This window comes from Triturus cristatus, chromosome 5_2 (assembly GCF_964204655.1).
Source record: "Triturus cristatus chromosome 5_2, aTriCri1.1, whole genome shotgun sequence".
Classification (NCBI taxonomy): domain Eukaryota; kingdom Metazoa; phylum Chordata; class Amphibia; order Caudata; family Salamandridae; genus Triturus; species Triturus cristatus.
This window is the reverse complement of record NC_140588.1, coordinates 701251980-701540337: the sequence shown is the minus strand read 5'-3', so window position 1 is coordinate 701540337 and position 288358 is coordinate 701251980. Positions and strand designations below refer to the sequence as shown.

The window sequence follows — 288358 nt, the reverse complement described above, 5'->3', positions numbered from 1 at the left end:
GAAGGGCTGAGATGAAGCCAGATTTTTAAGAGTGAGTATTTCTATCTGATTGCTGTTTTCTTTACATGTTGCTGGGTGTTGAGTTATGTATTTTCACATGTTCCGTGTGAAGCGCCTTTCCACACGTACCACCCTAACTTCGGGTTTGGGTGAAGGGCTGTCTTGAAGCCAGATTTGCATAGTATGCGTTTTTGCTACTGTGTGCTGTTTTCTTTCACTACTTGTTTGGATGTAGCGTTGTGCTAGTGATTGGTGTTCTATTTTGGGTTTGTGTGGACTTGTATTCCACACTTCCCACCTATGCTTCGGGCTTGGGTGAAGCGCAGCTTTGATGTTGTTTGTTCCGTGTGGGGCGGCTTCCACACTTTCTTATTGTTTTCTTAGTTGTTGTTATTGGATGGTTTTCTTCTACACCTTGTGACTGGCACCCTATTTACTTTTCTCATGTTTGCCTGGCCAGCTGGCATGTTTTAGGTATTGGGGTTTGTTTGTAGTTCATTGTGTGGTAGTGCTTGGATTTTTCTCTGGTAGAAAGGGAGATGGTGCATGACTGTATTCTTATTTAATCTCTTGTGTTCCTTTTCCTCTCTCTCTTTTTCATTTCTTGTGCATCATATTTTCCACCTATTATCTTCATGCTGACGTTTCAGATCGTTGCTATGTTGCTTATGTGTGGCAATGGTTCTGGTATCATTCTGTTGCATGCTATTGTTCCTATGTCATCCTTTGCTTGCATCAGACTTCATTGTTCTTTCATTTAGAGTTCTTCTGTATTAAATATAAAGAAAGGAGATGTGTTGTACCTGATGCTCAGCCAGTGTGACTGTGGTGACAGAATGTTGATGAGTGGAATGTTGGTGAGTGTGTGAGTCAGTTGGTGGATGGGCTGAGCCGGAGGAAGGCTGCGCCTGGTGGGGCTCTACGCTGTAACATCTTACCCTGAATAAACTTACATGGAAACTACTTGGACCTGACCTGCTTTTATTCACTACAGAACGGGTTTCTATTACTACCTAGGTAATGGAACTAGTATTCCTGTGATTAGTGAGACTTTAAGGAGGGGGCTGGCTAAAGTACAATATCAGTTGAACACTGAGTAAAGCAAGATGTGAGGATATACAAAGGGCGCAAAGACTATTTTATCTGTGACTCGGAAAGGGAAACTGGTGTTTCTGCGCTTTGCGAGACTATCATGAGAGGCTTGCTGAAGTGTTCTAAAAGCAAGATGACAGCTGAACACCGAGTGCAGCAACATAAAAAGATGGTCAAAGAGCCTGAGAACAATTTAAGCTGTGACTGGGAAAGGGTTTCCCTGCGCTTTGTGGAGTTTACTTTTAGCTCAGTAAAATTTTAGATTAAATACAATGCGGGTTGTAAGTTAAGTGCGATATAATAAATAGAAATTACTGTGTTAAGCATGTTTTGAAATTAAACCTCACTGACTAACAGAGGCTGACATAATGGTAAACAAAAAGACTGAATAATATTTGCCATCAGTGCAACTTTGATTTAGATAATCTCTTGAAAAATGCAAACTGAACATCAATGAAGTGAAAAATCAGTCCTTGAAATAGCAAAAAGATAGCATGAAAATGACTTGCATGGCCAGGCTATGAATTGGAAAAATAATATGCTGACAAATACCTTTTGTAAAGCGTGCACTTCGTGAATGCTCTGCAGTTGTATCAGGGTCACGCATTGAGATATTACAAAACGCGGGTTGGCTTGCATGCTGTGGCGTTGTATCACTGTCACATTGAGATACTACAAACTGAGAATCAGTCTTCATACAGTTGAGTTGAATCAGTGTCATTGTGGGAGATATTGCAAACCGAGTACCAGCGTGCATTCTGTAAAATTGCATCAGTGTCACAAGTTGAGATAATATTGCAAATGGGACGTCAGTGTTTATGCTGTTGAGTGGCATGAGGTGAGATACTCAGGACCAGTGTGCATGGTGCTACCCTGGAAGTGTTTAATGAGGGACGTTCTACAATGAATTCCAGAATGATCACAAGTGTGCAAACTCTGGAGGCGTATAACGAGGTCTGATATCCTGGAAAATGTAGACTGCTGTGCATGATGTACAGCTGAATCACATGGTGAGATTTCTGGAAACTGAGGGCCAGTGTGCACAATGCTGCCCGGAAGCATATAATGAGGGAAGAAATTCTAGAATGAGTACAAGTGTGCATGCTCTGGATGTCTATATCCAGGTTAGAAATTCTGTGAAATGTACACTGGTGTGCATGATCTGGGGTGTGAATGAATTCATGTGAGGGCTGAGTGGTGTGAATGCACTGGATGAGTGGTGTGCCTTTGTGAGTGCAGGGTGAGCGGTATGCTTGTGTGAGTTTAGAGTGCTCGAAGCAGTGTGCAACTGTGAGTGCAGAGCGAACAGAGCGAAGGGAGAGTGATGTGTCTGTGCGAGTGCAGAGTGAGTGATGTTTCTGTGTGAGTACAGCTTGAATAGTGTGCCTGTGTGAGTGCAGATTGAGTGATGTGTGACTGAGTACTGAGTGACTGGTGTGGTTGTGTGAGTGCAGAGTGAGTGGTGTGTCTATGTGAGTGCAAGGAGAGGGGTGTTTTGTTTCAAGCTCGCTCACACTTTATATTCAGCTCAAAGCTTTCTGCCTCACCACTTTTAAAATGCACCAGCCGCAACTGAATATGGGATGTTGGGCCAGATGTACAACCATAGGATATTGGGACTCGCAATTTGCGCCAAATTACGAGTTGCAGTTTGCAAGTCGCAATTTCCTATGTACCACAGTGTGTTCAACACTGTTAGCGATTCCCAATGGGGTCGCAAATTGCATGCCTCATCAATATTCATGAGGCTGTCGCAATTTGTGATCCCATTGGGAATGGCTGGTCCTACTAGGGATGGTGGCCTGCTGGGCTCAGCAGACCTCCATGTCTGGGACTGCATCTAAATGAAACAGTTTTTTAAAAAAAATGTAGCCTGTTTTCCTTAAAGGAAAACGGGATGCATTTAATGAAAACCAATGTCAATTTTTTGGTCATTTTTAATGGCAGTTATTGGTCCCTGGGACCACTGCCTGCCCTTAAAATATTTTTGTGCATGCATTTCCAAAGGGCAAGGCGTCCCCCTTCCCATTTGCGAGTGGTTTACCACCCTTCTGAGAAGGGTGGGAAACTGCAAGTGTTTTGCAACCGCAAGTTCGATCGCAAACTATTCATACATAGGGTAAAGACTCGCTATTAGGAAGGGACACCCTTGGAATGCCCCTTCCTAATAGCGAGTCGCTAACCCTATTTTGCGAGTGACAATTTATTTACGACTTGGAAAATAGGGTTAGTACATGGGCCATAGGAATATTGCATGCGCAAACGGGACTAAAACCGATTTGCGCATGCAAATTTGTTCGTACATCTGGCCCGTACTCCATTACCAGCTGTAATGCTTTTTTTAACAAAAAGTTAAATTTAAGGTATTGCACAATCAGGTCAGTCTTGCCAGCTTACAAAGCTTTAGAGGAAAGGGTATTCAATGGCCATTTAGCATTGCATATAAGAACTTGTGAAAGTGCAAAAATTGTATTAAATATCAGTGAAGAAACTAAGGGGTATATCATGATGTAGGGCGGATTGCCACTGCCATGCGGGCGGTGGCGATCCGCCCTACATCATACTCCGCCTGCCACCCATTTCCCCCCCGCCATATTAGAATGGCGGGGGGACCCCGGCGGACGGAAAGACCGTCCGACGGTTTTCCACCAGTCACACAGGTGACCAGGCGGAAAAGGGGCCTGATATGGTGGCAGTGTCTGCTAGACACGGCCATACATTTTAGAATGGCAGCGGGAAGCAGCCTTTCCCGCCACAGAAAGGCATGCCGTTTCTATAGTTGGGGGCCCGTTGCAGGCCCCCAGGATGTTGGAAGGGTGGGGGAGCACATGGGGGGTATCTATGGTACCCCCCATCATTTGTATGGACGACGTGGCAGTCACCGCACGGTGCCTGCCACGTTGTGCATGCAAATGCACACATGTCCTTTTTGTGTTGCGGCGGGTGCTGCTGACAGCACCGCCCGCCGCAATACAAAAAATGCGGGATGCACCCGCCAGTGTGGCAGGCGCATCCTAATGCTCATGCGGGACCGCTGCATCCCTAGCGGGCGGTCCCATTTCCCCGGGCGATCCGCCTGCCATTATAATAGACCCCTAAGCATTGATACAGGTTGAGTAGCTTTTATGAATTTGAGACGCATCCCATACTGAACGGAGGCAAAAGAAGCACAAGCTTGGGGCTGCGCTTCTAAAGTTAGTACTGAGCAGAAGACATGAAGGTGCTTGGAAAGTGTGACATTCTGCAGAAGGCAGTGAAGGAAGTTGCAGTGGAGGCAACTATTTAAACAAAGAGAGCAATGTTGAAGGAAATGGCCTGTGTGGTGCCAGGAAGATACTCCTGTTCTTGAGAATCACCCCCTCTCCAGGGCCCATAGCCTCACATGTGTGGAAGCGGAACCCCAAACTCCAAAATTAAGATACGCCAAAATCTAGACCACCCAAAATGTACCTGTGGTGGTTCCGCTCCAAGGATGATCTTGCGCTAAAAGGCACCCTCCTCAACATTAGACCCAACATTAGTTTAGTAGAGTTGCAAGAAATGTATTTGGACCACTTAATAAATTAGTTCGAGATCAGGAAAAAGCTAAAGGGTTTTATGACAAAATCTCTCAATCAAGCGGTACAGAATAAAAGTTAGAAAGCCATTAAGCCTAAAATGCAGAATTCATAGTCGGAAATCAGAATTATTCTAAATCCTAAATGAACAGTAAAATCATAAAGAAATCAGACAGAATCTCTAGTGGAATGGAAAGTGATCTGGCTCATTCCCAAAATCAAGGGGTTCCCATGTATCATTTATTTTGAAAACTCATATAAATCTACGGCAATGACATTATATGTTAGCCCTATCCCATTTTATAAGAAAAAGTCAAAACATCTTCACCATCTCCTTATCATAGGAAGTTCAACTAATATGTAACATTTCTGAAAAATGCACTATACACCAACCGAAGAGTGCTAAGCCCAGCAACGAAACAGTGGAAGAACCTTGAACGGTTGCAACAGTTAGGAACACTAGAGACCGTTCAAAAAGTATGCACATTAGTAAAATTACTAGCACATCAGCTTGTTTTTGCTCTGCATAGACTATGGGGAGAGAAGAAATGCACACGCAGGGAAAGGGATGGGGGGGAGCAGGGGTGAAATAAGCAACATCAAAACAGCATCCATGTCAACCAATATGGTGATTTTACGAAAATGTGGCACAACTAAACTACATTAATAAACACACTTCTGCACAGCATATTAAACTTGTTTTAACTACAATCTTATTAAATTGACATTTACGCCTTGGATCTATCACACAAATCATTTGTTTTCAATATTAATTATCACCTAAAATTATGATTTTAAAAAAATCTTTCACTACAAGCTGTTTAGAAGCCTCACAGATCACAAATTAAAACATCCCAGCAAACCCATTAAAATAAAAAGATGGGGAACCATACAGAACGATGCACTTTACTGCAATCCTCCACCTCTTATATGGTGGGAATCATTTCTCTGCTGCAAGAGACCAGATCTCTGTCAGTGCACCTCCGCTACATGCCACTTGACAAAGAGTCACACGAATCTCCCACCTCCCTATCCAGCCCCATTTGTCTAAGAAGTCTCCAACATAATTTTCCACCTACCCAAGAACCCAACAGGTTCTACATATTGAACTCTCTGGCTAACTCACCTCAACATCACACTTGCTCTCCTATAGCAACTACAGGACTCAGGTGGTGAGAACGCAAAATGGAAAAAACAATACACTTACCTTGCTAAGGCTGGCTGGCCAGCAACTGCTTCCGCTCCATCCTCTTCTTCCTGTGTCCGGTCCCAGCAGCAGGAAGCACCTGGGTTCCCACGCTTCCCTGAGCCAATCACAATGCTGCAATTCAGCGTTGTGATTGGTCTGAGCGCCGTGGTAAAGTGCGCAGGACTGTTTGGCCGGGCCGAGAGGGCTAGCCAAGCAGTCTTGCGCACTTAGGGAGTGCAAACCACTCCTTCCCCTGCTCGGGCCAGCCCTGTCCCACCCCGAGAGCCACTGACTGCAGTAGGAAAACTAAAATGATAATAAAGATGCCTGATTATCATTTTATCTTTCCTCTTGAGCAGTGGGGCGACGCTGCTCTGCCTTAGCAGAGGAGCCGCCACTGTTGCTTTCAGTCTACTCTAACAGGCACTGTCCTCAACATAAAGTCTTCAGTCAATATGCAGCCAATATCCATGACTTACTCACTGACCTCTCTCTCCCCGTTAGATCCTCTCACTTAAACCTGGTTTGCAGAGCTGATGACAAACACCATTCTTGATATGCTTCATAAAGGATATTATATCATACTTAGGAACAGGCTGAAGGCATTGCATCGATGCACCAATCTACCATTAACTGCGACGAGCTGAAAGGCCCTAATTATGAATAATCAAAACTACTACTTGTAGACTGTGTTACCAGTCCAATCTCAACATTTATTTGTTTAATTATATACATCCTACAAAAGCGCGGATTCAGTCCTACCCTGGAGCCTCTTCAATCTGGTGCAAAACTTGAAGTCTGACTCAAAGTGCACTTTTTTCCTAAAAATCATGGATCACCTTTATTTGTCCAAATATGTAAAGAGGACGACACTGGCCACAATCTGAACATTGCATTCTCCCTAAATACTGAATTAACCACCATGAGTAGCTGCCATTGTGTTGGCATTAAGCTGTGCTTATCCACTTCGTGATACCAGATGACTTCAATGAACAAAGCAGCCCGCCAAATCTCTTATTCCTTCCACCTCTTGGATAGGGATCCATAACACATCCAGATGGAAAAAAGTATAGGTGCTTTCCCAGAAATAACTCCATGAATACCTGCCACCCCAGAAATCGTCCCAACCCGCCTTTCTTCACTTAATAATGTCATCCTTGATATAGTGACAACACTCATGGAAAGGAAAGTCAAATGATCCACATCTCAAATCACCAATTGTTTTTCTGATGAGGTATGACTGTTGACAAAAGAGTCAAGGCCCTGGAAAGAGTACTGTCTCCATGCAGGGAATACCTCATACTAAATTCGCAACCGAGGCTGGCTATCACCAAAGATATAGGGACTAACTATCAGTTATATGTCAGAAAAGCTGAGAATTCAACCACAGGACTATTCAGAGCATACCAGGAAATAATTGCATCTCTGCCACTGGTGCTTTTATTACAACACCTTCGTACTAACCTCATTTCATTCTTCAGCGTTAAAATAGCTCTGTTTTGTGCTAATCATCTTCAGGTTGATGCTCTTCCACACCTGTCCTGACAATCCAAGCACCTGTCTGCCACTCAATTCACATATTTTCACCCGTATCAGAATACATATCCCAAAAATAATCAATAAATAGTAAGTCCTCCTTTCCCTCAGGAGATACTCCCAATTTAAATAACATAAAAAATCTGCCATCCAGCCATCACGCTAACCATCACAAAATTTATCAGTGCTTACTTATGTTTCTGAAGGATTCCAGAAGCACAAGAGCACCCTATCATGGCCTGCTGCTAGAAAGTGGAGTACAGAATATCGAGAATGGAATATCTGCCACCCTAATATATGGAGGACCAAAATAACAACAGGTAAGCGAACAGAGGGAGATATTGATTTACTGTTATTAACTGCATATTTGTGTACCTTGAAGACACACACACACAGACACATATATACATATTTTCACTGGAAAAAACAAGGGTCAAAGGGACATTATAGTTAGGTGAAAATGTCACTTAAAACATACCATTTGAAACTAACACAACCACTAAAATTCGCCTGTTATAGTTATCAAAAGTAACTATAATTTTTTCCCCTGCCATGAACAGTATTGTCAACAATGATGGCATATCAGATGTGATTAGAGATGTTATAGATATGGTCAATGAATATGTCATGACTGATTTAATGTGCAAGAGTAAAAGCAGTGCATGGCGAGGGCACGATAAATATAGGTCGTGAATTTCAGTGGTATTGTTAGTTTCAAATGGTAGATTTTAAGTGCCATTTTCACCTAACTATAACATCCCTTTAACCTTTGCTGCGTTTGCAGTGAATTTCTAGGGATTTTTGTATGTAAAGTTAGATATTCTTACAATTCCCAACTATAACGTCACTTTAACCTTTCTTTTTTCAGTGAATTTCTGGGGTGTTTTTTAACAGAAGATGTTCATTGCTGTGCATGGTGGGGGGGGTTGGATGCAGGGCCTGGCTAAGCAGTGTCCATTGTGCTGCCCCACGCAAGCTTGCTGCCCCTGCTCACTTTTTCTTTTCCCCCCACTGTTCAAATTCATCCCCAACCCTCCTACTCCGGCCCTGAGTGGCAATTGTTCTGCCACGGCCCTTCCCGCCTGCCTTGCACTGTTAGCTTGCTGCCCCTACCCACCTTCTCCTGCCCTCTGTTGTCTGCGTCTATGCAGCTGCCCTCACCCTACTGATCTTCATGGCTCGATGATCTGCAAATGCCCTCCATGGTTATCATTTTTCCCATTGACTTTTATTGAAACAGGCAATTTCAGGAGGGAAGCAACCAAAAAAATGATTTTTTTCTCCCGCCTGAATCGGATCTGCTGGCATGTATTGGTGTTCCACACTTTTGTAATAAGTAAGTAATCATAGTTATAGATGTAGTTATTACTATGCCAGTTATAGGTTCACACAAGGCCGAAGTTAATAGAGTGGGAGTACATGGGACATCCACACCTAGCACTTCCAGCACAAAAGAGGGTACATTAGGAGCTGACAGTGATTTGATCGATCAGACTAGTCGCTTGCTACACGTAGATTTAGCTAAGGGTGATTAAACGTTGAACATGTATGCAAAGCTGCTACATTCGTACGTAAATACTATGGATGTGAGAGATTGTTATGTGTGCATGCAATTACCTGCGTCTGTTGAGGAGAGTATCAGGTACCATCAACTGCCCTTGACGTATGGTATCACTGGTAGTTTGTTCCTTAGCATGTTTTATGGTAAGGGTCATTGCACATACTATTTCTCGAATTATGATGTGGTGCTTTCAAAGGATCCAGCTTACAAGCATCTGAATAAGTATGATTATTACAAACAAGAAAAGAAAATGGGAAAGTATTTCATACCTACTGTTACATTAGACACAGCTTATGCACATAAACATAATTTGACATGCATGTTGACTGACATAGAGAAGAAGTTTGTAGATCAAGTAGAAGATAGACATAGATCACTAGTAGTTAAGGTCAACAATAGAAAAGGAAATTTTGAATGGACCAAGGAAGAGTTAGCTCAGAAGGCTAGGGGAAGTTATCGACCAATTGCTTTAGACTGGGAACAGCGAAGGAAGCATTACATCAGACAAGTACAGACATACTCTGATAAGATATTTGTAGGACAAAATGTGTGTGATCACATCTTCACAATTGAGGCCTCCGCCAGGAAGTTCTTACAAGAGACAGTACAAGTGGTGTCAAATGTGTATTTTGTGTGTGTGAGAAATGCGTATATCTGGTTGCCACTGAATTGGTGTGGCACATGTTATGTGGCTGTTGTGTTTCCTAAGATATGCCATGAGGAAGATTTGAAGAAATTGGAAGGGAAGTCACCACATAGAGAGAGACGTGGTACCAGTGCAGGAGAGATTGTAGGAGTTGTGTTTGGAGCGATGATACCAAGTTTGGGAACGGTTTTAAATTATATCAAGATCAGAAGGTTGTCAGCTATAGTGGATAAGTTGTCATTAAATACAGCTCACTCATTACTACTCCTGGATGGAGAGATGGTTTCGATAAGAGCTATGGTGATGCAAAACCGTCTGGCTTTAGATGTGTTATTAGTAAAGTGGGCGGAGTCTGTAAAATGCTGAGGGTTCAACAGTGCTATACTTCTATCCCAGACCATATTGAGGATCAGAGAAAGTATATAAGTAACATCACTGAGATACATGAGTTGGCAACTGCGGGAGTATGGAGCAAAGTTGGTAAAGGATGTGGAAATGTTGGAAGTTGGTTTGCGAACCTTGGAAAGGGAATTCTTGGTTATATCTTGAAACCAATAGTAATAGTTGTGGTTTGTATCATCTTGTTGATGGGAACAGTGAAAGTTCACAAGTGGCATCAGTCGAGACGATCTGAGAATTCTGGTAGACAGCGAGAGAGAAGACTGGAGAGACTGTAGGACAGTCACTATGAGAATCTCAAGAACTTAGATATGTTTCGACAAGGAAGCCTGCCTATAACTTCTGTTCAGGTCGTTGTTTTCTACAGGAAGTTGTAAAATGAGTGTGATGACACTAGTGTTCAGAGGGGGGACTGTTAGAGCACGATTTTGCTCTTTAATTTGCAGGGGTGCATTATAATCAGGGGTAGTTTGCGCCCGCGTATAATCCCTTATTGTGTTAACATTCAGTCATTAGAAAATGCACTGTAAGAACATGAAAAGTGAAGTGTTGGATATATTTCAATGTGAACGTGAAGAAATTAAGGTTGCAATTATATGTGGTTAGACGAAAACCTTAACGTGTAGAATTCGTACATGTAGCTAATGAGTATTCACACAATTGATGTGCTTATGTAACATGCTAACTTGAATGTACTCAGTAATATTGTTCACTTTATGAGTGTACTTCTATGAGGCTATGTGCTATCTCTTATGTTGACTGAATTCTGTAGGCCTAAACTGTATTTTTTCCCCGGAAGCTCTTGCATTAAACTTGTTAGTAAATTTCATGTGCATGTGAAATTTGTTCTTTCTCACGTTTCTGTTGCAGGTGGAGAAATTCATCCTTGTTAGGTAGAATAAGGTATTTTGTTTTAGGAGTTAGCCTAGGGAAGAGAAGATACATTGAACGGTAATGCTGATAATAGGGGATCGTTGTACTTTCCCACCGAAGACAGCCTGGGAATCAAGATCATCTAGCCAAGGCCTGGGAACATCGCTGCCCTGTGGAAACTTACCTACAAGGAGGTGGCTTGCTTGGATGGCGTGATGATTCAATTCATTTTGGGCTATTACTTGCAAGTTCATGTATTGAAGTAGGGACAGTGTCTGAGGGACTTCTGCATTGCCTTGAGAGAGAGAGAGCATCTTAGAACTAGCTCTGTAGCTGGTTTCATGTTTTCTGATTTTGAACTGAGTGTATTGAAAATTGCCTGGCTTTGCATTATATCTTTTGAATGGAGTGCACCCTGTGCCTTGTTTACTTCTGAGATAAGATAATCAAAACCTACTTTGTCATTCTTGTTCCAGAAAGAATCCCAGCGATATGTTTCTATAGCCTCAGATATGATGAGCATACCTTGTAACGAACGAACATAATGAGTTCTACTCAATAAAGACTGGGCCGTTTTGCTTCCAAAGATTTCAGCAACAATAATACATCGTCTATACCACATCCACTGAGATAACTTACTGCACACTGCAATGTAACTTTTGTCATGTGGATAATGCTCATAATTGGATAAAGATCATCAAATTCTACTGGATTGCTCAAAGAAATGTCAGCTACAATACAGTAAAACAACTTTATTCCAGAAAATTGGCAGGGTAGGCTGGTCTTCAAGCTGAGCATACACATTTTGGAGATGTTTTAAAGCTGTGTATACTGCTGCATAGTGTGTGACCGGAGATGGTATTACTGGTAAAAACCCAACCTGCTTCAGTGGGATGGTATTCTGGGAGATCAGAGCATGAATTCCTACTCACAGAGGAACTGGCTTTTCTTCATCCTTCAGTCCACACCGAATAAGCAATATGATAAACTCAGTTAAATCAGCTTTGGGGCTGCGGCATCAGGTAGAAGAAGATCCATGTCCTCAGCCACTTTGAAGCTTTCTGGTAGACGGGGACATGTTGATGGCTTGTAGTAATTTTGCACACATTGGCAAGGCAGTTGGGTTAGAAGCATGTTTTCCAGCAGCTACTTCATTGGTACATGCCATGGCAGTATCCTGTGTGCTGGATGATCCTGACAAAGAAGAGCTGTCTTCAAAATCAAAATTATTAAGAGCAGCAATTGTAAATCCTTCCCTTGTAAAGTGACTTGGAAGTGGCATGCTGTCGGTTTCACAAGACTTTACAGCATGAGATGCTAAGAAGTACTATGTCATTATAACTTGCTGATACACCAATCCTATTCATTGAAGTGATTAGCTGTCTACTTTTGCACTTGTCATAGATTGCATGGACAATCATCATGTGTAGCGGAGTTTTCTTTTAGCAGTGAATGTAATTTATAAAACGTTTTGGAAAAGACTGTACCTTTGCACAGCAGAAGCCTATTGGTTCATGGATTGTCTTCCGCTTCTTCGCTTATATCTTCAAAGCCATCATCAATGTTGTCGGCTTCTGTTCTGAACTCAAGAACTTTAGCTTGTAACAGTTTTGCTTTTCTGATATTAAACAATGATGTAAAAAATAATATTAAACAATGATGTAAAAAATGTTAAGACAACATCAGGCATTCTTGTTGACTCTCATGATTTGAGGCGCTCTGAGCATCACAAAATTTGTCATTAAGTCCAAAATCAAAATCTTTCAGGATGTTTCTTAAAATGGGTCCTGCTGATGTTACTGCATCCTGTGATTTTATTGTGGCAGCAAGAATTTCAGGAGTCAATCAGCTGAGAACACCACAAATGGCTCATTCTTTTTGTTATACTGACAAAAACGAATTCTGTCATTGTACATTCTCACCAGAAAAACCTTAATTTCATTAATATGGATCAACATAGATTCATCAATGTTGACTATTATGTCTCTGGTTGCACTGAGTGTGAACCCGTAGCCAGCACTCAAGAGTGGCTTTTAAACTTAATTTGCTTTTTCAAAGTGTGCAAACTTAACTGAAGGCAGGCAGTTACGTTGCTCCTAGGAGCTCATTGTACATTCATATTTTCGAATGTATGCGTATTGTTTCTAAATTTTCTTCGATAAGCAGAGCGTTCAAACGAATCATCAAACAACGCTGGTCCTTTTTAACTTTGGAGCCTGATTTTAACCAGCTGTTTACTGAAACCCCGATATTCACTTACAAAAGAGTCAAAAACCAAATGAACCATCAACATACAAAGGGACAATACCATGCCATAATTGTAACAACTGCAATAACATCATTCAGGGTTACACCATAACACATCCCCGTAAAGGTATAAAGATCAAGTTAAAAGTCACAGCCACCTGTGACACCATGAAGGTAATTTATCTACTGAAATGCCCGTGCGGCAAAATATAAGTGGGAAAAACAGAGCGAAAATTTAAAAAAGGATACATGAACATAAAAGCAATATTTGAACAAAGAACATGAAATCTGTTGTCACCTGCCACTTCATTGAACATCATCACAATATTAGCCAATTACAATTCTTGGTATTGGAAGTTATAACCAGGATGGCGGGAAGAGACAAGAATAACTATTTACTTCAAAGAGAGAACTTCTGGATCAAACATCTCGATGCTTTAAAACCCCACAGGATGAATGACTGAATGGAATTTCTATGCTATTTATAATCGTTGATTGATTGAACAGTTGAACCTTCTGATAATTTCACTTTTTGTTATACAGGATCTTCATCTACTTTCTCATAATATCTCACCTCATTGTGCAATTCCTACTTATTAACTTTCTATATATTTCTTCTTTTATTTTTACTTAATTTTTATTATTTTCAACTTGTATTGTCTTTCTACTTCTCCTGTTTATATTCAATCTTTTTACCTAATATTCGGTATGTTTATTTCCAATTAATACTGTTCCGGTTTACTCTCCTTTTTCCCTTCTATATATACTGAGCTATTCCACTATGGCCACCTTCATCATTTTTTCTATCTTCGTTTCTATCCCCCTAACCTCATACTGTTGTGCATCTAATCTTTATGCACAAACAATTCCAAGATGGCCGCCATTTCCATTGCTTGTAGGTGTACTTTCTTTACTATTATTACACCAGGAAGTATATTTCTTAAGCACATTGTTATGTTATGTTATTTTTAATTGTATAAGGCTGCACAGCTACCCAAGGGTTTTTCCGGCGCCACCTGACAGGAACAGAAGGAGAAAAGAAAATGCTTGACATATTAAACAACCAGGTTTGTAAACACTTACGGAAATTCTCGTATATAGTTTCAGTCCAAAGTGACATAGGGAGGGAGTTCCACAAAGAGGGACCTAGACAAGAGAAGGACCGACCGCCCATTCACGACTATCTGGTCCTAGGCACCATGAAGTTAGCCTGAGTGCGGTAACGTAAAGGACGTGAAGGGAGATAAGGATGAACTAAGGCGTTCAAATATTGGGGTGCCTTACCAAATTTGATTTTGAACATATAGCTCATGGCTTTGAATTTAATATGATTCTCAACCCTGAGCCAATGAAGATCCCGAAGAGAGCCTGAGATGGAAACTGTGTTAGGAACGTTACAAAGTAGCCTAGCCGCTGCATTCTGCACCATCTGCAGTTTGCGTAACACATCCTTATTGACTCCTAGATACAGAATGTTGCCGTAGTTCAGTCTAGAGGTGACAAGAGCCTGGACCACGGTTCGTTGCGTAGACAGAGGCAGCATCCAAAGGATTTTCCTGAGCCATTTGAGGATAGTGAAGCAGGTTGAAGACACTTTCATCGCTTATTGCTTCATTGATAGCTGGTCATCGATTATAACGCCTAAATTCCAGACCTGATTATTAGGCTGGGGCAGAGCGCCCATTCCAGGCAGCCAGTGTTGAGGTCCCCACAGGTCTTTGTTCTTACCCAGAATCAGCACATCTGTCCTTTTACCATTGAGTTTGAGCAGGTTGGCTTGCATCCAACCTGCTATGTTCCTCAGCCCAGACTGGAGGGATGATGATTTAGACGCCCTTTTTGCAGAAAGGGAGAAAATAATCTGGGTGTCATGGGCACAAGAGAAAAGAGACAGCCCAGCATCTTCACCAATCGTCGCCAGAGGCCTGACATAGATGTTAAACAAGAGAGGACTAAGGATAGAACCTTGAGGAACCCCATAAGGTGAAAAATTAGAATTTGAACTGGCCGTGGGAGAAAAGATCTGGAATGTGCGAACAGTCAGAAAATCAGCAAGCCAATTGAGTACAGAACCAGTTACTCCCAATGATTGCAGAGCATGCAGTAGCACGATATGAGAAACAGTGTCAAAAGTGGCACTTAAATCCAGGAGTATAAGTGCCACAGTGTCCCCCATGTCAACACGGTTACGTAACATTTCTGTGACTCCGAGCAGAGTAGTTTCAGTTGAGAACCCTGGTCTAAAACCAGACTGTGAGCCATGCAAAAAATGTTGGGATTCAACAAATGACGTCAATTGAAAATTTATATGCTTTTCCAAAATTTTGGAAAAGGCCGGAAGCATGGAAATGGGCCGGAAATTAGACAGTTGCGCAAGGTTAACTTTTTTTAGAAGTGGGAGAACCATTGCGTGCTTACATGCAGATGGAACCATTGCTTCCTTTAAGGAGGCATTGAGCAACTCCATAATTAACAACAGGGAGGACTGTTCAAGTTTCTGAAGCACAGTGATGGGGATACGGTCCCTGGGAGAAACAGATCTAAGGCTGTCCAGAACCCGCCTGAAAGAATTACTTTCCAGGGGCACCCAAGTTTCTAGATTGTTGATAGGTGCAGAGGGCACACAGACCGGCGGTTCCATACTTCTAATTGACTGAGAAGGATTCTTGGTTAGCTGAGTGACATTGATAGGCTTGGACTCATTGAGTGTAGAGTATATTTTTTCAACTTTACTGAGAAAGAGCATGGCAAGATCTTCACATTGCAATTCAGTAAGATCCGGGGTTTAGGGTTGGCATAACACGCCAGACAGTTCTTTAACAAGCTTAAACAATGTCTTGGAGTTATTCTGTGACTTGAAAATTGTAAAAGTCACATGCTCGTGTGAATGGTAATCTCTTTTTGCCTTTTTATACGCTAGTTTGGCGTCTGGAGTGTAGTTCTTTCTCTAGCGTCTCTCTGACGCTTTGCATTTGCTTTTTTCCACTTCTCTCGGAAAACCAAGAGGCAGGTGGCCGGTGATTATTCACCTTCTTGACAGACGACGGAAGACAAACATCAATGGAATTAAGGATCCAATTATGGATGGCATCCACGTCTGCTGTAGAAATTAGGCTAAATGTAGGGGCAGTCTTAGATGGGAGCTTATTAAAGGTTTCTATATCCAATGTTCCCCAATTTCTAGATTTGGACTTAAGGCCGGGAGCAGTCGAGGATAGGCTAGATAGATCTTTTTTAACCCAGAAGCCCACCAGGAAGTGATCCGACCAGAGTACTGGAAGAGCTGGGGGGCAACAAATGTTAGGTAGATTGGATAAAATAGGGTCTAATAAATCTCCAGCAGCGTGGGTGGAGCCCGAATTACAAAGCAGAATGTTCATAGCTGCTAGATCTAAAGTAAGTGCTGCGCTAATAGTACATGTCGGGTAATCAAAATGCAGGTTCAGGTCACCCAGAATAGTAAAATTAGCGGCGTCCAAGAGGTAGGGAGTGATAAGATCAGGAAGTGAAACAGCCCATGACCCAGCAGGCCCAGGAGGGCGATAGAGCAGAATGCCTGAAAGAGTGAACTGGGGGGTTGCGGCAAGTTTGAATAACGCAGCCTTACAGCCCACAAGCGGTAGATCTTCAAATTTGCATGTGTAGGAGTTGTTATAGATAATCGCAATGCCTCCCCCCATTTTGATTCCTCTGTCTCTTCTGACTATCGCGTAATTGGATGGTAGAGCGATTGCAATTTCAGGGCCAGAACACCCATGCAGACATGTTTCTGTGAGAAAAATAGCATCAGGCTGCTTATTTGTCAAACGGTCAAAAATATCTGACTTATGCTTAGGGAGTGAACGGCAATTTATATTGAAAAAAGTAAATTCTTCATCAGAAACATTGCTGGGTTTTAAAAAAGCATTACCCTGGGCATTCTTAATCCATGGGGAAGTAAGTAATGAACTACAAACTTTATATGACTGTGTGTCAAATGCAAAGCTACTACGGGGGCAGCTAGAATCCGTTATCTCAGGATTGAATGACACGCAGTCCGAATACGGCACACTATTGAGCTCCAGCAACTATTTGTGGGAGTAGCTTATGGTAATCCTTTTGGTCAGACCAGGGGTCATGGCCCCTGTCGGACGCGGACGGGCACAGACTGGCTTGCCTTAGGCGTGCCGTCGGTGCACCCGCTGCGCGTGTCTGCAGCGCATCCGATCCGTTTCCATTATATAGAGTAATGGCCGGATGGCGTGCATAAACTGGAGCGCTAACCAGCCAAAAACGTGTGGCAAAACAAGATGGCCGCCCGTGAACGAGCAGCTTCGAGTAATCAGATAAACTTGTCAAAAAGGAGTATAACACACTCCAGAAAGCAGCAATTCAATTATAAAAAAAACCCAATAGTGCAAATTGAATTCAGGACACAAGTAAAACAGAGTAATTAAAAATCGTAAAAATGAACCTCACAGGCGCTGCGCGTCCGATCCGTGTCCATTAAATAGAGTAATGGCCGGACGGCGTGCATAGACTGGAGCGCTAACCAGCCAAAAACACGTGGCAAAACAAGATGGCCGCCCGTGTACGAGCAGCTTCGAGTAATCAGGTAAACTTGTCAAAAGGAGTATAATACACTCCAGAAAGCAGCAATTCAATTATACAACCCCCAATAGTGCAAATTGAATTCAGGACACAAGTAAAACAGAGTAATTAAAAATCGTAAAAATGAACCACTCAGGCGCTGCGCATAAAATCTGTGTCCATTAAATAGAGTAATGGCTGGACGGCGTGCATAGACTGGAGTGCTAACCAGCCAAAAACGGGAGCAAAACAAGATGGCCGCCCCTGAACGAGCAGCTTTGAGTAATCAGGTAAACTTGTCAAAAAGGAGTATAACACACTCCAGAAAGCAGCAATTCAATTTTAAAAAACCCCAATAGTACCAATTCAGGACACAAGTAAAACAGAGCAATTAAAAAAACGTAAAAATTAACCCTACATTACTCGGGCTCGCCGCGTTCACTGAGGACACCCGATACCATTCGTTTAGCACAACTCTGCTGATCCACTAGTAAGTACTCGTAGGACATTAACCCACACGATTCGCTTTGCGATATTTTATTCATATTGCGTCACCACCTTTCCGATACTTTAACTCTTTAAGCACTTGTTGTTTAACTCGTACAGCACACTAAGCATGTGTATCCGTGCCTGGTCGCAAGGCATTAAACTCACTTATTCACCGAACGGAACCTTCTTGTCACCATTTTTGTAAGTTGTCGGTTCGCTACCCGTCTCCAGAGCACCGTTTGCACCTTTACTTAGCGTAGTTCACGCGACCCTCAACTGTTAAGCACGTGTAATCATGTATGTTTTCTTTTTTAAGGCATCACACTTATTTTGGGCATTCTAGACTTTTAAAGCCACGTTTACCTCTTCGTGCGGAACCATGGGCTTGGTAGCTTTAACATACTCTTGGGCATTCGTCTCTTTAACCATTCACCACTCTCATCTAAGAAGAATGTTGTGATCACTTCACTTTTTAGTTTTTTGCATTTTTAATTATTTCATGAGGACTACACAACCAGAGCCTTCAGTTCCTCAGGGATTGAACTTGATTGCGTTTTTTCACCCACGTACTTGACTATTCTCGTACGAAAAACCTATGTAGCTTGCCATAAGCTTATCAATATTATTCTCTTGACTATTATTCTCTGGAAGGTTTCCTCATTCTATTTTAAATTTCCTTCACATTATCGCGTTGTTCCCTGACGAAGGGCGATTCGCCCGAGATGCATTGGAACATTTAAATCAAGAAAGATTACTTGTCGTGTAATGAGCACAGACAACTTTTGTTAATAAATGTTTGCTTTGAATTACCATGGATTGAAAGTTTAAATTCATACATTATGGATTATACATCTGAATCATTTAATTGACTACGCAGTATTTCTTTTTTTGGGAATTTGAATTTGTTTTAACACAACAACCCTGTACAGGGCTTCGATTGTGCCTGGGGGACACACCCAATTTTTGGGTGCGCAACCATTTAACACCATAAGTGGCTCATTCTTTTTGTTATACTGACAAAAACAAATTCTGTCATTGTACATTCTCACCAGAAAAACCTTAATTTCATTAATATGGATCCACATAGTTTCATCAATGTTCACTATTATTTTTCTGATCACACTGACTATGACCCCGAAGCCAGCACTCAAGAGCGGCTTTTAAACTTAATTTGCTTTTTCAAAGTTTGCAAACTTAACTGAAGGCAGGCGGTTACGTTGCTCCTAGGAGCTCATTGTACATTCATATTTTCGAATGTATGCATGCTTGCAGTTCGGGAGGGCATACAGATCCACTGCAAATGCATTCATTCATCTCACTGTTTAGATCAGCTACTCGGCTGAAAACCTCAAATTGGAAAAAATAGCTGCAGCTAAAAACATGTTTGCCCTTTGAGACTCACATACTCTGTAATTCGTTCTTTCGTCAATACCGTTTGCCCTTGTTCTAGCTAAACCACAGATAACACAAGTGTGCAAACTTAACTGAAGGCAGGAGGTTACGTTGCTCCTAGGAGCATATTGTATCTGATTTTAGTGTAGAGAGTCTCATCTCAGTTTCATATCTAGATTCCAAAAGTGTGTTCAATATGTTTCCCCATTTTCTCGGCTGCAAAGTCTCAAAGTTGCCGAGTTTTCTCTCATGCTTCCCCCATTATAAATCCTGCTTAGACTGAGGGAATACTCAAGGCTATAACTAAAAACAGAAGGTTTAAAATGTAAATTGTGGCACGTTATTGTACAGTGGAGAGCAAGAAGTTACGCTTGTTATGTTTAATTCCAATGGCTTTGTTTTGTATCCCAAAGTAATCCTGTAGACAGTACTGTAAAATGGTGTTCGACCAATGTTCTTATAGCTTTAGGGCAGCAGGTAGTAGAAGCAGTCCACCACTTCAAAAGTCTGTAACACAGCCCTTTTGCCACCTGCCATCCCTCTCCACCAACCAGCTGTAGCATAGGCACTGCAAGTTGAAACCTCCAGTGATGGTAAAAGATATTGCATTGCTATCTCACTAGATTCTAGCATCAGAAGTACTGCTCAGATTGCTACATGAGCACCCAATCCCTTATTTCCTTTGGAACCAGCCATCCGGGGAAAACCACAGCCACAAAGCACACCTCTTACTGGATTTCTATGTGCATTGAGAATCAGGTGTATGTTGGACTTGACTGATTTAGGAACGGGATCAAGAATTCAGGTCTGCAGAGGAAACCATATAGTGCCTTATTTTATGGGCACATCTGATGCAGGGTGAACTTAGCACTATCCAGGATACATGCACCATTGACCAGGCTTATTGTTGGTGTATGTAGCCACCTGGCCTTCATGTAGTTGGTGCAATGGTAACGTGATCAGTGTAGCGAGCAACCAGTGGGGCCTCTTAAATTAATGCATGTCTTAAAGGCTGTAATGTACAAGCTTTTTAAAAAATGTATCTTGATGAGATTTTAAATACAGTGCTTAAAAATTGGGTGTCGCAAGAACACTTGTAATGTTTTCAACATCCCTCAGACAAAGAAATGAAAGGCTTTCCCCCATAGTGCCCACAATGTGTGTCGTGGGCATTCTGGCGTAAACTCCATTCAAACTTCCACAACAGCTGTCTCCAGTTCAGAGAACATCAACCTGCTGCTATAGCTACACCGTGACCATGACTCAGACATACAGTGAGTTGAAGACTTCATTTGAACAGATGTTTCAGACCATGTCTTATAGATCCATTTCTTCATTCACTCCTATAGAGCCATTTCTTCATTCACTCCCTTCCTACACTTTTTCACCATTAGCATCTACACCCTCTCTCTGACACTTTCTGTAGGGCTGTTTAGCCTGCTTCAGGTATCAAATTATATTGTTTATCATCATTGGACCGTCTGAATCTAGTAGGAAAAACTGTTTGTCATTGCTGCCAGGAGCTACTTTGCCTTCTTGACTGGTCCGGTTCACTCTTCTTTTTAATTGAGCTGCTCCTATCAGTTATTGGTTATCAGCCCACGTGCCCACACTCCCCCTCCAGTCTCACTATGAATCTCACCATCCCCACCTCCCTCTCCATCCCCAGCAACTCCATAACAAATTATGCTCCAATCGCCCCCTACACCCCTACATCTGGTCAGCCCGCGTTCACACCCTACACCTCCCCTCGAATCTCACCGCCCCTATTCCCCTATCCCTCTCCAGAAACGCCAATACAAATTCTGCTCCAATTGCCCCTACACCCTTTCATCTGATCAGACAGCGTTCCCACCCTCTCCCTCCCCCCTCACTACGAATCTCACCATCCCTCCTCCTATAGCACACATCATTACCCCCTCACGCCCCTTCGCTACTCCCCTCCTTGCAATGGATTACCACACTGAAAAACTACCATACAACGGACCAGATCAGCTTTCGCCCCAGGACCACACACAAGTAACAACCCTTCCTCACCTAACTACAGTCCAGGCTATTAATACGATAATTCCGACTCCTGACCTCAGACTCGATGAGATATTACTATCTCTACAACAAGTCAAAGAAGACATCCAAACTCTATATGACCTGATCCTGCAACAACCCAAGTCACACACAAAACTCTTTTATCAGCAACGTCCTAGCACCTCGATACAGAAGGTCCCTAGATGGAAAACAGTTCCTCACCCCAATGCCTCATCCCGTCCGGTCAGAAAAAAAAACTATCATTGAAAGATCTAACTTCCCTACTCCACTCTTACGAACTCCTGACTCCTCCCCCTAATCTTGCATACACGGACAACACACGGAAATTGTCCTTAATCCAATCCATCCCTTCCAATGCATCTAGAGCTACAAGACACATCCCCACAGGTATTATTTAAAACAACCTCAAGAGAGTACCCATCTCAATCCACCTCAACACTACTCCTACCTAGGCTTGGTTAAAATGTATCCTACTAAACTGTAGGTCAGCTGCACGGCATGCCGCCGATATAGCCGACCTCATTTTAGCTAATGAACCTGACCTCATAATATTAACTGAAACCTGGCTAAATTAATCATCCACACCCATCCTAGACATACTAGTTCCCCCAAACTATCACAAGACTAGATAGAATTGATAGGCCAGGTGGTGGTATTGCCTGCATACATCGGAACAACCTCTCTGTGAACCGCCCCAACTCCCCGGTTCTCTCTTCCTGTGAATACCTATGTCTAGACATCACTAACAATAACAAGCCAATATGCTCACTACATTAATTTTACCATCCACCAGGAAACAACCTTACCTTCATTGAACACGTAATGGATATCCTAGCCACAAATGTCAGAAAACAGAACATTCAGACTTTCCTGGGGGACTTCAACCTCCACTGGAATGACCCTGACGACCCAGAGGTCAATAGCTTCAAAGCTTTCCTATCCGACCTTAACCTGTCCCAAATTTGTGACAGCCCCACCCATGAAAAAGGCTCAACCCTTGATCTACTAAAGCGGATTCCACCCAGCCGGAATCGATCCTCCCCTGTGACTGGTCTGACCATCACATCATCACTTTCTATATCAATAAAGCAGTTAAACTACTCTCTGTCCAACCCACCAGAACAAAAATCTGGGAGAAGAACCTAAAAAACGTCAATCCTGTCTCACTCGCAACCGCGAGTCCTATCTTCATGCCCCCACCTGATGGTTTAAATGATGTACATGAACTGACTAATCATTATTTCGACTCTATGAACCTGGTATTAGACAATCTAGCTCCCCTACAATTGAAAAGAGTCACCATAAAAGACTCAAACCCCTGGTATGATGGTAGGCTAAACAAAGACAGAAGATCACTAAGAGCAATTAAACGACAATGGATAGCAGCACCATCCCCTAACCACTTCAAATTACTAAGAAGCACGAGAAACTCCTATTTCAGAAAAATTAGACGATCAAAAGCGGACTTCATCAGCAAACACTTAGACCAAGCCAAGAATCGGCCCAAAAGATTATTCTAAATAATCAAATCTCAATCTAAGGGTGTCTCCCACTCCCCCCAAATTAATCCAGACACACTCCCCAATTGCGAGGAATTGCTTCCTTTTTCACAACGAAGACAGAAAACATAAAGATAGACCTACTTAGGGATCTTTTATCCCATACCGACCCACACATGATCTCCTCACTGACCCTGATTTTGACCCCGCTTAATTGTTCCGCAAAGCCTGACCTCAAAAACCGCCTCCTGGGCCTCCTTCTACCTCTACAGTGAAGAAAATATCCTAAAAACGCTCACGGCCTTGAATCCCTCCAATCACTTCACAGACCCTCTCCCAGTAACCCACTTAAAGGACTTCATTCCATTATTAGCGCCCCTATGGACTAGGATTATAAACACCTCTCGTCTGCAAGGAACCATCCCAGACATCCTTAAAGCACGTCACGTCAGGTATCCCCCATCTTAAAGAAACCATTGGCGAACCGGTCAGACCTGAAAAACTATCGTCCAATATCCAACATCGCTACCCTGGCCAAACTGTTAGAAAAATGTGTTCACATGCAGCTTAGCAACCATATAGACTACTTCAACCTGCTCGATCAATTCCAATCAGGTTTTCGAACAGGACACAATACCGAATCAGCCATGACCCACATAATAGATGACGCATTAAAAATATTGGACCAAAACAAAGCCTGTTTACTAATCTTGCTTGACCTATCCTCAGCCTTTGACACCGTCAAACACGACAACTTACTAGACCTCTTGAAACATAGACTGGGACTATCTGGAAAGGTTCTAAACTGGTTCACTTCCTTCCTTCATAACAGAACACAAAGAGTCAAGATCAATCAATCTTTATGCAAGCCCACTCCAGTCACTTTAGGAGTACCCCAGCAATCCTCCCTCTCCCAGACACTCTTCAATTTGTTTATGGAACCACTCACCGAGCTTCTCAACTCCTCAAATGTCCACTACTACATGTACGCAGACGACACACAACTCTACATTAAGGTTCACTTAAGTCCCTCAACTCAACTGTAGGAGAGTAGGATCTGCACTTATATTGCCCCCACTTTTTTCTGATGTTAACACTGGTTTCTGGCTATAGTCTGGCTGGGTCCCTGCTAATCAGGGCCCCAGTCTCTCTGTTCTCTCTAAACAACTTGGAGTGCATATTAGATGCACTAGTGATTGGATACTGTGGTACCTTATGAGCCCCTAGTATATGGTACCTTAGGTAACAAGGGCATAGGTACTTCACAGGCCTACCAGGGGCTGAAGCATGTATTATGCCACCCCTGGGAAGCAGACCAAATCTGACACCACAGGCCTGCTACTGCAGCCTGGGTAAGGTAGTGTTAGCACTCCTCACAGAGGTATAGGTTCCTATTTCTCACCATACACACACATATGAACCTATCAGACACCCCTAAGGCAGGCCCTATCAATCTTGAGGGCAGGGTGCTTGGTTTACAATGTGAGGGGGTGCCTCTGCATGAGCAGGGCCCCTCTGCAGCTGGTAGAGTCTATTCTCTGTGGCTGTTTGTGGATGCGGTTAAACCATATACTCTTAAGTGCATTATAACCTACCGGTAAATGCTAACTTTGGAATGACTGCATCAAAACATGTTGTGTTTGGTGTCAAACAACTTGGGATCATACCCCCACACCAGTAACTGGTGTGGGAGTATGAGCCCACCCTTCTAGAGGGGACGACATGTAGAAATCTGAAAGAGCCCTGGCATCACAAAATGGATGCCACCAGCGCATACACTGGGCTGCCCTCCTGCTGCTGACTGAAACTCGCAGTGGAGGAGGCCCAACATTAGGCATCCTGTCACAGGGAGGTGTCACCTTGGGGCTGGGTGGGTGCACTCTTAGAGTGCTTTGAAGTCCTGCACTGGGGGAGCAGTAGGCTCCTCTGTGCATATGCCAGCTCAAACCGGTTCATTGGCTACCTGCCCCTGCTCTGGCGTGAAGCTGGAAAAAGGGAAGTGGGTGTAACCACCCACTCCCCTGACCCTCCCAGAGGAGTGGTCATAGAGCTAGTCCCTCCCTTCCTTTTAGTATAAGTTAGGGAACCCTTTCCATTGCAAGTTAGATATCCCTGGGCGACGCTTTACAAGAAGAATCCTGGCCCTTCGACGTTCCACTACCTTTGGAAGATTGAAGAATCTCCCTTGGAGTCAAGGAGTGACTCCCCTGCTTGGCAGGCACCAAAAACTTGAATCAACGGTCGCAAACTTTACCGCTCCCGCTGGAGTCCGAAGTCCCTGCAGCCCTGGAAGTGGATTTCCTGACTTCTCGATGGCCATTGTGAGTCCCCAGCAGAGCTGAGGCGAGTGGACCCCACGAGTGATGAGGAACCGCAATACCTGGGTACCGTGCACTATTGTCAAGTGCAACCCCTTCACGACGTTCGACGAACTTGTGCTTTGGACCACCTGAAATCACCCGACTTCCGTGGGCATCCATCTTCCTGGCCCCAGGTCACTGGCAAGTGACTGTGACCACTGTCCCTTCTGCTTTCAGGTCTTCTTCATCTTGACTCCAGCCTTGGATTCCAACGGACACTTCTCCAGTCTTCGCAAGCAGCAAAACTTCATCGGCTTCCATAGAAAACGACGACGTGACCCGACACCAAAAGACACCTATGCACCCGGCTTCCCTGGGTGAGGTAACTTGTGCACTCCGGTGCTCCTGTGGGTGTTGGCCCTCGAACTACTTACCTTGTAAGTGGCTTGCTTGTAGACTCTCTAGAAGTACCCTTAAACTTTAAAAATCCAACGCGACTTGCTCCATTGAAATCAATAGGGAACCCGCTGCTGTGTTCTCACACTGCACGCGTCTTCCGTGGGTCCTTTACTTACCTGCCTTGGGTGGATTAGTGAGGCCCCAGCGATTCTACAGGCCCTAGGCCTTGTCCCCTGGCAAGTCGACTTTCCTAAACCTCTTTTTTAGTATATGGTCTGGTACGCCCCTAGTGCACCAGCTATATTTGTGCTTAACTTATTGTGAAACGTTGATATTTGCATATGTTACTGACTTCTAATCTCATAAAGAGATTAGTAGAGTGTGTCTAGAAATAAATACATATATATTTGATATATATACCTGTGTGGTGTTCTTTCATTTGGTAATTCAAGAGATTATAAGGTAAAACAAGCTGCTTTACATTCCTCTGAGACTTAGCATGAAGGCTGCTCTCCACAGCTACCACTAGGATAGCTTTCTTTAAAAGGTTGTCTTAAACCTATCTACCATAAGAGTCGAATTGGACTTGTGCAAGGTGGCCACTATAACTAGTGACCAGCATATGCCAGGCCAACTTCTCACATTGGTGGGCAGCGTGTGGGATTCCAGCTGGCCATTGTTTTACCAGAAAATCTCTATTGGAATTACTAACTGAAAACCACTAAAGGTACTCAAGGTACATTTAAAAGTCAAGCTTAGTATCAATAAGTTCTACTGAAGTTAGAGCAGTTTGTGAAGGGATAGCACACCCTTGCTACAGCTCAAGTTAGGCTCAGTAGGCCACAAACTAGTGTAGGTAGTACAACACTGCACAACACTAGAATGTCCTCAAGGGATGGAGCCAGTGGGTCCACCCAGCCTCAGTATAAAGACATGACCTTCTTTGAATTGAAGGCCATGTGTGTCTCAAGACACCTGAAGCTAGGACAGAGTCCCTCCACACTAGGCCAGATAGATCTACTAATAGCAGATGATCTGAGGTTGGCTCTAGGAGCAAACAGATCTGAATCAGGGGGTGGGTCAATTACAGTGTCTGGGTCAGATGATGTAAATCAAGATTACCAGGACTCTGTGGTTGAAGGGCCAGACCCACATGGGTCTGAAAAGGACAGAGGAATTCTCCCTAAGAGAACTGACAGAGTGGAGGAGAGGCCTAGGTCCCTTTCTAGGGACTCTGACCACTCATATCACTCTGGCAGAGAATCTGTCCAGCAGAGGAGCTCATACTTTAATAAAAGAGAGACCTCCACTGAAAGAATATACAAACTGCTGCAGTATGAGGAAGCAATGTTTGCCCTTAAGGCCAAGCAGTTGGCATTAGATAAAGAAGCCTTTGAGCTCCAGAGAGCTTCTAAAAAAGAGGGGTTAGAACCCCCTGGTGGCAGCAACAGTGTCCCTAGAGGCAGAGATTATATTCCAGACCATAGGAACCTGTCCAAGGTTGTTCCTCCCATCCAGAGTGGGGATGATATCTACAAATGCATACCTGCTATGGAGAGGGCCTGCAGAGTACAACAGGTCCCCCAGAAACAGTGGGCAGCAATCTTGTGGCTCTCCTTTTCAGATAAAGGTAGAGACAAGCTCCTCACTGTTAGAGAAGAGGATGCTGATGACTATGAAGTCCTGAAAAGTGCATTAATAGATGGGTTTGGCTTAAACACTGAGCAGTACAGGTTGAAGTTCAGAGACACCCAGAAAGCACAGAATCAGGACTAGACAGACTTTGTAGATTGTGCAACCAAGGCTCTGGAGGGTTGGCTGGTTGGTAGTAGAGTTACTGATTTTAAGGGATTGTATAATCTTATGATGAGAGAACAGATCCTTAATAATTGCCAAAACCAGTTGTTGCATCAGTACCTGGTGGACTATGATTTGACCTCTCCCCAAGAATTGGGAAAGAAGGCAGACAAATGGGTCAGAACCAGGGTGAGGCAGAAAACCCAGAACCAAGGGGGTGACACTAAGAAGCAGGATCCTAAAGGCTCTTAGAAAGGTGGGGATAAGTCAAAAGGCCAGAAGTCTTCATAAGGGCCCCAAAAATCTGCATCTGGTGGGGATTCACAGTCTACAAAGGGAAAAGGCCAAAAGAAGCCCTGGTGCAAATTCTGTAAACAGGAAGGGCACTGGACTTCTGATTGTAAGTCCAAAGACCAAACCACCACCACTCCTGCTCCTAAGGCAACTGTTCCTCCTAGTGCAGCTACTGGTGGAGGTGGAAATCAGAATAAGGGTTTAGTAGGGTTGACCCTGGGTTCTGAAGTGGACTCTGGCCTAGTCAGAGTACCCACTCAGGGATTGCTGGTTTGTGATGGAGACATTGATATGTCATTCCTAGTGAGCCCCAGTAATCTGGGCAAATACAAACAGCAGCCTGTAATAAATGGCAAACAGGCTTTGGCATTCAGGGCCACAGGTGCTAGTGTCACCATGGTAGCAGAGGATCTTGTGGACCCTGGGCAGATCATCCTGTGTAAAATGTACCAGGTTACTAATGCAAGCAATGTCAGGACCAACCATAGTTTGGCAGTTGTGAATTTCTCCTGGGGAGGGGTAACTGGCCTCAAGAAGGTAGTAGTCAGTGCAGAACTCCCTGTCGAATGTCTATTGGGCAACGATCTAGAGGCTTCAGCCTGGTCTGAAGTAGAGTTATGGACTCATGCTCAGATGTTGGGCATACATGCAGAGGTATTTGCTGTGACCAGGTCACAAGCCAAAATGCATCAAACTGAACCAGCTCTGGATCCTGAAAGTATGGACCAGGTGCTACCCAAGAGTTGGAGCAGTAGGGTTAAGGCAGTGCCTTCCCCTCTGTCTCAGATCTCAGATTCCCCTCCTGAGGGAGGAGAAGCAGATCCTGAAGAAGGAACTGCCCCAGAGGGACTTGAGCCTGATCAGGTTGAGTTCTTGGTGGCAGGGGGACCTTCCAGGGAAGATCTGAGTAAGGAGCAACAGTGCTGCCCCTCTCTTGAACCCCTCAGACAGCAGGCTGCTGCTGAGGCTGCTGGGAGTGCTAGTGGGTCCCATAAAGTTTATTGGGATGAGGGACTCCTATATTCTGAGGCTAGAGATCCTACCCCTGGAGCCACCAGGAGGTTGGTAATACCTCAGAAGTGTTGGGGGTTCCTCTTGACCCAAGCACATGACATCCCATTGGCAGGACACTTGGGCCAAAACAAGACCTGGGACAGGCTTGTTCCACATTTCCATTGGCCACACATGTCAGGGGACACCAAGGAGTTTTGTCGCTCCTGTGTCACTTGCCAAGCCAGTGGCAAGTCAGGTGGCACAACAAAGGCCCCCCTGATACCACTACCTCTGGTGGGGGTACCCTTTGAAAGGGTAGGGATTGACATTGTTGGTCCCCTTGACCCTCCAACAGCATCTGGGCACAGATTTATCCTGGTGGTAGTGGATCATGCCACCAGGTACCCTGAAGCAATTATCCTCAGGACCACCACAGCCCCTGTGGTGGCAAGAGCCCTCATTGGAGTTTTCTCCAGAGTGGGTTTCCCTAAGGAGGTTGTATCTGACAGAGGTACAAACTTCATGTCAGGGTATCTAAAAGCAATGTGGAAGGAGTGTGGCGTAAACTACAAATTTGCTACCCCCTATCACCCACAATGCAATGGGTTAGTTGAAAGGTTCAACAAAACCCTAAAGGGAATGATTAAAGGCCTTCCAGAAAAGCTTAGGCGAAAATGGGACCGTTTACTTCCCTGCCTTCTGTTTGCATACAGAGGGGTCCCACAGAAGGGGGTTGGCTACAGCCCTTTTGAACTTCTGTTTGGGCATCCTGTAAGAGGTCCATTATGTTTGGTGAAGGAGGGCTGGGAGTTACCTCTCAAACCTCCCAATCAGGATGTGATGGACTATGTAGTTGGTCTCCGCTCCAGGATGGCCGAATACATGAAGAAGGCAACCAAAAACCTGGAGGCAAGCTAAGAACTACAAAAAACTTGGCATGACCAAAAGGCATGACCAGCCAGGACAGAAAGTGTGGGTGTTGGAGCCTGTGGCCCCATCAGCTCTCCAAGACAAGTGGAGTGGCCCCCATACAATTGTTGAGCAAAAGGGAGTAGTCACCTACTTGGTGAATCTTGGAACTCCCTGGAGCCCCCTTAGGGTGCTCCATGTCAACAGATTGAAACCATATGTTGACAGGGCTGACATGGGCTTGCTCATGGCAACTGATGAGGAACAGGAGGAGGAGAGTGACCCTCTCCCTGACCTGCTCTCACAGAACCCTGATGATGGGTCAGTAGATGGTGGTGCTTTGGCAAGCACCCTCACTGACCATCAGCAAACTGAATGCAGACACATTCTGCAGAAGTTCAGACATATGTTTAGCCTGACCCCTAGTCAGACTTCCTGGTGCACCCATGAGGTGGACACTGGAGACAGTCTGCCTGTCAAGAGTAAAATCTACAGGCAACCTGACCATGTCAGGGACTGTATCAGGACTGAAGACTAGAAAATGTTGGAACTAGGTGTAATTGAGCCTTCAGATAGCCCTTGGGCTAGTCCTGTAGTCCTTGTGCCTAAACCTCATACCCAGGGTGGTAAGAAAGACATGAGGTTTTGTGTAGACTACAGAGGCCTCAATGCAGTCACCAGGACTGATGCCTATCCAATTTCCAGGGCAGATGAACTGATAGATTCTCTGGCCTCAGCCAAGTATCTTAGTACATTTGACCTAACAGCTGGCTACTGGCAAATCAAGTTAGCTGATGATGCCAAGGCCAAAACAGCATTTTCAACCCCTGGTGGGCACTACCACTTTGTGGTGATGCCCTTTGGTTTGAAAAATGCACCTGCCACTTTTCAGAGGTTGTGAACAAAGATCTGACAGGTATGGAAACTTATTGCTCAGCTTATCTAGATGATATTGCTGTCTTTAGTTCCACCTGGCAGGATCACCTGGTCCACCTCAGAAATGTTTTGGAGGCCCTGCAAAAAGCAGGTCTCACTATCAAGGCCACTAAGTGCCAGATAGGGCAGAGTCAGGTGGTGTACCTGGGCCACCTTGTAGGTGGAGGCCATGTTCAACCATTGCAGACCAAAATCCAGACCATAATGGAATGGGTAGCTCCAACCACCCAGCCACAGGTGAGAGCCTTTTTAGGCCTGACTGGGTACTATAGGAGGTTTGTTAAGGGATATGGATCTATAGTGACCCCCTTAAATGATCTTGCCTCAAAGAAGGTTCAGTGGACAGCTAGCTGTCAAAAGGCATTGGATGACCTAAAGCAGGCCATGTGCACTGCCCCCATCTTACAGAGTCCAGACTACACAAAAAAGTTCATTGTCCAAACAGATGCTTCTGAGCTGGGTGTGGGAGCTGTACTGTCTCAACTGAAGGATGAAGGTCAAGACCAGCCAGTAGCTTTTATAAGCAGAAGGCTGACCCCTAGAGAGAAACGTTGGTCAGCTATAGAAAGGTAGGCCTTTGCTGTGGTGTGGGCCCTGAAGAAGCTGAGGCCATACTTGTTTGGCACTCACTTCATAGTTCAGACTGACCACAAGCCCCTCCCATGGCTCAAGCAGTAGACCTGGGACCCAACATGCCAATGCAGATGGACTCTCCAGGTATTTTCACTTAGAACACGAAGACTCAACTGGTCAAGGTTAGTTTAGTGTCCCTGCGTTTGGGGGGTGGGGGTTGTGTAGGAGAGTAGGATCTGCACTTATGTTGCCCCCACTTTTTTTCTGATGTTAACACTGGTTCCTGGCTATAGTCTGGCTGGGTCCCTGCTAATCAGGGCCCCAGTCTCTCTGTTCTCTCTAAACAACTTGGAGTGCATATTAGATGCACTAGTGATTGGATACTGTGGTACCTTATGAGCCCCTAGTATATGGTACCTTAGGTACCAAGGGCATAGGTACTTCACAGGCCTACCATGGGGCTGAAGCATGTATTATGCCACCCCTGGGAAGCAGACTAAATCTGACACCACAGGCCTGCTACTGCAGCCTGGGTGAGGTAGTGTTAGCACTCCTCACAGAGGTATAGGTTCCTATATCTCACCATACACACACATATGAACCTATCAGTCACCCCTAAGGCAAGCCCTATCAATCCTGAGGACAGGGTGCTTGGTTTACAATGTGAGGGGGTGCCTCTGCATGAGCAGGGCCCCTCTGCAGCTGGCAGAGTCTATTCTCTGTGGCTGTTTGTGGATGCGGTTAAACCATATACTCTTAAGTGCATTATGACCTACCGGTAAATGCTAACTTTGGAATTACTGCATCAAAACATGTTGTGTTTGGTGTCAAACAACTTGGAATCATACCCCCACACCAGTAACTGGTGTGGGAGTATGATCCCACCCTTCTAGAGGGGACGACATGTACCTACTGTGGAAACGCGGTAGAAATCTGAAAGAGCCCTGGCATCACAAAATGGATGCCACCAGCACAGACACTGGGCTGCCCTTCTGCTGCTGACTGAAACTCGCAGTGGAGGAGGCCCAACAATAGGCATCCTGTCACAGGGAGGTGTCCCCACCTTCCAGACAGGATTTAGTGTATTGGGGCAGGGTGGGTGCACTCTTAGAGTGCTTTGAAGTCCTGCACTGGGGGAGCAGTAGGCTCCTCTGTGCATATACCAGCTCAAACCGGTTCAGGGGCTACCTGCCCCTGCTCTGGCGCGAAACTGGACAAAGGGAAGTGGGTGTAACCACCCACTCCCTGACCCTCCCAGAGGAGTGGTCATAGAGCTAGTCCCTCCCTTTCTTTTAGTATAAGTTAGGGAACCCTTGCCATTGCAAGTTAGATATCCCTGGGCGACGCTTTACAAGAAGAATCCTGGCCCTTCGACGTTCCACTACCTTTGGAAGATTGAAGAATCTCCCTTGGAGTCAAGGAGTGACTCCCCTGCTTGGCAGGCACCAAAATCTGGAATCAACGGTGGCAAAATTTCCCGCTCCCTCCGGAGTCCAAGTCCCTGCAGCCCTGGAAGTGAATTTCCTGACTTCTCGACTGCCATTGTGAGTCCCCAGCAGAGCTGAGGCAAGTGGACCCCACGAGTGACGAGGAACCTCAATACCTGGGTGCCGTGCACTACTGTCAAGTGCAACCCCTTCACGACGTTCTACGAACTTGTGCTTTGGACCACGTGTGTTCCAAGCCTCCAGCAGCACTTCCATTGAATATCAGAGGCCTACCTCATCCCGAGTGACCGTGGGCCCTGTGAAGCGAATCCTCACGAGGCATCTTCGCGATCCCTTGCCAGCTGGCTTGTGGGTCCCCTGAAGACTTCTTCATCAAACCAAAGGGCTCCGCTGGTTGCTCCAGGCCTGCCCTGACTTACCTTCGCTTGCTTGTCTGCACCGCTGACTTTCTTCGATTTCCATGAGACTTGCTGTTGCCAAGGCTTGTTGGCTCCAATCCGGTTGCCGACACCTCAGTAAGCTGCAGACTTCATGGGACACTCCGAATCCAGCTCCTGGTTGTCGTCGACGCCTCCTGGACCTCGTGGTCGAAGAGTCAAAACACCTTTGATCACCCGAAATCACCCGACTTCCGTGGGCATCCATCTTCCTGGCCCCGGGTCACTGGCAAGTGACTGTGAACACTGTCCCTTCTGCTTTCAGGTCTTCTTCATCTTGAATCCAGCCTTGGATTCCACCGGACACTTCTCCAGTCTTCGCAAGCAGCAAAACATCTTCGGCTTCCATAGAAAACGACAACGCGACCCGACACCAAAAGACACCTATGCACCCGGCTTCCGTGGGTGAGGTAACTCGTGCACTTCGGTGCTCCTGTGGGTGTTGGCCCTCGAACTACTTACCTTGTAAGTGGCTTGCTTGTAGACTCTCTAGAAGTACCCGTAAACTTTCAAAATCCAACCGTGACTTTCTCCATTGAAATCAATAGGGAACCCGCGGCTGTGTTCTCACACTGCATGCGTCTTCCATGGGTCCTTTACTTACCTGCCTTGGGTGGATTAGTGAGGCCCCGGCGATTCTACAGGCCCTAGGCCTTGTCCCCTTGCAAGTTGACTTTCCTAAACCTCTTTTTTAGTATATGGTCTGGTACGCCCCTAGGGCCCCAGCCATATTTGTGCTTAACTTATTGTGAAACATTGATATTTGCATATGTTACTGACTTCTAATCTCATAAAGAGATTAGTAGAGTGTGTCTAGAAATAAATACATATATATTTGATATATATACCTGTGTGGTGTCCTTTCATTTGGTAATTCAAGAGATTATAAGGTAAAACAAGCTGCTTTACATTCCTCTGAGACTTAGCATGAAGGCTGCTCTCCACAGCTACCACTAGGATAGCTTTCTTTAAAAGGTTGTCTTAAACCTATCTACCATAAGAGTCGAATTGGACTGGTGCAAGGTGGCCACTATAACTAGTGACCAGCATATACCAGTCCAACTTCTCACATCAACGCTCCAAAAAACGCACTCCTGGCTAGCCAAAAACCACTTAAAACTAAACACCCTCAAAACAGAATTCCTCTTAATCGCCCCCCCAACCAAACAACCATCATCTATGAGCGGATGAAGCACCTAACAGCACTTGACGGTCAACCTCTCATTATCGACTCTGCTAAATCGCTAGGAATAACTCTAGATAATAAGCTAAATATGCAGAATCACATCAGCACTGCAACTAAAGGAGCAAATTTTCAGATGAACACCTTGAGAAGATTGAAACCCTTCATACCCGCAAATGACTTTAAACAGGCAGGTTGGACTCTAGTAATCTCCAAAGTGGAATATGGGAGTGTCGCTCGCTGCGGCCTTCCTAGATCAACAAAGGACCCTCTAAGAGCTTCCATCAATGCAGCCGTCGGACTCATCACAGGTTCCAAAAGAAACTATCATATCTCCCTGGGCCTTCGTGCCCTCAACTGACCACCTTTTGAGGCCAGAATCTATCTGAACATCGCCTGTATGGCACACAAGGAATTACATCACAACACCCCGAGATACCTAGCGGAGAAATTGGTACTATCGGGAGGCAACAGAACAACTAGGAGTTCCTATAATCTTCTACTGAAACCACAACGATTTACCAAGAAGAAAACATATAACCGTACCTTCTCACGAATGGCTCCCAGGATTTGGAATGCCTTGCCCCCAGAAATGAGACAGAACCCAGTTGCGGCATCTTTAAAAAACAGAAGTGAAATCGATTCTCTTGGCCAAATTCACTTGGACTATTTGATACATTCTTGTGGAAATCTGCTATTCTGTATTAGTTACCACTGCTGCATTAACATAACCTATCGTATTTTTGTTGTTGTACATGTCTATCACCTATATATACCGTGTAAAGCGCTCTGATATACGCAAGGGTCTTGTTCGCACTATACAAAACCTTTAAAATAAATAAAATAAATAATTTCATTAATATGGATCAACATAGTTTCATCAATGTTGACTATTATTTCTCTGATCGCACTGAGTGTGATCCTGTAGTCAGCACTCAAGAGTGGCTTTTAAACTTAATTTGCTTTTTCAAAGTGTGCAAACTTAACTGAAGGCAGACGGTTACGTTGCTCCTAGGAGCTCATTGTATATTCATATTTTTGAATGTATGCACGCATGCAGTTCGGGAGGGCATACAGATCCGCTGCAAATCCATTCATTCATCTCACTGTTTAGATCAGCTACTCGGCTGAAAACCTCGTCTTGGAAAAAACTAGCTACAGCTAAAAACATGTTTGCCCTTTGAGACTCACATACTCTGTACTTTGTTCTTTCATCAATCCCTTTGGCCCTTGTTCTAGTTAAACCACAGATAACACATTGAAGATCCTTCGCTTTTTAATCAGTTGTTGGAGATGAATGAGGTGATGCATCGATCTTCTAAGTGGATGAGCATTGGATTTGGTTGTTGTTGCCTCCTTAGAAGACTCGGATTCTTGTGATTCATTGGTTTCTGCTATTTTTTGACAAATATTTTCCAAGCTTTTTCTCATTGTATACAACTTGTTGTACGTGTTGTTACAATGATAAAATATGCGATCATCTTCACCGATCAGTTTCAATCTTTTGTGAACTTCGTCTAGCTGAATTTCTGCAGCATCTTGAACTCTCTTCTGTCCAGACACAGTTGATGTTAGCTTTTATTTTCGATTAGTTTGGCATATGACACATTTTTCTTTGTTGGAGGTGTCCTCAGATTTTATAGTTAGCAACACTCTGTCAGGAGGTAAAGATCCTCTGCTACCACCTAATTCGCTCATGTTTACGAATTTGAATTTTAACAAAAAACCTGAAACCAAAACAAAATTAAAATAAATGACCAATGTGATGGCTAAAACAAATCCTCATAGATCTGTCATTTTGGAAAATGGGGGAAGAGCTGCTCCGAAGAGTTATCTTCTGCCTCTATAAGACTACTTTACCACCAAAACCTATGTTCTTACACCAAAATGAAGTATATAGGTCTCATGCATACATGCCAACATTTCAACTTCAATAAGAGGGAGAAATATGCGTGGGTGTAAGACCTGAATAACGAGTAACACGAAATGGTCAGGAGTAACACGAAATGGATCGCAGGAGTAACTGGGAGAGATGTTTCTTCACCATCTTCAAGAAATAACTTCTGCTTTATAGAAATAGGTCATACATACACCTGTAAGTAGAATGTAGCATGATCACTTCCAGGAAAAGAGTCATATGTATTAATTTCATCAATGCATTACAAGTCAACATAATGGGAGAAACTGTATAAGGCAATACACCTGGAAGAAAAGACCGTGACAAATATAAGGGGGTAATAATTGGGACTTGCTAAATAGGCTATGTACATGGCCCATTATGTTTTTGGTTCGCAAACCCGTTTGCGCATACAAAAACGGGTTGTACATCAGGCCCTAAGCCTTGAGGCTGCTCTCCACCGCTACCACTTAGAGAGCTTTCTAAAGGTGTCTAAGACCTCTAAAACCACTGTATGGGGTTGTCTGGACTGGTGCAAGGTGCCCACTTACACAAGTGGACATCATATACCAGGCCAGCCTCTCACAAGAAGTTTGGGTGAAATAAAGTATTTGTCCAAGATCACAATTTAAGCGGACAAGCCATTTACATATCAGGCACTAAACAGTCTTTACTTATATTAATGCTTTGTTTTTACCTTGTTGTTCATTTAGCAGAACCGACCTAAAGGTACTGGAGTGCTTTACATGAGCACCAATTACATTACACAATGTCACCACTCATTGTTTATAGGGAGATTAAGTTATTTACCCAGAATCACAGGATGATGAGCCAACTCCAGGACTTGAAACTGGTTTCCCAGTTCTAAGTCTGCAACTCTGGCCCTAACACCACATCATCGGCATAGGGAAAATCAGTATGTCATTTTTGGCGCTAACAAAAACAGAGTTTTAGACTCTGTTTTTAGGTGCACTAATAATATGTATAACTGCCAAAAATGTCTATTCCTGTCACATACTCCGATCTCCCACTCCAAGAATAAAGGCCAAAGCATTAAGCGTTGGTTTCTGAGGTAATTCTTGGAGACGGAGATTAAAGCGTGTGTGAATGAAGACTGGCATCAACATTTTAATGTTGATGGCTTTACAAAGTGTTCAAGCAAAAACCGAGTTTAAAACACATTTTTCTCCTAGGGCTATTTCTCACTTTCACTAAATGTTTTTTTTCCTTACCTTTCTTCAACCTTTGTCAGGAGCAAGCCATAGCAGGCAGAGGGAACTTGACAATATTGTGCACTGGCCTGCAGAAACAGGTTACCAACAGTGCAGAACTTCGAGTCTCACTCTCAGGAGAAATGCCTGCAGTGCTGAAGCCCGCCCAGAAATACTATTACGCAGGGCGTAGGACTCGGAGGCAGGAAAATACATTTCTTTCCGGAGTCCTGAACCCTGGGCCCGCCCAAGCTTACTTCTAAACCAATAGCTTTTGGGCTGGCTCAGGCAATAATATATTCACAACGTCGACGAGAGCACTGTTGGGGTGGGGAGGGAGGGTAAGAGCGCTCAGGGTCAGGGTTAGGGGACGGGCTTTGTTGGGGTGAGGGGGGCAAGGGGGGGTGAAAAAACTTCAAAGCGGAAAGTAGACGTCCTATGAGGATACCAACGACACTAGCCGCTGAGGTCGATTGGGGACGCTGGCCCACCTGTTGTCGCTGCCCGGCCCCCGGGATGTGGGCTAATAAGCTGTGTATGAAGGCCTCCTGGCCTAACAAAGAACTGGCACAGGTGATTGAGGCGCAGGCCCGTAATGTATGTACAGTGATAATCCTGTGATTCTGCAATAAAAACGGTTTAAAAAAAAAAAAAATAATATATTCACAACTACGGGAGGTGGAGAGGAAAACAAAGGCTGGAGAGTCAACGTCAATTTGAGCTCTCAGTTTAGCTCAACTTTAAGTTATTCTAAGCACCCGAAGCAGGTGCACTACATAACTGGCTATCCTCGAAGTCACTGAAGAATGCAGTACTCATGCGGTCACAACTGTTCAGGGGCTTTTAACACCATTAAGTTTCACGAATGTCAACTTGACAATGTTAAACACAAACGAAATATTCTTCTAACTCGAGGAGAAGCGTTAACCAAAGATGTTACATCTACGAAAGCCAAAAGTTCAGAATTGTTACACAAGGAAAACTAAAAATAGTGCTGGTATACGTGCCCTCTCCTACTCTGACAGGCTTTAAATCGTGCAGTACTGAACATCGCCTGAAAGGTAAAACAAAACTAGAGAGTCAAGGCATTGGGGATCTTTCCACCTAGAATACTCGGAAGGAGGGGCGACGAGGGCTAAACAGAAGAATACGTACATGCAACGTATTAGCCGGGTGACTCTCCGCAGCAAAATGCGCCATAGAAGCTGTTATGCCCCTTGGTTCGGCCCCCCTCTCCATGGCTGGACCCGGGGCCTTAGTGAGTAATTCTGTAATTCCTGCTGCATCATGTGGAATCGGGTTTCTGGATGCTTGAATCGGGAGGCAGGATACTGGTCTTCAAATCTGTAGTCTCCCGCCTGAATTGGGAGGGTTGCATGTCTGGTCTCATGGTTCCTGAAAAATGTCCCCATAACTGCAACACATCCTCTATTATTAGGTTTTGCGCCTAGCGTTGCAGTGCAGAGCACTGCTCGCGCAGCGAGAGACCTCTAGTTGGATGTTTGAAAACGGACCTAGGAATCGCACACGCTCGTGCGTGTGCTTTTCCTTTTGGACCGCGATATTGGCTTTTGCGTATGTCTTTTTATCAAAGACAGCACGCAATAGGCCAAAGGCGGGTGCATTGCTCCGCCCATGGCCTATTGGTGTCTGTTACGCGCTCCGCCGGCCATGTGGTTTCAATTATCGTGCTCAGACACGGGCGCGAGAATTGAAACCACATGTCTCGCTGTGGCACCCGCGCGTGCCACTCACGGGCTTCTTTTATTTCTCGTTGATTACGTTTTCCTTCTTTATCTGTTCTTTTAAAGGGGAGGGGGTTTGGGCTATTTTTAGGTCTCGCGCCTGCTCCCATTACTGTTTGCCTGTGTTCAGCTTCACCATGTAGCTGTTTGCATTTTGAATGCAGCATTTGTCCCTCCCACCTCCTCCCAAGTCTGCATGCCCTCCCCCACCTACACTCGCGTATGCTGCTTGTTTTTACATTTTCTTCGCAATGCTGCTGAAAATACGATGTTAAAATTACAATAGCTGCTCTGGTATCTGTGGAGCGCATTGATCTGCGGCTATTTAAGACATCACATGGGCACGATTTTGTGGTCTGCAGCAGGTGGAGAGGAGCCCAGCAGCAGTTCCTCTTTGCCATGGCGGTCGCACACTGCCTCTGCAACTTCTTCCGCCAGAGGATCGTGGTGGCCATCCTGAGTGGAAAGCCTGTATCCGAGGTACAACAGCAGCGGTTGTAGTGCACAGGCACCCATTCAACGGGCGTTCTTGTGCACTGCCGAGGCCATGGAGCGAGATTCAAGTAAAAAAGGTCACACAAATAGCATTTTGCCACTGAAGTTGCAAAAACAGCAAAATCCAAAATCGTAAAACAATGTTTATCTTGAGGACGACAAAACACTCAGAAAAGAAGCTTGCCTCTTTAAGCCCCTATTCCACTCAAGGCTGCCCGCAGTGGCAATATCACTATCTGACTGGGAGAGGTATTTGTCTAAACACCTTTTCTTTTTATTTTCAAATATCATCCAGTTTAAAATCTAAAACATAGCCTAGAATGAAAACTATAAATTGACACCTGCTTGCAGGCACCTTTGTCTTTCCAGATAAACATATATTATTTGAGCCGGGCGTGCCTCGCTGGACAGCACGTGTCTCTGTAAGCCACTTTTTTGAATCTTTCACAGTTACAAAGGTGGTATATTAGATTCAGAGCAGCGCGCTGCCTCTTATTGTCCCCTTTACGGAAATACTAAACATCGCGTAAGTGGAAGAGCAGCTGGTAGGCTAGCGGGTATTCGCATCGTTAAGTGGTCACTAGAACATGTAAATTGAGAACTTCGAACCTTGTCAATGCTGCAACATGGTTACTGCACACTACAAGCTGCTGTGATAATGACTATGAGACAAAGGAGGGTGAGTTATGTAATATCTTGCACTGTTTCCACAAAGATGGCGGGCAGTTGCCAAGGTGAAGTGTATCCTGCAGAGTGTTTTTTTTTTTTTTTTAAAGAGGAGCCCGAAGCCCCGACACTGTGTGTATCACAACACTCCATATTGGCCTTTTTCCTGCACAAATGGATGATGTTTTTCCATTTGTGTGGGGAAAAACTCTCCTGCTGGTGAGCCAAATTTGGGATGTAATGAGCACTGTGTGCGTGAAAGTTTTGAAATTCAGCACCACCTGCATCCCACCTAGTCTTTTATTGCTCCTATTATTTCTCATCAATGGTTTAACCCCCCCACCGCCCATGGTGATGATTCCATCACACTGCGCCTATTTGTAGAGGTCGGGCTACGATGATTGGTGTGTTGCCACACAGCCTTACTCGCAGGCATGGAGGCGCTGGCTCTCCGACTCTTTGAGATCAAGGCTGTTACACTCAGCAGCTTCAAGCTTAAGAGTGGCCTCATCACCCTAGCCGACTTTAACCAGCGCGGTACCGTATATCATCCCGAACTCCCTCCCCACACCACAGTGGTCTCACATTTAGAAGAGGGCAGGGGAGAACGAGCCGCCGGAAGAGAGTGGAACCTAGAGTTGCTGCAGCATAGCAGTCTATCTGTGGCAACATCATCTTCAAGAGGAGCAGAGAGAGGAGATCACCAAGGACAGGTAAGCAACCACAATGCCTCACTAGACACATGCCTCACTTGCGGCACCGTGGCCACTGTGGGGGCGTAGGAGGCACAAAGCGCAGAGCAACTTACTATACCAGGAACAGTTTGTGACACATATATTGGATCTTTAGAATCAGACCCAGAGGGAGGTCAGAGATGCATGTAACACTTCAGTATCCTGTCTTGGGGCTAGTAGTTATTGTATTAGTCTTAGACAGCAGAGAATGTACATGCTAATACGTGGTGCTGGGGGAGGGTAGCTACAGTTGACATATCGCTTGGCTGTGCTACGGGCTTGTTGGGAAGTTAGGAGGAAGGAAATACCACGCCGACCAGCAGCATTCCAAAATTTCAGTAAAATGCAAATAACCGTTAATTTTGCCAGACGGCATATATTGATACGCTCCTTTGCATATCCTGCTATATACGTACAAGATCTCTCCATGCACTTTCTCGCAGAATGAAAACATTACATCAGCATAGCCAAATATATATAAACAAATTGCTGCGTCACAATAAGCTTCCATGTACCTGGCAAATTATATAAAGTTTGACTGGTTTCGACGGAAATGTGACCGCTGAATGGAAATGAGTCGTGGGTGAGCGTTTACTTTCTCGGCAATAGAAGCTCTGAAACTCGTTTGCTGCTTTCTCTGAGGCCCACTCTGCAATTTGTCAAGTCTCATCCGATCAAGGACTCCGTTTGGATCTTGAGACAGTTTATGATGACACTTTTCCTTTTTACTCCATAAAGCAGCTCACGTTTGCTTAATAGGCATATTAAGTCATACTGGGAGAAGGACGATGGATCGTTGGACTATTATATTCCCCCCCCTCTTCCCCACTTAGGTTGAATTGACCACGGTTCTTTCTGTCTGTTTTGGAAAAGAATGCAGTTTGTGCAATTTCCAAGTACTTAACCTAGCATTGTGTGCCCTGAAAGAAATCCACATTTTTACATAGGTTTATTAGGTCTCGCCTGGCGTAGGCTGCGCGCATGCGCAGTCTCGCTGGCGAGATTTAATGAGATGTGGTATTTTCTGTAAGGGGCGTTAAGCCCCACCCCTCTTTTCCATTGGCTGGCGTCACTGTTTATGCTAAACGATGGCCAGCCATTGGAAAAGAGGTGTCCGTGACGTATTTGCTTGGCTTTCCGAGCCGTCCCATTTGGACGGACTCGCTTGCTTTGCGTTGGTAGCAAAAGGTTTCTAATCTTTATGGGGCCAAACACATGGCCCCATAAAGACAAGAAACCTTTTGGCAGAAGCCAAGCAAATACGTCATGGCGAGCGCTTGTGCGATGTGAGCATGCGCAGAGCCTTTCGGTCCTAGCGTCGCCTCTTGTTATTCGAATGTACGTGCCGTAGCCCGAAGATACCAATGCTGAGCGGAGGGGGCAGGCTACTGTGCTGGGTATGCTCCGGGGACAGGCTGTAGTTTGGAGCAGACACTGGGTTTCCATTGGTAATTACACATCCTGTGCTTAATTAGACAGTAACGGGCTCCAAATATTATCCAGATTCCGGTCTGCGGAAGAAGAGTAAACTTTCAGTCAATGGCCTTTTCCTTACTGATGAAAGCACCCACTTTTCCACGTTGTTCCTACGTCATAAACAGGTCTCCCCAAGGGCTTAGATCATTCAGCACCACAACGAGAGGACAGGGGTTTCTGCTCCCCAGTGCCAAGTGCAGAGTGTCACACAGGCCCAGGGTGCCATCCACATGGACTGTGTAACCTGGGCGTGGGTCTCAGAAGAAACAACGACGGGCATCGAAAGAAAGTGTTGGCAGGGCAGACACTTGGGTACAAGGGCCCGCGAGACACAATGCTGAGAAGGGCACAACAGTTCCCTTTATAGGGGGTGCACTGGCTTTTAGATTCATTGTATCCGAAGCAGACTCGTACTGATATTGGAAAGCGGTGATGTTTCTGGTTTTAGTTCTTTGCAAACTTGAATGACTGACTGACTGTCCAGCCTCTTCCATCTTGACTGAAATGGTTAATGCTCGTTTCACTTCCTCTGATTGTTCCAAACTTGGAATTCTTTAAAAATATCAGCATCCCTCACAGCGTCCGGAGCCCAGAGCAGGGATTGCAGGGACAGGGGTGTGTGTTACAAGAACGTGTGCTGCAGGGGATATTGTGCCTGACAGGGAGTGCCAAGAGCAATCGCTGCAGGACGCATTGGAGACAGGAAGGATTAGGAAGTGGGCCGGGCGGAGCTACAAGTGAGCATTTGGCTGTTTTTTTTGTGTGGGGGGGTGCGCGAGGGATGTTTCTTGTGGCTCAAAGCATGCAGCAGGGGGGGGTCCACGGCCAGATTGTGGTGACCTGGCAGAGGCCCAGACGCGGCTCTAACTGCTGGAGTTGCAGCGTTGTGTTGGTGAGGAATGAGGTGCATTGGAAGAGCCCTGTTCGGACTCCAGTGCTGGAACAGCAGTGTGCGGCAGACCAGGACAGATGTGGTTTGGCAGAGCTGCGCGTGGGTCCCTGCGGAAGAACAGTAGATTTGCAGATGATTTTATTTTTTGAAAGTTTTATATAAAGGTGAACGAGGGTGTGCGGGAGATATTTTTCCTTGTAGTTGAGTCGCCTGCTCCTCTCTACACACTGCCAGCCCCTGATGTGATGGCGCTTCGGTGACCCCGACAACGTCACCCTGCATGCTTTCCATCTGGGCATATTGAGCCCATATGCCGTGCCAGGCTTATACTTGTGCCCAGTGTTGCACATAAATAATGTGCTACTTTCTGCTTACTGCCCTGCGTATACTGTGGGTTAGGTAACAATTTGGTGCAAACCCTGAACTCGGTGATGGGCAGGCGGCCTACACTAGGTCTCCACTTTGTGCCATGGATGCACATGGTTGCCCAGCTCTGTACTCGCCAAGGAGAAGATATATTCAGAGATGCACATGGACTCGGCGCCGCCCTACATTTAAGTGCTGCTTCCGTCCTAGTTTTCTTTTCAATCTTCTCTCATACTTCCCCCCACCTTCACAGTTTTGCTCTGACTTCTGCCACGCATTCTCTCACCCTCATCTCTCTGGTTCTCCACCTGCACCACTGATTCTTCCACCCACTCCAGCTTCACCAGTTCACTTTCTCACCAATAACTTTCCCCCTCTCTTCCTTACCACACTGCCCCGTATCGTTCCTTCTCATGCACATTCCTCAGTGACTTACTCCGCGCACAGACAACAGGGACAACAAATCGTTCATAAAAAAATATAAACAGTTAACCTCCACTGCTCGCTCTCACTTTCACTCTGGCCATTGCCCCTATTTCCCAGTTTCCCTCTGTTCCACTTTTATTCCTTGGTTCTCTCCCACCTCCACTCTTCTTCCGTCGCCTGCATATTTTCCACATTTCCTCATTCTCGCACCTGGGTCTCTGCCTTCTACTTCTACATATTTCTTAACTGTTTCTCTGTCTCCCAGTTCCATTGTCCTCTCTTCCTCCTCGTCCTTCTTCGGTCACCCTCCCATGTCCACGTCCTACAGGGTCTCCCTATCATCTCCCACCTTTCTCTTACCTTCGCCTCCCCCACTCCCTCCCCCTCTAGCTCCACCAGTCTCCTTACAGATTCCACCTTTCTTCTATTTTTTTGCCCCCACCTTCAGCAATCGGCATCATTTCTATTTCTCACCGCTCCACCATCACCCTTCCCTTTTCCCTCTCATCTCTAGCGCTTATTCCCAAACCGCTACGTGCTCCATCCCCCTTCTCTTCCCTATACAATCAGCATAATTTCACTCAAAGCTACACACTTCCACACCACACAATTCAACTCTTCACATTTCCATTCCACACCACATACAGCAAACCACATCATTCAACTCAACAACACAATTACACAACACACCACATACATTCAATCCATACCACAGAATTCCACATCATGCCACAAAAAACAACAGCACATAATTAAACTCCTCTACATACCACTCCCGAACACAAAATACCATTCCAAATAATTACACTCCATAATGCACAATGCTACTCCACATAATTCCAGTGCACTCATTACCACATCTTTATTAGCCACAAAAAAAACTGCACACCATACCACTTAATTCCACTACACTAATCCGCTCCACACCACACAATTCTACCTCATAGAATTCCACAACTAACAATACCAATTCAACCCACACAATTCCACTCCACACCACCTACATCCACTACAATCCAAACCAAAGCACATGGGTAAAAAATATTATCTTTTACAACGCAAATAGCTCTAACTCTCACAAATGCGAGACCTATTGCATTGCAAATGCTTGTTTAATAAGCAGCTGGCTTGAATTCTTCCATAAAGTTTTTATTGTAGCTTATTCTTAGAAGAATGTATGCAGTTTCGGGGAGGGGTGGGTTTGAACCAACAGCTTTATTGTGGTCTGTCAGAACAACTCCAAATATGAGCCTCGGTAACAGGTACCAAGAAATCCCATTTCTTCTATTTTGATTGTGAATTTCTAATGTAGTATTTTCAGAACTTGAGGTTGCAGAAGTAGAATTCTCCCTAAATAAAAAACTGTTTGCTTCTGTTGAAACCTTACTTAATTTTATTAATGATTTTGCCTCCTTAACACTTGAATAAGCATGTTATCTGAGATGCTTCGTAGGTGGGTGTTTGGACCTCAGCCTGTAGTACTTTGGGAGGTCTTGGTAATTGAGGTTGGTTGAGAAAAGGGGCATTAATGTTTCCCTTTGACCCATTGCTTTCCAGGTTAGTAGACAATAGTACTTGCTGAGATAATGAACGCCTGGGTTCGTATAAAACTGCAAGGTTAAGGTGCATGTGTGTACAGTCTTCAGTCAACAGATGCACTTAAAACACTGCTTTGGACCGGTGTTTTACTCAGAGGTACATACAATGATTCATTTTTCTGTACCAAAAAAAACTGGCTTCAATAACATAGCGTGACATCAGCTAACCTAACATGAGGCTATAGCATGAAATAAATAATACAACACCATACATACCACTACACTCAACATGATTCAACTCTGCATAATTATTCTCTACTCAATACCACATAAATACACTTCACATAAAACCAGTCACATAGCAACGATCCACACACATACTCCAAACTATGCCACATAATTCCGATCAGCATAATTCCACCCGCCACAGTTTCACACCACACAATTCAACTCCACACATTTCCATTCCACACCACATAATTCAACATCAAACCACACCATTCAACTCAACAGCACAATTACACAACACACCACATACATCCAATCCATACCCGAGTATTTCACATAATTACACTCCATTGCACACAGCCCTACTCCACATAATTTCGTTACACTCAATACCACATAATTCCACTGCACACCATGCCACATAATTCCACTACAAAAATCCACTCCACACAATTCCACAACTAACAATACCAATTCAACCCACATAATTCCACTCCACACCACATACATCCACTCAACTCCACTTGGGTAAAAAACATTGTCATTTACAACACCAATAGCTCTAACTCTCACAAATGCGAGATCTATTGCATTGTAAATGCTTGTTAAAAATGTCGTTCAGAATAATTCAGCCTTGGTTAGCAATGTCTAGCCAAGCTAAATTACTTCTCTAATGATACAAAAACACAAATCAAAAATGAAACGGAGGTGTTTCAAGCGGCCAGGACTAAATGGGGAAAAAATATTGACAAACCAATAACCCAATAAGGCAATACTTACAGGCAGGCGCATAACGGCCATTGGGCTCAAAGGGCTCTTATTCATTTTGTATTTATTTTATAACGGTTCTTGTATCACTTCTATGCTGGCATGAATATCAAAGGTGTGTATCAAATAAGCGAAATATTCACACTGCTACTAATTGCGAAAACGTTAAAGCTCAGTAAGACTGGTTGTGTTAAGTGAAATGCAATTAACTTGATCCCTTTTGCACTCTTACATTTCTCCGATACGGTCCAGACACTAGTTGCACAAAGGAGTTCGTTCGATTACCGTACATTGTAAATCTTTTGATGTTTTGTGGATACTACAGAGCTTATTTGCTACTGATTTTACGAAGATTTGCGAGTGTTTTGTGCTTCTTTTCACGCAGCATTGCCCTTGCTTTGTGGTTACATTTTGTCGATTCCGGAAACTACCGAGTTTTGCCGAGTCTGTCCGAGGCGAGCCTGCTGTGAGCAGTTCGTCGGTGACGGCGACAGTCCCGGGCAGAGGAGTGCAGGAGTTAGAGTTCTGTCTTTCAGCTGTAGACTAGGTCACGTCATGGCGTCACCTTCCAGTCGATTACAGACCAAGCCGGTCATCACCTGCCTGAAGAGCGTGCTGCTGATCTACACTTTCATTTTTTGGGTGAGAGCATTGGGGAACCGGGAGAGCCGTTCCCTATGGAGGAGGGGGCGTTGGGAGGAGGAACAAGGTCGGGAGCGCAGGGTAGTGGGAGATTTGAAAGAGGAGAATGTCAACTTGTATTTTTCTAGTCACGGGGCGGGGGTAACCATGTCCCAATGGAAGCCTGAATTTAAACTTAACAGATGGAATTGGCTTCCCTTCCCGTCCCCTATCCTCGGGCACCATTTTTTAGGGGCGGCATTGCATAGGCTGTGAGTGTCCACGACCCTCCTCCTCTGCACAATGCCCCGAAGGAGGGCTGCCCAGCCGCTGTTTATTATTCCTAACTCTGCCCCTACCGGTGTTCGTGGCAGTCTCCCAACCCCCACTTCTTTCCGTGTTTCACTTTCTTGGCACGTAAAAAAAACCTGATTTTTTTTTTTTTAATGCAGAACTTTCTCTCACCCCGCTTTTCCAGATCTCAACTTTGTTCTTAAACGTAATTCGGAGATCCCCTCGGATACTGAGCGCACCTGGTTTCTTTCTGTCTGCATGAGGGTCTTCGTGACTAAACTAGTCAGTGTGTGTGCGTGGGGAGGGGGGAGGGGGAAGGGGGGGTGGGATGGTGGTAGTGGTATCAACTGTTGAATACTTGATTTTGGGACCCCAGCATAGTTAAAACGAGAAGGGTAGTGCTAACGTTTGCAAGTCTAAACTGACGAGTGCTGCATGGAATTGTGATTTGAGATAAAGCTTAGGCAGCAGGTAGGAAGAAGACAAGAATATTCGCACCCGGCTATCTGGATCTTCGTTAAGTGAGAATAAGAAATGTTTGGTAAATAAAATGCTGCAGTGGCAATATTTTTTCAGCATTTTTTCATTTACACAAAGGATTAGACTTTTAAGAAGTTCATTTCGGTACACATTTGAACAAAGAAAAATGTCAGTCATACTAGAAAACATTAAGCCGTTATAATTGAAAATAATGAATAAGAAGGTGTCCGTAAGTGATATACTGGCTTTACCGAGTGAGATATTTGGTGATAACTTGTTCTTTATTGCGTACTGAATTGATTAGGGTATCTCAAGTTCCTGTCGTTCCTACTAATGGAGTTAATGTTATTTTCACTTACTGAATGACGAACAGAGAAAACTCTGCATTTTTCTTCTAAAGTATTACAAAGTCTGTCTTATACCCTATTCATCCAGTTTCAATTATGTTTATTTCATTATTCCAGTTCTCAAATCTAGAAAGTGTACACCTAAATATCCTTATTTTTTTGTATTGATATGTACGATGTTGACACGTTATTTCAGGCTTCACAACGAGTAGCTCGTGTGATACTACTTACTGGCAGCTCCCCTGCTACCTTCAAGTAGCACGCCTGCATGCTGCCGTCTACTAAATTAGAAGCTTTTGCTTGATTAAATTAATAGCTATATCCCAAAATTGAATAGTGTATATTTGAGAAACAAATGTGTGTATTTTCAGAACTCATAACCCGAAGTTAAGAGAATTGTTGAATTTCCCAAATATATATATATTTAAATATGTGATTTGAGTGATAACTCATGTAGCCTTGGTGAGACTTATTACTAATATTATCTTGGTACCAAGGGCATTGGAGCTATGGCTGTTATGTATTACTCATGTTGAGTCATTCCACAATAACAAAACTTTTTGTTTACATTACTAATGGCTACTGTGCCTGATGCACTGAGTTGATCACTGATGATGATCTTTCATGTAGTCGCTACTAATCTTGTCTAATATGGTCACTATTAAAGCTCTAATAATAATAGAAGCTCTGGATGATTTTAATTAAACAGACATAGCTCTTGTTACAGAAAATGTTGTTGACTCCTGCAATAGATGTTGTTCTTTCTAATGCACCTTTTTTGTGTGTACAATATCAAAAAGCAATATTGTGTCAGTCGTAAAACTTTGTGATCCAGAAAGTACTTTTGTTCCCATTTCATTGCTTTCCAAGAAGGCAGTACATCGTTTTGGTAAGTATATGGAGTTTGCATTCTGGTGCTTTTTGGCTTTGGTGTGTGTTCTGTGCATTTTTTGTTTGATACTTGAAGTCAATGAATTTTCTTTGAGATAGTGTGGTGCTTGTATCCTTGTAGCCTGTGATTTTTTTTTGTGGCATATTCCATGGAATATAGTTAAGAGCATAGGGCTCTACTGATAGTTATCAAGCAGTCCATCCAAGTACACGATTTGGGGGACAATGCTGATTTGTAGATCGGTTGATAGCAACCTAGAAGTATTGGAGTTAAAGAGCAGTACGTTGTTTAGTTCAAGCAAGTAAAGCATTTAATTCAGACAGTTACATTTTCTCACATTTTATTGTACTCTGAGATTATATTCTGTAAATAGGAATCTGGTTCTAAATGTTTTCTACATAGAATATTAATAGTCCAAGCTGTATCCTGGATGATTCAATAGGGCTTCAAGTTGAACGTTAATCATCCCTACATATTGATTGTCTGTGTAAATGACTCTAGCTATTAGGTGGGCCTGTGCTTTTCTGGGAAACCAAACGCTATCACTAGTGGAGAGCTTGCTTGGTCAATATGTTTCCATCCCAGGCTCCTCTAAAACCCCGTGGTTCAGTGTCTGGATCTGGAATAGTAATCCAATTAAAGCCCTGGCAATGTGCTGCCTGGGAAGAAGTTAAACTTTTCTTGGGGCGCTGAAATCGAGTCCATAAGCACCTGGTCACATTTGCATGTAGCCATCAGGAAGTGCTTTTTATTTAAAAAAGATGTGCATTGTTTTACGAAACCCCTTGAAGTATGGTGTGTTTTTAAAATGTAGTGTCATAGTAATTAGAGGCCAGCTCTAGGCAGAGAATTGTTGTGAAAACATTTCTTAATGTATATAAATGTTCTTAATTTGTAATGAAAATATTTTTTGGGTGAAACTTTGTTCTCTCAAATTTCCAATATAGAATTTATTTGCTGTCACTCCATACCACAAAGCCACCAGTTTTACTAACGACCCAAACCACCTCAGATTAGATTGTGAAAGGTGTATACTTGTGTTCTTTTTTTTTTTTTTTTTAAAAACCTTTATTACAATTTCAGAGACATACAAATATGGGCCTACAACCATCAGGCCGGCCGCTAATGCACAACATAAGCATAGATACATCTTAATAGCCACCTCGGTGAAGCAATAGGAGAGCTACTGGAGTGCTAATCATCTCAGCCAGCCGCAGTCCATAGACAAAGAAAGGTTTCATATTTTTAAAGAAAACGAAAAACATCACACACACAAGGCAGAGGAGGTCAATAGTAGTAGCATGTGCTCCCCGTATCGGAGGGGTCAACAAACCCAAGAAGAAAGAGGGGGGGGGGGGGCAGGCAGAAGAAACCAAATGCACCTGTCGCAGGAGCGTAGGGGAATGCGCGGGCTAGGGAGATAGAGCAACATCCGTCTCTCGCGTTTGGGGCGGGGCGCAAATACCTCCACGATAGGAGTTCCAGGGACCCCACACCTTAATCCACTTCCCGGGCCTGCCTCTCGCCACATACACCGTTTTCTCTCTGAACATACACCAGTCCATGTGTTTCTTCCACGCTGAGACCGTTGGCGGCCCTTGGGAGCCCCACAATTGTGCAATGTCACGCTTCGCTACCATATAGCCCAGAGTCACCCACTGCGTCTGCATCACGTTGTAATCAGTCGGCTCCCAGACATTCAGCAAACATCTCCGTGCCTCCGGCAACAAGGCAACATGCGTGACTTCTTCTAACACTGCATGCACTCTACACCAAAACCGAGTCACTTCCGGACATTCCCACAGTATATGGAGGAAAGTCCCCAGTAGTCCACAGCCTCGCTTACACAAACCATCTACCGAATACCCCATACGCATCAAACCAGGCCCCGTAACGTACACTCTATGAAGTATCTTTAGCTGGACGAAACGCAATATACTTGTTTTGTTAATAAATAAATCATATGGCATATAGAATAAAAATACAGAAGTGGAAGGATAACATCGCATTTATTTAAATACCTTTTGTCACTGTCTTTCTTTGTTTATTCTAATCACAGGGGACTCCACTTTATATGTGGAGAAGGGAACAAGAGGCATGGGGTTCTAGGAGCTAGCAGCCTCCACTACTGAATATACACCACAAAGAGCTGCTCCTAGTGTGATGACCCAAATGCGGTTACAAGAACATCGTGAGTGTGAGCATCTCACAAAAAGTGACGGACTGGTCTCACACACCACCTGGTGTCATGCTTCATCATCGGCCAGTCCTCGCCCTCTAGAACCTTCGTTTGATAGAGGGCGGGCATACACCTGACGACAGGGATGCACTTCTAAATAACTAAGTGGGGGCCCGTGATATTGTGAGTGAAATTAAAAATCATTATGGTTATCAGAAGTGCTATTTTAATGTGACTGATAACTGTATGATATTAAAAGCGTTGGACGGTGAATGGGGTGGTTAGTGTCCCCTAACCGTCTCATGGGTGGTCAACATGTTTCTGCCGTGTCAGCCCAATTGGGTCCAAGGCATTCATCACGACCTAAGTATACAGGGGGCTCCGTTCTTACCAACTGATGGCAAGAAACTACCACTGCGCGGGTTTGGCGAAGGCCACTCTCCACTTCCTAAATGGCTTCCAAAGGTAAGGCCCTAATTGCAAGGATTACTTGCCCCATGGGGGGAGGGGAGGGGAAATATCCTGTTTGTCGCTTATAACAGGAAAAGTTTCCCTCCTGAGTCCTAGGCGGGAGGACCGGGAGCAGCCGCCTAGGACTCAGGAGGGAGAGTGGCCTTCGCCAAACCCGCGCAGTGGTAGTTTCTTGCCACCAGTTGGTAAGAACGGAGCCCCCTGTATACTTAGGTCCTGATGAATGCCTTGGACCCAATTGGGCCGACACGGCAGAGACATGTTGACCACCCACGAGACGGTTAGGGGACACTAACCACCCCATTCACCGACCAACTCTTTTAATATCATATGGTTATCAGTCACATTAAAATAGCACTTCTGATAACCATAATGATTTTTAATTTCACTCACAATATCACGGGCCCCCACTTAGTTATTTAGAAGTGCATCCCTGTCGTCAGGTGTATGCCCGCCCTCTATCAAACAAAGGTTTTAGAGGGCGAGGACTGGCCGATGATGAAGCATGACACCAGGTGGTGTGTGAGACCAGTCCGTCACTTTTTGTGAGATGCCAACACTCGCGATGTTCTTGTATCCGCTTTTGGGTCATCACACTAGGAGCAGCTCTTTGTGGTATATTTTCTTCATTTATTACCTGTTTAAGGGGTAAGCTTAAACTTTTCATTTTTCCACATAGACCCTTTTGAAAACTATAGGCACGGATACTGTCAGATTAGCTCAGTTATTGGTATTCATGATCTGTTTTTTTTATATATATATATATATATACATATTCACTTAAAAAAACATAGGTTTCACACATGTTATAGTGAGCTGGACATTTCACTCGTAAAAAAACAATGAAATTCCCCCGTTATAGTTAGTGCAGGCAACTATAACTCACGCGACCGCAATCCTCTGCTGATGACGTCAGATATTACATCACTGTATTTAGACACTTATTTACCCATGTCTTCTTCCATTAATCTTTAGCTATACATATATTACAAATATTTATTTTTCAGAAAGACACATATGTCATCAGTGATGTAATATCTGACGTCATCAGCAGAGGATTGCGGTCGCGTGAGTTATAGTTGCCTGCACTAACTATAACGGGGGAATTTCATTGGTTTTTTACGAGTGAAATGTCCAGCTACCTATAACATGTGTGAAACCTATGGTTTTTTAAGTGAATTTGCAAGGTTTTTTAAATGCTAATTCGTAACTATAACGTGTGTGAAACCTATGGTTTTTTCAGTGAATTTGTACGTTTTTTAAAATGCTAAGTTATGGATTTTGTTTTTTTTTCTTCAGATTTTTCACCGTGTGCGCGCGGTGCGCTTTGCGCACCGTGCGCGCTCTGTGGAAGCGCACCGAAAACCCACGCTTCGCAGGGTGCGCGCACCTCGCGATTTAAAAAAAAAAAAAATGTTTTTTTTCTCCCTTGGGGGTCCTTCTGTGACCCCCTGACCAAGGCTAGGGGGTCAGGAACTGTCCACTCTGCCCCCTTTTCACGTTCTCCACCTTTGTTTTTCACCCCCTTAGACTGCGAGAGACAATGGCGGCCGACACTTCCTGGTTTCGACCGATCCGAATGTTTACCGACATCTAACAACCAATCAGAATTACGCTCGCGCTTGGCAGGGTGCGCGCACGGTGCACGCGTATAGATATTGATATGCTTTTAAATGCTATTTTCTCAGGAAATACTGAACAGATATACACCAGACCTGCAAAAGGCACTTCCTTGACCTTATGGCTACCTCTCTGCCAAATTTCAAGTAATTCTGTTCAGCCGTTCGGGCTGTAGCTGTGTCTAAAGGTCCTATGGAAAAATGCATGGGGAAAACGCGTTTTGGGACCCCCCTTTTTTCTCGGCCCCCACTTGACGAATCACCCCGAGACTTTCAGGGTAGGAGCGGAGCGCCCCATTAGTTATGAAAATTTTGCGAGGATTCGTCAACCGGCGCCAAAGTTATTCAAAATAGAATTTTGAGATTTCCTATGGAAACTAGGTTGTAACTAGAACTATCTACTGGCGACCGCCAGTAGATAATATATATATATATTATCTACTGGCGGTCGCCAGTAGATAGTTATAGTTAGGACCATGTTTCCATAGGAAATCCGCAACATTCTATTTGGAATAACTTTGGCGCCGGTTGACGAATCCTCACGAAATTTTCCAAATAAGTGGGGCGCTCAGCTCCTACCCTGAAAGTCTCGGGGTGATTCGTCAAGCGGGGGCTGAGAAAAAAGGGGGGTCCCAAAACGCTTTTTTCCCATGCAATTTTCCATCGGGACCTTTAGTCCAAGGTACAGCCCGAACGGCTGAACAGAATTACTTGAAGTTTGGCAGAGAGGTAGTCCTCCGCTCAGGGATGTGCCTTTTGCATATATGGTGTCAATCTCTTCAGTAGTTCCTGAGAAAATCAAAAGTAAAATCATATATATATGTGGGCGGAGCTTAACAACACATCTCATCCTGAGATCTGATTGGCTGTCAGCACTTCATCCAAGAAGTGTTGGCAGCCATCTTGGGACCAATATACATGATAGCACCTCATTAAAAAGCATTGCAGTTAATAGAAGGTTTTAAGACTTTAGTTACATTATAAATCATTTGTTGATGGTACCATACTCATTTTAGGAATTGTGGTATGTTCTAAGGTGATTTCACCATGTGAAAAAGCCTTCTGCTGGGATATCATAATTGAGAGAAAAATATTTTCTCATGCTTTTCCCACAGAGGTTTGGAAGGTGATCTATAAGCTAAACTGAGAGCTTATTTTCTGTAAATTCACATTATCTTTCTCAGTCTTGTGAGAATGAAGTCTGACATTCTCAGTAAAACATGTACATCCAACAAGGGCAGAGACTGTCAGTTGATTCCTTTGTGTTCTACTGCAGCTTCCCAGAGTGTTCCAAAAAACAACTAGAGCGCTAACAGTCCTACTTATGATAAACGTATGGCACACCTGAAGCCATCTTGCTTGGATTAAAGTGGTAACTCTTAAAACATTTAATTTAAAAAGGAACAAAATGAGGGGGTTCATTTTTCCATAAAAAGTATGATTAGTGCTGCAGAAAGAAAAATTAGGGCACATTTTGAGTGACTTCTCAAATCCTCTTCTATTTCATTAAAAAATTCTGACATGCAGACTGAAACATGCACTTTCAATACCAGCAGCAGTTTTCCCTGGTGAGCAGTAGCTTTACTACAGTGATCTAATGAGCAAAAAGAGTGCTAACATTCTGAATTTATGGCAAATGTGTGACACATCTGAATGCCTTCTTGATGGAATCAAAGTAAAAAACTGAAAGTATTTCCTACTGAGGAGACTGCAGTAAATGAGGAAATTAGGAAACTTCATAACAAATAAGTCTCCCAAGATGGCCACCAGAGACAAAAGAGCCCAAATGTAGCCCAAATATCACCAAGATGTAGCCCAAGTATAGCCCAATGACAGAATGTCCCAGAGTGTTCTTAAAAACAACTAGAGCGCTTACTGTCTTCATTATGACAAAAGTATGGCACACCTGAAGCCATCTTGATTGGAATAAACTGGTAACACTTATAACATTTAATTTAAAAAGGAACACTATGAGGGGGTTCATTTTGCCATAGAAATTATGATTAATGCTGAAGAAAGAAAATGAGGGCACATGTTGAGTGACTTCTCAAATCCTCTTCTATTTCATTAAAAAATTCTGACATGCAGACTGAAACATGCACTTTTAATACCAGGAGCAGACTTCCATGGTGAACAGTAGTTTTACTGCAGTGATCTAATGAGCAACTAGAGTGCTAACATTCAGAACTTATGGCAAATGTGTGACATATCTGAATACCTTCATGATGGAATCAAAGTAAAAAACTGAAAGCATTTCCTACTGAGGAGACTGCAGTACATGAGGAAATTAGGAAACTTCATAACAAATAAATCTCCCAAGATGGCCACCGGAGACAAAATAGCCCAAATGTAGCCCAAAATCACCCAGATGTAACCCCAAATATAGCCCAATGACAGAAGTGTGCAAAACACTTATTATTTTGTGTTTTTGCAGTGTTATATAGTGCAGACTTGTCAGGTATTGGAGTGCTTTACATGAGCATTGGTTACATCACACAAGAACAAATTCATTTTGGTTGCAGACATGGGGAGACTAAGTGATTTGACCAGAATCACAGAATGTCGAGCTGAAGCAGAAACTTCAACCTGGTTCCCCAGTTGCAGTCTGCAGTTCTGGAAGTAACACCACATCCTCTCCCCTAAGTGCAACATTTAATCAAGTGGTCAACTAGATAAAAAAACATAAAGATAACAAATAATTTAAAAGTGCTTTGTGGCTATTTGAAAACTCAGAAAATATGTCCTTATTTTAGTCTTTTAGAGCACTAACCATAATTTTGATGCCAATAAGACGCTCTCATATATGTAATTTCTAAAGGAAATGCTCTAGGTATTACAGTTTTGATTACATCAAGATGACGTCAGGCGTTCCACACTTTTGTAATAAATATAGAATGTTAGCAATCTAGTTGTTCATTAGGATACTGTTGAGAGGCAGAGGCCAGGGGCACGGACTCTGAAAATTGAAGGCAGGTAGGAGGGTGCAAAGGCAACAATTTAACCACACTGAGCAGGCAGGAAGGGCCGTGGCAGCACAACAGACTATGGAGGGCAGTGGAAAGTGGGGCAGGGGCAACAATCCAACAATACAGGACTTGCAAGAGAGGCTGTGGCAATGTAATAGACCATTGTGGGCAGAAGGAAGAGGGAATGGTAGTACAACCATACATGCCAACAGACCCGATTCAGCCAGGAAACGTCCAATGTTGTTTTTTTTTTTTTTTTTCTTTCAAAAAGTTTATTGTGCAGAGAAAAAAGGTACAATCACGGGCCTACAACCTCCTGGGCCGGCCGCTAGCATTCAGAAATGATCAAACAATGCAAAAAACAATGACTGGCCCACAGGGGCCCGCTAAGTTACAGGAGATCAGACTGCACATAAAGGATGTCAGGATACACCCTTTTTACATAAATATCAACAAAAGTAAAGAAAAACACAAAGCAAGGCGAGAAACATTGAAAGGGCGTCTAACCACGGCAGGGGAACTCCAAACCTGACCACCCTAGGGTGGTCAATCAAAAGGGGGCCTGAGAGGGAGGGGGGGGCCACGGGGGAGCCAAATCTATACGCAGATGAACAAATTAAGCAAGGAACCCTCAAGGATCAGGGGGAAAAGCCAACCTCAGACGTATCCACCAGAGGGGGAGAGCAGATAGTCCCTCGATACACATTCCACTGGCCCCAGATTCTACCCCACGCCCCCGGTTTACCACAAGCCACATACACAGTCTTCTCCCTGAACATGCACCAGTCCATGTTCTCCTTCCATACGGACACGGTGGGAGGCCGTTGGGAACCCCAAAGCTGCGCTATATCTCTCTTTGCGATCATGTTCCCCAGGGCCGCCCACCGAGCCTGGGCCGCATTATAGTCATTAGGCTCCCACACATTCAGAACACATCGGCGCACCTCCGGCAGAAGAGCGACCCCAGTCACTCGTCTCATAACATCATGCACCTGGCGCCAATATTCCGCCACCTCGCGGCACTCCCAGAGGATGTGGAGAAAGGTGGCACTGAGCCCGCAGCCACGCTTACAGAGCCCGTCGTCAGAAAACCCCATCGAGACCAGACGAGGGCCCGTCACATAGACACGATGGAGAATCTTAAGCTGGACCAGACGGAGACGGGCCGGAATGGCAACCTCCTTAGGGGATGACAGCGCAGACTGCCAGTCCTCGTCGTCCAACTCAACCCCATCTCCCGTCCATGCCTCCCGAAGACGCACCAAGAGGTCAGCCCGATTGTTTTAGTTTTTTATAAATCAGGGAGATAGTACTGTCGGGGACGTGTCCGTTGAGTATGCGGTCCTCGAGAGGCGAAGAAACAGGGACCGTGGTCCCCTCCCCAAAGACCGAAAGTAGGGCGTGCCGAACCTGGGCATAGCGGAAGAACTCCCTTTCACTCAGCTCGTACTCGCTCTGAAGCGCCGCAAAGGATTTAACTGCGCCTTTAACCCATAGGTCCCCCACTCTGCTGATGCCGATCGTATCCCAGTGCTCAAAGCCTTTCGTTGTCCAGAGGCTTCCCAAGCGCTCTGAGGCGAATAACGGAGTAGCACACGTTAAACGCTCACTCCAGCCCACCGCTACATTCGCCGCCCTCCACACACGTACCGCAATTCTAGTAGGGCCCGTGAGGGTCCGTCCGGCAGATCGAGAGTAAAGCGCTCTGTTATAGTTACCGCCGGGAAGCAGGAATTTATCCATCTCATATGCCGGGTTCGAACCAGGAGCGTACGTAGCATGGTTAATGGCAGACAGCTGGGAGGCCCAATAGTACCTTCTAATGTCAGGAAGCGCGATGCCCCCGTCATACCAGGGGAGAGTCAGCTTTGCCAAAGCGATACGCGCACGACCGTCCCAAACCAGTCTCCTCTGCAAACTCTCCACTTCCCTAAAGTAGGCCGCCGGAATGACATCGAAGGAGTTCTGGAGTGCATAAAGAAATCTGGGAAGGGACATCATTTTAAACAGTGCTGCACGGCCAAGTGGAGACAAGGGCAACTTACACCACCGAGCCGTATCCACCCTCAAACGCCGGAGTGGAGACAGGAGATTCTGCTCGTAGCGGACCGCCGGATCTAACGAAACGTACACACCCAAGTATTTAAAGCTGGAGGGCGATGTTTGGATCGGAAGCCGAGGCGGCAAGAGAGGAAGGCCACCGGAGATAGGATACACACAAGATTTGGACCAGTTAATTATCAAACCCGAATTTCTCCCGAAGGAAGTAAGGACATCAAAAAGCACATTGAGCGACTGCCGCGGCGAGGTGAGGTACAAAAGAATATCATCCGCGTACAACGAGACCCGATCCTCGAAGCCCGGGGCCCACCGGATCCCTCTGATCGCGGGCTCCCAGCGGAGCCAGGCAGCGAGCCGTTCCAGGGCGAGAGCAAAGAGCAGAGGGGACAACGGGCACCCCTGCCTAGTACCCCTCCCGAGAGCGAAAGGCCGAGAAACCCGCCCATTGACAACAACCTGAGCCATTGGTCCAGCATAAAGGAGCTTCACCCAACTAATAAATCCCTCCCCAAAACCAAACTTCGCCAAGACGGCCCAAAGGAATGGCCACTCGATGGTATCAAAGGCCATCGTGGCGTCTAAGGAAACCAATATGGCCGGTTCAGAGAAGAACTCCGCCCTAGCGAGGACGCCATGCAGACGCCGCAAGTTGAGAGCGGTATTACGATGAGGGATAAAGCCGCATTGATCCGGATGTATCAAATCACATATAACGCTCAGCAAGCGATTAGCGAGGACCTTGGCGAGGATTTTCGGTTCGGCATTTAGTAGGGAAATAGGCCTATATGAGGCACAGCGGTCTCGTGGCTTACCATCTTTGGGAATCACAACTATAGTAGCCAGACGCTGGTCGTCGGGAAGGGAACCCCGCTCGAGCGACTCCAGAAACATACGACGGAGGAAAGGCGCGATTTTATCCAGGCGTAGTTTATACAGTTCAATCGGCAATCCGTTGGGGCCCATAGCCTTGCCCGAGCGAAGGGAACGAATCGCGGTAGCAATCTCGTCGACAGACAGGGAGGCATCCATCTGCTCACGGTCCTCGACGGATAGGCCGGGCAAGGCAATATCCCGCAGCAAGAGACGAGAGTCATCCTCATCTCTATCAGACACCGGGGAGTACACCGCCCGGAGGTGGTCAGCAAAACACTCCACAATCTCACCAGGCTCAGTCACACACACTCCATCCGGAGCCCGAAGCTCCGGGACCACACGATTCACTCTCTCCTTCTTATCCAACCAAGCAATCAGTTTACCCGCCTTGTCCCCGGCATCATACAACCTACCCTGCTGCTCCCTATACATGGTCTTGGCAGCGTCAGTAACAAGAGACTTATATTCAAACTGCTTCAAGCTGAGGGCATGAAGCGCATCCTGAGTGACACCAGTCTCCAAAGCCGCCTCAAGCCCCGATATTTCAGTCTCCAGCTTCACCACCGCTTCATTCTTAACCCTCTTAGCCGCCACTATCTGGGAAAGGGCATGCCCGCGGAGCACTGATTTGAAGGCTTCCCACAGGGACACGGAAGACAACACCGACCCCTCATTCTCGAGAAAATACTGATCAATCGACTTTACCAGGCTATCACGAATCTTGGGGTCTCGCAGGTACCAAGGGTTAATAGGGGCGATCCGCCCAGCGGACTGCGTCCCGGTGTCGAAAAGCAACCACAGTGGGGAATGATCAGAGATACCCCGGGCCAGGTGCTTAACCTCTCGAATCCGGGCAGTCTGGGCCGCGGGCATAAGAAAATAATCCAATCTGGAGAGACTCCCATGGGCCCCAGAGTGAAATGTGTACTGACACTGTGTCGGATGCATTAACCTCCAACAATCCACCAGACCGAAGGTCTCCAAGAGTCCGCCGAGCCACGCCTGGGCAGCAGGGAGGGCCCTGGGCGGGTGGCGATCCAGATCACCCGAGACAACCGAATTAAAATCCCCACCCATAAGCAAAAGACTGTCAGGAAGCTCCAGCAACATACGACCCAAGTCCGAGAAAGTGGAGTTCTGGAGGCCCGGGGGGACATAAACCGAGACCAAGGAAAGGGATTGTCCCTCCCACCTCCCAGTCAGAGCCACATAGCGCCCTCTATCGTCTAGGACTACCCTGGTGATCTCTAGCGGAAGTGAAGATCGTAGGAGAATGCCTACCCCTCTAGAGCCAGTGGTGAAACCGGAATGGGCCACGAGTCGGTATCCCCCCCTGTTCATGGCATGACAAACATTACCAACCAGATGCGTCTCCTGTAAGAATACCACATCAGGCGTCAAACAACGCAAGTATTGCAGCACAACACCCCGTTTGATACGATCCCCCAATCCATTGACGTTCCAAGACATCAATCTCAACCCGTTCCCCCCCCCCCCCCCATCCCCTCCAGTGGATCAAGGATCCCCCCGCAAATAGCGCGACACCCGAAACTGAACCAGAGCCAATACCTCGCCTTGAAAACAAAAAACACAAATCCAAACAACCCCTCTCACCCACCAACCCCCCCCCCCCCGAATTCAACTCCCCCCACCCTGCACCCCTGCGGTCCAAAAAACCTCCCCAACTTGCAGTGTGCCTGTCGCCCTACAAACCCCATTCTACGAAAAGACCCCGGAGGAGGAAAGGGACCCGTCCCTGCCCGCCCCCCACACAGATCATAATGAAACAAAATGCACAAAAGAAGTAGAACCCAGCCGAACAAAACAAAATGGCAAAGTCAAGGACCAAAAGTCACTCCGAAGGAGGCCCGCCACCCTCGGTACCAGCAGAAGGCCCAGGCCGGCCACCCCGGTCCGGCAGCGAATCCAGCCAGTCACTCAGTCGCAGGACAGTCAAAAAAGGTAGTCCGATCTTCGTATTCCACTCGGAGCCTAGCAGGAAAAAGCATAGAGTACTTAAGACCCAGGTCCCGGAGACGGCGCTTCACCCCCTGGAAGCCCATCCGCTGTTTCTGGACAAGTTGTGTGAAGTCCGGGAAAAAGTTAACGGATGAGTTCTCATATCGGACCGGGCCATGTACCCGTGAGGCCTACAGAATCGCATCTCGGTCTCTGTAGTGAAAAAGTTTTGCAACAATAGGCCTCGGGGGAGCTCCCGGTCGCGGCCGACCGCCTGGAACTCGATGGGCCCGCTCCACGGCAAAGAACTTACTCAGGCCAGCGGGGGCAAGCTGTTTAAGGATGAGTTCCTCAACCATAAGATCAACCGGGCGATTGTCGGAGGTCTCCGGAACACCTATGACGCGGATGTTATTGCGTCGAGCCCGTTCCTCGAAGTCCTCCAGCCGCCGGGCCATCAGGTCGCTGGCCGACTTGAGGTCGCCAAGAGCAGTCTGCAGGTCCGACACCTCCGTACCAATGGTGGACGTCCGCACATCCAGCGATTGAACCCTCTCATTGGTCTTAGAGAGATCCGCCCGAATTAGCGTAACATCAATGGCCACCGTGTCGATTTTACGGGCCAAGGCCTCGTACTGCGTAGCGATGGTCTCCTTGATGCCGTTAATGGCGCCCATGATGTCCTGCAATGACAAATACGGAGGGACGGACGGACCACCACCGGCAGCATCCGGGAGAACACTGGCCGTCCCAGGGGACCCTTTACCTTGAGTGTAGCGGTCCATGTTGTTAGTCTGGACCAGTCCCCCGCGTAGGGATGTCTTGGTCTTACGCCTCTCGGGATCCCCCCTGCCTCCCATGTGAACCTCGGTCGCCGAAGGGGACCACCGAGCAAGCGTCGAAGGGGCACAGGCGAAGCAGACACGAGCCGTACCAGAGACCGCAATGTGGCGGTGCGAGGGGATCAAAGTCAATGGGCACTCTGGTATCAGGCGGAGGCAGAGGCACCAAGCGAAGGCCGAGTGAAAACCCAGCCGCACAAAGCAATTCCACTGTCCAGCCCCTCAGAGATCCAAAAGTGAAACCGAAAGTGATGGGACGGCCGCTGGCACAGCCCCGAAGCCGTTGTTGTTCAACTATGCCCCGGCTCCACAGTTCACCTTCACACCGGGCACTGCCATCGGTTGGGCCTCAAAAGTTCAAACCGCCGTAGATCAGGAATCCCAGGTCCAATTTGGTTTCTGAAAAGAGTTTAGGGTTCAGCCAACGTTCATCTTCCAGATTCCGTCAACCAAGTCAGGATAAAGTCAGGATAAGTTCCGAGGAGCAGCGAGGGTCCGGGGAGCCCTGTGCTCACGCGACCATCTTGGATGCGCGCTAGGCTCCTCCCCCCGTCCAATGTTTTTAAGCTCAAATGGGCTTTATGTGATCTGTCTCCTGTCTACAATCTCCTCTTTTTCAATGTAACTCAAAGGGGAAAATCAATACCCCAGTTTTTTTTCAAAATCTCCCTCTTACCAAGTTCACAATGTTCGCAAGTATGGTACATTGGATCATGGAAGGAAATGGGTTAGGGACATGGACTTGGATAACAGAGGACAGGAGGGACATGGAGAGGTGCACCAAACTGACCCTGCAGGGCAGGCATCAGGGTTTGCAGCAGCACAATACACCACACAGGGCATGCGGGACGGGAGTGCAGCACAACAATCCATAGAAAGCAAGAGGGAGGGGACAGGACCATGCACATGGACAACAGAGAACAGAGGGGCAAGAGGCAATGGTAGCTAGCTGACCATAATGGACAGACAGTTGAGAAAGCTGCAGCATAAGAGACCATAAAGGGCAGGAGGGACGGATCAGGGGCATTACAATGGAACAGACAAGCCAGGAGGGAGGGAGTAGGGGTCTGCACATGTAAACAGAGGGCTGGGGGCAAGGGGCCAGGGCAGGAGCAGCAAGATAGCCATGGAGGTCAGGCAGGATGGGCACTAGAAGCAAGACACACCATGAAGAGCAACAGTGAGACTGTGATGGAATACACACAGACCATGGAGGGAAGGTGGGAGGGGGTCAGGGGCAGCTAACTGACCACACAGGGAAGGTGGGAGGGGCCATGGCAGCACAGAAGACCATGCATAGCAAGTGGGAGGGTTAGTGGCAGCACAATGGCTATGATGGGCAAGAAGGAGGGTGCAGGGGCATGCACAAAGGACGATGGAGGATAGAAGGGAGGGTCAGTACCTGTGCACAGACAAAGTTCAGGGGAAGGGGCCTCACAACAGACCGCACGGGGCAGGCAGGAGGAGCAGTTGCAGCACAACAGACCAGGGAGGGCAGAAGGGTGTGGCAGTACAATGGACCATGTAGGACAGGAGGAAGAGGATAGGGGCATGGCATGTGGACAGGCAGGGTGGAGGTGGCAGGGACCGGTTACAGTCATCTGACAATGCTAGGCAGGTGGGAGGGGAGTGGCAGCTCAACAGAACACTCAGAGTAGATAGGAGTGGCAGGTCCATTGAACATGGTGGACAAAAAGGATGGAGCAGGGGCATGCACAAAGACATCGGAGGGCAGGGGGAAGGAGAATAGGGGCAGCAAGCTAAGCACAGAGTTTAAGCAGGAGGTCAATGATGGTGCATAGAATTGGGCAATGGAGGGCAGGAGGAGTGGACTGGTACATCATACTAAATTGAGGGCAGTGGCAGCACATCAGACCATGCATGGCAGGAGGGAGGAGGCTAGTCCATGGATTCACACAACAGAGGATAGGGAGGAGGGGGATGGGGCAGCAAGCTAACTGTTCAGAGAAGGCGGATATTAGGAACTTTATTGTTTTTAAAACATGTGTCTGTGCGAACTACTTAAAATATGAACAAGTATGCAGCATAATCTCACTTTTATTCAGGAAGAAGAGGACGTTTGTGACTGTGACTCCGGGCTCACTGGCAGAAACACCCCCTGACCCTCCACCCCCTATCGCAAAATGTAATGCCCGTGAAAAGGGTAGGTGAAAACAGTGTTATATAGAACATAGTCCTGAGAGCACGATTGAAAATGAAAACTAGATATAGTGTATGGTATAAACTATGCACCAAAAAGTGTGATATAAGATGAACCGGGCGTGAAATATAATATGCAATACATTGTGCGCAATGACAGATTCATTGGAGAGCGCGAGATAGCACAGGCACTAGCGCGTGCTATGCGATATGCGCCTTGGAGTGTAATATGCACAGGGCAGTGTTGTGTAACCTAACTAGTCTCTAAAGTTGTAATATAAAATATGTGCTGGGGAGTGTAACGTTGCATATGCACTGTGACAAAGATATGGATCCCAGATTGTAATATGTATGGCATAGCACTGTGTGTTATAACATAGGCATCGAGGAAGGCACGTTAGATGGGGCAATATAACCCGTGCGAAGACAAGTGTGGCATGACATATTCACGGGGTGGTGTTACAGTGCACATGGGCTAGAGAGTGTCATAGCATATGCACTAGCTGGTGGAATACAACACAGAGGTGTGTTGCACTCAGCAGGCAATGGTGGGTGTTACACAGCATTGGGCTCTGCCAGGAGCGCACTGTGACTCTCAAGTGATGTTCGTCCCCTTTCCAGAGAGTAAAATAAAAAGTATTATACATCCGGCAGTGGATGTGTGTTTTATTAACCGTGAGGGGGGTTTCTTGCATAGTTTTGGTCAATTTTTTGTCGAATCCCCTTTGAATGGCTTGGTGTGCATGTGTATTAAATGTGCCCGTCAATAGCTACCCATGTTTGTATAAATAAACGACAAGGGTGTCTACCGGGGTTAGGCACGGTAGGGCATCAGACATGTCAGAGCTTCACTAGTGGTGTAAATACATTCCACGTGGATTCATTGTATGCATAGTCGCCTTTTAATGAATATCACGCAAATCGTCATGGTGATAGGTACGTACGTTTGTCAAGCATGTCCTAGGTGTGTCTATAAATATATATTTTTTAAAAATAATAAAAAGCAGTTGCCGGCCCTGGGGATTGGGGTCAAAAAAATATAATTAGGAGAAAGGCCAGGGGGATGGGGTCATCAGGGCCAATAAATTAGAATAAGAAGGGGAACCACACAGCCCCCCTTCTTAAAAAATTTAAATAAATAAAAGACTGGCATCATGCCGGAGGCCACGCCCCCTCCTTGCATCACTCTGCAAACGCGCCCCCTGGTGAGTTGTAAGTTGGGGAATTAATTCCTCTTCAATACTGAGGGTCCCTGAGGGCCAACTAGCCCAACAGGCATCTCCAGTATGCGCCAGGGAGCTGCGCTGCAGACAGGTGTTCTGAGGCCAAGCTCCTTTTTACACCTCTCTGCAACGCAGCTCTGTGGCGCTTACTGGAGGTACCTAGTGGTCTAGTTTGACCCTAGGGACCCTTAGGATTCAAGGGGACTTAATCTCTCAACTTAGAACGGCCACAGGGCGCGTTTACACAGTGGTGAAGGGAGGGGACGGGGTCTGAGGTGACGTGTGCAAACACGCACTATGGCACGTTTTAAATTGGGGATATAATTTCCCTTCAATACTGAGGGCCCCTGGGGGCTTACTAGCCCACCAAGTGCTTCCAGTAAGCGCCACTGAGCTGCATTGCAGAGAGGTGGTCCAGGCCGTGCCACTTTTTACACCTCTCTGCAACGCAGCTCTGTGGCACTTACTGGAGGTACCTAGTGGGCTAGTTGGACCCTAGGGACCCTCAGGATTCAAATGAACTTAATCTCCCAACTAAAAACGGACACAGGGCGTGTTTACACAGTGGTGAAGGGAGGGGACGGGGCCTGAGTTAACGTGTGCAAAAACACCCTGTGGCCTGTTTTAAGAGGTAGTTTTAATCCCCCTGCCCTATTGTATACTAGGGGCTTACAGAGGAGGTCATGCTAATCACAGGGGGACCCCAACGCATAATGTTCCCTAGTGTATGTAGGTGTTTTCACTGTATTCTAAGTGTCTTTTAACATAGCACTGGCTCTAGGACTGGTTAGTCAGACTCAGTTACCACCAGTATCCGTCTGAAAAAGTTGAGGGTACAGGATGATTTTGCAACAAGGCTTTCTGCTCTTCTTTTTGTTCTTTCTGCACGTTATCCTTCTTCCTGCATTTTTCTTCGTCTTTGAGGACTTCTGTTGCTTCTTTCTGCACTTCTTTTTTTTCTTTCTGTGCATTTTTTCTTCTTTCTTCACATGTCCTATCTCTGTAGGCATAGTTAGAAATTAGCATTTAAAAAACCTTTGAAATTCACAGAAAAAACCATAGGTTTCAGGCACGTTATAGTTAGGAATTAGCATTTAAAAAACCTCAGAAATTCACTGAAAAAACCATAGGTTTCAGGGGTGTTATAGTTAGCTGGACTTTTCACTTGTACAAAACCATTGAAATTCCCCCGTTATAGTTAGTTCAGCTAACTATAACTCGCGCGCCCGCAATGCACTGCTGATGACGTCACATATTACATCACTCATGACATGGTCAGTGACATCACTGATGACATCACTGATGACATCATCCTTGTGATAGAGTGGCAGACCTCCTCTCACCCTAATATAACCTTTGATACACACATTCAAAAATAGAGAGTAAAAATTTCAAAACAATGGACATACCAATACCAGTTACAACAACCTCTTCAGTAATTCCAAGATCCACATACACATCCACTCATTCACCAACAGTCCTATACAGTCACTCATACATGTACTCACTCATCATATGTACTCATACACCTATACATCCTGTTACAGAATGCCACTCATCCATAGAGTTACTCACACACACAGTCACTCATGCTAATAAAGAATCAAACATACATTTACTTGCATATACAGTTATACACACACCACCACACTTACTTCTACGGAAACTTACACATACTTAGTCTTTTAATCAATCACTTATAGAAACACATACTTATTCATACAGGAACTCTTTCAATCTCTCACTCTCACATATACTCACTTATATACACCAATAGTCACATATACTAGTTTAAAACATATGTAGTTACGCATAAAGACACTATTGAGACAGTCATTCATTCACTAACACACCCATACACACACTCATCCACCCATACAGTCCTGCACACATGCTGTCTTCAACACATACAAACAGTGAGTCACTCCTTCATGCACCTATTCACTACGTAATACCCCCCACCGAACCATGCAGACACTCAGACTGATACTCAAAAAACCAACTAATAACCTATATAGACACCCATGTAGCTACTCTCCAACCCATGCAGCCACTTATACACAGTGAGAGACTGATACAGATATTTACATATTTAAACATTACTCACTAAGCCATGTATTCACTATGATACACTTAATCAGTCAGTTACACAATCAATTTTTCAAAAACAAATCATCCATTTAGACACTTGTATACCCATTTATGCTTCCATCGACCTTGAGATATACATATATAAAACATATTTAATTTTCAGAAAAACACACATTCACTGGATGATGTCATCAGTGATGTCATTTGAGATGTCATCAGTGATGTCATGAGTGATGTAATATGTGACGTCATCAGCAGTGCATTGCGGGCGCGCGAGTTATAGTTAGCTGAACTAACTATAATTGGGGAATTTCAATGGTTTTGTACAAGCGAAAAGTCCAGCTAACTATAACACCCCTGAAACCTATGGTTTTTTCAGTGAATAGATAGATAGATATATATATATATATATTACCTACTGGCGGTCGCCAGTAGGTAGTTATAGTTAGGACCCCTTTTCCATAGGAAATCCGCAACATTCTATTTTGAATAACTTTGGCGCCGGTTGACGAATCCTCGCGAATTTCTCAAAATAGGTGGGGCGCTACGCTACGCTCCTACCCTGAAAGTCTCGGGGGGGATTCGTCAAGCGGGGGCTGAGATAAAAGGGGGGTCCCAAAACGCGTTTTTCCCATGCATTTTTCCATAGGACCTTTAGACAGGGCTACAGCCCGAACGGCTGAACAGAATTACTAGAAATTTGGCAGAGAGGTAGTCCCTAGGTCAAGAAAGTGCCTTTTGTAGGTTTGGTGTAAATCTGTTCAGTAGATTCTGAGAAAATAGCCTTTAAATCAATATATATATCTGAGCCAGCTTACGGTACGCTTACCGTAAGCTTACCGTACGCGTGCAGTCGGGTTAAAATATTTCAAGCTTAGTGCTCTTGGCTGCCACACACTGAATTGTTTGCTCAAGAAGAAGGAACACAGTCTGTCGGAAAGAGGAAGCACCTCCTTCGTCTCCCTTTCTCATAGCCATCACCAAATTACTGCGGAAATCCATATTTTAACCCGACTGCATCGTGCAAATACAGAGGATTTTCCGCGATACTGAACAGTGGTGCATTGTGGGTATGGTGGTTATTGAGCCACAAGACCACTGGGACATTACTATACTCACCTGTGATCAAGGCGCATGCGCGCCGAAACGCGTAAGGTTTAAGAGTGTAACTGCCATGCACAGACCTAATAAAGCGTCGGCAAGAGAGGATGACATAGCTGTGAGTTCTTCTTTTTTCATATATATATATATATATATATATATACACACACACATATTGTTTCTTTCTTTCAACTGTAAACAGAGATCAGTGTTTCGCATTTCAGTTTCTTTAACAATGGGTATTCAATAAAATGTGCTAATTTGTACTTTACATTCACAGAAGTTGTTCATTTATGTCTAAGAATTTGACAGGAATAGTAAGATACCTCATATAGGGGTTTATAAACTTTATGCACCTGATAAACCCACTTATAGACTTTTATTTTTGTATGTTTTTCGATCTGACCTTTGAGATATCTTTAGCTGCCTTCCCAAGGTATTGTTTAAAAAAAAAAAAAAAATCGTACATAGTAAACATGAATCGAGGGGTTTTGGTCAGCAGCCTTTATCTATTAGACTTTTAAATTGTCATTCACGTTTTGCGTCTGCCCACCACAGCAAACAGAAAGGAGCAATGGGTTAACCTACTTTACCCGTTGGCTCTTTTCACCTTGAGTGACTGCACAAAGCCTGTGCACATTACTGTATTGTAATTGCATGTAAATATTTCTTACTATACCTGGCAAGTAGTTGAAGCGCTTAATGGCAAGTAGCTCATCACATCCACCTAAAATAGTTCCTTTCTGTTTGAAGATAAACCTTGTTTCAAGTTTGTTTTGTCAACTTTAAATAGCAGATTTTTTCCTGCACATCAGATGGCGATTTATTATTTGTCTTCCTTTCACAGTTGTAAAATATTTTGACCTCATTGTAGTGGATTGCAATTTGAGTGCTTCGTTAGGAAGTGGCTTATTCTGGTCTCATTCACCAATAATAATAATAAAATGCAGCGCACAACTGAAAGTCTTTTAAGGAAAAAACGTAACTAAAATGGCCACCTTATGAAATGCTTTTTTAAATTTCACATTTTGTATGCAAGCCTATGACAGCTACATTTGGGTGGCAACATGTTCTCCTTTTTTTTTTTGTGTGGAGTGAGGTGGGTGTTCTCGCAATAAAAAAAAACCCCCAAAATAACCGTTGCACCAGCTTGCTAAGGCTGAGATACAGCTGGACTTTTGTTATGTAGTTTTCTTTTCTTTAACGGTGAGAAACAGAAAATTAAATCATACTGCTAAAAAACTTGGAAAATCTATATACAATTAGACAACTTTGCTTTCAGAAGAGAGGGAAATTGATATAAATTGAGAGGGAGCATTAATGGTCCTATTTATAAAGTATGTTCAATATATGATTTCTCATCAACTGACTTTTAATATTCTAAAAGGTCACCTCTATTTAAAACATTTCATCTGTTTAGTTTGATGAATACAATGTTTCCATTTTCTCTACATCGGCTGTGAAGAAGCAAATGACAGGATTCTCTATGCTAGAATGGTGACTTGCTTGTACAAGTTTACTGAATTAGGAACCCAGTGCATACTCTATAAGCTCGATTTATGTATTTGTGTTCAATTGTTCAGTTACCTATTCTACCAAGACCTAACTAGAACTAGTTTGTTGTATACATAATAGTTGAGTACCCAAGTATATCCGTCAACCTCTCTTCCACTTTACTCTCAGTTTCATACTAGTGAATGTTAGTGCTGCACGTCTACTAAAAGCAGTAGATCAGGGAATGCTTTGCTGTTGGCCCATTACCTTTTTGTTGTTGTTATTTTTATCATAAATGTGCTTCTCTGAGAACTCTAGAATTGTTTGGTGGTGTTGAGTCAACATTTTACGGTCTAAAGTGCAAAGGAAAAACCTATCCCCTTTTTCCTTTTAAAATTTTGTGGCTAAGTAAAGAGAGACACAGATTTGAATAGCTGCATTATAGTCTTGTGTATTTGCAATCTAAATAGCGCTGCCTGCAGTATCTTGTTTTTAAATGATTATTTTCAAAGAAAAAAGTTCAAAGGAAGTCTTAATTTTTATTAGTGACACAATGCAAATGTAAGACAAATTTCTTTTCTACTTTTCACTTCAACAACTGGCCTAAAAACATAGAGATAACCCGTGCTCCTGAGAGCTTGAGATTTTGTTCCCTGAGATAATTTCTGATCACTTATCAACCTGCTTGGAGCCTGGCAAGCGGAATGCTAGCATGAGTCATACTCTTGGATCAGTACTACCAAAATTAGAAGAATAAGGAATAAGGGTGCAAATACCCTGGAGTCTGCAGCCTTTTTCCATTTAAATTGCTCTGCCGTTAGGCTGAGATCAGTGGCAATGGCAGCAGCAGCCCGTCTCCTGCCAAAGTGGCGGGGCGGCCCGGAGAAGGGAGCTGGAGGGGGTCGGGAGGTGTTCAGGGGCAAAATAAAATAAAAGAAACTTTCCGGATCGCTGCCTCCGCTGTCCGCTGCATCGTGCTCTTCCTGCTTCTGGGACAGGCTCCCAGACTGCACTGCGGCCAACCATGATGCTGCAGGAAAGCAGCGTCAGGATTGGCCTGAGTACTATGACCTTGTGCTCCAAGACAGACTGGGAGCCTGTGCATGCTTTCTCCAGCCCCTGCAACGCCGCTGGGGCTGGAGAAAGCTTCACTGTGCATGAGATGTTTGGCAGGCCTGAAACGGGCGGCTAAACACCTCATGCGCTGTCAATGGACAATGGAGTGCACTACCACTCCCCCACCACCGTGTCATCCCCATGGATGCGCACCTAGACTCCGAGTCGTGGGGCCGGGTCAGGGGAATTAAAATAAAACGGGTTAAAAACCTGTTTTACGATCTTTTTATTTGCCGGTGGTGGCAGGGGAGACAGCGCTCCTCCGCCCTAAAGGAGGAGCCACCGCTGGGCAGCGGTGGCTCCTGGTTCTCATTCATCTTATGAGGTTGTGTAAACTATAAAGTTATTACCACAAACACGAAAAATACACAGGGTTTAAATTCTTGTATTTATTTTTACTATTCTAAAAATAATTCTTTTGTAAATTGAATGTAAACCACTCTTATGTGGCACAGCCCGGTAGATAAGAATAGGTTTTTAAATCGGAGATGTTTCCGCTAGCCAGCTTATATTGTTGACTGTGTTCAGATAACTTTCAGAGTCTCCATTCTTAAGAAGGAGGCACCTATGTACTGATAAGATGTCTTGGGGTCTGACAGCATTATGGTAGCATGTTACAGTATACGTCCTCCATATTATCACAATGTCTTTAAGCCATAGTGGTGTGGTTATGCAAAGAATTGTATAAAGACTTGACCACTCCCTATTTGATTAGACATCAAAGGAGGCCCATACATTTTATCAGGCATTGAGGGGGCTTCCTTGGTAATTAAAATGTCCACTGGGTCTAACTGGTGGGAAGACCCATTTCTCAAAAATGTAAAAGATTTCAACCTATAAAGCCTTGATACAGCAAGGCGAGGTGGAGGAAATCAACAGCTATAGTGTTGCGGTGCACACACCTATTGACGCTTTCAAGGTGGACTGTAAACAGTTTTTTGTGCTTGTTATTTTGCTGGAAAATACATTTGAATTGTAGCAACCAATAGCAGACGTCTGGTTGAATCTATTTCAAGAGTTTGATGGGAAAGTCCAGCCAGTCATACACTGTGATGCTGGAAGTTTGAGTCATTCTAAATTAAGTGACTTGAAGTAGCTGATGATACATTTTACAAAGTCCCTTGGGAGTCCCTCAGTGTGCACATACTTATGTATAGGACCTGGATATCCCATATCTGAAAGTCTGAATATGGCTTACATCTAAATCACACCAAAAAGGAGCTAGACGTACACCTGCCATTCATCCTCTACAAATAACCTATATAACACAAATGGTATGGCTGGGGTCATTCCCTGTTCTTTTTTCAGGGCATTATCTTCCAACAATTTCATGATGGTGTTCTTGCTGCAATAACAGCTATGTAAAGGCCTGAGTCTAATCTACCTTTTCTTGTGGGCTTCATGGGAAAGACTGCATGTAAACATTTTCGGGTTGTAATCAAAATGGGACAGTGAAGTCCATAAATAATGAAAGTAGGAGCCTGAAAGTGCTTCCTGCAATTTCATAAATTGACCTTCTGGAAGGATGGCTCCAAACACGTGCAAATTTATTTTCATCGGGTTTATATAATTAATCTTCAAGGATGATAACGCAGACCTGGAATTTCAAAGGGTAAGTGCTATCTAACAGTTTTATGGGTAGATAGCATTGACTGACAATACAAAATCCCAGTACTATCCATTCATTTTATTTTTTCCAACGTCTTTTACTTTTTTTCAACTTTAGCGGCTAAATAAGAGTAGTACCCACACTCTCTCCCTCCTTACTGTTGTCCGACCATTTTAATTGGAAAAGATGAGTCATATGATACATTGTTGCTATATGTGGAGCACGTATCCAGCCAGCTACTTAAAAATGGGGAATGTTTCAACCTTTTACGATTAACCTGACATACTCCTCAAAGTGAGATTTCTCCCTCAGTAACCCCATGAAGTTGCCATACATATTTATACTTGCCTTGTGTAACAGAATGTAGGCCTGTCTAATTGAAAGTGACACTGTTAAACAGCCAAAATATGCTTAAAACGGGGGTGGGGGGGGGGGGCAACCCTATGTGGGGTTTCGCACATAAACAGATACCTGGTGCCTAGTGGCTTTTTTGGGAGGAGTGGGGCATTGGCATGCCCATTTTGGGCAGCCCTCACCCTTGTGTACATATAAGTGAAATAAATCCCTGTGCCTAGTGTGCTTTCTGCTGCCGCATTGATGACTCGCCAATTGTTCCCAAAGCATCTTGTGCTAGCTACACTGTGCAGCCTTTAGAATCCCAGAATCCATTCTGAGTCCAGTAATGAAGATATCCATTATATAACTGTACACAATAATACAAATCACACACTATAAGTGTTGGGAATCCAGCATCGGTATTCTGTAGTGCCAGTACCAGAGCCTTAAGTTTGGCCAACTGTGCTGTGCAATCACTAAGTGACTGTGTGTAGGTTTTGTCAGGATGGAATTCTTCTTCGTGCATTGGGCCTTTCATGAATGCGCACGTGGCCAAATATTGCTGTTTTGTCCCTACAGCAGGTTGTGCAGAGCCATCCGTGTAAATGATGTAGTCACCTGGAAGTCGAAGGCGGGGCCTACACACCAGAGATGGCTGAATGAATTCCTCAAATGGGCGGCTAGCGAGAGCACACTCAGATACCAACTAGCTCACCGAAAACCGGACGACCGGGCTCAGGCGGCGGCGATGGAATGGGAGGTGATGGTACAGGCCCTGCGGGATAGCCTAGCCAGTGGGGAGGAAGGTGAGAACCCTGAGGACGCAGCGGACGAAGTTGTGCCACTGGCCCCCCTGCCAAACACACACGATTAGGGATTACTGCATTTTTCCTGCTACCCACCACACATGCTATTTGTTTCTGACTAGGCGCAACGGGGAGGGCACTAGGGAGGGGTGGGTGGAGGGGAGTTTCTATGTTTAAGGTTCTCTGGAAGTAGTTTGTAAGTACTGTGCGTTTCTGGGAGAGCAGAGGGACAGAGATCAAAAGCGGGCAGCGGGGCTCCCCACCGGAAGTTTGCTCCTGACAGTATTGTATCAATGTGCCATATGTCTATGTGACGCCGCCCGGCCTCCGGGATGTGGGCAGTACGGCTGTGTATGCGGCACGGACTAACGGTTAAGGGGAGGACGGGAAACCTGCATCACTGACATGCCTCCTGGTTACTGTACGTTATACTTGGTCCTGCAATAAAAATGGTTTGACAAAAAAAAAAGTAAATGATGTAGTCATAGCGTTCAAGAGGCATTATTCCATTAGGCAGAGGATATTTTTGCTCGTACTGGAGAAATGCTTGTGTTTGTAATGTAGAGTCAAATCTGTAGACTTTGTCTGTTGTAGTGAGGGAGTTTTCCCATTACATATATCTTGTATGTAGAGCTTTTGTGTTTGGAACACTAACTCCGGTAACCCCCTCTAAGGCCGGTACCGTGGGTCATGAGAATAATTATTTTCCTTGAGCCAGGGCCCGTTCTCTCACTACAACAGTCTGAATTGCTGTCAGAATCTTTTCAGTCAGTGCAAAACGCATTTCAGCATTTGTATAGAGATGCGATTTATATGCAATTTTATTGAATGTGACGTGTGCATCCTGATGTACCCACGACTACACAGATGACCAGATTTATAATATTCACACGTGTGTGTTCGGAAGCTATCATATCAGTTTGTACTGAACGTCAAATTTCAGTGTGTTCCTGTGTCCAATGTGTGCTTGGAAAAAGCTGGACGTATAAGGTCAAAGAATGGTTTTACCCATTCTGCATAATGTATGTTTGGCCAACATTTAGGCATCCTAATATGGATTGTAATCTTTTCAGAGTCGTTGGTGTTTGGAGCAACGCACATTTTTCTAAAAAACGCATCGCCAGGCACCTACCCTCACTTGGTAGCTCGTATCCCAGGAACAGGACACTGTGGTGGGTTATTTTTGCTAAATAAAAAAAAGAATAATAATAATCTGTAGCCCACGTGAGCAACCCCGGAATATTTTACGGTCACTCTGGCCATGTATTCCATCAGGTCATCATCCGTTAAGCATATGCCATCGACATATAACAATGCCTGATAATCAAAATTCTCAAGTAACTCTGTGACTCTAGCTGAATACAGCCCAGGCCTATTCTTATACCCCTGTGGAAAACTACAGGATTGTTTCTGAGAGCCTAGCAATGCAAAGTCGGTCAAATATCTACTTCCCAGCGCTATGTTATGGCAGAAGAATCCATTCGAGATAGCAAGTATTTTGTATTTTTTTCCCCACTATCTGATTTATTAGTGCTGCACTAAGTGCATTTTGTTCAGCAATAGTGCAGGTAGCTGTGTTCATATGTCTATAATCTAATACTAGACAATATGATTAGTCTGGTTTCATTACTTGTAACAGAGGATTCTTCATTGAAGAGGTGTAACTTTCAATCACACCCTGATATTCAAGCTGTTTTCAGGTCTCTGGCTTGTTTCATATTGTTTTTGCGGTTGTGGGGTTGTTCTTAGTGGTTTATCATAATAAGGATAAATGTCATCCCACCCCACATGGTTGCGGTATAATGCAGGAGCTAGCAATGAAGCCTACTCCCTGGCGTACTTGTATGGAACTAGGCTGGTAATATTACCGTTTCTCCCTTTGGGCAGTCCATCACGAAGTCAGGTGGCCAATTCTTTTCGGCCAGCAAAATGTCATTGCCTTGAGAAAGCTCCTCCCAAAGGAACACATTTATAAATCTGGATACGTCCCTTTCCAACTGTAGCTGGACTTATAAACGATGTGGAACGCATACCCTGGTGTCGGGTGTTTCCACCATGATACACTCCCTCAGTGCTACTCCCACCAGACAATCCATCGGGTTTTGGCGAACTATTGTGACTTCTGCCATGCTGTCCAGCATTGTCAATGCCTACTCGCCATTCAGAAGCAGAGTCCTCAAAATCCGATGCATGCCTGAGCTTTAGTCCGGCAACGTTTTCTTTTTAAATTGAGGTTTTGCTATTTTAGGTTTATCTTCTTGTTTAATTATGCATTCAGACGAGCGTTGTGAGTCTTCTCTTTGTTTCACTTCCACTTCTAATCTTTTTTCTGACCATCCTCCTTTCTCCGAGTGTCTGTCGGATGAATCCTGAAAGGAAAAAGAGGAAGGTATACCAGTATCCTAATACCTGTCAGGTGGTTTAACATTACCACGGTTACGTAAATTGTTATATTACTCAGTAGATTCCAGTATAGGAGACACACCACGTGATTATGTTTTTCTTTATTCTTATTGGTTTCCCACTTTTTCTTTGTGGAAGGGTCGGGTGTTTGCTTAGATTTATCCATTTCAGAATTACTCTTTACCTGTGATTTCCCTGGTCTGGCTCCGAAATTATCTCTACCCAGCATAGGTTTCTTCGATCACTTTAGGCAATTTGCTCTCCTGTTGTGTAAGAGGCAAATCCCTCAGGCGTTGGCGTATAGCAAACGGCGCTGCTTCCACTTTTATGTTACTCAACATTATGGCAGATACTGTGGCAAAATTGCCAATCAGTTTCATCCCTATTTCCAGGGCTGTGCTAATTCTCTACCTGTTATAACACATCAGGTAACACCACCAGTGAAGGGGTACCATGTGTTCTAGTATATACTGCAGGAAAAACCGTTCCCCCAAGTGGTACAATCTTCTACTGGGGGAGCCATGCCCATTGGCAAGTAAATTGTTATTATCCTATGCTTTTCCTGTGGGGCTGTCTGGGGGAAATCCTGCTTCTAGTTGATTTTGATTTTTGTGCGATCCAAAACGAAACCTCTTTCCTTTTGGAGGGTATTTCTTCCATTACTGTTTTTAGTGTTTGAGGGCTATTGCCTGGTGTAGCTAACTGTGGTGCTACTGCTTGAACAGTCTGTGCAGGAGCAAGTGTTAATGTTCGCATTACGAATTGTGTAAGACTTCTGTATATTGTTAATAGATTATTATATATTCCCCGTATGTGACCTGCGGTCAGATGGTCAACATTTGGATTTAGTTTATCCAGATAGGACTGGCTATGTCTCCCCTCGTTACTGAGCGGGCTCAGTCTCACATTTTGTATACAATGGGGAAGGGCGCCTTTAAATCAGTTGGTATGTTCTTGAAAAGTTAGAGGAATCTCTACCTCCTCGTAAGGAGTGTATGCGTCTGGTGTTTCACCTACTTCATATTGGTGAAACAACCGTGTGTCATTATCCACAGCAGGAAATGTAACCCATGAGTAAAATACCTCTGTTCTAAATGCTTTGTGTGCCTCTATCACGAAGGTAACATCACTACCATCTAGTGTGAGGCCTTGATGAAGTAATTTTTGAGTAACTGCATGTCTGCAGTTCACAGAAATGTTTTGTGCCATGTTTAATGAAAAATAATTTTACAGAATTCAGCTAACACAGTGGGAACTATATCCTTTTAAGCTTGAATTTACCATCTGCCAATACATAGGATATACCTACTCAGCTGAGGAGGCTGTTCCCTACCACTAAGAATGTATCCTGTTTAAAAGGTGTGTAGCAATTTCCGAGGAAGCACGATTGAGCTACTCAGTTGATCTATACAGAATAAGAAAGCAACCAACGTTGGCTGCACCATGTCATGTAGTTTGCACCAATCAGTTTGAACTGTGCATTTGTGGATGATATAAACCCTAGGATGGTGCCAGACTGATATGTTGACCCTTGGACCAGCTAGCTGGGAGTGCCACCATTAGTCCCCTAACATAAACAGGGAGCAAACAGTTCTGGCAACCACTGAACATGACAACTTTGCTCCCTCAGGAACCTTGGTGACAGACTTCAAACTTTCGCTTGTTAACTTGTGTTTTCTTTTGCAACGAGAAATATACAAAGAATACACAGAGGGGCATTTGTAATATTTATTGAAACAGAGTGATTGTTATATAAAATTTGTGGGCTGCAATGATTAATAGAAGCAGATAAAAGTTAAAATGAGTGTCAATACAGAGAATAAAACAAAGACCTCCATCATCTTGTTGAGACTGGTTAGCAGTGATAAAGTGTCCAGAGTCCTAAAATCAACTCAACAGTTCAGCAAAAAGCGAGGCAAACGGGCTCAAAGTTTGGGGGGAGGCCACCGAAAGGCTGGCAGGTCTAACATCCACCATGTGATAATAACTTGAAGAATTAACAAGACCGGGTAAGTCCGTATACTGAAATATTAAGCTTTCCTCCTTAGACCAAGTTGGCATTACGTTTGGGCAATATTGATATAGTATAGAGAAGAAGGTTATGCTGTTCCTAGGAAATGAGTCAGACAACGGGAATATAAGCCAACCTGACCAGAGTGGTTCAAAGTTGGGAATCCATTTATTGGATTGGGCTGCTCCTCGTCACGCACATTAGAACACACATGAGAACGGGCATAACGTGCTATTGCCACACACATTAGAACACACATGAGAACGTGCATTACGACTGGGGCAATCTAATTCTCCTCCGCGCTTCTCAAATAATTTTACTCTTCGCCAATGGGTGAATGGCGCAATAAAATAAAATAAAAATTATGGCTAAACATACCATTAGACATAGATCGAAATTTGGCACTGCCCTAGGTATTGGATGTATGGTGGTGAAAGTAACGGACACATGTTTCTAGACAGCGTGCTACTGCTACACACGTGAGAACCTGGAGAATGACCTATGCAATTTTAACTTTCTTCTGCGCTACGCAAAGTTTGTTTTTCATCATTTTGCGAGTAGCGTGATAGGTTGCAGTTAACTCACCCAACTTGTGCACCGCTCCAGATAATGGATGCTTGATGATGAAGAGTCTGTTATACTATGTGGAATGGTCATTATTACGTAGCATGTGCATGACACCGGTTACTAATGTGAATATTTATTCATTTCCCTCCACTCACTCGCTCCAGTACATGAGGAACTCCTCGTGTATGACCTACCGGGTACTGTTGAAGCCTGGTTAGTCCCAAATTTTGGGTGAGTCCCTACAGTCTCTCTGCCACTTTTTGTGCCACAAGGGCTGAAGTTCACGTTAGTTCACCTTGTGCACTCACCGTGTGGCACCCTGTTTTTAATTTATTTTAACTGATTTTATGTTCACCACTGAATTTTGAGAGTCAGTCTCACAAGAGAAACGATAATAATACACACATCTAAAATTGTACTATTCTAACCAAATTGACATTTTCTCCTTCCACAGGTAGTTCCAGTACTACCAGGTCCTCAACTAGTTAGTTGTATGGTTGATGTGAGTGTGCAGCCTTTTCACCATGTTAGTTTTTGAGTTGTAGATAGATTTCTTTTCTGGTCCTGATGAATCGCCCGTAGACTATACACTTGGCGAGAAACATGTTGACCTATCACCAATAAGAGCGCTTAAACTAAAACATAACCTTAGACAAGCGCCTTATTTATTGCTTTTACTTAGGGTAGGAGACCCATTGATTAAATTTGTCGTCGCTGGTACTCCCAACCCTATTTTTCATTCACTCAACACATTCATCTACACACACAAAGCCCCTCCCCCCACTTTACCTTACGGCTGTTGGAAAAAGATCTCCGCTAAAGTGCCCCTACTATAGGGAGCCCGTCGGGTAGTGTACCGCCGACCTGACGAGGAGCAGCCCGATAATGAAGCATGACACCCTACTGGGTGTGTGAGGGCATTATAATCCAATAAATGGATTCCCAACTTTGAACCACTCTGGTGGGGTTGGCTTATAATCCGGTTGTCTGATTTATTTCATAGGAACAGCATAACCTTCTTCCTCTATACTTCTTCTGGGGCATTTATGCTGGACCTTCCCAAAAGCCCCTTGTCCCTTCTTAGTGAATCAATATTAATATAGTCTCTTAATATTCAGAATCATTCCAAGTCGTCATGTTGTTGAGGTTCCACTTTGAGAGGAGTGTTCATATCTATCATAGCAATAATTATTCATATTACACTGTGTGGCAGTTAGAAGCGAGTACCCTGAACTGTGTTGTATTTAATTTTTGTTTCTGAAATGATAATGTCTTCACTTAGAACCGAATACCTCCACTGCAAGCTCACCATTTCAAGGGATGTAACCCATCTTTTGGCCGGTTGCAATGAAACCTGTAAACTTGCTTGGAATAAGTCTAGGGACTGTAGCACAATAACCTCCACAGTTGCAGATCAGTGGTTTCAGAAAACTCAGTATCTTCAGCGCACATAAATATGTAAGTAGCGAATAGTGCATTTATCCAACACAAATTCATCAACGTGTAGAGAAGAAAAATGAATAAAGAGTGACCAACTACTTATCTGTAAATTTCGATGGGTATCTATTGTCCTGTTCATATTGCCCAGGACGGTATCTGGAGGTGATGTTTTATTCTACACAATCCTGTAGCTGCCTCGGAAGACTGAAAGAATCTTGTTTATTGTGCAGGTTTGCATGAAGAAGCCTATTTAATGTTATAATCGTTGAGCTTTTTAATCTCAGTAAATGACTTGAGGACAGGTTATACATGTAGAATAAAAATATTACAGGTTTTGATACCTACTATGAAAGGTCACCCATCTGTTTCACCAGACTAAGAATTGGGGAGTAATCCATGTAGTTCAGTAAAGTAATGAACCTAGAAGCTAGCCTGGACAGGTCCATGTATAGATGTGCGAGCTCCACCATAAAATGTACTTTCATATCTGGTGTTGTATTTCTTAATATTCTAGGTTGTAAATTGTTCTACATTGAGGATTGGATCAGGAAATCCAAATTAAGCAGGCATTGCCTCTAAATTCTCGTTTGAGGAAGGAACCCATCATATGCATGTTTTGTACTGTACATTGATGGAGACTGCCTCAGCACCCTCTTCTAGGAATCGGCTATACTGTACTGCATCATCAGGTCTCTCCGTGCATTTAGCCAGGTTATTCTGCATGCAATGTTTTGATTTCTAAATTATCAACTTTAAAACAAATCTTCTTTATACCTGATTTTAGTGTAGAGTCTCATCTCAGTTTCATATCTAGATTCCAAAAGTGTGTTCAAATATATTGCCCCATTTTCTCTGCTGCAAAGTCTCAAAGTTGTCGAGTTTTCTCTCATGCTTTCCCCATTATAAATCCTGCTTCGACTGAGGGAACACCAAAGGCTATAACTAAAAACAGAAGGTTTAAAATGTAAATTGTGGCACATTATTGTACAGTGGAGAGCAAGAAGTTACACTTGTTATGTTTAATTCCGATTGCTTTGTTTTGTATCCCAAAGTAATCCTGTAGACAGTACTGTAAAATGGTGTTCGACCAATGTTCTTATAGCTTTAGGGCAGCAGGTAGTAGAAGCAGTCGACCACTTCAAAAGTCTGTAACACAGCCCTTTTGCCATCAGCCATCCCACTCCACCAACCAGCTGTAGCATAGGCACTGCAAGTTGAAACCTCCAGAGATGGTAAAAGATATTGCATTCGCTATCTCAGAGATGGTAAAAGATATTGCCTTCGCTATCTCAGGAGAGGGCCAGGATAGGAGCATCAAGCACCAGGTTCTAGCATCGGACGTACTGCTCAGATTGCTACATGAGCACCCAATCCCTTATTTCTTTTGGAACCAGTCATCCGGGTAAAACCACACCTCTTACTGTTTTTCTATGTGCATTTAGAATCAGGTGTATGTTGGACTTGACAGATTTAGAAACGGGATCAAGAATGCAGGTGTGCAGTGGAAACCATAGTGCCTTATTTTATGGGCACATCTGATGCAGGGTGCACTCAGCACTAGCCAGGATACATGCACCATTGACCAGGCTTAGTGTTGGTGTATGTAGCCACCTGGCCTCCATGTAGTTGGTGCAATGGTAACGTGATCTGTGTAGCAAGCGAGCAGCGGGGCCTTTTAATTAATGTTGTCTTAAAGGCTGTAATGTACAAGCTTTTTAAAACATTTATCTAGATGAGATTTTAAATACAGGGCTTAAAAATTGGGTGTCACAAGAACAACACTTTTAACATCCCTCAGACAAGACATGAAAGACTTTCCCCCATAGTGCTTACAATGTGTGTCGTGGGCATTCTGGAGCAAACTCCATTCAAACTTCACAACAGCTGTCTCCAGTTCAGTCCTGCTTCTATAGCTACACCGTGACCATGACTCCGACATACAGTGAGTTAAAGACTTAGTTTGAACAGATGTTTCAGACCTTGTCTTATGGTGCCATTTCTTCATTCGCTCCCTTCCTACACTTATTCACCACAAACATCTACACCTTCCCTCTGACACTTTCTGTAGGGCTGTATAGCCTGCTTCAGGTGTCAAAATATATTGTTTATTATCATTGGACCGTGTGAATCTAGTAGGAGAAACTTTTTGTCATTGCTGCCACCGCCTAATTCCGATTCTGCAATGTCGCGCCCGAGCCTCTTGAAACGGTGTGTCACGAGCGGGAAGGCAGACAGGGCGACCTCGGCTCCCTCGCGCATATGATGCGGCAAACGAGAACATGATTACGTTTTCACAAAGTGGGCATGCTAGGGCGCTGCCCCTTGCGGAGGAGAAGGGCTTCGTTCTTGTATTAGGGAACTTCTAATTAAAAATGAACGTCGCTCCAAGATGTCGCCCAAAAAGGGTCCCTGAATTTGTTCACATAGGAACTCGAAAGATGTTTGGAAAGTGGCAAGGACCTATGTTCGCTTTCTCCCCCCCCCCCCCCCCCCCCCCCCGAGTATACTCAAGTGTTAGCCAGGGTCACTGGAATACTGTGGGAGGTGAGGACCAAGTATACAGCACAGATGACTAAATTATGTGGCAAGAAAAGTCAAACAATGCGGCCTATGTCGCATATTTTGTAATACTATTACTTAATTATTTGGCCATTATGACACATTTTAACACTGTGTGGTAAAATCTTTCAACTCATTAGTGCCACCTCAAACACCCAAATACACCAATAAGCTACTGTCGGGTAACCAGTCAACCTTAGTGAATGGCCTTCTACGTCACACAGTTTTTAGTAACTCTTGATCCGTTTGCACCAGAAGCAAATTTTTTTCTTAAAATCTCCATATTTTTTAGCAGATCACGGAGTATGTGGAAATTCGGCAACACCGTAATTATGCTGAAAATGCTGCTGCTGCAGAACTGCATAATTCCAGTGACCACCTGTTAGTTTGCTTACCTCATGTATTACCATGTACGCCCAGCATACTCTTGTCTGTTATTTTATTTACTGAGCATACTCTTGTGTGTTAGCGTGTACACTCAGCACAATCTCATGTGTATGTTTAAAATGGAACAGGCCCCGTGCTTTACACTATTGGCTCCTGGAGCAGAGCAAAAACTATAATAAGAAGTAAGTCCCCCTGCAACATTTTTTCTTTCATCAGTGGCTCATCATTCCCTCATTCATACATTCCAATATACATGCAGTCTAAATAACAAAATATTTTTTTTGTGTTTCTCTCTTTATTCGTTTTTTGTCATATCATACCTATCAATATATCATGTCTGAATTTCACATGTCAACTTTCTTTTATACAATGTACATATACTATATAGCATACATTATTTCATTCGTTAATACTTCATAAAGTTCACAACAACAAAAGTGACTTCTTTAGCCTGGAAAAGGGGACTTGATTTTTGCATGGGCATGGAGCAACCGATCTTCGTGGCTCGGGGATGCCCGCGTAAACATTTTAAAATCTGGAAGCGGTGGGCAGACTTCAGAGGCATTTGGTTGGAGCTGCCAGTGGACCAGGACCCAGTGCTGGAATTATGAGGAGACCGGGCAGGCCAGGAACACACCACGTTACGGATGGGGGCCGAGCGATAGGAAGGGGGACCGCAACAGTGACCATGCGATGGGGGGGCGGGAACCGGGAGGAGGGGGCAGGGGGTTAGGAGGGTGGGGGGATAGTATAGGTTTGAAAGTAGGAGTAGCATGTTCTTAGTTTAACAGTAAAACAAAACGGATTGTGATGTTGTTATTGTGATACACCCGCCTGGCTGACGTACCTGGAGGTCAGGGCTCAGCAACTGTAATGCAATCGCTTAATAAAATCTGTTCTTAAAAAAAAAAAAAAAAAACACCGCTTCCAATCTTCGTTCATCTACCACTTTCTCCTCATCATTCATACAAATGCCTCAAATCAACATTTCTTAAAACGCATACAGGAATTCCAAAACGAGTCTTCAGTATTCATATAAATGTAATATTTTCCATATAATTGTTTCTCTTTGGTGTTGAGCAACAAGGCACCACATTATCATCTTAAACTTTTTTGTATACATTTGTATGTCCAACCTTTTGGTACATTTTCTTCCCTGATTATAATTTTACATCACATCTGTGGCTTTTACATCTAATCTAATATTTGGATTTTGCATATGATTAACATCCAATCAAATATGTATGTGGCTTATGCATATGATCTACTCGCGTTTCGGTTAACGTGGCTGATGAGGGGTGTTACCCTGAAACTGGTCCCAACATGCTTGTTTCCGGTTCAGGGAAGGCTTGGCAGTTCGGGCTGGACTGTTCCCATGAGGCACAAGGTCAACACTTATTTGCCTATAGCTGGGTCTGAACTGAGGTAGCGAAGTGAGCTAAAGAATGATGATGGATTCAACTCAGATCTGTGACTGTGGGTGAGTGTCTGAAAAGTTTCAGTGCTCCGTCCATCAACTACTTGTGTTTGCTTTGTTCGCCCTACGTTGGCAGTGTATGCCCAGACGTGGGTCCCTTGCTCGCTTCGCCACTGGATTCAAGCTAGCCTGGCTGATGAGGGCTGTTACCCCGAAACAGGTCCCAGGATGCTTGCTTCTGGTTCAGGGAAGACCTGGCTTGGCAGTTCGGGCTGGACTGTTCCCATGAGGAACAGGGTCAAGACTGAATTGCATATAGCTGGGTTTGAAATAAGGTGGGTAAGTGAGCCAAAGAACGATGATGGATTCAACCCAGATCTGTGACTATGGGTGAATGCCTGAAAAGTTTCAGTGCTCCGTCCATCAAAGATCTATGGATAACCACCTTATCTTCAGAAAGCTACTCTTCCCCACATAAGCAACATACGCTAACAGAAATAGACAGCATATCCCTCCGTACTTAAGCATTTATTTTTACTATAGATATATACCTATATATGTGTATTGTTTTGTATAAACATGTAGAATAATTGTTTAAAAAAAATATATATAGATAGATATTAATTAGTTCTGCAAAACAAATGTACATATTACTGATACTATCCTGTTTTTAACATGTATATAAGTGACTGCAAAAATAAGGAAATCTTTTATTATAACTGTTTATCTACAATTGCTTCACTATTGAATTACAAAAAAAGGTGTATCTATATATAAACAAATAGATAAAATTAATTTTAAGTACTGCAACACTTTAAAGCCAGAGTTTATTTGAAGCATCTTTAATCTACATATACTTACTACCTTTATGCATCTCTATACCTTCCATGTACTTATGGGTCTTTAAATGTATTACTTTTCTTCTAATTCAGCATATCCAATGCACTACCCTATTTCTCACCCTATACGTCTCTCAATATATCCTCTACCTCAACTCTGACTCATCTCAAGCCTCTTTCTACTACTCTTTCCAATGCACTACCCTATTTCTCACCCTATACGTCTCTCAATATATCCTCTACCTTCACTCTCTCATTCATTCCAAACCCCATACCACGACCTTGTTCCCCAAAATAACCATTTCTAGACTCTTGCCTACTCTACCCCTCCTTGCATCATCTCACACCTCTTTTACTATTCCGATCCCCCAAAACAAGCCTCTCTAAACCCTTCCCTTTGACTCTTCCCCCTCCACATCCCTTTCACTCATCTCAAGCCTCCTCCTACTGCAATGAAATCCAGAAAAACAATTTTAAATCCTTCTCTCTTCTATCCCTCCACTATCCTTTCAATCCAAATAACAGACTAACATGTCCACCTCTCAAATTAATTTAATATTTCACTATACTAATTCACCACTAATCCCTTTTGGGTTCCAGAGTACCATGCTACTTGCCAAAAAAGCGTTTCAACACTTCATCAGGGGTAGCAAGCGCTATATAAATGCAAACCTTTTCCCCTCTTCTATCCCTCCACTATGCTTCTCAATCCAAATAACTGACTAGCATATCCACCACTCTAATTACTTTCATATTTCACTATACTAATTCACCACTAATCATTTATGCGTTCCGGAGTAGCGTGCTACTCACCGAAAAAAACGCTTTAACATCCCATCAGGGGTAGCAAGCGCTATAATAATGCAAACCTTTTTCCCTCTTCTATCCCTCCGCTGTCCTTCTCAATCCAAATAACTGACTAACATATCCACCACTCTAATTACTTTCATATTTCACTTTACTACTTCATCACTAATCTTATATGGGTTCCGCAGTAGCGTGCTACTCGCCGTAAAAAACGCTTAGACGCCTCATTAGGGGTAGTAAACGCCATTTAAATGCATTGACAATCCAATAAAATGCAAGGCAGCTCCAAAGATATGCTATGGGAGAGACAGGCTATGCAACGGTGAAAAACGAAATTGGCAGTATTTCACTAATAGGACATATAAACACACCAGTACATGTCCTACCTTTCACACACACTGCGCCCTTCCCATTGGGGTATGTTGGGCCTACCTTAGGGGTGCCCTACATGTAGAACAAGCATTTGCAATGCAGTAGGTCTCGCATTTGTGAGTTTAAGCTATTAACATTGTAAATGACAATGCCTTTTATTTATGTTTTAAAAACCAAAACACAAATAAAAGGCATTATTATTTACAATGCTAATAGCTCCATCTCACGTAAATGCGAGACCTATTGAATTGCAAAGGCGTGTTTCCTTTCGCCGGTATTCTCAGTAGCATCCAATTCAGACAAATCAGTTGTGGCTTTCATTTTCACCTCATATAACCTAGTTGTGTGTTTTTTGTTGAAGTTAATTATCTTGAAGTTGCTGTTTGCATGAAAGAGGGACAACCAGGGAAAGTCATGACCTGTTGGCAGCTGGCTTACTGGAGGATTAGCATGGCAATTATATTGATTGGGTTTTTGGGAGTTTAGAACAGTGAGGTTGATTTACTTTTTTTTATTTTCAAGTTACTTCGGCTATAATATAGAGTTTATCATAGCATAGGCACTGTATTAGTAAATGCTGGCATGCACGTTTGTTAGTACAGTTGATCAAAATAACATTTTATTGGGCCATGTTTATTTTCACTGGTATTGTATGTAGACGGACATTGTGTAATATGCTTTTTCGGTCTCGGCCTGAGGTAAGCAGCGAATGCGGTGCTCTCGTCTTACGAGGCTTCTTGGAATCGATACGATTCCAGAAGCCTCGTCCCAGCTCCACCTTAAGTTTTGATTTGTGCTCGTCATTTTGCGTCCGTGTCTCCTAATTAGCCGCTACCCACTTTTTACATTTTGATATTCTGTATGTTGTATTTATATAATTTTTTTCGTTTGTTGTCTCATTTTGAAGTCACTGTACAAATGTAAATATTTATGTCACCATATTTTGTATATAATAAGGTGTGTCAAACCAGTAGTGTTTATCGAATTTAAGAAATCAAAAATCAAAAAAAGAATTTGCAGATCACAGTCATTAAACAGGCTAGTTGACAAAATAATTGTTGTAATTTATGGTGTCAGAGGCAAAATGTATGTTGAAAACAGTTAGTCCAGATTCCAGCCTCTGCTACACCGAATTGAATCTCCCCCCATTTTCTTATCCACGATTAGTGTGTGCACCAGGCACACGAGGGTATAGGTAGACCACAACTACCTTTGAAAATTAAAATTCCAGTTCCTAGAATAAACAGATCTAGGTCCTAAACATTCCTGTTCGATCAAACACTACCACGTTCCACACCAGCAAATTGCACCACTTCAAAAAAACCCAAATAAAAGTCAACCTTACGTTCACAGACCCTGAAACTACACCTCACAGGTGTAAAAAGTAAAAGTTCGTTCAGATCAATGACAGAACCTAAAACCCTAAGCTTCAGAGAGGAAGACATCGAAGAACTCCTAAAAAGACCATCATCATTCAATCTAGGAAAGAATTCCACCAGTTTTGCCCAACAAACAGATTTGGAGAGAATAACTAGACTGAAGAAAAAACAGATAAGAACAGCCTTACACGGAGAAGCACTATTAGAACATCTTAGAGCAGGCACTATACCAACTGGGCTACAAGTGAAGAACATACCAGTGATATTCACAGACCAACCGGAGTACCTCGAAGGCTTCAGCCATATTGGAACAAAATGCTCACGGGATTGGATGTTCCATTCCATTAAAACCGCTGAACGATTGAGCCAAAAAGAGCTGGAACTAATTCAAGAACTGGAAGAAGCATTCCTAAACAACACAGCAATAGAGGACGCCAAGAATATCCTTTCCAAATTGGAAAAAGAAAACACCATCTTCAAAAAGAACACGGAAGAAGCAAAGAGATTCAAATTACAAAAAGATATAATTAATTTCTCTATATCCAAAGCCTATCCCTACCTAGAAAAAGAATATTACAACCAGCCTCAAAATACAGGAATATTAAACGTATACGGAGGCAGGAGCAAGAGAAGGTTCCTTACTTTCTCAGAACCCTCTTCCTCATCCGGAACATCTAGCGACAGCGAAGGCCCTACAGACACCAGAAACACTCAACCAAGGCCATTCTACCAACAGGCACCTTTTTTAGACAGAGGCAACAGCCGACCGAGAGGCCGTCCACGAGCCAACAGATGGTACAACCCCCAATCGAACCAACACCAGGGAGAGATTACAACCAGGAGGAACGTATACCGATGGTAAGGGAAGAAATAGGCTCCATATATAACCTTTCCAACGAAGTTCTCCTTCCAACCGAAATTCAAGTACTCCAAAAAGGCCTATCATTCATCCCCACGGCCAGACCAGATTTAACTCAGATGAAAATGGAAATAATTCAACTTTTCAGGAAAATGAGACTCAAAGTCTTTTTTCATGAAAGAGAAGAATATTCCTCTCGTAACTTCTCCGGACTAAAAAATCCATCGTCTTTCTTTCCAAATTCACAAAACATGCCCGTCGAACTCTTAACTTTCGAGAAGAATGTCCTGAGAGATCTCGACAACCTTGACAGGAAGAAACCCTTCATGAAATGGAACCTGTCGAAACAAGAAACGGAAGCTCTGGACCACCTGCAACAAAACAAAAATCTCATAATCAAACCGGCAGACAAGGGAGGAGGAATAGTCATCTGGCAGAGGGAGAAATATGAAGCAGAAGTACACCGCCAACTAATGGACCAAAAATACTACAGGAAATCGAATGAAGATTGGAGCTCGAAAATAAAAAGGAAACTTCTCTCCATCATTGATATAGGCAAAGAAGAAGGGTGGCTGACAACCAAAGAAGCACAGTATTTGATCAATGAGAATCCCAGGACACCCATTATGTATGTCCTCCCAAAAGTACATAAAGACCCCAAAAATCCCCCCGGGAGGCCCATAATCTCAGGAGTAAATTCAATACTGGAGAGACCAGCAAAATATGTGGACACTTTTTTGAAACCATTGATCAAAGACACTCCGAGTTACGTGAAAGACACCATGCAGGCCATCACAACGCTCGAGAATTTTCCCTTCGACAAAGATAATGAAATCCTTGTAACCTTGGACATTGTCAGCCTATACTCCAATATCCCCCAAGAAGAAGGCCTAAAAGCAATACAAGTTTTTCTTGATAAAAGAGTTCGCCCGCACACAGTGCCAACAAACCATCTTGTTCAATTAGCACAAATCTGCCTCAGAAACAACTTTTTCTCCTTCAATGACACCCAATATCTACAAGTCACAGGAACCGCGATGGGTTGTCCCTTCGCCCCAGAAATGGCCATAATGTTCATGGCCCTATACGAGGAAAAATGGGTGTACAATAACAACCCATACGACGGCCACATAAAAATGTGGCGTCGTTACATCGATGATGTTTTCCTACTTTGGAGAGGCGAGATACAAGACCTAGAAGCATTTGTGACATGGCTAAACAACAGGAGTCCAAACATTCAATTTACAATGAACCATCACAAAACAGAAATGAACTTTTTGGACCTACTCGTTAGACATGAGGATGGTCATCTCTACACAACTTTGTACACCAAAAAAACAGACAGAAACACATTTCTCGACTTCCAAAGTTTCCACCAACGTAACCTACGCGAGAATCTCCCTTACAGTCAATTTCTTCGAATTAGGAGAAACTGCTCGAAAAAAGAAGACTATTTCGAGAACGCCAGTATCCTAATGGAGAAATTACAAAAAAGGAACTACCCCAAAAAACTCCTTAAAAGAGCACTAAAAAGGGCATGGTACACGCCCAGAGAGTCCCTTCTTTCTCCAAGACCAGACAAAACAAACCCCAAACTGGTATGCGTCACCACTTTTTCAAACAGAACAAACGATATGCAAAAAATCATTCGAAAAAACTGGGACACAGTCAAAGGAATTCAACCACTCTCACAGATACCAATCTTTGCTCTCAAAAAAAACATCAGCATACGAGAAAAATTGGTTCGTGCAAACACCTACTATAAACATCCAGGGACATCATTAAGATCCATGCTTTCACTACCACCGATAAAAGGCCACAAAAAATGCGGTACATGCGTATCATGCGACAGCACAATCGAAGGCACCAAGTTTGAGTACGGGCCAAAGTACCTGATTCACGAAGACTTCACCAACTGCAACACACAAAACGTTATCTATTGTGTCTTATGCCCATGCAAATTGGCCTACATCGGGAAAACGACACAACCTGTGAAAAACCGCATCTCACAACATCGTTCAAGAATCAAGTGCAAAACTCACAATGCACCCATGGTGTCCCATTGGATTGAAAAAAACCACAGTATAAATGACCTAAAGTGGACAGTTCTACGTCATATCAAAAGCAAGAACATAGACGCAAACCTTTCAAAAGTGGAAGCCAAAACCATAATGTTCCTAGGCACTATAGACAATGGACTAAACGAAATGACGGAAATATCAAACATCATCTGATAAGGAGCCTGACATGTCACCTCTCTGAAAAATAAAAGTAACAAAAGACTGTACCGCAATATCCCAAGAAAAACCAACATTGGACAAAAGACAGATCAAATCCGATGCCATAAGAACACGTGTACATCCGGAGACACCTCTACACCCCAAATGTCCAGCAGCCATAGCACAATATCAGACAATGACCACCTGAAAGGTTTGAACAAATGAAACACAACGCTATGAAGCGACAAGTAAAAAAGAAGAACACGCCGATAAACATGACCGCTACAATCAAAGAATCATGTGTCAGTTAACAGCTGTAAGCATACATCGCAAGATGCAACAGATACCCACCGTTCGAAAATGCACACTTGAACCATAAGCATAAGCCAGCAAAAAGGACCAACCACCCCATTTCACAAAGTGGACACACACCAAAAAATCTTTATTGAGAAAAAGGCGTCAGCATACAGGCCAGGATTCGAACCGGGAGGCAGAGAAACAACATGATCACCTTGAACATCAACACACCCCTAAGCCATGACGGACACGCTGCACATCACCGCAGTGGAATCACGGAAGAATTCACAGTTTGAAAGAGCCGCTCATTAACCAAAAAAAACATCGCCCACGAAGCGACGCACCACACGGTAACCATGACCACGACACACCCCCAACCAGCTGAAACGTGGAGTAAGCAACGCGCCAATAAGGGGCACTCCCTTACATAAATCAACCAATGGCAAGAGCGCTATGCACAACCCTGAGGAAACGCAACTAAAAAAACATCGCCTACGAAGCGTTGCACCACACGGTAACCATGACTACGACACACCCCCAACCAGCTGAAACGTGGAGCAAGCAACGCGCCAATAAGGGACCCCCCTACATAAATCAACCAATGGCAAGAGCGCTATGAACAACCCTGAGGAAACGCCAAGAAACCTGCCAGCAGCCGAAAAAAAGAGAGAGGAGACAGGAGACACGAGCGCAGAAGAAGTGGACTCCATCACTCGTAAATCAAGAAGGTACGGAACAGTACGCCCCCATGAGCTATATGTAAACAGCCCACCGTCCTGTCTTTAAACAGAACTAACATCACGCGCTGATCCGGGACGAGCCCCCTCACCGCTTGGAATCGCGTCTTTTTCACCAGTAACGATCACGGTGTTCACCAGGGCACAGCGAAGCGGATTTTCTTCCCGCCCCACATACAAACAACACTCGGTATGCACAAATAGAGGTCACGCCACCGCAACTTAAATAGAAGCACGTTTTAAGTACGCAGTAGGGAAAAGAAATCCTAATCACAAAGGCATGCACTGCGTTAACAACAATAAACCACCGAACCCAGGTACTTGCCGGAAACCATGTCACCATCCCCTTGGGGATGCAGACTCTAACTCCTCCCGCATTCATTTGTTTTAGAAAGAAAATAACGAGATCAAGGTCAAGAAAGTCATTCCACCATAGCCGGTAGTACACAAAACAAGGCATCACAGAAAAGACAAGTTCAACCACCTGGAGTGAACGTAAGTTGACATAGAACAACCATTAGAAACTCCACAATCACAAAAACATGACAGAAGGAGTAACCATATACCATTATAATTGAATTACAGGAATAAAAGTCCGATTCTACCACAACACCCGCCCTGAAGACGACCTTACAAACATCACACAGGTCCCCAACTACACAGGTCGAAACGCGTTGGCGCAAAAGCAGAGATCGCAGAGGATTTTTGTAGAAGACTAAGCTAGAACCAGCTTCTCTACATAAGCAATTGCAAATGCAAAGACAGACTGCAACTTGCCTTGCTCATTGAAATTATATACAGACATAAGTACCCGACTCTGCATAGGACCGCAATAATAGCGAGAACTATAGGAGCCAACTGCTCACGTTCCATGAATTAATTTGTTTCGGACATTTGACTTCAGCTTTGCAAAAGAATTACATTTTGATATTCTGTATGTTGTATTTATATAATTTTTTTCGTTTGTTGTCTCATTTTGAAGTCACTGTACAAATGTAAATATTTATGTCACCATATTTTGTATATAATAAGGTGTGTCAAACCAGTAGTGTTTATCGAATTTAAGAAATCAAAAATCAAAAAAAGAATTTGCAGATCACAGTCATTAAACAGGCTAGTTGACAAAATAATTGTTGTAATTTATGGTGTCAGAGGCAAAATGTATGTTGAAAACCCACTTTTTTGTTATCATTCGCCTTTGGCAAAGGTATCCGCGTGTTTATTTATGCATCGCGCTTCCACTTAAAGTGAAAGCACGATGCAATTATAAACAAGCGGCTGCCTTCGCCAAAGCCGAGAGCTTGTTTTTCTGTGTTGTGCGCTGAAATGGCTCGTTGTTTTGTTGGAGCAGTGTCGGCTAAATTGTTCTACGACCGAACAAACATCTGCCACCAGATGTGCGGCTAATTAAAGTTGGTGCGTCGTTGTCTTTTCTAGCCGCTTGAGTTGCTGCAAATATAATGTTCGTTTTGATATTTGAATTCTCTTCAAAGCTTTTTTCCTGCCAACGGTATGGGGGTGTGATCCCTCTTCACGTCGGGGCTCAGTGTGTGTTTGAAACCAAATGTAGCGCTCGGCATACAACTTTTACAATTCTGACCCTTGCATTCTGTGAAGTGCTACAGCCTTATTTGTGGACACAATGATACCCTTTCTAATCAAAAAGACGCAGTCACAATTTAATATCATTACACGTTTAAATGTCCAGGTGTAACTGCAGTTACATTTAGTAATCACGCACTGTATTTCTCAAAAACACGTGGAGAACTAGCACTAGTGAGAAAATAAGCTGTGTATGGCGCTTGTTTCACTGAATTGTCTGCATGCTCGGCGTTTGTTTTCAGGCGTCTCTTTTCGTATGCATCTGCCACTAAATGTAATTTAGCGGTGTTGGCCGCAAAGATAGCATTTACCTTAAACACATTTTCATTTGGCTCAATTTAACAGAAGACATTTGTTGAAGTTGATTGCTACAGTTAGTATCAACTTAAAACAATGGGGTTCATAATTGCCCGGTGAAAAGTAAATTTAAAAAAACATGCGTTCGTGTTGCTCATTTATTAGCGTCACTCGCTGATTGGCCGAGGCGCCAGGCCTGCGCCGGCAGTATGGTCTTTGTTGTCGTCTCCAGCTCAAAGACGGTAATTGCTGTGGGCTTGTGAGGGAAGCGGAGCTCCACAGGAGGAGTTCCCTCTTTTAATAAACACATCAACGCAAATACAGGAAATGGGTCCCGACTGGGCCCTGTAATCATGTCCTTAACTTTTCAGGCAAAAGCACACACTGATTTCTGAATGTTTTTTAGGCAGCATATTGTTCTTGTCCAGTGCGTAATTTGAATTGTGTGACATCCAGGTATTTATAGAGGGGCACAATTGGGTTGTAGTTAAAGACAGTGCAAGTTATTCTCAGTGGGGCAGGATGGTGTTCAGTGGGGGAGAGGTTGTACACTATGGTCAGAGCTGCCGAATTTGGAACTGGGAAACCAGGTTCAGCCTTCACAACCAGTCCTAGACTACTCTCTTGAGGGAGCACATTCATTCCCATGCTAGACCATAGAAGGCCCCACAAGACCTTAGAAGCCCGGGTGTCTTAGCACCAGCAGGTGGACCCTAGCGGTGTCAAGTGTGGATAAACCTTGAAGGCTTGTCCACCACAATCCATACTGAAGTTCACCTCCAGTCTTGCACGCAGGCATATGACTCATTACGCCCAGGAGCAACAGTGACACTGTCTCTGAGGTCACAGGGTCCTTGAGAAGGGCCAGCTGTAGGCCGGTGCGACCGATGTGACCGCACAGGGTACTGACTTTGTGTGGGGGCGTCAGCAACAGTAAAAGTGTCATTATACTCCAGTGGTTAATGCTCTTCCTAGATAGAGATCAGAGTTTTAGCTAGTGGAAGTTTTGACTCACAGAAAGGTAGTGCAGAGGGTCAATGTGCCTGCTGCAAAGAACATGTACCATGCAGATCACAAAGTGATCATAATGCAAATAGGTCAGTGGGTTACTGCTTTTGTCGGAGAGATCCTTTTGTTACTTGTGGTTTCTAAGTTAAAATCCTAACATAGAACAGTGAGCTATTAACTGTCATCGAAGAGCTACATTAAATAAATAAGAGAGTTATGTTATTTCCCCCCAGTCTTTGAGTATCCTAATGTTGCAAAAAGTGCACATCATATTGAACCAGGATGTTGCATCATCTTGAACACGAGAGGCCACAGCATGGTGGCCACAGTTCATATATCTCAGCACTGAGGTACTAATAACGAGAAGAGAAACAAGCATTTGCAATGCAATAGGTCTTGCATTTGCGAGAGTTTGAGCTATTGGCATGGTAAATGACAATACCTTTTATTTATGTGTTTTGAAAACCTGCAAGTGGTGCATAAACACGCACTTTGTACTTGTAGTCGTTGTTTACCAGAAGCAAGGCTGGCAGTAACTGTGCCACTTTTACTGTCAGCCTTCCTACTCGTAAGCAACGACTATAATTACAAACTACGTGTTTTACGCACAACTTTTAGGGTTTCAAAACGCATAAATAAAAGTAATTGTCATTTACAATGCCAATAACTCAAATTCTTGCGAATGCGAGACCTATTGCATTGCAAATGCTTGTTTCTCTTCTCGTTATTAGTACCTCAGTGCTGAGATATATGAACTGTGGCCACCATGCTGTGGCCTCTCGTGTTCAAGATGATGCAACATCCTGGTGCAATATGATGTGCCTTACACATACAGAGTGTAAATCCAATATTTTTAAGTGAAAAGAAAAGTTACCAACTTTTATATCTCATTTTAGTTCACAGGGGTCATTCTTCTGGCAGTTGGTATATGGGGAAAAGTGAGCCTTGAGGTATATTTCTCGCTGCTGAATGAAAAAGCCACCAACGTTCCATATGTACTTATTGGCACGGGTGCTGTCATCGTCCTGCTTGGAACCTTCGGCTGCTTTGCCACCTGTCGTGCAAGTACATGGATGCTTAAACTGGTAAGTGGGAGCTTTTTTATTCCACTTAGTAAATGAGTTTTAGAAAATTGTAAATGTTTTAAATGGCTTTAAACGAGTATCATCTCTTTGTGTAACTAGCCAAGTACTTGGTTTGTAGTGGATTCAACTTTTCGAAGTAATGACATCGAGTGGTAAAGAATAAATCACTTCATTTCCTTATGCCTCAGCTCCCAATATCTACCAAAAATAGTAAATGGGCTTTACATGTGCAGCACCATTAGTTATGCTAAGTCTAATGGTTTAGCTGTTCAGTACTGCTTTGGGCCTCCGCATAGACCTCGTACAAGGATCGCTAAGTTTGTGTTTGTACGCACCTCTTTAGGTCTAGCTTAGAGACTGGTTTAGTCTTTTTCCAAATAATTCAGAATAAAAATATATATATACCCACACATACAGGGGATTTTAGTGAATCCTCTTTTCCATTGGTCTGTTTACCGTTTGCTTCTACACGCCATACACTGTTCAACATGTGGCAGTCGGTCATCCCACTTTAGCCATTGGCTTTCTTCATGGTGAGTCACATCATTTTGTTGTGTAAATGTGTACATTGACCTAAATAGTAGTTTAGGGTGGGTGGTACAATCTCTGCTTTCATTTTCTTTCCTTTGTATGTACTTTTAAGCAACAACATGTTTTTGTTTTACTTTTAATGCTTATGTTTGTCAAAAACATTAAAAAAGCAGACTTGCTAAGTCCAGACTTAAATACGTATAGACTTTGCCAATGCTTATTTTTAACATGCAGCTGTACACTGGTTCATATGGGGTGATACTGCGTGGAAGTTGAGCACAACAATTAAGATTTAAATTCACAGGGAAAACATAATTTTATCAACGTTGTAAAAGCTTTCAATCTGCAATGGGGTTCTTCATCACAATTCTGGCTGTTACTCAAGCTATATTTTTGATAGTTGTGACATTGTGGCCTACTGGCTAGTCTTTAGTTTTTATTTATTATTTTATTTTCTCCTATATACTTTTGTGGCAGGATTTAGGAAAATAAGAACTGAACGTGAGTGCACCAGAGACCCCTCCCAAAAAATAATATGAAAGGCTTTAGATTAGATTGTCTGGTGATTTCTAGGCCGTGCTGCTGTACCTTCCTTGTATCTAGCGGCATGGTGTTTTAGAGATTTTGTTTAATTTTTAGGTCTCCTTTGTGTCATGTGGGATTATATGGGATGAAAGCGATAACTCAAACACCCAAAACAGCTCATGTAGGTTTTCAGTTTTAGATACTAGCAAAGCAGAAGTGAACCTAGGTTTCTTCCAATTGTGATTGCCAATGTGACTCGTTAATAGTTTGCAGCAAAGGCCTTGAAATTTAACACAAGCTAAAACCCTGGACTGTCAATCAACAGATAAAACATAAGGTATGCTAAAAGTATGTGAAACATAAGATTATTTTTAAGTACATTTTTTGTAATTGTGCACATATGATCTGGGGTGTAGGTACTTTTTGTGTTTAGAAGTGTATTTATTTTACATGCCTAGAATGGAGATGCACCATGTGGCATTTTGGGAGAAGATTCTTCATTGCAAGTTGCAGTGTCTTAGTGTGTTTTAGCTTTACTATATTCAGTGCATAGTCCTTTTCGACTTTGGACTAATATCTGATTGCGGTCTTGTGATGATCAACAAGTGGTCCAAAGTACAAGTGGTAACAAAGTAGCAGGAATGTTCTTGGGGAAAGGAGTATTTTTAATATGCATTAATGGCTTTAATGCTTTGTGACCCATGTTTTATGTTTTTTTCCTCAGTATGCAATGTTCCTGTCCGTTATTTTTCTAATTGAACTAATTGCAGCCATTGTGGGATTCGTCTTCAGACATGAGGTTAGTCCTTGTGTGTCATAAATGTACAACATTTTCCCCCACCTTAGTTACGTTGTATTAATTTGAAATAAATGTTTTGTAGTTGGTCTGTAGTTAGTACTGGTCTCAGAAGCTGCTCTAAATGGTTTCTGTTTAGCTGTCAGTAATAATTAAGAGAACTACTGCAAAATGGTTGTTAACCACTATTCATTAAGTACACACTACATAATCCTAGGACATTCACTAATGTACAGTGCCCACAAAGCCTATGCTTCTTTGAATTGTTTTCAGATTTTGTTATCTTTGCCTCCAGGGAGTCATGAATTTTAATGCAAATTTGTTTACACTTCTTTGAAACCCATGCTTCACAGTTGTAAGAGGGAATGTTTATATTGAGGACAAGTGTATTAAGTATACAAAACGTGAACCCTGTAATTGATTAGGTGTCCACCTCTTTAGGTAATACTTGGTGGAAGTAATTACTGCTGTTTTGATAGATTTCTACCTTGTTTGCTTGCCTCTTTATATCAACATTTTACAGTTTTTCTTCACATATCTGTCCAAGAGCTGTAGTTTGTTAAAGAACCTGAGTGGACAGCAATCTTGAGATAATGCCACAAATTAAGCGTTGAGTTTAGGTCAAGTCTTTGACTAGCAAGCTCTACAAAATTAACCGTTTTGTTCCTTTGTCACGCCAAGTGTTTTTTTTAAACTGTGGACTTTAGGCATGTTTTTTACGCTGAAAGTTTAATATCCACCCAGTTTCAGCTTTGCTAGATGGGAGCAAGTATTCCTCAAGGCCTTTTTTGTACTTTGCTCCAGTCATAGTCTCTTCTATACTTATAGGCTTGCACCAACACATTGCAATGAGGCTTCAAAGTTCAAAATTTGTTTTGGCAGACCACAACTTATTTTTCCAAGTGGCAGCAGAGTCTCCTGAGTGTTATACATACTTAAAACAAGACTTAAGGTGGACCTACTTGAGTGAACATTACCCTTATTCCACCCTACCATAACAGGTGCATGCTTTGACCAGTATTGGCTATAAAACTTGCCATTGGGATTTCGGTGTTTTCCTTACTGTCTCGTCCTGTTTGGAGGAATGGCTGGAAATAGGCAAGGCCTTCGTTGTGCTGCACATCTTCACTTATTAATCAAACGTTTGGCTATGCTTCAAAGCTGCTGATGGCTTTTTAATGTTTTAACTGTTCTTTTCCTTTCCACAACTTTATCCCAGCTTTGTAGTGTTCTACTTAGATTAGAGCACTTGTAAGAAATGGTTAATTTATTTATCCTAAAATCTTCGGAATCCCAAGAATGTAACTTCTGTGTGAATTTGAAGTCAACTGCCCACACCTGAGCTAATTTATGATTGGTATTACAAAGGGCCACGACTTTTACCCATCCAAACTTTTTATTCGTCCCTTTGATTGTTGTTCAAAAATTCTTGCTGCTAGTGTTTAACCCTTCCTTTTTGTCCCTCCTTTTAAGCTTTCGAAACCCTATTTTAGGGTCTTAATCTCTGCTCACTGCTTTTTATTTGTTTGTTTCAGTGTCCTCAAAATATCCTTGCTAGCAAGTGGCCAATCCTGCTTCGTTTTCCCACCTTTTTGACTTTTGTTCCCTCCCAGGGCGCAGGGACCAAGTGCTGTGTAAATGGTATAATATGCCTCATACAGTCTTAAACAGTGTCCGTTTTTGTAAATATTGCAGTGCATCATAAGATGCGCATGGAGCAAGTACACCATTGTAATGGTCACAATCCTATTTGTATCCTGTTAGAGTAAAGTGCTTTAATGGCCTGTCCTGTAAAATCGCAATGTAAAGGTTTTCAAAGTATATAGCAACACTACAGTTTAATACGGTTTCTATTTGTTTGATGGGAGGTTTGCATTAAAAGAGCAAAATCACTGGCCCTGGAACACTTCGCATCAAAAGCATTATTTACATAATTGCTGAAGCTCGTTCCCTGTCGGACCATCACCCAGGCACTCATCCTCTGTCTTTTCTCTCTCTCCTGTGGTCAGTCTCATTCTGACACACACTATCTGTTCCTCCTCTCTGTTTCACTCATTCTCTCTCTCGCTTCCTCTATCCCTCTTTCACGCATATACACAATTTCTTGCTCTTTCTATCCCCCTCTTCTCTTTCTCTGTCACCCTTTGTCCTTCCTGCGGGTATCATTCTTTCTATTCTATTGCTTTCCTCTCATACTAACTGTCTGTCTTTCTCATATGTTTATTTCTTCCCCTCTCTATCTCTGACTTCAATGCTTCCATATATATATTTTTTTAAACATCTTTTTTATTGATTTTGCTCAGTACATCTTCCTTACTCACACATTACAATAGCATGACCACTCTCGTTTTACAACATCAGCTTCCATATTTATTATACTGATTTCTGACGCTGTCCACACAGTTCCTAATGTGCTCTATTGCCATAAGTGCAATCTGGCATCTGTGGATTCTTCACTAGTGTCCATCCACTGCTCCTGTTGACATTCAGGTACCATTTCCCAATCTCCACCCTCCCATTGTTTATGTCCAGGCCACATACCAAAAAAAGGCTAGAACAGGCAGAAAGGACAAAAAAACAGTAGAAGACATTTTTTATCTTAATTCTTTTTAGGTCTCGCCTGAGCCAGTGCATGCGCTGCTCTGCTAGACACTTAGTTAGTGGATTTTTAAAGTGCTACCAGAGGCTTTTCCTGGCCTCAAGCTTGTGTTCACAAGCGCGTGCACGCGCGCAGCCGCCATGTGGCTTTCATGGCTCATTAAGCCTTGCTCTCCCAAGCGCCTCGCTCTGCCCCTCCTCCACCACAGAGCGCGTCCCTGCCATCACTTTCGCTTTCACGGCCGTGCAGCTGTGAATGCTTGTTAATAGTGATATAATCACTTGATATAGCATTGCATAATACATTATAGAAGTATGATATAGACTGCATGAACTATATTCTTCAAGAATATAACTTCGTATGTGTTTCCCTCGCCTTACCACAGGGGCTTCTCCTGAGTAGCTCGGCATAGCTCCTCCACTAGAGTTACCTGACTACATGGCACTATAGAAGACAAAATATAACGTTGATTCCCGGGTGCTGTGCATTATCTCTAATAGTGTCATGAAGGGGTTTTACTGACACAATAAACCATGAGTCCAAAGGACGCCTGTATCGCATGTCACTAGATCACTATTAATTTTCAGTTGCATAACGCTCACAAGAAGCTCCATCTACGCTGTGCAAACGCTTCAACGCACATTCTTTATACTGCTTCTCTGCAGAGGTAAGAGACGCCCAGGACCACGTGGCATTGAGACAACACCATAAAGACTGTCACTTTTATGTAATAGCTTATTCTAGTTCGTACCCTCTAACCTTGACCTCATTAGCAGCTCTCTTTCTCGCCTCTACTCTCTGCTGCACACACAAGCACAGCAATACGATCAGAGCGCTGTGCGTACCTCTAACCTTCAATATCAGCTTGGTGGGTTAGACTCTCAGTTGCAGTGGGATATTTCCGTGATTTTTCTTTCCTTTTTTTTTTTTAACAAAGTTTGACTTTATTGTACTTGTCAACTATCCATTGTGTAATCCGTATGTGTACTGAACACTGACTAAATATTTTTTCAAGTGCATGTCCATAGTTAACTAGTTAAATTCATGGTATCTGTCATGTTTCACTCCTCTCTCAGCTACAAAATAACATTCAGGAGGCTGGAGAAATAGCTCAACGAGTTGCAAGTCTGCTCCTAAAAAAATTTGTCACAAGTTTGAATCCTGGTGTGGCACACTCGGCCTTTCATTCTCATGAAGGCTGTATATTGTGTACCGTGAACTGGTGAAATACCTTATTTTCATCTCATGAAGCTATGTGTAAAAGACAACGTATTCAAGTCAGTTGCACCCAACACAAAAGTGGTTGAAGAAGGGGAGGCTGATGGTTGAGGAGGTGCATAGACTCCCTCCCCCCCCCCAACCCTCCACTGTACTCTTCACTTGAAAAAGGCAGATGCGGTGAGAGGTTTTGATGTCATGAGAGCCACTTTCTGCTCACTAAGCACAACACAAACTCTTCCCATGTAGCCTTATTTGCTGCTATCACCCTTCCACCCATTCGTAGAGATGCTATTGAAGCTTACGTATTTACTGTCTCCCGCTGTGCCCCACTACACGGTCAGCCGGACTGGCTGTGACGGGCATTCCCCCGGTGGTCCGCCAGGGTTGGGGGCCGGTTTTGGGCACAGGGCCGTTTTTGCAGCATAGCTTCATTAACGGCCCCTGTAACGAAATCGGCCGAAACCGGCCGTGGCAAACAACTCGGCCGCACCCCCAACCCCTTGAGGGGCCGGCCGAGCACTTTGCCAGGGCCGGTTATGGTACCCAGTCCAGCACACGTGTCACTATAAGGGAACAGCTCCAAATCACTTCAAGCATAGGCCACACTAAACACTTCAGCCACGCATAACCTACAGAGTAGAGTGAGTGCTACCCGTCCGCTCTAAGCACCTGTACACCTTGTCAGGGAAGTTTTATGTTAACCTGATGTGCTGTATGAAGGTAACTACATACAATTCAGTGCAAGACTATGTTTCACCTCTCTCTTTGTCATGCCTTTGAAATTAAAGGTGACACCTCACTCCATAGAAAAAATAATGTTTGCACCTTTGACCAAGCGGAACCAAAGTTGGAGAAAAAGACCTTCAAAGTTCAACTTTCACCTTACCAAATTTTGTGACGATCTGTCAAAATGGTTGAAAATGTATAAAGGGCCCAAAGCCAGTGATCTTTTTTATTGTGAATACCAGGGAATTGACATAAGTGTCCTTGCATGCGAGGAACTCAAACTCTGCTCTGTAAAACTTCCACAAACTTTGAAGGCAGGTAGTGTTTGTCTCCATTCACTGCCTTTCCTTGGTAACTTTGCTTTCAGGTGTTTTTGAGTTGTTAAGCAAACACCAAGTGTCCGGTGCACATGCCCCAGTGCTGTATTTCTCTGTAAAGGTTTATGAACAACAGATAATGCTTCACAAACAAAAGAAGTTGAAGACCTGATGCATGCATCAGGTCAGCACATGGAAATTGTTACATTTACCATAAATATTTGTGAACAGTATTTGTCAAGAACATATTGACAAATCACATTCACAATGACAAATAACAATCAATGCAATGCAGAAACTCAGTGTGAGAAAAGCATACTCAGGAAGGGCCCAAATATCAAACCTACCTCACTAGTAGTGACAGGATACAAATGATCTTGTGTTAAAAAAGATTGACCTACTACAATGGTTGCAAATATCAAACTAAACACATCAACAGAATTAGCGTGGGTGAAGCCATCACCCTCTCGACCCCAACAGTTACACCTATAACTCATACACACAGGCCTCGTTTCGTGGGATTCAAAATTCAAACATATTTTAATGTTTGCGAACATCACACAAAACACATCAACAAAGACAGCATGGCAAAAGCCTTTTCCCTGGTGGCCCTGCCTGTTAAGCCCACTACATACACAAAGAAGCCAGGGGATATGCTGGGTTAAAAAATAAAAATATTAATGTGTCTGAAAACATCAAACAAAACGGTACACACTACTGTGTGATTTTAGTTTGTGTATTCTATGCTGTGGTTTTACCTTTTTGTCTGTGTAATTCTATTTTTTTTCTGTCAACTTAATATATTTCTTCAAATACTGCAATTTTATTCAATGAATTCATATATATTTGTTTTAGTTAAATACGTTTTTATTGAAGATTAAAAGTGGTAAATAGTAAATTGTCAGGTAAAGCAGACTGTTTAGATGAAATACAAAGTTAAAAATCCTATTTTAGTCGAGGGATCCATAAAGAAACCAGCATTGGTATAGCCAATAGGTCTCGCCTTTGGGACCTTATAAGTGTTTATCCATGCAACAGTTGATGTTGTTGCACCAAAGATATTGTGCTGCATAACTAAATACTTATAACGTCCCAAAGGCGCCAGACCTATTGGCTATGCCAATGCTTGTTTTAATAGGGTCGTTCAGTTGTGCATATTGTCTTAGTTATATATAAGGTACCAAAAATGCTTATAACACTTTATTATAACTTTTCAACATGCTGCAAAGCAACCACGCTGCTCTGCAAGATGGCTTAAAGACATTAGCAAAGCCAATTGCTCTGGCTATACACATAAGGTCCCAAAGGCGCGATCTATTGCCTATGCCAAATCTTGTTGTATCTGGTTTTCTCCCATAGAGCACTGGCCAGTTACTATTAAAATTAAACTTCTGTTTGTGTGCATTTGGGGAACTATTTTTTCTTTGATTCCTGTTCGTGTCACTTTCTCGTGTCTTCAGTGGTTCAGCTTCGGCGCCCATCACTTAATCTCCCCCCATCCTGTTCAAATACTGAGATGAAATGTTAGGTACTTCAGGCGCTGTTTTCGAAATAGCCTCTTTAATTTTCTCTGACTTTAAAGTGTGAGGATTTCCCCCATGCCCCTTCCACTTCGCAGCTTGTCGCCTTAGCGAGCCTCGGTCATCGGACCTTCAGCAGCCCAACCTTGCAGCACAGTTAAGGGCAAGGCTTGGGCAGCTCTCTTCACATTTTCTCTGACGCTTGTTTATGTAATGTCAACTTGAGCAACCCAAAGGTATGGGAGCGCTATACATGAGCACTAGTTTTCATTACACTATGTCGGATACATGAGGCACAGGGTCAGACTGATTTGCTTATGGCCATGTTTGAACTGGGGTGGCAGAGTGGGCTAAAGAACGGTGATGGATTAAACCCAGATCAGTTGACTGGGGGTGAGTGCTTGCAATGTTCAACACTCCGTCCATCATTTCCTTTGGTTTTTGCTTTGTTTGCCATAAGTTGGCAGGGTATGCTCAGACGTGAGTCCCTTGCTCACTTTGCCACTGGATTCAAGCAAGCCTGGCTGAAGACGGCTGAAATGCCAGAAACAGGTCCTAGGAAGCTTGTTTCCGGTCCAGGGAAGACATGGCTTGGCAGTTCGGGCTGGACTGTTCCCATGAGGCACAGGGTCAGACTGATTTGCATATGGCCATGTCTGAACTGGGGTGGCAGAGTGGGCTAAAGAACGGTGATGGATTAAACCCAGATCAGTTGACTGGGGGTGAGTGCTTGCAATGTTCAACACTCCGTCCATCATTTCCTTTGGTTTTTGCTTGGATACATTTTTGGTGGCATTTTGATTGAGCGCAAACTCGACTGACCCAGAGGTATTGAAGCGCTTTACAAATGCACAGTTACATTACACAAGGTCAGATAAATGTTTTTGTTTGTAGGTACGCGGAGATTGAGTGATGACGCCGCCCCTGTTTATTCATTATTTCCCCATTACGGGACAGATGGAAGCAGCATTCCTCCCTCCGACCTCCTCCCATGACGCTGCATTCCTGCCCCTCTGCCTCCTCCTGTCATCCTCACCCTCTCAGAGCTCTGATTTCAAAGCACATTCACGGCAGGTCCCCAGGGACTGAGAGTCATTTTTAGGTCTCTCGCGCTGCATAGTAGAGACCTTTAATAATCGGTTCCCTTTTTCGCCCCAAAACGTGCACGCGTTGCGTTGCATTGCTTTGAATGGCAACGCGTGCACGTTTGGCGATTCCCTTGCAGGAGCAAGCAGCGGCGCCATATGTTAGCAATTATCGTGCCTTGCTGCTCGCTCCTGCAAGGGAAACTGGCTCAAGCCCCCTCCTCTCTCCCCTCCCCCTGCTGCCTCCTTTCAGTGTGAGGTGCACACGCTTGTTTAACCTGGGTTAGCTGGGGTGCTCAGCTTACACCTTGTTTCCTCAGTTCAGTGACATCCTACTAATAGTAGCATTAATTGTTAGTGGGGCTTTCACTGTAAGCATGTGTCACTGTCATCACTAGTCGGCCACAAACACTAATCATTGGCGCCCCTAGTTTTTTTTAATTATAATTCTTTTTATTAATAATAGGAATCAAGGTTACAAGGCAAGAATACAATGCAGTCAAATGTCTTGGTTGAACATGATACACATATTAGTACAAAGCATGATCAATTGGCTATGGGTGATTTGCGCATTTTCTATATTGGTACCTCTTGAGCTGGTAACAGTGGTGGGCTGCAGATAGTCCCTCTATATTCATTCCATTCGTTCCAAATGCAGACCCATTTCCTAGGACATCCCCTGGCCACATAAACATATTTTTCCCGGAGCATGCACCAGTCCATGTCTTTCTTCCAGGCACTCACTGGTGGAGCCTGGGACGCCCCCCATTTCTGGGCTATGTTACGTTTCGCTATCATCAGCCCCAATGTAACCCAGGCCATCTGTGTGTTGTTTAAGTCAGTGGGCTCCCATACATTCAGTAGGCATCTCTTAGCTTCCAGCGGGAGAGCCTGATTTAACACTTCCCCCATAACCTCATGTATTTTCTTCCAGTACCTCTGGACCAAGGGGCATTCCCATAATATGTGTAGGAAGGTGCCTTCGTGTTCACAGCCCCTTCTACACCCTCCATCTGTTGCTCTGCCCATTCGTACCATCCCGGGTCCTGTGATATAGACCCGGTGTAAAATTTTAAGTTGTATCAGCCTCCATTTTGCAGCCATGGCCACTTCCCGCAGTGAGGACACTGCTGCCACCCAATCTTCCTCGTCTAGGATTATACCATCCCCTTCCCACTTCTCTCGCAGTTTCATTAGGGGGTCTGCAGAATGGTTAACTAACTTTTTATATGTAAGCGAGATGGCCTTTGTTGGAAGATAGCCATCCAGGAGTCTGTCCTCGAGGGGGGTGGCTTCAGGGGGGGTCTCCCCATTTGGGAGACAAGAGTGTAAGGCGTGAAGGACTTGAAGGTATCGAAAGTGTTCTGTAGAGGCAAGTTCGTACTCTTGCTGTAGGGTGGGAAATGACTTGACCTCCCCCTTTACCCATAGGTCGCCCACTTTTGAGATGCCTATGAGGTCCCATTTGTCAAAGTCTTTAGTGGACCAGAGGTGCCTGAGTTGCTCCGAGGCCCATATTGGCGTCGCCAGGGTTATCTTGCGGTCCCATTCCGTGCTCCTGGTGTCTGCCCTCCAGACCTGTACTGATCGTTTGGTTGGTCCGGTTAATTGGCGTTCCCAAGCGCTCGAGTAAAGCGCTCTGTCATAGTTCCCACCAGGCAGTAGCTACCGATCCATTGCATATCCCGGATCACCCGCTTGTCGATAGGTGCCATGGTTAATGGCAGCCAAATGTGTTGCCCAATAATATTTTTTGAGGTCCGGGAGGGCGATCCCCCCCCGTCGTACCAGGAGAGGTTCAGTTTGGGCAATGCAATACGCGTTTTCTCGTTCCATAGAGGGCGGCGTTGTAGGGTCTCAATCTCTTTGAAGTAGCTAGCGGGGACCAGGTCCAGCGAGTTTTGCAGGACGTAAAGGAACCTGGGCAGGGACATCCTCTTAAATAGGGAGGCTCTGCCCAGCAGCGAGAGCGGGAGACCCATCCAGCGCTCTGAATCTCTTTTCAGTCTCTGCAAGGGGGGTAACAGATTTCGGGCGAATCTGTCAGCAGAGTTAGTGGTTATATAAATGCCGAGATATTTAAAGCCCTGTGTGGTGATCTGTATCGGGCAGCCCACAGGGAGGCCTGTAAGGGGTCCCCTAAGGACATACAACACTGATTTGAGCCAGTTTATGGTGTATCCCGATTATCTACCGAAGATGGCAAAGATATCCAACACTGCTGTTAGCGAGGCCTTCGGAGAGGCCAGGAACCGCAGAATGTCGTCCGCATATAGTGAGATGCGGTCCTCCCAGAAGTCGGCGCCCCTAGTTTTTAATAGACCAATCACTGATCGTGCAGCACGAGCTGAATCCACGTCACTGCCGCCCAGTTACTGAACCACATCTCTAGGGTGAGCTCCAGTATTAGTGGACCCCACTGTAACAGCGCAACAACAGCTCAACAGCGTTTTCCTCGTTTCACAAACGCTTCGTGACATCGACGATTTGCTTGTGGTTCACAACTTGCTTCCTTTTTCACACACCCTCAAAAAAACTGTGTTCAAACCCCATCACAGGTCCTCCTCCAGCTTCTTGTTAAACAAGCGAGTTACTCTGTTTAAAAGCTCACACTTTCAATTTAAAACATTTGTCAGTATAAACGCGTAACTTTATTACATGGCTTGCCCACCCGCGGTGAAATACACAGAATAGCTCGTACTTTCAATTACATATTCACAGCTGTTTGACGGGTTACTATGACTTGCTTCCCTGTTTTACGACTCTCCCCATTTAGGAGTGAGTTAGTAAAATAATAATAGCTGAGCTCAGGGAATATACTTGGCATTTTATCGCCACCCTTGTTCCGATTTCCGCTGGCAAATGCCCTTAAGAGATTACTGTCATTGTAAATAATATGAAAAAGTAAAAATGGCAGAGCACCAAGAGAAGATAAAGGCACCAGATTAAGGTAGGAGTCCGGGTGAATGTGGCCAGCTGCCCGGAGAATGGTGAAGGAAGCCGAGGCCATGTGAATAGTCGGCACGTGACTGAAGTGGGCGTGGCACTACATGCCACCATTCTATGGCAAAACTCACGTTTCAAGCCACTAATTAGCTGAATGATATCAGTTAATGACATCACATGACCTCTTTCTAAAGGAAGGTGCCACGGGAAATGACGTACATGCCATGGAGACAGGTCAGGGGAAATGACCCCGTGGGTCTGAGGCAGCTCACAGTATGAGCCGTGTGGCCAGCGTGAGCCTCCGTAACTGACTCTCTGTAGAATTCTCTTGTACTTGTACCGGTCATCACAAGGCATGGTAGAGCACCGGAGCCTGTGAGAACCTGGCAAGGCTGCTTGCACCTGTGCACCGGTCCTAGACCATGGGAGCCACCTGATACACTGCTAATGCATAAGAATGCCACAAAAAACACTCACCGTTTGTTTTTTTTCTCCTTGGAACAACTCCGCGTTCCATGTCACTGTGTATTTGCTTACTTGATGTTTGTACAGGGCTTCAACATTGAAAGGTTAGTGTATTCGATTTGACACAGTTGTGAATTGCGTTTTAAAATCCTGGCTTTCCACAGTGACTAAATTGTGTGATCATGGACAAATTCGTTTTTTCCGTCTGGTCTCGGTTCTCTTCTCTGCATTTGTGCTTGCTGACAGGCCTTTTAGCCTGCTTTGTATTCCCAAAAAATACGCCCCTTCATTCAATTCCATGCAGGAAAAAAGTGTTTCTAGGCTCTTGCATAATAAGATAATGAAACGAATTTCCGGCCACTTAGAATAGTTGTCAATTGCAACAACAGCAAACCTGGAATTAGCTGGAAGCATATTAAATGGACCAACTAGATCTATACCAATTTTTTCCCAAGGCCTATTGGGTAACTCAATAGGTTGAAGAGGAGGAGTACGAACTTTAAGACTTTTATCTGAATTTGAACAAATGACACAATTTTCCACAAACAAATCAACATCTCTGTCCATCTGTGGCCACCAAAAATGTTCACAAATCCTTCTTTTTGTGAGCGTCTTTCCCAAATGAACTTTATGAGCCCCTAACAATAATCTTGCTCTCAATATGTCAGGAGGAACCAACCTGTCACCACGTACAAGCAAACAATCTTCAACAGAGAGTTCTGAGGAAACTTTGACAAATGTCTGGAGAGAGAAATCCACATTCTTCTCCCTAGGCCAACCTTCCTTTAAGTATTTTATGACCTTTCTTAAAGGAAGCGGTGTATACACAGTAAAGGGGACCGTGGCAAATAGCTTCGGCAGCAGCGGTAGAGGGAAGACGGGGGAGTTATCCTGTTAACCTCGCACGATTCGCTTTGAGGGTGCATGACGTAGCACGTCGGCGCCATCTTGTGGTTGCTTGTGGAAAATAGGCAAAGAGCTACTATTATTAACAACCTTGCGCGTTTAATTGACTTCAAAAGGATGACCTGCAGAGCCAGTCTCCCATTTGGATGCAGATATGGGTGCATTAGTCCTCTGGGCTGTTTCACTCACATTGGAGCTCAGCATATACTATTATCTGAAGTGCCTTTAACCCTTTAGCTGTATATATTTCAAATGTCCTCCGTACCCCTTTTAAACTCTGTATTCTGTCTGTGGCTCAGATGAAGTCTGTAGCCTCTGTTTCCTTGTTGGTGTCCTTTGCTATCCTGGATTTACTTCGTCTTTTCAACTTTAAACTTTGAAACTGAGAGATGGACACACACACACACACACACACACACACACACACACACACACACACACACACACACACACACTGGCACGAGAAATTGTTTCTGTAATTTGATTTTGTTGAAAGAACATACTGTTAGTACAGCGCGCCTTACCTGAACGTGAGACCAATGGAATCAGCCCTGCTGCCAGTGTGGGCATACCACTGCAGTCCACTTTTCCATGTGATTTGAGCTGCATTTTAAGTTTCTTTTCACCGCAGGCGGTGAGGCGGAATTACTGAGGTACACCTGGCCTCCTCAAAAAGCAGTAGGATTGCAGGCACAAATCGGTAGGCAGCAGTGGCGGCTGGGCATATAGGGCAACCAGGCACTGCCCGAAGGGCTGGTCTGACAGGCCAGTCTGTGGGAATGATGTTTGTCTGTTTTTGGGCCTATCTTGTGGTCTGCTGTTCCAGTTTTTACTGTTGATTTACCTGACATTAAAACATAGATTGTAGCAAGCACACATGCATGCAGTTTGCCATACCTTGCTAAACCCCCACGGAGCGTATCTTTACAAGTTTACAACTGCCCCTTTTTGCAAACCTGGGCCATTTTTATAGCTATCTAATTTAACGGGGACCACTTTTATTTTGGTGCCCAAGGCTGTTTTATGTCCCACTCTGACTCTGGTAGGCAGTAGGTAGGGCTGACAAAAAAAAGTGATAGCCTGCCATCCAAATCGGTAGAGTTGGCAAGTATGGCAAAAGGGCCTGGTGATGCGCGACTACTCAAAGGTGGAGTAAGAAGTGAAGGCCGAACCAAGACGGGAAGTGCGAGCCAGCTGACTACTAACAGACTGAAACAGGAAGGGAGGTTACAGCTGGCTAACTACTGAAAGGCCGAACCAGGAAGTATAGTCAGAACTGGCCAACTGCTAAATAGCCGAACCAGGAATTTAAGACAAAGACTCCTAAACTCGGAATAACAGAACGAAAGTACGAATCCATGCTAGATTTTCCAGATATCCATGCAAGACACTTTTACATCCAATTGCTCTATATAGTACTCATTTGAATGAATTAGTAGTTATCCCGACAATCTGGCTTTTATCTGGCCTCCTTGGATTTATATTACACTCCTCCGGTTTAAAGTAAGAAACATAACATTTGTGTTTCAACAAGGTGCTCAAACATTTGCTTATGTGAAGGTTAGGGGAGAGGAGTTGGCCTTGCGGCTAGAGAGGTTGACCTTGAATCTGGGGAACCCGGTTCGAGTCTCGGCAATGACGCTGAACATCCTGTGATTCTAGGCAAATCACTTAATCTCCCCGTGCCTAACAAAAACAAGCATTGGCATAGCAAATAGGTCTCGCCTTTGGGACCTTATAAGTGTTTAGTTATGCAGCACAATATCCTTGGTGCAACAACATCAAGTGTTGCATGGCTAAACACTTATAAGGTCTCAAAGGTGAGACCTATTGGCTATGCCAATGCTTGTTTATTATATAATGTGAACTTGAGTCACCCAAAGGTGTTGGAGATGTTTTCATGGGCACTAGTTACATTACACAATGTCAGATTAATTTTTGGGGACATTTTTATAGAGAATGAACTCGACTTACCCAAAGGCATTGGAGTGCTTTACAAAAGTTCCAGTTATATTACACAAGGTCAGGTTAATTTGTTTGGTTTTAGGTGCACAGAGATTAAGTGATGCTGACCCGGTCCCTGTTTATTCATTATTTCCTCTCTACCTGAGAAATGGGAGCATGTTGTTGTTTATTGCTATGTCCAGTGCTCCTATACCCAGGGGGCTGGGACAGAGGGTGGGGCTTGCTGGTAAACAGATGGTGCAAGCAGTATATTGAATGGAAAATTCTGGAGAAGAGTGCCTGGTGAATAGAGGCCTGGGGGAGGAGGAGTGATGTGATGTCACCGCCATTGTAGAGTACTTTACTGCTTTTTCTTCATATGCTGTTTAATACTCTAGTGATGCAGCCGCACACAAAATGTTATAGTGCTGTTGACTTGCTTTGAGGCCCTTGTCTTTCTGTCTGTGCATTAAAAAACCTTGGCATGTGTCCATAAATGTTCCCTGAGCAAGCATGAATTCCTGAATCACACCACATGACTCCGTGTGTAGCAATGCCCAAGCTTTAGGCCTTGTCAATAGGAATGTCTGTTAGCCATGTTGTCTAGCAGCACGCAGGCCACATCATTTTTTTGTGTTAGAAGGTGCAGGATAGTGAACTCAACATGGGGGGGCGAAGAGACTCTGCGTCGGCTCAACATCCTGTGTTACTTAGCTGTTAGGGACTTTGAGCAAGGGTGAACAGCAAATGTGCTGCTAGAACATGACTAAAAGACATTAACATTGACAAGGCCAATAGCTCGAGCATTGGTGCCGCCTATTGGCTTTGCCAGTGCTTGTTTAGATTTTTTTACAAACTTGTGAGACTCTCGCAGGATACTGAAAATAAGGAAGGAGTAGGTTTTACTGTAGGAAGAAGTTTTAGTGAAGCTCATTGGCTTGGGAAGAATTGTGAGTAGGGTTAAGGCTCTTCCCACGCCCTACTATGCACACCTATCATCCAGGACAGGCGGGTCTCAGCGGAGAAGCCAGTACCTTCCCACACCCTAATAAGCATACCAGTCATCTCTGAGAGGGTTTTTTGAAAGGAGAGGCCAGTCTCTCCCCACATTCTACTACACACACACATCACAGAGAGAGGTCTCTAAACACATCACGCCAAAGTCATGGAGAATACCATCAACCGACAGTTCACTGAACACCGAAAGAGAAACAACCTGCTAGATGAATCCTCTCCATACTCGACAGAGGAGAATCAGTGACCTTGATCTCCATCGACCTCTCTGATGCCTTTGACACCGGATCCCACCACACTCTCAAGAGACTGCACCAGATCAGAACTTAAGGGAGACGCACTCTGATGGATCGGGTCATTCCTCACGGGTCGCACGCAGAGAATCCACCTACCCCCTTAACCTCGGATCCCACATGCGCGATCTTTGGCATCCCTCAATGTTCATCCATCAGTCCTACCCTATCAACACCTACATGACTCATCCAGCCAACATAGTCAGAACCCACAAATTCCAACCCTTGTATCCTACGCCAGCAACACCCAACTCATCGTCTCGCACTCAGCTGACCCCTCCGCCACCAAGACCAACTTCCACAACTGCATGAAGAACGTTGCTGTCTGGATGAAGGACAACTGTCTAAAGCTCAACACTAACAAGATCGAAGTACTGATCTTTGCCAAACATGCCTCCCTCTGGAACGACACCTCTTGGCCTGCTGAACTGAGACCCAATCCTACACCAAACAACCCACCAGCAACCTCGGCATCATTCTGGACAGCAATCCTACCACCATACGACAGATCAACACTGTCTCCTCTGCCTGTTTCCAACTCTCCGCATGCTCTGAAGAATCTTCAAATGGCTCCCCTTAAGCACAAGAAAGAGTCACGCAAGCCCTAATCGCCAGCCATCTGGATACAGCAACCCACTGTACGCAGGAACTTTCAACGAACTCCTGAGAAGGCTCCAGATGATACAGAATTCAGCGGCTAGATTGATCCTTAACCTGCCCAAACGGACCTACATCACCCTACACCTGACTCCTCATTCAGCCAATTCAAACTATTGACACGCACCTATAACCAAGGGCCAGCATACACTGACCACCTCCTGAAATTCCATCAGCCACCCAGAAATCTTTTCTCCGCCTTTCACGCCCAGACACCACCCCTCCACCCAAGCCCAGTGGAGGCCCTTTCTTCTCCCACCTTGCCGCCAAGTCCCTCTACACGTCCTTACAGCACCCTCGCTAACGGACTTCAGGAAGAGACTCAAGACCTGGCTTTTCGACTGAGTCCCGCATCCCAGCTCCTGGATACCCTCATGGGTGACAAGCCACGCTCTACAAATTTGATTGCTTGACTGACATCCAACTACGCTCACCTGTCATCTGAGAAAGCGGTCTGAAAGGAGAAGCCAGTCCCTCCCCACACTGTATTACACACACATATCATATGAGAGACATGTGCGAAAGGAGAGGTCAGTCCTTCCCTGCACTCTACTACACCCACCCATTATCTGAGAGAGAGGTCTGAATGGAGAGCTCAATCCCTCCCCATACTCTACTACGCATGCCCATCATCTGAGAGAGGGGTCTGAAATGAGGCCAGCCCCTGCCCCCTCCCTTCTATGCACACCTGTTATCTGAGCGGGGGATCTGAAAGGATAGGCAAGTCTGTCCCCTCACCCTACTATGCACACCTGTCATTCCATAGAGAGGTTTCAGTGTATTACAAAACAAAGCTGTCACCTTTTAAAACTGATTTGTGTGCACAGGATATATTCTTCAGTCATTTTAGCATGCAGAAGTCCAAAAATAATACATTTACTTAAACAAAAAAACTAAAATTCACTGAAAAAACCAAAGCTTATATTAAAGTTCTAGTTAAGTGTGATTAAAATATCTTTCTTTCTTTCAAATCTTTTTTCAGCTCAAAGCCATAAAAGTACAAAAAGATAATTATGTAAAATAAAAAAACTAGAATCATAGAAGCATATACCATAAAAACAATAAAACCTATTTTAAACGACATAATTGGAGAATATGAATTTAAATCCCTACGGCCATGCCATTTCATAAGGTCAGTAAGAGAAGCACAGAGTTATACAAATACCAACTTATTCCACATGTTCACAAAGTGCGAGTGCAAGAGGGAGGAGAGGACCCTAAACTTTCTTGGTGTAAACAGTGACATTCATGGATTCTCAAAGTGCTAATGCATAAAAGGGGAAGAAGCCTCTAAAAGACCCTAAGCTTTCTTGATGGCCAAATGCAATCAGTGGCAACAGCATCTCCGGGTACTTTCTTGGGGAAAACAAATGCATCTTAATCCATGGCTTCTCAAAGTACAAGTGCATAAAAGGGGGAAGAAGCCTGTAAAAGACCCTAAGCTTTCTTAATGGCCAAATACGGTCTTGGGTTCCAGCATCTCAGGTTACTAGTAAAGGGGGAGAACAGGATCACTAGGAACCCTCTGTACTACAGTGGTATCAGGCCCCACAATAGACTTGAGAAGCATGTGTGTGGTCCTCTCCATCACCTGGAGATATCGAGAGACAGCAAAGACCATACTTTGTCTTGTCATATCTGAAAATGCGGAAGGCGTCAACATGATTTCTCACCCCTAATATTTGGCACACTGGGAAAATCCATTTTTTCCTACCCTTGACATAAGTACCACAAAAAAAAAGACGTGTGCCACAGTTTCCCTACTGGCACCACAGGTGGGGAATTCCCACCTATCTCGTTCCTGATGACGGCCACAGCATGAGGTGAAGGAAAACATGGGGGGGTGGGGGTCTTAACAAAACTGAAGATAAAGTTTCCTGGCTCCCAAAGGTTCAATCTCGTCAAGGACCGCTCATCCTTAAACTCATCCTTCACCACAAGGATGGCGTCAGACAGTGGCCCGAAAGAGGATTGTGACTGCATCAGATCCAATTTATGCTGCCATAATTTCCTTTAATAGTATTCTTACTGATGGACCCAGCTGTCATCCGATCTTCCCACCGTGTACCAATTCCCAATTTTCTCAGTGTGTCTCTGAAATACCATTATCCATGGAATTTTACTAGAATCTTACGGCCCCAAAATCTCCTCCACACTACTTACTCTGTTATTCTGGGGTATTGCTGTTTGGGACAAGCCTATTGAGATTTGCTTTTTGCCATTGTGTGTACTCGCTCAATGAAGACTTAAACATTAAAAAGGTGTGTAAGAGGATTACTTCTTTTATGTTAAGGTGTCTAAATTTGGAGTCTGTCGGTCTTGCCCCTTTTTGATGGGTCATCCCATAACTTTTTGCTTTCCTCCTGTATTTTTTCTGACCTGTTTTTTTTGTTTTGATTTCATGACTCTGGGCAATTCACCACTGCTGATCAGTGCTAAAGTGCATGTGCTCTCCCTGTAAATTGTTGTTATGGATTGGTGTTTCCATAATTGGTTGATTTGATTTACTAGTCCTTCTCTAGCACAGTGCACTGTGTGTGCCCTGAGCCTGTACATCAAATGCTTTTAGTGGGCCAGCAGTACTGATTGTTCCACCCACATAAGCAGCCTGTTAATATGACTCCGATCTGCCATTGCAGTATCTGTGTGCAGTCTAGCACTGCCATGTCGACTTGGCAAGTGTACCTACTTGCCAGGCCTTACTCTTCCCTTTTCTTACGTTAGTCACTGCTAAGGTAGGCCCAAGGTACCCCTGTGGGCAGGGTGCAGTGTATGTGAAAGGTAGGACATGCCCTGGTGGGTGTGGCATGTCCTGATAGTGAAATACTGCCAATTTCATTTTTCACTATTGCAAGGCTACCTGTTCCCTTAGGATAGAATGGGTAGTTTGTTTATAACATCTTCTAAACATAACTACCCCTGGGAACAAGGTAGGAAAATAAAGTTTAGTATGCCTGAGCTCAGAATGTTAAAAGGCATCTTTTAGTGAGGGAGATGTTTACATTCTGTGTTTGAAAATACCACTTTTAAAAAGTAGGTATTTTCTTGCTTAGCCATCCACTGTGTCTCTGCTGGGATGTGTATTGACTGTCTGGCTTTTGAGTGACAGAGGCTGGGAATGTGCAGTGGTTCCAGAGAGTCTGGATGAAGCCGGGCTGGGCTGAATAGAACTGGGCTGCATTCAGAGTAGGGGGAAGAGTTCTCACTAGCACCTGAATAGGTCCGGTCTGCATTTAGAGTGGTGGTAGGAGATTTACTTGCACCTGAATAGGCCTGTCTGCCTTCCACAATGCTGTCTCCACCTCCTGCTGGGCAGTTGCAACAGAGAGGACACAACTGGTTGTGGCTGGGCATAGAGCTTCTCGAGCACCAGAGAACAAAGGAATTTCTGCTATAAAAGTGGGGCCCAGTTCCCTGAACTTTAGATCACTGCTGAACTAAGGAACGTGCCAGAAGCAGAACCAGGAACGCTGGGTAAGGAGTACTGCCCCAGTGCTGTTGGGGTTGGCCTGCAGTGGTTACTTCTGTCTGGGGTGGGGAAAGGACTGAACTGTGCTGTCATCATCCTGCTGTTAGAGGTTTCTCCAAGTGATTGAAGTAGAGCTTGCCTCCAGTTGGAAGTCTCAGGGATAGAAAAGACTTAACAGATCACTTCTGAGAATCAAGAGGGACCTTTGCCAAGGAGAAGAGCCGAAGAAGCTGATGAGGAGTACTGCCCCTGTGCTGTTTGCTGTCTGGGGTTGGCCTGCAGTGGCTACTTTCTGCCAAGGAAAGGGAAAATGACTTTGCTGTTTGCTGTGCCCCCTGCTTGAGGAAGATCTCCAAGGGCTTGAAACTGAGCTTGCCTCCTGTTCTGAAGTCTCGGGGACACAACGACTTCACCACCAACTCGCCTGAACATCCTTGCTGGGAGTCCTGGCCTGCTAAAGTACCTGCTGTTGTTTTTGGACCTCTGGAGGCTGTTTTCTGCTGGGAAAGTAACACAACTTCGAGAAGCGCGACGCATCCGCACCTGTTTCCCACACATCACCGAAGAAATTGTCGCCGCGGCTCAAGGAATCGCGGCATCAAGTGCACCAGTCTCTGAACTCCAAGATCAGCGCACTGATTCTGACGCAAGCTCTGCTGTGCAGTTGCAAGAACTCGCACATCGTCCCAGTAAGAAACCGACTCATCACTTGCCCACGCAGAAACCGACACATCACCTCTTCACTGGTAAGCAACCAACGCATTTCCTCCCCCGGAGCAAGGAATCTACGCATCACCTTCCCTGAGTGGAAGGAACCAACACATCACCTTCCCTGCAACCATTTTTGTTTGTGTGCGCGACGCATCCAAGGTACTTTGTGTGAAAAGTGTTGCATCTGCAATTTGCTTTGAACTGAACTATTACTACCTTTTGAAAGTCCTATTTTGATTACTGCATTGTGGATTTTTTTCTTTTTGGTCTTGTTTGGTTTCGATAATTACTTTTTTTTTCTAAACTGGTGTGTCGTCCATTTGTAGTCTTTTCACTGACATACTATGTGTTCACAAATGCTTTACACACTACCTCTGAGATAAGCCTGTCTGCTCGTGCCAAGCTACCAAGGGAGTGAGCAGGGGTTATTTTATGGTTAAAATCTGTTTATTGAATGTTAACAACATACAGTGCGTTCGGTATTACAAGAGCTGTATCGCAGCCAAAGTACATTTTAAATGCAAGTCCCAGCTAGGCGAGCGTGGCATATGAGGAACGTAGTAAACTTAGTTGAACATAACATAAAACACAAAGGAAACCTATCATAACCCCTCCCTCCACCCCGTCCCTTGTCCACTAAAGAAACAGATGTATTCAGCGATTGAGTCTTGCTACTGAAGTATGGATGTTACTTTCCGGCCGTCTGTGGGTCAGAGAGCCGAAGGAGGCGAAGATATCTTGGACAGGTGATTTCCCGGAACTCAGAGGAAAGAGACAAGAAGGGTTGCCAGAGCTCGTTGAATGTGGACCCCGTCCCTGCGAGTGTCAATGTCAGCTTCACCATTCCTAGGACATGCCGCAGGCGGTGTAGCCACCCTGTGAAAGTAGGTAGTTGTGGGGAACGCCAGTGAACCAATATATTTTGTATCGCCGAGCCCAGCGCTATCGCCATCAGTCGGCCCCGACTGGACTTGAGCGGATAAGTCAAGGGATTTGGGATGCCCAGTAAAATATAAGCTGGGAAGCGCTGTATTTGTGTGTCCAAGTGCTAGTCTACCTCATCCAGTACCTGGGTCCAGTATGTCTGAAGATGCGGACAGTCCCACAACAGATGTACTAACGTGCCCACTTTCCCACAACCCCGCCAGCAGTCTGCTACTTGAGTGGGATCTATTAAGTGAAGACGCTCAGGAGTGTAGTACCAATAGGTGACCAATTTGGTGAGAGTTTCGGTCAACCCCATATGATACGCCGAGTGGCGGGCTCTATGATATATCCTCTGCCATTCTTTGTGACTGAGTGATCTGCCCAGGTCTCTCTCCCATCTTGCGCAGCTAGCATTATACAGGTGCGTGTGTCTGTCTAATAGCATTTTGTAAAAGTCCGAGATGAGTTTTTTGTCCGAGGTGAGGGTGACCAGCCACTTCTCGTAAACTGAGAGGCGTCTAACGGCAAATGGCTGCACCTGGGTGTGGAGGGCCCAGTGTCGGACCTGGTAGTATCGGAGCCTTTCGGCTTCGGGGAGTCAGTACTCTGATTTAAGTTGGTGGAATGTTATAATCCCGTCTAGGCCGAAGAGATGGCCTAAGGAGCGGCACTCTGAAGCTCTCCACCGGTTGAAAGCTGCCACGTTTAAGCCCGGTTGAAAGTCAGGATTCTCGAGTAATGGGGTGAGTGGCGAGGGAAAAGAGGAGAGGTTGTGTTTGATATTGGTCTGATCCCACGTTTCGAGAGTAACCCGGGTAATGTGGGACGCGTATAGGTTAGGTGGTCTGTGTATCCTCCGGAGGAAGGGGATTCCCTGTAGGGGCCTGGCGGCCACTGCCTAGTCTTGGAGTAACCAATGTTTCGCCGGCTCCACTCGACTAAATGACGCAGTTGTCGCCTGAAAATAAAGGTGAATATCTGGGACACAGACCCCTCTCTTCTCCGGCGGAAGCATCGTCAGTGCCTGCTTCATTCATGGTTTATGGCCGTTCCATATAAACTGAGCAAGTTCTGATTGAGTCTGTTTTACCCAACCCTGCGGAGGTCCAAGAGGTAGGGTTTGGAACAGATATAAGATTTGGGGGGAGGATAGTCCTCTTAACTGCCGCTATTTTACCAATCCAAGAGATTGGATAGTGCTTCCATTGGGTCAACTCCTTACGGATTGTCTGCCGCAGCTTTGTGTAGTTGATGGCTACCGTGTTTGGTAAGGATGGAGCTAATTGAATTCCCAAGTAGCGAATCGTGTTGGTTGCCCATTGAATGGGATGAGAGGTCTGGAGATACGCGCGGGTGGACAGCGTAAGGGAGATGTCAATTGCGATCGATTTATCCATGTTCACTTTGAACACGGAAATTAGCGTGAAGGCTTCTAATTCTGCAAGGCATGCTGGGAGTGCGAGAAGCGGAGCTGATAAGGAGATTAGGACGTCGTCAGCATACAAGTTGACAATATGGGTATAGCCTCCGAATTTAATCCCGGTGATCGCAGGGTGATGACTGAGGTGGTGGGCTAGAAGCTCCATATGAAATGCAAAAAGAAGGGGCGACAGGGGGTACCCCTGTCGTGTGCCCCTCTCTATGGGGAATCGGGATGACGGGTGGCCATTAACCCGGACTGTAGCTGTCGGGAACTTATAGCAATTAAGGATGTATGTCCGAAGCTTCTCCCCCATACCCGCTCGTGCAAGGACCTGCTCTAAATATGGCCAATGGACCCTGTCAAAGGCCTTCTCGGCATCGATTGTAAGCAATATGTACTCCCCTTGCGTCCAAGAGGCCTTCGCAATGAGGTGAAGGGCCTTATTTGTATGATCACTAGTCTTCCGTTGAGGAATGAAGCCTGCCTGGTCTGGCTCAATCAGACCGGGCATGTAAGGCGAGAGGCCAATATCCCTGTGTATAAATTAAGGTCAATATTGAGCAGGGATATAGGACGATAAGCTCCACATGTGGTCTTGTCCTTTCCCGGTTTCGGGATGACTATGGAATCTTCGAGCATCTCTGCTGGGATCGCATCGGGTTCAGCAAATGAGTTACAAAGTTTAGTTAAAACCAGGGCTAATAGGGTACAGAATGTTTTATAAAATATGGCAGGAAATCCATCGGCCCGGGGGCCTTGGCGGGTTTGAGACGTGAAATAGCTGCGATGACCTCCTCAATCCTAATATTCCTGTCTAGGTGGTCTGCCTGGGCTTTCATCAGGGTCGGAAGGCCGTCTGAATCGAGAATGGCAGCTCTGTCCGCCAAGACAGTGAAGAGCCGGCATAAAGGCCGGCGTAAAAGTCTCGGAACGCCTCCGCTATCTCATAGTTCTCGGAAGCTCGCCGCCCATCCCCCCGCTTGATCTCCCGGACCCCCTGCCTTTGGCAAGTGTCCGCAGCTTGTGAGCGAGGAGGCGACCACATCTGTCTCCTCCCATGTAATATGCGTGTCGCAGACAGAGGGCTACGAATTCCGCCCTATCTTGGTCCAAAGCTGCGAGTTGTTGTCGCATGGCTTTAAGTTGGCGCCATACCCGGGGTGCCACTGTTTGCTGGTGCATTTGTTCTAGTTCTTTAGTTTTCTGAGTGAGATCTTCTCTTTTACGCCTGCGCTCTACGTTGTCAGCCGTTGAGATGGCCACTAGTTCCCCGCGTATAACCGCTTTGAAAGCTGACCACTGTGTGGAGAGGGAAGTGTCGGCATTCGTGTTGTGGGAAAAGTAGTCTTTCCTGGAGCGCTGTAGTTGGTCTACTACTGTAGTGCAGTGGAGCAGGGTGTCTCGAAGTCGGGAAGGTCGCTGCATTGGGGGAAGAGTGAAGGTCGGGATGACCTGTGCGTGATCGGATAGAGAGGCCACCCTTCTCTCTACATCTGTTGCCATTGCGTGCAAAGGTGTGGATGTCAGCAGGTAATCTAGCCTAGCATATGTCTTATGCGTGTTAGAGTAAAAAGAGTATGCATGGCTATGGAAGCATCGCCACAGGTCGAGAAGGCCGAAGTCGTGTAGTTGGGTCAACCCCGCCGTAGATAATGCACCTGTCTGAGTAGTGCGTTGGCTGGATCTGTCAGCGTCATTGTCAAATACTACGTTCAAGTCGTCCCCCAGGAGGATCCTGCGCTCTGTCGTAGCCGTCGCTTCAGTGAGTGCTGTGTGTAAGAACTGTTCTTGTCCTTCGTTAGGGGCGTAGATGGAGCCTGTGGTAAACGTTAAACCCCCTAGTGCAAAACGGTAGGTTAGAAGCCGTACTTTAATTTCGGCTTCCTTGGGAAGGACATCTCCCCGAAACCGCTGGTCGAACAATATGGCCACACCAGCTGTTTTGGTGGGACCCGAGGAAAACAGCTGAGTCGGGAACCTAGGGGATTTTAAGCGGTAGCAGTCTTTTGATAGTATGTGCGTTTCTTGGAGCAAACATATGTCCGGATTGGTATTTAAGAAACCGTATAGGACTGCCTTGCGTTTAATGGGATTAAGTCCCTGCACATTCACAGTGAGTATTCTAAGTGTGGTGGGAGTCATACACCTAGGCGGGGATAGGTAGGCTGAGCGCAGAGCCCGGAATCACTGTTGCGCCGATGTCTGGTAAATGGAAAGTCAAGGAGCTCTCTCTGTGTGGATTTGTGCTGTAGCATTTAAAAAGAGGTGGACAAGAAACCCCAAAACTCCCAGAAAACGATAACCCCGAATAAAGAACTATCGGAAGTCCTTCTGCAAGGAGCAGAAATAAGGAAAAAGGGTAGAGAAAATCATGTCGTAGTCCATCATCCTCAGATGATCGGTTCAAAAGTACCATGGGGATTACAGTGTGGCCAAGGGTGTCTCCCTGCCCCCCCCGCCAGAGGTCCACCATCAAAAGGGACCCTTCAGAAAAAAACAGCAGTTCTTGTGGGCATCAGCCGGGCTGTGTCTTCGCTAGTTCAGTGGACAAAGTCTCGAGAGCCACTTTCCGTCCCCGAGAGATTTCTGCGGGGTTTGGTCGTGTGGTCCGGCACCGCCGGCCCTGTTGTTGCCATTGTGGTTTTGTATCTTCTTCACCAGGAAAAGGACCGTCACTTCCACTTTCCTCCGCAGGGGGGGGGGTCCACTCCGAGTAGGCGGCAGGACTCCGAGAGAGCGTAGCTGGAAAAGTTTGCCCTCCATACGAAAAAGCAATCGAAAGGGGTGACCCCAGCTGTATGAAATGTTGCGTTGTCGGAGATGCGCTGTGATGGGTTTGAAGATTTTCCGTTTTTGCAGGGTAAGTGCTGCTAAGTCTTGATACAGGACTGGGGTCTGGCCGCAAAAGGTTAGGGGATGCATCTGATGGGCCTTTTGTAAAATGTCTTCTTTAGTGCGAAGTCCTGAACACAGACTAGAATATCAGATGGCGGGGCCGTTGCCGGACGTGGTGGGCCCACTCTGTGCGCCCTGTCCAGTCGGAGGTCGGCGTCTAGCGGCTTACCCAGAATGTGATTGAAGATCTCCCTAGTGTATTTGAAGATATCGCCTGATTCCTCGTCAGTTTTCACCCCTCGGATCCTGATGTTATGGCGGAGAGAGCGATTTTCCAAGTCCTCGAGATGGGATTGTAGGTCGTGGATCCTGATGACCTCTTGCTGGAGTGCCCCCAATTCCATGTCTCTCCCATCGCTTTTTTCTTCTAATTCCGCGACCCTCTCCCCTATGTTGTCCACATCCCTGCGGACGTCTTTGATTTCGGCCGTGAGGTCACGCTTAAGTGTTTGCAGGTCTTCACGCAGTGTGACTGAAAGATTCCAGGAAGGCTTTTGTGATCGGCTCACCACCCTCGCTACCCATGAGTGCGGTTTGGTCGGAACTTGCAGTTGTCTCGCCCATCTGGTGGCTGCCCTGGGTCTTCGCAAATAAGTCTTTAAGGGTTTTCTCTTTTCGCCCTCTAGAGGACATACTGTGCTTCGGCTGGCGCGGTCCATGGTGGGTTGCGATCGGGCCCACTCGGGATGAGGAGTAGCAAGAGTGGGTTCTGGTGTGGCTTCGGTTCCCTCCCAGATAGATCTGGGATCCAATTGCTCTCTTTCGAGGGGCTGTTGAAGAGCTCTGCCAGACGGGTTGCTAAAGGGCCCCTCCTGCCCCCTCAGACCAGCCAGTGGGCCCTACTCCCTCCTTGTCTCGTCCTGTGATCCTTGGCGTAGTGGATGCCTGGGCCTCTCGCCAGCATCAGGATTACACTGCTTGGAAGACCCCAGGGGCACACTGCTTCAGGTCCAGTCTTCCCCCGTCCGAGCACCTTACAGGCGATGAACGCGATACCTCCTCTCCAGTGCGCTCTATGCTTTAGGCATCGCACAGGGTGTCGGGGTTAGTGAACCACGCTGTTCTCTCGGGCCTATCTCAAGACCACAAAGGCGTTGGGGCTCTTCTGTGGAGTGCGGGGCTTCCCACTGTCACTGTGTGTCCCTGGTCTTCGCTCTCCTAGTGGCGAAACTGCACTGCGGCTTTCCCCCCGGGGTGATCACCGCCACGTGTGGTCCTCTAGACAGCCCACAGGTCGTCAAAGCTCCATCAGGCTGCGGCGTGTGCAGGCGAAGACACCGCCGCACTGCGAAAGGGTCGGCTGCCATGAGGGCCTGTTGGTGTCTCCAGCGTCTCAGGGCGTGCGCCGCGCCAGTCGCTACCCGGGTACTGCACTCTGGCAAATCTCTGGGTCTAGGCGCTCACCCTGCAAAGCGCCCGGTTCCAGTGCGTGGCCTCTAGACTTCCCGCAGACGGCCTCTGCCCGTCGTCCCCTTCTCCCAGTGACAATCGCCCACTGCGTCTTTCCCTCCCGGAGGGAACACTTGCCTGCTGGTTGGCGGGGGAGGTGAAGCTCCGCAAGGTCCCCCACTTGCCTCGGGACCTCCGTCTTGCTGTAGGGCCGCATACCGGGGTACGGTGATCAGCGTTGCACCATCACGCTGGCTGGTGTGTTGGGAGCACGCCTGCAGTCACCGCCTCGTGGGGGATGGGCTGCACCCCACGCGATCGTTCGGTCAGGGCGGGTGGCGGCTCCCTTCACTTTCTCGGCCCTCTCTCTGGACGCTCTCTCGTGGGACGGGACGGTCAGCGGCCCCCAGCCCCGGTTGCCACCCATCCGGAGCAAGGCCTCCTGGTGGTTAGGCGGTGCCCCCGCTGATCCGTTCCCTGCGATGCGCCTGTGTATGGCTCCGGGAGCGTGGAACACACCGATTTCGGGCTACTGTGGCCTCTGCTACTGTGGTCGCCACATTCCGTCGTGAAGGGGTGGGTGTCCGAAGGCTAATGCTGGCGAAACACCAGTGCTGTGTTGGGTTGCCGGCAGGAGAGGCAGAGCGGCACGTCCGTTCAAGCCGCCATCTTGGCCACGCCCCCTAGGGGTTATTTTAGAAGTATATTCCCCTTACCATGACTACAAGCAAGGGTCCCTATTTAGACAGTTACCTACATCTGCCACCTAGAGACCCCCATTTCTAACAGATTCCAAGTTGGAGACCATTGAAAATGTTTCCTTCATTTCCTTGACTGTCCTTGTAGATTGGGAGAAGATGTCTACTGTTCATTTTATGAAAACTCATGGATTAAATGGCAGTGTCTGGGATTGCCAAGGAAGTCTATCAGAGTGATCAGATTGGTTGCCTAGCCAAACCAATGATTGGTGATTTATCAGATTATACATACCCTCTGTTTCGAAACAAAACATGCCTCCGAGCCGAAACCTTCCACTACCCAAGACAAGTTGATTTTGATGCCGAAATCTAAAGACGGTCTCTCCGAGCCTCCAGAACCAATTTTAGACGTTTTTAAGACCAAATTGAATCCTAAACAGAAAAGATTTATATTAATCCTGCCACTGGACATATTTCCTCTAAAACACCAGCAAAACACAAACTTCCTTCAGAGTACACTGCCAATAAGATTCCTCTAAAGAAGAAGGACATGGCTACCATCCCTGATTATCCTGCCGCACAACACTCTCCGCCTCCACCATCTTCTCCACAGTTACTAACAGAAGATCCATCACACAACGCCTCAGGGATCTCCACATACAGATCCAGATGGGAATCATGTTGATGATGATACTCATTTGCCTGTAGACCCATGGAATGATTACACCATTGACCCTCCAGTAGATAACGACCCAGACCTAACAACTTATTGCTAGAGGAGGAGAGTGTCCTGGGGTGGCCTTGCATAAAGAAACATTAGAAGAGGACTTTTTATTTGAAACACTTGAGTCCACACGCTGCTCAAGTCAAACATTCCCTATGGTTAAAGGTATGATGAGGTATGCAGAGTATATCTTTAAAGACCCTGTTCGAGCACATATTTTAACTCCAAGAGTAGATACAAATATAAACCCTCACCATCAGATCCTGTGTTCTATTAAAGAACAATTACCTCTGAACTCACTAGTAGTGTCCAGTGCTCACAAAAGAGTTAATTCGCAAACCTCTGGGGATTCACCTCCCCTGGGCAGGAAAGCTAAACTTATAGATACCTCCGGAATAAGAGTGGCTGTTCAAGCCGCTAACCACAGTGCAATGAAAACACACAGGGCCTACTAGCCAGGTACGACAGGGCACACTGGGATGAGATGGAACAACTGCTCCAATATCTCCCAGACAAACACAAAACTAAGGCACAACAGTTAGTTGAAGAGGGAAAACTCATCTCTAACTCCTCAATCAGATGTGCTTTAGATGCAGCTGACACTGCAGCTACTAAGAACAATACCAGCATCCTCCTCAGAATGCATGCATGGCTTAGGATCTCGGGGTTTAGGCCTGAAGTTCAACAGTCCATTTTGAACACCCCCTTTGACAAGGAACACCTGTTTGGTCCTGTAGTCGACCAGTCATCAGAAAAGATGAAAAAAGACACCGAAGTGGCAAAGTCCATGGGAACGCTCCAGTCCCCACTAAATAGAGGCTCCTTTTGCCGCTCATTTAATAGAGCAGGGTCTAAGACAACATCCTCACACCCAAATGCTTCCTATTAAAAAGGCAACAATCAATTCTTTCCCTCTAGAGGTTTCTATAGAGGAGGCTATAGAGGCAAACAATTCCAAAAGTAGGGGTAAAGGCGCCACACTGCGTAACACCCCTTCCCCTAGTAAACAGTGACTTTCCCACACTTCCTCCAATCACTTAACACCTGTGGTTGGAAGACTTCAACTGTTTCTCCCCATTTGGCAATCTAGAACAACTGACAAATGGGTGCTCAACCCTATCAAACAGGGTTATTGCCTGAAGCTCACCTCTAATCCACCAAACATTCCACCTCGCGTTCACAAACTGTTGTCAGACCACTTACAGTTACTCAAATAAGAGGTGCAATCTCTCTTAGAAAAGGGAGCCATAGAACCAGTTCCATTTCAGTACTCTATTTTCTAATCCCCAAATAGGAGGGCTCCTTAAGACCAATTTTGGATCTCAGAGAAATAAACCAGTACATACGTTCAGAACATTTCCACATGTAAACGCTTCAACAAGTCCTTCCACTTCTACAGCAAGGCGATTTTATGTCCACACAGGACTTAAGACATATATTTTCACATTCCTATTCATCCAGCTCATCGCAAATAACTCGGGTTTGTGATAGCATGCAAACACTATCAGTTTTAAGTACTTCCATTCGGAGTGACTGCTGCTCCCAGAGTATTTACCAAATGTGTAGCAGTGGTGGCAGCTCATTTCAGAAGAAAACAAATTCATGTCTTCCCGTACCTAGACATCTGGCTCATCAAAGCCAGCACATACCAGTGTGTCTAGAATACACTCAGACCACACTACACCTACTCCACCAATTGAGTTTCACGGTTCACATTCAAAAGTCTCACCTACAGTCTTCACAGATACAATTCTAGGAGCCACTCTTAACACTCATATGGCTCTAGCCTGCCTGAATGCCAACAGAATTTCCAATATCCAAACTATTACTGCAGTTCCAAACCAACCAAACCTTGCTAGCCAGGACTTACATGCGCCTACTAGTAATGATGGTGTTATGCATTGCAATAGTGCTTCATGCAAGACTACACGTATGTCCACTACAAGAATGCTTAGCACGTCCGTGGAAACAGTCACAGGGTCAATTAACAGATCTAGTGTTGGTGGACAGTCGCACCCATCACTCTCTGCAGTTGTGGAACCCATAAAATGTATCAAAAGGGCGGCCTTTTATTGACCTTGTTCCACAAGTCATGCTAACGGCAGACTCCTCTCTCACGGGTTGGGGTGCACATCTCCATCATTACACAATTCATGGTCTCTGGGACGACAAATTCAAACGTCTACACATCAACTATCTAGAGCTTCTATTAGTATTTCTAGTACTGAAAGCTTTTCAGTCTCCTCTCACAGGCAAAGTTGTCCTAGTCCGCACGGACATGACAGCAATATACTATGTACAAAAACAGGGTGGGCACTCTCTCCAAGTGTCACAACTGTCTCAGACAATTTGGAAATGGACAAGCCATCACAAGATTCAACTTCTGGCAGAACACCTCCCAGGAGTGAACAATCAAATTGCCGACCTCCTCAGCAGAAGGAGACAGCAAATACACAAGTGAGAACTTCATCCACAAGTTCTCCATCCATATTTTCAACAATGGGGATACCCACAAATAGATCTGTTCGCCAAAGCAGACAACGCACAATGCCCAAACTTCGACTCCAGGTTCCCACACAGTGTATCCAATGGCAATGCCCTATGGATGAATTGGTCAGGGATATTTGCCTACACTTTTCCGCCTGTCCCACTCCTTTCATTACGTAAACTCAGGAAAACATCACTCACATTGATTTTGGTAGCTCCCACATGGGCCCGTCAACCGTAGTACACCACCCTGTTAGAGCTCTCAGTAGTTCCACATCAAAAGCTACATCTCACCTCCAGTCTCCTCACTCAGAACCATGGAGAAATCGAGCATCCAAATCCCAAGGAGATCAACTTGACAGTTTGGCTCCTGAAGTCATAAGAATATGGATATTTAAATTTGCCACCCGACTGTATGACTATTCTGAAAGAAGCAAGAAAACCTACTACCAGAACTTGCAATGCAGCAAAATGGAAACAATGTGTTGTCTACTGCAATAACAACAACATTCTAACTCCTAGATGCTTCTGTTCAGAACATTTTTTTTTTCCAGAGTTTTATATAGTGCAAACTTGCCCCAAATCGCGTATCCGAGCACTTTTCATAGCACCAGTTGCATTACATGAGGACACATTCATTTTTTGTCAGGCACGGGGAGATTAAGTGATTTTCCCAGAATCACAGGATGTTCAGCGTCATTGCCGAGACTCAAATCTGGTTCCCCAGATCCAAGGTCGACCGCCCAAGCCGTTGGGCCAACTCCTCTCCCCTACCTACCGCACCTTCAGCAATGTGGGCTAGCTTACACATCTATTCAATTCTACCTTGCAGCAGTAGCTGCATATTTTCAAAACAGACCGCATTTGACTTTGTTCAAAGTTCCAGTCGTTAAAGTCTTTATAGAGGGCTTAGAGAGAGATATACCACCAAGAATTCCTCCGGCACCAGTGTGAAATCTTAACGTTGTACTTGCAAGACTCATGGGTCCACCCTTTGAACCACTACACCAGTGTCCTTGCAGTTTCTTTCATGGAAGGTTGCATTCCTCATTGCAGTCACTTCATTAAGGAGTGTTGGTGAGCTACAGGCATTAACCTTATTTAACCTTAGAAGAACCCTTCTTTCAACGCCTTATAGATAGAATAGTTCTTCGCACCAACCCCAGATTCCTTCCCAAAGTGGTTTCTGCTTTCCATATTAACGAGTCAGTTGAGTTACCTGTATTCTTTCCTCAACCTGATTCAGTAGCAGAACGGGCTCTTCACACACTTGTCGTCAGAAGAGTTTTATTGCATTATATCGAAAGAACAAAAGATTTTCGTAAAGCAAAGCAACTGTTTGTTTCTTTTACACAACCTCACAAAGGCAATCCTATTTCTAAATCTGGCATTTCAAGATGGATTGTTAAGTGCATTCAAGCTTGCTAGGCAAAAGCTAAAAGAACTTTATACCCCCTAGAGCGCATTCCACTCTCAAAATAGGGGCATCTACGGCCGTTTTAGGTAACATCCCTATAGCTGACATCTGTAAATCAGCAACATGGTCTACACCAACGCATTTACCAAACACTATTGTGTTGATATATTAGCACACCAACACACCAGTAGGGCAAGCAGTTCTAAAGACACTTTTTCAGAAAACAGCAACATCTACTGGTTAGCTACCGCTTTGCGAGAATACTGCTATATAGTCTACGCAAAACAAGTGTATCTACAGCACACATGTCTCAAACCGATTTTGTTCTTACCCAGTAAGCATCTGTTCTTGGCATGTGAAGCTGTAGATTCACATGCGCCTTCACAGGCACCTGTAGTTGTTGCAGTTCTCTTTATTTAAATTATTAACGCATGGACATACCTTTACTACACTCACTTACTTCATTCTCACCCTCTTGCGGGAAAACAATGGAGTCGATGGCTATGCGCGCTATTACCGAAAGGAGGAGTCACCTTACCGCGTGACTGAAAAGACTTCTTGGAAGAAAAACTTGCAAACATCCGGACCCAACACTATACCGATACAATTGGCCTAAACGGTGGTGATTTCACATTTTTATGCACCTTGGAGAGCATGTAGAATTGAGGACGACAGGGAAATGTAATGTCTAGATATTTATAGGTCTTCTCTGTGATCCATTTCATTTGTACTGCATGATCTAAGATTTGTCTGAGTATTGTTTGGAAAGAATCCGTGGGGTCTTGCTCAAGTTTCATGTATATTTCTTCGTCATGCAAATGATTTCTGACACTAGTTTCATAAAACGTGTCCATCACGACTAAGGCACCTCCTTTGCCTGCTTTTTGGAAAGTGAGGTCTTGATTATCCATCAACCCTTGTAGAGTACTCCATTCTTTTTTCGAAAAGTTTCAGTGAGTACCACCCTTTCAAACGCAGGGGACACAGGGCTCCCGTATCACGTGAAGAGTGAGCTTATGATGATTGGCGTACAGTAGATTTTTAAATTTAGTGAACTTGGAAGCGCCGTTTAGACGGTAATACGTGAGGATTGTCTGGCGGTCAAACCGGGAAGTTAGTGATGGCAATGCTTTGAAGTAAGTTGGACGACGTTGAGTATGAGGGCAGCGCAAAAATGGAGGGGCCTTTCGGGGTTGAGTTGAAATAACAGTGAACGAAGCAGGTTAGACAACGACAGTAAGGTGTTGGCTTTTCACGATTAGTATTAGCTTGCGCGGAACAACAGCCATGATGAACAATTCAGGCAGAAGTGTTGGATAATCATGAGTAGACCAGTTGATGATACACTCAGTGTAGAGTCTCTCACCGGAGGGAAGGGGGGTAAAAAGTATTGACCATTTTAAACATCAGTGTTTTGCATGGATATAAAGCTGCCATTTTCACATTGCAACCCTATTACGATTGCAATGAGTATTTCTGAATTTATATTCACTTTAATCACATTTACTGGCTCTGTAAATATTTGATATTAGTCGCACAATGATGTTGATTGAGTTTCAACGTTTTTGTGAAATATTGAGTCATTTTTGGTGAGGACAATGACAAATCAGAGACTGATCTGTTGTTCTTGTATTTTTTCTTTATACCCCTGAAGAAGGGTCCATGATAGACCCGAAATGCATTGGGTTTAACTATAACATTGCGTTACTACAGAATGATGGAATCATGAAAAATGTATGGTGATATTCCAGATGAATCAATAAATTGATGAAGTAATCCAGAAGCAACCAGCATCAGAAGTTTGATTTTATTAAGTTAAATCGAGATGAGAAACAGATTGTTTCTTTGAAGTTGCACACATCCACGGGACTGGTTCGCCTGACCCATTTAGTTTCGTATTGTTCAGGGCACTGTCAGACACAGTGCATCGGATGGAGTAGCACACAACGAATGTTTAAGATTTAGTATCATTGAGGAAAACAGAGTGCACTGAGAAACAAAACTGTGATTATACCAAGATGTAGTCCCCAATGTTATGCTGCTCTCCCTCATGTTCTCTGTCCTCCCTCCTGTGCTCCATGTTGTTCTCTCTCCCGAGTCATCCCCCCTCCATACGTTTTGTCCCCTGCTAACTCCGCCTCCCATGTGTTTGTGTCCCACACTCTACAGGTGTGCTGATTTCCTTTTCTCCACCTCCTGAAGGTTCTGTCCCTCCACTGCCACTGATACATTTAATCAGTTGCCTCCACTGCTGTTCCCCATTCCTCCCTCCCTTTGTTGCCTCCTCTTCTTTTTCTCCTGCCCATCCTCCCTCTGTTGCAGCTGCTGCTTTTTGCCTGCCCACCCTCTGTTGCCGCCATTGCTTCTTTCTTCATCTGCCGTAACCTCTGTGCGGCTGTTGCTTTTTCCTCGCCCATCCTATCTCTGTTGCCACCATTTCTTTGTTGCCGCCATTGCTTATTGTACATCCACCTTCCACTCCCTCCATTACCTTTGTTGCTCTTTAACTCACCCACCCTCCACCATTCACCGCTGTTGCTTTCCCCACCCACCATTCCTCTGTTGTCGCCATTGTTTATTCCCCACCGACCCACCCGCCCTTCTCTGTTGCTGGCATTGCATATTCACCGCCCACCCCCCCTGCTTATTCCCCGCAACCCTCTGTTGCCGCCATTCCTTTTCCCCTCACCTGCCCTCTCTCTGTTGCTTTTTCCCTGCCCATCCCATCTCTGTTGCCGTTTCTTTGTTGCCGCTATTGCTTATTGTCCAGCCACCTTCCACTCCCTCCATTACCTTTGTTGCTCTTTTCCTCACACATCCTCCACCATTCACCGCTGTTGCTTTCTCCACCCACCATTCCTCTGTTGTCGCCATTGTTTATTCCCCACTGACCCACCCGCCCTCCTCTGTTGCTGGCATTGCATATTCACCGGCCACCCCCCTCTGCTTATTCCCTGCAACCCTCTGTTGCCGCCATTCCTTTTTCCCTCACCTGCCCTCTCTGTTGCTTTTTCACTGCCCATCCCATCTCTGTTGCCGTGTCTTTGTTGCCGCCATTGCTTATTATTCATCCACCTTCCACTCCCTCCATTACCTTTGTTGCTTTTTTCCTCTCACATCCTCCCCTTCAGTCCCTGCCGTTGCTTTCCCCCACCCACCATTCCTCTGTTGTCGCTATTGCTTATTCCCTGCCTACCCTCCTCAGTTGCCGTTTTTGCTTATTCCACGCCCACCCTCCCTCTGTTGCCAGCATTGCTTATTCCATGCCACCCACCCTCTGTTGCTGGCATATCTTATTCAATGCCACCTTCCTTCTGTTGCCCGCATGGCCTATTCCGAGCCACCCTCCCTCTGTTGCCAGTGTTGCTAATTCTATGCCACTCTCCCTCTGTTGCTAGCGTTGCTTATTCCCCACCCTCCCATCTGTTGCCACCATTGCTGATTCACCGCCTACCCTCCCTTTGTTGCTGCTTAGTGTCCACCCACCTTTCCCTGCCTCCATTGTCTTTGTTGCTTTTCCCCCACACACCCACCCTCTGTTGTTGCCATTGCTTTTCCCCACCAACCTTCCTCAGGTGCACTGTTTAGTGTATGACCAGCCACCCATCCCTCTTGTATCTTAGTGCACACCATCTTTCCCTTCATTGCTTAGTGTCCGCCCATCCTTCCTCTGTTGCCAGTTAGTGTCAGTTCACTCTTCTGTTACAGCTTAGTGTCCCCCCCCACCCTCCATTGTTTTTCCCCACTCATCCTCCGCCTGTTGGCATTGTTGCTTAGTGTCTGCCCCCTTCCTTGCTGCTTTCCTCTTCCCATCCACCCTCCATTGCTGCTTCCGGTAGCTCCCGTCCACTCTCTTGCTGTTTGCTCTACTACCCACCCACCCTCCATTGCGGCTTGTTAGAAATTGGGTCTCTAGTTTGGAGAGGTTTGCACCCTGTCCAAGTAGGGACCCCAATCCTAGTCAGGGTAAGTCTGATACACACTCTAAATAAACCTGTGCTCACCCTCTGGTAGCTTGTCACAGAGCAGTCCGGCTTAACTTTAGATGCAATGTGTAAAGTATTTGTGAAACACATTAATTACAGTAACACAATGAAAACAGAAGTATGCTCCACACCAGTTTGGAAAAATAGAGTATGTTTATCTGATTAAAACAAGACCAAAAGGACAAAAATCCAATCAGCAGAAGACATGATATAAATTTTAACAGGACTTAGAAGTCAATGGCGCTAAAGGGTTCCTTGAGGTCACTCTTGACCGGGCCAAATCTTAAACGTCGAGCCGACTGTGATGGAGCGAGTGTCAGATACAGTTCCATACGGGTCACACTGAAGTTTTACTGTCTCAAGTTGAGCCAAGAGACCCGTTCGCGGGGAAAGAGTTCGCCAGGAGCACGATGAGTGTCGCTGGAGATGGTCCCCAGGGCACGAAGAGTTGCCAGGTGTTGCGGACAGACTGGCTAGGGCCTGGTGGTCACGAGAGCAATGCTGCTGTGCGAAGAGACAAACTTGCACCTGCTCGCAATGATCCTTTGAGCTAGCGACAGGGTTCCGGAGCAAACGGGCATGTTCACTGTCGTGAAAAGCCCAGAAGGCTGATTTAAAAGGGCTATAGTGCAGGAAACCCACTTCTGAGGCTCAGGACTAAAGGGGGCACCTCAGGCAAGGGTAGGACTCACAGATGGCAGAGTCCAGCAGCACTAGCAGATTTGCATGAAGTGTTTTGTAACCCTGAGACTTCAGAGAAGAGGGAGGAAGCCCTTGGGGAATTTTGTGTTCAAGGATGTAGAGAGCAGGTCCAGTCCTTATAACTCTCAGGCAAGGAGCAGCAGGCAGGAGGCCAACACAGCAGAGAAGGTAGCAAAGTGGCAGTCCCTCCTACAGAACAGCAATCAGCAGGCCGACACAGCAAAGCCAGTAGCAAAGTGGCAGTCTATCCCACAGAACAGTTGCTGTTCGTCCAGGCAGAATGTGCTTGGTTTCAGTAGAATTCTAATTTGGTGCTCTCAGGGGTCCAATACTCCTACCCAAATGTGTCTTTGAAGTTGGGGAGCCATCAGAGGCTTTTGAAGATCGGTCCTGGCTCCAGACACACTACAGGCGGGTGCAGCTCTTTGTGTAGTGACAGACACATTCCTTTTCAGGTGCAAGTGTCCGCTCCTTCCTCCCAATCTACCTCAGGAAGGCCCATCAGCCTGGTGGTGGGCCATCAGGATGCACATTTGTGCCCATTGTGGCCCATCAGCCTGGTGGTGGGCGTTCAGGATGCTCCATTTGTGTGACTGTCTAGAGGGAATGCACAAAGCCCAACTTTCACCCTAACCCAGGCGTTATTTTTGAGATGGGCAGATGCACAGAATGATTAAAGTAAGAAAATACCAACTTTATAAAAGTGGCATTTTGAGACCTGCAATCTAAAAAATAACTTTACTAAAAGATGGGTTTTAAATTGTGAGTCCAGAAACGCCAAATGACAATTTTCTATTTGCTGTAAATGGGAAATTACACTTAAAAGATGTTTAAGGCAATCCCCATGACAACCTATGGGAGGGATAGACCTTGCAGTAGTGAAAAACGAATTTAGCAGTTTTGCTCTACCAGAACATGTAAACTCAAAAGTACATGTCCTACCTTTTAAATACACTGCGCCCTACCTACCTTTGTGGCTATGCAGGGCCTACCTTACATGTGATGAAAAGGAAGGGTTGAGCCTGGCAAGTAGTTAAACTTGCCACGTCGAAATGGCAGTTTAAAACTGCACACCCAGGCTCTGCAATGGCAGGTGCTGAGCCATGTTTAAAGGGCTACTGAATGGGTGGCACAATCAGTGCTGCACAATCAGTGCTGCAGGCCCGCTAGTAGCATTTAATTTACAGGCCCTTCGCACATATAGTGCTCTTTACTAGTTATAAGTAAATTAAATGTGCTAATTATGGATGAGCCAATGTTACCATGTTTAGAGTATAGAGCATATGCGCTTTAGCACTACTTAACAGTGGTAAAGTGCCCAGAATCCTAAATCCAGCAAAATGAAGTCAGCAAAACTGGAGGGTCAGGAAGCAAAATGTCAGGGGATACCACGCCAAGGATTCCAAGTCTAACACGTCTTTCCTCCTCCCCCCTCACCACCTGCTGAAGGTGGGAGAGGTACCCAATCTCTTGGGGTGTTCTCTTCACTAAGGTGGAAGAACCTGGAGAGATCAACAGCATTGATGCGGTCTGTTCCAGGACAGTGTTCCACCATAAATTACATTCCTTCTAGGGAGATGGACCACCTCAACAGTTTGGTATTCTCACCCCTCAACCACATTAACCAGAAATCTTAGGGGCCTGTGGTCTGTTTGAACTTGGAAGTGAGTGCCAAACAGGTATGGCCGTAGCTTCTTCCACAGACCACAGCAAATGCTTTGCTTTCAATCACGCTCCACCTCTGTTCCTTGGAAGTAGCCTCCTACTGATGGAGGCTACAGATTGATCTAGGCCCTCTTCATTTAGCTGCGAGAGCATGACCCCTGTGCCATGTTATGAGGCATCAGTCTGCACAATAAATTCTTGGGAGAAATTGGGGGCCTTGAGCACGGTTGCCGTGCACATGCCTTCTTTTAGGGTGTCAAAAGCTTTCTGGCATGCCTCTGTCCAGATCACCTGACAGCTCTGCTTCTTGGAAGTCAGCTCTGTCATGGGGGCAACAATGGTGCCATATCCCTTGATGAATCTCCTGTAACATGCAGTGAAACCCAGACGGACAGTTTGACTGGTCGGTCCTGCAGGTTTTCGTAGTTTAATACGCGTTGCAGCCCCTCTCTGGGGAACTATTGCTTGGGTATATATTCTAAGGTAAGGAATCTGTGGATAAAAGTCTCTGTCAGATGAACAAGTTACTTATCTTAGATAATTCCTTACGGCCGATTCCTTACCGGCCAACCCATTCTCCTCACTCTGCAAACGGATTCAGAGTAAAGTGTCTGTTTCCTTCTTAAGGGCCCTAGATTTGCTCACCAGTGGTCAGTGTCTTCATGACTCCCCGCTTCTGACATGGAAAGTCACACAAAAAAAAAACTGACATCAGAAGGTTGGGGTGGCGCCTATATAGGCACTGTGCACGTCACTTCCGGACTGGACGAAAGTACCTGGAGCCAAACATCACCACCTACCAACGTGTAGGGGTACTGCTCACAAACAATTTCTGGATCCAGTCTGGCGCCTGGGGATTATTCTATGGTAGGGAATCTGCAGCTCGATAGTCTCTACCAGAAAATGCATTACTGAAAATAATTAACTTCTCCCCACTCACTGTTGAAGATCGCTACATGCTGGTAGATAATACCAAGTACTCTCTTCAGAATTCTGCTTCATAAGAACCTTTTGGGCACTGTATAAAAGATGGCTTGGTATTGGCATTATATAAATGCATTCAAGCCCTCATTTATACTTGGTCTGCTGACCTACTTGTTCTTCACACTTTAACCTCTCATGCAGTCTGAAATTGTTACAACCATTCTTTACTGAATCAGTACATTTTGCATACTGTAGTGAAATGAATACAGGGAAAATTGCTCTTGTAAAAGATAATTAAACTGCAAATATTAATTAAATAACATTTTATGTGCGCATCCATGGCATAAATCATGGGTACTCACGAACATTTGCTCATGGGCCCAAAAAAGTACAGTCTGGTGTATGACAAGGGCTGTATTTATGGTCAGGTGGGAGAGGGAGGGAGGGAGGGTGGGGGGCGTAGGGGGAGTGGTGTCATTGGCCAAAAGAGAGGAATTCAATAAACACACAAAGTTTGCAAGGTAGGAGTTGGGTGCTTACCTCTTTCAAGAACCTTTTTTAAAAGGAACTATCAAATGCAGTATTTTCAAAAACGAAATATGGCAATACGCCTTAAATACAGCTACTTGTGAGAGGCTGTTTGTGGTGTCTCCAATAAAATGTCCAAAGTAATTCATTGAAAATACTGCACATTGAATCACCCATTACATTGATGGTGTGTCTGTGACCCTAGGTGGCTAGGCTTTGCTAATGGTTAAAATGTGTTAAGTGCTGTTGCAGTTTAAAAACAAAATTTTTGCATTGGTGTCAGATGAATGCCATTTGACAGGTGTGTAATTGCAGGATCTCTATACAGAACTAATGTTTGGGGAATGACTCCTCTCAATTTCATCCATGGTGTGGTAGTTATTTCTCGGGGCCCGAGTCTGGTATGCTATGTTTGTGTCTCATGTCACTAAGAAGTTTATCTTGTTAATTTTTTAGATCAGATCTTAATATAAAGTGACCAGTTTACTAAAATGTAGTAAATCTGCACCCATAGAAGTACTCCATGACTGAGTGCAAATTTACTACCATTTGGAATTCACAAACCCTGGCAGTAGTGTGCTTGGAAGCTGTGCCACTCAAGTTTCTAGGCCTACTGCTGGCAGTCAGACACCCAAAACGTGATGGAATGAATGCTTGTACATAGTGTAACCAGTGCCAATCACACGGGTAGCATTCTAACCAATGGTTCTTTAGACAGTGGCCCACCTAATGCTAATCTGTACTGACCCTTCTCCTCATGGAAACAGTCCATCCCGAACCTTGGTCATCTCACACCTCCCCATTGCAGCCCACTGCTTTTTCTTTAGTTGAGAAAATTGAGATTCACACCCCTTGAATTTTACTGACTAAGCTACTTCCCTAAGGGTATCACCAAAGGTATTCCATCTACCTGATGTACATATTTTGTAGTTAAATGCATAGTATTTAGTAGTATTCACGTAGTAAAAATTCTTTTCATAATTAAAAGAAAAAGCACTGACTGGACAATCATTTATTGAGTGTTGTTATTGCATACCAGTGAATTGGTATTGCAAGCCCACAAAAGCTTGCCTGAGTAGGCCTTAATTGCTCTGCTTCGCTACCCTGAGAGAGGTAAGTGCTACAATTTGGTACTTGGTTCCCAGTAAAAAGACAATTGCAAGTTTATTACTTGTGAAGGAAACGCATCCTTTGCAACTAATCACCCATTTTCGTACAGAAAAAGCATGCAAATAATTTAAATATTAATTGAAAGAGCAGGAATGTTCTATATCTGAGAGTTAGACTTTTCACTCTGTATATTAACATATGGACTAAACATAGTAGACCATTAAAGATAAAGTCCTTGTGCTAGAACGGTAACATGAAATCAGTAGTACATAAATTTGTACTAATCTAAGTTATGTTTCGTGTCTTCCCAATATTTTTCCTACAGATAAAAAATAGCTTTCAGAGCAGCTTTAAGCACGCCATTGACGGCTACAATTCTACCTTCCCAGATCCGACAAGTGACGCGGTGGACAGGATCCAAAGAAGTGTAAGAAGGCATAGCTTGTGATCTCAAAACATGTCACACTGTTTGTTGACTAACAAACAGTTATTGCTCCCAGACACTTGCTTTAACTACCAGCGCCTGAATTTCAGAAGAAAGTGGATTAATGTAAGCCTGATTACTGATTTGCAAAGTGCTACCTCTATTAAGGACCTTACACTTTGTAAAATGAAGATTTAGCAGAGGATTAATGGAGATGGAGGGCTAGCAGTTGTCTTCAAATCTTCTTACCTGAATTGCAGCTGTATGCAGTATGAATGTTTGTCTGTTGCACTTGATACAACTTACCTATACAAGTGGTTCTTAACCTTTTGACTTCTGTGAACACCCACCTAAGCATTTCTGGAAGCAGAGGACCATGGCCTAAGCATTTTCGATGATTTGAACCGCAGAACAATACAGAGGGACTACTCATCCATACTATATTCTGTTTGATACACTTGCACTGCTCTCACAAATCAATCTGAGGATACTAACTTCATTTTTAGCCTCCAATTTCAAATTCCTTCATATTTACTGAACATTTTTAACATTTTAAATTGAAAATTTCTTCATTATTTATGTCCACTTTATTAATTTGTTAATATTATTAAATATTTCAAGCAGTCACAGACCCCCTGAGTAGGCATAGCAGACTCCCAGGGGTCCCCGAGCCACAGGTTAAGAACCACTACCCGATACTTTGCCAGTTAGCAACTACTTGCAAGAATTGGGTGAATCTTAATGTTAATCTCTATCTATATAGGTATGGTGTTGCTCTGATCATATTGGGAGGCAGAGACGTGAAGGCTTTCTGTCAACCTGTCTTTCTGTTGAATTGAATTTATTTAATGTTGCTTCCACATCGCTCTCTAAACATTCACTTGGTGATATTACTTTGTCTGGCTATAGTTGCTGTGATGTAGAATTGCTGCTTGCAGTTTGACATGTTGGCAAAGACCTGTGCTTTACTGATGGCATGTAGTTGAGCCATTTGTAAAAGTATATGTGCTTTTCTTTTCTTACACAAATGCCTTTGTTCCACAGCTATAAGGCATTTTCTTTTGCCTTTAAACCTAGTATATGAAAAGTTCAAGATTCGGTTTGCCCATCACACTAATTTGTTTAACCTAAATCTGTCGCAAACTGCATGTAATGCTCTCTCGTGGTTGTACCTGGAATTTTCCCTTTTTTTGTAAAATGTACATTTTATGGAGTTCCCTATGATCTATAACTAAGGACCTTCCTTCATGTTATTTATATCCACTCTTGGGCATGGACTGAGCTTGTATGTTATCAATAATACCTTGTGAGTTAAAGATGAGTCTGCTGGGATTTGGAACCACGGTTGAACAAAGAATGTAGGTAGTGTGAGGATTGGTCAGTTTATTCATGAAAATTGCTGTAAGCTTTTCCGATTGTGGCTTGGATCAGGGATTCAAAACTATAAACTGGGTTGAGAGTGCATTAAATAAGCTGTACTTGAAGAGGACCTTGCACCTGGATAACATGGCACTGGAAGATATAAACACTAACTGAATAGCTTTTCTTATGAAAGGTATGCAAAACCATGCTTTACAGCACATTCTTTAATAAGACTTTTATTTTGGCCAAAGTAATCTCCTCCTGGTATTTATGAACTCTGTCACAGCATTAAAAACTGTACGTTTCGCAAGACTTGCCAAACTGAGTCGAGGCATATTGAGAGATTAAAAGAAAAAGATTTTGAAAAAGTTTTCTCAGGAAAGAGTGGAATGGTGTTTCTAACTCCCTACCTTTCATTCCTTGCCAAGCGCTGGGGCACAAATTCAGTGGCCTTAGTTTCTCTTCCATGCCCATTGTCGCTTGCTTCCTTCCTTTCTTACCAAAGAGTGTTGGTGGAATCTTTTTGGCCAGAAAGATCACACATTGGTAGAGCCACTAGGTCTCACCTTTAAGATTTGCCAGTACGTTTGGCAGATGTTGGTCAGCATCGGGACTAAGAAAAATGGTTATAGCCAATGCTGAACAGCATCTTCAAAAAACAGAAAGCCCCAGCTCGATGATTTATGTACACTCAAGTATTGCACGTACAGCTCCTAATTTAGAAAGGAGCAACCCTCCAGACGAACAAAAAAAGTAACGTTTTTTCCATTTAAAATGAATGCTATAAGTTAGATAGGGCAGAGACAGTGGTGTGAGCAGGACATAAGATGCAACAAATGAACACCACATAGCAACTTGGGGCAATGAGGGGGAGACAGGCCAATGGAGGAGCTGGATGGAGTGGAGGAGTTTTAAAGTTAAGAAAAAGGAGCGAAATACAGGGAGGCACGGGGGAAGCAACATACAAACTTAGAGAGGATGGGAAGCTATACAGAGTGGGGGGGCGAGGATGTGAGCGTGAAGCATCAGAGAGAGAAGAGACCAAAAACACATTTACTCCCATGGAATGCAGAACAAAAAAATGCTTCCTTGATGTGGAGCTGTGGAAGGATACAACTCATCCCATCACAAGGATGTCAAAGAAGCTATGCTCCACGGGAGCGACAAGAAGAGGAAGTAAAGCCATTGAATAAGAAGCAAGCAAATAACAAAACCAACCATATGAAGACGGGAATCAGTGGGCTGACTCAATCACCTCTCTAAATACTGGCATAGAACACAATAGGTCTTTGACAGCAGATGGCTAAAAGCTGTGAGTAGGTGAGACCTAAAAAGGTGCCCGGGCAGATGTTGGTATCCATAGTTCCTCCTTGGCCCACAAAATTGTACAGGCAATAGAGGATCAGGGGAACAAACAGATACTCTGACGATCAATAAGCATTTGTGAACAGGGCTTTGGACACCTCAAATACCTTTGGCCACATAGAGGCAAGAACAAATATCCTACACCCCTTGGGAAGGTGGGAATATATAAAATAACCCAGATACTGGGTATGTTTCCTAGGAGGAATAATCATAAAGTGCGGGTGCGCTTTGTTAGTCTCACTCTCCTTCTGGTTAAGCATGTCCTCGCCATACATTGGAGAGCCCAGCGGTGCAACACTCCCCGTTGGGGAGAGGTGAAGAGCACCGCACTGTATTGGGAGGATGCTCAACAACTTCGCAGGTGCCCCATGGCAGCAGCCTAGGAATCCATGCTTACCCAATTCAAAGAACATGTAGAAGGAGACCCCACCCCGCCTCCTTCCCCCTGGAACATCAGTGCCTTTCTATGGCTCTTGATCCCTATCATCCTTTACCATGAAAACCACATATTCCCCTGTCTCTCCCTGGGAAGCCGTGAGCAGGGGTTCGAAACACCTACATGGCCATCCCCTCATGCACCCCTGTCCCTTGTGATCTTCAGCCCGTGTCTGCCTCCACTCTCCTATATGTTAATTTATTGAACTCGCTTGTACACCCCATTGACTCACCTTGTATTTCTTTCTCTTCAGTCATATTCACTTATACAGAGCACCTGCGATGCCTTAATTTTGCTGCTCCTTTGACTTCATTTACACTGTTACGCATTTTAGCATTCATAGCTCGATCCAAGCTATTGTATCTTTTGCAAAAAATGTCTTACTGACAATGATTGGCGTAATTTGTTCCGCTTATCATCTCACTGTTTTTCATTTTATCTGAAAGAGACAATTAGTTATAGATTCCTTACCTTAGAAATACCCCCAGGCGTCAGACTGGATCCGGAGAGTTTTTCGTCAGTAGTACTCCTGCGCATCAAAAGTGGCGTCGGTCGGCTCCAGGTTCGTCGTTGGCATCGTGGTCGCCGGGATGACATCGCGGTAGCTACTTAGACACTGATGTCAGATCCAGAGAGAGCGGTACCTCCAGTCACTTTTTGACTAACTTTTTGCTGACACTGTTTTTGAGTCTTCGACTCCTGGTGCACGTCACGGATGCCCAGTTTCAAGGCTTGCGCTTCCTGCCGAAAACTGATGTTGGTGACAGATCCGCACCGTGTGTGCCTGTGGTGCCTGGAACGCGACCACGTTCCCAAGTCGTATTCTCACTGCCGGACTGTGAGAAGTTGGCCTGGCATATGCTGTCCACTAATTATAGGGGACACCTTGCACCAGTCCAATTCGACTCTTATGGTGATAGGTTAAAAGACAACCTTTAAAGAAAGCTATCCTAGTCGTAGCTGTGGAGAGCAGCCTTCAGGCTAAGTCTTGAAGGAGTGTTAAGCTTCTTGTTTTACCATAGATAACCTCTTGAATAACCAAATGAAAGAGTAGTCCACACAGGTATATATATATATAAAATATATGTATTTATTCTAAGAATAATCCCACTAGTCTCTTTATGAGACTGGAGGTAAAGATACAATTCAAACAAGCATTGATATTTACAATAAATAGCACTGGAATCATAGGGCCCCGGGGGGGACCAAACCATATATCAAAAAAGTGGTATAAGAACCACGACAATTCTACAGACAATGCCTAGGGCATTTAGGGTTGCTGGCCCCTTGTGAAACCACCCAAGGTAGTGAGGAAGGGGACCCACGGGAGACGCGTGCAGTGGCAGAAGCTACTGTCGGGATCTCTATTAAAGCCTATGGAGCATGTCGCAGTTTAATTTTACAAGATTAAAAACACTTCTAGCAGGAGTTCAAGTTCAAGACTTTAGAGTTAAGCTTTTGAAGGGCCCACACCCACGAGAGTACCGAGGTACCACTGTTACCTGCCCCAGGGAAGCCGGGTGCATAGGTCGTTTTCGATGTCGGGTCGCGGGCTGATTTTCAATGGCAAAACGTGAAGAACTGCTGCTAGCAAGAAGCGTCGTCAATGTCGTGAAGATTGAAGAAGTAGATCTTGAAGAGAAGGACCTGAAAGCAGAGGGGACAGAGTCTGGGTCACGGCACAGTGACCAGGGGGCTCAGGAGAAAGAGCCCTTCAATGTCGGGTGCTTCCAGGGGGAAGAGGTGTAGCTTGGATCGTCAGCCTCGGGGTCCAGGAGGTGTCAAGGAAGGCCAGCTTCTGGAGGGCGACTGTCCCACGAAGGATGAGGGCCGCTGCGGTGTTGGTGTCCGGATTGGATCCACTAAGACTTGGCAACCGCAACCCACGCAAGAATCACAAAACAGCTACTGGTGCAGACCCACAAGGTCTGAGCGAGGTCTCCAGCGAGGAGACTGAAGAGCAGGCCTGGAGCAACCAGGGGAACTCTTGGAAGTGAAGATTGACCTCCGCCAGGGCCCACCAGTCGAGAGACAAGGGACCGCGGGAGGCAGCAATTTGGCGTGCGTAAAGATGCGCCCACGGGTCGCCGGAGCAAGCTAGGGCGTCGATCTTTGGCACAGATGATGCTGAGAGGTTGGCTCAATAATGGGCCAAAGCACAACTTCCCCACTCGTGGGGGTCGGGTGCTGTGCAAGAGGTGGCCGGTGTCCTGGGGTATTGGGGATCTCGGCACCCACGGGGTCCACGGTGCTGAGCTTTGCTGTGCACACTCACTGGCCTCTGTGATGCTTGGAAACCCTCCTCAAGGTAGGAAAGAGTCGTCGATGTCCGTGGGAGCAGCGAAGTTCCAACCGGGTCACTTGCAGTGTTTCAGGTGCCTGCCAAGCAGGGGGGGGTAACTCCTTTACCCCAAGGGAGATTTCTTCATTCAGCTGTGCGGCAGCAAGTCGAAGTTCAAGTCTGTAAAGTCCAAGAATAATCTGAGGCTCTGGGGACCCTGTATTCACCTTTATCCAAAGATTAGTGGAGTGTCCAGATCAGAGCCCACCAATGAGAGTTCAGGCGGGAAAGGGTGGCTACACCCTCTCCCCTTTGTGTGTTTTCCCGCCTGGGCAGGGGACAGGATGCCCCTGAACCGGTCTGAGGCGGTGTATGCAGAAGTAGGCACTGGAGAAGCCTACGTGCAAGTCTGAAAGACATCCTATGGTGCACCCACCCAGTTCCAATCCACATAGTCTGTCTGGGGAGGTGGGAGCACCTCCCTGCAACAAGATCCCTATTGTCCAGCTGCCGTGCCTGGAGTTCTGCCCAGCAACAGGCAGCCAGAGTCGTGTGGGTGGCGGGTAGCATCCATTTTGTACTACGTGTGCACTTTTAAACTGGTGTCTAAAATCTGCTGCTTTTACCATATCGCCCCTCTAGCAGGGGGGAATCATGCCCTCACTCCCATGGTTGGATTGGGGGTATGATTCCTACATGTTTGACACCAAACACGACATGATTCTGTGCAGCCACTCTCAAGTTATCACGCTATCGCGATTACTTTTAATGCGGTTAAGAGTATATGGTATGGCTGCACTACAAACAACCCAGAAATAGTTTTACGAAGGTTGCAGACGGGCCCTACTCAGGTAGGGGTTCCCCCTCACACATATCTCAGCACCCTGCCTTGTAGGATTAGTAAGGCATGCCTTAGGGGTGACCTATGAGGATATATGTGTTGTATTAAGTGGGATACAGGATACCTATATCCCTGTAAGGGGTGCAAGCACCACCTTACCCAGACTACAGTAGTGGTCTGGTGGTGTCAGTTTGTATGGCTGTCCCAGGGGTGGCACAATAAGTGCTGCAGCCCCTGGTAGGCCTCTGAGGGACCCATCCCCTGGGTACCTAGGGTACCATCTACAAGGGGCTGACAGGGTGTCCTCAGTATCCAATTGGGATGTACCTAGGGTACTCACATCAGTTTAGAGAGGAAGCAGATAGGCTGGGGTCCTGGATAGCAGGAGACCAGCCAGACTAGTCAAAAACCATTCAAATACCAGGCAAAAAGTTGGGGTCAACCATATAGTCAGATTCCACCTTCCTACACGGACCATGAATCCGAAGTCTTTGTGGGAGCGGTCCCGAAAGCTTCTCGAAGCCTGGCATTCGCTTCCGCGCCATTCGAGGTCACGGAGCCACCACCACCACTCGTCTTTGCACTCCTCTGGTAAGTCGAAGCACAAGAAGAAGTCGAAGAAGCATTGTTGATCTTCGACTTCTCCCCATCCGTCGTCCGAGACGACGAGGGATGTGGGTGGTGCCCCTCCCGCGGCTATGCATATGGACCCCAAAGGGTCAGCTCTGAGTTTCACTCCCTTCCTGGGACCTGGAGCGACCCCTGCCCAGCTTCGTCAGTTTTACAAAGCAATGCATGCCATCTTTGGGCGGTCTGACTCCGCTGGGGCGGCTTTGGGCCCCTCGGACCCCGTGATGTCGTGAGTGATGTCACTGCCCATGTCATGAGTGATGTAATATGTGACGTCATCAGCAGTGCATTGCGGGCGCGCGAGTTATAATTAGCTGAACTAACTATAATGGGGGAATTTCTAGGGTTTTGTACGAGTGAAATGTCGAGCTAACTATAGCGCCCCTGAAACCTATGTTTTTTTCTGTGTGTGTGTGTGTGTGTGTGTATATCTATCTATCTATCTATCTCCAGAGAAAAAGAGCTCCTTCCGGAGATTCCTCGTCTTTGTAGGGGTGGCTCGGTGCCGGCGGAGCAGCCGGTAAAATCAATATACACATGAACGGAGTTCCAACGAGCACTCTGGTCCGTAAACAAACCGGGTCCGTTTCTTATGCCAAGATAAAGAGGTTTATTAACATCATACACCAGTCGTGGCGCGTTTCGCGCCCCTTAGAGCGCTTGTTCACACAACACAGTCAATAAAGTTTGTCTCTTAAAAGAACTTTCCACTGCGAATAATCATTAACATGGAAAGTGGACTGTAACAACTATGATACATCAGCGCCATCTTGGCATCAACAGTTGTTTACATGTGTAAAAATGTTTGTTTCAACCCTCTTTGGACTAACAATGTGAAAGATAACTAACATTGCTGACTGGGTAAATTAGGAAGCCAACCTCATAAATGCAGATAGACAAAAGGCCTAATTTATCTGTGCCCCATTGTCTAGTATACCTCCCCGAAAGGAAATAGCCGCCCCAATGTATTATCGGAGTCATAGTTTCTATTCGCTCGTGCTGAAGCAACTCCTGTATAAATAATGAAATTTACTAGACTATATGAGTATGCACTAATGTGTTACGAATGCCCATGCTTAAAAGTATTTCACAAGAGAGCATTAGCAACGTATGTAACGTAATATCAAAATTGTGACATGTATTAGCGAAATGCTTCTATGGACAAAGGGAGCAAACCATCATCAAAAGATAGGCCTTTAAGAGCATATGTGACCACTGCATAATCCCCTTTGTGGAGAATGGTGACTTCCATGTAACATTCCCTATTTAGTGGGAAACTGTCCAAATGAATTCTTCAAGTGACAAACCAAACTAATTGAACCTTAATGTTGTAAACCTAGTGAATCCAAGACATGATCTGTGAAAAGTGCACATATCAATCAGTTTACAATCATCTATAATATATAATAAAAAGTGTAAAGTGATTCACGGAGAAAGGTTGAGGGTACAGGTGCCGCAAGCCTGAGACAGAGATATATATATATATATATATATATATATATATATATATATTCAGTGAAAAAACCATAGGTTTCACACATGTTATAGTTAGCTGGACATTTTACTCGTAAAAAACCAATGAAATTCCCCCGTTATAGTTAGTTCAGCTAACTATAACTCGCGCGCCCGCAATGCACTGCTGATGACGTCACATATTACATCACTCATGACATGGTCAGTGACATCACTCATGACATCACTGATGACATCTCAAATGACATCACTGATGACATCATCCAGTGAATGTGTGTTTTTCTGAAAATTAAATATGTTTTATATATGTATATCTCAAGGTTGATGGAAGAATAAATGGGTATATTACTGTCTAAATGGATGATTTCTTTTTGAAAAATTGATTGTGTAACTGACTGATTAAGTGTATCATAGTGAATACATGGCTTAGTGAGTAATATTTAAATATGTAAATATCTGTATCATTTTTTCACTTTGTGTAGAAGTGGCTGCATGGGTTGGTGAGTAGCTACATGGGTGTCTATATAGGTTATTAGTTGGTTTTTTGAGTATTAGTCTGAGTGTCTGCATGGTTCGGTGGGGGTATGACGTAGTGCATAGGTGCATGAATGAGTGACTCACTGTATGTGTTAAACTGAGCATGTGTGCAGGACTGCATGGGTGGATGAGTGTGTGTATGGGTGTGTTAGTGAGTGAATGACTGTCTCAATAGTGTCTTTATGAGTAACTACATATGTTTAAAACTAGTATATGTGACTATTGGTTTATATATGTGAGTATATGTGAGAGTGAGAGATTGAAAGAGTTCCTGTATGAATAAGTATGTATTTCTATAAGTGATTGTTTAAAAGACTAAGTATGTGTAAGTTTCCGTAGAAGTAAGTGTGGTGGTGTGTGTATAACTGTATATGCAAGTAAATGTATGTTTGATTCTTTATTAGCATGAGTGACTGTGTGTGAGTAGCTCTATGGATGAGTGGCATTGTGTAACAGGATGTATAGGTGTATGAGTACATATGATAAGTGAGTACATGTATGAGTGACTGTATAGGACTGTTGGTGAATGAGTGGATGTGTATGTGGATCTTAGAATTACTGAAGAGGTTGTTGTAACTGTTATTGGTATGTCCATTGTTTTGAAAATTTTAGTCTCTATTTTTGAATGCGTGTATCAAAGGTTATATTAGGGTGAGAGGAGGTCTGACACTCTATCACAAGGATGATGTCATCAGTGATGTCATCAGTGATGTCATTTGAGATGTCATCAGTGATGTCATGAGTGATGTCACTGACCATGTCATGAGTGATGTAATATGTGACGTCATCAGCAGTGCATTGCGGGCGCGCGAGTTATAGTTAGCTGAACTAACTATAACGGGGGAATTTCATTGGTTTTTTACGAGTAAAATGTCCAGCTAACTATAACATGTGTGAAACCTATGGTTTTTTCACTGAATTTCTAAGGTTTTTTAAATGCTAATTCCTAACTATAACGTGTGTGAAACCTATGGTTTTTTCACTGAATTTCTAAGGTTTTTTAAATGCTAATTCCTAACTATAACGTGTGTGAAACCCATGGTTTTTTCAGTGAATTTGCAAAGTTTTTTAAATGCTAATTGTTTTTTTTTTCTTCTATTTTTTTTAACATATTTTTATTTTATTTTTCTTACCTTTTATAAAGACTATGGTTAAATTTTTAAAATTCTTTAATATGTTTTTTTTTAAATATATTTTTTAAAATAAACATGTAAAATTTATTTGCAGTACTTTTTATATTTTTTTTTATTATTTTTTTAGTACGCGTACCATAAGCTTACGGTAAGCGTACGGTTTACGCAACGCCCGTAATTTTTCTACGCTGCTTGCGTATAGTTACGCAATTTGCGTAGCCGCGCGTACTCCGCGTGGGACGCGTGCGCGCGTACGCTACACGCGCACGTTACGCGGAAGTGTCGGGTAGTGTCTGTTATGCGCATGCGCGCAAGCGCGTGTCTTTTTTACGCGCATGCGCACTTTTGCCGTAAGCGTACCGTAAGCGCACCGTAAGCGTACGGTAGGTCATGTGATCATGAAACGCAACTTTTGATTGGTTGAAACTACTTTCAGTTCTAGAACTCTCCTACACCACACCCATTCCTCTCATTTCTGCTTGTGATCCCTTAGGAGAAGGAGCTGGGTTGTCTTTGTGATACGATGGCAGAACAGCAGAGCTCTTCTGAGAGTGAGGCTAGCACTAGCAGCACTGTTTTGTGGCAGAGAGCGAGGAAACAAAAGCCCTCTTATGTATGGGATTATTTTACTTTTCCTGAAGGCCAGCAAAAGGTGAATGCACCCTAAGTAACTTGCAAGCTGTGTCAGCGTGTACTTTCAAGAGGTAATCCTGACAGGAAGTATTCCTTTGGGAATCATACCATGAAGAGACACCTCAAGGATGTACACAGAAGGACACATGGTCATCTTTTTGGAGGTAACTCTTCAGAAAGACAAGCAAGTACATCCACAGCAGCTCAGCCTGGACCATCATCTGCAGAGCTGACTCCTTCTTCTGCAGGTCAGGTGAGCCCTTCATCTGTGGGGGGAGCATCTCCTTTTGCTGGCCCTCTGGAAATGAACCCTCGATTTCGGAGGGTTGATATTCGATGCGCCTTTTGTCAAGATCTAATTTGCCATAGGGAGACCAGTGTTTCCCTAGTGAACAACAAAATAGATCAGCACACTTGTCGCTTTGAATAATTTTCCCATTCTTTCTTTCCTCTGTCCCTGCATGAACACAACGGTTCTTTTAAGAGCCAACCTTATCTTTCATCTTTTTTTTACATATGTTTTTAAAAACTTTTTTTTTTTTTTTTACCGTGCGCGTATTTTTTTTTTTTTTTTTTTTTTTAAAAACACTAAAAATCAATATTCACATTACAAGGTCCTTGAGAGACTACAATTATTATTATTGACTTACCATACCCACTCCAAAAAATATTAGTGATGCTGAATGTCTTTGCATTACAGACTGAAACCTGAAAACCCCACTCGCTTGTAAATACTGTGCATGATTATACATGGCAAGCAGATGGGTGTGTGCTAAGAGTCTGCTTCTTCCCCCAAAAAATCGCTCCCCCTTTTTCCTACTAATGCAACTGTGAAATCACCAGAAAAAAACGCAATAAATCTCTGCCTGTAATTCCTATTTCCACACAGAGTCATGTTTTCACATTAGTCCCAAAACGAAATTTCTTTGCCAATTTGAAAGCACACTGACTGCTCTTTTTTTTGGCAAGTGAAAATCACTTTTACAGACTGACACATTATGAAATCACTTTTTTGATTTTTTTTAAATGCACATGTCCAAACTGCTTTTTCAGACCACCACCATGTGTAACCTGGGTGGCTGCCTACATTCCAGCAAGGGCAACCAGCCTTAGTGATGCTGAATGTATTTGCATTACTGAGTCCAACCTCAAACCCTTAAACTATTCTTTTTTTTTTTCCAGTACACCTTAATTTATCGTGAAAACATAGTCAATATTATTTTACATGTTCCTCACATTTAAATTTCTCCCAAAACAGAAAATGATAAACGCAACTTCAACAAAAAGAATTTCCATTTCTATTATTCATTTCTTAATTTACCATATACATCTCCTCTCAAACTCTAACCTCACCTTTAAAATTAGTTAGTTGTGAAAGAAATGTGGCACTCAAACAGCAGATTATCAGAGCCAGGATCTCTGTTCTGTTGACTCTCTCCTCTCAGCAGAACCAGATAATGGCAAACTTTCCCTCTCTTTTTCCACACATATACATGTAAGTTTCAAATCTCAGTGCTTCCCCCTTTTTTTCAAATGTAATCACACATTTCTATTGGTTGAAAACCAACCCTTTTCCAAAAGTACCCTGCCCCCAACTTGACTTCTGCCTAGTACCCTTCCCCCAACTTGACTTCTGCCTGCTACCATAGCAACAGCTCATGGAACACTGCTGTGTGGAGTTAGGTCAGAAGTTCGCCACACAATGTTTCAATTCCACAGAGCAAGAGTGCTTGACTTTTCAAACCTAACAGCAAATCCATAGTACTGTTCTTTGGTAACACATTTTTTTGTACCAATACAAAACATGCTTCTATTAGTTTACACATACAGCCTAGTTTTTATTCTAGAATGGTATGAAACAGCCAATCAGTTCTTTTTGTTTTGAAAAAAATATGTATGCCTCCATTTCCAAACTGTCTTTCTTTTCATATTGCCATTCTACTGAAAGACACCTCCTGAGTGCATCCAGTTCTCCTTTGAAGATGTTCACAGTGTGGATTGTAGGGCACAGCTATGTCTTCTGGAGTGAAAAGTTTGCAGAGAAAACAGATATGGTGAGAGACCTTGCTTTGCCAAATGTAGACATTAAATGGATTGGTCAGAGAGGGTTAAAGTGGCACCAATTGATGCCATTGGTGAAATCCTTCATGCAAATCCAACACCCTGACCTCATAATAGTGCACTGTGGTGGCAATGACCTAGGCACTTTGACTGGGGTAGGTCTGGAAATGCTTATGAAGGACACCTTTGCACAACTGTTTTCACTTTTCCCTAAAACTGCCTTTGTGTTTTCCAACATATGCCAAAGGCAAAAATGGAACTGGTCCAATCATTTCTGTCCGCAGATTGACAAAGCAAGAAAGCACGTCAACAAATCTGTTTCTGCTTTCCTCCGTGACTATGGTATGGGTGCCATTTACCACAACAACTTGCGTTATGACATGCAAGACATTTATAGAGGAGATGGTGTGCACTTCAATGATGAAGGGAACAGAGTCTTCCTCTTGAACCTTAGACTCTGCATCGGTACTTACTTGTAGGTACCACTAAAAAATCATTTCATAAACACAACGGCTCTTTTTAGAGCCCCCTAATATCTAAACACTTAAATCTGAATTTCATTTTTTTTTTAATTTTTTTTTTCTACCGTACGCTTACCGTACGCGTACCCCGTGATTTTTTTAAAAATCAATAAATGTTTTCTTTGTACTTTTCAGTCCTTCTTTGACCCCCTCACAAATGTAAGGGGGTCTGTAACTCTCCTCATTGCCCCCTTTTCTTGTTTTCACTCTTTTTTTTTCTGAGTGAAACACACAAAATGGCGGCCGCCGCTTCCTGGTTTCGGCCGATTCGAATGTTTACTAAGATCTAACAGCCAATCAGAATCGCGCTCGCGCACGCCACCGTACGCGTACCGTAAGCGTACGGTAAGCGTACCGTAAGCGGGCTCAGATATATATATTGATTTAAAGGCTATTTTCTCAGAATCTACTGAACAGATTTACACCAAACCTACAAAAGGCACTTCCTTGACATAGGGACTACCTCTCTGCCAAATTTCTAGTAATTCTGTTCAGCCGTTCGGGCTGTAGCTCGTTCTAAAGGTCCTATGGAAAAATGCATGGGAAAAACGCGTTTTGGGACCCCCCTTTTATCTCAGCCCCCGCTTGACGTATCCCCCCGAGACTTTCAGGGTAGGAGCGGAGCGCCCCGCCCCACCTATTTTGAGAAATTCGCGAGGATTCATCGACCGGCGCCAAAGTTATTCAAAATAGAATGTTGCGGATTTCCTATGGAAAAGGGGTCCTAACTATAACTACCTACTGGCGACCGCCAGTAGGTAATATATATATATATATTTTTCACCAAAGGCCCAAGCATTTGAGGACGCACTCGACAGGTAATGTAAAACCATCCGGTTTATGTAAAAGGAAAATCCAGCATCTTTATTCCAGTCTTTCAAATTCTTCGTGCCTGACGCGTTTCAAGGCTTTCAGCCTCTTATTCATAGGCGGCTTGTAACGTGAGTGTTGGCAGAAAGCTCTAATTAGCAAGCTAATTGGATGCACGCTGTTTTATACTGGCCCCCAGTGGGCCTGGCTGAGTGCATTTTTTTCACATTTTCTCTTCGTGCATGCTAGGATTTGTAGTCCATTTAGAGCATTCCTTATCTTTTGTAAGTTCTGTTAGCTAGAAGAGTGAATGTTAACAGAACTTACAAAAGATAACGAATGCTCTAAATGGACTACAAATCCTAGCATGCACGAAGAGAAAATGTGAAAAAAATGCACTCAGCCAGGCCCAATGGGGCCAGTATAAAACAGCGTGCATCCAATTAGCTTGCTAATTAGAGCTTTCTGCCAACACTCACGTTACAAGCCGCCTATGAATAAGAGGCTGAAAGCCTTGAAACGCGTCAGGCACGAAGAATTTGAAAGACTGGAATAAAGATGCTGGATTTTCCTTTTAAATAAACCGGATGGTTTTACATTGCCTGTCGAGTGCGTCCTCAAATGCTTGGGCCTTTGGTGAAAAAAAAAATATATATATATATATAAATATAGTTATAATTAGGACCTAGTTTCCATAGGAAAAGCATTGAGAAATTCCTGATAAATACAGTTTTGTGGTAGCAACTGGCCGTTTCAAACTTACATTTTATGCCGGTTTTGAATGGCACCAAGGGAAAAACAGAGTGTACCAAAGTATTTTCCCTTTGAACTTAACTAAACCGTTCCAACAAATGATTTACACATCTTTATCATTTGGGATAAGATTAACTTAGTGAAATGTAATCTGTTACCCCCTGTAGAATCCCTATGTGCAGCTGTAGAAATTAATTTTACAAAGCCTGAAAAGAATTCTACTTCAACTACTATTGAGTCCAGTGCATAAAGATTCATTTTACACAGGTTTCCTCTTGAAGGAGATGTGAATTTACAGATATCGGCAATTATCATCACTTCTTCATAAGTTCATGTTATTAGTTATCACCAGTAGATTTGGAAAACTCTCTCTGGATCAACATGTAATTAGCTTTTGAACAATGCTGCAAACATTAAATCTCGGACTCTGATACATTTAATTAAAACAACATGTCTGGTGATTTCCCAAGTCCGCCAAAAATTCAAGAAATAAGACCATACTTCTCAGCAATATCTCTTCATTGCAAAATTCAGAAATTAATATAAAATGTACCAGATCTTCTTGGTCTTTCTAGCTAACCTAACCATGGTTTAGATGATTTCAGATTTAACTGATTTGATTCTTTTCAATTAAATCTGCAGAATACATATTAACTACCATGGAGTATATTGTTGTTGTGCACATTGCTTTTTAGCCCCACCCTTCTTTACAACTGGCTTGATTCCATGTGTATCATTGCTTGCCTTACCTCCCTTGATTCAAACGCGGTCTTAATAGCAAAGATGTGTGAAACCATAATGGATCTATCTCAGTTATTTGGGGAAAAAGTGGAAAATGTCACTGAGTTGGGTACCTAGGAAACATATCAAGTACTTGCTACTCTTCGAATTTCTACAAAAACCTATGGTACACCTATAAAAAGTTTCTAAATTAAAGCTCATGTTTTTTAGAGCTGCTATAGGCACGATGGTAATTGTATACGTATGCTACGGTGTGCCCTAAAGTAAATATGGAATAGAATGAAGTACAACAGATAATGTCCTTATTTTTTTGAGTCAAGAAGTTATTTCAGAGCCATATATGATAAATTCCCATGTGTTTTCTTCTTAGTAACACACTAAAACTTTTATAAAGGTCATCATGATTACTAAGAAGCTCAAGTAGCATATTAACTTATCTGTAGATGTTGGGCCTGCCCCTTTTGCAGGGCTATCCCCACACATTTTGCCTTCCTCAGCTTATTTTTCTGGCCTTCTTTTTGTTGGCTTTAGGACCCTGGGTTCTTTACCACTGCTAAAAGTACATGTGCTCTCTCTTCAACAAGGTATGATTTGTTTACACCTGTTTGGCATATTTGATTTACGTATAAGTTCCTTGTAAAGTAGTATGCTATATACCAAGGGCCTGTAAATTAAATGCTACTAGTAGGCCTACCGCCTCAGGGCCTGGGTGCACAGTTTACTGCCACTTTAACTTGGCATTTTAAACTACTTGCCTAGCCTTAAACTCCCCTTTTATTACACATAGGTCACCCCTAAGGGAGGCCCTATGTAGCCCTATGTGCAGGTTGCTGTGTAAATAAAAGTTAGAACATATGCCTTTTGGTGTGGCATGTCCTGGTGTTTCCCACTGCTGTGAGGCCTACTCCTCTAATTGGCTAGCATTGGGAATTCCCTTAAATATACTTTAAAATGGTGAATCCTGATCAGAAAGGAGTGGCTTTGCCATGTTTGTTATGTTTAGAATGGTAGTGATAAATTCTGCTTACTAGTGTAGTTGAATTTTACTGAACTAATTTTAGAAATGCCACTTTTAGAAAGTGGGCGTTTCTCTGTGCTAATGACTCTATGTGCTTTGCAGCCTGACTCCAATCCACATCTAGGGCTGGTTGACAGCTACACTTGTTGAATACTTTCCAGACAGCCACAACCCCTGTAGAGCTGGGTGGGACAGGGGTTACATCTTCATTCATCTGCATACTGATGGTCTTCCTGGGCTGGGAAAGGGGGGAGGTCATTCACACTCTATATTTGTATAGGTCGTGTCCTGCCCTCACACAAAGGATGATTTACCCCCTGCTGACGTCTCGAGCCAGGGCTGGGTTGAAGGGGATTGTTGCGCACTTGTAAAGGTTGCTTTGAAATTTCATCTGGATCAAAGACCTTATTGAGTATAAGTACAGGGGCTCTGACCCCATGATTTTAGACACTGCGTGTGACTTGTAACCAGACGCTGCTGGCTCTATTATTCACATTGCCAGACGACAGCTGTTCTGTCAGGAGGAACCTCCCTAGGACTAACTGCTTTGTTGTGCTGGCCTGCTGCCTGTGGGGCTGCTGGAGGGACTGCCCCTTTGCCAAGTACCTTTATGTGCTGGCCTGACTGCCGCTCCCTGTGTGCCCCCCCCCCCCCCCCAGTGTTCTCCAAGGATCCCAGCGCATGGTGAGCACTGATTATTGCTCCTTGCCTTACCTACAGAGCAGAGTTGGAGCGCTTCATTTTTGCCCCAAACCTGAAGTCAAGAAGAAGTGCTCACATCAACATGTGGTGAAGCACTGTTTATCCGCTTCTGGTGGTCTTAAATCAGCACATGGTGAAGCGCTGCTACATGTTCTTGACTCTGGTGAACAGCGCATTTGGAGCTCCTTTGAAATCCCCTTAACAGCACGTGTTGTAGAGGCATGCATGTGGAGCGCTTTCCCCCCAGATAAATGTAGCTCGTGCTGAGCGTTCTTAATTTGCTCGAGGTTGAGCCATCCGTGAGCGCTGACCCGTGCATTGGCAAAACAAAAAGGAGACTCCTCATGATGCCCGGGCCACTACGACCGGCTCGAGTGAAAGCCTGATCTTTGGACACTGGGCCCCGCCTAACCCGTGGAAGGGGTAGGCTGCCGCCACCTATGACAAGGATTGTGCCTGCATCCAGGATTCCCCGCTTTTGTGCCTGAGGGGCCTGGTGTTTACCCCGGACCTCCCAGCCACCGCAACCCCAAGTGAGGAGCAGAGCGCAGAAAGCAAAGGTACAGAGTGACTACAACTGTGCCGAGCGCAGCTGCAATTTGAATACTCCACATGCTGGGGGCCTAGTGAGGTCTTCCGCTGAACCCTGCAGTGTATGGGTGCCCGCCTCCCATTGGGCCATACCTAGGTGCACTTGTACCTGCTGGCTGGTGGCATTACAAGTTGAGTCCTCGACAGAGGCCCCACAATGAGAATCTTGCCACAGTTACAAAAAGTATCGTAAAACTCCTAAAAGGAGCGCAGGCCCGCTTGTGTCCTACAGCTTGAGTTCTAAATCTCACCTTTTCAAACAGGCTGGCAAAAATTACCGCAACCCTGCTAATAGGAGTGCAGAGGTTCCTGTACCTATGTGGGCTTATTGTTACTGGTGTGCTTATGGTGATATTTGGTTATTAATGTACTACTGGTAATATTTGATGATTTACGTGTTTTGCCTCTAACCTAACTGCTTCATTTCATGCACTGATGTTATAATGTATGTTGTTTTGATTCTTGCATTGTCGGAATAAGGAGTACTCTCAGTATTTCCATAATCTGCACAGTATTTGATTCCTGTCGTTTTGGTCTTGTTATGTCTAATCTACCACATATATTTTATATAATCCTGTGTGGAGTCTCTTTTGTGGTGTATTCATTGCGTTTCTGTGTGTGTTGCACAAACGCTTTACACATTGCCTCTGATAAGCCTCCCTGCTCTGCGCCAAGCTACCAGAGGGTGAGCAAAGCTTATCTTTGGTGTTTAACTTACTTAGCCTGACTATAGTGGTGAGTTCTTCCTGGCTTAGGTGCTTACCCTAGCCAACCAGAAACCGCATTTCTAACTGGTGATCACCGGTGAGGATAGGACTTGCGTTTGCGTAATACCACAGTAACTCATTGTTGCACTACAACTCTGCACTTAGACCATTACGTGTTTTGTTTTTTCTCCTGTTCTCGCATTTGTCGTTTTTGTTGTTTACTCCTGCTCATCTCTTACACTTGGGACACTTGTTGTTTGCACTAGTACTACCTCACCAAAATTGAGCCACCCTTTGATATTGGTGACCTGTTGTTTTACAATGTGGAGGAGTTGAAGGGTTATTTATTGCTGGGAGAGAGGGCTGTGAGCGGAAATTCATTGTGCGGAACCTGCGGAAAACCCTGCATAATTTTGAACACTTGGGTAAAGCGTCAACAGAGTTAGGAGGGGATGGTTATAAGGAAGACCCTTGGGAGGACCCCGAGATTAGTCATGACTCTAAGTGGAAGGGTTCCCACTCTGCACCCCTAGAGGGCAGTGACCCTAAAGAGTTTGAGGAGCAGGGAGCAAGTGACTGGGCAGGGACACCAGTAGAAAGACAGAACCCGAAAAATAGGGAGTCCCTTACTGGGTCCAGTACCAGTAGCAGTGTCACCACCCACACCCTTTCCCCTAAGGAGATCAAAGATAGGCAAGCTTAAAGGGACCTGAGGTTACAGCTGGCCCAGCTGGCTATAGAAGATAGAAGGGCGGAGGCATAAAGAGCCTTAGCTGAGGAGAGAATGGCAAAGACTGAAAGGGCCTTCACCTTAGAGAAAGTTGCTCTAGGGGAAAGGAACGTAGTTTGAGAGATCTGGACTTATATATTGAGTCTAGTGTTACAGACGCAACCCACATACCCCACAGACTTGGTGCGTAGTTTCAAGGAGGGGGATGACCTACGTCAGTGGTGACAGGAGTATGTATGAGAGAGCTGTGGTAGTGCACAGGATCCCAGAGAAGGATTGGGTAACTGGCCGGGAGAGTTATATTCTTGAGGATGGGAGGGATGCCCTGCTGCAGGGTTCTCCAAAATCGGCCCTGGAGGGCCAGATCCATGCCAGATTTTTAAGACCACCACATTTATCTAAATGGGGATGTGCTAAAAATCGTGCATGGATCTGACCCTCCAGGACCGACTTTGGAGAACCCTGCCGTACTGGACTTAGAAGGGAGTGACAGGCAGAAGTACACCCCCATGAAGGAATCTCTGATAAAGGATGGTTTCACCGTTGAGGAGTATAGGTTGAGGTTCAGGGGCAGCAGGAAGCTGCCTAACAAGTCTCGGGAGGAATTTGTGGGGGATTTTTGCAAAGCACTGGATGGGGGAAGGGTAGCACAGTAAAAGTTTTGAAGGGCTGTACTATTTGATTGTCAGAGAGCACATTTTCCATTGGTGTTTTCCAGGGTAACAGCTGTTGGAGTGTAAGTTCTCTGACCCTAGGAGACTTGCAAAGGAGGCTGACCTCTGGGCGAGTACCAGAGGGTCTGGAATGGCGTTTGGGAGTGATCCTAAAAGGAGTGGATCAGATTCCCCCCCCCCCCCCCCCCCCCCCCAACTGACGACAGGGGAGGTTCATAGTAGCTCAGACAGTTCCCAGTGGGGTGGGCTGAGGGTTCCATGTCCCTTCTCAGAGTAGGAGGAGAGGTGAGGGTGGGCATAGTCACAGGGTGCCCTATGCCCAGCCTCACAGCCTGGCGAGTACCCCAAGGGGGCCCCAGGAAGGAAATCTAGTCTGTACCAGGAGACCAGGGGGTGACTGATACCAGCGTCCAACCAGTTCTAGTGTATGGCAGTATCACTCCCCAGAGGAGGGTGCAGAAGCCCAGATGGAGGAGCTTGAGAGGGAGGAAGGACTCTCCCTAGCTCCTGTCCAGCCCATAGGTACAGAACCTTGGTTGTAGAACCAGTTTTATAGTACCACCCCTGACCTGGAGGAAGGGGTGCCTGCTACAAGCGTCCCTACAGTTTTGCCTTCTGGAAGTACCACACCTAGACAGAGGGTGCCAAACCCCAGAAGGAGGGGTAGTGGGAGGAAGGACTCATCACTGAGCCCTGGTCAGCCTAAGGTACAGACCCTGGGTTGGAATACCAGTTGCAGGATAGAATTCCTGAACTGGTGGGAGAATTGTGCAGGACGGCTGCCGCAACCGCCCTGACAGTTCTGGAATCTGGGGGTACCACTCCAAAAAGGACGGTATGGAACCCCAGAAGGAGGGACAGAGGGAGGAAGGACTCGCCCAGACTCCTGTCCAGCCTAAGGGTGCAGACTATGGGCTAGTGGACCAGTTTCAGGATACCACCCCTGAACTGGTGGGAGGTGGAGTGGAGAAAGGTTGTGATGCATCTGGGGCTACCGCCTCCCACTCTGAGAAACCATAGAAGACCGAGACCCCTGGATGGCCTCTGTTGGTTCCTGTCCTTGTGGACCGAGATTTCCTTGGATTGGGGACAGAAGTCGGACCCAAGGAGTGGAATATAGGCCACATCACTTTGTTCGTCAGGGTGGAACTGTCTGCCTACTAAGATGCATCTTTGAACAACTAAAAGTTTGGCGCTTTGCAGATGTGGTCCGCAGGTGAAGAAAAGGATTCCCCAGAGGTTAGCTTAGTGGGCCCTGAGAGTATAGTCATTTGATCTCATCCACGTAAATAGTGAAATGTTAAATAACTATTTGTTCCTCATATAATGTCCTTGCTCCCACAGTCTTAAGCGATCTGTTACTCTTAATGAGTTTAATACTGATAAGCCTATTTTTTGTACATCAAAATGATGAAAGAATATTCTTTATAGGCATCAATTCCTATTACTTAGGCTTAGCTTCAGCTGTCACTTAATGTTAATTGAGTGGAGTGCATTTCTCTGTTGAACCATGCATCTGAGAGACAGCTGGCACTGGGTGAACACTTTTCAAAGTTGCTTTTGAGGCTGTGGGCTTAGCAGTATTAGAGTGGATGTGTATGGTCACCCAGGACTACAAAAGGTGCGTGCGCATACACTGGTCAGATTTGAGTGGTAACTAGTTGGCACGCATGCAAACATTACAATTTCTGTTAATGTTCAGTAGAGTGTTGGAGCTGAAAGGTCTGAGCCTTGGTTTCAGCGAGCAGAGTTCAAAGACTCAGTGGAAAGGTCAGCAGGCGCTACAGTAGGTGTAGAATGAACGTGTGCTCAGACTGAGGATTTAGGAATTTGAGGAATAATGAATTTAGGAGTCTGAGGTTAGAACCAAGATTGGAATGGTCAGCCCAGGGTCCTTGAAAGCCCACAGTACATCAAATAGTGCATATGTTTTTGAAGATCCTCTGACAAAATTGCTGACCATAAGAGGGAGTGTATACTCCTTTCTGTTTCATAACATGACAATTGTGTTGTAGTTTTGCAATTTCGATTAAAATTTCCCCAGGGAGGCCTCTAAAAAGTTGTAACTATTGGCAAAAAGATATTGTTTGGGAGCCTTTTGCTTCTTTAGCAGGGCTGGAGAATGGAATCCTACGACCACGCATAAATTTACAAGATCTTTTAAGAGCTGTGGTTTCAAATTGAACTACAATTGCTTACCGTTTTGGAACCTAATCTGTATTTGTGGGCACTATAGACAAAACATTCTGCTCAAGTGAATATCCACAGTCTGAGGAACTGCAGATCTGTCACTCAAACTCTTTTGGTTGCTGTGCCATGGATCAGAATATGTTTGGGTTCTCACTCTGTGCTATAAGTGCTCTCAACTGGCTGTAGCAAAAACACAGTATTGCATACCAACTTGCATTAAATGAAGAACATCTTTCTAGCCTGAAGTACTTCCTTCCCTTGCTATTTGTCTATGTGAATTTGGTGTACATTTTAACAAATAACACCACCACCATATTCTGTATGAGCATACAAGAGAGTACACACCCATCCTCAGTACTGACAGGGCCATCTTATTGATAAAGGGACTTGCACCACAACCTCTCCCTTCTTTCCCTTTTCCTGAAATGGTAGATGTAGCAGACACACATGTTTGGTCCATTCAAACTGGGCTTGAGCCTCACAGTCTACATGTTAATGTTCAGCACTTAGTTGACTTTCTTGCTCCTTTGTAAAATTGAGAATTTGAGCAGTTTGTCATGCAGGGAAAAGACTGAATGTACAAAATATGAAGCCAACCTCATTTAATGGTTTGGTTTTTTCCTATATCTATTTAGTCCCTTCCCAGCAATTTAAAAAGGTGTACAGTATTTGAGATACTTCCAGTATAAGACACCAATTCTATTCACGGCTTCAGATTTTCCATCCTTCTCTCCCTTACAATATTGTGCTCTTGCAAAAGGTGACAGATCTGGTTTCAAACGTTTTGTGAAATCTAGTTTTAGACCAACATTGGGATAGCTGTGAAACTTGAAAACCAACAGGATATTCACCAGCATGCAAGTGGGCATGTACAACATTTTTTTTGTGACTTCTATTGCACCTCTAGGAAGCTCACTAATTTCTTTAATAAAAAATAAAAAAAGATTTTATGCTCCTATAGCACCTTGAAGGACTTCTCTGGATATTTCTGTGGCAAGTGGTGCTGCATCCTAATGGAAACTGAGCATTGTTTGTGGACAGGCCAGTAAGAGCTGTTTTACAACACGACTTCTGAATTGAACTGTCTGACTTGGAAGACAAATTCCATGTAAGAGTAGGTTCTAAAAATCATTACTACCATTTGCATTTCTGTATCAGAACCATATACTTTTTTACAAAATCTGTCTGGTATTCCTTCCACAGGATTGATCATATAGGATCATTCTAATGCTGTTTGATTTCTTACATCAAATACATCTCCGCAAAGAAAGCTTATAAAATTTAAATGTGATTTATGCTGTGATGTCTTCTTTGACCAAAAGAGAAGTTTTAGTTCTACTTTTCTTTCGGGACTTACTTGGGTAAAGTACCTCGTATAAACATTTTCTGAGAAGTCCATTTTTATTGCTATGATATATAGGTGGCTTCCTCGCTGAAGGGTTCACTCCACTGGAGCAAAGAAACTTTGTTGACTGTCCAGAAACGTCTGTATTTAGGAGCTGTGGGGAAGTCGCATTGCCTACTCGAATCATTTTCTCTAAGCACAATTTGCTTGATATCAGTTTAACTGCAAATTTGGTCAGTCACGCATTACCTATTCACTTCAGAATAGACAAGCATTGGCATAGCCAATAGGTCTCGCCTTTGGGACCTCATAAGTGTTTAGCCATGCAACAGTTGCATAACTAAATACTTATAAGGTCCCAAAAGCGAGACCTATTGGCTATGCCAAGCGGCCGCGAAAGTGAAAGTAATCACGGTAAAAGCAGCGCCTGCGCACATGCACTGGAGCTCTAGGCTGGCCTGGTAGGACTTTTTGGAGCCCTCTCAATAAGTCTCGCCAGACCAGCGCATGCGCTTGGTCAGGCGAGACCTAAAAATAGGGGTAGTCGGACACCCTGCAATTTTCTCAGAAATCCTAGTGATTCAATAATGCAGTACTTTTAGTTTGAATTCAAGCATTCAGTTTAAGCTAACACGCTTTTCAAGTACACTAACACTTTGTTCTACATCTAATCCATGTTGGTTCAATTTTCAGTTGCCTCTTCACTTGATGGCTTATCGGTATGTAGCTTACATTGTTTTCGAAGTATTCCTTGGTAATTGTTTTTCAGTATTTGTGGAAATGAAGGTTGCCGCCCATAAAAATAAGTAACATACCTGTAGTCGCCAGGCAGTCCTGTCCCATGTCTTTCCTTCTTTTACCAGCTTGTGCCAAGAATGTATGGATCTGCCAAGGCCATAACATATGGGCAGCTTTCCAAACATTGAAGTACGGATCAAGTAGGGAACCAAAGAGATGATGCAAATATATGCAATGAATCCTCTTTCATTATCCTTTTTGTACTTCAGATCCTAAAATAATGCGGAGTAATTTTCAAAATATGGGCGCCTGATTGACCGCCACTCTTATTGCAGGCCAAATGAATTATAGTGAATACTATTAATATAGATATTTTGTGTAGATTGTAATGTGTAGATCGATGTTTTTCTGTTTATCATGTGATTTTTTTTTTTCCATTGTTTAGTTGCACTGCTGTGGAGTGGAGGACTATAAGTACTGGGAACAAACAGAATACTTCAAGCAAAAGGGAGTCCCACAGAGCTGTTGTAGTCATACTGGGAACTGTACCGAGGCGGATATGAAGGATACGAGCAAGCTCCCAGATAAAGTATTTCAAAAGGTAGAGTTTCCAACAAAGCAGTTTACCATTTGTGGAGTATTACACTAAGTCTCAAGGACACATAGTCATGGCTCTAGAGGTGTGAATACCTTTTAGAAAATTCAGAGGGATGGGAGCCGGGATGGGATTAGCTGTCAATCAGTCTTCTCTGTGTGAAAGAGGTTCTTTGTTTTGTTACACCTTTTTGATATGATTCTCTCACTTTTTAGGGATGTTTTACACTTGTGACTTCAGTAATGGAAGAAAAAATTGGCATTGTGGCTGGAATTTCATTTGGAATTGCTTGTTTTCAGGTATTTTATTTTAGTATTGCTTGTTTTGCTAAACGTTTGCACATGCTTTATTGCTTCACGTCTGTAATACTCATTGTCTATTTACTTTATCTGCTCCATAGCTTATTGGTATCTTCTTGGCATGTTGTCTTTCCCGCTACATCACAAACAACCAATATGAGATGGTATAATCTCCACCCCCATGGACTGAGGTATGATAGTGTCTGACCTGAAAAAGAATGTGTGTACCTTTCTTTTGTGTTAGAAATACATGCAAGAAAGTGTTATTAGAGCTCTAGGTATCAGAAGATTTCTTGAAAGGTCTTGTAATGTGATTATAAATCACTCTGTTTTTTGGTTTTGAAATATGTTCTTCTGTTATTATTCATACAAGTTTTGTGTGAAAAAAATGAACCTGAAACTAGTACATTTCAACCCACATTTATTTAGCCGATAAATGTGCACTTGTCTCATGGATTTTAGAGCTATAAGAAGCCGTATAAAATACATCAATCATATGCAGTACACCCTCATGACATTAACATTTTAGCACAGGTGTAACAGTTTAAATATTCATTAGGAAAACGTGGGCCTTTTGTTTGCACACAGTTATTTGTCTAACAGTGAAGACTGTCCGCATCGAAGAATACTCTAAAGACCCTTTTTCCATATTTTGCCATTATTTAAAAGTAAATACAGCAAAATGTATGCTTTCCGGTCTGTATTTATCTCCAGAAATCTGCAAAAACTGGAAGCATTAATCACAAAAAAACTGGCAAAGGAGTTGTTGAAGTACTGTGCATCTTGATAGTCTGTTCTAAACATAGTCCATTAAAACGTACAGACAGGAATGGTGTATTTAATAGGCCTTAACATTAGCACACAGCCAAATTCAACAATTATTACATTGATCTTCGTAGGAAGCTGGGTTTCTGTTGTAGTAAAAACCCCATGTTTTGCCAGATTTCTGATGCGCTTTGACTTGATGTGCCCTGGGTCCCATGCCAATCAGGTTCCCAGGGCCTGTGTTCTTTCCCAAAACTGTACCTCTGTACCCCCAGTTTGCAAATCTCTGGCCACATGTAAGTCCCTTGTAAAAGGTACCATGGGTACTGTGACCAGGGAAGGCCTCTTAGGGTTGCTGCAGATATTGTGCCACCCTTAAAGCTCCTGTAACTAAACACACACACACTGCCATTGCAGGCTGCGTGTTTTGGTGCAGAGAAAAGAGAAGAGTCAACATGGCACACATTCCTGTGTGCTATGCCTGCAACCCACTGCCTATGGTATAGGTTAGACACCCTAACAGCTGAGTGCACTATACCACTGGTGAGGGTACAGTTTCATGAGCACTGTACACCTACAGTGTCTAAGTCCATTTTTAGACCTTATAAGTGCAGTAAAACCATTAAGAGTATATGGTCTGGGAGTTTTTAATTACGAACTCCACAGCACCATAATGGCTTTACTGAATTCTAGGACGATTGGCAGCAAACGTCTCAGCATAATAAACCCACACTGATGCCAGTGGGGGATTTATTATACAATACACGCAGAGGGCATCTTAGAGATGCCCCCTGAAAAAGGACCAGCCTCTGGTGGGTTCCCTGACTGGTACACACCAGCCTGCAACTACAAGACATGTTTCAGGACCCCTAGGATGGGAGTCTTCGCTCCCTGAACCCAGACTGGGCGGAGGTGGTCACAACTTCCCCAAGCCAGTAACAGCCATCTGTGGCAGAGGAGCTTCAAAGGCCTTGCTGTCTTTGTAATGCGACCCCCAGCCTCTCCTGCTATCAGGAGCAGGCCCTCTTTCCTGTCTCCCCTCCTTTTCGGCAGGAAGACAGGCAGGAAAAATTAGCACAGCCCAGAAGGTGTTAGTTGCAGTTAGCAGGAACTCTCCAATCAGGATTAGGGATTGTGCCCACTCCCCCATGTGGGGTGAGCACACCAAGGGTGTAGTTACTTTAAGGTCATAAACACTCCCTAAATACATTATTTATGGGGCAGCCCTGAACCAAGAAGATCGATTCCCGCAACCTACGAAGAAGGATGAAAGAAGATGCCAGCATTAGAGACTGCAGAGAAAAACTGACAAAGTCCCAATTTACTTTGCGATTTTCTATTTTAATTAAGCAAAGACGAGCACAAGTGTTGCTCTTAATGAGTACTGGAGGGAGGCGGCCATTCTAAAAGGTGCAGGTATATACAGTGGAAGGGCTAGAGGTGCACAGTGATTCTGAACATAAGAACTGAATGACACTAGTGTTAAAAAAAACCTTATATGTATGAAAGGTAGAATATTCAACAGCACATCTTGTTACAGGACACACATTTTGCTCCTCTTGAGCAATTTAAATTAGAGGGCAGTTAGAGCAAAGAAATCCAGTCTTCGAGGCGGTTCAGGCCCGTATGTATAATTCCAGTTTTCAAAATCCATTTGAGTTCCTCCTTATTGAGTAGTTGGTGAATGTCGCCTCCCCTGGGAGGTGGTTTGATCACATTAATGATTGTCCATTTCATGTCATTCTCGGAGTGTCCTGTTTCATTGTAATGTTCGACCAATGGAGCATTTGGCGTATTGTAGCGGATCCTGCTGCGATGCTAGCAAATTCTTATGCATGCTTTCTGAATTGTTTGTCCAATATAGATTTTGTTACATGGACATACAATGGTGTATATGATGTTACAGGTGTTGCAATTGGAGAAAAATTCTTTACCTTCTACTGTAGATTCACAAACAATGCAATCCCTACATTTAGCATGGCCAGTGAGTGAGGGTAACCCCCAAAGGTCATTCAAGGTGCTTGTAGTGTCTCTGGATGGTAGAGCTGCTCGTACCAAATGATCTTTAATGTTTTTGGCTTTGCGAAAAGCAAAGAGGAGGAAATCACAAGGTGGCAATGGAAATATTAAACAAAATGTTTTACGTCTTCATGGCAGTAGTGAATGAATGCCTGTACTCTACTCGTTTGTTTTAGATGCAGTCTGCGAACATTAGAGAGCATTTCCTGTAACACCGTTTAATATTCTGAAAGAGGTCTCAATCTAAGGTAGCGGCAATTAGGTCAGGTATAACCTGATAGCTGACTGATTTTTCCACAAGCTCATTCAACATGCAGGATAATGGTCCTGTCAAGAGTCCTGTAGTCCACATCAACTGCACTGAACTAGAGTAGCATGGTCTATGTCACGAAAGAGGTTGAGGAGAGTTGGAGTTGAGACATATTTTGTAAATATGCATTGCAACAGTGAAGTTTGTGATTTTTAAAACGTTCTTCATTTCCCCTTACCTGTCAGTTCTTTTCTCTTTCTTGCTTTGTCCTCCTGCAAACCTCTTTAATCTGCTGGCGTTTAATTCTTTGCCTTCAGAATTCACTTTGACAGGAACTCCCACTGCAACAGTTTCAACTTTGTGAAAGAACTTTGTGAACCTTGGGCTTCTGCTAACACTACACCCTCGTCACAAACTCTCAACCTCTCTGACAGAGTTATTTTATGAAAAAATCAATAAAATGTACCAGTCCTTAAAATCATCTACTTCCCTACTATTCAACCCCGTTCCTTGACTGAGGCCATTTCCATTGTGCTTTCAGACACGGATATCTTAATTATTTTTCAGTTACCTTTCTTCTCACTGGACACCATCCTCCCCACCTTCAGATCTGATCATCTCTCGATCCCTACATGGCTTGCATCCTAGATCGGGCTGCCAACACATCCAGTCTTCTGCTACTGTTTCTGTGCAACTCTTCACTGTGGCATTAGTTATCCATTTACTCAGCTTTTCCAGCCATTTTCAGCATGTTTATACTCCTCTTCCCTCACCCTTCTGCAATTCTGGGGAAATAATCCTAAGAATTTAATTGGCACCTGTGTTGAGGACAACAACCTTCTTTACACCACTCAGTCAGGGTATTGGCCATCTCATATCACTGCATCTGGCATCCTTGCCCTTTCTGATGAGTTTACAGCCATATTGGATCCATGTAACAGAGCAGCCTTAATTCTCTCAATCAGTCTGCAGCATCCACTACTGTTTCCCACAACATTATTATAAGTCGCCTTTCTTTGATTAGAGATTGAGAAAATGTCTTTAATCCTTCCTGGCCAACAAATCCCAAGCCATTCTTTTTCCTTTTCATTATTTTCCTTTCTAGCCACATGTAGTGTACTCAAAGGCTTTTCTCTGAGCCCTCCTCTTTTCAAAATCTACATCAGACCTCTCGCCTTGCTTATTTACTATATTTGATTTAATTTAATATTGTATGCAGATATAATATGATGCAAAAATTGTGTTCTTAAACAGTGACCTTAATTTTACCCAAGAAATGTTCGAGTCTTGCAGAGTGGCAGTTGCTTCCTGGATGTCTGACAACTGCCTCAAACCTAACAGCAAGACACCGTAGGTCTTGAACATGGTCGGTCCTCCCACTGACCAACAAAACTCTGTGTTCCATCATCCCTCTGCAAAAAGATTATGGCTTTGACTTTGATTCAACACTCTCCTTCTCTGCAAAAGTAGACCAAGTGTCTTGTTTCTTTTATCTGCGTATGTTACGCATGATCAACCTCCTCACCAAGTCTTCATCACCAAACCAGTGGTCCAATCCATCATTCTCTCCCTTGACCTACCTCATTTGTAACTTCTATTGCTTTTTGGTAATCCAGAATACTGCTACCCTTCTCATTCTGAGACTATCTCACAGTTACAAAGGAGTCTCTTTAAGGAACTATGTTTTGCCATCCGGTTCATTTTTCTGGGTCTCCTTCCTTAAACACCCATTCCTGCCATACCTACTGGATTGTATGTGCGATTATTCCATGGCCCAACTCCTTGCTCTTCCCCGGCTTCAAGAGATCCCACCTAGGAGGATGTTCTTTCTCTTTCCTTTTTCTCTGTCTCTTAAAGCTAATCTGGACTTTTTGTCCAGGTTTAGTGACTTTTTCGAAGAGAAACTTAAGATCCAGATTAATCTCTGATCGTTAAACTCTGTCTTCACCATCCAACCATCTCCTATATCTCACATACTTCCTCCAAATTGTAAACTTCTGTAAATTAAACCACCTGACTTGGAGGAGCTAAATGTGAGTTTCTTGAATTGTAATTCTGGCTCCCCCATTGATCCCTGTCCACCACACATTATGTATATTACCTATCCAGTCTTCTTAGCTTGTTCAGCTCCACCTTGCAGTCCGTACTTGTTACTAAGGTCTGGAAGAGGGCAAGTGTTCCTCTCTGAAAAACCCTACAGCAGATGTGTCTGTTATTTCAAATTTTAGACCAATCCCTCTCTTTTCTGGCGACCTCAAAGATATTTGAAACAAGCATTTACAATGCAATAGGTCTCACAATGACATTATTTTGAGCTATTGGCATTGTAAATGGCACTGTCTTTAAAACCCCTCCTCCACCCATTTTAGCTTTTTCCCTAGTGATTGATGATATTCGAAATATGGAAACTCTAAAACGTTAACTGATAAGTACAGTTTATCATGAATATATTTTAATAGCCGTTCAAAACGGATTGGTAAAACAAATAGTGAAACACAAGCACCGTGTGTACAAAACTAAAATCTCCTCAATGGCACAAATTTGATCGAAATATTGCAAAAATCGGTTTCAAAGCTAATTTATTAAAGGATACTTACACATATAACAAAGGGTTCTGTGGTAAGTAAAGACTAGCTACAGATAGTACTTATGTGAGGAACACTGAACTTGGTAAGAGTTGAGTGATTAAAAACCACAATTTATAGAATTAAACAGATGCTTAATAACACCACTCACACCACCAAATTAGAACGGTTTTTAAATAAACAGAACTCGAACAGCGCCAAACAGAGATAAGACATTTCAGAGAATACCTTGGAGTTGAGACTTTCTCCTTAAACTTCACTCTTTCTGGATTCTAGAAGTTTGCACCCGATCCCCGTGCTGCTCTGTCGCCCAGAGTTGGCAGCCGACACTCATCCTTCATGCTTCTATTTGTAGGAGAATCTTGTCAGCCATAATCCAATATTTGCCATTACTCAAGTTATATATAGTTACTAAGATTACACCATTTAAGGAACAAAAAATGACTGCCAAACTCTGGGAGTGCTTAGAAACGGCCTAAACCCCGTTTTAAAAATATACCTGCACAGCTAACTCCCCCCCTCCAACCACCACCACCTCACGCGTAATGTGGAGATTTGTTTTAAACACCAGTAAACATGCTGGCCTGTAGTTTCACTTTCCATTGGTGCTGTCCTTTGAGAGTATCTGCCTCGACAGAAGACCAGCTGATGACTGTGTACCTACAATGACTGCACACTTATGTTAACATTTCGGCAGGGCTCTTTGTGGGTTTCATTCTTGTAAAGTCCGTGTGAGGTTAATACTGAGTAACCGTTTCTTACGCTTCCACAGCTGCAGCAGAGCGCACAGTGCAAAAGGGCAGCTACATAGGCGATGTTCAGTCAAACTATCACAACCATATTATGTATAAACAACCACAGTCCGCATATTACGTTTAAAAAGCAGCACAATCTCAGAGAGGCAAAAAAGTGACCAAGACCAACCATCACATCTAGCAACACAAATCTACTGTATGTTTTATTGCACCTGAACGGGACATGGCATTATATTTAACAAATAAAATAAATAAATCGAAAGTCTTCATCCCGGCATCCAGGTGTGAACTCGGGCAGGCCCCCTTATGTCTCGTGGTTCTGGAGCATTTAGAAAGCAGTTTAGTGGCATTATCAAGCGCTCTTAAAAACTATTGCCTCCCAGTTCATGGACTGCGTGACCCACACCCTCTGAGGAGCCTGGGATCCGGCTAAAACCGCCTTGGCGGAGAGGTGCTAATCCCATTATCCATTCAGGCACTAGACGCCTGAACTGTTGGAGGGAGGATACATACTCTCATGAGGAGCAATGAGGGACAGATAAATGTTTGCAAGAGCGGCGCCCTCAGCCATTCCCCAACGGGGCCATCCCGTCTTCACCCGCAGAGACATGCCATTCACCTGTTGCTTTCTAGGACAAAGCCACGCTTCGAGTCATCGCCAGGGATGTAAGCAATTTATAAATTATACAATGTAGAAATGACAGGGGTGATATGCCTCAAACTAGGGACTATCCATCGAAAATGGAGTCAGGTGCCACCCAAGCAAGGAGCGGGAAGGGGGTGTGAAGCAGCACTCCGAGCCTGGGACGTGCGGGTTCTACCTAATGACACGCAGGACAGCGCCAAGAAGCCGTACAATTTTCTGACTTTGAGCTTCACAGTGACTCTTGAGAACAGCAGCGACACTAGTATATGTCCTGGTCTCGAAGCCCACATCCCCTTGGTTGGCACCATGCCACAGCACCTTGGTAAAGAGTGAGGGCCGGAGCCTAAAAACCCGCAGTGAGGGCGGTGCTGCGGAACCATGACTGCCCCTTTGTGCGGACCATCTGCCCGAGCATGGCGGGCACTGGCACCGCATGGCACGGTGCCAGGGCAGCACAGTGCTCGCTAATGCTATAGCTGCATTTTTAATAGTGCCCAGTGGCAGACAGCGGCACACCCAGCACGGATCCAGCGGGCACTGCACCTGTCAGGAAGGCGGAGTGTCAACTACAGGTCTGGGGTGGGGGAGTGTGGGGCGCTGCAGGGACTGCTCATCACTGTGACAATTCTTTATATAGCGCCACCGCAAACTGAACCTTCTCTCAGTGCTTTAAATAGTGTGAGTGGTTGTGGTTGCCTGTATGCCGGTACAGATCCCGGGAAGGCGACCCTCGCCCTCTGCTCTAAAACCAACGCTTTAACTGGAGACACAAACTGACCACGCTAGAGACAGACACACAAAAGATCAGACTGACACACAGACACAGGAGCTGTACCAGAAAGACATTCTGACACACAAGAGATGCTGACACACAGCGAGCAACTGACCAGCAAAAACACAAACTGACCCCAGAGGCAGGCATACACAATACTACACACAGTAACAGACAGACAGACATACAGAGGATGCTGATGAGTAGTACACACTGACATTAGACAGATACAGAGTAGCACAAGAGGGTCAACGCCAGAGAGATAGAGGCTGATGTGCACACAAACCGACAGGCCAACAACACTGCACAGAGACAGAACAACGTACAAGAGACATGGGCGAACAACACAGCAGAGAAACAAACTGACAAACTAAGACAGACAGACTAAGACAGACAGACTGGTGTTACAGGAGAGAAAATTTATGACGAGATACAAAGTGTGACAACAGGGACAGACAGACCAGTCACAGACTGGCTACACAGCAGAGAGACTGACTGACACAAGCGCTCGCAGCCGCTTGCTTATCTTTGCATCGAAAGTGAAAGCGCCATGCAAAAATAAACACGCGGCTGAAGTAACCTGATGCTGCTGATTCTAAACAGTGGCCAGCATGTGAGAATACTTGGGGTGGAGGGGGAGAGGCCAATTGTAGTTCCCCGGACCTGTTCCTGCTCCCAGGTTCAAAATGTGAGCGAAAATAGGTCCGTGCACCAACAAAACAAGCATTGATGTTTTATCTTTATGGGGGGGCCATGTGTGCTGCAACACCAGGCGAGACCTAAGAATTGTTAACACTCAACTCTGAGTTCTTGGAGACATTCAAACTTCTACATTCTTCTCAATCCTGTCTGGGTGGGAGGATCAGCATTGATGCGCTTTTATCCTTTCTGAACCTTAAAGAGAAAGCAGTTTGGATGAATCCCTATTTTCTGATGGGTTAGTGCAGGGTTTAGTACCAAGCCCAACTTTACTTCACATATATATGTCCCTGCTTGCCTCTCTAGTGGAATCCTTTGACACGGAGATCATTTCTTATGCTGATGATGCTCAGTTACTTCTCTTATGAGGGTGATTCTGCTTCAGGGATGGAGACCTTTTCAGATTGTATGGGAGCAGCTATGTGCTGGCTGAGATCAAATAATCTGCAATGCAACCCAGATAAAACAGAAAGTTTGCTTTTCAGCCCTAACCCACTGCCCAGAAGGTTAGGGTGCTGGCCAGGGGAATATCTGCACCTTCCCCCACCTATTAAGGTTGTTTGGAATTTGGAGGGGGGGGTTGTTTGATGGTCAAATGCTCTTTCACACTGCGCACACTTTGAACTGAATGACATGTAGGTGCTCCCCGTTTGGAAGATGGAAAAACTGAGGGATATAAAGTGATTTGCTCTTGATTACGCAATATGCTAAAGTGCAAATTAGAGCCTGTGCCTGTACTCTGTATGTTTTCAATCCCGTCTTTGTCGCTTTTCCATTCTCTTACTTAACTTTTCCCATTATTACCTTTGCCCTTCTCCACTTCTTTGCCCAATCTGCCCCCTCTTTCTTCACTCTTTGTATTTCTTTGCCGCATCCTCCCTACGTTGTCTCTTCTCTTTACTGCTTCTTCTCACTACTTCTTTTTACTTCTTTTCCTTTCTATCAAATTTCAATGCTCCTTTCTCCTCCCCAACTCTTGTGCCTTCATTTCTTTTGCCCATCACCTTTATTTTGGTCAACCTCTATCATTGTATTCACCCTTCCTCCTCCATTTGCTTTCCCCTTGTCCTGTTCTCTACTCAAGTTAGTTCTTTTCATTTTTATATTGGCCCCTTCCATTCAAATCCCTTTCTACTTTTCCATCTGTTATAAAAAGCTTGTTAGGTTTTGAGTGTGTCTGGCCCATGTTGGGCATTTTACTGATTATTTACAAACTTCTTTTGACTTTCAGGCATGGGACATTTAAAGGCCAGTGCTGTCCTCACCCTTTTCTCCTTACCATGCATCCTTTGTTCCCATCTCTGTCCACATTTACTAGCATCTCCATTTCTGTAGGGTAGAAAGGGCTGCTAAAGAGTCATTTGGGTCTGTCAGTCTTTTCAACTGAAAGCTGTGAAAGCTCCTGAATATCCTATATTGCTCTTGGAAGTGATAAGCAGAGGATTTCAAAGAGTGCTGTTATTTAAGATCTATATAATGAATCCTCATAAATTTAATGTTGACCTTATCCTTCTGGTGCTTCAAAGTCCCATTTTTCTTCTACCACTCTTATCATGTTTCAACGCATTGCTATGATGTACCGACATGTTAATCCAGAAGTAAGATATTCAGTTTGTTTTCTTCAAAATGGCCTTTGCCTTACTCATGAAGCATCTCCTTAAGTCTGAATGCCTTTTCCAATGCAATTGTTGAGATTCTCCTGCATTGAATCTTTCATTGTCCTTTGTCTAGCTGAGAGTTCCGCTATGGTATTTGCAGAGCAGTACAAAGAAAATGCGTTAGAAACTGCTTAAAACCATATCACGTGAGTAGCACAATCACCTCATTAGAAAAGACCTGAACTTCAGCCAGTGAGGTGAAAGCGTACTGATCTCCATTACCCACCAGAGGCAACCATACTTAGTTTCTAGTGCCTGATACGTGCAAGGGAGACTCCAAGCTCTGCTCAGTAACTCTTTTCGTTCATTGATGAATACCCACTGTTAGGCATAAAAGCAACCTGTGCCTATGAGGTTTCACATAGTGGTAGACCGAACAGTTTTTTCTCTCAGGATATAACCGAATCATTGAGTTAATACCATTTCAAAGCATTTGGCTAGTGTGTAAAGAAAAGGCTATTCATAGAAGAGACACATGCAAACATCAAGAGTCTACCCACATAATCTGAAATAAAACTAGTTATACCACCAGAGTTGTCATCTGAGGCACATCATAGAGGCAAAAGTATCTGAGAAGTATTGGTTCATCGATAACCCCCTCCATGACTGATGCATCTGTGTCCAGTTCGTCCACCTTCAAGGCACCATCGGAGCTGCCCTCTTTCTCAATATATGTTCCACCATGGACTGCACTTGTCTAAGTAGACTCCAACAGCACACCCAATAACGACACCATCATCCACAACACCTTTTTCAGCCAAAAAACATTGTCAAAGGCATAGTCGCCGTGGACAGCACAAATCTAATCAGCACCGTTCAAGAAAAACTGTTGATTTGTCCCTCTGCACCAGTCAAGTATACCTTGGCACCAAACAATACTTCACCTACCAAAGTCCTACAGCAGTTGCATATAAAATTCCTGGAAACCAAAGGCTCTTTATCAAGGCTCTTGCACTCCTCAACTAAATGTGAAGTGCCAGATGAGGAAAAGTTGTATGGACATAAGGGGTGCTATCAAGTGGAGGGAAAATCCCACTCTTGATGTGGTAATCCTCATTAGAATAGATAGTATGAGTAGTCCACCACGTATCTCATTCCCGAAACTGGTGAGAAGCTGATACGATGGGGGAATCGGCTTGCCAAATATCAGGAAATACTACTGGGCAGCACCGCTAGCGGCCATCATTCACTGCATATATCAGCCCCCTACTGATCCGGGCTATGTCATGGATAGATGGCTACTCACTGGGGGTAATTACATGCGGGCACTGCACTCAAAACCCGCAAAGTTCCCCTTGACAGGCTCCATACACCACTCAGTACAGGTGTGGCACTTGGTCCAGAAACATATGGGATGGACAAAGACCATAACTCGGAGCGCCCCATTATGGGACTCTGAACAATTGGGCGATCTCTGGAAAACAAAGGGATTTGATAGAGGAGATCTGATAGGGATCTCGCGGGTGGCCGATCTTTGGAAAAAGGGCGAGGTGCTACCCTTAACAACCCTCCAACAAAACTATGAGCTCGCAGACTGAGAGATTCAGGTATCTCCGGGTATGGCACGCACTACATGCAGTCATCCCCAAGGGAGGGACCCCTCCGGATGCCTCTCTTCTTGAGGATAGACTTTTGGACAGTTCCATGCCTAAGAAGGCAATTTCCCTGACATACTTGAAACTGATAAGTCATTCACCTGATCCCCTCCCGCAACTTCAGGCAAAGTGGGAAAATGATTTAACAGAACTTGACGATGAAGAATGGACAGAGGCGCTAGCATCCCCAAGAGAGGGGGCAATATCCTCCAAGTTGAAGTTGGTGCAATTGAAAATACTGCACAAAATCTATGTATCTGAAAGAGACATGTTAGTGATAGATTCCTTACCTTAGAGTAATCCCCAGGCGTCAGACTGGATCAGGAAAGTTTTTGCTAGCAGTACCCCTGCACGTCAGTAGGTTGCGTCGTGTGGCTCCGCGTCCGTCACTGGCATCGTAAGCGGCAAGATGACTTCACGGAAACTACTTAGGCGCCACCCATGCGCGCTGACGTCAGTTCTTTCTTTTTCCGCGCCAGACAAGCGTAGATCCGGTTAGAGCACATACCTTAGTCACTTTTTGACTACACTTTTGAGACTTTTTTCTCCCCTTTTTCTATTTGGTGCATGTAGGGAAGCCTGGATTTAAGTCTTGTGGGGCCTGCCGTCGCAATATGTCGGTCACGGACCCCTACGATGTTTGCCTCTACTGCCTGGAGACCGACCACGACTCCCGGTCTTGCCAGGACTGTCAGGCCATGGCCCCGAAGACCTTGCGGGAGCGGCGCCGGAAGCTGCTGGAGGTCCGGCACTCGTCTCAACGCCATTCCAGGTCCAGGGACCGTTCCCGGGAATGCTCGCGGGGCCGCAGTCGTCACTCCTCGGGCCTCAAGTCTTCGCCCTCGGATTCCGGTAAGCGACGACATAAAAAGAAGTCGAAGAAGCATGTTCACTCTCCGACGTCCCCCCATCGGTCCTCGGATGTGGACGAGAGGGACAGGGGTTCTGCCCCTGCAGCTCCTTTTGGAGCTTTGGAGTCCCATGGCCTACCCGCCTTACTCTGGTCCGTCGGCGACTCCCGAACAGGTGCAAGGATTTCTTGCCACCATGGACCGCCTTTTAGGCCTCTGGCTCTTGTCGGCGCGCCCCGCGGTCCCGTATCCAGATTCTGTTGGGCCGTCGGCACCGCCGGCGGATCCAGCTTCGGCGCCACAGGATCATGCGCCGTTGGCTCCAGCACCGCAAGGTCCAGCGCTTCCGGCCCCAGTGCTACCCTCTGCTCCGCCTCCGGCGCCGCAGTGGGTGCCGTTTGTCCCACCCTTGCCCCGGTTCCAGGACCATTTCGTGACTAGCTGTGATCCGCATTGGGATGCAGCACCTACTCAGCCCCGGCCGGCCATGTGAACGGCGCCATTTCCTACGCCGTATATTCCTGCTCCAGCTCTGCCGCCGCGGTCTGTTCCTCCTGCAACCGAGTTGGAGGATGGCTGGGAGGGGTCCGAGAACCCTCTTAACCTCGATCTTCCTACGGTGGCTCTCAAGACTAATCTCACTGAGGTGCTCCAGACGGCGTCCACTTCGTCGGAGCCCCTGCTTCCCTTTAACGGCGCCCTCACTGACGTCTTGTTGGGCACTTGGTCGAGGCCGGTCACAGGGGACCCTGTGGTTAAGAATGTAGCCAGGCGTCACCACCCGGCGCCTGGTGACCCTGCGTTTCCGACCACTCATCCTACGCCTGAGAGCCTGGTCATCCAGGCCTCGACGTCGCAGAGTGCCTTTCCCATGGCTCCACTGGATCAGAACTCTAAGAAGCTGGAACCGTTCAGAAAGCGTTGTTCTCTTCGGCCAGTATGGGGCTGCGGTCGGTGAACACCGCCTGCTTATTAGGCTGCTATTCCCATGCGGTGTGGGATACGGTTGCTCAGGTGTTGCCTCAGTGTCCTGAGGAGGGCCATGCTGTGCTTTCCCAAGCAGTTGCTGAGGGTAAGGATGCGGCTAAGTTCGCCATTCTCTGTTGTTTGGACACCGCTGACTCACTGGGCACGGCGATTTCTACGACTGGCGCTGCGTCGCCACGCCTGGTTGTGATCTACTGGGTTCTCGCCTGATGTCCAGAGCTCGCTCATGCACATGCCCTTTGATGGCACACGCCTGTTTGGCGATCAGTCCGACAGTGCACTGGAGCGTTATAAGGACTTGCGAGCAACGGCCAAGTCCTTGGGTCTTTCTGCAAAGAGCCCGGCCACTCCTGGTTTTCGTTCCTTTCGTGGCCACGGCAGAGGCGCCCAGGCACGTTCCTTCAGCAAGCCTGTGCAGAACCCGCCTCAGCGCAGACGTGGCTTCTGCAGGGGCGGGTCTGGGAATCAGCGTGGGGGTCAGTCCACCTCCACCTCCGCCCCCGCTGCTTCTACCTCCAAATCTTCCTAATACGAGCTTTGTGGAGCACCCCACGCCAGTGGGTGGCAGGATCTGCCACCACATCCCCCACTGGCGCTATATTACATCTGACAAGTGGCAGGTTCAGATCATCCGCAGGGGTTACTCCCTTCCCTTTCCGTCCTCCCCTCCCTTTCAGTCCTCCCCTCCAGCCATGCCACCTCGGTGCCACCACATGTCGGGGATCACTTGGTACTTCTCCAGCAGGAAGTCACGGCCCTCTTGGCCAAGGGGGCCATCGAGTGCGTTCCTGGGCCGGAAGTAGGGAGTGGTTGTTATTCCCACTACTTTCTGGTCCCCAAGAAGGACAAGGGGGGGGGGGCCTGCGCCCCATCCTCGACCTCGAATGTCAATCGCTTCCTCGGAAGGAGAAATTCAAAATGCTGACTCTGGCTCAGGTCCTGGCTGCCCTCAACCCTGGAGACTGGATGGTAGCGTTGGACTTGCTGGACGCTTATTTTCACATACCCGTCCTGCTGGCCCACCGGCGTTACCTGCGGTTCACGGTAGGCCAGGAGCATTTTCAATTTTCTGTGCTCCCCTTCGGCCTTACGAACACCCCTCGGGTGTTCACGAAGGTGATGGCGGTGGTTGCAGCTCACCTGCGCAGGTTGGAGTGGGGGGCGGGGGGGGTGTTCGGGTCAGTCTTCCCTTACCTCGACGACTGGTTGTTGAAGGCGGACTTGCCCCAGGCAGTCGTCACCCACCTTCAGACTACGACCGACCTCCTGCATTTGCTGGGGTTTTCCATCAACGTGCCAAAGACGCACCTGAGTCCCTCTCAGAAGCTCCCCTTCATCGGAGCGGTTCTGGATTCGACGCTGTTTTGGGTTTATCCTCCCGAGCAGCGAGTCCGAGATATTCAGGCTATGATTCTGATCTTTCAGCCTCTGTCCCGTGTTTCAGTCAGGATGACCCTCCGGCTTCTGGGCCTGATGTCCTCCTGCATCCTGCTGGTGACACATGCCAGATGGAATATGCGGGCTCTGCAGTGGGACCTTCAGTTCTAGTGGACCCAGCATCAGGGCAACCTGTCCGATCATGTCCAGATCTCGGAGGGCACTGCACGACAATTGCAGTGGTGGCTCACGAATCGAGATTGGGTCAATGGCAGATCCCTCTCCTTCCCCAACCGGAGCACACAGTGGTGACGGATGCATCCATCCTGGGATTGGGAGGCCACTTGGGAGAGGCGGAGGTCAGAGGGCTCTGGTCTCCGGCGGAGTCCCGGCTCCATATCAACCTTTTGGAGCTTCTGGCGATCCGACTTGCACTGAAGGCATTCCTTCCCTCTGTCCGGGGAAGTGTGGTGCAGGTGTTAACGGACAACACCACCGCCATGTGGTATTGCAACAAACAGGGCGGGGTGGGGTCCTGGACCCTATGTCAGGATGCTCTGCGCCTCTGGACATGGCTGGAACATCAAGGCATTACCTTGGTGGTTCAACACCTGGCGGGTTCTCTGAACGCCAGGGCGGACAAACTCAGCAGCCGGTGCTTGATGGATCACGAATGGCATCTGAACTCAGACGTGGGGCAAGGTCTCTTTCAGCAGTGGGGAGACCCTTGGTTAGATCTATTCGCCACCGAAGAGAACGTGTAATGTCATCAGTTCTGCGCGTTTGAATTTCCAAGGCGGCACTCGCTAGGCGGTGCTTTTCGTCGCGGGTGGAGTTGCGGTCTCTTGTTTGCCTTTCTTCCTATACCACTTCTGCCCAGAGTGCTGAAGAAGATTGGGCGCGACCGGGCCCAAGTCATCTTGCTCCCAATTGGGCACGAAGGTACTGGTATTCCGAGCTACTCAGCATGGCGATCGATCCCCCGATCCGACTGCCTCTTCGGGAGGATCTTCTGTCGCAGCACCAGGGGACGGTCCTCCACCCGAACCTGTCCAGCCTCCACCTCCATGCGTGGAGATTGAGCGGTGACAGTTGACGGCCTTCGATCTTCCTCCCGAAGTCTGTGATGTCATTCTGACAGCCAGGCGTCCCTCCACTAAGACGGTATACGCCTACCGGTGGAACAGGTTTGTGGCACGGTGCACAGCAAAGTCTGTGAATCCCCTTTCTGCCCCTTTTTCTGAGATCCTTCTGTTCCTGCTATCTTTGGCCCAGCAGGGCTCTGCTCTGGGCACTCTCAAAGGTTATCTTTCGGCCATCTCCGCCTTTCTCAGGCTTCCAGATCAGCCTTCTCTCTTTAAGTCCCCGGTTGTTAACCATTTCCTGAAAGGCATTAAACACGTTTCCTCCCGTGCCATTCATAATGTCTCAGTGGGACTTGAATCTTGTCTTGACCTATCTGATGTGCGCTCCTTTTGAGCCCCTTCATAACTGTCCTTTACGTCTTCTCACTCTCAAGACAGCTTTCCTGGTAGCTATCACCTCTGCCAGAAGGGTGAGTGAGCTCCAGGCTCTTTCTTCCGAACCTCCTTTCCTTTCTGCTCATCCGGACAAGGTGTTAAGGACCCGTCCTTTTTTTTTTTTGCCAAAGGTTGTCACCCCTTCCACATCGGGCAGACAATCACTTTGCCCACCTTCTTTCCGCCTCCGCATCCTTCAAGGGAGTAGGAGAGGCTCCACCGCTTGGACCCAAAACTAGCGCTCGCGTTCTATCTGAAGCGTACATAGCAGTTCCGGGTGGATGACCAGCTCTTTGTTGGCCACGTGGGCGCCAAAAAAGGTCTGGCCATGCACAAACGAACCATCTCACAGTGGGTCGTTCTGTGCATCATAGCATGTTACTCTTTGGCTAAGAAGGAGGCTCCTGTGGGGCTGCGTGCCCATTCTACCAAGGCAACTGCAGCCACTTCTGCCTTGGGACGTGGCGTTCCCTTGCAGGACACTTGTCAGGCAGCTACGTGGGCATCGCTGCACACGTTTACCAAGCATTACTGCCTTGAGAGTCAAGTCCAGATAGACGGCTTCTTTGGCCGTTCTGTTCTCCGTGACTTTCTGGTGAAATCTGTTCGCAGACCCACCACGGGGTTGGTATTGCTGGGGTATCTATTCTAAGGTAAGAAATCTATCACTAACGTGTCTCTTTCAGATGCACAAGTTACTACCTGTGTAACGATATATCTGTAAGAGACATTAGTTAGTGATAGATTCCTTACCGCCCCACCCATCGCCCCCGTTCTGCGAACTGATTTCTAGGGTTAAGGTCATCCCTTTCAGGGCCCTAGTTTCTTGGCACCAGAGGTCAGTTTCTTTCATGGCTCTGCGTTCCTGGTGCGGAAAGTCGTGTACAAAACTGACGTCAGCGAGCATGGGTGGCGCCTAAGTAGTCTTCGTGACGTCATCTCCGCGCTTACAACGCCAGCGACAGATGCGGAGCCGCACAACGCCACCTACTGACGTACAGGGGTACTGCTAGCAAAATTTTCCAGATCCAGTCTGACGCCTGGGGATTATTCTAAGGTAAGGAATATATCACTAAATAATGTCTCTTACAGATATATTGTTACATAAGTAGTAACTTGTGCTACTGGGCCAAAATTGGTCAAGATGGCATATGGAGATGAGACTAGTTGTCGACGGCAGTGTGGCCAGGAGGGCACTTTTTATCACATACTATGGGAATGCCCCCATATCACTAGATATTGGAGAGCTGTTCACTCATGTATGGGATATATTCTGGGACAGACCATAAAAGCGCTGTCTCCTAAATATATGGGATCCAACAGACTTGGGTAGCAAGGAGAAAACTTGGGTGAGATTAAAACTGATGGTCGCCAAGAGGAATGTTGCACGGAGAGGGGGGTACGCGCAGCTCCGACACTAAGGGAGTGGGAGGGTGACATGGATTGGTGCATGTATCGAGAAAAAACAGTATATATATCACGAGGCTGCCCTAGAAAATGGACGCAAATGTTGGGGAAATGGAACAAGTGCAGGGGTAATATATGTGAACCACCCATGTTACCGACGCAGTCGTCCCTGGGAGAGTTAACACCCTGATGTACAAACGTTCACTGTAAAGTATTCTTCACATGGTAATATGGAACTGTATGCAATGTGTCACTGACTGTCGCGCCATTTGATTTGTACCATTTGCAAGCTGTGATGTTGTTCTGGTTAACAATAAAAAGAATAGAAATTTAAAAAAAAAATAATAGAATGTATGAAGAATTCCGCAAAGAGTTGCATTAGCAAAATCCACCAGTACCTGTTGTCTTAATCTATCACCTCCATAAAATCATGCAAGAATACTACAGTTTGTTTCCTCTAACTCATGCACAACTGAATAGAGGCTCTCTGCTGAATCTGGCTCAGTCTCAGCCGCACCACGACCGGCTTGGATCATTGGCATCCAACTGCATTCTTTGTTTACCCTCTTACTAACAAGCATGACTCATTAATTGCCACATGCCTACAATGTCCAGGCCGGATATTGGGTTTTTGATAGGAAATGCTATAGAAACAGCGCCTTACATGATCTGCGTACTCTTCAGATGGAAAATGTTACTTACCTTTTAACTATCTGTTTACAGTTTTTGATGCTGTAAATTCACATGCTCCGTATTCTCCTGCCACCCAGTGTTGGCTTCTGGACGTTGCAAGCTGTTTTTCATCAAAGACATCTTTGGTCTCAAGGTATCGTGTGACTCCTTGCTTAGCCCATTATGCACCAAGAGAAACACTCCACCACAAATTCTGTTATTTCTCATTGTGTAAATAAATAAATCCAGTACTTGTATAGCATACGAATCACCCCCGAAGGGTTATCTCGGCGCTAGGAGGCCGTTGGGAAGATTAAGCGAGCTATTACCCAGGGTCGCATTGTGCTGGGCAGACCCCTGCTGCCGGAGCCAGGGATCGAACCGTAATCCCCAGGGTCAGTTGCCATGGCGCCACACTGTTATTGGAGTGTAGGGAAGGTAGACAGCAAATGTATCCTGTGCAGTGTAAGTTGAAAGATTAAGTGGTAACCAAATCTGAACAACTGCTTGCTTTCAAATAGAATGATGAGTATGTGAATCTACAGCACTACAAGCTACAAACAGATATGCCAGAGGTTAGTGACATTTTCCATTTGTAACATGTGTAGCTGTAGATGCACATGCTCTAAGTAGATTGTAAAACAATACCTTCTTGAAGCAGTGGCTAGCGGGCAGATGCTGCAGGTGTTTTTTAACAATGTTTTTAGAACATTGTTCGGATAGCCACACAGTAGTACTTAGTAAACGTGTGGGTTTGGCCTTGTACTAGCTTTGTGTGTCTGCTATTGGAATATTTACTAAGAAAGCCATTGCAGCCCCCTTTCTACTTGTAGAATGTGCCCCTGGCAGTACATGCAGAGTATGCTTAGCCCTAGTGCAGCATCTCTCTCTGCACCCAAGAATTGATCTGACAATCCCAAAACTGCTTAGTCTGTCTGATGGGCTTCTTTCTGTAAATGTAAAACATTAATTCCCTTTTGGCATCTAGAATGTGTAATGCATTCAGCAGCTGACTGTGGGTTGGGAAAGAAAATGAGCAACTTGATTGTTTGGGTAATATGAAAACGTTAAACCACCTTTGGGAGAAAGTTAGTCTTGGTTTGCAGGACCACCCATCTCTTTATACTTGGATGAAGTGTTCCTCCACTATAAAGAGCTGGAACTCACTAACTCGTCTTAGGGATATTATGGCTACAAGGAAGGCTAGCTTGTAAAACAAGAATTGCATTTCGCAAGAATAAAGAGGCTTGAACAAAGGCCTCATGAATCTTCTCAATACTGAATTAAGATACCAGGCTAGAGGTGGGTAATTTTTGGAGGAACAACCAACCCTTTTAAAGCCCTCCATGTATGCCTTATTTTCTTTTTGTCCCCATCTCACCAATAAGCTTCTGCGGATCTTACAAAGCTGATATTTCGATCTGAGCGCCCTTCGGCTTACCGCACTTGCTTAGGTCACCCAGACCAGCCCTATTTAGTTGGAGCTTGGTGTAATCATAGGCCTGATTATATTAGTCTAAAATTGCGACCCCAGCTCAAAAAGGGCTGCCATGTGTTAATCGAGCTTTCCCCTACTCCATCTTGATCTAAGCGCGCCATGGCAAAAGCAGGTTTAAGCCAGTCATCACTCTTCGGGGGTAGAGGGTCTTTCCACTTCTTACAAACCTCTCTCCGGGCGAGAAGCACCAAGTATAATAACAACCCGTGTTGTGGCTGTGATGCATTCTGACTAAACGATCCGTCATCACCAAAAAACACTAGAGACAGGTTGACTTCAATGCATGCTTTAAAAATGCCCCAAATAGCGTCTCCCACCCTTTTCCAAAAGTTTCTCAGTTCGAGACACTCATAAAAGATGTGAATATCATTGGCATTAGAGCTCATACATCTAGGGCATTTAGGAATAGGTGATGGGGCAAACTTGGATATTTTGGTGGGCGTGTAATAAAGCCTGTTAATAACAAAAAAGTGGTTCTTTTTAGGCTTGCTGGTTTGATAAATTTGTATAGTACTTTCAGAGAAAGCTCATACAGGGCATCTATAATGGGTTCAAGGGGGGGATTGATGGTATTTCCAGATCTTCCGCATCCAAAAACTTGTTGTACCACATAGATATCTCCTATCTCTTCCGTGGTGTTTGAAGAGAAAACTCAGTTTCCCAGTTTCCTCTAACCTCCTCCTTTTCAGCTTCAAACCAGGAAACAAGTTGTAGATACTTAAACCTGGAAAACCCAATACTGATCTTAGCCCTTAACAATTCCCAAGGATAAATCCCCTCTGCGTCTAACAAATCCAACCAGATGTTAATGCCGGCCCTCTTAATAGGTACAGCCAAACTGTCCCTGAGGCATAAAGGAGTACTGGGGGAATCCCAGATAGGTGCAATATCTGAATAATATCCAATTCTCCATCTACGTCTCACTTTGTGCCATGTTTCCAAGGCTGCCTTAAGGACCTTCAGGCGTCCTCCTTTAAAATACCTCGGACTCCAAACTTGTACAGAAAGCCCTCTCCGCCACCTTCCATCATAGCCATTTCACCCAACAGTCTTCCCCAAGCTGACACCTCTGGTTTTGAAAGTAACATCCAGATACCTTTAAATTGGAAAGCAACCGAGTACCAACCAATATCAGAAAGGGCCAAACCCCTTTTTATAAGCTTGCGCCTCAGCTTTTTCCAGGAAAGCCTTGCACCTTTCTCGCCCCAAATAAAGCTCCCGATCTTACCCTGAACCTTACTTAAGCTCTTACTGGGAAACCCCAGTGGGACCGCATTAAACAAGTAAGTCAGCTTAGGGAGAATGACCATCTTAACCAAATTTACCTTCCCGTAGATAGTCCAGGGAAGATTCCTCCATCTACTAGAGAGGCTGTCTATTTCCTTTGTGATTTTATTCAAATTGATCAAGGGGATTTTATCCAGTTCTTTAACAAAGTGTATTCCCAGGTACCTAAACTCATTGCTGGTTATACCCTCCCATTGGTCGATGTTCCAACACATCACCTCGGTCTTTGAGGTGTTGGGTAAATAACCTAAGAGAGAACCAAACTCCTCTAGTAGGGCTTCAACCCTAGGGATAGTCACCTCAGGGTTGTTGGTATATAAGGTCAAGTCATCAGCATACAAAGGTAACTTACAGCTATATTGTTGAGACTTAAAAGGGTAAATTGAGTTGTCTAATCTAATGGCTTTCGCTAATGGCTCTATGTAGATGTTAAACAGGAGAGGGGAAATAGGGCAGCCCTGTCTAGTTCCTCTCTGGATATTAAAACTAGAGGTCAACATGCCGTTTAGAAGGATCCTATCAGAGGCCCCTTGATAGCAGTTCCTCAGGGTTTGAATGAAGATGGAGCCGAAGCCCATTCCTTCTAATACCGCCCAGAGGTACACCCAACAGACCCTATCAAAGGCCTTGGCTGCATCCAGGGCCACTATGGCCAGGGGGTCAGATCTTCCAATGGCCAAGTCGATGTTACCTATTAACAGTTGTGTCTGTTCCTGGATGTACCTCCCTGTTATAAAGCCCTTCTGATCAGTATGAACCAGTTTAGGGACTAGTTTAGCCAATCTCCCTGCCAATATATCCATAAAGATCTTATAATCGGCATTCAGCAGGGAGATTGGACGATAGGAGTCAGCTTTTAAAGGATCCTTCCCAGGCTTTGGGATCAATACAATAGTAGCCTCCTTCCAGGACTTAGGGACTTTACCCGTAAAGCAATATACTGAGTCGAAGGTGGTGCCCAGAGCTGGAGACAATTCTTCTGCTAAAAGTTTATACACTTCGTTTGGAAGTGCATCCATGCCTGCTGCCTTTTTATTCTTACATTTTTTTTTATTTGGTCTTTTATCTCTTCAAGAGTGATGGGAGCATCTAAGATGTCACGGCTCACATCAGTAAGAGTTGGTAAAGATTTACTCTTCAGCCAAGATTGTATATGACCAGTCGACGGGGCCAAATCTTCCTTGTAGAGGTCTGAAAAAAGGAAAAGCAGGCAAGCTTGCATGTCCTCAACATTACTAGACTTATCTCCATTGCTGTTTATTATTAATTCATTGATGTTATTTTTAGAGTGATCCACTCTTACTTTCCAGGCCAAAATGGCACCAGCCTTCTCCCCATACACAAAATTTTGCATACTCTTTGTGAGCTATTGTGCCTTACATTTTGCATCTAATTTACCCCTGTATTCTTGCCTAACACGTTCCAGGTTGCCCTGGACTTGTGACAGCTTTCCTGGCTTCCCATGACTAAGTCTATACCTCTCATCCTCTAACTGGAGTATTCTCTCCTTGATGGCATGGAGCTCTCAAGCCTCAGCCTTATTCTTGAAAGATATAAGTCCAAGAAGCCTACCCCGCAGGTTAGCCTTAAAAGCGTCCCAGATAAAATCCATGGAGGTAGAGCCCATATTCAGAGAAAAAAAGTCTAACAAAGATAACTTAATGGCCTGAATTATCTCAGGATCCAGGAGCATGGCTCTATTAAGCGTCCATCTGGATTGCAATTTATATGTTTTACTGAGATAAGAAAAAAGAACTGGGGCATGGTCAGAGAGATGACTTGGTAAAACTGAAATCTCCGTTAGGCCAACCAAAGTAGACCTATCTAGTAGTCGATCCTGGATGAGTGACCATGTTTTTTGCTATGAAATGTAAACCCCTGAAGGTCTCCCCTCTTTGCCCTCCATACATTTACCAGATCCAAGTCATGCAACATATTTATCATTGCACGGTGAACACGGGCGCCCCTACATTAGGGGGGGGTTGCCAAAATTAGTTTAGATTGTAACTTACAGATAAATGACGCATCATCAACATTGGGGCTGTAAAATGAAGCACATACTAGCTCAGTCCCTCCGAAGTCCAGCTGCGCAACTACCCACCTTCCAGTCTGATCCGTCAGCACTGATTTAATTGAGCAATTAGCCCTGTGCTTAATCAGAATTGCAACACCTCTGCTATTAATTGTCTGTTGCGAAGTGCAATAGCATTTTATCCAGGGAATTCTGGAAAAAGTTAAACGACTTTCTATAAAACTTAAATGTGTTTCCTGCATAATACAGATCTGAGCTGGGGAAAGTTCTATATATTTCAAAATCAATCTTTGCCTATGAGGGCATCTTAACCCGTTAACATTCCAAGAAATAAAGGTGACCTTGCTATCTTTTAATGAGGTTCCTATCTTTAGCTAACTGACTTTTTATACCAACCGGACAGACCTTCAAACTTAAGTGAGATGAGGTTTCATTTTTATTTTATTTTACCCACTGCACCCCACTCAGTGAACCCCTCCCTCCCCCCGTGCCCCAACCCCTCTTCCCATGAGGAACCCTCCCTTCCAATAGACGAAGCCTATTCGGTCCCTGCTCCTCCGGAGCTTTGAAAAATACATTGAATCTTGGGTCTTACTGCCTATTAACTCCTGTCTATAAATCCTCCCACCTCAGCGGCCCCCCTCCATACCCCCCCACTCTGTTTTGATTTTTGCAATAAGAGCATCGGCCTCCTCGATTGTGCGAATCTGGTGTATATGGTTATTCCACATTACGCGGAAAAATGCGGGAAACTTCAGCTGAGCCTTAGCCCCCATGTTTAGCTCCTCGAGCCTCTTCCCCAGTTCCCACTGTCTCATTGCGGTAATATGGGAAATGTCAGATCTTATGGAAAAAGAAAAGGGACTTAGACCTCCAGATGTTATCTTGCCTTCCTTAAGAGCTAAAGATAATATCTCCTCCTTAACTGAGTATGACAAAAAATTAACCAGGATCTTCCTGGGTTTTTGCCTAGCTAAGTTCCTCTTAAAGGGATCTAGGTGAACCCTTTGTATCTCACGAATGAGATCCACATCAAGGTCAAAACAGTCCCCCTTAATAGGGAAATCACGAACCCTTTTATGTCTGACCCCTCAAGGACTTCGGGGATGTTCAACAGTCTTAAATTGTTCTTCCTAGAGTGGTTTTCTAAATGTTCACGGTCTTCCTTAAGTTCTTTGTTCTCAGCCGATAACTTAGCCATTTCTACGTAGGTAGTGTACATAGTCTCTTTAATTTTAGGAATCTCCAACTCAATTGTCAGTTCTTAGGGTAACTTCGTCTAATCTTTTAGTCAGCACTTCGCAAGAGGCTTGGATGGCTGCCTGATTTGCTTCTGAGACCAAAAATCTACTGGTCATCTCAGCCTGGTTCATCTCAGAGACGGTGAATCTACTTGACATTTCGTACTTCAGGGCAAGTAAGATGTCTGCCAAGGAGTGTGTCGTGGGATCTATAGTCACGTGGTCTTCAGTGGTTTCCAGAAAACTCTGTGGCGTTTCCTGAGGGCCATGGTTGGCCAAGGCAGAATATCTGTTCGAAAGGCTCACTTCTGGATCTATCGCTGGTGCGCCGTAAATACTCCCTACTGAGTCTTCCTGTTGAGCACTAGGCATCTCCTCCCGTGCTATGCATTTTTCCTTCTGGGGATGACTTATGCCCACCGCTGGGGGGCTCAGAGGGCTATGCTCACCTACCTGAGGACTATCTTGGCCCACGTTCTTTAAGGTTACACAGCCAAAAGCAGTTGAGGCAGTTAAGGAGCACATGACCTTATAGTATGTCTTCAATGAGGGGGTAATTTTTATTTTTGGGGGTGGTGCCTTCTTGCCCCTACCTCTGCCCTTCCTCTTACCAGCCTCTTCCCCCTTAGAAACAGCTCCGTCGTCCTTCGTGACTCCTTTCTGTTTGCGCTATTTTACAGAAGCTCTTACTTAAGAAACAGGTGGGGAGACTTGTGGAGGGAAAATGGGTTTAGTGATATCTAATGTTATTAGACGAGTGTGCCACTCTCACCTGTAAAATATACCTATGTTCGAGGCATATGAGCTGCAGATCACACACTTAGGATAAGATCGCCATCTGGTGTTGGGCTCGGATGATTGCAGGTTGTTGTTGTCTTCGGAAGAAGCCTTATGGTCACGAGATAGGTGACTCCTCCCCTGGACAACAGTGCGCATGGGCATCCACTCCATCCTCAGATTGTTTTTTTCCGCCATTGGGTTCGGATGAACTTTTCCACTCCGGCTGAAAACTTCTGAAAATCCAGCTTTCGAAACCAAAAACCTTTACAACTCGACGTCGAAATCCAATCGGAACGGTTCCGGATACGGCTCATGGAAAGGACACCTTTTAAAAAATGCCCCCAATGTGGAGCAAAGTTCCCCCACAGTGACCACCACGAGGTCTGCAACCTGTGCCTCTCGCCGTAACATAACGAATCCAGCTGTCCAACCTGCGCCGCATCCCGCTCCAAGAAAATCATCCGGGACCGAAGAGCTCAACACCATATCATGGCCAGACCAGCTCCAGAACCAGAGGACATCTTTGCCCAGGATGTCCCGGAAGACGATTACGAAGACCTCCAAATCGTATCCGAAGCAGACGATTCTGATGACCTCATCACTCCGGGGCAAAGAGTGAGTACCAGTGCCCCTACCCCAACCCCCCCAAAAAAAAGCACCGGTCAAGACTCCGCCAGCTGGCCCCAGTCGCGACCGAAAATCGTCTTCAGAAGCCCCGCTCTCGGGCTCGGCGCCGATGAAATATAAGCCTACAGGTGGCTCGAGCAAACCACATGTTATTGTGCCCACAATACCTTCGGCACCGAAGACTCAACACCTCTCGGCACCGAAGCAGGCTCTGAAACCATCGAGGCCGAAATCTCCACCGGCACCAAAATGTTCTTCGGCACCGAAATCCCCACCGGCACCGAAAAGTTCTTCGGCACCGAAACCATCATCGGTACCAAAAAAAGTCCAAAAAGACTCTACCGATCATCCAAAACATAGATCGGAACCGAAAAAGTCAGCACCAAAGCCACTTTCGGACAATGAAGAACTTTTTCGCCCTGATCCCACGCAAAAAAGGATTTATATCAATCCAAAAACCGGACATGTCACCGCTGTGCCATACAAGAAAAGGAAGCTGGACACAACACCACCTCCAGCTCCCATAAAGAAGAAGGACTTCGCCACGTCACCCATTCGTCCTTCCTCTCCTATATCACCTCTCTTCCCACCCCCCCGCCCCATCTCCTTCTCCTCTACCATCTCCTTCACATATACCACCTCCACAGGATGAGGATGATGATGATGACTTAGGGGGAGGGGGTGATCCGGATGATCCTAATGATCCTTTCACACTCCCGGATACGGCACCCTTAGATGACTGGGCTTACCCTTTACCTGATATTCCTGATCCCACTACATACCCCTCCAAACCGTCCCCTCCAGATGACCACCTAGGGTTTGGGCAGCTGATAAACAGGGCGGCACTTTTCCATGGCGTCACCATGCACTCAGATACACCTGAAGAGGACTTTCTTCTAGACACATTCGAACAGTCCCAAAAATCAGTTCAGATCTTGCCCATGATTAAGGGAGTCATAAAATACGCCACAGAGGTTTTTAAAGACCCTGTCAGAGCTAGGGTTCTTAACCCCCGAATTGAAAAAAAATATAGATCTGCCCCACAAGATCCCGTGTACATTAAAGCACAGCTCCCTCTAGACTCTTTAGTAGTTTCAAACGCAAGAAAGCGGGCTAACTCCCAAACAGGAGACACACCGCCCCCAGATAAAGAGTCCAAGCCATTAGAGGCCTAGGGCAAAAGAGTTGCAGCACAAGCTGCTAACCATTGGCGTATTGCCAACACACAAACCCTATTAGCCCGATATGATAGGGCTCATTATGATCAGTTAGAAGATCTTTTACAACACCTGCCAGATCAGTACAAATCCCAGGCCAATGACCTCATCCAAGAGGGAAAACTCATATCTAACGCATCAATCAAATGTGCACTAGACGCCGCGGACACTGCTTCTAAGGCGGTCAACACAAGCATACTACTTAGACGCCATGCATGGCTACGTATTTCAGGCTTTAAGCCGGAAGTACAAACAACAATACTTGGTCAACCATTCAACCAAGAGCAACTATTTGGGCCCGCAGTAAATACTGCACTAGAGAAAATGAAAAAAGATAATGAGACTGCTAAATCAATGGGAGCATTACAGTTTCCACAACCACGAGGCTCCTTTTGACGCTCCTTCAATAGGGGAGCCTCCAAAAATGTTGGAACAGACACCTCTTCCACTTTCAAAACCTCCGCACAAACATCCCCCAACAGAGGATATTTTAGAGGAGGATATAGGGGAAACAATACCAAGGGCCGAGGTCGGGGCAATACCAACACCCGTACCTCTCCAGCCACTAAACAGTGACTTGCCTCCACTCCCCCCGACCATTCCACTCCGGTCGGGGGAAGACTCCAACAGTTCCTACCTGTCTGGAATTCCATTACAACAGACAAATTATCCAGTTTGGTTACTGCCTCGAACTCACAAACACCCCCCCGCACATACCACCCAAACACCGTCCAATGTCACCACACCATCTTACACTCCTCAAACAAGAAATTCGGTCCTTGCTTCAAAAACACGCAATAGAACCAGTTCCACTCCAACATCAGGGTACAGGAGTATATTCTCTATACTTCCTAATTCCCAAAAAGGACGAGACCTTAAGACCCATACTCGACCTCAGACTACTAAATCAGTACATACACTCAGATCACTTCCATATGATCACTCTCCAACAAGTCCAACTACTTCAACAAGACGACTTCCTTGCCACATTGGACCTCAAGGACGCATACTTTCACATCCCCATGCATCCTGCTCACAGGAAGTACCTAAGATTTGTGGTAGACGGACAGCACTATCAGTTTACGGTCCTCCCATTCGGAGTAACAACTGCACCCAGGGTATTCACCAAATGCTTAGCAGTAGTAGCAGCACATCTCAGGAGACAACAAATCCATGTCTTCCCGTATCTCGACGATTGGCTCATAAAAGCCAATACTTTCGACAAATGCGTTCTCCACACTCACCGCACTATTCAAACCTTGCACAACTTGGGCTTTACCATCAACTATCCCAAATCTCCACTGCAACCCTCCCACATACATCAATATCTGGGAGCCACCATAAATACTTCCAAGGCCATAGCTTATCCCAGCACAGCCAGGATAGCCAACATACAAAACCTAATCTTAAAATTTCAAACTCAACACTCTTCCAGCAAGAGTGTTTATGCAACTGTTAGGCATGATGGCGTCATGCATCTCCATTGTGCCTCACGCACGACTTCAAATGCGTCCCTTGCAAGAATGTCTAGCACAACAGTGGAACCAGGCTCACGGACAACTTACCGATCTGGTGTTGGTGGACAGTCGCTCACTTCGCTCACTGAAATGGTGGAACACCATCAACCTGTCAAAAGGGCGACCGTTCTTGGAGCCTCTTCCACAAGTAGTGCTGACAACCGACGCATCTCTCACAGGGTGGGGAGCCCATCTCCTTCAACACACCACTCAGGGCAGATGGACCACTCAACAAAAACTGCTCCATATCAATCAACTAGAACTTCTAGCGGTGTTCCTAGCACTGAAATCCTTTCAGGTACATCTAAGGAACAAAACTGTCCTCATCCGCACAGACAACATGACGACCATGTATTACATACAAAAACAGGGGGGGACACATTCTGTCCAACTGTCCCAACTCGCACAGAACATCTGGAGATGGGCAATTCCCCAAAACATCTACCTGTTAGCGGAACACCTTCCAGGGGTTCACAACCAGGTTGCCGATTTCCTAAGTCGACAGACACAGCAAATCCACGAATGGCAATTACACCCCAAAGTCCTACTCCCATTCTTCCAAAAATGGGGCCAACCAGACATAGACCTGTTCGCCACACACGAAAACGCAAAATGCCCAACCTTCACCGCCAGGTTTCCACACCCACAGTCGAAGGGCAAAGCAATATGGATGAACTGGTCAGGCAGATTTGCGTACGCTTTTCCGCCTCTCCCACTCATTCCATTTGTGGTACGCAAGCTCAAACAACAGTCTCTAAAACTGATTCTAGTAGCACCCACTTGGGCACGTCAACCCTGGTTCACAACACTTCTGGAACTATCGCTAGTTCCACATCAAAAACTGCGCCTTTCTCCGGCCTTATTAACCCAGAATCATGAAGAAATCAGACACCCAGATCCACAGCAACTGAACTTGGCGATCTGGCTCCTGAAGTCTTAGAGTTCGGTTACCTCAATCGCCCACCAGACTGTATGAATATCATAAAAGAAGCTAGAAGACCTACTACTAGGGCATGTTATGCTGCAAAATGGAAAAGATTTGCCATTTACTGCACTAACAATGATATACGCCCACTGGAATCTTCCATCCAAAACATTATTTGCTATTTACTACACTTGCAAAGATGCAATTTAGCGTATTCCTCCATACGTCTACACCTAGCAGCGTTAGCAGCCTACTTACAAAATCGACAACACTTGTCACTATTTAAGGTACCAGCTATCAAAGCCTTCATGGAAGGTCTCAAAAGAATTATTCCTCCAAGATTACCACCTTCCCCAGTGTGGGAATCTAAATATTGTTCTAACAAGGCTCATGGGCCCTCCATTTGAACCTATGCATAAATGCGAACTGCAATTCCTTACATGGAAAGTGGCTTTCCTTATCGCAATCACATCCCTGCGAAGGGTAAGTGAGATACAGGCCTTAACTATTGAAGAACCTTTTCTACAACTACATCGTAACAAAGTGGTTCTTAGGACAAACCCAAAATTCCTACCAAAAGTCATTTCCCCTTTCCATCTTAACCAATCAGTCGAGCTGCCAGTCTTCTTCCCTAATCCAGACTCAGTAGCTGAGATGTTAAAAGAGCCTTGCTTTATTACATCGACAGAACCAAAGCTTTTCGCAAAACCAAACAACTGTTTGTTGCTTTCTCTCCACCACATAAAGGCAACCCCATTTCAAAATCGGGTATAGCCAGGTGGATAGTTAAATGTATCCAAATATGTTACCAAAAAGCTAAACGCACTCTTACAGTTCCCCCTAGAGCGCGCTCCACACGTAAAATAAGGGCTTCTATGGCATTCTTAGGGAACATTCCCTTAGAAGATATTTGCAAAGCAGCCACATGGTCTACCACACACACCTACACTAAACATTACTGTGTTGATGTGCAATCCAAACAACAAGCTTCCGTAGGCCAGGCTGTCCTAAAAACTCTATTCCAAACTGCTGCAACAGATACAGGTGACCACCGCTAGGGGAGACACTGCTATATAGTCTATCCTAAGTGTGTGATCTGCAGCTCATATGCCTCGAACGGAATATGCTACTTACCAGTATGCATCTGTTCTTGGCATGTAGAGCTGCAGAGCCACACACGTCCACCCACCTCCCCGGGACCTGTATCTGTTCCAGCATGGTCTTAATTGGACACTACACATGGACATCCTTTCTCTTTATTCTTATACACTCCATCATTTCCCATCATGGCGAAAAACAATCTGAGGATGGAGTGGATGCCCATGCGCACTGTTGTCCAGGGGAGGAGTCGCCTATCTCGTGACCAAAAGGCTTCTTCCAAAGACAACAACAACCTGCAATCATCCGAGCCCAACACCAGATGGCGATCTTATCCTAAGTGTGTGGCTCTGCAGCTCTACATGCCAAGAACAGATGCATACTGGTAAGTAGCATATTCCTTATTTTAGGTGGTGAGGCGCCTGCTATCCTTGTCCCTGTTTCACCACTTATCTTCATGCAGTTTAAGTGAGCCTCCTCCTCTATGAGCGATTTAGAAATTGTAATGGCTGTTTTGTAAGAGACGTGCATTGCCACCCATGCCTCCAAACGAAGAAAAGAGCCTCCTCTCACCTTTATCCCTCCAGTACTCTCGGGGAGGAAAAAGCTCTGATCTGGACTCCCTACCTGGGTGTCGGTTCTCGACCTCCACCCGCACTCTATACGGACCCAGGAGCTCGAGCTTGAGTATATGCCCGCACCAGTGCTGGCTCTGCCCCCAATGACCCGCAGCCGAAATCGGGCCAGATACTGTCTTCGGAGCTTCAGCGCCGCCTCTTCCCAGTGCCAGCCGCTGGCCAAGCCAATTTCGCCACAGGTTTCTCGGTCCGGGCCCCCATCGGGGCAGAAAGGGAGAAAATCGCACCCTCTTAAGGTATTAGCGGGGGGGGTAGGCCTACCTCGGTACGGGAGGAATAAAATTTGCAGTTAGACCTTTTGGGACACCGTTAACGCCATTAGTGCCCCCTGGAGAGCGGACCACGCCCGTTTAGCTTGCGGCCGCCATGTTCCTCTGCCCATGTATGCTTTAATGACAGGTATTCTAAAGAGAGATAAATATTGTCTGGTTTGCTTGTAAGCTGCTATTGCTAAATGCAACAGGATGGATATCTATGCTAACCCTACCTTTTGAAGATGGAATAAATAGCAGATAACATCTTGAACTGACACAGTTTTAATGGGCCTCTCTTTTCCTAAGCTGTAATAGACAAACCTTTTTTCCATTTGGCTGCCTAGCAGGGACATGTGTTGTCTTAGCACCTCTTTCCAGATTTGCACACACTCCTGTGGAAGTTTCTAAGACATCGGGTGCCAGATTGATCGCTTTAACTCTTTGACATTCAGATATCTGATTTGCCCATGATGTTGTGTCAGGGGTTTTGGTTTCTGAGGCAGTTTCTAGTGCAACTGGAGTGACAAACCTAGAGGCATTGAATACCACAATGCTACCAGAATTAGGGTCATAAATGTTTGAATTATTTTCCTCACCATATACCAAATGGGGAGGAGAAGCATATATCCCCAACCAGTTCATCCACAGTGAATTGCCCATGGACTATGGATGTGAGAAGCTGGAGGCAAAGCTTTGGCATTTTGTCTTTTAAACAGTGGCGAACAGACTGACTGTGGTCATACCCCTTTATTGGAAGTATCTGTGAAGTACTTGGGGATTATTCTCCCATTTGTGGACGTGTTGCATCCTGCTTAGCAGGTCTGCAAAATTGTTGTCCTCTTCTGGCAGATGCTCTGCTGGCAACATGGTTGTGGATGGCCCAAGGCTGAATGTTTTTCGCTATAGCTGATAGCTAGGTAGAAGTGTAATGCCTTTTTTCTAGATGTAGTACATGGCGGTCATGTGGAGGACAGTTTTCCTCAGTTTTGTTGTTGTTGCATCTAGGTACTCTGCACCTTCAAATGGTTGAGGTATACCCCAACGACCGATGACGGAGGCGTCCATGGAATTGGTCACTTGTGGCTGAGGGTCGACCAAGTAATAACTTGTTCATGACGTGTTGCTGTCGATACATATGCTGTACATACTCCTGCCACCTAGTGATTAGCAACCTGTTTTTATTCAAAGAAGTCTTTTTGAGTCACGAGATGTGGTGATTCCACCTATTGTTGGCAATGTGCATGGGCATTAACTCCATAGTCAGATTGTTTTGATCTGCCATCATGTTCAGATGGGTATACGGGAACTCTGGTTCGACGCCTCTAGATGTTCTCATCGGGCATTCGGCACTGTCCCTCGTTGGTCCAAGCAGTCCCACTTTCGTCAGTCTACTGCCCAGTGTTGCTTCACGGTTCTTTCTTCGTGGTCGACAAAATCACAAAGTGGGGCTCTACACCTTCAACTCAATCAACCTCGTACAGCCGAGGATGTCTAAGTGATGGAAATGATTCCTTTTCAGTTCTGCCCATCTTGACACACTGAGTACCCTAGGATAGACTTGTACAAAGTTTTTAACCTATGCCTGTCCCTTGATCACTGTGAGGAATCCTGTGAGGCTTTAACATAACAACTCTTCAGAACTGTGGGGTGTGTCATATTGACTCGGCTTTACTGGTTCAGCGCCAGTGAGAGGAAGATACTCCAGATAGCTTCATTGAAGGAGAGGAGGAATCTCTGCCGTGGCCGGGAATGTAATCTCATCGGAAGAAGCCACCTCTGTCTCAGACGTCAAAGTTGAAGGACCCCCGCCAGCGCAGCGCCCATTGCCGAGGACCTCCGTGAGTGCCACTACCACCCATCCTTCTGAGCCACAAGTGTCTAGCTCTCGTGTTTCTTCAGATGTCTCTGGGCCACCACTGCCTCAAGGCTGTGGTCGGCACTGAACTACTGAGCTGGATTAGACACGCTCACAACCCTCGACATCAACCACTGCTTCGGCGCCGGATCCGAAGACGCCTGCTCTCCCACACTTGGAGGCGAAATACACTTTGAGGCATTCTGGATGTTGGCCTTTTCAGCTCCATCCAAGCCAACCCATCCTGCAGGAACACTTGGGCGCTGGCCAACAGAGAATTCACATCCAGCCAGGCATGGGCAGGATCCTGGTTAAGCTTGCTCCGCTGTCCAAGGTTCACAAGAGGAGACTTCCGTTCAAGAAGGCCCTCAACCCTCCATAGGAGCAGATGCCCAAAAAGCTTCTGCGTCAAAGACAGGCGCCTCTCCACTGCCACCTGGCCCTTTCAGGCCTGCTCCTCTTCCACCTCCAGCTCCCCCTCCCCCTTCCCCTCCTCCACCCCCTCCTATTAAAACCTCCCCCTTGCTGCCTGGGGACACTTGCACACATTCCCCACAGGGATCCCCATATTCAGGGGATGGGGACAGTCCAGGATTTCCCTATGACCCCAGGGCTCCTGATCCTGGGGGTGACTGAGGCAGATCCTCCATCAGACACTGACCTGGACTTGTCCCCAACCCCCTCACCCACCCCAGTCCCTCTTCCTCACATTATGCTACCTCTTATCACAAGGTTCTACACAGGGCAGCTGCCTTCCATAAAATTGAGATGTACTTTCAGCCTAAGGAAGATGATTTTTTGCTGGAAACCCTCTCGACTACACATAGGTCCCGTCAGTATTTACCCATGTTAAAAGGCATGCTCAAGCCTGCTTGGGACATTTTCAAAGAGCTTATTAAAGCCAGATTCATCACGCCTCAAGTTTAAGGCTTCTCCATCCAGCACACCCACCCAAATCAAAGGACAGTTACCCCCAATTCCTTGGTGGTAGATATGGCTAGGAGGAGAGGAAGAAAATTGATACTGCTGGCAAGCATGATGCAGCGCAATCCGCCAGTCGCAGGCGCATTGCCGAATCTCTGTGGGCTGACTCTACGGGAAGAATGGTTCCCAGGCCAGAAAACAACTTGGCGGACATGCATTATAGGATGCATCAACAAGTCCATGAGTGAGAACTCCACCACCAGACCCTACTCTTACATTTCCGGTAGTGGGGGGTTCCCTCACTTAGACCTGGTCGCCACTCCCAAAAATGCAAAGTGCCCAATTTTAGTCGCCGGGTACCATATCCATGGTCCATGAGCAACGTACGCTGGCTGAACTGGTCAGGGATATATGCTGACGCTTTTCTGCCTCTCCCACTCTAACCATTTGTAGTACCCAAGCTGAGGAAGACCTCTCTTACCCTCGTCCTAGTATCGCCAATCTTGGTGCGCCAGCCTGGTACTCCACTCTGCTGGAACTCTCTCTAGTTCCTCACGAAAAGCTTCCCCACAGGCCAGACCTTCTAACGCGAGATCACGGTACTTTCAGACAAACCAATCCTCAGCAGCGCAATCTTGCGATATGGCTCTGGAGGTCTTAGAGTTTGGTTACCTTAACCTATCACTGAAATGCTTGTTCCTTATTCGTGAAGCACCTAGACCTACTACTAGGGCCTTCTATAGAGCAAAATGGAGGCGCTTTGTGCACTATTGTCTTCCAAAACATAACAATACTCTAACACCATTGGTGCAAAACATTGTCTATCACTTCCTTTACTTTCAATAGTCGGACCTTGTCTACACCTCCATTTCGTTGCATTTGGCTGCTGTGGCTCCTTACCTACAGAATAGGCAGCACACTTTGCTATTTAGAGTACCAGTCCTCTAGGCTTTCATGGAAGGTCTTAAGCAGGTTATCCCACCACAGACACCCTCTCTTCCGGTGTGGAATCTGAACATGGTGCTAACTAGGCCATGAGTCCCTCGTTTTGAGCCACTTCACTCTTGCCCGCTTAAGTTTCTTTTATGGAAGGTGGCCTTCTTGTAGCTATCACTTTCCTCAGGCGAGTCCTTGAGGTACACGCTCTGACATTAGAGGAGCCTTTCTTCCAAGTCCACTCAGACAGAGTGGTCCTTAGAACCAACCCCAAATTTCTCCCTAAGGTGGTTTCCAGTTTTCCTCTCTCATACTGAGTTGCCAGTTTTCTTTCTCTCCATAATAATAATGGAAGGCGCCAAGGAAATTATGCCATATATCTAGGAGCTTATCTCTAGATCATTCCAAAACGGCACGGTCCCGACCAAATGGAAACAAGCCATTGTTAAGTCTCTTAAAAAAAATAGCATCATTAGACCTAGCCATATTGGAAAACCTCCGCCCTATCTCACTACTGCCATTTGTGGCAAAAACTGCAGAGAAAGCAATAAATAAACAGTTGGTAGGACACATAGACAGGAATGAACTACTCCATCCATCTCAATCGGGTTTCAGAAGGGCCCACTCCACTGAGTCAGCATTGCTTATGGCCTCGGAAACCCTGAGAATGCATGCAGACGAGGGACAGACAGCCGCACTGATCCTCCTCGACCTCAGTGTGGCGTTTGATACCGTCCCTCATAAACTTCTCCTCCATAGGCTAGAGACGTGCGGTGTGAGGCATATGGCTCTAAGCTGGCTGACATAGTTTCTCTTCTCACGAAGCTTCAAGTCGCACAGAACATGTACACATCGGAGATCATTCCCCTACCCCAAGGGGTACCACAAGGATCAATTCTAAGTCCCACTTTATTCAATATTTACGTGGGACCACTGGCAGAGAGCCTAGAGAAACACAAGGTGTCAATTGTATCTTATGCAGACGATACTTAACTTATTGTGCTGCTATCACAGAACAAGGACCAAGCGGCGGCACGTTTCTCTGACTGCCTAAAAGAGGTGCCCATTGGATGTCCAATCTCCGCCTCAAACTAAACGGTAATAAAACAGAGGTGCTGATTGTTGGTAAGACTCCATCGTTCTGGTCTACCGCATGGTGGCCGGACTGTTTGGGCCAAATACCGACCCCTAAAACAGAAGTAAAAAATCTAGGGGTCTGGTTTGATTTCGAATTGACTTTTGAGAGCCAAATCCGTAAGGTGGCCGGGAAATGCTATTCTGCTATGAAAACTTTGCGAAAGGTCCTAGATCTCCTGCCATCCAACGCCAGGAAAACCATTGTACACGCAATAATAACATCCCAACTGGACTATGGCAATGTATTATATCTGGGCACTACAAAAAGAGGTCTAGCCAAATTACAGAAAGTACAGAATGCGGCGGCACGTTTAGTTCTCGGCCTACCAAGAAGAACCAACACTAAACAAACCTTGACTGCACTCCACTGGCTCCCAATGGAAAAAAGAATCATGTTGAAGGCAATGTGCCACTGCCATCGCAGCCTATTAAAAAAAGGCCCTAGCTATCTGTTACCCCTAATCACGAGATACATACCTGGACGTAGCCTGAGATCACTAGACAAGGACCTAGTGACGGTACCAAGAGTTATCAGAGCGAGAATGGGGGAGCGCTCCTTTAGGTACCGAGCTGCAAAGTGTTGGAATAATCTCCCGTTAGAAGTGAGAAGAGAGCCATGCGAAAGAAGATTTCGCAAGCTACTAAAGACCTGGCTATTTGTACAACCATAGCTAGGATAGACTTGGTAAAACACTCACATAGCAACCGGACTGGCAGTCAATCTTCCACCCTCTCATGTGATTTCTCCAGCGCGGGGACACACCGTTGGTGTAACCAAGCGCTCTATAAATGTATAAATAAATAAATATTCAGAGTCTGTATGTAGGGGAACGCACCTTACATACCCTGGATGTAAAAAGAGCGTTAATGTATTATGTGGCTAGAACAAATCCTTTTTGTAAAACACAACTCTGTGTCCTAATCCAAACCACATAAAGGTCATGCTATTTCCAAAGCCGGAATTGCTTGTTGGCTTATCAAGTGGATCCAAACTTGCTGTGCTAAAGCTAAAAGATCCCTATCTGTCGCTCCCAGACCCCATTCCCACTGCAAGAAAGAGGCTTCTATGGCTTTTGTAGGGAACATACCACTAGCTAACATCTGTAAAGCATCTGCTTGGTCCATATCTCTCACTTTTATGAAACATTACTGTGGGGATGTTCTGGCTAAGCAGCAAGCTAGAGATGGCCAGGCTGTCTTACGTACACTTTTTCAATCTTTCATCCTTAGGCTGAGCCACCGGAGGGTCGCTTTACAGTCTATACACAGCATGTTTGACTATGGAGCCGATACCTGTGCGCATTACCAACAATAGTTGGAGTCGCCACACCTCATGCCCCGAAAAGACTTCTTTGGACAAAAACAAGTTGCATATGTCCAAGCCCAACACTACATGGCAAGAGTATGCACAGCATGGGAATCTACAGCACTACATGCCACAAACAGATGCTTGCAGGTTAAACATTTTCCTTTCTCATACCACCATTTTAGGGTTTGTTGGACCAGGGCTTGACCAACATTAGATCCTCCCATTGACCCTCAGCCTATGACCATTAGCTTGCTTAACACACCTGCAGTGGACACATGTGCAGCATAACAATAACGGGACATCGTGTCTGAAAAAGTGGCAGCAGTTTTTGAATACCATCACCCATTGTTAGTTCAATTCTGAGAGCAGTGCTAAACACCATCTTAAATGGTGTTTAGCTCCTCTTCCAGAATTTAATTGAATATGAATAGGATTTTGATCAGAGATCTGACTTTTTCACATGGATTGTGAACCTCAACTTGTGAAAGGGAGACCACGTTGAGTGTGTGCTAGGCACTGCTGTTTGGTGTGGGTCTTTATCAGCCAATCGTCCATATTTGTAAGTACATGAACATCATTACGGGGCAAGGGAGCCGCTATCACCACTAAACACTTTGTGAACACTCATGTAGATGTTATTACTGCAAATGGGAGACCTTTAAACTAGTAATACTGTTCACTATACCCCAAAGCGAAGGTAGCTGTGATACACAGAATGGATGGGGATTTGAAAGTAGTTGATCTAGAGGTCCAGGACTGTCATATTGTCTTCTGTGCAAAGAAACAGTATGACGTCCTGAAGGAAAGTCATTTTGAATGCTAATAGGATATACCATTTGGGAGGCCTGAGGTGGAACTTTAGGCAGTAAGCCTGCAATAATACCTTGAGAAACCATTTGTTTACGGTTATATCTCCCCGTTGGGAAAGGATAAACTGCAATCTTCCTATGACTGGTGTTTTGTTATCGGGGGAGAATGAGGGGTAACTATTGGAACCAGAGGTGCCCCTAATAGATCAATCTCTACCCCTGACCCTGACGTACCATTGTAGCATGACTATTCGCTTTGGATACCTGGTCCTCTTGAAATGACTGGGACTACTTTGTAAAAAAAAAAAAAAAATGATGTGAAATATAACAGAGACTTGGGAAGGATCGTGGAAGTCAAACATGTTGAATGCAAATTTGGCTTGCAAGCATTAACAATATTTTAAGTGTAAATTGCTATTTCAGCGAACCTGCACTCTGCTCTGTGATCATTTGGAGCATGTAAAGCTAAATTTCATTTTAGTGCTACATTTATACAATTTTTCTCAATACAATAAGCACAGCAAAGGACACGTGATTAAACAAACTTCAACTAGACACAAATCAGCTGGTGCCAGGAACTTCTTGTGGAAAGTATGTGAAAAGACCTTGAAAACTAAATACAATAAGCTATACTTAAAAGGCTGACTTCAGTATGTTTGCAGTTTTTGCTTGATTGTGCCAGCTTCAGAAAGAGGCTACGCTTACTCGAACAGTTGGGCTAAATGTTGTAAGAAAGTGGCTCTGTATATGCTGTCCCCAAATAGGTACAGGGTGTAGAGTCCACAGTCTCCAGATGTTTGGCAGAGGTTAAAGTTAGATATAACCTTACTCTCTAAAGTGGTAGCTTGGTCAAGCAGTAAGGCAGTATCAGAGGACAGTGTAAAGCATTTGTTGTACACACTCAGTCAGCAAATGGTCTCACACACTCAAGAACTGAACTCTAGGCCAATTGTTTTGTATATAAAAATATATGGTTTTATTTTAGAACCAACAATAGGTATCAAAATACTTTCTCAGAATAAAATGCTGTAGTTGCATGCTTTCAATAAGCAATAGACTTTTAAATGTAATAGTTAGTTGTTGCAATAGGCAACACAATTCAAACACAATTATACCATTGAGCTCAATAGGAGTTTTTAAGTAAATGCAATTTCAGTTACTTTGCATATGATTTTCTTACTCAGGGCTGGATCCTAGATTCAGCCCTGGTGCATTTCCTGTAAACAGTTGAAAGAAATCGTTTTTGTTACACAGGCGATTTTTAAGGAATATTTGTATGTTTCAAAAAATCGACACTTAGAAGAATTTCTGGCAAAAACCAGGCAATGTTATCCTATGGACGAAAGTCAAGGTATCGGTAAGTACGGTTGTAATTACTTTTCAGAGTCAGTGCTGGGCACCAAGATCCAGCACTGGGATCTCTCCTGATAACAGGTGAGTAATTTCGATCGGCTGATTTTTACTGAATATTTTAAAGTTTCAAAACTCGACACTTAGAAGAATTTCCAAGTGAAACCTGTCAATGTTACCCTATGGAGAAAATGTGAGTTATCGGCTTTCAGGTAAGTACTCGACTGGCAGAGTTAAGGTTATGGGCATAGACTTGGGGGTCTCCCAGGGTCAGGTAGGTACAGTTGTTACACGCTCTGTGGCACAGGGGCAGCCGTGTGCAGAGAGTGTTAGGCCCAATGTTAGCCTATGGCAGGCAGGGGGCCTTTGGTTGGTGGCTGCTAGCAGGCAGGCCACGCGGCTGTGGGAGCTGGGCTCCTGGTCACTTACACAGGGCAAGTGGGGAAGTAGAATAAGATAGCTGTTGCACTTCCAGGGGCACTCGGGCGGCTGGGTGCAGGGTGCTTTTGAGCCGTCGGGCGCTCAGTGGATTTCAATGGAGAAGCTACCAGATGAACAAAGGCTGCAAGATCGGGGACGGAGATTCTTCAGGTGCGACCACCACTGCGAGAGGTAAGTTGGGAAGCTGTAGGTTAGGTAGGCACCCAGGAGTTGGGCACAGGGGGCCGCAGGGCGCCGGGTGCAGGGGTGCCTTTTTGCATCGGTAAATCTTACCCTCTGCTGGTCGCGGTTGGAGCGGTCCCTGGTTCTGAGGCTGCAGGCGTCGTCTGGAGCGTCGAGGAGGGTCCTTGGGTGCTGGATTCTTGGTCACAGTCGCCAGGGGGAACATCCTTGGGGTCTTTGTCCACTCCGGCACAGGCCAGGCTTCGCGTGTGCAGAGTGTGCAGGAGTCGCGGTTCCTGGTTGGCACCAGGGGTTTGTTACTTGCTTTGAGCAGGTGCTCGTGGGAGTCCCAGTCTTTTAGAGTCACAAGGCAGTCAGGTCCTCTGGGGTTTTCGAGGTTGCTGACCACTGGAGACGCCGGGGTTTAGCAGGTTCGAGGGTCGACAGGCCTGTAGGGCTGGGGCCAAGTCAGTTGGTGTCTTCCTCTTGTTAGCAGCTGCACGGCAGGTCTTCTTTCTTCTTGCTTGTTTCGGATTCGGGATCTGAGGAAGGAAGGTTCAGGGTGCCCCTAAATACTAAATTTAGGTACGTTACAGGTAGGTAAAGGGCAGGGACCAATGGGTCCCTTCCCTGGGGTGGGTACACCCCCTATCCTGCCACTCTCCAGTGGGAGGGGGGCAGGAGCCTAGTCCTGATTGGGCAGGGCTCCCCATCTTCAAGATGGCGAGAGCCCGGAGATGTGCTTCACCTCGCTGCCCCACCTGAGGGGTGGGGTTGGCAGAGGCTGGAACACCCCCTTTCCTCCTTTGGGGTTTCCCGCCAGTCTTCCCGCCAGAGTGAGGGCTAGAACCGGTGGGGACCAGTTGCTGAGTACAGCAAGTGGTCTGGGGAGGCTCACAAAGGCAGCATGCCTTTGAATCTTCCTCCTGCCCATCCTGGGGGAGGAGACCTAGCACCTCGCCCAGGACGTGCATTGTTGCAGGCCCAGAAGAGCGGATGGCTGTCTACCCAGGGGTCCAGCAACATGTCTGCTGGGTGGCAGCCTAGGCAGCCTCTCAGGCAGGACGCTGGTTGTTGATTAGGTTCAAGGGGCACCTCTGTCGTGCATCTTACATTAAATCCCACACTGGCATCAGTGTGGGTTTAATGTGCTGAGGCGTTTGATACCAAACTCCTCAGTCTTCAGTGTAGCCATCATGGTGCTGTGGAATTCGTGATGACGACCTCCCAGCACCATATACTCTTAATGGCAGCACTGCACTTACAGTGCCCAGGAATGGACCTGGGTACTGTAGGGGTAAAGGGCTCATGCACCTGTACCCTCACCACTGGCATAGTACACCCAGCTAGAGGGGTGACTGAGGTATGCCAGGGCAGTGTGTTTGTGGGCATGGTACACAGGGATGTGTGCCATGTCGAGACTGTTTTGTTTTGCACCAAGACAATCAGCCTGCAAAGGCAGTGTGTGTGTCAGGGTACAGGGCCTCTAAGGGTGGCACAATAAGTTCTGCAGCCCTTAGGGGCCTTCTCTGGTCACAGTGCCCTGGGTACATGGGGGTACCATTTACCAGGGACCTACCTGTGGCCAGAGCTGTCAATTGGGTTTTGTTTTGGGGGAGGAACACAGGCCCTGGGGTCCTGATTGGCCCCAGAGCACATCAAGTCAAAGAGCATCAGTAGTCTGGCAACAAAAAAAAGAAAAGGGGGGGGGTGGTTACTGCAACAGAAACACACTTTCTCACAAATGTGCAATGTATAACATGTTATAACAAGATAGCAGTACATTTTAAAATACCTGTAAATGTGCAATAATGTTAAGGCCTAAGTGTGCTTTAAGCATTTATAAAAATGAATGCACAGTTGGTAAGACAAACAGCTAAGTATGCAAAAAATTGTCCTCCGCGACTTGGCGCCCTACCTTGGCTGTTTCTGATGCAAAGCTGCTTTAGGCGTTTGATCTAACACTGCATAACACCAGACACTTTTGGGAGCTCTGCTGCGCTAAGAGGATCCCAGCTCCGCATTTGGGTCTTTTTCAGAGCTGACTTGGGGTTGACTTCCAGGGTCTGCTTTGGAGCAGATTTGGACTCCAGGGATGGATTGTTGGAGACACTCTGCCGAGACGGCGTCAGCTGGTGCGGAGGTTCAGTTCGTTTCTTCATAGATTTTCTTGCCGCCAAATGGGGTTTTCAGGGTTAAGAGGTCTTGCAGCCAAACCCAAAAGTCAAAGCCTTTTGTGCCCATCTTCATGGCTAGATGCCTGACTCCGTCAAAAGCTGTTCTCTGCCTCCTATGGAGACCATTTTTCAGGCCGATCCCTGTTCTCATGTTGTGGTCTAGAAATTGTGACCATAGGTGGTAAACTTTGTCCTGAGCCCTTGGATTGGTTGTGTGACCATCTCTTCCTCGACGTCGTAGCCCTCCATGCTGGAAATCTCAAGTGTTTCTCTGGATTATCCCTTTGGCAAGTCTGATGGAAAGGGGCCTTCCTCTTTGGCCACCTTGATGTCCTCCGCAACAAAGATGGTTGGTACGTCAATGTGATCTCAATGCTACATACTGTGATGAGCCAAGCATTGGTACTAATGGGACTTCTTGTTTTTAAACACCTGACTTGTTGTGCAGGAGGACTGCAGGAGCTCTGGAGCTAGGCAGAGGTTGAACAGCCTGTATTGATCAGGCCATGAGCACTTGGTGTTATACCTCAATAATTTATTCTATAGCACCCTCCCTCAGCATTAATTCTTAATATCACTAGGTCCTGGATGGGAACCACCCCAGGGTGGTTTGAAACCAAAAGCTGCTGGTTTGAACAATGATGTTTCCTCCAGCATTGAACACAAGTCTCAACCTTTGGTGTAATAAAATAAATTGTAAGTTCATTCATGGCCCGGACTTGGAGCTAAATGTCTGAACCCGATGCCGCAAAAATCTATCTAACATTTAGTATTTGTCCTAGTATCATGTGTGTTAAGGGAGCAGTCACGAATTGTCTGAAGGCTAGAAACTTCAAATAAACACAGCGTATAATGACCACAGCACTAGATAACAGGAGTATACAGAGCATGTGTATCTACAGCAACACATGCCAAATGCAACCAGTTATTTCCACCGTTCCGATTGTACTACTGGCAGTGCTGCTGATTACATGGTCCATATTCCTTAAGTAGCTTGTCACAATGAGGAACTGCCCTGAGCCACCCGGGTCAATGAGGTCAGAAGTTGAATGCTACAAGAGTCTGATAAAACTCACCTATGTCCAGACTGCTGTTTCAACACTGCTCTCAATAGCCCTTACATTTCACAATCCCTCAACATTTGAGACAGGCTTGCCCTGTCCCGTCTCACCAGCCAAAGATGATGAAACTCGCACCTTTTTGCTACTGTGACATGCCATGAATATTGCTCATTTATGCGTTTTGGCATGTCTTGGCGTTGCCACAGTAACCCATGACGTAGATGTATACACCCACCTTGTATGCAGGGTGGTTCTACTTCCATTTGACCTGCTTGACACATCTGCAGTTCCGTGACTGCATCGTATGAGCACCAGCTGAAACATACACCAGCCTGTAAACTGTACATGCACCACACCAACACACGGCCGCTTGCCTGTCTCAGTCTCTTTTTTAAGGTTTTGCTGCTACTTGTTGGAGCCCAACATGCACAAAATTCCCAGGCTTGAGCCTATATGGATATGCTAAGGAATAGTGGTGTTGTTATAAGGGGAAGCGGCGCCACTTAGGAGGGTGGCACTGGTATCGATATGGAATAGTATCTTGACCTCGGTGCTGCAAGGTAGGGAGAACCACTAATCTCCCCAAATCAGTGATCAGGGCCACTTAAACGTTCAAAAGAAAGGTCCCCAGCACACGATTATATTATAGTAGACATGTCAAAGTGCAATGTGTGAGCCCAAATTTAACACAGATGCATAGGTTCTTGTTCTTTTTTTTCTCCTTTTATTCTTCAGGTCCGCACTCGGAATAAGTATACTCCTTAGAGATCAAGGCGCCAGGGCATGGCAGATCACACTCAAACATAAAAACGTGTATTGTAACAGCTGCCGTCTTCCTAGGGATCTGCACGACGAGATTGTGGCCCACCTCCAGGCAGCTCCAACTCAGTATGTTGTTATAGCACTGAGGCTTAGAGAGGCCAGGCGGGGGGGAAGGGTGTGGGAAGTGAACTGCGGGGAAGAAGATCTGAAAAGGAAAAATCAGTTTACACACAAATCAACAAAAAGATTAATAGCCTTCAAGATTCGTTTTGGTCTCTTATCTTAAATATCTCTTGGATATATTCTATGATCTGCTATGATCCTCCTCATACAGAAGCAGAAATGATTTCTGCAATAACATCTTGCAGAACTATAAGAGACCCATATTTTCTGCAATGAGTACTTGCAGCATGGCGAAACACTGGCACTACACATAGCAGGTGTATTGCAACACCCTGTTGAATGGTACAGGCACTGACTTATGTAATAAGATGTGAATCTCGAGCCCGAGACACACACATACATCAAAACACTCTCCGAGAATTCTGCCCAGTGGCGGAGATTCAAGAGAGGGCGTGACCGTAATGCAGAAATTAACATGTTCTCCACCAGGGGGGTCTTACCGCTCAGAGCACGGCCTGCTCGGACTATGGCTACTGGAGCGTAGCCGAAAATAGAACTTCATCAAGATGGGGAACCTCTCTGCTCTCAACGGAGGACAACGGAGGACACACACCAGCGCGGGACCAAGGACTGAACAAAGACTGGAGCGCTGTCGTACAACAACGAGACTTCACACCGGAGACGGAATCCAAGATGCGCTCCAGAAATCCCCCGGTCCAGCCGCCGTCACTGGAATCTGAAGGATCTGTTCCACCCAAGATTGAAGAATAGGGAAGAGCACCCCAAGGGTGGGGCTGTTTATATAGATCTGGATCACGCCCTAGATAACTGTCTTCAGCAGCAGGGAAAACTCCAGTGGGGAAAACCCAGCAGCTGCAGAAGGAAAACAAATTGAAGCAATAGCAGGAAAACCCCCAGCGGGGAAAACCCAGAAGCTGCAGAAGGAAAACAAATAAAAGCAACACCCTAAACAAGCATTGCAACCTGTAACAGAAAGGTTACATGAAAGCAGGACATTGTAACCACCAACCTGTGGAGTGGGACAGATGCCTTTTCCCAGAACATACCATTTCCTTAGAGGGACGGGGGGGACCCTCAAAACCGTGCACGGTGTGATCGGGGCAGGCCCCAGAACGTGCGACGCTGCTGCGCTGACAGTTTTACCATCCAGTCTATCCCCGGATTACAACAGGAGCAGAATAAGTTGCGTTGGCCTCTATATGATTTACCTGCCTATGACAAGATGCCCAACACAGGTACGTAACAAGGGATTCATGGCTGAGTCTGCACCACATCAAGGAGCAGCTGTAACTGTGAAGATAACCTGTTGACCTTCCAAACACAGCATTTCAGGGTTCTCTCCTACTGTGTCATACACTGAGTCTGAATGCTAGAAAGGGGTGTTTATTGTATATAATATATCAATGGGAGCTTCAACCCTGCACACTGGAGTTGTGCTTACAGGATTCCCTTTATTACAAACAGTATGTGTCAAACGTTTTTTGTGACTTGTATTTTGGCATTGTAGTGCGTTTGTTACTATCATTTTGTAATGCATGCTACGTGTTCCTTTAAAGTTTTATCTGTATTGATGTGTTGTGAAGAAGTTTGAGAAGTGTATCAGATTTTAGGCAGCGGTTTGCATAAGAAAATATTTGTAACCCAATAACGTGATTAATATGGAAGCAGTTATTTGCATGTTATTGTCCTTGCAATTAGAGTGCGAAATTTAGCATTTTTCTTGCTGGAACTTGCTTCAAAATTGAATGTAAGGAGATCGCTCATGTTAGTCATTTGAGATGTTTACACTGGGACTGGTTCAAGAAGAAAATGTCTTCCGAACCAGTATCACACAAGCCGTTTTTTGCTCCAACTAGCCCCCTCTGGAAGAAGATCGTGTGAAATTTAGCACTCACTAATTTTCTTGAAGTTATGCTTATTTTGCATGTGTAATAAAAAAAAATCTAGACACCTACTTATTTCTGATTCTGAGAGTTTAAAGAGCAGTTATAAATATGAGCTTAAAATCTTTCAGTTTACTAAATACATTTTACATTAAATTCTTTTTCTTCCAGGGATTTTCTCTTGCAACTGATGTTTTTTTAATTGTTTTTTTTGTTTGTTTTTTTAGTGAATGATTACCTTCAGAAAGCCTGCACTTGAATTTGTTTTGGTGGATTCTGTTTTGAAATGATCCGGCAGCCATGGAATTCCTATTTGAAGAACTGCAGCATTGGACATGTATTTGCTGCATCAGCGATAGGATTGTGAACCATAATGCTTTAACTTGTATTTTCTTTGTTAGCTTCAAATTTGGGTATTATTTCAGGAACTTGTTCCTCTAATATTTCACCTATCTGTCCCTCCTGGTCAATGATGCCTTAATTCCTCCACGGAGCTGGTCTAGTTTCAAGCTCAATTTTAGATGACCCATCTTTCTCAATGAATTGATTTATGGTATTGTTTATAAGGAGCTCACAGGACTATGGTGAAGTTAAGTTGTGTACACTACATGCACCTGGCGAGGACTTTAACTTGACACTAGTGTGACTTCCTACTCTTCTGATTTAAGAGGAGGGTCCTGAGTTAGTTTGTAATAATTCTAGTTTTTTTCATTTTGAATATAGGCAAATATGTATGTGTAAGTTTAAAGCGGCTGCAGGGGGTTTCCAAATCTCATAAGATGGTTGAAATTGGATTACATTACAAGTACTTTAAAAATTACTGTTACCACATGAGTACTTATAGGAAGATGATTGTACTCAATTAGAGCTGTGTTACCCCACCACATGCACAGATGCCTAATAAATGCATTCTAATCGACTTCCTCCGTCATTTGATTGCTCCAGAGCATTCTGCAATGAGTTTCTGCCATTGGAGAATTGTTAATTGTTGTGCTTGTCCATAGCTTATCAAGACACCTTTCCTGCTGGACTGTGTTGGGTTAAAGGGCAGCATGGCAAATATATACTTCTAATGCATTGATGTGAAGCTAAATGTCATACCATTTTGACCACCTTATTTTAGATATTGAAATCCCCCTAATCCGCCTTTGTGAAGTGTGCCACGATGTTTCGTCATCACATGTCTAAGCAATGATTTGGACTCCCCCTGGATAAAAGCTATATCCGTGGCAGCCTCAGACCATTGTGACATACTTAAATGTTCATTTTTATCATGTTGTTTATAAAAAATATTTTTGATGTAGTTACTATCAGGCGTTTTAGATTCAAAAGATGTGAAATAACTGTTTTTCCCAGCCCTTTCTCCAAAGGGGCTGATGTGAGTTTCAGTATTATGTGCTGCTTCAATATGTAATTCATATTTTGTCTGGTTCTTAAAGTGAAAGTCGGTCATGTATTTTGAAGTATAATAAATTTTAATATTTTCTTCTAAAGTATGTGCTTCATTCCTACACTCAACATGCGGAAAATCAGGTGGGAGCTTTGAATCCAATGATAATATTCTCCGCAGACATTGTTCTACAGGAATCCACACAATTGAACCTTTGTTACACTAAACAACCACCAAAATGCATCTAAACAGTACCAACTTGTTGATTACTTCTTAACTAGCTAATTTCTTTATAGAGAAAAAAATCTCTTGTATTCATGTATGTAAACCGAAAACCAGCTTTCCACATGGACTAAGGAAATGGTTTGTTAGTGGGAAACAAGTGTAAGCCCATGCAAGCCCAGAGAACAAACCATTCTCTTTTTATCACACTTTCACACCTTAAATTCCTCCCACCGCCCCCTAAATCACACGTTATGGTCCATGCACTTGTAGATCCTCATCCATGTCAAAGAATAACCGTGCTGCATTGAATTGTGTAAAGATATAGCTCTTCCCCCCCCCCATATGGTGTTATCTTGCTAGCTCGCTGAAGCTTGCACTTGCAATCCACTCTAGAAGCTGACTGCTCTACTGGGGCTTGAACTTGCAACTCAGTCCAGAAGCCCTCCCTCCTGCCTTTGAGCTCTCTTTTTTGGACCCGAGGCTCATGGCCAGAGTCTTGGGATGCAGCACCCTTTGACACTTATCTACTTCTGCACAGTCACTACTTTAGACACCTGGTCTCTGATGAATGTGTCCCTGCAAATTCCGAAGACCTCTTTATTTCCCTTGGAGTGTAAATACTTTCAGTGCTGACACAGATGCATGCTGCTTTTCAGCAGGATCTTTTAGTACAGGTTTGCCATAAAGCCCTTAATGTTCTTTCTTATTTGAGGCCGCCCCTGGACCTTCTTCTATTTCCTTTGCATAACTATTAATAAGCCGCACTTTGTTTAAAAGTTTTAATATGAGCTGAATTCATACTATAGGAATCCTGAGAATTTGTTTTCTTCAGCTGCGTTGCTGGTAAAGTAGTTTCTGTTCTATTGATACCTCTGCTGATTTATTTTATTAATTGTTTTTTAGTGAGATATTCGGAGGTGGTCATGGGAACCAGCTCAACGTTAGTTAACCCCTCAGTCTATTCAAATTTCTCTTGCTTCTTGCCAGTCTTGTCCCCCAGAATCATTGTTTCTGAGTTTTAAAAAAAAAACGCACTTGCTGTATAGTGGATCTGTCTCCTTTTTAGGTCGAGGGACTGTCCGGTCTGCCGAAGGCAGAACCGGAAGTCCGGAGATTTAATGTTTCTTAGAGTGGCTATTTAGCCCGCCTCTCTTTTTGCTTCTCCTCCATTGGCTGGCTTCCTAAACGGAGGCCAGCCATTGGAGGAGAGAGCCGTCCCTCCAAATAGGCTCCGTCTTTTTCAGATTCGGGGGCGTGTTCCGTGCTGTTCTTTCCACTTTTTAGCCACGCCCTTTCTCAGGCGTGTTTTTCTCTCCTCCAGCCAATGGCAAGAGGAGAGAAAAAGAAACACGCCCCCGAATCTGAAAACGCCGCTGCGTTTCTCCGAGGCATTTCTGCTTCGCCTCGGAGAAAGGCAGTGGTGTGCTTGTTTGTGCGTGGCCTTGGGTGTAGCATCGAGGTCATAAAGCTTCAGCTTTCACTTGAATTATAGTGATGTGATGTGACGTGCGTACAATTTGAGACAAAGTAAAAAAAACCTGATATTTGTCTAGGATCATAGTGGTGAGATTGGAACCCTGAACTGGGTATCCCTTCACCTGTGTACCTGGTCTGCATCTTACATCTCCAGGCTTTTCCGCCCAGTGCTCCTGGAGACACCATATCACCCTGCTGCGCGCAGCTGTGTTTTTAAGGAAGCCGAGTTCCGGCGTCTGGAGACCTGGGAGCGGGAGCAGCCCAGGTTTGCGCTGCTCCCAAAGGCTGTTCGTGCGTAAAGTGGGAGGGTGTGTGTGAGGGGGCCGCCTTCCTGTTCCTCCTTACACTTAGGAGGGAGCCGCTGAAAGGCAGCTGGAGCGCACAGCGCGCAGACCTGCCTAGCTGAGACATACTCGGAACATGGCTGGTGAGTCGGACCCCTGCACGTGCCTGGTCCACTGCGCGCGAGCATCCGCTGAGCGGTGCGCGTTTTACTTCTAACACGTTTCGTCGCTCCCGTTTCAGGGTATCCAGTACTTGTGGTCGCCGTACTTCTGTGTCTGTCACTGAGTAGCAGCGGGAAGAAAAGCGCCCCTGCAGGTACACTTCTAACATGCGCTGCTTGTTGTGGTATCGGTTGTGTATTATAGCGCTAAAACTAGCTTTGAGGAACTACAATTGCCCCGAAAGGCAGAGCAACACAATTAAATAAACTATTGCAGCAATTCACTCTCCGCTGTACAGAAAATATGATGGGCGGTTTGTTTTGCAGACATTTTGCACTGATGCACAAAAAAAGGTGGGCAAATCCATTTGTATTATGTGTGCTGTTTGTGTAATGGCGTGGAGGAACAAAGGGGTGGTGGAAACAATTCACACCAAAGGGTATAAATTAAGTTTTCGGGCTGTTTTTGTTCTGCTTAGGATATATATTTTTTCTTGACGGCCATATGCGAATTAACTGAAGCTAGGGTACTGGGGTCGGGAGGCGCACTGTCCAGGTCAAAGACCCCCATCCTCACAGTGCCAGGGGGCAGTGTGTCCAGGTGGATGTTTTCCAGAATAAGAGTATCATTTTAAAATCCTACTCTGTAGCGCCACTATTCCTGCCTCATGGTGATAAATGTACAGTTTACTTTGATAAATGCGCACTTCATAATCTGGTGGCAAGTGCGGGTCTCATAAACTGCAGGTGTGCGTTTTGTGGGACCAAGTTGGCGCCGTACAGCGATAAACTGACCAGAGTGGGGAGATGTTCACCTTAGGGCGCAAAGTGCTTACATCGCGGTGTTTAAGAGTGTGCATACTGGTGCCAGAGCTCGCCACCCGGTGAGAAGTGTTCATTAGGGCTCTCTATCTCACTACCTCACTCTCTACCTCACTCTCTCACTACCTCACTCTCTCACTACCTCACTCTCTATTTCAATACCTCACTCTCTCTCTCTATCTCACTACCTCACTCTCTAACTGCTAATGCAATAGGTATCACATATGCAAAAAAAAAAGCTAATGCCAATAGAAATGACAATGCCATTTATTTAGGGATAGAAAAATGATTAAAAAAATGAGCAATACCAATAGCTCTACCTATAATATTGCCGAGACCATTGCATTGAAAATGCTTGTTTAGGTCTGGTCTGAGCCAGCGCATGCGCCGCTCTGGCGAGACATTTAGTGAGTGGGCTTTAAAAAGCCCGACCACAGCTTTTTGGGTGGCATAGAGCGTGCGGTTACGCGCACAATCACGAGCAGTGGCGCCATCTGGCTTTCCTCTCTCGCCATGGTGCGCGCACATCGCATAGCTCGCGGCACCCAAAAAGCTGTGTTCGGGCTTTTTAAAGCCCACTCACAGCGCGCGATCACTTTCGCAGCCGCTCACTTTAATTTTCTTCCCGCGGCCATTGTGCTCCTCTCTGGAACACGCGGACTTTCAGGTTACCTTTACATTTTACAAGTTCTACCTTGTTTAAAGGCAGTGCTAGCGGATCTGAGCTCAGGATGTCTCCAGCTTACAAATTCAAAGCATGGATCTGCATCTGTTTATGCTATGAATTGTGGACAAATCCCAAATATACATCAATTTGTCATTAAAACGGTGCCCCAACCTATATCCTCATTAATTATCACTCGAGGCTGTAACTCAAGGAGCTATCTTCACCATTCCACAGCAACACAAACCCCAGCCCTAACCAGAATTTAGCACAAAGTTTGTTAACATTTAAAAAAATAATCAATTATCGACTCTCCACTTTTTTGTTGAGCTCAATATCGAATTGCCGAGACCTTCTGTTTTTATGTGCAAATTCCCACACGTGAAGTACCGTGTTCTGATGCACGGACGTGGCCTGTGAGGTGAATGAAAACCTCAGAACAAAGACCGGTTTATGGAAAGCCTTTCGAGGCTCGGCGGATGTTTTGTTTTGCCTGGAGAGTATGGCTAGCTGAAAAGTGCTGAGTGCCTGCAGGATCTCCCCTTCACCCCCTCCTTTCAGCCCGGCGCTCCTAAATCTCGGCCTTTTTTGCTGCTAAATAGGTTCTTTCTCTAAAGCCGGCCATCGCTTTCTCAGTCCCTCCAAGCTCTCTAAGCCCTTTTCAGCCAAGGCTGAATGGAAACCTGAGTCTGCAAAGCCCTAACTTTACACTCTCTAAAGGGGGCTGTAAAGAATAGATCAGTCGGGATAGATTGTTATATGTTTATATCTGTTTCCCACTGGGAAGTACAGATCCTTCAACTGTCCCAGACCCCAGACAAGCAGACCACTTTAAATTTCACAATGAAAGACTGATTTAGTTAAAAGCAAGAGCCTCATTCTTAAAGAGATGAGTAAATCTGCTCCAGGAAGTTTGAGTCCGACATGGAATGGTTATTGGTTTACTCGTCTCAACCCGACTCGGTCACGACTTGGCAGGCGTAACCAAGGAAGCTTTTGTGAATTCCATTATCGGATGAAAAAATGAGCAGTGTCAGTGCAAATGCTATTGCTAATTTTCTGAGTTTTGTTCTAGGAGAAGTATGTTCTCCACCCCTTGCACCATTTTGGGGGAGTTCAATTAATTTTCCCAGGCTTGAAAGGGATTTACAACACTCTTTGACAGGAATAAAGCTCACATTTGTTCCAGGGTGGGAAACGGTCAAAAACGGTTTGTGGCTTCATGAACACCTGCAAATGTGGTTGTGCTCAAACTTGCAAAAAAAATCCCTCCTTAAGAACACCTCACTCACATGGTACCCTCCTCATGCGTAGATCCATTTATGAGTGAGAAACCAACTTTCCTAAATTCCAAAACAGTGTTTGCATTTCTAAACTTCAGGCATTGTGCATATAAGTATGACTTACTTATGATTGTGTTACTGGGCTTTCCTGTGTTGTAGTGGTGTATTATTGTTTTCTGTTATTGATTTGCACTGTGGTGAAGTTATTGTATTATGTTCTTGTGATCGTTTGTTATGCTGTAACCAATGTGGTGCAATTGCTTTGTTGCTAATGTCCGTTACTGTTTTCAATAAACACTGTCCTGTTTAAAGATATACATATAATATAGGATCTATATCATGGGCTTTGTGGATTGTGTATTAAGGTCCAACAAGTCCAAACCGCTCTGCCTGGCAGATTATTATATTAGCCTTAATGAGATTATTAGACCATAATAGACAGTAATCTATAATGTATAACACACACACACACAAAAGGCTCAATCAAGCAATGCTTGCATTGAGAGAGTGGCCAAAAAAGGCACAGTCACCAAATCTTCTGTAAACGCGCATGGAAAATGAGCATTAGATCAGGCAAACAGAGAGGATGTCAGCACAGTCTTTGCCAACACAAACCGGAGCATAAGACCCATCAAGTTACAGCCATTTTCCAACCTTTTCAAAAATGGCCAGGAATCTGGGCTTGCATAGGAATCTAGTCTTAAATGTTATGCCCAAGTAGGCACAGTGGATTTCCAACTCTCTTTTGCTTCAAGCAGTTTAATCAAACATTGCCCTATTTGGATACAAAATATCAGAGCCATTTGCAGAGTCGTTAATATACCTCCGACCCTCCGATGCTAAAGGGCAGATTGGATATCTACAATTTGAACGAAACAGGCTAGTCACAGACAAGGCAAACTTGACACACTTCCCTGGCAACCTGTACCCAAACCGATAAAGCTTAATCTGACCTGTCTGGTTTGTGAGTACCGTGGAGGAAATGTCCCACCCTGCTTGTTGCGGTTAGATGTCCAGATTTGAGATCAGACTGACATTTAGCCTACACATATGGAGAAGTCGGCCAGAGGACAGTCAAACGAAATCCACTTTGTTGAGCTTCAGGATAGTAGCTGAACACATTTTGTTCCAGCTTTAGCTGTGCTTTGTTGAGAGTCCAGATTCTTTTACTTACTGTAACTGGCAGCAGATATTTTTTAATTATGTATTTAAATAAGGCACTTAGAGGCGATTCATTTTGTAGCCCGTGTCCAACAAATAATTAAAAATGAAAACAAATAATCATACCTGCTAAGGAAAATTAAGATGGCAGTGTACCTACTCTAGCGACAAACACCTGCTTCTCGTTACCACATTTTGATCCTCACACCTGACAAGTATGAAAACACAGCAGCATTTTGTACAAATACACCCACGTAAAACCAAACACTAGATAACAGATGTGCTGCAAAAAGTGGAGAACAGAGACTGAAAATATGTGAAAGGGTATAATGAGCAGAGCGTGCATGTACAACATAAGGAGTTATGGGATATACAATGCCAGTGATGAACATCTGCATGGGGCGCCTGCCTTCTCAATACACGGCTCTAGCCGCTATTCATACTCATGTGAAACTTTGGGACGAGCAGGAGAGCCCACCACAAAGAAAGCACTGACCATGTGCGCAGCATCTTTGCAGCTACTCATGTGACTGCTGCGCCCGTTAGCTCTGGATTTACAATTATCTTCGCTTTCCTGGCTCATCTTCCAAAGCAGAAGGAACCCAGCATTTCTCTCATTTGGCAGCGACGATTACCAGCAAGGTTTCTCATGTAACGCAACTGGTGCTATGTAAAGCGCTCTGATACTCGATTCGGGTCAAGTTTGCGCTATATAAACCTCCATTAAAAAAAAAAACAAGCATTAGCATATCCAATAGGTCTCGCCTTTGGGACCTTATAAGTGTTTAGCCATGCAACACTTGATGTTGTTGCACCAAGGATATTGTGCTGGATAACTAACCACTTATAAGGTCCCAAAGGCGAGACCTATTTGCTGTGCCAATGCTTGTTGGCTATCATGTCCTGATCCTTTTCAAAGGGACCACCACCTTGCACCTCTTTGACCTGTGTGTTTGTACGAGACTGGCCAGGGAAAGCCTAGTTGACAGGAAAGTAAGCCTGTGCATTACCTGGAGGTGACTTAGAACCTATTTGGTCAGCTATATGCATGAATGAACAGAGAATGCACTAGTTGTACTGATGACCGGCTCTGTTGTGTTAGATTCTGGCCATCTAGAACTCCATGGGAATTTGCACACTGCTGATTTATATGAAAGCTAGGTCAGTGTCTCAGCGAGGAGCTTCGTGTCACTAGTGTATGGATCTAGAGGAGGCAGAAAAACGATGACATTATACCTCATAACGCCATTTGCCTATGGACCTTGTACCTGGTTCGTTTTTAAGCTCTTGGTTACAGACAGCTGTAGCTGGCTTTTGGCCAGACCTGTTGTTTTCAACATACAGAGTCAGCTTCGGTTAACCCTTTGCCCGTGATTGGATGGCTTTATTTGATTTGTCTCCTTTTGATTCAATGCCTTTCTTTCCTATTGTTTGTTCCACACAGAAGCATTTCGGTTTCAGTGTTCTGATTGGTTGATGTGTATCCTTGTTCTGCTTATGTTCCTTGCTTTCAGGGAACTTTTTTTTCGTTTCCTCTAAGAACTCGATGGGAGTGCATGTGTTTTCTTGCTCCTTCACCTTGTGCTGCACCCCCCCTTCACTTTGCCACTGCTCCCATGTTCTTCGTGTTACTTTTCCTACCAAGCTCTTGCATTGCTTCCTCATCCCTGCCCCATCCCTCTGGTTATTATATTATGCACCCCCGCAACTACCACTCCTTCTTTGCACCTTGCCACTGCCCACTTGTTGCTTTCACCTATTTTAAGATGGCCACCCACAAATACACATGCACACGCTTACTGGATGGAGACCAAGAAATGGGTTTGTACTGTGCAAAAATAAATAATTTAAAGATGATCGCAGCAGATGTGCACACTTTTTTTTTAATAACCGTTCCAAATGCAGGCACCAAAAATTGTCATGTGGGAGGACCTAGAGTCCATCACGTTAAAAAATAGTTCCCCTGCTTATAAAAAGGTTCTGGGAGTACGTGGACACACGATGCATTGATGTTAATGCACATGGCACTTTAACTTCTAGATTCATAAATGTTAAAGGATGGTTTGGTTTTGAAATATTTATGGATGATATTGAACCTCCGCAGGCAAGAGCACTTTACATTCAATTTATGTACGGGGTTCTCCCTCTAAATTTTAGGAAAAGCAGCTGGGAAAATTCCCCTGTAACATCCCAGTGCCCAACCTGTCACTCTTTTCCTGAGACCCTTAAACTTTTTTTTTTTTGTCCTTATGCAAATCTCAGGAAAAATTGGGTAATTTCTGCCTGCCATCTGCTTTCCTTTTCACGTTCCTCTGATGCCTTACGCATTTTTAGGTTGAATACTACAAGGTGGCTTGTATTCACAATCTCGAGATACTTGCTCTATGCTTGGTGGACAAGGCTAAAATTGATAAATGATGACTCCGTGAAAGAACAATGAATATGTAAGTCACCTGGTCCTAGGGCCACCAGGGGACTACTGGGGTTTTGAATCAAGGAACTCTTATAACATAGACTAATTGTAATGTGGAATTCTCCTTTTTTAAACACCCATAAAACGTTGAAATTCTCTGCATATTTTTAATATTGTCTGAGGTATGTGATACCCTGCTTTTTAAATCATTTTACTTATAATGTAATTAATAATTTTTTTTACTGGTTGTGAATTTCTTGATGGAAATGATCATGCTATTGATCGAAGAAAATAACAAAACGTTTTCCACTCCCCCCTTTTCTAGTAAATACCAGTTAGTGCTCCTGCGTAATAGTTTAGTTGCAGCACACCTCAATCCGTAGAGGATTGGGATGAACCCCAATGATCAAGCATGCCACCTAGGGGCAACCCTGGTGGGTGAGGGGTCTCCCGGAAAAAAGTTTTTTTTCCTGCTAAGCTATCACAGTGGATTCTCAGTGTATCTTTTTCCCTTAGGGCAGGTTTTCTCCGAAGTATTCGATTTTTGTATGTTACGTATCAAAAGGAGGATAAACCTAGCCTCTACCTCCCCCGTGTTTTTTGTGTAGTGCTTTTTCCATGTACTCAGCCATTCTGGACCTTAGGCCAGGCACATAGTACACAATGTCTTGTTTTGGTTCTTGGAGAGGCTTCTTCCAACCCTCTTTCACAAGACAGAATGGTCCCCTGACAGAATGGCCAAACAAAAGTTCAAAGGGGGAAAACCGTACTCCCTTGTGAGGCATCTCTCTGTAGGCGAAAAGCAAGCATGGTAAGAGGACATCCCATCTCCTTATGAGTTTTTCAGGGAGCCCCATAATCATGCCTTTCAATGTCTTGTTGAACCTCTCAACACGACCATTGGTTTGTGGGTGATGGGGTGTAGTAAACTTGTACTGCACTCTACACTCTTTCCACATGTGTTTTAGGTAAGCAGACCTGAAATTGGAACCTCTGTCTGAAACCACCTCCCTAGGAAACCGTACCCTGGTGAAGAAACCAATGAGGGCCGTGGCTACTGTAGTAGTCCTAAGGGGAATCGCCTCAGGATACCTAGTGGAATGATCCACTATCACTTGAATGAATTTGTTTCCTGATGCTGTGGGAGGTTCAAGTATACCTACTGTGTCCACACCTACCCTTTCAAAGGGAACTCCAACCACCGGTAGTGGTATCAAGGGGCCTTTGGGTGTCGACTTGTGTTTCCACTGGCTTGACAGGTGACACACAAGCTGACAAACTCCTTTACTTTCTGAGACATATGGGGCCAGTAAAAGTGGCTATCTTGTCTTTCCCAGGTTTTGGGTTGGCCCAGATGTACAACTAGAGAGATGTTATGAGCTAAAGTTACTTGAAATCAACAAAAGAGTGACAGCAAATTCCGAAGTAGAGGTGCTCAAACATAAAAGACTGTGCAAGGAAAAAACCTATTTTTTAAAAAGAACTCTCACTTACCAACCTAGTTGGTGACATGCTTCATTATCGGGTTCCTACCAGGGAGATCGAGTGCCTCCCTGGTGTGCTTCGACACCTGAATTACAGCGGAGCAGGTTTTTGTTGTGAAAGTGTCAGTGCAAGGGGTAGTGCAAATTAAAAGATGGAAGGCTTTGTCCAAGATTAATTTTAATGGTGGCAAGACCTCCGATCATTAAAAAACAAGTGAGACGGACGTGTGCTGGCTGATTAGTTAAACCACACCTATCCGATTTTAATAACTACGTGAGAAAGTGGTCTACATGTTTCTGCTTACAATTGCAAATTTGCTAAGCTTTCATCAGGACCGTAACTCCCCGGCGGTATACGCTCGCTAAGGCGTACCCTAAACTGAGGAGTTGATGTGTGCTGTAAAACTCACGGTTATACCAGTGAGGGTTCTGGGATTTCCAAAGCCCCTTATTGTCTGCAAAAAAAATAAATAAACAAGAGACATACATAAAAGCACATGTTGCTATATACTGAAACCAATGATCTCTTGATATCAGACAACTTGGAGGTGTATATTCCTTAACAGTCATGTGCTATAAATCAAATGGTGTCACTGAGTGATCATGCCTGTGACCCCAGTGATGAAACACACAGCCACTCTAACAATTCGTGCCAGAGGGATCCATAGTCTAAACACACATCACTGTCTGCATTCGCAATTCCAAGTGTGTTATGCTTCTTATGAAGAAAGCAATTACTATGTGTATGGTGCTTTCTTATGTTAATCAATGTTGTAAGGCTCAAATATTGTGGTCTTAGCAAATCGTGATAAACCCTCTTAATTAAATGGAAGCGCTGTAGATATAAATAGCGGCGCTACCATGTTAGTGTACTTCCCACAGGAGTGTACAAAAACCGAGGCATGGAAAAATTAGGGCTCACGTGAAGTTTAGAATGGCTTCACGTCATGGGTCCACGGCGGGGGTTTTGTTTGCTAAACGTAATCTGGTGGAAACAAATAAAAATCAGCATGGTTCCTGCCCGTCAACCTCTTCCTCAAAAATGTTATGCCCACACAGCAAACACTTCCTTCATTATCAAGGGTGTCCCTCTCTTGACCTATAATACGATCAACCGTGGCCCGAATGTTGCTGCGGTATTGCCGCTGTGTGTAGAAATGCCGGCTGGGGGTCACGTGATTCCCGTTCGTCAGCGTGACGTGTGATGAATCAGGAAGTTGGCGCGTATAACAACTGCGCGCTAGCAATAGTGTTGCCGTATAACTTTATTGGTGTAGTTTATCAAACATAGTTACAAGATACAATAATACCCCGTAAAGTATATTATCAAAGATTGAACTCTTACAAAAGAGATTTTTGAAATTGCTAAAACGCAATGGAGTATTGTACCTACTGTGTGGTATAATATAAGCCCAGTCATTAATGGCAAAATGCTTATAATGAAGGATTACATCATATGTAATCGTGCATAAGCTAATAAAGTTCAAAGATGGAAACGTGTGCATGCCAATGGACAATAGCTATTATTCCATCACTACAAAAAGACTATACGGCAATAGAATTGTTGGATATACAAAGGGCGAGATGTCAGCCTAGTCTTACTGCGTTGAGTCATTGTTAAGTTACCTAACCGATAATGTGGGTAATGTGTGTAGTCGTAAGGACACAGTGAGGTTATACAGGACTTATTCTGAGAAGGTTAATCAACCCCTTCTAAAATAAGTCAAATCAGGGCCAAGAACCTATTCAATATTTGAGACAGATAGTCCAGGTGGTGCACTGTTCAGGATAAAGCGTTAGCGTCTCAATACTGAGCCCCATGGAATATTATCGTTCAACCCCGTTTGGTGGGTGGATAAACGATAAATCCACCGCTGTTCTTTTTCAAAAAGCTCCTGCTGGGCAGTGGGGCTGAACTTAGGTTGCTCAATGATGGTCCACCTAAGATCATTTGGGGTATGGTTGGATTGTAAAAAATGATCTGTAAGTTTTTGTGGTATTCTTGCGGCACCTGATGTTACTACAGTGCTCGCAGATCCGTTGTTTGATCTTCTGTGATGTCATGCCCACATACCGGAGTCCGCACGGGCAGGTTATCAGGTATATCACATTAGTGGAGTTGCAATTCGTGTGGGTACTTTGTGACCATTGTTTACCTGGTTCCAAGTTTAGAAACTTGGTAGCAGAGGTCAGATGACAAACACTCCACCCCCCACACGGGAAATGTTATGTAACTGGGGGAAGACCCCAGGCATTTAGAACAATGAGCTAAAGTTAGCAAGAACTCCCTGTACTTCTGAGGCACTACCACTCTCCTAGTGGCTCCAGGGTAGGGGTCTTTGGCCTCAGTGTTCAGTAGTCCCTCCTACCAATAAACTCTGTGGGTATGTTAAGAAATGGGATTTATGGTTGGCTGAGGCTTGCGCTAATGCCAGGCAGAAACCACCACTCTTGTCAGGATAAGGGAGTTACACTCCTAAAATAACTCCTGCTCACCCCTTTGGTAGCTTGGCACGAGCAGCTAGGCTTATCCTAGAGGCAGTGTGTAAAGCGTTTGCACATAACCAACAGTAATACAGTGTAAGCACTGCGAAAGGACACCACACCAGTGTAGAAAAATTGCCAATATTTTTATATACTTGGGACAAGACCAAAAACAATAAAAATCCACAATACTATATTTAAAATCTGCAGTTATCAAAATAAGTTTCACACAAAGTTTCTCGGTCGATAGCTCTGTCCGGGGCTATCACGGCGTCATGAACAAAAAATCCAACAGTTCTGGCGGGTCGCGGGCCAGCTACAGTGTCAGGAAGACCCGCAAACAGTACCTGTGAGAAGTGCAGTGCAGGGCAGGGCGATTGAAGTCACTCGTGGTGCAGGTCGAGCTCCTCTCTGATGGAGTCCGGAGCGCTGGCATCGGCAGGTGCTGCAAGCCAGGATGGTGTCAATCTTGGGTTGTAGGGGCGCCACCTGGCCGCTTCCTACCTGGTGTCCCAAGCACACCACAGAACCCTGCCCGATCTGGCACTTACTGGCCTTGATCGGGAGACTTGCTTTCTGCAGCACCTTCAACACTTCCCCGAGGTGCTGCAGGTGTTCTGCCCAACTGGAATTGATCACCGCAATGTCGTCCAGGTAGGCGGCGCTGAAGTCCTCTAGCCCGTCCAACACCTGGTTGACCAACCTCTGAAAGGTGGCAGGGGCATTCTTCAACCCAAAGGGCATCACACGGAACTGGTAATGTCCTTCTGGGGTTGAGAATGCGGACCTCTCCTTGGCCCCCTCAGTTCAAGCAATCTGCCAGTTAAATCAAACGTGCTAAGGAATTTGGCAGCTCCCAACCGATCGATGAGCTCACCAGCTCTGGGGATGGGGTGGGTGTCAGTTCGAGTGACGGCATTGGGCCCCCGGTAGTCCACACAGAACCACAGTTCTGGCGTGGCACCGGGTGTGGTAGCCTTCGGGACCAAGACCACGGGGCTGGCCCATGGACTGCTCGACGTCTCAACCACCCCTAACGCCAACATCTTCGAGACCTCCTCTTTGATGCTGGCCTTGACCCGGTCAGCCAACCTGTAAATGTTATGTTTCACAGGCAGGCTGTCACCGGTGTCAATATCATGGGTACACCAGTGAGTGAAACCTAGGGTCAGGGAGAACAGCGGGGCAAACTGCCCCAGCAACCGGCGGCAGTCACCCTGCTGCTCGGCGGTCAGTGTTGGGTAGAGGATCACACCATCCACTGACCCATCACCTTCTAGGGCCGACAGGAGGTTCGGGAGAGACTCACTCTCCTCTTCCGCCCCGTCGTCCGTCGCCAAGAGCATGCTCACTTCGGACCTCTCAAAGTGGGGCTTGAGGCGGTTCACATGGAGGACCCTTAAAGGGTTCCATGGAGCCTGTAAATCCACGAGGTAGGTGACCTCACTTTTGCGCTCCACCACCTCAAATGGCCCGGCCCACCTGTCCTGCAAGGCACAAGGTTCCGCTGGGGCCATGACCCACACTTTGTCCAGGTTGAACACTCGACCAGAGTGGCATTCTGGTCATACCCCTTCTTCATTTCTTCCTGGCTGGCCTCGAGGTTCGCCTGAGCGGGTTTCCTGAAGCGGGCAGTCTGGTTCCGGAAGGCCAGCATGTAACTAAACACATCCGGGGGGGATCTTCCTGGGAGCTGCCTTCCTTCACCAAACTTAGAGGTCCTTACACAGGGTGACCGTACAGAAGCTCAAAGGGACTGAACCCGAGAGACTTCTGTGGTACCTCCCTGTAGGCAAAGAGAAGGCACGGTAAGAGGACGTCCCACATACGCCTCATGGATTCAGTGAGACCCTTGATCATGCCCTTCAAGGTCTGGTTGAACCTTTCTACCAGACCGTTACCTTGTGGGTGGTAAGGAGTGGTGAACTTATAAGTGACACCACACTCCTTCCACAGGGATGTCATATACTGCTATTTGAAATTGGTCCCCCTGTCGGGAAACCACCTCTCTGGGGAACCCCACGCGTGAAAAGATCCCCATTAATGCCCGGCCCACCACTGGTGCTGTTGTTGTCTGGAGGGGTATTGCCTCCAGGTACTGGGTGGCATGGTCCACCAAGACCAGGATGTACCTGTTGCCCATGGCTGTCTTGGGATCCAGTGCCCCACAATGTCTACCCGTTCAAAGGGTGTCCCCACAACGGGGAATGGTTGGAGAGGAGATTTACCTTCCTCCCACTCTTACCACTTGCCTGGCAAGTTTGGCAAGACTGGCAATGTACATCCGACTGCCTTCACATCTGGGCCAGAAGAAGTGGGTGACAAGCCTGTCAAAGATCTGGTCCTGCCCCAGATGTCCTGCCAAAGGCACGTCATGAGCCAGACCCAGTAGGAAGGTCCTGTAGTGCTGGGGTACCACCAGCACACGCGCTGACCCAGGCTCAGCAACCTTAGGCTCGCTATATAGGAGATAATTCTCCCAGTAAATCCAATGTGATCCAGACTGATCACCAGTCACCTGGGCTGCGGCCTGCCGCCCCAGACCCTCCAGAGAAGGGCATTCTTTCTGCTCCTGGCAGAACTCCTCCCTGGTGGGCACATTCTGTAGCTCGTCCTTCTTAGTGAGGCCTCTGACTTGTACTTTTAGGCTTTTGCAAATTGATTTCAATTCCCTAACAGTGTAGAGCTCAAACCTATCCCCCTCAAAGGCAATTTCCATGGATGCAACGAATGATGCTATGGATTCCGGCATGACAACGTAGAAAGTTCAACTGGCAAGATCAACAAAATTCGACCAAAGAGAAAAAGGACCAGTATGTGGCACGTAATGGTCTGCGATATGGTAGTAGTGCACACCAATCACTGTAAGTCAAGTGCAAATGCAAGTCCTATCCTCACCGCTGACAACCAAATGGGATTTCTGGTTGGCTGAGGCTTGCGCTAACGCCAGGCAGAAACCACCACTCTAGTCAGTATAAGGGAGTTACACTCCTAAAATAACCCCTGCTCACCCCCCTTGGTAGCTTGGCACGAGCAGCTAGACTTATCCAAGAGGCAGTGTGTAAAGCGTTTGCACATAACCAACAGTAATACAGTGTAAGCACTGCGAAAGGACACCACACCAATTTAGAAAAATAGCCAATATTTTTATATACGTTAAGACAAGACCGAATACGACAAAAATCCACAATACTATATTTAAAATCTGCAGTTATCAAAATACGTTTCACACAAAGTTCCTCGATGTCGATAGCTCCGTCCGTGGCTATCACGGTGTCGTGAACAACAAATCCAACAGTTCTGGCTGGTCGCGGGGTCGCGGGCCAGCTACAGTGTTGTGAAGACCCGCAAACAGTACCTGTGAGAAGTGCAGGGCGATGGGGTCCTTAAAGTCAATCGCGGTGCAGGTCGAGCTCCTCTCTGATGGAGTCTGGAGCGCTGGCGTTGGCAGGCGTCGCGTGCTGCGGTGCGAAGTGCAGCGATGCGGTGCGAGCAGCGGCTCGGTGCCTTCGTCAGAAGGCGTCGTCTGTGAGACCAGGGTCGCGGTGCGAGATGAAGGCGGTGCTCGTCACGGTGCTAGCATGTCACGGTGCAAGCAGCGGCATCGTCGTTGCTGAATCGCTGTTGTCGGCTGACGAGAGGGTGCCGGCATCGGTAGGCCAAGGCTGCAGTGCGGGATGAGGGAGGTGCATCGTGTGACTTGCGAGCGGTGCCCTCAAACCACGGTGCAACCAGCGGCGTCTATTTCGTCTTGGAGTGGCGGCATCAGGGAGGCCGCAGCGTCCTCGTGAAGCCCAGCAGTGCGGAGTGCGGTGCCCACAAGTCGTGGTGTGATCAGCATTTCGCTGGTGGCGTCAACAGGCGTCGGTGAGACCAAGGTCACGTTGCGGCGTTTCGGCAGTGCCAAAGCTTCGGTGTTAAGCGAGGCGGTGCGGAGTGCGGTGCCCACAGGTCTTAGTGCAAGCAGCGGCTCGGTGGCGGCGTCAACAGGCAGCGTCGGTGAGACCAAGGTTGTTTTGCGGCGGTGCCTTCAGGACACGGAGTCGGAAGCGGCGTCGTTGCTTTTTCTCTGTTACAGCACAAAACACACATTCCCCAGTGCTGCGGCAGAAGAGCTTGAAGTCTTTGCTGTTTCTGAGACTTCGTGAACTGGGGGGGCAGCTCTACCTCAAGCCCTTGGAGAGACTCACAAGTTAGGTTGCAGAAAGTCCAGTCCAGGCCTTTCACTGCCCAAGATAGAAGCAGCCACTGCAGGTCAGCCCAGCAAAGCAGTAGTCCCTTCTCGCAGCTTCTCCAGCTTTTCTTCTTGGCAGCCTTCTTGAACCAGATGAGTTCTAAGGTTCAGGGGTCTGAGACCCAATATTTATGTCCAAACATCCTTTGATCTTTTAGGCAGAGAGGGTCTGTGCCCGGCCAGAACCTGTTCTGCCTCTGGTGTGAATTCCTGGCAGGAGGTGGAGACGACATCGTCCGAGGCAGACCAGGCCCTTTGAGGTGCAAGGGAATCTCCTCCCTCTTCCCCCATCGCAGCCCAGGTCTATTCAGCCCTTTCCTGACCTGCCTAGACTATCGGGAGCCACTCTTGCTTCCTAGCCATCTGTCGTCCAAAACCCAGACAGGCAGTCCACATTCCAACAGAGGCACACTGGATGACTGAGCAAGAAAATTCCCACTTTCTAAAAGTGGTATTTTCAAACACAGAATGTAAATATCACCTCCACTAAAAGATGCATCTTTAGATTCTGAGTTCAGGCATACGAAACTTCTGTTTATAGGATGTTATAAACAAACCTCCCATTCTCTCCTATGGAAAACCGGTGGCATTGCAATAGTGAAAAACGAATTGGCTGTAATTCACTGTCTGGACATGCCACACACACCCGGGCATGTCCCACCTTTTACATACACTGCACCCTGCCCACAGGGGTGCCTTGGGCCTACCTGAGAGATGCCTGACATGTAAGAAAAGGGAAGGTTAGGAGCTGGCAGTGTGTCCACTGACCAGGTTGACATGGCGGTCCCAGACCGCACACGAGGTCTGCGATGGCAGGCCAGAGTTACCTTTTTACGGGCTGTTCAGGTGGGTGGCACAATCCAGTGCTGCAGCCCACCGACGGCGCCTGAGTCGTAGGCCCTGGCACACGCAGTGCACACTACTAGGGACTGACACACGAGTCAAGCAGGCCAATCATGGAAACGCCAATCCATACACATTTTACTAAAGGAGCACCTGCACTTTACCACTGATCAGCAGTGTGAAAAAACGCTAAACCAGGAAAAACAGTCAGAACCGGGAGGTCAGATAGCAGAAACTCAGGGGAAACACGCCAAAAGATGCCAAGTCTGACAGGGTACCACTGACATCTCCTTTTTCCTGGGTAGCAGCTTGCTGCCTCGGGCTTTTAAGAGTTGGACAGTCCTGCTATCCAAGGCACAGCTCTTCCCTAGAGGGTCCCCCTGGGCCTACGAGTTCAACCTGGTAAGCTCCAGGGCTCAGTTCCTTCTGGGGTGTCCAAGTCCTCTCCCTGATGAGAGGGGTCCTAATCCTTTTGCTGTACAGAAGCTGGTTTCCCATCCTTCTTACCTTTCCTCTTGGATGGTTGGGCCATACTTTCAGGCTCCAACACTTCTTTTTCACCCTGTTTTCTGCTCTGTGCTCTTGTTTTTACACACACCATCTCAGGGATATACAGCATTGCTGCACGGGTTTTCAATTTCCAGGTCATTGCCAAGCAGACATGCAGGAGAGACCACTACCTGTTTCAGGCAAGTAACCCCCCCCCCCCCCTCCCGCAGTCTGTCACCATGTTGCATGGTGAGTGGTAACACTGTTCGCATTGGTGGCTAAATAAGTTCTCCCAATCAAGTATTGCTCAGGGGAAACCAGTGTATCTCTCAACATAGTGACACTGGCACCTTTATCCCTCAGAGCTTCTATCCTAGTTCCATCAATCCAATTCTTTAAGTTGGGTGGCCACACAGCTAAAGTGGCAAACTCTGCTTCCCCTTCTGAAACTAGAACGGCTTCAGTGTGCAACCAAATTTGCTCTTGGCACACTGTTGATCCCATGTGGAGACTGGCTACCCCAGGAGTAGCTGTACTAGGGCTGGTGGGCTTCTTGTTAGGACACGTAGCATCTCAAATTAAGTGTCCCAACTTTCTACTGTTGTTACACCAGGCCTTTGCAGGATTACATTTCTTTTGCCTGTACTTATTAGTAGATTGGGAAGAGTTTTGGGACCTACCCCCTGTACAGGTTTTTGGGGCCCTTTTGAAGACTCAGGCTTTTTATCTTGGGGATTCTCACCACCTTACCAGTGAGGAGGTTTTGTAACCCCTTTCTTTTGGTCACCCCCAGTAGTTGTTTTTGTCACCCTTGTCTTGAGCCAATGGTCTGCATTCTTTCCCAATTCTTGGGGAGAAACTAGACCTAGGTCTACCAAATGCTAATGTAACTTTTCATTAGTGTAATCACTTAAAATATATTCTTTCATAAACAAACTGTAAAGTCCATTGAAATCATGAACATTGTGTCCAGTTAACCAACCATCTAGTGTTTTAACTGAGTAGTCTACGAAGTCAACCCAGGATTGATTTTGGCTTTTGTGACAAATGCAAAAACAAGAGTTGATGGACAGAATGCAGAACAATGTCATACATTCACCCCAGTACAGAGATCTGGGCCTAAATCCATCGTTTTTTTGCTCACCGTGCCATTCCAGTTTGAACCCGGCCATATCCAAATCAGTTTTGACCCTGTGCCTCATGGGAACAGTCCGAGCCCCCCTGAATCTAATTCTATATTCATCAGTTTTGTGAGTCCAAATAACTCAGAGTTCTCTTCATGAGGTCATAAGACTCCGCATCTGCCCCAGAAAGGGTCAGGAGTCTGTCTTTGCAGTTACCAGAGAACAGTTCCCAAAGCAGTGCCCCCCCCCCCCGTGTGACTTCTTCACTTTTCTCATTTCACAAGCCCTCTCAAAGGCTGTGAATCATTTTGTGATATCATCACTCTCTTCATATTTAGGGACAATCCCTTTGGGGATTTTAGGATCATAAGATTGCCCTTTATCCTTATTAAGTAAATTGCTGCCACCATTGATGGTGTGCTAGGCCCATCTACGATCTCGCTCTCTCTCTAGAGCCAGGAGTCTGGTCTCTAGGTCCAATCTTTTGATCAACCTTGCTAGCAGACTGTCCTCCTCATTAAGGCTGTCCTCAATGTCCTCAGTAGTGCCTGATCCACCTGTGTGGGATCTAGGTACTTAGAGGTTGATTCTTGGAGTCAGGGCCACTGGGGCCCTTTTCTCTCTATGAGGGGTGGTGGTGGGGAGAGGGGGTTGGTCTACCTCCTCATCCCTCCATCTTCTTCCTCATCTGATTGGTATCCACCATTTTCAGATGGGTGGTCCTTAGCATACCCAGCCAACAGCTCCTGGAGCTTTTCTTCGGTGGGATGGGACCCCATGGTTTTGTTTTTAATTTTACATAGGGACCTAACCTCTTTGAAAGACAAGTGAAGGTAATGGGTGAGGTCAAGCGCCTCAACCTGGTCCTCTGTCATTGTGGTTATTTTCACTAACAGCTGGGTTCTTGTGAAGAGACATAAGTTACAAAACTTCTAACCCCTCTTATCCGTAGCTAAAGTGACTTTTTATTTTTCTAAAACCCTAAGGCGGCTTAACCAAGGACCTAACAAGACTTTTAGTCATTTTGCAAAAATGCCAATTTGAAAAAATCTGAATTCTAAAGACAATTTAAGAGTTCTGTTTTGTGATCAGGTGGCAACCAAGTTAGTCTAACAAATGCAAAGTTGTATATCCCACTGCTGATCCACCAATGTATGAAGCTGGCTCTGTATATACTATACCATGGTGAGGAATAGTGTGCGCAGAGTCAAGTGGAACCCCAAAGGTAGGCAGAGGTAAAAGTAGATAGCACCTTACTCTCTATTTGTGGTGGTGTGGTCAAGCTGTAAGGCTTTATCAGAGGGTGGTGTTAAGCATTTGTTGTACACATTAAATCAGCAAATGATATCACACACTCGAAGACTGAACTTCAGGCCATTTGGTTGTGTTTAAAAATATCATTTTAGTTATTTGATTTCCTAGAACCAAGCAAGCCTGGCACAGGTAAGTGATAAGTACTTTTCAGTAATAATTCAGTTTGTAAACAGTTTGTATTGCAGTTGTATATATACTTTTGGTTTGATTACAGTAGAACTACTAGTAATGCAATGCTTTGAAATATTGTACATATACTTTGTATTGGCTTTTTAGTAGAATGTCAAGTAGATTACTTTACAGATTACTTTTCTTACACAGTGCAGTATACCTAGATAATGCACTGGGTCATTTCCTGTAAACAGGTAAGTAAAAGCATTTTGGTTATTTTTTTACAGTTTTAGAAACTTTTATACATTTTCCAACTCCACACTTAAAAACTTGTCACAGAAAAACAGTCAATGTTATCTTATGGAGGAAAATAGGGTTATCAGTTCAAAGGTAAGTATTCGGTTGTGGGAGTTAGTATTCTGGGGATAGACTCAAGGATCCCCCAGGGTCAAGGATGCACTCTTGTTACACCCTCAGCGGCACTAGGGCAGCCGGGTGCAGAGTGCTGAGGCCCAATGTTATCCCATGGGAGATAGGGGGCCTCTGCTTGGTGGCTGCTGACGAGCAGGCCACTGAGTTATGGGAGCAAAGCTCTTAGACTTAAGCTTCGGGCAAATGGGGTTCAAGCCAGCACAAAAGTTGCACCCTCAGCGGCACTAGGGCAGCGGGGTGCAAAGTGCTGTTTTTGGCGTTGGGCACCCTGTAGCTTTCAATAGGGAGTCTCCGATTTGCAAACACACTGCAGGCTCGGGGACGAAGGTCTTCTGGGTGCGACCACCACTTGGAGAGCTAAGTTGGGATGCTGGGGGTTGGTTAGGCACCATTGGTTGGGCCACCCCAAGGCTGTAGGGCATCAGGTGCAGGGGTGCCTATTAGGGTCGGAACTTCTTACCAGCTCCTGGTCGCGGTTGGGGGGGGGGGGGACCTTCCGGTTTGAGGCTGCAGGCGTCGGTTGGAGGCTTAAGGCAGGTCAGGTGCCACCGGATCTTGGGTCAGAATCGCCGGCGAGACCTCCTCTTGATGTTGGGCCACTTGAACTCAGGCCGTGGGCGTCGGATGCAGAGTGGTGCGAACTTGCGGATCCTGCAGGAGCTGAAGTCTGTTGGTGAACAAATCCGGTGTTCACGGGAGACAGAGTCTTTTCTTTTGAAGACAGGGCAGGTCCTTGGGGTTCTTGAGGCTGCTGGCTGCTGGACACACCGGGGTTTCACTTCTGCAGGTTTGAGGTGGGGACAGGCCGGTAGGGCTGGGGACAAGTCAGTAGGCGTCCCCCTCTTGCTAGCTTCAGTACGGCTGTTCGGTCCTCCTTCTTTTCTTCTTCTGGTTTCTTGTCTGAGGAAGCAAGGTTCAGGGGTGCCTCTAAATACTAGAATTAGGGTTGTTACTGGTAGGTAAAAGGTTGGGACCAATGGGTCCCTTCCCTAGGTTGGGTACAGCCCCTGTTATGCCACCCTCCAGTGGGAGGGCAGCATAAGCCTCACCCTGGTTGGCTGGGTCCCCCCATCTGCATGATGGTGGGGCCTGGGAGTTGTGCTTCACCTAGTCTCCCCCACCTGAGGGGTGGAGTTGGCAGCGGTGGGCACACCTCTCTTCCTCTTTTTCCCGCCGGTTCTACCACCTAAAGTGGGGTTCAGAACCAATGGGGACCAGTTGCTGAAAGCAGCAAGTGGTCTGGGGAAGCTCACAAAGGCAGCAAGCCTTTAAAGCTTCCCCTTCGTGGACCCTGCCCATCCTGCGGAAGGAGGCTTGGCACCTCGTCGCAGGATGTGCATTGTTTCAGGCCCCCGAGAGCAGCAGGCTCTCGACCCAGGGGTCCAGAAACATGTCTGGTGGTGGCAGCTGAAAGCAGCCACTTGGCTTGGACACTAGTGGTAGGTTGTTTTTCAGGGGGCATCTCTAAGATGCCCTCTGTGTGCATTTTTCATTAATAAATCCCACACTGGTAGCAGTGTGGGTATAATGTGCTGAGATGTTTAATAGTAAACTTCTCAGTTTTCATTGTAGCCATTATGGTGCTGTGGGGTTCGTAATGACAAACTCCCAGCACCATCTAGTCTTAATGGCAGCACTGCACTTAGTGTCTAAGAATGGATGTAGACACAGTAGGGGTACAGGGCTTGTGCACCTGTACCCTCACCACTGGTATAGGGCACCCAGCTAGAGGGGTGACTGATCTATGCCATGGCAGTGTGTTGTAGGCATGGCACACAGGGATGTGTGCCATGTCAACTCTTCACTTTGTTCAGCACCAAGACATGCAGTCTATAAATGCAGTGTGTGAGTGTAAAAGTACAGGACCTCTAAGGGTGGCACAATAAGTGCTGCAGCCCTTAGAGGCCTTCCCTGGTCACAGTGCCCTGGGTACCTTTGGTACCATTTACCAGGGGCTGACCTGTGGCCAGAGATGCCAATTGGGTTTTGTTTTCAAAGCAGTTTTAGGGAAAGAACAAAGGCCCTGGGTAACACCTGATTGGCAGGAGCCCAGGGCACAATCAGTCAAAGCACATCAGCAGTTCAGCAAAAAGTGGGGACAACCATGCACAAAGAGGGCACTTTCTCACAATATGGGATGGGTAGGGCTTGGGCATAGAAGGTGTTTTTTAGGATTCAGAAATGGGATTTGTAGGGGTAGTGGGTGATTTCATGGTTCAGGGAGAGTGGATTTGCGGGGTAGAAAGGGCTTTTATGCATCAAGGATGAGTGTTGTTTAGGTGTGGTGAGGAGCTTTAGAGGGCAGGAATTGATAGTATTTAGGGGTTGCGAGGGGTCAGCGATGGATGTTGTTTACAGCTGGTGATGGTCCAGTCAATTAAAAGCATCTGAAGTAATTGTTTGACAATGTAAAAGATCTAAATATGAACTAATGTCCCCCGAAGTAAACCACTGATATTAATTTCAACCAAAAAGACATACTGTGAATTGGTTTCTACGAAAAGGTGATGGTCGTTCATTCTGAAAATTTCCATTAGACAGTTGACGTGAAATGGTTTCTCAGTAATGGTATTCCATGGTCATTTCTCTATAAAGTCAAATCCAAGCATTTGCAAAGGCTATTCGATAATAAGGATATGTTTGCAAACACAGAATCTAATTCCCTGTTGATTGATTGAGATACCTGCCACTTAAGCATTGTTGTTACATTTAGCTTAGCTTGAAATTTGAATACCTCATCAGATGTTAACATTCAGCAACAATTGAACACCATAACTCTGATCTGAGCAAAAAGCGGAATCGTTTAGATACTTTCGCATAAATTCAGCAAACTCCTTTATCCCATTGTACAAGCTTACCTTTTCATTGGTGAAAGCAAAACAGATAAGGGTAGTTTGCTAACTGTGTCCCATTAGCCTACATAAAATTTTAATTTTGCCCACGCTTCTCTACCCATTTTAGTTGCTTTCTTTTATGCTTTATTTAAGTATGAAAAAGCCAAGAATCCTTTTAGTCCTAAACATCCAGCTACAGAAGGGGGTTCTGCGTGGATAGATGGTAAATTCTTTCCTAGCTTTCTCATTAAAATGGAAGCAAATGGAGGCAACGGTCTCAAATATTCTGGTAGGATTGTTTGCTGTCATCAAGTGGACTTGAAGTATTAAACAAAAGTAGCCCTGAGAATCATTTAAGAATATTTGCAATTCAATATCAAAAAATTGTTACTCAGTAAATGTAGAGGTCTTACAAATAAAACTGCAACCAAAACACTAAATAAAAAAACTAGGAGAATTATTTGAGAAGTACTCAAAACAATATTGAAAAAAGGCCTGTAGGCAAAGGTCCACCTTTTAAGTATAGGTTTTGGAGCCAAACCTTATCTGCATAAAGGCAACAGGGATTGCAACAATCGGGGTCCTAAGATGCACTAAAGTTAGTGGGTATGCAGAAGGAGCATTGGTTAAAAACTGCAGGAAAAGTAGAAAATGGTGGCTTCATAGAGAAGGGGGAGAGGTTAAAAGAATTAATACCGTCTAGATGGGGGGTGGTGGAAAAAAAAATATAGAAGTTGAGCAGTGACAATTAAAAAAAAAAATAAGTAGTGTATAGAAACTAAGGAAGAAGACTCATCAATGTTTTGGCTATCGAAAAAGAATAGAATATGATTGCATGCCATGTTTGCACTTGTATAAAGTAGAGAACCCAGGGTGTACCTGAGAAAAATTGAAACGTAAATGTTAGGTAGCATGCAGACATAAAAGCAACCGATTAAAAACACTGGAGGAAAACATTTAAAGACTGAGAGCAGACATTGCTACAGTTACATTGTGGTAAATAATTTAATTACCGGGACTTAATTTGATACAGAAACATAATAAAATAGCTCAGTAAATAAGAGGCAGAATCCGTGGTATTAGAGGTTCGGAATGGGCTTTATTCCAGAGGTCGATTATAATCGGTTGCTCCAGGTTCCATCACCACGAAGGTTCAGGAAGTGAAGTACATACGTTATTGACAATCAATTACTTTTATACAATAAGCATTACAGTGAAGCAAATACAAGAGGCGTAACAATTGATAGTGGAGATAATATATTCATACGTGGCAAAGATAGGCGTAACTGGGTGTGTTTACAGAACGTCATCAGATGTGATGTCATAAGAGGGTGGTCACATGAAAGAATTTCGCAATGTCAGCAGAAATACTTGGCAGAAATGCGCGCGCAGCAGCATGACGTGTGATTGACGTGCAACTAGGGGGTGAAGGGGACTTGACATTTAGCTCTACATATGGCGACAGAAGTCTGGAGGGTCAAGTCAACCTAATCCCAAATCATATCTAACATCCTATGTTTAAAGAACTAAGTTATCCAAACGAGAGGTCTCTTCGAGTGGAATCTTATTCTATACTGACTATACTGACTGTTAGTGCGTGTACAAGCGTCTAAGTGTCTATACTAGATGCGAGGGCGGAATCTTCCATAGTAACAGGGCTATGAATTATTTGCATGAAGACAGAGAAGCCGGGCCTTTGCTCGGTAGCTGGCAGAATGTTTACTTAAGCTACTAGACAGGAATGCATTGGGCAGGGAGCGGAGCAGATAATTTTCGAAGGTGAAATACAGTTTTTGGCAGGCAGCAGGCTGATGTCAGGCTTCGTGAGCCGCGCAGAGAATGAGACAAAGTTCATGGTCACAGATGCAGGCTCAGACTGGAGCTTTCAGAGGCAGAAGGCAAGAAAAGCTTGATGACAGAATCAGGGCCTACTTGCCTGGACTGTAAAATGGCATAAGTGAACCATATAAAGGCGGTGGCCTTTCGTACTTAGGAATGGAATATCCGGCCCATTCATGGCGGATCTGAAAGAGGACATGTTAACGGTGGACGCACATGTATTTGCGTCTTCATAACTGGAACTGGAGGGAACATACATGTACTTGTGACATGCACATAGAACCGTTGGGGTCCAAGATAGGGGACATAACTGACCAGAAAAATCCATATTTCCACATTCCCTCCTTGTCCCCTACTTGCCCGTCAAGAGATATCAATCTTCATTAATCCATTGATCTGTTCATATAGCATCATTTGTTCTTCTTTCTTCTTCCGGGATCTTGAATGAAAATCTTGATGTGGAATGCACGATGTGGCACACAGACCACAAATCGCTGGTCCACATTGTAGACATAGACAGCAACTGAATAGTATGAGAAGGCCAATACCTAGGAAGGATAGAACTCTCCATCCAAAGGTAGATAATACACTCCAAAACCAACCGGACCAAGTCCAGGTGCCTGGATTCTGGTGTATCTGGCTTACAATCTTATGAAGACGAGTTATGGCTTTATATACAGATGGCGAATTTTCTGGTATGAAAATGCAACAGCTTGATCCGATGACCCTACAAGCTCCGCCCCTATCAGCCAGGATGACGTCAAGGACAAGACGATTTTGAAGCACAACAATCCGCATAGCAGACTGCTCTTCTGTTAAATTGCCTAAGGCGGAAATAGTTTCGTTCACTACTGCTTCAAGGGTTCTAGTTAATCTACGTATCAGCTTACTATTAGTAACGGTACCTATATAGGGAAAGAGACCTTTATTGAAATCGGTGTATTTTTCCCATGCTGTTTCAGTGTAGTCGACTATTGGGAGATCTCTCCTTACTCTATTATATACTAAATTAATATTTCTGTGATAATCAGGAGGAGCTAGAAAAACAGGTGGCAAAAGGAATCCAATGTAGCAAGTACCATCCCAATCTAGAGGCAAACGTACATATGCCGTCTGACCACATATGAAATAGGAATGGCGGGAAGCTCTAAATGTAGACTTGCCTTGATCACTAAATTCTACTACAGTGGTGCATTTACTATGGCCCATGTGTATGGAACCATTCTTTCTTATACATAATTCACCTTTTACTGGAAGTATTGACATAGCGGGCAAAATTGAAGTAGCTTCGGATTCGACATTCAAGATCAGGAGATTAAGCGTAAAGTTACCTAATCCATATACTTCATTTTCTAGATCAGTTCCTGTTCCTTTGGGAAGTCCCTCCTTGTTGGGGTGGCAGACCTTAAGTAAAACTAAGTTCAGATTTCCCCATACCCCATTGTCTTGATAAACTGCAGAGTTCGAATCTTGGGAATTAATTAAACTAAACCATGCTCCACAGGAGCCGTTGTGTGTGAACGGGTATGGAAAAAGAGGTAGAATTCCTTTATCATTCTGATAGGGAGGGAGTCGGCCACATATCCAACAATTTGTAGCATTGCTAACCTGATGGGAATGATGCAACATACTAATAAACGTGTTATTGCGCAGTGCAAATCTATAAGACAACTCAAGCGGAGGTAATTTACTAAAAGAATGTTCAGCAGTAACATTGTAAACATGTCTAGAAATAGGATAATATATGTGCAACAATATACTTGCAGTAATTATTAAAAGACTTGAGAAAAATAAAATTAATAACGTCACTATGCAATGACTACGCAGTGATTTACAGTACGCCTGTCGTTTCAACATTTTTCGGGTGTATTCTCTATTCAGGTCCAAGGGATACATGTCAGAGATAATTCAACCGCTTCACCTTGGAGAGGACTTAAACAATCAAATTGCTCGACTGATTGGGCCTGAGCTTTAATTTATAATGTTCAGAATCACTTTTTTCCACAAAAGGAAGTTTTGAGTCAATGGGTGAAGACACACAAGGTGAGGTATTCACATCTGATTTTAGTCCATGAAATTTCTTGATATGACTTGAATGAATCCATCCCTTTCTGCCTTCGATCTTCACGGCTGTTCTTGTGGTGAGCAACACCAGCTGAGGTGACCTCCACCTAGGTTCCAGCTGAGTCTTTCGATCAAAGTTCCTCACGAGGACCAAGTCTCCCGGAACCACGTCATGGGGTTTCACCTCAGTGTTGTCAGGAAAAGCTGCAGCTACCTGTGAACGACAAGATTGTAGTGCAGACCTCAAGGAAGCCAAGTAATCTGTCAGCATGTTACAGTCAATATCAGTTATTTTGCGTGGTACAGGCGTCCCCCACATATTTGGTGGTCTGCCGAAGATCACTTCATACGGGGATAGCCCTGTTCGAGAGTGTGCTACCATTCTTGTGTAAAAGAGTGCAACTGGTAATGCTACTACCCAGTCGACTCCTTTCTCTCTGCATATTTTGGATAATCTTATTTTCAGAGTCTGATTATGTCTTTCTACGAGACCTGCTGCTTCGGGGTGTCGGACACAGTGGAATTTCCACTGATAGCCTAACAAAAGTGAAACGTGTTTCATTAATTCGGATGAGAACGGCTGGCCGTTATCTGAGTGAACAACACGTGGTAAACCGTATCGTGGGAAGAATTCTCGAACCAACTGTTTGGCAGGAGTCGGGGCAGTGTAATCTGAAACCGGGTATGCCTCCGTCCAACGGGAAAGAGCACACACAACTACGAGAACATATTTGAATCCTCTACATCGTTCCATCTGGATATAATCCATCTGGAGGACTTCAAAAGGATGATCAGGAGGATGAAATCCACCCTGTTCTACGGGAACGCTTTTTCCTGGGTTGAACTGGCAACAGATCAGACAGGTACGAACTTTTTGTTTGGCTGCAGCTCGTAAATGTTTATTAAACCAAATGTGTTGAATGCTATCTAGCATAGCTTTTTCTCCTAGGACTATGTACAGTGTTAATTATAACTTGGACCATTGAATCAGGAAGGAACCACACAGATTTTTCCTTCATCATCCATCCTTGATCGGTTTGGATCCCTCCTAATTCAGTCCATTTCTTTATTTCGTCTGGTGTAGCATATGTCTGTATGTCAATTACATCAAGAGCGGGATCCTTAACCATCATACAATGTGGTGGTGTCTGGACTATTGTCTTTGTCATGTCGGATGTTTGAGTTTGAGCAGTCTGTTTAGCTGTTCTGTCAGCTAGATCATTGCCTTGAGAAATGATATCAGTAATTTTCGTATGAGCTTTGCATTTCATAATCGATATTGCAATGGGCAAATGTATTGCATCTAATAAAGCATGAATGAGGGGTCCGTGCTGAATGTGGGCACCGTGAGAAGTTAAATAACCTCTCTCTCGCCACAGCACGCCGAAGTCATGTACGACTCCGAATGCATAACGTGAATCAGTGTATATGTTGACTTTTTTATTTGTGGCTTGAATACAGGCTTGTGTCAGAGCGACGAGCTCTGCTGCTTGAGCGGACAAGGTATTTATACACTTGGTTTCAATAATTTCAGTGTCTGTGGTGACTGCGTAAGCGGCCACTAACTCTCCTGTACTTGTTCTCATACATGAACCATCTACATACAACGTCAGGTCTGGATCTGACAATGGAACATCTGTCAAGTCTTGTCTGGGTTTCGTCGTGATTGTAATAACATCAATACAATCGTGGGCTAATGGGTCTGTTCCATTTACAGGTAAAAGTGTGGCAGGATTCAATGTGTTACAACGTCTGATTTCTATATGTGGCTGAAACAATGTTAGTTCATACCCTGTAAGTCGCGCTATAGTCAAGTGTTGTGTTTGCGTTCGATTCACAAGAACCTCTACGGCGTGTGGTACTTGTACTGTCAATGGATGTCCTAACACTATGGCATCGCTTTGTCTGATTGCTAAAGCTGTCGCTGCCACTGATTTCAGGCACGCAGGCAGAGCCTGAGCTACGGGATCTAATGTACTAGAAAAATAAGCACATGGTTTGTGTGCTCCTGCTTGTTCCTGTGTGAGTACTGACAAGGCAGTACCTTCTCGTTCTGTAATAAAGAGTGTAAAATGTTTTCTGTAACATGGTGTTGCTAAAACAGGTGCTTGACATAGAGCTTTCTTTAAGCTTTCAAAAGCTAGTGTGTGTTCCTGAGTCCAAGGGAGAACAGTCGATGTGGCTGCCTCCTGTGTTGTCAACTGAATGAGTGGTTTTGCTAGAAATGCATACTGAGGGATCCACTGCCTACAATATGAAGTGAGGCCTATGAAAGCCCGCACCTCCTTTTGTTTCTTGGGTATTGGCATGTTAGCTATTAACTGAATGCGGTCGGGTGTAAGCTGCCTTCCCTCCTTGGACAGCGAGTGACCAAGGTAAATAACTCGCTGGACACAGAATTGCAGCTTAGAAGGGGACACCTTGTGCCCCTTTTCGGCTAGAAATTGTAAAACCGTCAGTGATGCTTTTTCACATTCAGGTTCGCTTCGGGCGGTGATCAGCAGATCATCGACATATTGAAGCAAAGCAGTGTTAACTGGCATGTGGATACTGTCGAGTTCTCGTTTCAGTGCTTGGCTATAGATGCTGGGGCTTTCTGTAAATCCTTGAGGTGCGCGTGAGAATTTGAAGCTACGTCCATTTAAACTAAATCCGAACAAATATTGGCTTTCCGGATCTATTGGGACGCTGAAAAAGGCATTTTTGAGATCAATTACAGTAAAGAATGTTGCTTCGGAATCAATAGCTGTCAGTAATGATGAGATATCGGGGACCACAGGGAATTGTGGGACAATACACTTGTTTAATTTGCGCAGATCAATAATCAATCGATATACTGGCGGGGCCTTCGGATCTGTTCGTTTGAGAATCGGAATTATCGGTGAATTACATACATTGGAGTCTGTTTCTACAACCACTCCTTGGGCAATGAGCTCGTCAATGATTTGTAGTAAAGCCACTACAGCATCTGGTGGTAACTTGTATTGTCGCATTCGTGGTAGTACCACTCCTGCCTTTAGTGTAACTCGATATGGTGTAATATTCATGCAACCAACATCAGTAGGGCCTTGTGCCCATAGATGTGTAGGTAAAGTCTGCAATCGGGGATCCATGTCTCTAGACACATAATGACCTTTAAAATCACGTAAAAACAATCTTACTCCTTCCGGAGAACAACATATTATAGCTCCTAGAGCTTTCAATGTCTTTATTCCTAACAGGTTTTCTGGACATGATTTAGTAAGCAACAAATCTGTAGTTCGGGTCAAAGGTCCTATCGTAAGTGGAAGAGGTTGCGACACTTCATTAACAATAGGTTTTCCTGAAAAACCAAGGGAAATATTCTGTGAGCCTGAGAGGGGTGGCCCTGGAACTTCACTACGTTTTATAGTTGTTCGACTTGCCCCTGTATCGAGTAAAAATTTTCTGTCTTGGCCTAATAATTCACTGTGCACATAAGGTCCTTCTTGATCTACAGGGATCTCGATAAGGGGTAAGTCAACTTCCCTCTCTAGGCTGGTTCATGCATATCGTTGATAATCAGGATAGTCCTACTGTGCGGTCTGGTACAGTTGTCGTGTCGTGGTTTGTGTGGCAGCAACAGGCAGCGCTGGTGCAGCTGGCACAAACTGTATAGACTGTTGTGGAGCTGGCATGGCCTGTGCATGCTGCGGTGCTCCTTGTTCATTCTGATCCTGTCTAAGTGGCCGTGGTCTTTCTTTTGTAATACCCGTGGCGATATTACGCTTCAGGACTGGACAATCGTGTACATGATGACCTAGTTGTTTACAATAGTTGCATGTCCCTTTTACAGGTCCTGCTAAATCGCCAGAATGTGTCGTACCCTTTTTATGTCCTTCAGCTGGAACTGTCTGGGAGACTAGCATTTTCATTTTCGTGTCTTTCATGCGTCTTTGTTCATGATCTTGTTCCTCTCTAATTCTATTGTGATGATACTGTAACATTTGTAACATTTGTGATGGAGTGTTACCTTGCCATGTACTCTCGAATTTTAATACTCTATTCTTCACTTGGGGCAAAGTATTTTCAACTAATTTTGTCACAAACAGATGTGGGTATGACTCGCTACTTGCTTTTATACCACTATTTATACCAAAACATTTTTCGAATCGGGCATAGAAATCACTAGTGTCTTCATCTTGCTTTTGTTTACAGGCTGAGATTGCACCCCAGTCTTCCTTTTTCGTAGTTAATAAACGTGGCAGTACCTGTACTAGTAAACCTGGCAGTGCTTTAGTTTTGTCCCCAAGCCCCGAACCTGGACCTCGGGCCTTTTCTTCATTTTCTAATGCTGTCCACTCTATCTTTTGGTCTCCCACCTCCCACTCTTTTTCCTTGAGTTTTTCATAAATGCCAGCAGGCATTAATACCTTTAATATTGTCATAATGTCGGGATAGGTATACTCTCCCATGAGTAACATGTCTTTAATTTCTCGGTGGAAACCCGCTGGGTCTTTGTCATGACTGGGTACCACTTTCTTCATTTCTAACAATTCTATTTTTGATATGGGCGTATATACATATACACGTTTAAACTGATTGTCCTCGCCCTTTATTGGGTGCACTTCTCGTAAGGGATTCTGTCTGTCCATGTAATACGTGGTTCTTTCCTTAGTGGGCAGTGAGACATGTTCTGGGCATATAAAAAGAATGTACTGTTTTCTTGATTCTAGTATTTCTTTAATTAGCTTAGTACCTGAACCTCTCCATTTATTCGTGAGTAATTCAGTCAATATATCAGGTAAGGGACCAGGATCTGAATGTTGGCTTTTATATAGTATAAGAAGTTGTTGAATCATATAAATCCCAGCTAAACGCTGTTCATCTGGGGTGAGATTCAAAAATGTGTGGGCTATTGTATTATCACCATACATTCCGGGACTGTCAATCCAATGAACGGCTGACCTAGCTAATTCTTGTTCATCCATAGAATCAAGAAAATGATAACCCCTTCGTTCTCGCAGTAATTTGTCAGCGGCTTGGAATGAATGCTCGTTAGACCTTATGTTTATTATTGGTGTTTGAAAATTCCTGTTATTTTCTAGACATATCGGACGTATCGGATCAGTAAGACATCTAGTACTATTACAAGATTTTCCTCTACCTACATAGGCTATGGTTCCTGACTGTCCTGTGGGCAGTCCTGATCCTTCTTCCTCCTCGTTTTGTTCAAACTGGTCTACCGTTAATCTTTCTTCGTGTAGGCGTTCTATTTCTTTACGGATCTTTCTGCACATGGCTATTATACATTTTTGCCTATCATGTCTCCCTTCTGATATATTCTGGCTCCATCTGGTAAGAGTTTGCATTATTTCCGGATCTACCCACGGTCGGTCTTGATTTCTGATTACGCAATTTATGAGGAAACGTAACAGTTCCCCCTGTATTTCCACTTTCTGGTATTCCATAGCTCTGTTAATACATTCAGAATCTCGCCCTGTTTGGACATAATGATATATATTGTCTAGATGCATAGTCATTCCTGGTAACTTCCCTAAATACACCGTGGCTCGTCTGATACGTAATGATGCCAGGATCATTTCGTCCTCCTTGCCGGGCACAGGGTCATATCTACAATCTACTAGAAGTTCCTTAAGCGTGCGGGCATTTATGAGTTTGGGGGTACGTGGATGTGCTGACTCTTGAAAAGTAAGTTTATTTATTCTAGGTGGCGTAGAAAAGATATTGGTAGCACCTCCGGTAGCCCCGTCTGGGGTATCGGGTGTGAAAGGATTCGTTGAACGTGATACAGCAACTATAGGTGTGGATACAGCTATAGAAGTAGCTGTAGGGACAGATGCAGAAACAGATGTGCTTGCCGGAACTTGTGTCAGAACTTGTTGCTGTAGGGATACGGGTACTGGATCTTGGCGTTGAACCTCCCTGGCAGGCGGTCTATGTGGGGCGGGATTAGCATACTCGGGAGCTGCGTCATCTAAATATGAGGAAAGAAAAACATCTTCTGCGGTTCTAGGATGCCCCTTAGGATGTACCTTTATTGGAAATAATGGGGTTGGCAAGTCTTTTGGTATCCCTGGAGTAGCCTTAGGTAATCCTTCAGCCAGAAGGGGATACATACCATTCATAAGGGCATTTCTTTGTCTGTCTACTTGTTCTGATTTCACTCGAGAACCTTCTTTAATTAATAGATTTTCTCGGACTTCATTTGAATTTTCTTTACTCTTCTCTTCCTGTCTACGTGCTTTTTCTGTTCGTCTATGTGATTCTTTACGTCATAATTCAATGGCGTCTTTCTGTGATTGTCTAGCTTTCTTTTTCCATAATTCTTCCTCTACTTTCACGATGCACTCTGCATCCCAGGTCCCAGCTGCGGGCCACCTCTGACTTTCTGGTAATTCCTTAGTGTAGTCTACCCATAAATCGAGAAACAATATGGCGTCTAGGCCATGTTTATGATACATGAAGTACCCTGGAGTGTCCCTAGGAGGAATGGGAACAGCTTCTTCGAGTACCCCTTTTCTAGTTGTGATCTGTCTTAGTTTCGAAAAGAGCGGCATATTGAGAACTGGTCTGCTACTTGATCTTGAACAAACTTAATACAATAAAACACAATAATGAACAGTCATTCATACCACAATATGCAGGACGTATCAATACATTTAACATTTATCATTTAAAATGAGCAGCGGTGATGATGACGATCTAGGAAAAACTTAATCACTAAAACATAATACTCGACATTAACTGACTTATTCTGAATTTATATACTTGATATACTAGATATACTGCTAAACAGTACAGATACACTGCTGAAACAGTGCAGACCGGATTTGTGTACCCAAACCCGTCTGGACCGGCACAACTTATGTGCACGCCAGAACGCCTCCCCAGTAATGGTACTCACCGGGTAGCTCGAAACGGAAGGCCTCGGAAACTGAACTGAACTTGAACCGGACTGGACTCGACTTGAACACTTCGGACACTGGACTCGACTTGGGACTTCGGAAACTGGTGGGCCTCTGTATACCTCGGATCTTGCTCTCTCAGCTAGGCTCTGGTCGGGATACTTCGCACTTCTCACCGCCTCGTCTGGGTGTTGATCGCAGCCTCAGTCGCCCCCGCTTGACCGGAGGGAGATACAGGAAATCCTGCTGGTACGCGTTGTTGTCCGTCCAGCTGTGGCAGGAGACCGGGCCTGCAACGCACCGCCGGCGCGTGAGATGAGAAAGTGTCCCTGTTCGGGCGCCATTCTTGTGGTAAATAATTTAATTACCGGGACTTAATTTGATACAGAAACATAATAAAATAGCTCAGTAAATAAGAGGCAGAATCCGTGGTATTAGAGGTTCGGAATGGGCTTTATTCCAGAGGTCGATTATAATCGGTTGCTCCAGGTTCCATCACCACGAAGGTTCAGGAAGTGAAGTACATACGTTATTGACAATCAATTACTTTTATACAATAAGCATTACAGTGAAGCAAATACAAGAGGCGTAACAATTGATAGTGGAGATAATATATTCATACGTGGCAAAGATAGGCGTAACTGGGTGTGTTTACAGAACGTCATCAGATGTGATGTCATAAGAGGGTGGTCACATGAAAGAATTTCGCAATGTCAGCAGAAATACTTGGCAGAAATGCGCGCGCAGCAGCATGACGTGTGATTGACGTGCAACTAGGGGGTGAAGGGGACTTGACATTTAGCTCTACATATGGCGACAGAAGTCTGGAGGGTCAAGTCAACCTAATCCCAAATCATATCTAACATCCTATGTTTAAAGAACTAAGTTATCCAAACGAGAGGTCTCTTCGAGTGGAATCTTATTCTATACTGACTATACTGACTGTTAGTGCGTGTACAAGCGTCTAAGTGTCTATACTAGATGCGAGGGCGGAATCTTCCATAGTAACAGGGCTATGAATTATTTGCATGAAGACAGAGAAGCCGGGCCTTTGCTCGGTAGCTGGCAGAATGTTTACTTAAGCTACTAGACAGGAATGCATTGGGCAGGGAGCGGAGCAGATAATTTTCGAAGGTGAAATACAGTTTTTGGCAGGCAGCAGGCTGATGTCAGGCTTCGTGAGCCGCGCAGAGAATGAGACAAAGTTCATGGTCACAGATGCAGGCTCAGACTGGAGCTTTGAGGCAGAAGGCAAGAAAAGCTTGATGACAGAATCAGGGCCTACTTGCCTGGACTGTAAAATGGCATAAGTGAACCATATAAAGGCGGTGGCCTTTCGTACTTAGGAATGGAATATCCGGCCCATTCATGGCGGATCTGAAAGAGGACATGTTAACGGTGGACGCACATGTATTTGCGTCTTCATAACTGGAACTGGAGGGAACATACATGTACTTGTGACATGCACATAGAACCGTTGGGGTCCAAGATAGGGGACATAACTGACCAGAAAAATCCATATTTCCACAACATCATAGTCAATTCATAGAGTAATAATCAATAATAAGACTTAGCAAGGGGCTAACATGAAACTAGCTGTGCGAACTTAAAGTAGCAACCTATTCAATATAGGTACTTAGAGAATGTGGCTTAACGTCTAGAGTGGCCGACTTTGAAGCTGGGGAACCAGGTACGAGTCTGGCGGGAGACTCAACCATCCTGTGATTCTGGGCAAATCACTTAATCTCCCAGTGCTTAGAAATGAATGTGTCCATTTCTACTGCAACTGGTGCTCATGTAAAGTGCTTTGATACCTTTGGGTCGAGTTTGTGCTCTATAAAACTGCAAATAAAAGCCAACAAGAACGGCTAGATGGATGGAAAGGGTCACTGCATGCAAAAGGGTAACAGTTTGTGATTATGCTGTTACATATTCTTTACCAGTTGTTACATCTGGCCCTTTTTACAGGTTTATCCCCAATCTTTTGGCCTCCTATTTTTCTGACCCTGTTTTTGTTGGCTATAGGACTCGGGGCACTTTACTACTGCTGTTCAGTGCTAAAGTGCATGTGCTCTCTGCGTAAATTATGAATAGTTATTCATGATTGGCATATTTGATTTACGATTAAGTCCCTAGTAAAGTGTTCTGAGTGTGCCATGGCCTGTGACTCAAATGCTACTAAGTGGGCCTTCAGCACTGGTTGTGCCACCTACATGAGTAGCCCTGTAAATGTCTCAGCCCTACCACTGTAGTGTCTGAACGCACAGTTTTAAACTGCCATGTTGACCTGGCAAGTGTACCCACTTGCCAGGCCTTAACCTTCCGTTTTCTTACTTGTAAGGCACCCCTAAGTTAGGCGCAAGGTACCCCCATGGGAAGGTGGGTGCAAGGTAGGACATGTATTGGTGTGTTTTATGTGCCCCGACAGTGAAATACTGTGTATTTTGTTTTTCACTGTTGAAAGGCTGTCTGTCCTATTCGCTCATTGGAGCTGCTGTATAATATTTTACAAGTGTTATTTTCATTTGGGACAAGATAGAAGAATGAGGTTTAGTAGGCTCTCTGAACTCCGAATTGGATAACACACCTTTTAGTAAAGGTGGTTTTTAAATGGTGCGTTTGAAAATGCCACTTTTAGAAAGGGGGCAATTTCTTGCTTTACCATTCTGTGTGCCTCTGACTCTTTGTGTATTCAGCATCTGGATTTGGAGTGAAATGAGCTGGGTATGTGCATTTACTCTAGACAGTCACAAGGGAGGTTGAGGTGTGTCCTGCTTTGCCGAATCCTGTGATAAGGACTTAAAGATCGTCTTGCATTTGAATAGCCTAAACAGGGATACTCGCTGAATCCAATTCTGTGTACTTACAGGGATCTGAGAAATAGACATTCCCCGCATGGTCATAGGTTAAATACTAATCATACGCAACCATTGACTATTGTAACTGCCAGTCAATATTGTTTGTATGTCCTGTTGATGTACTACATACAGCTTTTCTTGTGGATAAACTATTAACCCTCAAAGTAAAAATGGTTGTAATCTTGAAACCACCCTTGCTCAATGCCTCACAACTGCTAAGTGTAATGCATCTGGTGTCCCTTCGTTAATCGATGCCTGCATCCCACCTGAGACTTCATGACCCAAAATGCCCCCAGGGAGCAATGGGTGTGTGGGAAGGAGGCCATCAAGATGCACACAAATTGTGTGTAACTAAGAGGTGGTGCAAGTCTTTGTCCCACGAGAAAAACCTCTGTAAGGGGGGACCGAGTTCCATTTACTCCTGCTGGTGGGTTGAGTCACTATTCCTGTTGGCTGTGCACAGTTTTTTTTCTTTTTAAGGAGCAGTTGAATAACAGTTGGGCTCCTTCCTTCTCATTGTACTCCTATCTGGGTTCCTGAACACTTTTTATGAAACATCTGCCCCAATCTGGAAAAGGCTCCTTGTCCTCTTCCCTGGTGCTTTCATCAGCTTTCTCCTAGATGCGATCTTCTTCCTGCCAATACTTTTTTGTATATAACCAATATTGAGTTTTGTATAGCATGTAACAGTTCAACTTCAAACCACCAGGATCTGGTATTCTCTTCCTACAAACACATCAAATTATATGTCCTCATTGAATGACAAAACATTAAAATGAAGCCATCAAAAGTCTCCAGTGGGATCCATCTGACCAGAGAATTGTCACCAAGACCCCCATATCTTCTACTTGTTACGAGGCGGTCTCTGGCTCCCACCGAGACCCCTATATCTTCTGATGTTTGCGAAGCAGTCTATGGCTCTATATATCAGCACATCCATCTTGGCGCACCAGTCCAAGATCCTAGGATGGTGAAAGCAGTTCCAGCCACATGCCATGTCCCTCTTTGCCAGTAGTGAGTCTATACTTAATACTGTCAGTTCTGCTGATGTATTTTCCACACCTTCCAGTATACCAAGAAGCGCCACCCTGGGAGTCAAATCTTGAAGGTGGGGGAGGACCTCAGCCAGCCTCAGCTTGATGGATCGCCAGTATGAAACTATTATCGGGCGGTAACAGATCTACCAGGAGTTCTAATAATCTTCTACTTAAACCACAACGTTTCTCCAAGAAGAAAACATATAATCGTACCTTCTCAGGAATGGCTCCCAGGATTTGGAACGCATTACGCCCAGAAACAAGACTTATTCCGTCCGCTGCTTTTTTCAAAAAAGAAGTGAAATCGATTCTCACTTCTAAATTCACTTGAACTTTTTTCTTATACACTCTTGTAGATATGTGCTAATCTCTAATAGTTACCAGTACTGTACTCACATAATTCTGTGTATTTATATGTATATGTCATTCACCTATATTTGCCCTGTAAAGCGCTCTGATAACCGCAAGGGTCTTGTTCGCGCTATACAAAACCGTCAAAATAAATCAATAAAAAATCTAGGAACATGTCCAAACCTCATAATGGAAATCAGCTTCTGTATCCCCACATCGAAAACAAAATTCGGGATGGTCCAAGCAATCCACAACTAAACTGAGGGTGTCTTGCAAAAGAGTAGTGTTTGCAGCGAATGAATGCCTATGTTGGAGGCATTTATGAAATTGTGTGGTAGATAGTGAGAACTGAGCTTGTAGTTCTTGGAAGGATTTTGCTGATCCGTTCCAAACATCCCTTAGCTGTGAGACCTCGACCCTGTTCTAGTTGGACAAAGTGCCAAAGCAAGGTTTCCCTTCATAGCGGTGTAAGCTACGTTGGTTCCCTGTTCACAGCCTAGCAGCCAATTCGCCCGTCTCCATGTTTGGGGGACTGTTCCAGTCTGGACCGGGACATTCTGCAATATTGGACCACCTTAGAGCACATGTATAACCTTGTCGAGGCCCAAGAGTGCAAACTCGGCTGCAAAGCCCCCATTAAGCCAATTATTAATCACTAGGAGATGAGAGGCTGAGGCGCAGTAGTAAAGCCTACTGTCAGCCATGCCCAGCCCCCATCATGTCAGTTGACCGCATTTGTCAAGTGCAATTTTGGGGCGACGATCGCCCAATAAGAAGGATCGAATAGATGCTGAGAGGTCTCAAAACGGTGTGTCTGGGATTGTGAGGGGGAAATTCTGAAGAGCATATAAGAAGGGAGTTTGGATCTTAATCTTAATGAGGGCTATGCGTCCTAGTATTGAGAGGCGGAGAGGTTCCCAGCACTGGTAATAATCCTTCATAGGTGTCACTAGTGGCTGAGACTCCCAAGTACAGAAAGCTGAGCCGTCTCATCAGGATATTGGTTCTCAAATTCTCCACATCGGATTCAGCATAGACCAGAACCAGGAGAGATTTGGACCAGTTGAGCCGTAGACCGGAAACTTTTCTGAACAGTTTGAGAACACTTAATGCATGGGGTGAGTCAGATATGTGAGCACATCGTCTGCGTGTTATACCATTTGGTCCTCATCCCCCCCCATGCTATCCTTGGAGCAAACATAAGGAGATGATGGATGGAGCGCGGAAACTTTTCAGACACTCACCCTCAGTCACAAATCTGGGTTGAATCCATCATCGTTCTTTAACTCACTTCGCCGCCCCAGTTCAGACACAGCTATATGCAAATCGGTCTTGACCCTGTGCCTCATGGGAACAGTCTAGCCCGAACTGCCAAGCCATGTCTTCCCTGGACCGGAAGTAAGCATCCAGGGACCGGTTTCGGGCCAACAACCCTCATCAGCCAGGCTAGCTTGAATCCAGTGGCAGAGTGAGCCAGGGACCCATTTCTGGGCATACCCAGCCAAATTAGGGCTAACAAAGCAAACCCAAGGAGATGATGGACGGAGCGCTGAATCTTTTCAGAAACACCCCCAGTCACAGATCTGGGTTTAATCCATCATGTTCTTTAGCTCACTTCGCCACCCCAGTTCAGACACAGCTATATGCAAATCAGTCTTGACCCTGTGCCTCTTGGGAACAGTCCAGCCCGAACTGCCAAGCCATGGCTTCCCTGGACCGGAAATAAGCATCCTGGGACCAGTTCAGACACAGCGATATGCAAAGCAGTCTTGACCTTGTGCCTCATGGGAACAGTCCAGCCTAACTGCCAAGCCATGTCTTCCATGAACCGGAAACAAGCATCCTGGGACCAGTTTCGGGCTAACAGCCCTCATCAGCCAGGCTAGCTTGAATCCAGTGGCAAAGTGAGCAAGGGACCCTCTTCTGGGCATACCCTGCCAACTGAGGGTGAACAAAGCAAACACAAGGAGATGATGGACAGAGCGCTGAAACTTTTCAGACACTCACCCCCAGTCACAGATCTGCCATTGATCTTTAGCTCACGTCGCCACCCCAGTTGAGACATAGCTATATGCAAATCAGTCTTGCCTCATGGGAACAGTCCAGCCCGAACTGCCAAGCCATGTCTTCCCTGGACCGGAAACAAGCATCCTGGGACCGGTTTCTGGCTAACAGCCCTCATCAGCCAGGGTAGCTTGAATCTAGTGGCAAAGTGAGCAAGGGAGCCACGTCTGGGCATACCCTGCCAACTTAGGGCGAACAAAGCAAACACAAGGAGATGATGGACGGAGAGCTGAAACTTTTCAGACACTCACCCCCCCAGTCACAGATCTGGGTTGAATCTATCATCGTTCTTTAGCTCACTTCACCACCCCAGTTCAGACACAGCTATATGCAAATCAGTATTGACCCTATGCCTCATAAGAACAGTCCAGCCCGATCCTTGGAGCAGGGCATCACATCGAGCAATACTAGCCAGGGGCTCAATAGCCAGGGCAAAAAGGAGGGGATATAGAGGACACCCCTTGTTCCCCTTCTGATAGGAAAGGGATCCGAGAGAACCCCATTCACACACATCTGAGCTTCCAGTGAGGAGTATAATAGTCCCACTGAATGTCGGAATCAGGGACTGAATCCTGTTTTCGCCAGCACTGCATCAAGATAGGACCAGTCGTCTGTATCGAAATCTTTTTCAAAGTCGACTAAAAGTTTGTGTCTGTGGTCCAGCACAAGGTGAAGGCACAGAATGCAATGTATGATGCTACGGGAGGGCATAAAGCTGCACTGGTCTGGATGGGTGAGGGAGGGAAGCACCGACAGGAGCCTACAGGCAAGGATCTTTGCGAAGAGCTTAAGCTCTGTGTTGATTAGTGATATTGGTCTATATGAGGGGCAGCGATCCGATAAATTTCCAAGTTTGTGTTTCAACACTATAGTAGCTAGATTGAGCTCTGGAGGGAGGGGGGGAACTATCTACAGGCTATTGCCTCCAAGAAAAGATTACGTAAGTGGGGGTTCAGCAAGTCCTGAAACTATTCTACTGGGAAACCATCTGGTCCTGGTATTTTCCCAGTGTTAAGCTCCGAAAGGGCTTGTGTGACCACCTCTAGGGTGGGGTGCCTCAAGTTCCACCCCTTGGGCTATGAACACGGGGATACATCCGGCAAACTCCTTTACTGGCTGGCCACTACAGACAGGACAATCTAGGATCATACCAGAAATACTTCACAGAGGGGAGATATAGGGGGCTATGGCAAAGAATGGGGTTCGTTTGTTTCTCAGGAGGCCGGGGGGAATATAACATCCGTTAATAATCAGCAAAAGCTTGTGCAATTTGTGCTGCATTCCTTTGGCGTGTCCCCATCATCCCCCCCACCCCACTCCCCCACTGAAGTATTTCTGGTATGGTCCTAGATGCTCGATCTGTAGTGGCCAGCCAGTAAAGAAGTTTTCAAGATTACCCTGTGTTCATATGCCCGCTGGGTAGTAGCGTTGCCGCACTAATGGGCCTCATCAAGGCCAGCTGGCGAAGGGAGCTTTTCCCCAGCCCCAGTTCCTGCCCAATTTCTTTGTGTGCATGCCTCCAGTTTCTTCATGGTTACAGGCTACTCCAATCTTGTGACCTTCCCTTTGGGACTGGCTGCAACACCACTCTCGTGCCTGACTTCCGTCTTTGAATGTTATGCGTGACTGATGGACACAACAGCAACACCCTGTTATGGTCAGTCATAAGCCTTTAAAACTAAATTGCTTTGATTAGTTAATTCTGTTTGTATTTTTTCAAAACATGTGCCACGTTGTTTGTATTTGTACTGGTTGGAATATGCCATGCAAGCACCCGCAGTAAGAGGTCACTGCTGTAATATGTCTCTCTACTTCCTTGAGTGTTACACAGACTGATTGTGATGATAGGTAAGTTGGTCCACACTGCGAGGTAGACATGCCGAGGTGTGAAGCTAGAAACGCCCTTTCTGTTTCCTGTTTAAAAAGCTGGTGTGATAGGGATGGGCTGACTGGCCCCGTGAAGCAGCTCCGCCTAGTGCTACAAAGCCTCACTCGGCTGTGCTGCACCCAGCCACCTTGAGGCCCTGGAGGTCCAGAATTCGGATCAGAAACAGAAGCGGCTGTGGGACTGCTGAAGCCTCTGGCCTTGGGCTCCATAGGAGTGCAAGGCACTTCCTCCCCCAGCACTTTCACTGTGGGCACTGGCACGAGTGAAAGAAAGCGCTGCGAGCGGCCCGCACTGCATGACGCGAAGCACAGAGGGTGGTACCGGAGAAAACTGGTGACCAGGGAGCAGCTGGGATTCATTTTGGAGACGCGACCGCCTTGGTTGGATTCTAGACACAGATATTGCTGTTGAGGATCACGAGCACCTCCCATGGTCACTTGTTCTGAGCGTTCGAAGGCCCAGCGAGGGGGTCAAGGCTAGAACTGGATTCCACAAGGGAGGCTATTGCAGAATGTAGCTGTTTCTACAATACCTTCATTGCAGCAAGATGGAGGGAGACTGAGCTATAATTACTTGGAGTGGAAGGGTCTGCGGTGGGCGTTTTGAAAATAGTGGAGACGAGCATGCTTCCAAGAAAACACCGGCGCAGATATCCGCTGGGTCTAACCCTAGAGCCCTTCTTTTACAGCTCTGACGTCAGCAGATCGGATTATAGGCCAGATGCACGTGACGTACCTTCTTTGAATTGCAAATCAGTCACAGAACGATTTGAACTGCGAAAACATGTATTTTATGGTTTGTTAGGCCAAGTGCAGAAAGAGCATAGCGAAATACATATTTTATAAATCACTATTTTTGTGAATGAAGATAGCAGATTGTAATAGTGGACGTGTTAGTCCTCGCGAGGTTTGCGCGCGATGCTTATGAATTAAGTGACATGTTAGTCCTCGCGCGGTTAGCGCGCGATACTTATGAATTAAGTGACATGTTAGTCCTCGCGCGGTTAGCCCGCGATGCTTAGGGAATGTTGGAATGTTATTTGTGTTTCTTTGAATGTGGGGCTCGTGCATGGAGCGCTCACCGGGTTGTGATTCGAAGACGACAGATCAGTTGCCGTTCATTCGCTTACCTGGGAGGACGCTCCGTGTGTTGGGTATAGTCATTTTCAATAAACTTGAAGATCGATATTCATAAAGAGTCCTCCTGTGATCTTTTCACAGATATCTAGTTGCGATTACCTAAATGCAACTCCTAATTGGGATGTACAAAGCATTTGCACGTTGTGAACTGTTCCAAAATGGGCAGTCTGTATTTGCAAATTGCCATCAAGATGGCAGCAGGTGTTCATCATATGCAAGTATAAAAGAAGGGGAAACAGCTTTTTCTTCCACTGGCTGCTCTGTAAGATATGGCAAGGAGTGTGAGGGGGTTTTGCTCCACACCAGAGAGGTGAAGAGGACAAGAAATCATTTTTAGGGTTATTTCTTTTCCTACAGGCCGAGGAAGAGATTTATGACCTATGTCGGCTGAGCAGTAAGGTTTTTTCGGACCTCATTGCTGAATATGAGCCAGTGTTGTGTAGGGACGCACGCCAGAGTGTCTATACCCGCACACGTCCCGGTTCTTTGCTGCCTTCACCATCTAGTTTTGGGCGGTAATAGGTTGTAGTAGATGTAAGACAGAGCAGTGCTTGGAAGACATCACCATGGCCTGGCTGGATGAGGCCCAGAGGCAGTTTCTGATGGAACCACTGGAAGTCTCCCTTATGAAGAGCTGTCGGCCTCCTTTGGGGTGGAGGGAATTCGGCCTCTGCAGACGTTGTTACGACTGAATCATACAAGGACATTCTTGCTTTGTACCTTCTAATAGTAACCCAGGAGTAGGGGTCACTCACCGCAGCCACTCGAGGAGCAACAATAATGGTTTTTGACAAACCTGGGAAATGATTGTCAATATTGACAGCAAGATACTTACTAAAGTTCTAGCTAATCACATTATTGAGGGGAATAGTATTGTCAGGCAGGATCAATACTGCATTTGGCAACTTTGCAGAAACCCACTTTATTATAATTCATCGGTTAAACCCGAGTCCAAGCGCAGTCAGTTTATTTGAGGCCAAGAAAGCTTTTGATGAGCTGAAATGACCCTGCCTGATGATTGCAAATCGGACTTTGGGCATCGGGGATTATCTACCTAAACACATAGGGCTTGCATTGGGAATCCACGGCTAGTGTCCGCATTAAGATACATTTCCGAGGCATTTGGGATCCACAGAGACCTGGTGGGAATCCGTGATCTCATCCTTGCTCTTCGCAATCCTGATGGAGCCCCTGACTTGCTGGCCGTGTGAGCATCACCCTAGAGATGTCCACCTTCACGGTGAGCCGACTCCTGGCCTCTGTATATGGAGACGATATTCTTGTATTGGTTAAGCATCTGGAACTATAACAGACCCATATGATCAGTGAGGTTATGAATTTTGGTTGCTTCTCTAAAAGTTAAATTAACTGGCAAAAATCTGTGGCATGTCCACTGACCCCAGCGATGACCCAGATAGAACTGCCCTGCTTCTTGAAACGGAGCTCGATTTTCTTTTTAGCTATGTGGGAATTAAAATTCACAGAGTAGTGATGGCAGACAGGTACATTCCAGGGACAAAAGGCCTAGTGGGCCAGATGGACCAGAGGATCAGACTGCCACTGTCCACTGCCACAGAATCACCTGAACCATTCTTTTGAAGTTTATAGGTATCCCTACTGCTATTCTAAAGGTGTTTCTCACAGTTGTACTGGAGACTGTCCTGATTGGTCTGGGCAGGGTGACGGACTCTGCTACGCTGTAATAACTTGTATTTTCTTTTGAATGAACTCCTCCGATAGCTCCCCTGAAGTCACCCAGCTTGACTATTTTCCTGAGAATACCCCTGGATCTTGTATCTACCAGGACAATTGTTTATACTGTATCTGTTTTTTTTCTATATGTATTCTTGGCTGCTATCTGTAAAGCTCCCTGATACCCTGATGTGTCATTGTATAAAGAATGTCCGGAGCACCACCACACATAAAGGTAAAGGGTCCATCCGCTTTAGCGGGTCCGTCCAAGTAGATTTAGCTGTGATGCACAAAGCGTAGGCACAGAGAAGCTGCTGTTTTCTTTCTTTTATTCCATATGTAACCACAGAGACAGCCGGCTGAGTGGTGGTGCTCCGGACATTCTTTACACAAGTTTTGTACTTGGGGCTTTACCTTGCACGTGACACTAGTTGGATGACATAGTGTTTTTCTGTCTTCATTGAGCACACCTGTCTCCTATGGTGAGAACCAATACTTTCCTCAATTTATGTATGTGCTCGCATTGCTGTTTACCATTGTGATCCTATTATACATGAACCCTGATAGGTCATGTTCGAGGTAGAGAAAACCCCTCCAATAAATAAATACCGATTTGCTATATTACAGGGAAGGATCTCAGTTCCAGATCACGAAAGTACTTTCATGTCACCAGGGCCAATTTCTCAATGTTCCAGTCAATCCTCCTCAACACTTACCTCTTCTCGCTGTTGAGGCAGATCAAGTATAAAAGGCTATATTTTCGCTACCCAACTCAAGAAAGCGAGTAACCGTATTGAGACCTGGGTTCTACTATTTGGGCGTGGCATATGATGGAGGATATATTCAGCTTTACTCCCCGGCATTTTCACTGATGAATAAACAAAGCATTTCGTTTTGCCAGAGGCCCAGAAGGTCCAAGAACCATAGACGAGGATGTGTTTTTCCCAACCCTGTGACACTAACACAGAGGGCAAAATCTATGTCTGTGGGACAGCACCAGGAAGAGGGGATGAAACACCAGTACCGCTGTTCAGTGCAGGAAGATTTTGGGCCCCCCAGCTAACTCAAGTCGTCAGGGTGCAAACAACAGTGTATTATGTGTTTAACATTTCACAAACAGGAGCATGTTAAAATTGCCAAAGCTCAACCTCTCAGCCCTTAACCAATCAGAAAGGCAGAAAGGAGGTAGTGAGAAAGATGTGGGTGATGGATCGGTGAGGGAGGGATAGACATAAACCGAAGACCTAACAGCCAGGTAACCCAAAAGAAAGATACAGAGAGGTAGAAAGAGGACGAGGTAGGTACGGAAAGAGTCGTAGAAAGTCAGGCACGGTTTAAGGAGGGTGAGGTAGAACGGCTGAGAAAGCTAGAGCCAGTGACAAGCAAATGAGGAGAGATAAAAAGGGGTGTGGTACACCAATGGGTGAGGGCGAGAGAGGGGTCATGTCGGAAGAGAGAGGTGAGCTAGAAAGAGGTAGGGAGACAGAGGAAGAGGAGAAATAGTATTAAAGATAGAGGGGTGCATTATTATTAATGGATGGCCAGGGCGGCGGGCCTAGACCAAGACGCCTGCTGACATGCCCTTTTTCTTGGTTAGTAATGTTGCTGGGGGTCCGTGGACTCCACAGCTACTGTCCAGTTGTGTTATTAGTGCCATAGGTTTTAAGGGGGGGGTTAAGGGATCTTAGAGGGTGGTGGGGATACTGTGGGAGTAGACAGGCAATACAACACTTCGGCAATGCTGTGTCATATTTAGGTAAAAGGTCAGTCCCTGTAAACCGAGTCAAGTGTAATGTAGGAAAGAATATAAGTGAAGGGTAATTAAATTACCGAGGCCTATATTATGGTACCTATAAGGACTATAACACAGGTTAAGGCTGGCCACAGGGTTGGGGATGGTGGAATTGGCTCACTGGTGAGGATGGGGTAGGGTGACAAATCAAGGAGTGCGGGGCCCACGGGGGGGGGGGGGGCGAGATACAGGGTAAGATGATTACAGTTGCATCGTGTAACATAAAAAGCCTGAACTCCCCTCCTAAACGCCACAAAGTCTGGAAATACATGGTTGCCCACCAATTCGATTTTGTGGGACTACAAGAGACACATCTTAAGAGGTCTGAGGAACTCAGGTTAAGGCATAAAAGCTATCCCCTAATATACAGATTATCCGTGGGAACAAAACAGAAAGGGGTTGCGATACTGTTTCATAGTGCCACAAAATTCCAAGCGGAAGGAATAAAAGCTGACAGAGAGGGAAGAGTGATTATGGTGAAGGGAAGATTGAGGGGAAGACTATGTACATTTATTTCAGCATATGCACCTAACTCATGTCAATTGGCCTTTATAACTACTCTGTTAAATATGGTGGGAGGATTTGCAGAAGGCCAGATAGTCCTCATAGGGGATTTCAATCTCACATGGCACTTGAAGGTAGATTGTACATTCCCCCCCCCCCCCCCCCCCCCAAAAGAGCCTCTACGGCAGCTTCTCCAAAGCGCAAAACAGGCCATTCAGAATATGGGACTCAGCGATGCATGGAGAATTCTTAACCCCATTGCAAGGGACTATACCTTCTTCCACATGTACATCGGAGATATTCCTGCCTAGACTGTTTTCCTTAGTCAAGGACTGTTAGGGTCCCTACAAGCTGTAAAGATTCACCCCATTTACTATCTCAGATCACAGACCTATCTCGGATTGTTTGAACTGGGGGACTATGGCATGGGACCGCCGAGATGGTTTTTCCCTGCCTTCTTAACATGAGGCAGGTTGCTTCGCGATGAACTGTGAGCTGCAATTAAATAATTTTTCCAACTGAACTTGCCACAAGACATTACACCTTGAATAATTGGGATTCATTCAAGGCGTTGCTGAGGGTTAAATGCATTGAACTCAACGCCGCCTTGAACAAGTAAAGGTCATGATATTGTCCAGCCCTTTAAACAGAACTAGGAGAAGTAGAAAAGGAACATAAAATGAAACCTACACGGGCCCTCCAGCGCAAGCTAAGTGCACTAAAGGGGAAAATCAAGGCGATCTACACCAATAGAGCAGAATATACCCTTCTGCGCTTGCATCACATCTCCGATGCCCAAGGGAACAAAGTAGGCTCCCACCTGGCTAGGCAGCTCAGAGAAAAGAGGGAAAAGGAATATATAGGAGGGATCTACGATGGTGAAGGGCAAATTCAAATTACAGACGAGGGCAAAGCCAACATATTCACAGACTTTTACAAAGAGCTAAATCAGGCAACAACTATAGAGGTTAATGCCCAGCTAACATATCTGGACTCGATTGACCTTCCCCAGGTTTCTCCCGCTCAGAACGAGCGTTTGTGTGCTCCAATCACAGACAAAGAGATAAGGAAAGTAATCAAGGCGTTAAAGCCACATAAATCACCAGGGCTGGATGGGTTGACTGCACACTTTTAGAAAACGTTTGCCTCAGAGATCATTCCCCACCTGACCACCCTCTTTACTTCAGCAGCGGCGGTTCCATCAGTGACTGCCTCAATGGCGGAAGCCATGATAATGGTGGTAACAAAGGCGGGGAAAGACCCACATGTCTGCTCCTCCTACCGGCCGATTGCACTTGTAAATCTGGATGCTAAATTATACTCTGCAATCTTGGCGTCCAGATTGGAGGGTTTGATGCCGTACCTAATGTATCCCATCAATCGGGATTCCTAAAGGGCAGACAAACCCACAACAACATTCATAGGGTACTACATTTGATTAAAAAGTCTCAAAACACAATATTCCAGCAATTCTGGTGGGATTAGATGCGAAAAAATCTTATGACAGGGTCGACTGGCCCTTTCTGTTTCGCACTCTAAAGAGAGATTTCGGTTCAGGGAACCCTTTATTAACATGATCAAAGCTAACTACGCACAACCCCGATCCAGAGTACAGGATAATGGAGTAGGCTCGCTCCCGGTTACCCTGGGCAGGGGCACGAGACAGGACTGCCCGCTGTCCCCCTTGCTAAATACCGAACATTTGGCAGCTCGAATCTGAGCGGCACAAGAGATTCGGCGGATTAAATTTGGTGTCGATGAACATAAGATCTCGTTGTTCTCCGACGACATCTTGTGACGCTGACTTACCCCCAATCCTTGCTGCAGGCCCTCCAGGATGAACCACAAAGGTTTGAAAACGTAGCTGGCTTCCGCGTAAACCTGTCCAAATCATCCATATTAAATATCACTTTGCCCGAGAGGGAGGTGGCTCTTCTGTGTGGCAAACCCCCATTCCAATGGGCCAAACACAATCTCACGTACCTAGGAATCAAGATCACGTCACAATTGGAGGGGCTGTTTAGGGCAACCCCCCCTACTTCTGCAGTTACAATAAGACCTCAAGCGCTGGAAACCACTATACATCTCATGGCTAGGGCACTTTCATTCGATTAAAATGACGGTACTTCCAAAAATATTATACCTGTTCCAGACCCTCCTGATAGAACTAGAGTGAGACTAACTCCCCAAATTATGCACGCTCATCGCCCGCTATGTTTGGAAGAAAAGTAGGGCGCGGCTGTCTTTTAAAATTCTAAGACGCACAATAGGGGAGGGGGGAATGGCTTTGCCCGACTTTGATCTCTATTATAAGGCAGCACAACACTGGGTAATTGCAGGATGGTCCATGAGGGAATCGGACAAACATTGGCTACACATGGATAGGGCAATAGTAGCAAGGACGATATGGGGTGTACTTTGGAAACCAAGAAAGGATAGACCTCGAAATGCATACCTGAGTACCCCCACCAGGACTAATATTAAGGTATGGGACAAAATCAATAGGGGGCAAGCTGGGCGACGTTTCCCTCTCCCTACACTCCGATCTATTTCAACCCAGAATTCCCCCCAGCACCTAGACCAGGACCATTTGACGCTTGTAGGGAGAGGGGCTGCCTGGTAATATCCGATCTTTTCCATAACCACAACATTCTGCCTTTCGAGCACTGCCAGCTGGACTTTCCACCCGAGCACTTCCACTATCTCCAACTCAAAAACTGGGCCCTACACCCACTGATTAGGTAGACTAACACAAGACTTGACGCCAATAGAAACTTTCGTGCGGAGGGTGAGAACTATGAAAGGGGTGAGCTCCTTCCTATACGGACTCCTGCTCTCTACACTGCACTCCTCATGGCCCGACACATCAGCTTCTAGGATCACATGCTAGGGAGGGAAATCACAGAGGGCGAGTGGAGACACCTGTGGAAAGACATTATTAAGAACTACCACTCATTAGACCTAAGGGAAGCTCACTACAGGACACTTTTCGATTGGCATCTCTACTCCCCATCAAATTAAAAAGATATTCCCAGAGGCCTCCGGCCTCTGTTGGAGGGGACGCAGATTGCTAGGGGACTTCCGTCACATCTGGTGGGACTGTCCAACCATTAAACCGTTTTGGGAGGAGATTTTAGCACAAATAAAAGACATGTTGGAGTACCCCATCTCGACCACAGTACTACTGGGCCTCAGAGATCCTCAGCGAGCCCGGACTAGAAAACCAGTCAAAGGCAGATCAGGCGATTATGCGGGCTAGCTTCGGGGTGGCTAAAAAGGCAACTGCTGCTGCCTGGTATAAGAAAGCTGCACCCATGTTGGCCCAATGGACTTTGGAAAATACTTATTATGGAAAGCCTAGCAGGCATCTTTAGAGATGATTATAAGAATTTTGAGTGTAGATTAAGCCTGGGCGGCGTTTGCGGGAAGTGCAAAAAACACTCAGTCGCGCTACGCAGAGCTCCGCAAGCAGCGGAGTTTCTTTAGATAAATGCCGATCGCAATGATTTTTAGTGACAGGTGCTTGTCCGCACTGTGCAATCATTGCAAACTTCACCATGCACAGCACAAGTCGGCGCTGCTTTCTTTCTGCCCCTCTAGTAGCTTTTTAATCGAGCTGCAGCTTTCTCAACGCGGATGGTTTTTCAACGAGAGCGGTCGCGAGCATACGCGACCACTCACAATGAGAAATCTAACAGCCTATGTTGAGAAATCTCACCAGTAGGTTGATTTTCCACGCTCGCGATCGCCAACTTGTAGTTGACAATCACGAGCGAGGGAAAAAACTCTGCGAGCTCTAAGGAGCGGAGTTTTTTGGAACTCCGCACGCTCCACGTAACGCGGAGTGCGGAAAACTCTGCAAACTCCACAAGCGGAGTTCACCGGCAAGTCTTAGTATAGATGGGGTCCACTAGTGACTTATCTAACATTGGGCCTTCCACTGGCGGTGTGCCCCCCACGACGAGAGCCATGCATTTGTTCCAGTTTTAGACCTCGCCTAGGACAACCAATAGAGCCCCTAATATCATAAGGAGTTTACAGTACTGCCACCACACTTATCTATACCTTAGGATCTTTGCCTAGATACCTGATCTACTCACTACTCGTATGTATCCATTGCTATTTCTCACCGCCATTGTTGTTGGGGATGGGGGTAAAGGGGGAGGGAAAGTTGAGAAGGGGTTACAAAAGTTCTGAAGCAGACAATTGTACAGGATGGCAGGGGAAAGGTGAGATGCCAAGTATTATATTTCTCTTCTCATTGAGATACTGTGTCTTCTTTAGATATGGATGAGGCTATGGGGACTGAGCATACGAAGTAATGTCTTCTCCTGTAGGTGCTTGTTCTTAATAAAAAGAGGTTTGATTAAAAAAAAGATAGAGAGATACAAGGAAGAGAGAGAAGTGAAAAATGAAGTGTAGGTAGAAAAAAGGTAGAGAGATAATCGGTTGATACAGTGAAAGAGAGATGTGGTGAGACAGAGCTGTGAGGTAGAAAGTGTGAGTTCAAAAAGCAAATCCGTTACAGAGAGATGTGAGAGCAAAAGGAGGACATGATAGATGGAAAGAATGTGCAGCTTGAGAAAGAAAATGAGCAAGAATGGAATTAGATGAGGTAGAGGAAACATAGGTAAAGAGGGGGTGATCAGGTAGGGGGATACCTAGGTACTTGAGATGCAGAGAAGCCGTGGATTTTGTGATTGATGACAGAAATAAGATACATCAACATATAGAATAAAAATAGGGTACAGGGAAGTAGACACATGTAAAGAGATTGGGTTCTAAATATCAAAGCAGGAATATACAGTTGTCATAATGTATAGATTTTCTATAGCAAACTATATAATAATTTACAGAATATGTTGTACAGGAGCTCATGAGCACCCAGAGCAGTAGTGCAGAAATATATTGCATTACTGCTTCTGAGTGCTTCTGGAATTTGTTTGATAGTATATTGTGTTATGCAGATTTGTAGAGCACTCTATTACCCGGGAGGGTAGCCTGGCACTGAGCAGAACCTAATGGGACTAGTAAGAAAACAGGTCTTCAGCTTCTTGAGGAATTCAAGAAGAAGGAGCCTCTTATGTGTAGCTTCGGGTCAGTCCATGCTTTAGGAGAAATATAGGAGAAGGCTCGACTACTGGATCTGGTTTTCCGTATGCGCGGATTGTGTGCAAGTAGGAGTCTGCACAAGCGAGGTGTCCAGAAGGTTTGTGAAAGCAGATTCAATTATTGAGACATGGTGAACCACTGTTATATAGTGCTTTGAAAGTTTGGGACAGTTTGAATTGTGTTTGTTTGTGTTTAGGGATCCAGTGGAGCTCCTTTTAGTGTGATGTGATGTGAGTGCGGCGTGGGAGGTTGTGAGTGATTGTGGCTGTCGAGTTCTGAATGTCTGCTGACTTTGGGTGAGTTATTGTTGATCCCGGCATAGAGGGTATTCCCGTTGTCCAGCTTGTTTGTGACAAGGGCGTGTGTGACAGTTTTCTGGGTGCTGTCTGGGACCCATTTGAAAATTTTCCTCAGCATCTTCAGGATATGGAAGCATGATGTCGTGATGGCATCATGTTGAGTTTGCTGTGGATTATGATGCCAAGGTTCTTGGTGGCGTTGCTGGGGGTGGTTGCCGGTCCTTGCTCTGTTGGCCACCAAGTGGACTCCCACAGTGAAGTGCTCTTCCCAAAGATCATGATTTCGGCTTTGTCTGTGTTCAGCTTCAGACAGTTGGTCTTCATCCAGTGGCCGATTTTAGTCATGCAGGCATTGGACTTGATCAGGAAAATGACATCATGATTACACATGTTCATGTAATTATGAGTAATTTTGCACAAAAATCCTACTGCAGCAGCACAGACACAACAAACTTAGAGAGCACAAGTGTCTGCTACTGTTTGTGTTCCGTTGCTTTTGGCACTGTTTTCTTTGAGCAAAAGGCATCCTTGGGTCCATTTCGATTTTGAAGTAAGAAAATAATGCTAAAAGATGGGTTATGTGCCTCATGTAATCTTGAGTAATTTTGCCCTAATTTCACGTAATTATGCTACAGCAAATTGCACAAGTTACTTCAAACCCTAATTGTAAGTATCCAAATTGTGAGCACCATGAACCAATGGATGAGAAGGATACAAATTGCAACTTTATTGGGATTGGCCATATAAAAAAAAACTCAATCATGATGGAGATCTTGCATTATCCTAAAGAAAAGAGAAACTTATTGAATTTTTAAATTACACAGCAGTTGGCATAAGCTCAACCAAGATGCTGAACGATATACTTCTTTACTATAACTTTGTGTGTGTGGATAAGTAACTGAATGTTATATTGATTTTTATAGCGGGATGGTATCCAGGCACTTGGGCAGGTGTGTAGGTGTGTTGTTCCCAAGCTGCTTATATTAAGAGCGAGGTCTTCAGCTTCTTGCAGAGGAGGCTCTGATGTGTTGAGAGGGGTCGTTCCATGTCTTGGGTGCAATGTATTAGAATGAGCGGACTCCAGTTTTGCTTTTGAGGATGCGGGGAGTGTGTGCGAGTGACATTGAGGCACAGTATAGGTGCCTGGTGGGTTGGTGAAAGTGTATGCGATTGTTCAGGTGCTCTGGTCCTTTGTTGTGTAGGGCTTTGTATGTGTGCATGAGAAGTTTGATTGGCTGTGCTTGTAAATGGTGAGCCAGTGAAGCTTCCTGAGGTGCAGTGTTATGTGGGTGCGGCAGGGGAGGGAGAGTATGAGTCATGCAGCTGTGTTCTGGATGGTTTGGAGTCTGTAGGAGTGGTTGGAGATTCCGGTGTAGAGAGTGTTGCTGTAGTCCAGCGTGCTGGTGATGAGTGCTTGCGTGACGGGCCATGAATTAAATGTTATTCAAGACATATGCCAATGAATTTTGAAGCAGTTCTCTTTAGACCTTACTCAGTGTATCAAGCACTGTGCTTATGCATATGACACGTCATGCATTCACTATTATCCATGCAGTCCATTCATGGCAACAGACTCTATTCAGAAAGAAGCCCCCTCTCATAAAGCAAAAGGTGACTTTATTTTAGCTGTCTTCTGCCTAAAATTGCCTCCATTAGATGTTAGTTGATGGGGAAAATAAATTCCCCCGATTTATTTTTTCCACTGCTTCCCTCTTGCCTGTTATGAAATGTTGGCACGTATAATGCTTCACCTCAACTACTTAATTTAAATAAAAAAGGAAAGAATTAAAATATACCTTCCTTCTTGCCTCTGCGAGTTCACTTTTCCTTGGGGAGACAACTTTTCAGACAATCCAAAACACAATCTACTTATGTGTAAAGTTATAGAACAAATATAGCCGTGGACAATCCCATTTGGCATATCTTTGTATGTTTAAACTCATCATAGTTAGATGCCCGCTATGCATTTGACTACTAGGACTGATGATCACAATACACTCTGATGCACATTACTGATCTCTTAAGATGGTACAGTGTGTGCATTACTTGCTGAAACACTTATTCGGTGATTTTGGATTTAACACAAGCTCACTTAAAACACGCATGAAATCGCACATATTGGATACATCCTTATATGTCAGAGTCAAAGAGCTTTATTTCGATAAAATTATATCATAAAAGCATTGGTACATGGACATATAAAGTGCAATACATCAAAAGAGCGGGAAAGACTTAATGACGCCAAGGTACAGAATATGACAATTTAAAAAAAAAAAAAATGTGCGTTTAAAAGTCAATTTAGAATATATTCATTAAAACATTTATGCAATAAAAACATGTTAAAAAAGAATTCATTGTTGTAAATGTAAACATTTGGCCCTAATGTTCCAAGACCACCCAAGGAATTTTGCCACACCACAAACTAGCACTGGGCTGGTGTCGGAACGTAATATTCTCAGTGCAACCCGGTAGTTCGACGTGCCCAGCAATCGGCATACAGGTCCCAACCATCGACTTCTTGGCTTTTTGTAGGCTGGGCATTCGAACATGATGTGTGCCGTATTTTCCACCAGCCCACTACAGCTCAGACAAGTGGACAGAGTTTGATGGGGTGGCTTCCATTTGCTCATGTACTCGCGGGTTGGCAATGTGTCGAGTCAGAATTGGATGTACAGTGATCTATCTCTGGGCTTCTGTACAAAATCCAGATACGACTCGAAGCTGACAGCCTGTTTATGCATAAAGAAAGCTTCAGTCAGGCTGCCTAGATTGGGACAAATAGATTCCTGAATGTCTATCCATGTCCAATAAGCTTTCTTCAAGACTGTCTTGCTCAGAGGTACACCTTGCTCCCAAACTTCACTAAGGCCTAGCGACAAGAGAGACTTCTTAATACAGCGTAACCAAGTGATTTTATGGGACCCCGGGGAATTTATTATTTCTCTTAGACCCTCAGTATATTTTGCTAATTCGGGGGTACACCATAATCGAGCCCAAAAGAGCAGGGGACGTAATCTTGCCATATCTTTTATCGTGCGTCTACCCAAATCTCTAAAAAGGGGCTTGAGTGGGGTTCCCCTTGGGAGTGAAACCAACTCTCTCATAAATTTATTTTCTGACCTGGAGATGTCCTCGAGATTGTCGAAGCCCCAAAGTTCGGCTCCATACAGAGCCGAACCTACAGCTTTAGCCTGGTAAATCACCAACACGGGAGCGATTGGTCTGCTAAGCGAGGTGCGATGTTCTTTGCTAATTGTTCCCGCTGCCCGTTTATGATTTAGCAGCATTTTATCAATATGGGGTCTCCAGCTCAATCTATCGGAGATTCTTATACCAAGATAGTCAAATGTTTTGACAAGCTCCAGGGGTGCACCATCAAGCTTAAGAGTGACATTAGATGGTGTTCTTGAGCTGAATGAGAGAAGCTTGGTTTTTAGGGTATTAATACTCAAGCCTCTCTGGGTACAGAACAAGTGAAACCTGTCCAAGAGCTTTTGAAGTCCTACTGGGGTTTTGGAGATTAGCAAGGTGTCGTCAGCAAATAATAATGTGGGAACTCGATCACCAGCCAATGACGGGGCGTCTGCAGGGACATCTTGTAGGAACTTCACCACCCCGTTTACAAACAGAGAAAAAAGGGTGGGGGCCAATACACAGCCCTGTCAGACTCCCCTGTTTACAGGGATCTTTGCAGTCTTCTGAGTCTGGCTGCCCCATCTCACCTGGGCATAGTTGCCTTCGTGTAACCGGACCAGGAGGTCGAGAACAAGAGGGGGCAAACCCAAATCCCTCAAGACCTGCCATAAGCGATCTCGGGGGACTAGGTCGAAGGCGGTCTTCAGGTCTATAAACGCCAGGTGGAGGCTACCCCTACCAATCAAAACCACCTTCCAATATAAGAGGAGGAGTCTAAAGACCTGATCGATTGTACTTGTGTTTGGTCTGAAACCCGCTTGATAGTGGGAGAGAATATTATTCTCATTGACCCATATCAGGATTCTTTCTAGGAGGACCCTGCCAACGACCTTCTGACCAGCGTCAATGAGGCTGATGGGTCGGTAGTTGGCAGGGTCCTCCCTGGAACCCTTTTTGAATATTGGAATCACCTCGGCTCCTTTCCAAGATTCTGGAATGGACGACCCCTTAGAGAGAGCATTAAGAAAAATAGCAAAATACTTTGCCCAATGTTTGGGGTCCGATCTATACAGGTCACCGGGGAGACCGTCGGGTCCAGGAGCCTTTGCTGGAACGATTTTATTGATGGCAATCTCAACTTCCACCTCTGTGAAAGGATCATGTCCCTCGGGAATGGGGGTTATCATTGCAGTAGATACAGCTAGTCGGGGGCTTTGGGTGTCTTCCCCAGAATAAAGTTTCATAAAGTGATCGAACCACTCCTGGCTCGTAATATGGTTAGGGATTAGATCGGGGTCACAACCTCTTGAGTGTCTGCAGAGGTTCCAGAAAGCATTTCCATCTTTGGCCAGGCTCGCAGCTTTGAGAGCAACCAACGGGATTCCTCCCAGGCTTTCTTGGCTCCCAGGACTGCCTTTCTATATTCTTTCCTGGTAATTCGGACTTGGTGGCAATCACGATTTTTGACAGCGAGTATTAGATTATTCTTTGTTTGCCTGCACTCGGTATTGTACCAAGAGTCTGGATTTTTATGCTTAATCGAATTTCTAAAGGAGGTAGGTGCCCAAAAGAGGGACTCAATCATCTCAACTGCATCTTTATAGCTATTCCCAGCCCTAAGATACCCATCTGTATCGTCTTACTCCCTGAAGTTCCGTAATTTTATTAAATAAAATCTCCTTGATGGTCAAAAGTTTCTGGTCATCGGAGGAGATTTTAGACCATTTTAGGTGTCTCTTGGAATTTGATGGGGTGACTTCCTTGGTGGACATGATAGGTCTAGTATCAGAGCTTAATGGGTCGGGACACCAAGGGCTCTTTAAGGTCAGACACAAGGGGTTATGATCACTATCGACAGTGGGAGTTATGACCAAATCCACTGCGTTTGGCCATAGTCGACGGTCGATCAGGATATAATCAATTTGAGTAGGGCTGGAGACTCTATTAAAAGTAGTAGCACCTTGAATGTCAGATGGCAATCGGCCATTGGCGGCTCTCAAGCCATGTTCCAGTGTTAGTGCATGTAATTGAATTGCCATTTGGGTCCATTTCTTAATTGGGGGTATTGACAAAGGTGGTATGCCCCATTGTGCATCCTCGACCTCTATCTCCAATAAGTCTTCAGAAGCCAGGGGTTCGTAGGTGCAATTCAAGTCGCCTGCTACCAGAATGAGTGAATCAGATGGACAAGAGGAAAGAGCGTCTCCCAAAGTTGTAATAATCGGCGACTTACGGCCGCCATGGGTACCTCGGATGTAAACATTAAAGAGCTCGATGACGTGCCCACCTTTTGGCCCTCTCAAGGATAGATGAATCACGTCTGGTGATATAATAGAAAACTTGGAAGCCCTACAATTAAGTGCAATATTCACCCATATTATAAGCCCTCCTGAGGGACGTCCTCGCCCAGTGGATATAGCTGGGGCACAAAAACAGGTATAGCCAGATTTGTGCAAGGGAACCAGGCTCCAGGTCTCTTGAAAGATACATATGTCGTAAAGATCAATGTGTTGGTTCCAATCTGGAAGAGAAAGTTTCTCTCTAAGACCAGCAATATTCCATGAGATTATTTTAAATGTATTGTTTGATGAATGGAGCGGAAGGGTGGGCAAGTCAAATGGTGGGGATTCGATCTCAGGGTCCCCATGGTTAAAAGAGACAATGTTGACAGATGGGCAATGAGTCAATTCTGCAGTGGCGCTAGGAGAGTCGCTGGTAGGTATAGACGTTTTTTTAGATGAATTAATGACAGGTGTTAGTCAGTCAATGTTATCAAGAAGAGATTTATCAGTTTTCGTTAGATCTAGAGTCCCACCCCTTATCCTAGTTGTTTCAGGAAGGGTAGGGGGGAAACGCCTGAATTGAATAGAGGATGAGTCTGGAGAGGATGATCTGAATTCAAGTGCTAAAAGTCCCTCTGCCACTGGAAAGCTAGCCAGGGTGAGCTCAATGGTATCTGTGTTGTTATCAGCTGATCGTCGTCTATGGGCTCTAATTATATCTTCTCTTATGAGAGACCGGTAACCCCTAGTATGGCGGATCCAGTGGGTAACCTTGTTTTTTAATGATTCCTCATCCTCACGCCCATTTGCCTTGGGGACGCGAACCATAAAAACCGTAGGGTTATCATTAACTTGAGGAGTTTGTGTTTTATGCTGCAATTGAGTTAAAGGGGAGACAGAAGCTCTGTGGGACATATTAGTCAACCTAGGATTATTATGAGAAGTTGAAGCCACTTGAGGCTTCATTGGAAGATTGCCAGGAGTAACCCCAGCTCTAAACAAGGGATTGGTGTCATTCCTGACGCAAAAAAGTAAAGCGGCAGGAGAGGCCGTATTACTTTAATGGCTTGAGTGAGTTATTTGAGTCGGTTTGGATATTAGGTGGGGAAGGGAATTATCGGTGTAAGTTTTCAGAGGGGAAAGATGTTTTTGTTTAACAATAGACATCAGCTCCAGAACTACTTTCCTCAACTCGGCAGTTTCTTGTTTTAATGAATCAATGCTGTCGGCGATTTGCCCCTCACCAATTGCACCCCCGTCAAATTTCTCTAGAATTTCCCTTTCTTTATCCTTCAAGGCCCTATTTTGATTTTCTGGGTCTGTAGGTAGGTTAGTTGGTACAAACATATCAGGGTTATCAACCAGTGCCGCATAGCAGTTGTTACAAACAATAACAATGGGGCCAAGGGGGACTGGATTCACAACAGAGGGAGTAGAAGATGGTGCATCTAAAGTTGCTAATGGATTACTCGTATCACTCGGCCGGTCCTCGGATTCAACAGCTAATTGATGGAGAGGAGCTTTACAAAACATTTGCGGAATAGTAACAGTGCCAGCATGACTTTTGATCATGGACATATTACTTGCAGGTAAGTGGGAGAAGCATTTTCTAAGATAAGTTCGCAATCATTAACCAATGTGTCTATACGATCCAATGTGGGGGCAGATGGCAATTTTTTCTAAGTCCTTTTAGCCTTCTTACTTTTGGCTACCCCACCATTGCAAGTTGTAGACCCTCCATTAACATCAGGTAATTTTCTCTTGCCCATCGCAAAGGATGCCAATGAGGGGGGTAGGGCAAGAATAGGGAAGCGTCAAATCAGACCAATATTACGAACACAAAGCTAATGTAGAATCTCACAAATAGTCCCCAAAACAATTAATGTACCTTTGGTCACGCATATGAGTTCCTCTTAGCGGGGGCCGTGTACACAAACACTGGTGAGTGGGACGAAAGGGGTTTGCCCGACCCGGCCACCGACGGCCACAGACGGCCCGCCCTTTGCCCGGGCTTAGCCCGGCGCGACCCGCGTGCGATCCCGCGATGCGGAGCCTGTTGGTTATTTATGGCGCCTCCGGGCGCGGGATCAGCGGTGCAGAGCAGGCTGGGAGGTGTAGTCTCCCTCACCCTCCACTCGGCGGCCGCTGGATGGACTACTGCGGCGGCGGGAGGGGGGATGATAGAGTCAGCAGCTTGCAGGTAGGTTTCGCACGGGGGAACACAGCGCCCGCTCCACCGAGCCTGTCGGTTATTTATATGTGTGTTAACATTCAATTAGTACTTTTCTAAATCTGATTTCCCTAGTTTAACCCCTTGAGTGCCCATGACGAGATGGTCTCGTCATGGGCCGCGGTTGCGCTGTGCCCATGACGAGACTATCTCGTCCTGAACCCCGCCCGCTAATTCAACGCCCGGCACAGGGCGTGGAAAGGGCGGGGCACACAAGGGATTAAAATGATGTCCATTGAATGTGTATGCATACACCCTTAATGCCATTTAAAAATGGCGTCCACCTCCCTGCTCCGAGGCTGAGTTTGGATGCGGCATTCTGAGCATGCTGGCTGGAGCTTGAATTTAAATCATGATCGAATAATCTATCATTGCTTTGCTGACAGGTAAGCTTCTATTTAAATAGTACATGTACATATAATACCACAATACCGGTACATACAGATAGTGACCCATGGATGTTGGGGGGCCCAGGGTGCACGTCGGCCGGTAAGCCCATCTCTCTATGGAATAATATGAGCAATTGGATGATTCACGGAGCATATATAGATCGGTCGAGGCAGGCCAGTGGGGGCAGGAATATGTGGGTTATATATAGTTTTAAGAATCAAGGGCCAGCCTCTTTCGCTTACCCTTGATCCACTGGGCAGTTAGAGTAGGTGAGCAGTGAAGGGGAGTTTTATTTATTTATTTATTATGGAGTACAATGAAACTGTCAGGGAGGTGTTGCACACTCTGTGTGCCATTGATTGGGTGGATTTGCTTGGGTTAGCGGTGCTCGGGCAGGAGTGGTACTTTTCTCCACCCTTACAGAAGAGCAACAAAGTGACTGCTGTCCGTTACTGAGGCAGGTTACTGGTCTGTTCTCTTTGACCCTAGGTCTGACAGCACGGGGGTGCCCATGTGGACAACAGTGACAGCTTACCTGTCAATATACAGGTTGTCTGAACAGGGCAAGGCCAGTATCAAAGCTGGGGTTGCCAAGGTGCTGGAGGTGGAGGAGATTGAGCCCTCCAGTAGTAGATGGGCCAGTGCAATGTTACTGGTGCCCAAGTCCAATCCCAAAGTACCTTTGACCTGATATCAGGTTATTGGCAGAGAGCCCTCACACCAAGAGCCAAAGACAGGTCAGCCTCTTCTACACCTGAAGGCCACTTTCAGTCAAAAGTGATGCCCTTTGGGTTGAACAGAGTACTTTCAGGTTTGGGGAACTTCAGTGCAGCTTATCTTGATAGTATAACTGTACTTAGCTACACCTGGGAGGATCACCTGATCTACCTCAAGGGAGTGCTGCAGCAGGAGGCCTGACTGTCAAGGCACCTAAATGGCAGATAGGGCAAGGCTCTGTTGTGTACTTGGGCCACCAAGTTGGTGGAGGACATGTGCAACCTCTCCAGCCCAAGATCCAGATAATTCTGGCCTGGGAATCTCCTAAGACCCAGACACAAGTCAGAGCCTTTCTTGGCCTGGCTGAATACTATAGGGGATGTGTGAAGGGTTATGGTGCTATAGTGGCACAACTAACTGAAATGACCTCCAAGAAACAGCCCAGAAAAGTTACCTTGTCCGAAGGCTTTTGACACCCTAAAGTAAGCTCTGTGCTTGGCACCTGTCCTGAAGGCACCTGACTTCAGTAAGAAATTTGTTGTTCAGACAGATGCCTCTGAACATGGGATTGGGGCAGTGTTGTCACAAGTGAAGGATTTGGGCCAGGATCAGCCAGTTGCCTTCATTAGCAGGCGACTCCTACCCAGAGAGCAGCATTAGAATGCTATTGAAAGGGAAGCCTTTGCTGTAGTTTGGCTCCTAATGAATCTGGCACCCTACATGTTTGGGACTCACTTCAGAGTGCAAACAGACTACAGGCCTCCTTCTAACTGCCTGATGCAGATGAGAGGAGAGAATTCCAAGTTGTTAAGGTAGTTAATTTCCCTACAGGGTATGGACTTCACAGTGGAGTACAGACCTGGGGCTGACCATGCCAATGCATATGTACTTTCCAGGATCTTCCACTTAGATGGTGAGAACAAATAGGACAAGGGTTATTTGCTCATCTCTTTTTGCCTGGAAGGGGGGCCATGTAAGGAAATGCCTGTTGAATGGTCACCCCCAAGTATTTTGACTGATGCTGCTGATTGTTCTACCCTGAGAGTGCACTGAGGCCTGCTAACCAGACCTCTGTGCCCTTACCCATAAACTGATATCTCAAATTGGCTTTTACCAAATTGGCTGAGGTAGCTTACCTGTAAGTCCCTTGTAAATGATACCCGGTGCATGTGGGTTAGAGGGTTCCCCCAGGGATTGCATCACTGGTAGTGCCACCCTGGGTGGGACATGAGTAAAACTAGACTCCGAGCCTGCCATTTGCAGGCTGGAAGAGCAGTTACTGCTGGCCCACTTTGCCATTTAAAGCAATTGCAAAGCCATACTTCTTCCTGATATATGTGTAAGTCACCCCTATGGCAGGTCTAGCGACCTAAGGCAGGGTGCAACATATCTTATGGACAGAACATGTATTTTATCTGTTCTGATAGAGAAATCAGAAAACTGTTGTTTTTACAAAGGAAAAGCTTGGTCGCCTAGTTGGCGAGTGCAAAGTTACATGCTGACCCCTCAGCTGTGCCAACTCTGAAACAGTGCAAAAAAAGTAGGTCATCCAAGGTATCAAACAACTAGTTACATTAAGCCTGAGTTGATTTTCACTTTGAAATGAATTCAATAGATTGTAGTGTGCAACTTTAGGAAAGTTGCCACTGTGTTGCCTTTAGTCCACTGTGTCCATACTGGTTGTACATGGGGTCCTGTGCCGATACACCTGTCTGCCCTACTGGAGAGATATACTAGCAATTCCCAGGACAGGATACATTAGGGACCTGCTCTGAAAGGACGTGTGACCTCCCTACTGTGGGAAGCCACACAGGTTTTGGCCCAAAAGGCGAGCTTCAAAGGAAAAACTGCCTTTGAAAGGCAAATGGGTAGCACCTGGGAGAGGGGCTGCTCCATTGTTCAGGCAGACAGGCTGGCACTAGGGACAGGAAAAGGGAAACTAGTTGCCAACCCGTTTTTTGAGGAGCATGTAGCCTCCTTGGTAGCCATACCTCAGGGTTGGGCTAGGAAGCTCAACATGCTGGGAGAGGGGGTCCAGCCATATTGGAAGTGGGCATAATGGTGCATCCTGGGATGCCCAGATGCCACGCTTTTCAGGAAGTGGTCATCGGGTAGGAAGGATCCTGGTAGCTCATTGGCTACCAACCGCATCCTGCTCTGAGAGCATTTTCTGAGCAGAAGTAGGGCACCACTGCCACCCCTACCCCCACCCCCAACTCAACTGGAAGAGGACCAAAGAAGGACCACCATGCTGCACCGTGGAACCAGCAAAGAGAGGCTGCACCGGCCTGGATTCTTAGGTTTTCACATTTTTGTACTATGCTGCTCCTTTCCATTTCCCAACATATTCACAGATTCCGTGACATACTATACGATCCAGTTGAGAACCCAAGATCATAACCTATATGCTAAGTATTTTTCACTCTATTAACAGTCTTAATAACAATGTGCTGTACAAGTCAAATAGAATTATTTTTTCCCCCTTCTGGAGATTACGTTATTCATCTCTCAATAGCCATTCTTACCTTGATGTGTTTGTGTTCATACTCTGCACTGCACTTGACCAATAATTTAAGACTTTATGTATGTATACTTGTATCATTAAATGATTGGAGATCGACCTATATTAGACTAATCATATATTGACCCTCACTGACATCAGGAACTCGAGATGCCACTTTGCCTTTATATTTCCCTGCTTTCTTTTTTTCTCTCTCATATCCGTTTAGAATTAATTTTTCAACATAAGAAAATATGTATGCCTATTTGGCTTCGCCTATGGCCTTTAACTCGTTATTTCCCAGTGGGCTCCGTTATCGGCCACATAGTAACTTTTCAGTGGCATTTACAATCACCAGTACGTCAGCATTTCCCAGCTGGCTGACGTCAGAAAGCCAAGTCAGGCTATATCTGACAGCGCAATCTGAAACCCGGCTTTTCCGGGACCGCAGAGATGTAAGAATTGACATCCACAGGTGAGAGAGGCTTACAGCCCCTTCACATTCCTCTCGAGCGCTTTTACTTTCCTTTGTATTAGACACACATTCCTCCACGTTCATCCTTTCAAATATGTCCTCGCGCCCCTATGCTCTCTATTAAATCTTTTTAATTACTTAAACGCTCACTTACTTTTCCCGCTAAGCGCGCCAGTTTCTGTAACTCTAAACCGGCATTTCAGCGCTTTTCCCTTCTCGCACAGCCTTGAATCACGTCCGTTTTACCGCTTCCTCTATAACATAGATCGCTGAATAAACATTGACAATCTGTAGAGATCTTTCGTAATTTCTGCTTTCCCAAATAGGTAGACTTTGATGGTTACTAAATCCCAGTAAGCAGCAATTTTGCTACGTCTACATTTAACAAGGCACTAATGATACATGTCGATTTTGGTTACTCTACCATGTTTTCTTTTCTTTCTTTACCATTTCCTGATGTCCCAATTAGAAAGCTAAAAAATCTTTTACTCATGTGTATTTTGAATTTTCTAACAAAGAGGACAAACTCTAATGTTTATTTTTCATTCTGACTCTACAATCGTCTTAATTGTTGCTCATATATACATAACGACTATACACAAAACCTCCCTTTCTTCTCGATGACATTATCAGTCTTTCATTATGGTTACAACCACAATTATTGCACTTCGTTATTGTATTTGTCGATTTGTTCTGTACATTATGGTGCGTTTAATATGTTTCTGACAATCCGAATGATACTATTACCATTGGGTTTACTTTACCACCTGTGTCAATATGTATTCAATATGGCCAGTGTATCCGTTGTATATTAATGACTGTGTGTTTAATATGTCCGTCACAATCCTAATGATACTATTACCATGAGGTTTACCTTACCACTTATGTCAAATATGTATTTAACATGGCAATTGCATCCGTTGTTCATCAATGACGGTGCATCTGACATGTCCTTGACAATTTTAATGATATTTTTGCCATGAGATTCACCTTAAACATTATACTCTTCTCTTTATGCATTACTGTATGTATCAATTGTATGCCGTTGCTAACTAGATTTATCTTTTTTTTTGTTTTCTTTCTCTTTTTCTTTTTCTTTCTCTAACCTTTTCTTCACCTTTACCCCCTTCATGTTTTTCCCTTCCCATATCCCCGTTTTTACTCCCTGGTAAAAATTTCGCTCTTATCTTTTCTCTCATTCACACTGTGTTGCTAACTCTTTCACTACTCCACTTAACTATCACAATCTCTTATCTTTTTTATTCCAATCTATGTAATTATACCACTTTAGCCTTGAAAAAGGCCACGGCCAATGGGCCACTAGGGCGAAACACATGTCGGCTTTTGTCTTCACAATTTATATTTGCACTCTATTGACAAAAATACAAATAAAACCAAATAAGTGATTTCTATTGGAGCAATCTTTTGAATGCTTATTATTCATTGATGTGGATCAAGTAAGAAGGCACTACCCTCTACCTTTTCTTAACCTCAACTTCACAATGGCTTTGGGTGTAGCCATTTATGAGGATTGTGCCACATATAAAGTGGGCCTTAACAATTGTAGCGCCGAAAGTCCAGAACTTTCCACCCAAACAGCAACTCACACCGGCCTGGATTGCACCTGTTGAACCTGGTGGCTAGCAAAGGAGAGGGACTGTGCCTGCTGTGTCCTGCTCGAGGAGAAGTTGTCTGCAGAGCCCAGCCAAAGCCAAGAGACTCCTACCTTTTTTTTTTATTTAGTGCTTCAAAGTGGGAGCCTGTCACCTTGTTGTGATGCTTGCGCACATGTATGTCATGGCACTGGAGCCAGCTATTTTTATTTATTTTTATTTGCTCCTGCAGATGCTGTTCAGGATCAACAACGCATTTTTTTCCTTATCGCTGATCAGCAACAAACAGTAGGAATGTCAAAAGGCCTGGTCACCCCTTTAGAAGGCGCGACCTACTGGCTTTGCTAATGCATGTTGTACCATTGTTTAAGGTTATAAAGAATTAAAAAGAATCAGAAACAAGCATTGGCAAAGAAACAAGTCTGGCATTGACCTCCAGCCTTTAGACACATTTTGTTTTGTCATGGTTTTTGCAAAATCCTATTGTTTGGGAAGCTGCCAGGCCTTCATCAATCTTAACAAAAATATTAGCAAAAGGCAAAAATGTTGTTTTGGTCTCAAAAAGTACACATTGCCATAGTACTCCCAGGGACTGAAGGGACCTACTCTGTATGTTGATGTCTATGAAAGAGTAGCAAGTTATAACTCATAGTGAAGTCAGCTAATGGCTGAAGTGGGCTGACTTATTACCCCTTGATGCATGCTGAAGAGGGTGGAAGAAATATGTGAATGACAGAACCACAGACTAATGGACGAATTCTGACTGAAAACCCCTATGTTAACTATGTTATACACATACAATTAGTAAAATCAAAAAGTCTTGGCTAACCCAGACCTAAAAAGCCAATCTGTCTGGCATCGGCTGCCAGCCACTTGCCTTTGGGGAAAAAAGGTGAGAAAGACAGAATGAAAGAAAGAAAGACAATTAAACAAACAAACAAAGAGAAAGGAAGGCAATACAGAAAATGGAAGGAAGGAAAGAAAGAAAGGGGAAGGTAGGAAAGAGATAGAGAAAGAAAAAATAGGGAAGAAGAAAGAAGGAAAGAAAGACACACAGAGGGAAAGAAAGAAGAATACAAGAAAAAAGAAATAGTAAAGAATGAAAGAGGCAAGAAAGAAAGAAAATGGAAGAAAGAAGGAAAGAAACGAAAGAAATAAGAACGGAAGAAGAAAAAAGAGTGAAGAAGGGACAAAAGAAGCAGATAAGGAAAAAAAAAGGAAGGAAGACTGACATATCGGTTTAATAGAGCACCCTCATGAGATTATATTCAGAGATGTGAGCTGCTGGTACGATGCGAAAAAGCAGCAGTCCGATAAATAAAGGCCATTTACATAAAAAAGAATTTACAACAGCATCAGCAGGAGACCGGAACTGATTAAGCTGGAATGCACCGTGTGCTCTCAACTGGTAGAAAGCATCCTGCTGTCACATCAGGCTCTACAATCTAAGGCAACACTAAAGTAATAATAAAGTAAAAACAAAAACACTGGCACTGAAGGGAACTACCTTGTGCATGGATATGCTCATTGTGAAAGGGATAAATACAGTCACTCAAAGTGAATTTAGTCAGTGGCTGAACTAGGCTGACCCAATGTCTCATGCTGTTTGCTGAGGTGGGTGGAAGCAAAATGAGAATGACACATGAAGAGACCATTGGATGAAGAGAGGAGCCTCAAAGCCCCATTATGTAAATATATATTTAATTTGAGTAAAATCAAAAGATCTTGGCTAACACCAAACCTAACAAGCACTGGCAAAACCAAGGTCTGGCGTTGGCTGCCAGACTTGTGGCAATTTTTGTTTTGTTTTGTCATGGCTGTGTACAAGTTTATTATTCACAAAGCTGCCAGGTCCTCATCAAACTAAAAAAAAAACATTGGCTAAAGTCAAAAATGTTTTTGATCTACAAATAGCAGGCATTACCATTTTTATTCCCTGGCACTGTATGGAACTACTTTGTGTGTGGATGTGCTTCCTGGGAAAGGGCAGCATGCCATAAGTAGTAGTGAAGTCAGCCAATGGCTGAAATGGGCTGACACATTGTCCCTTAATGTACTCTGGAGCGGGTGGAATTAAAATGTGAATGATGGAACAACAGACTAATGGATGAAGTCTGGCTGAAAACCCCTTTAAGTAAGTATGTTATACACATTATTGTAGTAAAATCAAACAAAATGTCTTGGCTAACACAGACCTAAAAAAGCAGATTGGTCTGACATTGGCTGCTAGCCTCTTGCCTTTGAGAATGAAGGCAAAAAAGAAAGAAGGCATGAAAGATGGTGTGAGAAAGTGCTTTTTTGACATGGTTAGCCCTCACTTTTTGCCTGGTAATTGATGTGGTTTCGATTGTAGTGCACAGGGTCCCTACCAATCAGGTCCCCTGTGCCAGTGCTTCTTCCCTAAAACATATCCACAATTGGTACTTCTTCCCCCCCGTTAGTCCCTAGTAAGTGGTACCCTGGGTACCTAGGACCTGGAAGCTGAAGAGGGTCCCCTGGGACCACCCTCACTAGGACTATGCCACTGCCATTGCAGATTGCATGTCCGTGTGAGGGTAAAAACGACAAAGTCGACATGGCACCCTGCCTGAGTACCATGTTAGCCAGCACTGCCAGTAGGTACAAGTAAGTCAACCCTCGAGCTGGCCTTACAGCCCTAAGGCAGGGTGCACTATAGATATTCCCCTACAATACATAAGTCAATTCTTAAATTTTGTAAATGCCAGGGAAACCATGAGGAGTACAAGGGCTGGAAACTCGCCAACTCAAGTTCCCCAGCACCATGATGGCTTCACTGAGACCAAGAGTGTTTGGTACCAAACAGCTCCTTGTAATAAATCCACATTGATGCCAGTGTGCGATTTATTTTAAAAACTTACTCAAAGGGCAGCTCTGAGGTTCCCTCTGAAAACCTGCTGACCCTAGTGTGGGCGCTGACTGGCTTTAGACAGCCTGCCACACACAGACATGTTTCTGAACCCCTCGATGGAGATCCTCTGCTCTCTGGAACCAGAAGCAGTGCACATCCTAGGCAGAGGTGTCACACCTGGAACCATGACTCCTGCCCACTCTGCACCCGACGCTCACCTGTCCATTGAAGTCTCTCCAGATCCTGACCTCAAATCCGGCATTGGCTGACCTCTCCTGAACCCCACAACGACGCCTGCCTGCAAACTGAATCGAGAGGCTCCCCCTGACCGCAACCAGCTCCGGTAAGAAGATTCCGAAGTCAAAAGGCACCCCTGCACTCAAGACCCCGGCACCTGGGTGAGCTGAATCAGTGGTGCCTCTATGACTCCCTGCTTCTCTTCTTACTGCTGCTTTTGTTGGTCTCCCTCCTTCAATTATCGGTGCGATGCCTGTAGACTGTTTGCCGAATACAGAATCCTCATAGCATTGGGAGCCCAATGCTGAAATTGCACCCTGCACCCAGATGCCTATGTGTCACTGGTGGTGTATATTTTGGTGCTGTTTTGTGCCTCCCCCGTGCTGGTCCTAACCTGCAATGCTTGGCACCTAACACCGTTTTACCTACCTGCAAGTAGTGTGGCATCAAGCACCTCCAGTCTCTATTGAAATGCATTGGACCGAACTCTGACTTTTACTTCTGCACCCCCGTGTCACTGATGGTGCAGTTTTGGTACTCACCTGACCCTTGCCGACTTTTGGTTCCAAAGACTGGAACTGTAAGTGTGATACCTGTTTAACCGCAATATCATTTCCCCCATAGGATAACATTGAGCTGTTAAAAAAAAAAATGTAAGTGTCGACTTTTGAAAGTGAAAAGCTCTTGAGCCATATTATCAAGAACGGCAATAACGTTATCACCGCTTTAGCGGCAGGAAACTGCAGCTAAATTGGCAATAAGGAGCTTGATAATATGCACTAGAGAATTCCAATAGAAGCCCAGGTTCTGGTGTGAAGGACCACACACCTGGGCTTCTATTCAAATTCTCTAGTGCATATTATCAAGCCCCTTATCGCCACTTTAGCGGCAGTTTCCTGCCGCTAAAGTGGCGATAATGTTATCGCCGTTCTTGATAATATGGCCCCTTATCTTTAAAAACGTACTTACCTTATTGCGAAGATCTGTGTCTTAAAATAAAGTGCAAACAAAGCTTATTTTTCTAAAATTGGTGTTGATCTCCTTTTTGAGTTATTTGTCCATTATTGGTCAATGTTCTGCAATAAATGTCTTGCACTCTGTGTTATGCCTAAGGCTGCTCATCTATGCTACCACTAATAGAGCACTTTGAGTTTTACATTGAGCCCTGTACACTTATGGGGAACCCCAGGACTCTGCGCATGGTCTAACCACCTAGTGGCATACCGTATACAGAGCTAGATTCCTACAGATGGAAAATAAAAAAGAAAGAGATAAAGAAAGAAAGTCAGGGTTGCAGAGATAGAGGACACTGACTAGGTTATATTTAGAGTTCATGTGAGCTAAAGGCAAGCAAGAAAGAAGGCATGAAAGAAGGAAAAAAGAAGAAAACAGAAGGAAAGGAAATAGAAAAGGAAGAAGGAAGGAAAAGAAAAAAGACGGAAAAAGAAAGAAGTAACAAAGAAGGAATAGGAAGGAAAGAATAAAGCAAAGAAGGAATGAAGAAAGAAAAGTAGGAAAGAAGGAAAAATTTGAAAGAAGAAAGAAGGAAAGAAATTACAATAGAAATAAAGAAGAAAAGAAAGGGAAATGCAGGAAAAGAGAAGGCTAAGGAAGGAAAAAAGAAGGGAAGAAATCAAAAGACAGAAAAAGGGAAGGAAAATGAGGAAATGGAAAGATGGAAACAGACGGAAAGAAGAAAAAAGAAGCTAAGGAAAGAAGAGAAAAGGAAAGAAAATAAAATAAGGAAAAAAGGAAAGAAAGAAGAAGAAAGAATGATCAGAAACAGGATGGAAAGAAAGAAAAGGAAAGAAAAAGTGGAAGGAATGAATGAAAAAGAGAAGCTAAGAGAAAGAAGGCAGGAAAGAAGTAAACAAAGAAAGATAGAAAGAAAGAAAGTCAGGCTTGCAACCATAATTAGAGCCTACTGATTAGCTTATATTCAGAGTTAATGTGAGCTGACACACCAAAGGAATTTACAGCAGCATTAGCAAGCAGATGGGATCTGATAAACGACCCTTGGTCGCACCAAAAGCATCCTTCTATCATATTAGGCTCCAAACACAAAGACAACACTAAAGTAATTCTAAACTAAAAACAAAAGCACTGACACTGACGGCAACAATATATTTGAGTAGATGTGCTCTTTGTGAAAGAGCAAAATGCAGTCACTCAAACTGAATTTAGCCAGTGGCCTAAGTAGGCTGACCCATTGCCCCATGCTGTAGTGAGTGAAAGCAAAATGTGAACAAAACAACAGACCAATGGATGAAGAGAGGTGGCTGAATGTCCCTTTAATTTTATTCAAATCAAATTAGAACTTGGTTATGTCTAGCAAGTAATCTTATGCCTCTGGATGGCGGTAAAGTATTTGTTTTCTGTATTTTGCTCATCTGTGCAGTTTCTCTATATTTCTGTTTATCTTTTCGACTCAAATAGCGAAGAACATGAATTGAATCCGCTGGGCATCTTTCTACATCACAGGTAAAGAATAGTTTTAACAGATACTATTCATCTGATATGGTTAAAAAATCTAAACAAAATAGGTTTCCATACATTTTATTGGATTAACTGAAAATAAAATGTTCTTCCGAAGCCTTATCACTATAATAGGAGGGTCTGGAGAAAAGTTGCCTGTACGATATAGGTTTTCTGGTAGATGGTGTAAAATCCGCTTTGAGAACAGACAGCACGGTATGCAGATAGCTCAGAGGTCATGACATGTAATATCTGGCCACGCCTTGTGGAAAATAAGCCGCAATCTTCCCCTTTTGTTGTCCTCAACACTTCGCTAACATTGCAGAGGCCACAAGAGGGCAGAAGAGAACCATAATTTCAATCGCTCTGCCGAAAAACAGGTATACAACGTAGAGCGGGCAAAAGGGTTCGGGGGGAAGGGGGGGGGGGTGTTATAAGTAATCAGCGAGAAAGCAATGTAGACTGAGGAAAAGTGGAAAGGTACATAGGTGCGAGCAATACAGAGCACGGGGGTAAGATAAGCACTCTAGGGAGAGATTTGGAAAAGACCAGTGCTCTCATGGAGTGCTTAAGACAAAATAAATAAGTACTGGCAATGCCAACAGGTCTACACTAGCATAGCTGTAAACCTTTTTGTGTTGGCAATTCTCATTGTGTTTTCTCACGGTTTTTGCACATCTTTATTGTTGGGGAAGCTGCAGGCCCTCACCAATTGTTGGACCTCGTGCTCTCTGTAGGGTCACTCCCAAACCTTTTGCTTTTACCTTTCCAGAAATCATTTTTGTTGGCATTAGGACTCTGCACTTTACCACTACTAACCAGTGCAAAGTGCATGTGCTCTCGTCCCTAAAACATGGAGAAATTGGCCTACACCCAATTGGCACATTTATTTTTCTGATACACCCCTAGTAAATTGGTACTACGTGTGCCCATGGCCTCTAAATTAAATGCTAATAGTGGGCTTGCAGCACATACTGTGCTACCCACTTAATCTGCCCTTTCTCAGGACTGCCATTGCAGCCTTTGTGCGATTTTAAACTGTCAATTCAACCTGGCAAAATAAACTTGGGCAGAGCTTGCACCATTGTTACACACTAAATATTTGTTGATATTATAACAATTGTTGATTGTATAATTACTTTGTGTTTACAATTTGGGTGCATTCGAACATATCTGCTAATAAAATAAAACTTGTGCCAGGCCATAACCTCCCTTCTTAACATATAAAAGTCATATATGTTTAGGTAGGCCCTAAAGAGCACATACAGCAGGGTGTAGTGTATTAAAAAAGTTGGAGAAGTACTTTTAAGCTTTATATTTCCTGGTAGTGAAAAAGTATCAGAGGCATACCTTTTCCATTGGATAACATTAGGTTACCTTATTACTCTTAATATGTGCTAACTTTGCATTGCGAAGAGGTAGAAAAGTCATGTTTAGTTTCAAATGAATTGTAATTTAAAGACCTCTTTAATGATAAAGTTGGATTTTAAGACACAATTCTGAAGATGCCACTATTAGAAAGTTAGGGCATAAAAAAAAAGTGAGGGATGGCTTAAATTCATCTCAATTACTAGCGGTCACTCAGCGCCACATCCCAATCTATTGTCTTTTGCTCACCATGCCACCTCAGTTGAACCCAGCCATATGTAAATAAACCTTGACCCTGCACCAATCGGAACATTCCTGCCCGAACTGCCAAGCCAGGTACTCCCTGAACTGGCAAACAAGCAACCCACGACCAGTTTTGTCTTTATTAAAAGCTCATCAGCCAGATATACCTTGATTCTCATGGCACAGGACCCACGTCCGGCCATACCCAGGGTACCAAAAAATAACATGATGGATGGAATGCTTGAATTATCATCAGTCACTGGGGAATGCTGTTGGCCACATCCCAATCGATCGTTTTTCACCCTCCATGACACCTCAGTTTGGAGGCAGACATATGTTAATCAGTCTTGCCCTGCCCCAATCAGAACAGTCCAACCCAAACTGGCAGGCTAAGTCCTCCCTCAAATGGAAAACAAGGAACCCAGGACCAGTTTCACACTTATGGGCTCATCAGCCAGGTGGTATAGCTTGATTTCAGTGACAAAGTGAGCACAGGACCCACATCTGTGAATACCCAGGGCTTCAGATGGAAAAACAGCAAGGTGATGGATGAAATGCTTGAATTAATCTCAGTCACTGGCAATCGCTTGGGCCGCATCTGAAGCTACTGCTAGTGGGGTTAATTCACTCATTCAATCCAAGCGATGATGTTTAAGCGACCTTTTCCATGTGCTTTTAGTAAGGAACGCCTACCTTGCATGTCTTTAGCGATGATTATCGCTGGCATGCAAGGCGATCGAAAAACAAGCAGATAACGCCGGAAAGCTGGCGCTAACGCATGTTAGCGCTGGCTTGCCAATAGGGCGATAGCAATATTGCCGATTTATTGGCAATTAGGGCTGCTAAAGCGGCGATAAGGCCCTTGCTAATATGCCCCTTGGTGTCTGCCTCCTGGGTCACATGACTGTGAATCGAGCATCTTGAGACTCTAGCAGGTGATTAGCCATGCTCTATAAGAATCTTGATTGATTGATTTATTGAATAGAGTGGCAGTTGGCATTTGTATATTCTTCCCAGAGAACTGCCCTGTTGCTCGAGGTATGCCTTGCTTCATTCTAGGACTACCAGAGTGACTCCTAAGGCTAGTTTGCTGACCTCCTGCTCTGAGCTACAGGGACTAACAACCCGCACATGGACCTAGCATAAAGTGAGTCCTGCCCTCCAAGTGGTGCCAACCCAGTCCTGGAAGCTTGGAATCAGGGCTAAATGTGCCCAAACAGTCAGAAAACATAACTTGGGACTTATAAAACTTTCCACTAAAATGTGGGCTGAGGATCAACAGAAGACCGGGATCTACCTGCTCGCTGATCCACCAAAGGTGCATTGCTGGTCGGCCAGACTTAGCGGTAGATCCCACTACGTTGTTGAACGTAGAAATCTTCACCGTGACTTCGTCCGGCGGCTCCCCAACAACGACACCTCCTCCTCTGTCCCACCCGCTGCCTTGCCTGCTGCACTTTACCTTCTCTGACATTTTTCTTCAAAATTTCTTCTAAGTCCAAAGGTAAGGCAAGACCAAGCCTCTCCACCGCATGTAACCAAACCATGCTTCATTGCTGTCAGCCATAACTTTTGACTCTGCCCTGGTCTCGCAGGACTGGATGCCTGCAGTTGGTATTTTGTTCTT

At 45.0% G+C, this 288358-nt stretch overlaps 1 protein-coding gene across 1 annotated transcript; it reads left to right on the top strand.

Annotated features, from left to right (window-relative positions):
* Nucleotides 1-47224: 47224 nt before the first annotated feature.
* On the top strand, nucleotides 47225-212936 carry TSPAN6 (tetraspanin 6). The gene is made up of 8 exons (XM_085607789.1): nucleotides 47225-47448; nucleotides 96443-96631; nucleotides 98412-98486; nucleotides 139557-139658; nucleotides 164373-164528; nucleotides 164738-164821; nucleotides 164923-165012; nucleotides 211671-212936. Exons 1-7 carry the CDS (start codon nucleotides 47362-47364, stop codon nucleotides 164989-164991), a joined length of 762 nt encoding a protein of 253 aa, XP_085463915.1. The 5' UTR covers nucleotides 47225-47361; the 3' UTR covers nucleotides 164992-165012; nucleotides 211671-212936.
* Nucleotides 212937-288358: the final 75422 nt, after the last annotated feature.

What these genes read in the sequence shown, in the direction of transcription:
- TSPAN6 (XM_085607789.1), top strand. Translation starts at nt 47,362, where the DNA reads ATGGCGTCACCTTCCAGTCGATTACAGACCAAGCCGGTCATCACCTGC. An exon ending in GATTCGTCTTCAGACATGAG is followed by an intron (nt 98,487 to 139,556) that starts GTTAGTCCTTGT and finishes TTTTTCCTACAG; the next exon opens with ATAAAAAATAGCTTTCAGAG. An exon ending in CAGATAAAGTATTTCAAAAG is followed by an intron (nt 164,529 to 164,737) that starts GTAGAGTTTCCA and finishes CTCACTTTTTAG; the next exon opens with GGATGTTTTACACTTGTGAC.